Genomic DNA, 283,532 nt, shown 5'->3' on the forward strand with positions numbered 1-283,532 from the left:
TTAGTAGCAAACTTTGAGAAATATCATCAGTTCGACTTGAGATTTTCCATTTAAATCTTTGAGTCTCTCCTTTGACTGAGAAAGGAGTCCTTTGAATTTCGAACTGTATCTTTCTACTTCATCTTCAAATAATATCAACCTCTACCCGGTTTTCTCGTTTCAACAATAATCATCTCAAGTATCTCTTGCCATGTGATTAGAAGAAGAGGGGACGTCTGTAATGCTCTTTCAAATCAAGGCAGTAGACTGGGGATACGTTTGTGAATGGATGCACACATTTCTAGATAATTTAAGTGTAATTCCATATTATGCTCAAGTTGGTTTTGATAAACAGACTAAAATAAAAACGGTGTGATAGAGGTTTTGTCAAGGACAAGACATAGATACATTGATAACGCACAATGTGAAAATACGTTATGGGATTTCAAGTTTTACTATTTTGTTTTCATGAAACAATGCTAAAAGTTGAATGCACATGTGAAAAACCAAACGAAGTCATGATGTTATCTCCTCAAAATTCTTCATTTTACCTAGACGTGAATTTTGACAGGAAATCAAAGACAAACAACTTATGTCCTTCCCATCAAATTATCATTATAATAATTGATAAGAAAAAAAGTCTCTATAGCTAGATACTTTTGATACACTAAAACAAAAGAGTATAACAACACGAATGCGAAACTGTAGTATTCCACAACTTCCTTGATTTATATCCGATGTTGGTGAAGATTCATGAACGCCTGATTTTCTATCCGTCTAATGTCACTTTATTCATTCGAAGTAACGTGAAAGTGGCATGAAATATGGTAACACTTTAAACATCTTGAAGAAGTTTCACATGATTTGCCCAATAACCTCGCAACGTCTTCGAACACAACATGACATCCTTGGCGTGTTTACGGCTTGCGGCAGCACGGTTTGCACAAAAAACCCCAACAACAAGATACTTTAGCATGATATTCTGCAGCGCAGTGCGAAAGCAAGGCAACCTTTAGAGTGCCACGCTAAACTTGAGTAAATTTCAATGCTTTTGAAACCTGTCTGAGTTCTTATAAATTCAACTTTTCTTTTTCCATGCCCTTCCTCCAGTAACCTTGTCTCTTGCAGAGACAGAATTATGTTGGTTTCAGCCTCTTGTGTGTCAAGCTCAGCTTGTAAAAACAAAAACAAAAAATCAACAACAACAACAACAACAACAGAGAATGACAAATAAATATCACTTGATTTAAAGACAAATAGGTTGGGTTCTCAAATTCATCGTATGATTTATGACCTAGAATGAACTTTTCAAGATGTTTATTTAGATTCAGGTTTGCAAAATGCAATAATTATAATCGCATGCAGACCGATGCGCATTAAATACCTGCTTATACACATTAACATTATGATAAAAGGTTAAATAAAGGCCAGCTCGACCCCCTTCGACTTACGAAGAACGTGAAAGAAGAAAAATGGTACGTTTGTTTTCATTTTTTTTAAATTGGTCTTTTGATCGGTTTGATGATCCTATAACAAATGAGTCAAGGTAATGTGATTGCCATGTTATCAGTTATACACCCAATGCCTTATGATCACATTACTCGCCCCTGTTTATCAAGTACAGTGAAACTGGGTTCTGTCAAAAGTTATGACAAAATAATATGTAAGAATCCTGGAATAGCTTGATGTACGGGACGCCGACTGGTAAACAGTGAGCGACGAGTGATGCTGTCAAAGACTGAGAGCGTATCCAATCAGCGAGAGGCAGAGAGAAACCACGCCCACAAGAAGGCGTTTCCCTGTCAATATTGTTTATCGCGGCTTAGCGGGCCTGTTTCTGCAAACTTTCAGCGGTATATTGCCTTCTCTGTTCTTGACAGGATCTACAGACGAAAGTTACTCTGATGGGTTACCTTTGCGATTTTGGGCTCATTTCCCCCAGGTCTGTTCAACAATTTTTGCTGGAAATCCACCCAGAAACAGAAAACTTTTACCCGGTGGTAGTGTTATGACAGATGTGGCGGGAAATGAGACGAGAACGCCTGGCGGAGAACTGTCCGAATTACCTCGGATCGCTAGACATGACCGAGCTTTGTCGCGACTGACACGCAACAGCGCGTGCGGAGAAATTACAGCGATTATTTATGGCCATTAGGAGGCTCTTGAAGAGCTCCGGGTTTACTACCAACTCTCTCGTCCAGAGACAAGCACACTTTCTGTTCTGTAGGGGGAGAAAGAAACTTTACCATCATGTACGCTTTATCACTGATATCCTGCCTCCTCCATCTCTGTGTGTTTGTGAGCTCCAAGTCTGACCATGGTGACGTCAGTCATGGGACTGTAAGAAACAAGTGGAAGGGGACTGGAGAAAATCTTACTTTTCACCACGAAGCTTGGCACCCCATCCATTTTCCAGCTGGACGAGGCAAAGTTCGCATTTTCCATGATGAGAAGCTCGAAGTGGACGATGACATCGACGGCGAGTCCCCAGCGAGGATGACGATGACCTGTACAGGTGAATGTGCAACGCCATCCCGGGAATGGAATTACACGACAGAGGAGGTACGCAAACTGCTCGCCTTCGAGACTGCCGCAGACGACGGAGAGATATCGAGAACGGAGCTGGTACCAGACGAGAAATTTGTTAGCTACCTGAACGACTGGTTGGCGGACGAGCAGAAGATTGCGGCAAATTTGGCCGATGAACGCGAAAAGCGTCATGAAAGGAGAAGGAGGTCGATTATTGGCACCAACACTCGATTTCCCATAGACGATCGCAAATTCCTGGCGAAGGAACCATTTTCTTCGGCCGTCAAGTTGTCGACCGGATGCTCTGGCGTGCTTATAGGAGAGAACTATGTATTGACCGCAGCGCGTTGCATACACGACGGTAAACGTTACCGCGTTCCGGTGCGGCAACTCAACGTCGGATTTCGCCGCGGTCGAAGCTTGAAACCAGAGGAAATATCTACAACTGAGTGGGAACGTGCCCTTATTTGGATTCGTGTCTCCAAGGCATTTCTACCTTACGACTGGACAAGGCTTAAGAGTACAGATAATCTACCTCTTGATAAAGACTACGCAGTTCTAGCGCTAAAGAGAGGCCCTGAGAGGCCATACTTGAACGTCAGCGTCGGCAGTCCCGTTAACGTTGAAGAAAGCGCACAGCTGCATATGAGTGCCCTCGACTCGCCCAATGACGCTACGCTATACTATCGCTTCTGCGCGCTGCAGGGTGAAACGGCGGAGCTACTGTACCAGCAGTGTGACGGTGACGACGACGCGGTAGGAGCCGGTGTCTACGTCAGAAGATGGGACGGTGTACATGGGCGTTACACTCGAAAAGTGATAGGAGTCTACAGCGGGGAACAATCTTACGAATTAGACGGACAACCGGCAGTTAATAACATCGCAACACGCATCACGCCCTTAAAATTTGCTCAGATATGTTACTGGTTAACGGGTGACTACAATGAATGTAATGGATAATATTTTCTATGATCAAACGAGAAAACACTTCTTGCAAGGAATATTCATTATGATAAAGCTCTTGTGTGGTGCAAACAGACTAATATGTGTATAATTAATGATATGCAATGCTTGCAAGTAAAGGTTATAGTATTTTTTTTTCCTTTCAGCAAGTTCTTACCGTTTCATATTTGGAAGTACCATTGGCTCTTCTTTCCACAAATAGGCTGTAGATCAGCATGTTCTTTGGATTAGTCAGCTTGGTGAGGATTTTATTCCAAAAGTTATAACTTTCATCGGTTTATTGCCTGATTCCAAGAACAGAGATCCAGGAAACATTTCACTCGTGCGAAATATCCAGATGTGCAGGAAATAGATATCAACAAAAGAACAGATCTTTGGTTTCATAGGACGGCAAATTTCATTCAATGTGTAAGTAGATTTTAATGAAACATGTTAAGCAATCGATATGTTTGTGAACAAGAGAGAATATCAATTTCCCCTCCCGCAAGTGATGTCGCGCTATGCGCTCCTAATGTGCGCTATACACGAGCACAACAAAAAGTGAGTGTGTTCGTGAGCTCAGTCTCCAGTTAGGGGTCCGGACGGGAGAATCTCTCTTTTAAGGGATGCGGCGGCGGTGTCCGATGAATTTGATGAAACAGCTCAGTCAATATCGCAATGATCTCCGCTTGCCAAATATAGACACAAATGCAGTGAATATAGCATCCTCGACGCGCGCACACGTACCACTCCCTACAAGATGTACGTTTAAGCAATGATCAAAAAACCTCCTTCAATCAACCAAAGAAAAGCAGATACTAATTGACAATAACTTATGATGGTGGTTATGTGCATATCATTCACAGCAGGTTGCACAACCAATTAAGGGGGACGCTGGCCCGCAGGGCCTTTTTTAATGATGGGGCTCCATCCCACTGCGAGAAGGAGATGGAGTAATAACAAAACTTGTGGGTCAATTACCAGTCAGCAAGGTGTAAGGGCATGGTCAAGCGCCAGGACAAGAATGAGGACTAGGCTTTAGGAACAGACGTTTGTTTCAATTATTTCAATGTGTAACTTCCTGAAATGGAAGCACAAAGAAAACGAGAAAAGACAAAGTAACTCCCCTTCCTCCTCTCTTATAAAAAACAAACAAAACAAAAACAAAACAAAACAAAACAAAAATATCGTCAAATCAAAACTAGAGTACCGTGCATTCAATATCATAATAATGTCATAAATACAGTATCAGAGCAGCTTGAGCTACAAGGCAAGTTTCAACGATTTGAGGGTTTGACAGAGCTGCTCAACGCGCTCATTTTGATGCAATTATTTATTTTCATGTGATATGAGGTTAAGAAGACAAGCTGTATGCGTATTTAGTGTCTCCACTGTAAGTTACCAGGCTGTGGAGTGGTTTGCCGTGATATCTTTTTATTTGTAGCAAAACTTTCGAGAATGGGAATATATTTGTCTCGTAGATATTTAAGTGATCAAACTCGATTCGTCAGTTTGATGAAATGTGATTATGCATCTTTGAGACATATCGTTAATACCACAGTGTTTGTTGACATAACACATTAAAGTGACTGAATGGGTATATTTTGAATGGTGGAAATGAAACTGTTCTCGCTCTCTAGTCAAGAAACAAAAATTCGCTAATGGAAGTGTGTTTTTGTATTGATGCATATGTTCATGTTTGATTTGCGAGTGTCTGTAAAGTGTGTGTGTATGACAATGAAGAAAGGAGCCTTGAGTCTTATATCTTCAGGATCGCATTTTATATACTAGCACGGCTCTGCTTTAGAGCTGTATACCACTATTATAAACCCCTAATAGCAGGCGATCACTCTAGATTGAACCTCGTGTCCTGAGAGGTCTGCACCATGCCGGAATCAATCTCGAGATCTTCTCATTTTGCATTCAATTCATTTCAACCTTTAACAACAAACAGTGCATTCTCCCATGAGATAACATCCGCACTTTGTAATGAATCATGATTTTTCCGATTTTATCTTCCTTCCCAATTTCGACGGAAGTTATGTCCTTTCTCTCACAATTCGTCATCGAAAGAGCGAAAGTATACCTCAAAATATCAAAGCTCCTGAAGATACTGGCGATGAGGGGTGAAATTCAGTTTGTAAACTGTCCCTAATTTCTCTCATATTTTGTGCGATTATTGCAAACTGCTATTAAGTTAATGTTGTCTCACCACCATTATCGGTCACAATGTAGAGACACGCATGTCGTGTTGCATGTCGTTTCTTAGAGGTATTATTTACCATTGGGAGCAGTGATGTAAAAAAAAATCGAGTTACCACATTCGATGCCTATTTGTAGGTCAGCATTGTGTCACAAAACATCCTCATAATATTATAGAAATTTCGCAATAAAATCTTCCATGAGGAGATATCAAAAATTTTCTCAATAAACCATAACTGTAGATTGTTTATTCTAGAAACAATTTTATTATAACTATTGTTCACATGTTATATTTAGCAATACTTTCATTACAGTGATGAAAATTTTTTACATTGGTTATTCTATCTGTAACTGACGTTTCAGAACTATTCTGAAGCACTAAAGCTGTTTTTTTCATATGTAAATGGTAAATTGAATGCATCTTAATAACTCCTGGGGAAATCATGTTGTTTTGTTCGAACAGGGAGGTGCACCTCCCTGGTTCGAATGACCAGCGATGCCGTCCTAGCAAGGGTCCCTCAAAGTTCGGGAGAGACGGGAAGGGCTTTGTGGAGGTAGGCACATTCTTTATCAGGGTCGTGTGCGTTCATGTTCTCAACAGGAATCCAGCGGGACGCCATGTTGCTACGTCACTTCTTGGTACGAGGTCGCGATAAACAGTTAACCGTTGACACGAAATAACGAAAGCATCTGGATCTTTAACTGTCACGCGAATGCTATACTGTTAAACACATTTTAAAATTCCAAGCTGGGCCCATGGAATAAACAAATTTAAACCTTGTACATATTTCTGCCGATGCCTTATCTTCGGGTTGTCAGAATAAGTTATGTGTGTAGACATACTGTATAGGTATCCTGTGACGATGAAGTGTCTTTCTTGTTTTGTAATAAAGAAAATGCACCCCCTCGGGTAAAGATATTTAGTTCACTCAATGACCTGTGTTTCATGAGAGAGCGGATGCAGGTATGCATGTGCGTGGGTGTTGTAGGCGTGGTCATAATTCGACATCAAAAATAACAGCTCGATCAAAATTGTGTCGATCGGATCGTTCAGTGACGTGTCGTCTGCGTGAATTATCAATTCCAGAGTTGCTCAACTGACGAACCGGTCATTACTGACAGATATCAGTACAGAACAGTGTAGCCAATCACAGCAAGTCGGTTGACATTGAGTTCCAAGGGTAATGATTGTAGGTTGAAGGCAAGCCGCATAGAGGGTCCCCGGTTTCAGACGATGGGTTAGTTACTGAAAAGAGCAAAGTAAAATGAGAAGATTTATATTTCATCACATATTGGACATGAAAATGAAAGCCATGGAAATTTCACGACATGTTACATAAACAATGTTATTAGTCCAATGTTACCACGTGTGTAAATGAAGTAAGGGTAGTTATGACGTTGCTTCTCAAATTGGTCTGCACACAATATCAGCCAATTTGTATTTTAAATGAAAGAAAAAAGAATCAATGTCGTGTATCATTTCCATTAAATCAGTCCTAGAGGAAGATAAGCAGGAACGCCATTTATAGGGGCAAGTTGTGACTGCAGAATGAATGGTCTACGTCATAATCTGCAACTCTATGTAAAACCATTAGACTAATTTAACGTTGACGTCATGCAAAATGGCGTCATCTCATTTGCATGTGTAATCTCGCTCGATATCAGAATTGGGTGAGAAATTGTGAAAATTTAAATCCCCTAACATTATTTTGATTCATTTTAGGTCCGATTGCAATATAACTTCTACCGACTTTTTTTTTAAGTTTTAGGCTACTCCTTTAAAGTCAACTTACACTGAACACGGAGAAGGTATTCCCCTTTACATTGGTGAGTGCGTCAGCAACCTATAATGTTGGCGACCGTGCCTGAAACGTGACTGCTGGTATGTAAACACGTTAGAATATTTCTTTTTTAGAGAAACGATTCTGTGTACAGATGTATATATCGTTACTGCAAGAGCTAAACTCGGTTTAACATCTGCATGGGTGAAAGAAGTGTACTTTATAGGCAACCTGCAGCAGCCGGAGATGAAACATTATGACGAAATTTGTATAAGAGAGAACAGGGAGATGCCTAAAACGTGTGTGCTGGTATGTAAACACACCAGGACATTTCTTTAGAGAAACATTTCTGTATACAGGTGTGTAGATCGTTTCTGAGCTAAACTCGATTTAAAATCTGCGCGGGTGAGAGAAGTGTACCGTTATAGCCAACCTGCAGCAGCCGAAGATAAAGCAGTATGACGAAATTCGTGTAAGAGAGAAACACTAACCTTGGTGACGACATTGCCATCATTTTGATGATGATACCTTTACAAATTATTTCCTTTACTGCTTTCCCTGTTCCATTTCCCTTGAACGGGAAGATTTTTTTTTTAAATTATATTTCCATTAGATCTCTAAGTTTTCCATGTTGTTCGTGTAATAAACAAAATCACGTCTATGGATTGACAAAATATTCATAACGCACACCCGAAAAGAAAAACGATTCATTTTCGTATTCGAGTAAAACGATTGCAAGGTGTGAAGATGGTAGATAGCTGAGAAATCCAAGGAAGTGGGGGTGGGCGGGGGGGGGGGGGGGAGTAGGGGAGTAAGGGGAAACAACACTCTTAAAACATCCGAGTCAGAACTGACCCGGAACTGGGTCAGTTGGGGTCATACACCGTTCCGGGTCAGAAATGACAAGGAATGGGGTCAGATAATTTATATGACCCATTCAGAGTCATGAATTGGGTCAGGGTGACCCCATTCGGGGTCTTCATGACCAAATTCGAAGTCATTTTTGACCCGGAACGGTGTATGACCCCAACGGACCCAGTTCCGGGTCAGTTCTGACTCGGGTTTTTTTTTAGAGTGAAGAGGGAGGGAAAATGAGAATTGCGAAGACATCATAGAGTTCTTACATATCTATAATATACATATTATATTCATATGACCTGAAAAGCGCCAGATTACAGCAAGTTTATGTATGAAGAGGTGTTCTATCGCCCGTGTGTCATTCGATATTCTGATAAAGATAGAACTTGAGCGATATCATTATCAGGGTTACCTCATGGAAAATCTGCCATTCCAACGAACAGGCATTTGAGCATGTGTTCTTTAGATTCTCGGCAGCCATCCTCTCTGCAGCTCGTATCGTGTAATGACGGCGATTCGTAACTCAACAGCTATTCTGTACATCAGTCATCATTCCTAAGAATTACTCGGCATTAAAGGGATGGTGTAGATCCGGTTGTGAAAAAAAAAACAACGAATTATCAAAGAGCATGGGATTGTAAGAACAATTCAAACTTTATTTGCTGAAAATCGGTTTTGAAATGGCTGAGATATCAAACAAAGTGGTCCTAACAAAAGGTGGGTCCCACCTTTTATTAGGTTCACTTTGTTTTACTTTTTTTGTATCTCAGCTATTTCAAAACCAATTTTCATCAAATAAACTTTTAATTGCTCTCAAAATTGTATGCTCTTTAAAATTCATATAAGTGGTTTCTAATTATCTCACAAAAAGTTAAGACCTGACTCCAAAGCTCAAGAACTATGCCATCCCTTTAAGAAATTGTTTGCCGTGTATTAAATGACATGTGGACGACCAACGTGGAGGGCACTTTACGCACTAAAAGTGACACACACAACACGTAAAGACACACGCGCGCACAAGCACGTTACACATACAGAAACACACACATGCCCACACAAGATAACAAACAACAAAACAGGTGATGACACCCACGATATCAGAAATAATATTGATGACGGATTAGACCCACGAGTGTTAACACCCACATCTTTAATGAGGTGCTATGTATAGTATTGATTGAGGTGAGGATTCAATTTTTAACTTTTGGGGAGATACTTTGAAACCACTGCTACGGTAGGAAAAGTTAACAATCGTACAATGGAAGAGGAATTCAAAGTTCATTTGATGAAAATCGGGTTTGAAATGGCTGAGATATCAAAAAAAAAAAAACAAAGGTGGGACCCACATTTTATTAGGATCGCTTTGTTTTGGATATTTCAGCCAATTAACAACCAATTTTCATCAAATAAACTTTGAATTCCTCTTAGAATGGTATGCTCTTTCATATCTCTGAAGATGTTTCTCATTATCTAAAAAAAAAGAAAAAAAGAAATCGTAATCATCAAAGTTGCAGACCTCAATTCTCATCCCAGCCGAAACTGTACCATCTCTTTAATTATACAAAATAATTAAAAAAAAAATCGTAATGAAGTTTTGTCGGAATGTTTTGTTTGCAGCGGTAGTCTCATGTTCAGGCCTATTTCTCTCCCTCTTTCTGTTCTTCTCCCGGGTTAGGCTGGTCAAGTAGGAGCAAGCGGAGAGTGTCCTCGTCTTGTTTTCTTCTCATTCTACACTCCCCATAGAAATCATATTCAGGAACAACATTTCACGTCGAGATTCAATTCACTTCAATTTATTCATTTCATGAAATCACAGTGAAAATATATACATAGATGTGTGAAATGATAAGGAAATCACGCAAAAGCCTCAGGCTTGGAAATAGAGATTTACTTTACAATACAATATGAAATCAAAGTTTTGGATTAACATGATTACAAAACTGTATGTCAAAATATGCATGGAAGACAACTAATCAAGATGACTACATAGAATTAACAATACATCAATTTATCAGACAAAACAGAAAAAAAAACTGAATTAAAGCAATACAATACATGAGATGTGAGGTATTAAATCCCTGTTGGAAACAGCTCAGCGTCCCACAGGGTGTTCACAGTGTGTTCAGATAGTCGGCTAAGTGAAGATGCTTGAATTTAACAGTGTTAAGATTTCACACTGTGGTGTGTTTTTCCAAGGAGGCGTTTACATAGTGATGTTCTGTTTCACTCTGTAAATTGATGATTTACAACGTGTTGACAATGTTAAAACGCTCGAATTTGACAATGTGAAGAGATTTCACACTGTGTTCACAATGTATTCACACTGTGTTTCACAATATATTCACACTGTGGGACACTATCATAAATAGATAAAGAAAGAGACTGTGTTTAGTTTGATAACAGCTAGATAGAGATAAGAGAGAGATCTAAAAAGTGTGTGACAAGGTGTTTGCTGAAGTATCTCTGAACCTCTTTCATTATCGTATTATAAGTTATGAACGATGTGGCCGGTGAAAGTATGACATATCCCAAAACAGGTTATCAGATTTCCCTGATTTTTTCCACATGTTAGTTTGTCTCTGCAACCCGGATGTATGACGAGCGCGCGTACGTGTTTTTTTTTTTCTTTCTTTCTTTTTTTTTTTCTTTCTTTCTTTCTTCCATCTGTATCCCTCACGTCCGCTCGGTCCCATCTGTTTATTTACATGTCGGGCCAGCCATTGCCAAAGTGAACAACACTTCCCAGCCTATGATCTCTCCTGTTGGGAGTTTTCTATACCTTCCCAGAGGAAATATTGTGCTTATTATCACGAAGATACACGCAAGCAAGCTTGTCGAAGGGTTTTTGTTTTTCTTCCTCTGTCTCATTTTGTCAAGAGTTTACGTTGCTAATTTACCAGTCCTATTTTTACCTCTTTCCATAACAACAATAACAATGATGAAAGCCTATGACATTGAAATAGGGTTATTTCAAATTATCAGCACACTATTTGTTTTTTGTTTTTCTCGGTATAAAAAAATGCATACTGTCTTACAACATGACTGGTTACTACTTCGATTAAACTTGTTTCATATTGACAGCGCATAGCGTATTGGTTTTTGGAATAGTCCACCTCTCGCGTATCAGCATTCAAAATATGACCTTTAAGGTCTAAAGTAGAACTGAGATTATCATTCCCAGTTCATTATGGTTAGATGATTCAGTTTATCACACTGTACTGATCTTGAGAAGGAAACACATCCAACAAAGTAGTGACTATTTTTATATTGTCATATATCTCAAGCTGACTCGCATGCAGACCCCGCAGGATTTGAGAAATATAAAGGAGCAGTGAGACAAATTCATTTCTCACTGTTAGTCAGACGGGAAATCTTAGTCAAAATGTGCGATTAATTTGCCATGTCCTGATAAGCTATATGGAAATCAAGAGGACATCATAAAAACCTTGCTGTAGCCTTTGATCCAGACGAACTCTGCTTTACTCGTAATCATATAACTGCCACTTTTGTCTGGAAAATATAATTCTTCTTTCTTCTTCTTCTTCTTCTTCTTCTTCTTCTTCTTATTATTATTATTATTATTATTATTGTTGTTATTATTATTATTATTATCATCATTATTGTTATAATTATAAGCATTATAATTATCTTTATTATTATCATTCTTATTATTGTCATTATTATTATAATTATTATTATTATCATCATCATTACCAATATGTTACTTCGACGATACTACTATACTACTACTGGTACTACCACCACCGCCACGAGCACTACTACTACTACAGCTACAACTATATCATAGTATCATTTGTTAGTACCATTTTAGTATCAATTAGTATCATTGACATTTTTATCAGTAGTAGAAGTAGTGGTTAGTAGTAGAAATAGAAGTAGTAGAAGGCGTATAAGTGGTAGAGCTAGTAAAAGTAAGTAGTAGCAGTAGTAGTATAGTAGTCGTAGCAGCAGCAGCAGCAGCAAAACAGTAGCAGTAGAAGTAGTGGTATAATAGTAGTCTTAGTTGACCTGGTAGTAGTATAACAGTAACAGTATAGTAGTATTATTACGAAAGGCTGAGGCCGGCAGCAAACTTTTCGATAATCTTTTCGAATGCTTCTGTTTTATGTTTATATGAGTTTTCTCTTTCTAGAACCCCCACCCCCCTCAAAAAAGGGAAAAAAGAGATGATTCGTATGACTCAAACAGCATTGAGGTTTCATATGCGTCATTGAAAATTACTGATCATTCTTTTTTAGTGTTGGAAATTTGAGATGTGAATAGATTAGTGATTATGGAGGTTAGGATTTTATTTGAGAAATGTAAGTCATATTCAAGATGTGGCATCCCAACAATATTGTGCATGTACATAACATGACCCATTGTGTGTACGTGTGTGTGTGTGTGTGTGTGTGTGTGTGTGTGTGTGTGTGACACATGTTACATTACGAATGACAGCTTCGTAATTGTCCCTTGCAGATATGTGAACATTGTTTGGCTGTCACGAAGAGAGAGGACTGTGTAGATGAATGACCAATAACAGATCAGAATCTAACAATTTTGTTTTCCTTAATGGGAATGTGAGTGAAAATTTGTGGAATAATTAGGTTTCGACGTCTTGTTACCTTCAGAAGAATACTGCACGGTATCAATACGTATGAATGCATACCGTCTCACTCTGAATGACACGACGCACTGGAAACAGTTTGACGATATTCTGATGTTCCTTGTCATGCATGCAACACACGGAAAAATTAGTTTCAGCGCAGCGTGACGGCAGGAATTTATGCTTGAAGCAAGAGATCAAAATTTGCTATGATTTACTCGTTTTTGCAGTTTCGATAGTAAACGAAAAAAAAAAAGTTTCTCTGATTAGCAGCTCTCAGCTTTTGTCCAGAGTTTAAAGTCTTATGCTCTCCGTGTTCAAGTTGTCTTTAATGCATTATGACAAAAAAAAAAAAATCCGACAAACAGAGTAAAAGAAGCTTCATCAGAATTAGACATAGAGTAAGAAAGTTATGGATTTTTGGAATCTCACATATTTTTCAAAAGAAGAATATCTTAGTCGCACCCACATTTTTATGCAAATTCGAAAAACGTATTTTTCCCATAAATTAAGTTCCCAGTTATCCTTCACACAAGAACTTTTAATTTAATTCCTTTTTGATTTGTCGTGATTAAATTACTCCGAAATCATACTTACCATTATTGCGCGAAGTAGGAAAGGAATAATATGTGTACAGTGTCCAGCTTTAATATCCTTCACAAATATTTCTTACGCTCTTTGTGCGTTGTGTGCAGCTCAGTGACCCAGAGTTGTGAGATGATCACATACGTGAATATGAATACGTGGTTATCATGCACCGATATCGCTGCCTGTTTCGTAAAACATGTGATACTTTTAGGCCCCAACCTATAACCCCTTCATTTAGGGTTTGATTATTTATAGTGAAACGCCTATGTTTCTGTTTGATGGATTTTGTTCTTGTGTTATCTGCTCAAGCTTCTCAGAGCTACTCTGTGTGCAATGCTCTAATGAAATCACATTGATTTCATTTTTTTTTAACTTATGAGAAATAGAAAATAAAACTTGAAACGTGAAGCTGATAACTATTGAGTGGAATTGGACTTAAATTTGTGAAACCCGGAAGATTTTGTGTTCAAAAGGATTGGGTTTTCCAATGATTCTACTCATCCGCCATATAGGATATAATTATGTGAGCAAGTACCATGAAATTACAAAACGTTATATTAACGCGCATAATTCATCATGGGTAATATGTCTGGTAATCGTCTGACAAATAGCAAGATGGTGTATGATGATGGCAGTGATGAGTATTGTCACTGTTATCGATATAATCATCATTGTCGTTATCATCGTTGTCATCGTGATGGTTGTTGCTGTTGTCAACACCATCGTTACACCATAATTATTATCATCAACATCTCCATCAGTCCATGGGAATTATATCATTTCCGCTTTTCAAGAGCAAATCAAGCATTTTTTTTCTCCCGTTAATTTCATGACTACAACATCGTAAACACTGAAATCAGGGCCCTGTTTCATAAAACTTATCATCAATAACAAGTTACGATAGTTGTTATAAGCTACTGAAATCCTTGCATCTGATTAGCTGAGAGTAAATTTGTCATAGAAATGTGGCAGTTGTTACTGATAACACGTTTTATGAAACGGGACCCAGGAGGGAACCCTATGATCTTCAGTGGTTCAACGTCAGCGAATTTTCAACAATCCAAATGTTACTTAACAATAGAACAAACATTCAAACAACAAGAAATGTGCACATTGATCTTCAACGAGTATGATGGGGGCGCTATGGCATATAGTTGATGAGACTCCCGACTCCCAATCGGAGGACCCGAGTTCGATTCCCACCCAATGCTTACGTCCCTGGACATGATGTTTTTAACCACTATGTCCCTCTCGACCCAGGTGTATAAATGGGTACCTGACAATTCACGCTAGGATGATAATAGTGGCAGGGCCCTCTGGTAGAGCAGTGGCAACACTGAAGATGCTACCCTGGATAAATAAGACCTTATCATTATCATATTATTATTATGTTATTTCCCTATCAGATTTTTGATGTAAGCATGTGGCAAGATTTAATTGGAAACTAGCCATTTTTAGAAAACTTTTGTTTTATGGCTCATGGCAGGGATTATCTTAAGGCATCGATTTCATGCAGGCTTCATTCGACATCTGAGATGAACTTCGGTTGCAAACCAGGCAATATCAAGGTCAGCTGTTTGGATATAAACTTTGGAACGCTCATCACACTAACTTATCGGGGAATATGGGCCGAGAAGCATGTCCTTTCATCGGCTTCAAAATTCCTCTTTTTCTCTTTTCGAACTCATGACTTCATCTCTATTCTCAACCTTCTCACCCAGTCTGTCTTTATGCGGATCAGACGTTAAAGCTATGCATCGTGTCGACAATTAGATTAGGTCCGTGAAAATTCCTTAGGCATTTGAATTCTAGCGTCATGTGTCTAGGTGGCAAACGTGAAGATTATTCTCGGAATGCTTTCCGACTGCGCATCACATAAAGATGCTACATGACACGAATTTGCATCAGCAATTTTGCAATGGGACATGACATGAGCCGGTCTTGCTTCCAAAAGTATCCTCCTATAACCGTCACTCCACCACTTCTAAGAAGCACCGGGGGGAAGGGATCGAAAGGTGGATATTATTAAAGTCTCGTTTGTCTGTTGCTAGCCTTTCGTCAAGACGAGGTTCAGCCATGGAACAGGGGAAGAGCAATCCAGTGTGGCATATACCCGTATAGACGAGAGATTATGCCTTAAAGGGATCGTACAGTTTTGGTTGAGACCTAATTTCAGGTTTCTAATATTTTTTTGGTGAGATAACGAGAAACCTCTTATAAAATATAAAAGAGCATGTAATTCTATAAGGAATTCAACGTTTATTTGATGAAAATTGGTTTTGAAATGGCTGAGATATCAAAAAAAAAGAGCGATTCTAATAAAGTGTGGGACCCACACTTTATTACGATCGCTTTGTTTTACTTTGTTTTTGGATATTTCAGTCATTCCAAACCTGATTTTCATCAAATAAACTTTGAATTCCTCTTAAAATGGTATGCTCTGTACTATATCATAAGTGTTTTCTTGGTATCTTGCAAAAAGTTTAAAGCCCAAAACCAATACTGTACCATCCCTTTAATGTTTACACTCATACATCATGTGCACAGATTAGCGCGCCTAATGTGAACACTATACAAAGAGAAAGAAAGAAAAACATTGGGGAAAGAATAGGTCCTTAAATGCAACACTCAATGGGACACTGAAAGCTCCCCGGTGACACAAGATCGCATGAAACAACTAATCAATGCGGTGTAAAACATGACATCTGAGCCTAAAGCTACAAATCATATGTCTTTTCAGTCTTGTGGGCGTTATGTGTTGGGAAACACCTTAATTTTCGTCCATTAGCCGATCAGACAAGACTATTATTTTCTACGCTAGGGATGAGCCATTTTATCAAAATTGAATACCCCTACCCCTTCAGATGTTAAGTTCGATATTGTCTGGTTGATGTATGCCGATGCAGCAGCCTCGAACGTTTACATAACTCGCATTCTTCAGGGCGAGTTTCTTTTCTTGTCACGTGTATGTCATGTTGAAAGCCAAGGCAGATCATAACGCGAAATCTAGCTCTGTTTCTTCATACAGGGCCTAGCAGACATTATGATCATTGTCATGGCAAGAATGTAAGGGGCTGTGTAAACTTTTGATTTGTTTTGATTTGATTTGAGTTATTCACGAAATGCATATATGCATTATGCACAGATATATAAACAGTTTGTACATCGAATGTATATGCCTATCAGTCTATCATACATTGTGTGTGGATCAAGTAGATTTGACTTACACATGATTATGTGCAGTTAATAGAATTGAGTTTATCGTCACTTCATCTTCAGCTGCCCGCCTTCGTTTTTTTCTGTTGCTTTGAAGAGCAGTTTGACATCGGCAACAACAAAACGACATACTAACAAAGTATCGGTGTATAAATTTGTAGCTCAGACTTCCGAGCTGTGTGTGTTTGGAAGTACACTTGTAATGTGTGGAATAGCGTCTTCATAATTATGCACTTAAAGTGTACTGCTTGATGGAACATGAGTCACGAAAATTATACCCATTACCACATTTTCATAATTATGGAAACGTCCAGCGGACTCCTCAATATGACAGTCGCTGCATGTGCATTATAAGTATTTTCGATGCAATCGATGAGGTGAAATGCGATATATCGCCGGCATAGAAACGAGGAAACAAAGAGTGTGCGTCAGTCGCTTCAGAGCAACGCTCTATATATTCCCCATCAGTCGGTGCAATCGATTAGTTGAAATGCGATATATCGCCGGCATTCAAACGAAGAAACAAAGAAAATAATCAGTCACTTCAATAGAATTATATTGCCGCTTTATAAAAGGTACATACACGACCAGACCAGACAATCTAAAGTGATAAACTTTTAATGAACCCGCATTTTCGAAACGCAGTCAAAGACAATAGTCTTTGATTTGTGCTTTATTTAGTATCTATACGGGCCGATAATCGTTGTTTATCATTATAGAAATCGTAATCCTTCAGAATAATATCATTGATTGCCATATTGTGTGGTTTTTTTTCCATACGATTAAAAAACAACTATTTTTTTTTTCTTTCCAGCATATCCGCACACTTAAATTCAAAAGGATACTTCATGAATTATTAAAGGCTTTTTTGACATCTGCACCGTGTTTCTGTGTTTGTCTGTTTTATGTCCGTATACAGGGGCGGATCCAGGAATTCCGTAAAGAGGGGGCGTGTTTACAAAATTAAAGGGGGGCGCACGCACCCCTCCCCTATTTTTTTCTTTTCATTTCTTTTATTTCAACAAAAAAATAGGGGGGGGGGCGTGCGCCGGTTGCGGTCCTCCCTGGATCCGCCCCTGGTATTAAAGTTTATCAAATGCAAATGCATGTCTGATAGAATATCTAGCAAATCAAAGGACTGCGGATATCGATCATAAATAATTATTGGAACATAATTTGGTGTGATCTTCCATGGGGTCTGGTTGCACAAACTAACAAGACATGGGTACATTCCTGAAATAGCGTTTAGAGAACGTACTCAACCGCTTCCGTCTCTTTTTCACTTTTTTCTAACATTTTTTCAACATTTTTTTTTTACAATGTTATGTTTACGTTAACATAATTTCCGAATCTATCATTTCTTTCTTGCAGGTGCTTTGAAAATGTTTTATCCGTCAGATTTCATCTGTATGGATAGAATCAAACATTGTCGTCAGCAAAATCATGTTATAGTGGGAATGCCGAGATCAGAGAAAGGGGATTGTATCGGCTAAAATTTCGCTTCAAGCTTTCGCTTTCGAGCACAATACATCCATACTCTATCTTGTTGGATGAGACACCATCAATCAACATACGCCCATAAAAGCGTAAATCAACGGAGCTCAAAGGCCCGGGGTTTGTGTCAGTTATAGTATTCAATGTTTGACATGACGGCACGTGACGTGGTCTTGCTCCGTTTCATATCGATCAGGTGGCTGTTTTTTTTTTCTGCTTGGGTCACATGCAAATCTAGTATTTCGCAAGCTTTGGCGTGGAAACATTCGTTATATTCACATGTTTATACATTCATATTTCGTTATGTTAACATTTCTTTCGATTCACGCAGACTGCCGTAAATAAACTCCACATCAAATAATATTTTTTCTTGTTTTTTTATATCAATTTCAATTTCAATTTCAATTTTGTTTTCGTATTTCTCGATGGAAAATACATGATATAGTATATAACAAAATATAATAATACAGAATGTCCAGCTTGGATATTTACATAAAGAAATAGGAATACAAACATAATACATAGCGGTCGATATGTCATTTTCAATCAAAGTAAAGGATACAAAGAAAAATACAATGGAACCTACTAAAAAGCAAAGCTTGTTGAGTGTAGGTCCCAACAAAAGCCTAGTGTGGGGAACAGGATGAGGAGCACGGGTACAATGAAAGACTAAGGATAAACAAAAGAGAATGACTATTGATACTCGGGGGTACAGAAGATTCTTCTCACATATATATATTTATGTATGTGATAAAATGAGAACAAGTAACCACATGCTGCACACTATTGCAGTTGCTCTAATAGCAATTTTGACATGGGAGTGATAATGTAAATACGACATAATTTTAGGGTTTAGAATATCAATCTCCCCGCCCCCGAAAAAAAGTAGTGTTGCAACGTCTGTCATTTTCCTCCTGTGAGGAACCTTTTAACTTTTTTTTTTTGCTCAAGTACTGTACCACTAAACCACCAACTCTCGAAAGGGGAGAGGTGGGTGGGGGAGGGGAAGGAGGGGACAAAGGAGAGAGGGAGTGAGATAGGACCGGGTAAGAAAGCTTCTAAACAATATATTGTATATACATATAGGCCTATATATATATATTGCAGATAATTTGTTTCTACATCTAGAAAGACAACAACATTAATACTATTATACAGATGACACAGCATTCACAGAATTGTGGAAATGCTCAAACACACAAACATACTCACAGAGGAGGACAAAACAAGAACATGTTAACCATTCAGAAATGTGCCAACCGTATGGGGACAAGAAATGTACAGAGTTCGCGCAAAATAATCCGTAGTGTCTGAAATGTCAAATCGTTTTTCTAGAATTGCCATTTTTGTAAATCTCCCTATAATGTATTCATTGAGTTTCCTCTTTGATTTGCAGGGAATTGTTTTGGGTGTTTATTGGAGGGTGCTGTTCGTTTCATATTCCGAAGGTTCGTTATTCCGAAACACACAAATTATCTATACCTAGATTTTTTCCACCAAAGCTTGTTGATTCGAAGATTTGTCAATGAAATAGGCTTCTTTCTTCCGAAGATTCGTTGATACCAAACACGAAATTAGGTTCGTAATTCTAAAGGTTCTTTGTACACATCTTCTTTTTATCTACTGATTCAAACGAGCCTCCTAATAACGAACCTTATTTCATTTGCTGATTGACGAACCTTCCGACTAACAAATTTGATTTCATCTTTTTTCACCATTGACAGAAGTATCTAGAAACGACATACTAGCACTAACATTAATTAGTATCTTGACAGCTGACTTTTGTTTTTCAGAATGTTTGATTGCCATATGTACATGCCTTCGCTTTTCTCCATCCATTTACAATCATTATGATGTACAGCTCAGCAAAGTTACTGAAAGTGAGACAATTTGTTTTTGATTGAGATACATATATCACAATATCAGTGTCTCTGGGGACATAGCACAAAACGGGCGTCTTTTGCTGTGGTTTGATTGTTGATTTTTATTTTCAAGTTATTCAGTTTCCGAAGCAAGCATTTTAATATTATGAAATTATGACATGAGCCGTGGCTCTTTGTAATCTGGGTGCATGTCACGAGACCGACACCCAGAAGTCATACATGTCATACAACCCACGAGTCATACAGCTCACAAGTCATACAGCCCATAAGTTATACAGCTCACAATAAGCTATTAGTTTGACACTAAGTTAACAAGGCCCACGAGACCGACACATTAAGCCCCGTGTTGTATCTGTCGAACTCATGGGCTGTTTTTACCTGATAGTGTCGATCTCATGGGTTTTATTTGCCTAGTGTCGAACTCAACTCATGGGTTGTATGACCAGTGGCGTATCTAGGGGGGGGGGGGGGGCGAGGGGGGCACGTGCCCCGGGCGCCACTCCTTGGGGCGCCGAAAACGAAAAAACGAAAAAAAAAAATCCCCGAAGAAGAAAAAGAAAGAAAGAAGAAGAAAAAATAGAAGAAGAAGAAGAAGAAGAAGAAGAAGAAGAAGAAGAAAAAAACCTCGCCCAGACCGGGGGGGGGGGGGGGGGGGAGGGAGATAAGAACAAGATAAAAACCAAAAATGACAATGTTTATTGTGTTCACACAAGAATTCCGTGTTATGTAAGCTGAAATTTTGGCTCTCTCGCTGCGCTCGCTAACTGCTCGCAAAAATTGATATATATAAAAACGAAGATAAGAACAAAACGTGATGATGACGCGGACAAAATGACAATGTATATTGTGTTCGCACATGTCATCGTTAGAAGGTAAAATATTACACGGAGCAGCGGCTGCAATTTTATTTCTTTCGTTCTGAAGCTATCGCCCATTTGATCAAACGAGGGCGCCAAAAGTGTCGAATATAGGGGGGGGGGGGGGCGCAAAAAAAAACAAAATCGAACAAGATAAGAACAAAACGTAATGATGACGCGGATATATACAAATTTCGGCTCATTCGCGCGTACTAATTTAGAGTATTTTTTTCAAGTCCTCAGTTCGTTGGTATAAATCGTTATCTATAAGGCCGTCACTATATCTGGATTAGAATTCTAAGATTTGATAAGCAAAAAATGACAAAAATTCCATGTTTTGTAAGCTGAAATACAGCAATTTTCGGCTCGCTCGCTGAGCTCGCTCGCCAAAATTTATCAAAAAAAGAAGAAGATAAGAACAGAACGTGATCGATGATGGCGCGGAAATATACAAATTTCGGCTCACTCGTGCATACTAATTTAGAGTACTTTTTCAAGTCCTCAGTTTGTTGGTATAAATCGTTATCTATAAGGCCGTCACTATATCTTGATTAGAATTGTAAGATTTAATGGCAAAAAATGACAAGAATTCCATGTTTTGTAAGCTGAAATACAAAAATTTTCGGCTCGCTCGCTGCGCTCGCTCGCCAAAATTTATCAAAAAAAGAAGAAGATAAGAACAAAACGTGATGATGACGCGGAAATATACAAAAATTTACGGCTCGCTCACTGCGCTCGCTCGTCAAAATTTATCTAAATTTATTACATTTGAATCACCCTCAAAAGACCCCTTTTAAGTGCTTGAAAAAGCATATCATGTGGACTTTTTTTAAAGTCCCTACCGGGATGGGGTTGGGGTTGAACACTTTTTCAGAAATTAGGGGCGCAATTTTCGCACTTGCCCCGGGCGCCGTTTTCCCTAGATACGCTACTGTGTATGACTCGTGAGCTGTATGACTCGTGAGTGTCGGTCTAGTGGGATGACCCCTCTAAATCTCAGGCTACACGAAATAGACAAATTCCTGTCAATTATGTTGATAGCTTTTGAAGTCGGCATGCTTCATCCAACATGATAAAATGTTCTGTTTGCTCTTTGTAATCAGTCATATAAATAAAGAGTCTTCAGTTGTGCAAACTGTCAAGCTGTATTTTAAACGGACACGTCTAATTACAATGGTTTAAGGTCGCGACTTCGCGAATAATTATGAAAGACCAAAGACCAATACAATACTGATAATGAAAACAAGAAAACGAAAAATGAGGAGACTGTTTTTTTAAAGATCCTATTACCTATAATTTAGGCTACCAAATAACCTAATAATGAAAAAAAAAATTCATGAGTTGATATTACAAAATACTGACCATCATTATTGCTTGATTATATTGGTTCACAACACGTTAATGAGGACTCCTTCATGTTTAAAGAAGGCATCGTTAAACATCAGATGCGATGCATTTGTGAAAGGTAAATGACTTCATGTATTTGCGCAAAATGAAGTAACTTTATACATTTATGTGCAAAAATAAGCAAAGAAATCATCTTGAACGATGAATCTATTAAACAATGAAGGTAGCTTACAAAATATGCAGGCTATGAATGCCAATGAATGATTTCCATATCAATCTTATCGCTTTCAGTGAGAAAGTTATGTCGTTAGAACAGCAATATGGAATTTCACGTACTGATCACGTGGAGTAAAACAACAACAGCAAAACAAATTGGCGTAACCTACAGGAAACTAATATTAAGCAGCCTTTATCATTTGGTTAAAAGTCCCTAGCTATTAGCTTTGTTGATTGATTAATTAGAACCACGTTTCGTCATTTTGGTCACTACGTGAAGTTGTCACCTCTCATTTTGTGAACACTGTAGCGCCCTCTGTGCCTATTATCAGTACAAACGAAGTAGCCACCCCACACTGATTTCTGCAGCTCGAGGTATTAAAGAGAACAGCGAGTCCCCATCGAGCACTCGGAGGGAGGGGAAGGTGGGTGATAAAACCCAAATACAGACTGAGGAACACGCACACACATCTACAAACTTAAACGCCAATAAACAACTAAACGAAAGTAAGGGGCATTACACAAACAGGCTGACAAAGTAAGCGACAGTGGAGTGTAAAGAGAGGGATGTCCAGTAAATTCCTCAATCTTTCAGGTCAGTATGTGCATGTATAAAATTAGTCTGCATGGAAAGAGCTGATTCTAGGAATTATCCAGAATAAAACAGAGACACATAAATTTAAAAAAAAAATGCAGAAGGAGTTGTATCCCCTTAAATTCCAAAAAAACGCGGTAATCGGATATCTCGCAATATCGTTCATAAAGATTACATTGTTAGTGTGAAGTCCTGCTACATTTCCAAATTATGTTATCCCACACTCTAACCCTAACCCTTGCCCTAACCCTCTCACACTCCTTAAAGTTGCTCGCTGTAAAGGACCCAGTATAAATATTGTTTTTGTGCTTTTCCCACTCTCTAAAATCATGACCATTAGCTTGTTTCAGAAAGAATATGTATATCCAGAATTTAACTGAAATGTAATGAACCTTGATATACCTTGGAAGTGAATTTAAATAGAATAATTGTTAATTGTAAAGGATATCAGTTGCTTGAATGGTTCCATTAACTTTCAGGAAGTTAACTACAAAAACTGACTGAAAGATAGAGTAGGAACGAAACAGTCTTGAGGGGAGAGATTGGAGAGAGATACAGAACCAGCATAATATTTCGATATCAAAAAGGTATAGATTGATGGACATCCAGATAGATGCACAGATAGATATATAGATAGATATATTAGATAGATAGATAGATAGATAGATAGAAAGATCGATAGACAGGTAGGCCTAGATAAATAGATGAATAGATAGATGGATGGATAAATAGGCGGATATATTATGATAGATATACAGATAAATAGATATAGAATAGAAAGAGAGAAAGGGCGGGGAGGGGAGAGAATTCATCGTCTAAAATCTACTCATCAGTAAAAAAAAATGATACACAGAGACATTTTGAAAAAAAAACAACAACAAACAACGGTTCGATATGGAGGCTTGTGAGTTGGTCTAGATTTTGCATCTTCTTTTATACAAGGCTTTTCCTATAAAGTAAGTGCTACCATGGACCTAAAACCGTTACGAGTAAGTCGATGGTGGTACAAGTCTTCTCCCCTTTCACTATAATGTTTCCCGCATGTCTCAGACGGAGCGAAGGAAAAGGTCATTACCTTTTTTTTCAAAAAAAAATAGAGAGAAGAAAAGAGAGAAAGGACAAAGAAAAAAATGAGAAAGTTCTGCACTGTGGGTCCCTGACCTGACTTCAGGCCATTTAAAGCTACATTAACAGTCTAAGTAAAAACCGTTCAGATATAAATCAACTCTAAAAGAGTAACAAAATTCTGTATACCAGACTTGATAGAACAAAGGATTTCTTTGGTTTTCAACCTTAAAAACTACGTTCTCTGATACCCTTACGAGCTTGTCACGTTTTATATTTTTCTACAAAGTATGAGTCTATTTTCATCAATAAATGACCTTTCTTCAAGCTGTTTCCTTGCAACAACTGCGTGCAAAACGCGCACGAACTTGGCTATTGTTAGTTGATAACGGTTATAATCATTATCTGTCGATGGAAACCATCCATCAGACTTTGTGAGATATCCCTGAATTCATTCTCTATCGGTATCAATAAGTAGGCTGATGGGTTCTAATTTTGTAATGTTGCACTGCAACACAGAGGGAATGTTACTTGTGTAATTGTACTGATCTTTATTTTGTATTGGGCTTGTATCATGCTGTAGTAACCTATTTCGTATTGTAAGTTAATATAAAGATAATAGATAATGAAGGATAATATTTAGTACTGCGACTTGTAACTACATCTGGTTGCAACAAAATGTCTGAAGAGGTTGCTATCACTAATACAATTCTCATTACATTTCATATAATTTCCATCTATACTATAGTGCAAATGGACAATGACGATGATGTGCAACACACAAGAAATCTTATATTATAATGATTATTATTTAGAAGTCTTCATTGAACAACACTTGTGACAAGCCTGAGCAATGAAACGTTTAGTACTTTGTCAAAAAAAAAAGTTTGCCCAAACAATTAGGGTCCTACTACGTTAGCTCCTGGTTAGAAATTAATGATATTTCATAGAATAAGAAAAAAACAACATCAAAAGATAATTTCGAAATTTGTTCATGACACTGGGAAGCTAGGAAACAAACCAAAAGGTAAAAGAAAGCAAAAGAATAGGCCTATACACCTAAAACAATCAATAGCAACAACAGCGTCTTCATCATCATATGAAACAGCAACGATACATCATCATCATCATCATCATCATCATCATCTCATCGTCATCACCATCACCATCAGCAGCAGCAGCAGCAGCAGCAGCAAAAACAACAACAATTACAACAACAACAAAGGCAATTGAGAATAGAAAGGAAACCTGAAAACGGGATCCAGTCTCGTTGAGATGGAAAGAAGAAGAAGAAGAAGAAAAAAAACCAACATGATGTATACCTATAGTATGAGCATTGCATCATGAACTAGTTATTCCATACGAGACGATCGCTGATCAATCCCATGTCGTCTCTATGACTGTGAACGGGAAATCATAATATATCGCAGATGTGACATGCCTTACTGATCTCCAGAAAAGAGATATCTTATATAGAAGGGACTGAGAGAAAGAGGTAATACAGGGAGGGGATCGGAGAGAAAGAGAGAGAAGGGAGAGGGAGGGGAAAGGGGAGGCGTTAGTATTATCTTCCACAAGCATTATGACGTCCCGGCTTTGATCTGCAACATGACTCCAACAACGTCAAAAATGCATTTTTTGTTTTAGTCAGAACATTACTGAATTAACACTAAAACGCTTATAAGCGAATCAAGGAAGAGGCAGTTCAAGGGACAGAAAATAGATAACTTTGTGCTTGATGAGGAGAATCAGGGGTTATATTCTACTTCGCTCTTGGACATTGCTGTCATCTTTTATAACTTTGTCTTGCACGTGGTCATAATGATAAATTATGTTTAGCGCCCCTTTGTTCGACCATCTCATCCATTTCCCTGTGTCTGTTTGTCTGTCTGTCAGTCTAGTATGTCTCTTTCTGTCTTTCACTCTGTCCAAGGAGGTATCGATACTTCCCTGCTCAGTCTGTCTATCTTCTGTCACCATTTCCCACAGTTAGCATATCGAAACTTAATAAAACAAACTTAATGAGCATGATAGAATAATCATTATGATTTCTTAAGCATTGTGTTCTGATTGATTCTTTTTTTTTTCATCAACATCATTATAAGATCGTCGATTTGTCGTATTGAACTCAACAAAGCTGCAGCATCCTTGCACGTTTGGCAACACAACAGTACGAGTAATAACAATATGCAACTCATCGATTAAACGAAAGAAAATCGGATTCAAAATCTGGAAGAAAGAACAAAGAGTATGATAGGCCTAAGTGGCAACCGTGCAATCAAAACCTACAATATTCTGAGGGGTTTTACCCCAGCCCCCGCCTTGGAAAAAAAAAATCACGGTTAATGTACTCCTTGTAAAATTTCTGACATTTCCTTTGAGACAAAAATCTAATCGTTTCCATCCTAGTATCCCAAATGTTTATTCTACCCCCGGTTTGCTCCGTGAGAGAGTGACGAACGGCCGCAGACGTACATCATAACTCCGAACGGCTGATCGTTGGTAATGACCCTAGATTTATAGTCTGGTATTTATGTAGCTGATAAAAGTTTCTCCAGCAACGAATTCATGGAAAAACCTGTTACCAGGACACACCGCTTAAATACACGGGCCCATTTATTCAGGTCTAACTGCGAAACAGAAATAAAGTTCTATTTTCTCAACGATGTGTTACTACCATTTGTGATCGGCAACCTTGATAAAAGTTCTACAAATCCAAGCACGAGTAACGCTGGTATGTATTCTAATCGGGATTATAATACCACCACATCGTCGTTTTATCTAGTGTGCACGCTCGTGAATGTTTTCCATGTTGAGATCATCTACAACGTGTTCCGTTAATAAGGAACAATAAATTGCAATTGGATCTTGATAAATAAGTCTGAGACATCGGTGAAAAGACAAACAAACAACAAAACACGATTTAAATCACACATACCCACCCACCTATGTTGATCATGGTCTGAAAGAGAAGACTATAAACTACAACTCTTCACCTCCTCGCTGCGCTGATATCCCAGTTTGTGCGACGTAGACTAAAAATAATATTGCCAATCGAAATAGGGCACTGTTAACAAAGCTCACGAAAATTATATTTTTGAAAGTAGTACTCATTTACATGAGTGTAGATCGAAAATGAAAAATAATATTTGAATGACCAGTATATTTTTCGAAAAAACATAATGGACTACATTTCAACGGCAATTTTACTTTGACAAAGTACTCTTAAACCACACTTTATGAATTATACACAGTATTCTGCGCTCTCACTTGTTCTGTACGTAGCGTTGGGAGCCGAAATCCACCAATACGGAACACAGTTTTAGGTAGATCTGTAAAGAACAGGACAATGGCAGGGGGTCGACGAGGTCCTGGACGACCTCAGTTAAGTCGATCGATGCCACCGCCGCCGATTCATGCAACTAACGTGGTTCACGGGGGAAATTCATCATCGCAGGGCTCGTCTGTTCGTCATCGGTAAGTCCCATACGTGTTACTTTGTGCTGTATGTAACTACACACAGCTAGCCCTGTCGCTGCGCGCTGCGCGCTGTAGCTATTACTAACGTTAGGTCTTCTATCAAAAAGTCGTGTCGCGATATCGCACGGCGTCTGGTCGGGCTATGCTGTGTATTTACGTAGATCATCTACTACCACTGCCCTGATATACGTTCAAACTTTTAGACAATGTGTTAAATTTATCTCTAGATCTAAATTCTCTAGTCTATGAGTAGGACTAGAACTAGTCTATGTACCCTGTCCGCGCCTAGCGCCTCTGCTCTGCCCGCTGCCAGTACTCCGCAGTAGCTCTAACAATAATAAGCAGTCTTGATTGGCTTTCAACGCATGCACTATTACATATACGAGTCAGCAAGTATTTGCTCCCAGCAACTGAATGTATATAGGGCCTATCAGGGGTCGCACTTAACTTTTCTTTTTTTAACTAGCCAGGCGGACTAGATCTACTTAGAATCAATTTTGACACTGAAGCAATATTTTGGCTAGCCAGAGGGACTAGTTACTTCAGAATTTTATGATTTTTAGCTAGTCCGACATGATTTTGGGTGGCCAATGGCCAGCGGACCATCGCCAATTTCGAACCCTGCCTATGTCAGAACACAAGCAGTAAAGAAGGCTCATATTTCCATGGTGGGAGCCAAAAGTAAAAGCCTGTGGGTGCATTCTGTTTTCAAAGAGTACATAAGAAGGCATTTCATTATTTCCTGATTTTACCTTATGATTGATGTGGTGAGACCCACACAGCTTAGAGGTCAAACAGTCTATATCAAAAGTGAAATATACATTTCATAAATTCACTGCATTTCTGTATTTTGATGACGTGTTTTCATGTTGTGATGCCTTCAGTACTTGCATTCTTGTTTTTTTAAAAAATTTAATTTATGCTCACTAATTTGTTCCATTGAAATGCTGCAGAGAAATGGTTGTAGTAGTGGCCCTAGGTCCCCAAGTAGTTCTGATGGTGCTGTTATTTATTGTAATGTGAACTTGATTTGATTTTACCTCACAGGGGTGGAGCGGGAGGAAGTGGAGGTAACGCCCCGCCCACGACGCTTATCACCATCACTCCAATCCGGCATCCGGATATTCCAAATCTTCCGACTGAGGGCAGTCTCCTCTTTGAAGCCCACACAGTGATCTACCTGTTGACGGCACTGTTCCTGCAGTACATCAACATCTACAAGACAGTTTGGTGGCTTCCCTTGGCTCCATCCAATACAGCCATGGTACGTGGACCACAAAAGGGAGAAAGACCTAATATGAAGATGGTGGTGGTGGTGGGGGGGGGGGGGGGAGGTGAGTGTGAAATGAATACTTTGAAAAAAAATTAAAAAGGGTATTTTATTGAATAATATCCATTGCAGTCCACAGGCTGTACAAGGCTGTACAAGATAGTAAAAAATACATAATAGAATGAATGTTTACAAAAAAACAAGCGCAAATATGCCGTTACAATTTCTGACACCACTATTCTCATTTTCATAAATAATCAAAATTACCTTAAAAATGTCCTTTAAATTCAACTTCTTTCTCATCCTCCTCTTCTTCTACCTTGTGTTTGTATGTGTGTGTGTGTTTGTTTGTGTGTTTGCGTGTGTGTGATCAATGTGACGCAAATTCCTTTCATATTTTCATAAAGAGAATAGAACCATATCAAAGTTGAGCAGAGCTGCAATGAAGACCACATCTTCAGCGGATCTTTTCTACCTCTTTCTGTTAAATGACACCAACATGAAGTGTTTGTTGTCCCTCTGTCATGCAGAACTTCCATCTGATCGACCCGTACCTGCTGGTGTTTGTAACCTTGGTTCTCATCAGGCGACTGATTTGGCATTTTATCATAGAGGTATGCTGGTAGCCGTGATATAACTTCATTCGGATAATAGTTGATTGACATGTGCAGAACAAGAGAATTCAAGGGTAATGTCATCTGTACCTGGAATTTGGGGGTGTGATGGAAATAGTATTTTGACTGCACTCCGTATAGACAGTGTTCAATCTGTTCTGATATAGTCATAGATGCAGTTTTGAGGTTATTGATGAAGAACAGAAAGACCAAACCATGCTCTCTTGCTGAAACGTTTGTGGACGTTTAACTCCTTCCTGTGAGTTTGTGTAGTAAAAGCTAAAAGACAAAACAGAGCATAGAGTTTCTCCACTCCCATGATCATTGTCAGTATCACTTTATTTAGCAGTGTAGACAAATGCAGATGGTCTTCTTTATAGTACATACATGTAGATCTCGATATCAAAGGCAATATCACATGCTGAAAGTGAAAGTATACACAGTGCACTCCCGTTATAACAAAGTACTTGGGACCTGCGGTTTTCCTTCATTATATCAAAATTTTGTTACAGCTGAACAATAAAGTATATAAAGCTTTAATATAGATGATGATTTTTATGACCTGAATTTTTACTTTGTTGTAATGAGAATTTTGTTATAGCTTTGTTTGTTATAATGGGAGTGCACTGTATTTATCTCTTTGGTGTAACAGTCCATTTTTATGTATCTTTTATTTTTGTTGTTATTTTTTATTTATTGTTTTCTAATTTTTTGTGTATTTTTCTTTCCCCCTGGCAGCTGTCACCAATAGTGACCAATGTCACCGTGGCTTACTGCCTCCTCCAGGTGTTAAAGGTCATCATCACGCTCAGCTTCCTCAACCTGGGGCTCTGGTGCCTTTGGCAGCTCATGAACAACAACTCTCCTCTTAACCTTCTCTTCCTGGCATATCCGTGAGTCGCAATCGCCGTCATCCCTGGCAGCATTACCCTTCTGCCACAAAAGCCCAATAACAGTCACGGAATGTTGATTTTCTATTATTGGTGTCTGCAATTTTTTTAGACTCTGAAGTTGTTCATTATTGGATATTTGTCACACTTTACTAAAAAAACAAACCAAAAAACAAAACAAAACATCTGCTGCAAAAATAGTGAGGGAGCAAGTCATCAGATAAACACAAATTCATGAAAAGTGGCTTTCAGTTGAAATGTTCATTAGTCAGGTCTGTGGAAAATTTCTCATTTAGAAACAATATGTCCATTAAAAAATAGCATTGTGATGTGCTTCATAAAAAAAAAAAAAAAACAGAACAAAGAGTGTGACCTTCATGACATTACTGTGCTTTGAAACTATGAAAGAAGAAGCTGAAGGTAACTTTCAATTTTTTTTCCAACAAATTATCAGATGTCTTATTTGCAGCCATATTGCTTTGCTTTCCCCAAGGTTTTATTGTATTTTATTGCATGTGATGTGATGTGTCACATAATTATGATGAAGCCTTCTTTGTAAGCCTTGCAGAGCGCCGCAATACTTCATCTCTTGGTGACATGTCTGCTCACAAGGAATGAACTGTTTAACCTCTATTTCGAGTGGCATTGCTTGACAACGAGTGTTACTGTGGAATCAAAATATTTTATGATGATGTTATATAATCAGCAATGAACTGAACTTTTTTTTTTCAACCCTTTTTGATTTTCTCCATCACATACAAGAACTGCATGAGCCATGTCTTGACTTCATCTAGGGACTTAGTGTCTTCAGTTTGCAAAGCAGTGCTGACTCAAAGTTGCTCTTTAACACTATGGTCGCTCAATTTGACAAAAATTTTCAGCATTTTGACGTCTGAGCTCCACAATTATGTCCTGTTCTGGAGTGTTCTATTCTAATGCTACTGTCTCTGGGAAAAATTGAGTCTGGTCACTCACAACTATCTGAATATTTTTCTTTTAAGCATTCAATTTTAGCGACAATTTTTTTTTTTTTTTTTAGCTTCATTTTTGTACAACATCGCAGACACCAGTAGCATGTAGGCCAAGGTCATTAAAGATATTTCAAACTGAAAACATTGTGAAACAGCACTTAATTTCAGAATGTTGATGACGACTAGTTGCTCATTCCACCCTCTCTATAATTTTTTTTCTGCTCACTTTGCTGGCATACAGCCTCATCTCCTACTTTCTCTTGTATGGCCTGACCCTGGACATCAACCTCTCCCAACTGGCCCCGCCCGCCAAGGGTAGCCGGGAGGAGCACCTGTGGAATGGCATCACCATGGCGATGCCCGTCAAGCACAAGTGCTCCCACATGCCGAGCGAGATCCGGCAGGAGGCGGACCGGCTGAAGATGGACTTCAACTCGCGCGTGAAGAGCGTCCTCTTCAACTCCATGGTGTGCGCGTACTACGTGGGCTTCGTTCCCATATGCTTCCTACAGGTGCGTGGGGAGTGTGGCTCTGTAACACAGTTTTTTAAAGGGATGGTACAATATTGGGGGAGATGAGAATTGTGCCTTTTAACTTTTTATGAGATGGCTGAAACATCAAACACAAAATAAAACAAAGCAATTGTAATTAAAGGTGGGTCCCACCTTTTATTAGAATCACTCTGTTTTGGATATCTCAGCCATTTCACAACCAATTTTCATCAAATAAACGTTAGAATTCCTCATAGAATTACATGCTCTTTCATATTTCATAAGAGGTTTCTCCTTATGTCACCAAAAAATATTAGAAACCTGAAGTTAGGTCTCAACCAAAACTATACAATCCCTTTAAACCCCCTGTGTGCTTTTAGTGTTGATTGGCACAAAAAACCCCACAGCCTTGTACACACTGTCCACAGTCCATGGCATGGAATAGGTTGATGGAGATAGAGAGAACACATTTGCCCTACCTGTCTCCCCCTCCCCTGCTCCACAAAGTGGAATGGAAATTGGCCCCTACAAAGTCAAACAAAACAAGTAAAATGCTTTGCAGAATGCGAACAGGAAAGTTGCCATATGTAATGACTGTGTGTTCTTTGAAATAACACTTCAGTAGATTTTCCGATGAGTACAAAGTGCATCCTGTATTACAACTCCTTGGCGTCAAGTACATTTAATGCATTGTCTTATTGAAAACATTGTGAGGTTGCTGTCTTATATGGGCCTATAGCCAAAGTATGCCTTTGTTTAGTTCTAAGTGGCTAAGAATGATTAAAAGACTCTCTTTCTCTCTGTTGTACACATGTATACTTAGGTTTTATTGTCCATACACTCATGTGAACAGTTATGCTGTCCAGAAAAGTAGAATGCGTGAGGAGTGTTCAGAGAATCAATTTTTTTTTTAATTTTTAATACTTTAGTTTCAGAGACTTGCTGATCTACTTAATTGATTGTTTGTGATTATCCAATTCTTTAGTCATCATATCTGTACTATTTTATTATTGTGGTATATTGTATGTGGCAAATGTGGAAGCTCTTTGTATGCTTATGAAATAGCTACAAAGGATCTGAGGAGTTATAATACCCTCCGAAGGACCAGGCCTTGAAGATATAAGGCCCTGCGGAGGGATACAACCATTGCTTCCAGCTGACTCAAATCAGTGACCTGAAGATTGGAAGACTATAGATGATTCTTATCATTCAGCTGCAATGGCTCATTTCAATCAGATTCTGCCCTGGTTTCTGGGGTATTATATTAGTAGTACCTTTGATGAAGGAAGATAACAACTTTTTGAGCTAGTGTGCCTCTTTTCTGAACATTGCTTTCTCTTCAATTAAATTCATGACTCCATTTGGCTAAACCCGTTGGATGGGCTGATTTAACTATAACACGCATTTCCCATAGACACCTGCCCAAGTATACTCAGGACTACACTGTAGACTACAACTGGTTAAGCATTTCCTGGGTGATGTCATTTTATGTCTCCTCTCTTTTTCTCCCCTCTTTCCTCAATCCCATCAGCCTGCTATGTATCTTGATCTCTGGTGGTCATGTTTTCTCATCGCTTTCGTCTGGATCAACTCCTTTGTCATGTTTGGCTCGCACTTTCTTCCCGTGGCGTACTGCGACGCCCTGCACCGGTGCTCGCTGCACCTCGGCCGATGGCAGAAAATGGAGCACGGCTACAGCAACACACCACAACACCTGTAAGTCTGAACGATACCAGTGGATGTGGACAGTCTTCCTACCCCTCAAAATTACCTCACAGGCACATGAGTTAACGAAAGAATATGACCATCTTCTGTAAATGTTCATATTTGAGATATCTACATACAATGTAGATGGTGAAGTTGCATTGAATGTCTTCAGTATGTTCTGCTTGACTCTTAATGTTACTTATTTAAATTTTGCAAGTTCTATGTTTTGCAGGAAAAAAAAAAGTCCCCACAAACTTACTGTATGGAACTCTTTTAGACTGGACATTTTGTCTATGTAGGAAGATATCCATGATGTCCTTGGTAATTCATATTAACCATACTAAAGCATCCTGTTTTAGGAGGAATTTTCTTTATATTTCAAGAAAATCCCACATGATTTACTTTTCCTCTGTAGAGTAAATGGAAAGTATTGCAAACAGAATTACTGTGACTGGAGTAAGGTGGATGTTTGCAGAAATCCTCAGGATGCTGAGTGGCTGACAATGACAATAGCAAGATGAAATATTTTGTGTTATCATTTATCCCATTTTCCTTTCAAATTTGACTATCAAAATCTCTCCACTTTCTTACTCATTAGGATAACTTTTGGATTTCTTTTGGATGAAATGCCAGAGATATGTTGAATGATATATATAAAGAACTTACATGAATACTCACAGTGTACTATTTCTACGCAGCAGAAGTACTGACCTTTAAATGCTCTGCGATATTTTGCCCTCGTGCAGATGGTCAGACACAACGGTGTGGCCCCAGGGTGTGTTAGTGCGATACAACAAGGGCATTTATCGTGCGACCGGACAGCAAAACGTGGCCTTCCCCTCAGATCGATCATATGCACGCTTTTACGTAAGTTTCACAGTTGCCCCTTTGCTTTCCTTTTATACCATACTATGATAGTATGCAATGTATACTTTGTAAGAATTTGATATTTTTTTTGAGCCCATGTACTCAAGAAAACAATGTGCAATTCCAAAGCTTTCTATGTTGGAAATCTTGGTATTTTGTTTCTTCTTCTTTCTCTTCTTGTTCTTCTTCAGTGTTGTTTTCGTCTTCTTCTTTATTGTCTTCATTTTCTTCTTTGTCTTCATCTTTTTATCTGCTGATTGAAGTATACTGTTTATGTCAAATATTTTAATGTGTGGCAATTTGTACAAATTCAGTGCTCCACAGAACAATCCCAAGAGTGATGTCACCATATGAACATTTTCAGAGCTGTAAAGTTACGCACAAAAATACTCTCATCCACATCGTTTCGAACAAGCAGTGTTCCCTGAAATTGGTCATGCGTTAAAAATAACCTTTACGAGAAAAAGTTTGCCCTTTCACTGTCAGATTGTAATAAGTCATTGACAAGCTGTTGATGAGTATTGTTGGTCGGTATCAGCATCGTGGGATTTTCATGTCCTTTTTTCCGTTCTTTCGTTTTCCCCCGGGTCACGTCACGTCCCGTCGGCAGTTCATGTTCCACGACCCGCTGCGAGTGCTGAACCTGTTCGTGTTCCTGCAGCTGGGCGTGATCGCCACCCAGCTCTACCTGCTGATCCGCCACTCCCACTGGCATTACGTCATCTCCCTCTCCCTGCTCCTCTTCTGCAACTACTACGTGCTCTTCAAGCTGCTGCGCAACCGCTTCATCCTCGGCAAGGTCTACCGGCCCGTGCACGACGAGATGGAGTAGAGAGGGCACGGGCATGTGTCCCTATTTTTGATAATTTCTTGGGGTCTGGTTTTTGTTTTTGTCCCCTCTGTCGCTGCTGCTGACTTCATCTTGGCTTATTAACTTTGTAGTTTGCGTTTCTGTGTTTGTAACAGTCTTAAGAGGTGGTAGAAAAGGATGGGCTGGAATGATTAAGGAGGCTGTGCAGCTTAAAGGGATGGTGTAGTTTTGGTTGAGATGGGACTTGAGGTCTCTAACATTTTTTTTTTGTGAGATAATGAGAAACCTCTTATGAAATATAAAAGAGTATATCATTTCAAAAATATTCAAAGTTTATTTGGTGAAAATTGGTTTTGAAATGGCTGAAATATTAAAAAAGCAAAGCAATCTTGATAAAAGGTGGGTCCACCTTTTATTAGAATCCCTTCGTTTTACTTTGTTTTTGGATATCTCGGCCATTTCAAAACCAATTTTCATCAAATAAACTGTGAATTCTTCATAGAATTGTATGCTCTTTAACATTTTCTAATTATCTAGCGAAAAAAGATAAAAGCCGAATCTTCATCTCAACCTATACTAAACAATCCCTTTGATTGTTGATGCACCCAAATGTAGACCTAAAAATACTCATTGCATAGAATTATAAAGCAGAATTGTTCTTTTTTTTTTCTGGCTACGAGTGACAAGACAGTTAAGTATATCAACTATATCAATGCAAAGGAAAAGCAGGGAATATTTTCTTGTCATCTTTTCCAAAACTCTCAGGTTAAAACTGAAATTCATTTCTGTTTTTTAAACTGATTCTCGCCATGATGTAAAGATTCAGAGGGTCTGCGTAAGAGGACCAGTACCCCTGAAATGTAAAGGCATGTAATGTTTACTGCACATAGCTTGTCTGGCTGAACATAGGAAGCATGCTGGCATCAGTGCATGAATGTTTTAGTTTACATGGGATGACATGAAGGAAGATATTCTCACATACCTTCACAACATGAGAGTGCCCCTCAAAAATTTTAGAGATTGTGCCAGCTGTGTCGGTTGGATGGGTCAAACTATCCGAGAATAAAATCATTAGCAAACATCATCCTTGCTACAAACCTGGGGGCATTTCATAAAGCAGTTCGTAAAGTTACGAACGACATACGAACGACTGGTGATCAGTTCTTGTACTAGTAATATGCAAGTATGGAAATTCTGATAAGTATAGGGCAATAGAACTGATCATCAGTCGTTTGTAAGTTGTTGGTAACTTTACGAACAGCTTTATGAAACAGAGCCCTGGTAAGGTTCTTTACTCCGAGACCTGTGGCCTTGGTATTTATTGCTCACAATGGTATCGATGCGTGCCCGAGAGATCGATGCAAACACACACGATTCAAGAAAGGTGTGCCCGAGAGAGCGACGTAAATGCACACGAGGCACGTGTTATACTTTAATGGGCTTCGCCAGCATTCATGTCGTTCTCCTGGGCACACCTTTCGTGAATCACGTGCATTGGAGTCATTCTCCCAGGCACACTATGCTATGTTAACATTTGTTTTGGGATTGTTGATCATATTTCACTTTTCAGGGGAATAGCTGAGTTGGTAGAGGCTTACGAGGTTCAATGTCACTCTGAAAAAAATCATTGTCAGAAGAGAGAAAAATGCCAAGTTCATAATTAATGAAAAAACAAACAAACATATCTCCTCAACAAATTAAGTTTTGCTGATAAAATACTATGAAATGGGAAATGATAATGCTCACGTCTCATTTTCTTTGTTGATGAGACAGAAATCACCACATGGTAGAAGAGATAAATGTATGGAATGTTAAAGTATTGCATGCATACCTACTCAGAAGGAATCATAAAGAAGACCTTGCATCAAAATTTTACAACTGTACTAAAGCTGTAAATGGACAAATATTAATAACAGTATCAGTCATTCCTAATTGGTAACTCAGTGATATGGAATTCACCACAAGCATTGTACAATGGGTGTAAAGACTTATTGGGCAAACCTTCTGATAATTACGAATACCCAGAACAAGTAAAAATCAGACATCATCAAAGCTTTGACTTCAAAGATTTAGATAAGAGATGCTAATGCTGCCTTTAACTTCTAATTAGGAGGTAAATTGTGACGTAGTGGTAACCGGCCTCCTTTTCTTCGTATTGATCTTTGTCTTCTATGTCAACAATGAACCACATGCATGGGTAATGATACTCCGGATTTCAGTCATGCTAAAAGTAAAACCTTGAAGCCAAAGAATTGGAAGTCAGATTCACGGAATATCGAGTCAAATTTTAGACAGCTTTTCAGTTAAGGTCATCCTGATTTTCCAGATAGGTCAGCACCATACTGTCAGGTTTTCTATGATGAATGAAGTATTTGCGTACCTGTATTACACATTGGATTATGCAATAAATGTCCACTTCTACCATAAAGATCTGTGCTTCCTACGGAAAAAAGGAGGGGAAAAGGGAATGTTTGCAGTATATGAAATATTTTGACAAGGAAGGGAATGTAATGACAAAAATGGTGAATTTCAGGTAGGCATATGATATGTTGATACCACATAGCATACTTCCAGAGTGTGCGCCATCAACAATCTTTGCACAGTACAATGTCTGAGAAAAGATTCTTCGACTACCTGGTATGCTCATGTGTATTTTGGGGAACAACATTCAGAGAGAGAGACAATTGTGAACATTGGCAATGGCGTTGCCGCATTATAGTCAAGAGTAATGACTATAGTGTTCTTGGTATTAGGAGAAAGCACTAATGAAGATAGTGACAAAAATGCTCAGAGTTGCACCTTTCTTGCACAACTGCAATGCAAAACTTTATGGCTTTCCATTTTGTTCAACAAGTTATTTTTAAAGCCCACGTAAAGCCCAGATAGTTAAGTATTTCAAGGAAAACTAACGAAAACTGTGTGTGAATAATTTTTAGAAAGGAAATATGAATACCCAATATTTGTGACAATGTTAAAACCAAGATATCATACCCAATGTTGTTGAAAACCCAAATACACAGAAAATTAGTCTACTCAAGAAGTCAGACTCTTTTTATAGGACGAGAAGTGCTTGAAGAGATCATTGTCTTCTCTGCGATACAGACATCACTGTTTGAGTGACTGACATGTGGATCTGACATGTACAAATTATGTCTTTACTAAACTAAAGTCAATTAGGACACTTATAGTGCCTTTGGGACTTATAACCCAAGAATCAGAGAGGGGTTTCAGACGAGAATTTTCCTGAATATCTCCGCGGGCATTTACAGAAGAAGTCTGTAACAGACAATGTAATGCTATGTCATGAGCAACCCAAAAGCACAGTATTTTGGATCGCCTACCAAATTGCAACCCGGATCTACCCATCATTAATGACAACTGTTTTATTCTACTGCAACTCTTTGCACAGGATTAGTTTAAGAATGCACTAAATTGAGCAAAAATATTAATCAGATACGCAAAGTGCCCCTCCCTTATTTGAGGACAGCGAGGGAAAAAAGTGAGTAAACTTCAAGGCTGTATCAGCTCGTGTTTTTAGTCTGTCGGCCATTTTTTTCTTTCTCTGTGTTTTTTTTTGGTGACATGGTGTACAGTGGTACTACTGTATGTGTATGTATACATCCTCTTGCTTCTTGCTTTTACCGTCATCTTATTTAAATAAAATAAACCGGCTTCATGCTAATGCTTACAAAAAAATTACACGTTTTAATCTGTTCAATAGCATTGCTCCATCAACATGTTGGTGTTGGTTTACCATCATAGCTGTTTGAGAAATATTGATGATGTGAGCCGCTGTGGGTGTGTGAAAGTTTGATCCCAAATGAAATTTAAGCCATACCGACCTGTTTACCTCACAGATAGGGCGGTAATGTGGCTCACTTGGTAGCATGTCTGCCTTGCAAATACAATTGGATCGGGTTTGATTCCCAGGGATGTTAGCCGAGCAATGTTGTGTGTAATCATGCCGTCTCCTCGAGTGAGAGGCAAAAACTCTGATACATTCCAATAAAATTCTAATAAAATAATCAAATAATTGAGGACTGCCAACAATCTGGAAATCTCAATGCTATCGTTCTACAAATTAAGTTAAAATAAAATGACAACTAAATACATCAAAGTCACACCGAGGTACGATCTTTCCATCATTCACTTATCAGAAAAAAACAAAAAAACACTAAAAAATGTTCAAGGGTATGAATAAATTTTGCAGACAACTGCAACTGAGAGCAATCAGTTTAGTTTTTGACTATGAGAAATGGACAAGAAAATATAGAATTTCCAGTTTTTGGGCTTATTCATACATACAGGTCTTCTTCATCGAGGGTAGCCTCTTCAGTGTTGCCACTGCTCTACCAGAGGGCCCTGCCATTATTACACGTATTACCCTAGCGTTGCCAGATACTAGTACCCATTTTAATATACACCTGGGTTGAGAGGGACATTATGAGTAAAAGCATCTTGTCAAGGGACGTAAGCACTGGGAGGGAATCGAACTTGGGTCCCCCAATTAGGAGTCGGGAATCTTATCCACAATGCCACAGTGCCCCCAGCTGAAGTGTCTGACCTACACCAAGATTCCAGGGAGCTCATAGTCAGTACAGAAGCCAATTTCCACTGGTCAATATTTCCTGCAGCATACACTCACATTCACTCATCGACCTCTCACATCCTAGCAATGCTCCAACAGGCACGCCGGATCTAGAAAATGCCACAACAGTCCAGTCAATGAAGCATTACAAATAATATATTTTTTTTTTTCCCAATCAGTTTCATATTTTTATTCCAAATAACAATGTGCATCAAATATTTCACATAAAACAGATACAAATCGTTCTCTTCCTCTCTTTTTTTCAAAAAGAAAAAAAAAAGATATCTCATCACTTGACAAACACATAATTGCTTGAAACACGTTTAAACAACACAAAATCATGAATATGTCAACTCAGCAGTAAGAGGCCCTTACAGTGACTTAATTGTAATCAACTCTTTTTTTTTTCTGCTATCTTTTGACAGCCATATGCTCATTGTGAAAATGAAGCTGAAGTCTCCAGTTTTCTATTCTATTACCATTATCATTTTTGTTATTATGGTTGTTATTCTTGTTATCATTATCATTATTATCATTATTATTATCATTATTATAACAATAATAATCATTATTATGCACTGGAAATGAAAGATGGACGATTGTTTTGAATAATCCTGTGATTTTCATAATTCCAGTCCTTACAGGTAATTGGATTCATGTGAGCTATCACTTCCAGATATCAATCGTCAATTCAGAATGTGGACAGCAAGGGATATTCACTGTAAGGGCCTTTTACTGCCCATGACGTTTTACATGTCACCTTTTACACAAGGTCACGCTACAACTTCTGTAGCGTCATAATCTCCATGGTCCTCACACAAAACAATGTTCATAAATAGTCCCACGATAATGTGGGAAATATCGATTGGCCACAAAGGTCCCAAATGTAGTTTCCATTCACCCTTCATTTGTCACTGTGGAAATGCAGTGACTCCTGGATTATTTTATGCCAGAAATTAGTGACTCTATACACCAAGGAAAAGAAAACCCACAATACAGAGGGCAGATTCTATTTGTCTGTAAATAAAAAGATGCCTACCTAAAAAGCTACTTGACTCCTTATGCTATGACAGTTGCTCATTTTCATTTAACACTGATGAGAATCTTTCTGACTGAATTGGTGACACATCAAGAATTTGCATCGAGTAGGACTCAGATCACGGCATTTCAACAAACATATCTATCAATGGATCGGCCATTGGAACACAGTTCAGAATGGTAAAGAAAGTATTAACTTCACTGACTTTTTGCAGCCCTGATAATGCCTTTCTAGTTCTCAAGTAACAGCTTTGTTTCATTTGATTCACGGATAGGAACAATGTCCAGATTACGATTAGTCCCCTAGTGCTGACCATGACCAGCAGCCATACAGTCATAATTCTTTCTGTAACTTTAAACTGCAGACATTATCAAATGCTTGCTAATGAGTGTGTGACCATGACATGTGGTGATAGTCACAATACAGAAGAGTTGGGGCGGGGGGGGGGGGGGGGGGGGGAGGGGGAGTGATTAAACAAAATGCTTTAATAGCAAGCAGTTGATGGCTGCTTGAAGAAAAAAAGAACAAAACAATTTCTCCACCAGATCATGCTAATAAGATGTGAGCACTATGGGATTATTTTTCCATGCTTAAGAAATTCTTACTTACACTGTTTTAAGTTACAGGGACCATGACAGAGGTCATGTAAAACAATAACAGCTTTTAACAGGTAACACAGGCTTACGTACTCTGCTGGCAATAAATTTCTCTGTCATGCCCGCTTCTCAAGAAAATATGTTATCAAGAAAAAGAAAGGAAAAGACAGCATACCGTAAAATCATACTGCAGTAATTTTAGTATAACTTAATAAATTCTTTATACTTTTCTTACATTAAGCTGGTGAGTTGTTCATATAGCACGTTGTCACATCTTCAACACAGTGGAACGTAAAACCTGCCGGCCTTTGCTACATTGACAAAATGCCAAAAGATTATAATTTTTTTAAATAAAAGACAGGAAAAAGAATACCAAAGAACAAAGAAAGAAATGAAAGTGGAACATTCTACTGAAATCATGTGATCGGACAGCAAAGCACGACTAATACAGGGTTTTACCCATTCAAATTTACCTCGCCACACACATTTCGTTGGTTGAGAATGATAAGGGCGTTAAGTTGCCACAAAACCCATAGTGTTCACGACCACTTAACGCCCTTCTCATTCTCAACAGACAATATAGCTCAGTAGTGCATTTTAAAGTGTAACAATAAAAGAAAAGAAATACACATCCAAAGACACACAGTATGCTAAATCCAACAGGAGAGATATACACTGTAATATATTACAATGACTCATCTTTATGACTGTTGAAATAAATCCAAACACAAAAAGACATATTCCAAAAACAAACAAACAAAAAATAAAACATGCACTGTAGTAGTGACAAACACTTGTGATACCATGGCTTTTCCCAGACACCACTTTTTTTCTTTCTTTTTTTTGAACAGGTTACCATAGAAACAAGCTCCAAAGTATTGACCAGGAGAAAACTACCTATGTTTGCTTGACATAAAGTACAACTGTATATTGTCCTTTGTAATTGAGACTTTGGAAACGTAATCATGTTATATACATGGTTTCTTTATGGCGTTTTGAGCAATAATATGCTATTGGTTTTTTTTTCACGTGCTTTGTAGCTTTTGTGGATGTTATGTTGGATTAATATGGCCCGCTCTGAGCTAATTTGCATTCCATACTTGCTGCTAAGATGGATGAGGCAAGATTTATTTTTGCTTTATATTCGAAAATACTATGAACTCCCTTGAAGTGTTTTCTTTTTCTTTCCTTTTATTATAGTTGTGGCATACGTCGAAAGCCTCAAACACACATTGAACAGCCCGCAGAAAAGGTTACGTAAACAAAGCGCATGAAAGAGTTTGTGTACAGGCACAAACGATGAAACTGAAAAGGTCATTTGAGCCAGCTTATGAGATGAAAAAATTGAAATGCTTAGCAACAATGAGTGCAATATACTGATTGTAGATTCCTAGAGTACTGGGGTTTACTTTCACATGAAATGGAGGAAAACTTGACTGTAGACATCATAGATACAAATGTAGAAGCCTTAAGATAAAGAGAGAAAATGAGACAGCCAAAGTGAAAACAGAAAGATAAGGCATGATCACAGGACAAAAAAAAAAAAAATGAAACAAGCAAATCTTTCTTTCAGTTTCACTAAAGCACCTGATCTTGAGCAATCTGAGAAATATCAACATGAATCTTGTGGGCTGTGTTGTGTCATCTCTATCTACTCCATGATCCAGCTAATGTGATTGTGAGAGTTAAGAGCCAGTAGCATGGGAATACCATGGAGTGGTGAAGCTGACCCGGCTCAGATATGTTCTAGAATCCCTGTAACAAATTGCATACAGCTACATTCAGTAATCTCAAGTACCCAAAGAGCCGAAGAATCTTGACAGGATTCGACCATTACCGCGGAGCGTAAGCTTCGATGCAAATACTGTAAACGTTGATATGTTTGTGCGATTAATTTTTCGCCCTACAGTGTACGTGGCTCAAAAATATATTTGCAGGTCACTGAATTTGCGCTGCGCAACTGTCAGCCTATTCAATGTGCAGAGATAATTGTAAAGATACTTATGCAGGTTTTAGACTTTGCACTGGCTAAAAGTAGAGCAAAATATGCAAAAAATCAATGCACTGTGAAAATCTCAGCATTTACAGTATTTGCTGATGCTATTCATGGTTTTGAAATGTACCATGGTGGGCAGTGAATGAAGGTCGGGTCAGTTGGATCATCCATGTTTCCCCATGTTTCCCCACATTACTGCGTATTTAATAGGCGATGCATCACAATACCTCTTTCCTGTCACATGGGGTGGGGGGGGGGGTGGTCTACTGTTTGCTTATGTCACATGTTTCTAACAAATGAACAGAGACATTGACCAAGCCTTGTCACAAGACTACTGCTGCACATTACTATTTCTACAAGGGCCCGTTATCAGCTGTGCTCGCAGATATTTTGCGTGACCGGCAAGTCGACAAAGGATGCCTACGTTGCACCCACGCATTAAAATGGAAAACACTGATAGAACTGCTGAAAACTGGCTGCCCAGCATTCTCCCCTACTCCCTTTAATGGCAAGCTGTGATCAGTGGAGCTTGGGGCAAATTAACTCATTGAACATTGAACTCCTTCAAGTTATAATACATCCAACCATGCACTCATAGCTGTGTGGTGTTTAGTGAGTTAAGCACCATCACACTCCTTGACTAAAAAAACAAAACAAAACAAAACAGTGCTAAACAGAACATAAAAACAGTGTGATTGCACTAGCAGAGATGCTTGACGACAAGCTTTCTGACAATACATCCATTTTCCAGTTGATGCGTCAAAAACACAGCGATAACATCACATGTTGAGCAGAACAAAATATCGCAAGAACTACACAGTACACAAATTGACAATCAAATACACATTCATATATGCATTATATGCTCTCATTCACAGTGATGCACCTTAAATCTGACTCGCTCCTTCCTTCCAGAGTCCAATATACCCTCCATATTTCAAACTTGACAGATTTACATCTATTATCTTCCCCCCCCCCCTCCTTTTGGGAGGGGGGCAATTGCACAATAACCTATGGTACCTCTCCACATCTTCTTCTATTCTTGGCAGATTCACTGGCAGAGCAGTAATGTCAATGTGCTACAACAGAAACAAACCAAAAACAATGAAACGAGCAAAGCTAGATACGACTCTTCATATTCCTGCCGGTAAGTTATCAGTAGCGAGGCTGACAGAATCAATGATACTGGCAGTGCGGGAGCGGACTTGTCACACTCGGAAAAAAAAGAGCAAATCTGGGTCTGGTTACATTGTGACCGAAGGATACAAAGGCAGTTGAGATTCTGTGGGTAAATATCATACAACTCAATCACTTCGTAAAATCTAGTGAGAGATAGAGGGAGAGATAGCAGTATGTTGAACATCACCGGCTGGTGCTTTTCACTATCATATCTATATTTTTATCTCTCTCCCTCTCTACTTTTCAAATAAATGAAAAGATAAACAATCTTCCCCTACTTCTACTCTGAGTTGAAATTTGACTCCTTATTTTCTCCTTTTCTCCTTCTTGTTTCCAGATTTCCAGTCACACCATGAAAGCACTGCAAACTGCTACAGGAGATAACCGTTCCTTCCCCCATCAGAGCAAATGGACAATACTCCCTCACCACTGAGATTGAAAGAGCACATTCAAATGCACTACACACAAAAAAAACCCCAAACTTGTTCACCTATCCTCTGATCATATGTGACCGCCCAACTCAAAATCCACAAAAAGTTGAGGATGAGGATTCTCTGTAATGTACCAAAATATGTCATTTGGGTTGACCAACTCAAATCTTTAAAGTATGTATTACCTGGGAGAGTACACTGTACCTGTGATCTTTTCTCTACCTATTGTCAAAGTTTTGTGGCTTAAAACAAAACTGAAATTGAGATATTAGCAGTTCTTCTGGGCTATATTTATTTGAACAGGCAGGCGCTGCTTTCACTAGGGTAATCTTTAAGTCCTCTTTTCTCCCTTTTTTATGACACTGTACCTCCTCTCTCTCTCTCTCTTCTATAAATTTCAATCACTTTTTGAAGGGTTAGGATGGTCCAGTCTTAACAAGTTATATATCATTTGAAAGCACAGAACTTAACTCTTTGAAACGATGTTGTAACAGTGGAAATTCATGTTGGTGTACTCTTTGTGGGTTTGAACTGGGCTGTCTGACAATACTGAACGTTGTGTTAATACATGAGCAAACTAATCGTAGGTCACATGAGTGGTGCACTCTGCCGAGCATCCAAGTTTTGTTGGGTTCCAAGTTTGTGTGCTTTGTTACTACTAATATTGGCTTTTGTTTTGTTCTGGATGTGGTCACGGCTGTTGCTTTCTCTTGTTCCTACATTTCAACTTTGTGCTGACTGTATATTCCTAAATTGAAAGGGAAGTGGTGGACAAATGCATACGAATCATACTGCCATCCTGGGGGGTGTTTCATCAACGTTTGTCAGCGCTGACAACTTGAATCACCATAGTAACAGTCAGTGACCAGAGCATCTCAGCCAATCAAAACCAAGGATTTTGCTGAAATTGGTCAGCACCGACAGTTGCTGACAAGCGTTGATGAAACACCCCCCCCCCCCCTGATGTATAACAGATATGATAATTATATTCCGATTCTCTGTTGGCATTACGGGCAAATGATACACACTCAGTGCATGCAGAAAATGAGTGCAAACAAACCAATTCAGTATTTAATTTGCCTCTCGTCACTTTTCTCCTTAAATAATTCTAAATGAATGGTAAGCCATTTGCTTCATAAAACATTCACACATCTTTAAGTGCAAATCAAGACTTTCAGACAAAAACTTTTTTTCCTATATTTCTCTGAGGTTCTCTACATAGCTTTCAACAGAAGGCAGATATACCTCTTAAATACAATGCTCAACAAAATAAGCTGAGTCAATATTAATACATACATAATACCTCTTGTTTACTAAATTGTGTGTGCATTTATTTGTTTTTTCCTTTTTTATATATTAAGTACTGGCAGTGCTGTATTACACAGGGGTGAATTCATATCCATTAACACATCAGTTCATCAGTTTATCTTGCTCCATTCCATGCAAATTTCTTTTGGCAAACGACCCAGTTCGAATCAAGGATGTCTTCTATCCTAACCTGTGAGATATTCATGAACACAGCATTGACAATTCACCTCATAACAAAATTGTCTTCAAAGTGTGACAAATACACTGCACTGTATGTGCTGGAGATGTTTTATAGTGAGGGTTGCAGTGGAGAGAGAGAAAGTGTTTTAAAAAGAGCCAAATATTTCTGTTCTAACCTTCTTAAAAGTACATGTTGTCTGTAATCCAAGAAAATTGGCAGGATAGGGTCAATCCCACACAAGTGAAAGAGACCTCTGGCTACATGCCTCACATTTACCGACACATCCAACTCAAAAGTAGAGGACTATTCATCCCATCTGCTGGAGATGCAATCCCGTTTCCATGGAGACAGCAGTCTTGAGGGATGACATTCTTATAAGCCCCCAGTGCTTAGAACCTGCCGAATTTCCTACAAATTTCATCAACTTAGCATCAAATTTTCTTACAAAATAAATTGGATGCTAATTGCAGTTTTGCATCACATTCTGCTCTTTACTTGAAAGTGAAATGATTTCCCAGAAACTGATACGTGAAAGTTTTGAATTTGCAAATGTAAATCATTGGACTATATCTTGCTATATGTCACTCCAGTAACAGTCTATAATTTCTCCTTTTGTTATTCCACTGCATTCCATGAAGCCAGGTCACACACTATTGATTTTCTGGATTACATTTTTTGTTTCTTTTTTTTAGTTATTTTTGCTAAATCATCAGCTTACAGGCATATGTTTTAGCATGAACTTGTCCCAGTTAGCTATGGTGAAGTATATGAAGGTTACAAATGATTTCTGCTACTATCTCGAGCACAGCACACTATATGTTGGGGTATCGGCACAATGAATACAAGAAGAAATGGCAATGGCACTATTCACTAGTATGACTGAAGCTATGCACGCTATTCTCTGCGCACTTTGACTTCTCTTTCTGCAGTAACTTTGGAACGGACGAAGGAAGTTCAGATGAAATCTATGGCACTGGTATCAACTGAGTTGTATGATAACAGAAAGATCCTATTCGCTCGAGTGTGAGCAGGAAGGTGACCCTGCTCAGACTTTGCAAAGAAGTTCATGTGAGCGTCATTAGTCCGGAATGGAAATGTTTGCCCAACGACACTGCTTGCTCGCACCATTTCGTGTCCAGAAGAGTTGCTGAAGGTAACCAGAAATATGGTTATAAAGAGATAGAAGCAAAACGGAGGATGTCTCTGTACTGAACACTGATGTGACGCGAGATGCGACGTCTCCCCACTTGCGACCTCCGTGTGTTACTCCTGCGAAGACAGATGAAAGGTCTCTGAAAGAATTCATGGGTTTTTTTCTTTTCTTTTCCAATCACACAGATAAATACTGTGCGTCCCAGACCTGCGTATACTTTGCCATCGTGCTCATTATTGTAACACTATACTTGCCTGAAGCCACGCTGGCATAATATATTCTCTGGCCTCTTTGAACACTGTGTAGTGTCTTTTTCACTGCAATAAGGCCACTGATGAAAATGTATAGCATCAGCAGCCTTTTTGCAGGTAGCCCTGGGTACCTTTAACTCTGACGGCCACCTGTTCTGCTGTTTCATAACCAACAGAACATGGAACAATCTTTTGGCATGATCCCTATTAAACATCCATCCATACACAGCACCTGGCAAATCATCCATCTACGACATCTCCCAAATCAACTGACTTGGTTCCACCACACATCCACACACAATTTCTGCACAGCTGTGAAACATCTCAATCTAGTTCAGACTTTCTACCACACACTTTGTTTCGATGCCCTATCTGTTTTCTTTTTGTCTTTTTTTTTTCTCTCACAAAATTTACGCTTTCCTCTTGGTTCTCCTCGAATCACTTGAGTCTTTGCGTAACATTTGCGAGGGCTATCGCGAACGCCTGGATGGCTGAAAACGGACTCTGAAAGTCCAGTGTGTACGCTTGACCATCGATCTTTCCAAACTGCATCACCTGGAGTGGACAATAGAGAGAGGAGAGAAGAGAATTTACAAATCAAAGGTAAGTTGCATACAACACCACACAAAATAGATAATCACCATAACACATCCTAATCACATTGACTTTGATTTCTAAGAAAAGAGCATGGTCAAATAGGCATTACAAAACCTCCGAAATCTACTGCTACAATTACCTGGTGTGAATTATGTGATATTTCATTTTCTTTTGAAGACTTCAAATTGACTCATGACAAAGGTGTACATTTTTTACAGGGTTACATTTGACAGTGAAAATCGTGGAATCGTACAAAAATGATTATTCAAAATATTGACAACAGACATGCCAAATGCATAAAAATCTCCTCCACTATCAATCCTGCTTCTTTCGTGCCAAGGTATAATGTGCCAGTCAACACCATATTCAAATCAGCTAGAAAGATTTGAGCACAATCAAACAGAAAGGTACAGTTCTCATCAAAACCCCACCTCAAATACAGTTTGGGAATACTCATTTTTTCATAATTAAATCTTCATTAGACTTCATTTATTTTGCATTCTCCTATATCAAGCTGTCACTATGTGCTATACCCTATATATGATGGGTTGCAGTCACCGGAAAAACATGACCATTTCCAGTAGCTTTGCGCACAAACTCATTGGATTCAATGACAACACCCCCTCAGCTAATTTTCATAGTTGTGACCAATATCACTTCCAGATTAAAACATTACGAGATTCAAAGACTTTCATATGTTGCTTTACACACAGCTTTTTCATGGTTTTTATTATTTTCAATATTTGCAAGTTGACTGATAATTGCAAAATTAACATGTCTTGAAAATATAGCCTTGCACAGCACAAATGCACAGTATTACTGTACATTGTCCCCAAGGTGGGAAATCACCAACTTTTCTCATGAAAAATGCTTAAAAAGTATTTTTTTATTCTGTTAGTGTGGTTCTCCATCAAAAAGTCAACCGATTGTGTAATTGTCCTAGTCCAAATTCACAAAAAAAAATTATACTATACCTTGTGAAATATATGGCATATACAGGTTGTGTAATTGAGATAAAACTATTTGATCTTATCAGATCTTGAGGTCAGCCATGGCACTCACGTTGATCGTAGATACTTTTTGAACCATCCGAAACATATCTACGATCATCGTGATTGCCACAACTGGCTGCAAGATCTGACACAATCACAATGATTACTCCACAATCCAGACCACAATTTCAATCATGGTGCAAATTGTGGAAGACATACACAAAAAATGCCAGCCAGCTTCTAATGGCTGATTGTGGCGTGCATAGCTGATTGCCCATCAGTGGGAACCTAGCATTAGAGAGAATTTTGTCGACAAGCTTGAGCAAAAACAAACATACAAACATATGCTTTTACCTGTTTGTTGTGAAGTTCAACCTGGAAATTTTTGGCAGACTCCTGTGTCACCCTGCCACCAAAGTCCAGCTGGTACACCTGGGTGTTCTCATTCCACAGCGGTGCCTTGTTGTGCATGACGAAAACCCTCGACTTGCAGTTGGCGTACTGCTTCATCAGCTTGGCTTTGCGTGACTTGGCACTGCTGGCCGTGGACGAGTCCGACGCCTCGTTGGTGTTCTGGTTCTCCGCCTCGCTGTCCGAGTTCTCCCCCTGAGACTTAAGCCGGGCCCGCGACGGCGAGCGGTCCGAGTTGGACCACCCTCGGCGCAAGGACTTGCGGCTCTTTGTGGTGGCGGTGCTGTTAGTCGGTGTGTTGTCCTGAGCGGTACTGGATAACTTTGGTGATCCCTGTTTGTCTGTGCCATTGACGTCCTGGCCACTCTCAGATTTCTTGCCCTTCCCCTTAGACTGCTTGGTTTTATTTTGAGGCGATGATGACAATGAGGACGATAACAGCTTCTTGTCCTTTGAACTGCCCTCACATGACGCCTCATCTGGCTTGGGTGATGGCGCCCTTGTGATCATCACACACTCTCCATCAGCACCATTGACTACAGTGGGCGCTCTTCGCACTTTGTCCAACTGCGGACTCCCGTTCATTATTGCTACGTGCCGCACTCCATTGGCCAAAGTCACTTCCGTGTTGTCTCTACTACTCTCGCTCACTACACTTACATCGTGATTGTCTTTTCGCCTAACTACGCGCTTCGGGGACTGTGTGCTACTGCTGGGTCCGTCACATAAATGACTTGTCCTAGAATGCATGGGGGCGCTGTCCGCCCACCGTGGCAAGTCAGTCTGTAGCTCCTCTTCACCTTGCATGTCGGACGGTATAACGATTCCCTCATCCAGGGCCTCGGCGCCCCCATTGACTAACCTGACGTCAGTGACCACATCCAGGGGTCCGGTACGCCCACCTATCGTCGTGGCGCCCTCTGACTCGATCTTGCGCCGACCCTGGGCGACTAGTCTCTGTTTGGGTATTGCACCTTCCTGTTGACATTTCTCCCTGGCAGACTCTGACAAGAGGGGTGTGGACTCTGCCGCGCTGCTCTCCACCGTCTGACTCTCGGCGTTGCTCGCCTCTGTGAGGGCGCTGACCAGGCTGTGATTGTTTGAATCTAGGGTATCTGAAAAGCTGCGGTTGGTGGATGTCATTGGTGCGATTGGTGCTGCTGCAGCCTTGTTGAGAGGGGCGACTTTCACATCTGAACAAAGGGTGAAGCAACAATTACCCATTTCAGAACACTACAGAAGGGGAAACAAATTCTTACCTAGTATCAAGGCAAATCTAGCATATGACTTTGAAAAAAGAAATGATTACATAAAAACTCACCATCCTCAAAGTACTACATGAGAAATTAGTTCAACAACACTATATTGAAGCAATTCAGTTATGTTTATCAGTCTTTCCCTTAGTCTTATGTTAGCATAATTTGAAGCAAATGGTGACAATAATCATAAATGACCCTGTACCATTCAAACTAAAACACCCATCTCCAAAACTAACCCACCTCAAACACAGCTACCTATGATCATTTGGTATCTTACTAAAACTGAATTATTTGTCCAGCTAACAGAATGTTGTATAAGACTTGTCCACTTGCAAAATAAATCAGATAGAATAAAATAAGAGATTCAAAAAAGGGAAAAAAGTGGAGGCTACCTGGGACATCGTCGTCGTCCTCGCTGAAGACATTGGGGTCGAAGTCGGAGTCATCCTCGTTGCGGGAGCGCCAGAAGTCCGGCTTGAGTTCGACCAGGGCAATGGTCATCTGGCGAGGCTGCAGATGAAGCAGACTGGTGCGGTAGTTGATCTGACCCAGGTTGACCGGCAGAAACGGCGCCAGGCCGTGGATCTTGAACTTTGTGCCCCAGATGTTGGATGTCACCTCCACAAGGGGCGTTTGCTACAGATACAACCAAAACAGAACAGAAAGAGAAGGAAGGAACATTTTTGAGATTGCTATAATACAGTGGTATAGGGGAATAAAGGAACAACAGTGGAGTACATGCATATTGCGTACACAAAATATAATTAGAGTTTACAGTGGAGACAATCTTGCATTGAACTGCTTAATTACTGCATGGGGGACTCACGCACCTGTTCTCATAAGCCATAGAAAGTATGACCGACTACTCACCAGTTGTGCTCCTTCCTATAACACTCTGGACAATTAATATATCACCATGTTGCTTTGAGATAGTAACAGTAGTACTGTCCTGTTTCATACACCAAAATGCATGAGATGAGATGCAACTACTGTATACGGTATATATTTCGCGGGGGTTTTATTTTCGCGAGTCGGGAGCTATTCGCGAAATTAACAACATGCGAAAATATTACCTTCCAAAATGAATCCCTTGCCTTGATGATACGAACATTTCAGTACTAGTATACCATGTCACGGCTTACCGAACAGACCATACTGGCTAAGCTTGTTTACGCACGTTCACGTCTACTTACGAATACTGTAGAGAGCAAATCCATTATCGCAAGGGGACCACTCGTCAGAAATCTAGCGCGATGGACTTAACCACTTCAAAAATGTTGAATTCAAACTTACTAGTTTGCAGAGTTTGGCAAGTCTTTTTCATGCAGTGTATAACTAGTATCATTCTTATTTGCTAGTAAGTTGAAAATTCACACTTTCTTTGCCACTTCATATTTTCTCTGGTCCCCCAATCGCGAATTTAACCACTCGCGAAAATGTGTGACAGCGACAATTCGCGAAAATTTATGTACGCGAAAATTATAGCGTAAATTATACAGTACTTGTCTACTATCCAGTGCTCATCCTTTTCTCTCTCTCATTAACCCGTTGAGGACGAGTCCCGAGTGTACTCGGGCAGGTGTCTATGGGAAATGCGCGTTGTACGTAGCAAAATCAGCCTGTCCTCAACAGGTTATAAGATGGAAAATACAAAAAAAAAATGAGGATAAGAAGAAAATGAACAACACATAACACTGCCCTACCATAATTACCAGTCACTATGATTTTTTAGGAAGCAGTGCAGTGCAAAGAAATAAAAAAAATCCATCTGTGCCCGACTTCAAGAATTAAAGGAAGTCCATCACGATCTCACCTCTGGTAGACTGTCCAGGAACAGGCTGTCAAATTCCTTCTCCTTGAGACGTGGCGACTCCGAGGCGCCCTGACCACTCTCCCGGGGCTTGGGGCTGCTGCTGGTGTTGCGGTTGTCGGAGCGCCGCCGCATGTTGCACATCATGTACTCCTCGCTGTCGTCGGAACACGAGCTGTCGTCGGAGCTCATGAAGGTCGGGACGCCAACGTCCTCGTCAGTACCTGTCATGACAACATAATCCCAGAGTGACGTACTATACAAATCTCTTTCTACTCCCGTATCTAGACGAAAATACACGCTTGATATACGTACCAAAACTCATACATATTGTAACACTAGAAACATTCCTGGCACAAAACTTTTGCAAATTGGAGTCGACTGCTTTTTTCGCGGCATGAATATTTTTGTGAACTGCCACTGCTATTCAATGCACAGTGTAGACAAACACTTTTGCGTGCATTTTTCTCGCATGAATCTTGGCTCTTTGCAATTTTCTGATTTTACAGTATGTTTTATTTTATATTATATTTTACAGTATATTTTACACTATGAGCCTCCATCATTCAAACTAATGGTCTGACGTTTTCTCAAATTTCTTACCAAGTTCTCAGACTGCTCAGATGCACATACACTGTATCTCCTTCACACTGGTTAAGTATTAGGATGACATTTCTCCATCTTATCATTTTGTCTATGGCACACATGGAACACATGCTGGAATGCTTTCTTTGCCTATCGGAATGGAGGTCTTGAAACTCATTGGCAATGCAGAGATGACCTCATCCTTGCTATGTCACCACGGCCGGCCTAGATGAGACTGAGGCACATTGCTACACTTCAGTGGGCCTGTTAGTCACCAACGAGGTCATATCTGTACCGACTACTAAATCCTGGTCACAGAAGCCATACAAAGAGCCTAGGCATGTGAAGGATTTGAAAGGAAAAAAATATGAAAATGACTCCAAAGACATCATAGGAAACAATACTCACTCTTTGGTTCTGTTTTGGGATCGTAGATTACAAACTCCGGGCGGAGCTTGCTGATCCTGCGCCCCTTGAGGAGCGGCACCAGACCCCCGAGGAACTCGAGGAAGAGCGTGAAGCAGGGGCTACCCGTCCTGGAGTCAAACTCCGTCCTCACCATGGTGCAGTGGAGGCGCTCATTGCCTGGGGAACGGGGTGGAGGAAAGAGGCGAAAAGGGGATGAATGGAGAAGACGAACCATCTCATACACACATCTAGATGACTGCATCAGACAAAATCTCGATCTATTTGATATCGTATGGACAATTATCATCAAGACAACTACTGTAAAGCTAGAAATTTCTTGCATGCATTTTAATTTCGCAAATTTTGTGAAAGCCCAGATTCGGGAAATTAAAATGCACACAAAAATTCTGGTCTACTCTACAGTGTGCATTGAATGGCAATTCGCAAAAATTTAATGCCGCAAAAGAGGTCATCGGCTCCGATTCATGAAGATTTCATGCCTAGAGTATTTTTGGTTTTTCGATACCTAGCTCTACTTTCTTTGGCAGCACGATCATATTTGGGCTTTCAAGTTCAAGGTCAGCAGCTTCAATTCACAAAAATTTAATGCCGCAAATATTTCTGGTTTTACAGTACCTCGATCTACTTTCTTTGGCAGCGCATCCATATTTGGACTTCCAAGTTCAAGGTTGGTGGCTCCAATCCACAAGAATTTCATGCCATGAGTATTTCAGGGGGGCATTTCATGAAGGAACTTGTCGGATAAAATGTCCGACAAGTCAATTATATCCCACAAGTTCAGAGAAATCAGCCAATCAGACTAAAGAATTTCTCAAAACTTGTCGGATATAACTGACCTGTCAGATATTTTATCCGACAAGTTCTCTCATGAAATGCCCCCCAGGTATTACAGTATCTAGACCTACTTTCTTTGGCAGCGCATTCATATTTGGGCTTTTCAAGTTCATACAGGAGCAAGAGTTTCACAAGACTCTGTTTCATACCTGGTGGAGGTTGGCTCACAAACTCTCTTAGCTTCGCTGGGTCAGGGATGCAGCCCTGTAGAGAACAGACAGAAGGAAAAAAAAATAATCAAGAACACCTCTGGCAATAACATTACACCATAAGAAAGGAAGACCCATGAACTGGAGAAATCTTGACCCCCCCCCAAAAAAAACACAAAACAAAACAAAACAAACAACCAATAACAACAAACAAACAAAACACACACACACAAAAAAACAACAACACCAACTACACAACAACAAGGCAATCGCCAAATTGTGTCTCGCCCATTCGCGTACAAGGAATTAATATTTTTTATAACTCCCAGAAGTTAATTGACCTGCTTATGACCTCTGACCTTGTGGTGACCTTCAACACCCTAAGGGACATTTACCATCCAAGTTTGGTCACAAACGGACAAAGGGATCAAGAGTAATGAGCCATAATCGAAACGCCCCATAAAAACTTAACATTGGGCCCTAAAAATTTGTTGACCCCTTTCTGTGACCTTTGACCTTGTGATGACCTTAAACTCCCCAAGGGACATCTACCATCCAAGTTTGGTCACAAACGGACATAGGGATCAAAAGTTATGAGCCACAATCAAATCGTGCCCTAAAAACATAACATTGGGCCCTAAAAGTTTGTTGACCCCTGTCTGTGACCTTTGACCTTGTGATGACCTTCACCTCCCCAAGGAACATCTTCCATCCAAGTTTGGTTACAAACGGACAAAGGGATCAAAAGTTATGAGCCATAAACGAAATGCGGCCTAAAAACTTAACATTGGGCCCTAAAAGTTCATTGACCCCTGTCTGTAACCTTTGACCTTGTGGTTACCTTCAACTTCCAAAGAGACATCTACCATCACCGAAGTTGATTGACATTGTAGCAACATGTGCTGAGTTACGTGTGATAAGAGTCTTGCAAGTAAACTTTAACGTATGACCTCGAATGACCTTTGACCTTATCATGTGACCTCTTACGGCTCCATAACATGAAGGTACCCCCAGTGCATCCATTACCCAAGTTTGATTGCCATTGTAGCAACATGTGTCGAGTTACGTGTGATAAGAGAGTCTTGCAAGTAAACTTTAACGTACATGTATGACCTCAAATGACCTTTGACCTTATCCTGTGACCTCCAATGGCACCATAACATGAAGGTACCCCCAGTGCATCTATGACCCAAGTTAGGTTGTAATCCAAGCAACTTATGTGAAGTTATTTGTCAAAAGAGAGTCTTGCAGGTAAACTTTAACATAGAAAAGAGAGTCTTGCACATACTCTTTAATATATGACCTCAAATGACCTTTGACATCATCACATGACCTCCGACAACACGATAACATGAAGATACCCCTAGTGCTTCTATCACCCAAGTGTGGCTGCCATTGCTGTAACAGTTGCCAAGTTATGCATCATAAGAGAGTCTTGCAGGTAAACTTTAACATTTGTGACGGACGACGGACGGACGACGGACGACGGACGGACGACGGACGGACGACGGACGGACGACGGACGGACGCCATTTGGATCCCTTAGTCTCGCCTTCACCTCCGGTGGGCGAGACAAAAACACACACACAAATAAAAGTTACATTAATTTTGTGCAGGGAATAGAACATAGAGTATACGGATAGAAACACCACTGTGTCACAGCAACACTGTTTCGCATTCACGAAACGTCAGGCCTCGATAATGACAGGCATCGATAACTGTCAAAAGCTAATTAAGGCTACATCAATAAACTTGATTGCCTGAGTCAAGGTCGTCCCAACAAGTGTTATAGATTTTCTCCGTCAATTAATTACATGTGCTGCAGAAGTCCCCCCATAGATATTGCATGATATATTTGTCCTTCAAGGGATGTCTGGCCTTGGCTGTCACATAAAAAGGGGAGGGTTTTTTTTTTCATGATTACTTGCCACAAGGCCAACCACTATTTAGAAGATTAAAGGGGTTTTTCCCTTTTGATAGTGACACAAAGACCGATTGCATTGCTTGAAGATAGCTAGTAGGATCCATTCCTCAGATCACAGGAAATGAAGTGGTGGTCCCATATACTTCTGAGGGTGTCATCACAATGCACACGTACAGGATTGCATTTTCCCTTTCCTCTCTCCCTTATCTCAAGAGAGAATGTTGACAACCTGGTAGTATGTTCAACGAGCATGTTATAGGAAAAATTGTTAAAAGGACACTCCCTTGGGGTTGGCCCAGGGAGAATAGTAATATTGGTAGTCAGCTCATGGTATCACCAAGTTGCACTGTACCACACAACACCAGAATGGTTTATTTCTCTCAACACACTATCAAAATTTATGGTACTGTTGTACCTTTATCGTCAGCGAGAGTCTTTCGGAGACATAGTTCCGGAGCCGAAGGGGCAGCGGCAGCTTGGCAATGAGTTTCTCTTCATTGGCGAGCGGGGTAATGACCTCCCGGCACAGCACCTGCAGCGGGGCCACCCCCTTCTCGATCCAGGCCACGTGGAGGATGGAACCGCAGGCCACAAAGAGCCGCTGGTCATTGTGACCCCAGGTCAACGCCGACAAGGGTCTCTGGATGGGGTTCAAAGGGTTAAGACCTTGCCATTATGGCCTGTGACCTTCACATTCTGTCATATTTTGCATTGAATTGATTTGCTTTATGCATGGTCTGCTGGGTAAGCAATGAATGTTTGCAAGTATGGTATGAGACAAGACTACCATCTAAAATTGATTTAGAGTCTCACCTTTATTGTTGCAGTAAGAATATTGTTTATAATATGTGACCCTGCACCAAAACACAAACAAAAAGTCACAAGACATGGATTTTTAGTTAAAGGTAGGGGATACCTTTTACAGACCTCCCAAAATGCAGCAAAACATTAAATATGAACCTCAGGGGACTTGCTTAGGCCACTGCTTAGAAATTTGGAAGTCAACAGTTATCTAAAATTTGAATAATGCACAAAACTCAACTTCTCAGTAGTTCTGTGTGTCAGCCACACTTAAGCCTTTTTGTTGCATTCTTCTGTATTTGTGATCTATAAACACAAATCGAAAAGTACAAGAGCTGATGTAATAACATATAGAGTGCGTGGCAAGAATGTTTATAGAAATGTTAGTAAGTGTTGATGAACTTTCTTCACAAAATATACATGATGGACACACATGCAGTACATGGGTCTGCAAAGGTAGCCTAATAATGTACTGGAATTTACGGTGAGCCCCGAAAACAATTCAATTCAAAATCTAACGGTCAAAAAAATGCACTTAATGTTACCTTCCACTTTCAATACTTTATGGGAGTTTCTAATATGATACTCTCTTCAACATACAATGTATACCACCGTATTTATACAACTCTTCATTTAAGGCGTGCAAATGGGATTCCCTACCTTTACAGGCAGATTCTGAAAGATCACACTCTAATCTTTAAAATGATGTATAACTCAATTCAAATGGACTCCCCTAACCTACCTAAATACTGGAAAGAAAGCAAACACTCTGGAAAAATGTGAACTGAGAAAAGAGGCTCTGAAGTACATGGTCTATTCAAGCGCTTAATCTTTACCAAGCCGTGCTATCTGTGCCATGAAAGGGACAAAACACAGGATGTAACCCACCGGAGCAACAACAATGAAGGGATTATCAGATTAAGCTGAAATTAAACATGTTCTATTAGCACAGTCTGCCCATGATTAATGCCAACTTTTACAGCAGTAGCATTATCCTTCCAAAAGTTATTAGACTTGAAAGTGAAGAGTGTGCAAAGGATTTCAAGACATGAAAAGCGGCCTCTAAGTCATACTTGATCATTCTACTCTTCCCCGAAAAAAGGGTTGTAGAAAAACTGCCAGAAACACACTTTCCCATTCATGCTAAGATACCAAACTGAAGAGTAATGTAGAAGAAGGATAGCTCTTTCAGAAAATATGAAAAACTCAAGATTGACTTAATTGAACCATTTTACCTTTTTTGAGTCCTCACTTAAAATCAAGGGGTGCGACTTTTTGTTTGTTTTGTGGTACACGGTCACACATATATTTAAATATCTGAATATTGTTCATAAAATCCTTGCTATATCTCATTGTCCTCTCCATCCACCTTCCTTTCTCTCTCTCTCATCCACAATTCCTCCTCTAAATCATTATGATATCATACTTAAGCAATATGTTTTACGATAATATTCTAATTATGAACACTTCGTATATCTGTGCATTTTCATGTACAAGGGTCTTTGTTAAACAAGTCTACTAGCTTCTGTTGGTCCTCCCTCGTACCCATTATATATTTTATGATGATTTTACTGTGGAAATATATGAAATTAGATGAAAAGATAATGGGCACAAACAAGGCCATGAAAGTGATCTGCTTTAATTAAGCCTTTATGCACATACTGTGTAGTATTAAACTGGAAGTAAGAATGCTGTCTGCAGACACCAACATACGTCTGCAGACAAAAAACAGACACCTGAAGATGCCCTAAACCAATGTCTCCAGATCATACTTGTCTGCGGAGGATGACTAACTTCTTACCCCTCCCCCATCCCCTCCCATCCCCTCCCCTCTCCCCCTCCCCCTGTCCCACACCACCACCACCATCCTGAAAATCCCCAGCACCCCCTGGACCCACCTGGGATGGAATGTTGAGGGTGTAGCGAAGGTGGCCGGCCGTGTCGTAGAACTTGACGGCGCTGATGCTCTCCACCGGCTGGGTGCCCCCCACAGCCAGGAAACTCCCGCAGCTGCTCCACTCCATCTTGACCGAGGCTTTGAAAAGAATTTTTCGAAAAAAAAAATGGGGGGAGGGGGAGGGGAGAAAGAAATGTTGAGAGAATGGAAGAATTACTTCCTGTATCTGGCAGTATATCTCATAATGAGTCAGGTGAGGTAAAGAAGAGGAGCCAAACCAATGGATGTGACTAGTAACAGAGAGGAGAGAGAAACATAGGTTCAAGGGCATGTTTTCTATCAAAATTGACGGATAACCCACTGCATGCCACATTACTTTCTTGTCCATAGGTTTTGCGTGTGAAATTTGTGTGCATTTGACTCATTCGCATAGAGAGGGTTGAAGCTCATTAACAACTGCAGAAGGACTCTACTTTGTCCTTGGTGACTGACGTACATTATGATCTTTGTAGTTCTTTGATGACCTGCTATCTTCCTTTTTTACTGTTTGCATCATTTCCCTATTTGTCTCCTGCCAAATGTATAAAAGTCATCAAATGCAGAATATGTAGCGTCATGGCCATAATGTCATTGCTACAAGAATATCAATGTAAAGGCAAAATACACTGCATGTAGTTTTCATGAATAAAGCACCACATGGATTTACATTGGTATCATTAAGTCTTCCTCTGTTCTATTATTCTCTATCTGGATATCAGAAGAATGACACTTTTTACAGAACTGACAAGTCAGATACAAAGAACACTTGACTGATATTTGTATGTATATTATACAAAATTTCAACATTTTGCATTTAAGTGTCTGCGTATTTACGAGAGAGTGTCTGGCTGGTTCATTTACAATGTACACGTATGGCCACATAAAATGACACACTGTGAACGTGGAATCACATGACCATATCATGTGGCATGTGTCGGAAAGCAAGGATTTTCCCCACGAGGCAATTAGGAAGTACATGCACGTGTCATGTTCTCAGGTATTTTCAAATCTGGTTTCCCGACTCAAGGCTTGCCGACTGCTTCCAGGAAGCTACTCCACGGAAGGAAATTAAAGACGCAATCTCACTTGCTTCCGCGAACAAATTCGTCATTTCCAGGTTTTAAAGGAGAGCTCGGGATGATTTTCAACTTTTCCATTTGAATAACTTTGAATTGGTTATACTGGGTACAAAGTTTAAGAATTTTTTTATATTGACTGGGATGAGAAATAGGTTTGTTTTCAAAATTCATAACAAATTACAATGAACAAGGATGACGACATGCAATTTTACCATAAGAATGCATGAGTGGGGCTCAAGGAAGCAGCACAAACAAAACATGCTGGCATAAATTCTACACAGTTGAACTTGCTATTTGATAAAGCAAGCAGTATCGTAATGGAATTACATGTACATTGCTACATTTCGGACCATGAGCCTCCTCCTATGCCATCATTCTTGTTCAGTGTAATTTTTTTGGGAGGATTTTTCGCAGTATCAGTTTATCGGCTCAAGGATTACAACAAATTCAGGAGGGGGGGGGGGAGGATATTATCCACAACACATGTCAGTAACAAGTAAAGGGGATGTGTACTTTTCATTAACAAAAAAAAAAATCAAAATTCGTGGAATTCATTTTTAAATTTCCTTTATGTCTCACATTGTAGGTGACGTCACAAATGTAGCAGTCTTCCATCCAGCAATGGATACGCCAAAACTTAAAAAATGCAGATTGTCAGATTTTCCTCAAACTTCGCTGATTTATTCTACTTCATATTGCTGCATTCACTCAATTCACATGTGTATTTGGGTTTCATTCCCCTGTTAAAATAAAGCTGAACATTGTGGTGGCACGGATCAAACTGCAGTGACAACTTTCATATCAATTATTCAAGAGAAGCCCCTTTTGACTTCACAAACGGCATGTGGTGGAAAACAGGAGGAACGGCTTGCAGAAAATTTCCTGTTTTGATCAAGTCCCTTCTCTCCACTACTCTGTCTCTATACAATGTATTTGCTTGTCTATCTGTCTCAGTGTCTCTCTCCCCTGTCTGATGTGAGTCTGTATGTTTTCATCCATCTACAAACTTCTTCATCTTTATACCTCTTTCATTCTATCTCATCAATTCATGCATATAAAAAGCACCATCAGTTCACCTCTATATAATCATCCATGTTGTTATATAGCTAAATACCTATCTGGCTATCTATTCAATCTTGTTCTTCCACATACACTGTAGTATGCATAATACATGTCTCTATGTATCCATGCAAGAGGCATCCCTTTATACTTTCTCTGACAATTCAAAGTATTTGATCGTAAGATCCGTCTATCAAGACCCCTTACTGTCCCTACAGCTTTAGCAATCTCCTCTGTCTGTCTGTCTGTTTGTCTGTTTGTTTGTCTGTCTTTCCCTCTCTGTCTCTGTCATTCTTATACACTCGCTCATCTTGTCAGGGAAGTCTCAGAGAGAACCGTTCGCACTTCATCAAAGGGCCATCTGTAATTTGATTCATCATCCCAATAACCCAGTTTGGATGCCGATTGCCACATGGCCTTCGGATGGCTCAACGTTGGAACAACTCAAACATACCTTCACACACACGGAGGGGAAGAGAGAAAAAAAAAACCCAACCCTACCCTGAATGTGCATTTGATCTTCAAAGTCTATAAATAAAAACCTCACTCACAATACTGGCATTCAATGATTGAATGCACAGGATGCCAGACTGGGAAGCAATTACTAGAACTCACTGCCACCAAAATATGGTACACGTTCACATTTGCTGCAAATTTGGTACATCAAGTTTAGGTTTACCTTTCATATGTTAATTCACTCAACTACTTGAGTAAGCCCCGTAAAAATATAATCACCATAACATATTTTTGTTGTTTCCATAAGAATTGATGCCCTTCACCTTTTAAACATTGTTTATTGCATATATAAATTGAATATTGTGGGCTATGAATATAAAAAGTTGTAAAGACTTTATTCTTCTTCCCCAATGGACATGCATACCACCCCCCCCCCCCCATTAAAGGCACATTGTTGTGTATCAACAATAACTCATACAATGGAAGAAGGAATTTTTGGAATTAAATTTAATATTTGTAAGAAAAAAACCGCTATGTACAAATTTCTACTGACAAATTGTTACCTTATAAACATTTTTTCTCTTCTCCAAGACTTACTCCAACTCCTCCCCTATGACATATTCTTCCATATGCTCGAGAAAGAGTAGCACAGTAAGTTTTCTTGTTTTCTCTCTTCAGGCAATTCCCCATAAGAACATCTAAAGTAGGTGCGAGAAGACTTGATATTCCTTCACAGCGGATTCATCTGGCATGAATATGCACGTCTCTCCTCTAAGCACAACGCCGCATGAAATTTTTTGCAAGCTGGAGCCGAAGGCCTGTTTTGCGGCATGAAATTTTCATGAATTGCCACCGGTATTCAATCCATTTTAGTGTAGACAAGAATTTTTGAGTACATTTTAATTTTGTGAATCTTGGCTCTCACAAAATTCATGAAATTGAAATGCATGTGGACATTTCTGGTTTTACAGTGTAGTTGCTACAAGATGCTACGTTTTACTCACTGGATACATTCTAACTCTCCATGGGTGAGGCTACCTAGTCCTGAATACGCCATATATTTAATGAGTCTCTTTTTTTGTAAATGCATTTATTCATTCAGTCATTTATCTGATTATTCATTTAATGATTTATTTATTTATTTATTTATTTATTTATCTATTTATCTATTTATCTATTTATTTATACAGATATCTATTTATTTATTTGTCATGTTTTCATAGGGTTGCTCCATCAGTGAGTTGAATAATGTTGTTCATGGAGTCCCTGCTTCAGCAATAAACACAGACATTGTATATTCATAAACATTGAAGCAGCATATCAACAGAAGCAATTGTGATACATAGAACATGCATAACATCCCAATTTAAAGAATACTAGAAATGTCGCTATGGCGACTGGTATGCCTCCGCCATAGTGCATGATTCTCCTAATAGGTCTATAGTACATGTGGACAATGTGTGATTACATTTTCACAAAATTGGCAAAATATTAAAATGACATGTTTGTCACAAATGTATTGAATGTTTACCTTCCTTGACCTATGTTTTGATTGGATGAATAGGAGAGCATGTATTTGGGAATTTGAAAACTTTAACTTGACTTTGACCCTTTCATAAGTTTATGCACTGAGTAATTTTCAAGGTATGGAGAAAAAGTGCAATTTCTGTATTGAACAGTAAATTGTTATCCTTTTCATCTGGCCTTTGATTTATAAGAGAATCACTGTCAGGCAGAACATACATAAATATGTACTAAGTTTCAAGATAACTTGAGCCACTTCCGAGATATGGAGAAAGAAGTAAGTTCAGCACTTTCACTTGATCTTTGACCTTTTGACCTTTGACCTTCTTTGCAAAAACAAAATCCCAGAGACGAATCTCTATTGGGTTATACATGCATACATCAAGTTAAAAAAAATAATCCTGCTGGCATTGCATAAATATAAGGAAAATAGTAAAATTTTGAAGTATTGTCCTTGACCTTTGACCCCTGACCTTTGACCCCATGAACCCTAAATTCCCTAGATAACCACTGCCAGTCAGTACATGCATATATACTATGTTCCATGAAGATACCTTGAACAATTTCCAAGATATAGAGAAAAATGTAACATTTTAACATTTTACTTGACCTTTTGACCTTTGATCTTTTCACCTCATGACCCCAAACTTTCACCAGAGAATCTTAACTGGGTAATACATGTGTACACTAAGTTTCAAGAAAATATCTTCAGGCATTGCATAGATATGGGGGAAATAGTGAAATTTTAAGCATTTGACCTCGACCTTTTGACCTTTGACCTCGAGCATGTGCACCCAAAAGTTGATAGGCACAACTTCACCCCCTAATACACATACATGCCAAGTTTTATTAGGATACCTCAAAAGGTTTTGGTAGTTACCCTGTCCACAAAATTCATTACGGACGGACGGAAGGACGGACGGACGGACGGATGGACGGAAGGACGGACGGAAGGACGGACGGACGGACAACCCGAAAACATAATGCCTCCGGCACCACTTCGTGGCGGAGGCATAAAAATAATACATACAGAATATTATGTGATTTCAAAACATATTAACCAATACATAATATTACTAATACGGTATATCTGCAGTCATGCAAATGCCACCTACACGAAGTCCAAGGCCTTTAAGAGTATGTGATATAAGATTTTGCAGTTAAAGGTCCTGTTTACCTTTGGGAGCAGTGATTTAAAAAATGTTCAAGATATCACTTTTGATGCACATATGTGTAGGCCAGTTATATCACAAAACATCCTACCACATAAAATTTTTGCAATAAAGCCTAAAATATAAAGAAACATCACTATTTTTCTAATCAAACCATAACTGTAGACGGTTTAGTCTGGAAACATCTTTATTATAACTATTGTTCACATTTTGTAAATTCAACAATACTTAGTAAACATCGATTATACATGGTTCAAATTTTTACATTAGTTGTTTCTATCCCTAACTCACATTTCAGAACTATTTTGAAGCACTAATGCTGGGTTTTGTTTCATCTGCAAATGGCAAATTATGCCTTTAAAGGGGGAGAAAAAAAGTTGATGGTACACAGCATACCTGCATGTTCTACAAGCATTTTTCTTTTGTCAAAGTGTCAGAGTGTCAAATGCTTACATGCCAATGTACAATGTAAATGTGCACCTCCGACACAAAACATATGCAGGTTGAATGGGCAACATAACTCACATTATTCATATACTCTATTTATATGTGTTTTTCTTCTTTGATTCGCTCAAACTGCTCCCTAGATTGTGGCTACATAATGTTTTCCTGAGTAGGCAGTAAACCTTATCCCTCATACTCTGTGAATTCTTCTGGAAAAGCAGTGTGGGGAAGGGTAGGGACAGAAGCTCAGAAAAATAGAATCTCTCCAGAAAGAACACTATAAATCCAAAAATGTTTGCATGAATTAAATTTTGTTAATTTCAGACAGCCAAGATTCATGAAATTAAAATGCACACGACAGTGTTTGCCTAATACAATATATGTACAGCTGTTTTGGATGCCAATGGCAACTTTGGAAAATTTCATGCCGCAAAAAAGGCCATTGGCTCTGAAAATTTCATGCCGCGAAAACATCTTGCTTTACAGTAAGCAGTAGAATAACAGTCTGCAATCAATTCATTGGTCATGATGCGACTGAACAAATTTACTGTATCAATGCTATGCATTATAAATCTATGGAAAAAACTCATACATGTGTATCTTGGAGGCAAGAGGACTATGGTGTTCATACACTATGCTGTGCATTTTTTTTTAAAGTGATGATTAGGGTGGCTTCAATTTCCAAGCACTTTAAACTGGAAAGTTATAATCAGTATCTCCGCCAAGGGAGGAGGTTAATGTTTTCATCGGCATTGGTTTGTTTGTTGGTTGGTTAGTTTGCTTGTTTGTCTGCGTGCAAAATAACTCAAACTAGAAATGTCGCTACGGCGACTGATGCCTCCGCCATAATGCATGATTCTCCCAATAGGTGTATAATACAATGTCTTCACAATGTGTGATGACAGTTTCACATAACTGGCAAAATATCGAAATAACAGGTTTGTCAGAAATATCTTGAATGTTCACTTTCCACGAACTGGGTTTGCTATAATTGTCTATTAAAGAGTGCAGGTACACATATTTGGGGAATTGAAAATTTTTACTTGACTTCTGACCGACCTTATCATAAGTTTCTGCATTGAGTATAATTTTCAAGGTATGAAGAAAGAGTGTAATTACAGTACACAATATATCTCTTTTTTTTTCATTTAAACCTGACCTTTGACCCTTGACCTTTGACCTGCTGGCTGGAAATTTCCAAGAGAATCTCCATTAAGTAATACATGTACATATATTAAATTTTAAAACTAATACTGCAATCATTGCATATACTAGTATATGAGGGAAATAGTAACATTTTGAGGAGTTGACCTTGACCTTTGACCCCCTGACTATTGACCCATGACCCCTATATTCCCTAGATAATCCCTGCCAGTCAGTACATGCATATGTACCAAGTTCCATGAAGATACATTGAACCATTTGCGAGAAAAGTGATATTGCAACATTTTCACCTAACCTTTGACCTTTTGACCTTTGACCTTATGACATGAAACTCTCTCTGGAGAATCTTTACGCAGTAGTACATGTCTACACTAAGTTTCAAGAAAATAACTGCGGGCATTGCATAGATATGGGGGAAATAGCAACATTTTTAGCATTTGACCTTGACCTTTTGACCTTTGACCTCTTGCCAATGTCACTAGAATTTACTCAACTAATTGTCCCATCATACATCATCCTTGGACCAAGTTTGGTGAAAGCTGCTTCATCCAGTTTTGAGTTATCACGTAAACAGATAAATTTTAGGATTTGACCTTGATCTTTGACCTTTGACCTCTGTCTGATTTCACTGAAAAACTAATCAAGTAATTGTCCTATCATACATCATCCTCCAACAAAGTTTGGTGAAATTTGCTCCATACAGTCTTAAGTTATCGCGTAAACGGATACAATTTCATGATTTGACCTTGACCTTTGACCTTTAGCCGATTTCACCCAAAATCTAATCAAATCATTGCCCCATCATACTTCATACTTGGGCCAAGTTTGGTAAAATTTCAGTAAATATTACTCGAGTTATCGCGTAAACGAAAGCGGACGGACGTACGTACGGACGTACGTAAGGACGTACGGACGTACGGACGGACGGACGGACAACCCGAAAACATAATGCCTCCGGCACCACTTCGTGGCAGAGGCATAAAAAATTGTGAACGGATGTGGATGAAACTTACAGGAAAGGTTGAGAATGACACAAGGAACAGATGATTTAATTTTGGTAGTGAGCCGGAGATATTTAAGGATTTTCAATATTTTGGCAGGTAGGGTCAATGAACTTGGGAGTTCAAGCTACGCATTTTTTGAGGTTTGCATTTGCGCACTAAAGTGCATGCTCTAGTTTCTGCTAGGGCGAAGCGCGCCGCGCAGCTGGTAGTAGTTTATGATGTAACAAAAGGCTTCTATGTTGGGAAATCTGGCGACTTTCAGCAACTGCATGCACACGTATGGGTGGAAATCACCGATCTCTCCAAAAGAACAAGATCAGTGGTGGAAATGAGCTGCTTAGCGGAGGTCTGTGCTCTCAGAGTGCTTCTCTAGTTTCCAACGTCATCATTTTCCAATGCTAGAGTGAAATGGCCCTTGAAAATGAAAGCACTTATTTCAAATGAACAATTCCTTTACGGCCTCTCAATGATGTGAGAACTACTTGAAACTCGTCTATCATGTATAACTCTTGTTACCATTTTTGCCTGTGTGTTTGTCAACTAACTCTGAAACAAAACCGTCAAGAAATCTGCACTGCTAAGAGCTATAATAAATCCCAAGGTTTGTCAATATCACGTGTCAGCAATGATGTTATGATTCATATATCCACTCTTACCAGCACTCAAACACTCTCTGATATATGGGCCGACTTTCTCTGCTGCTGCTATTACACAAATCTCAGTACATCTGCAACATACTGAAAAAAGCTGTTTATTTCCATGAATTTCACGAATCACTGCTGGGCCGCTAATTTAACAACATGCAAAAAATATTGGTACCTGATCTTGATCGCATTGAATTTGTGGCAAGAAAATACCAACGTGGTATTTGCCGCCTTCCGAGCTGGGGGCAAAACCGCGCCCATGGCTGGCCAGATAAGCGCATGCCAATATGTAAAACATCACACGCATCCTTCCTTTTCAGCAAACCTCAAGCACAAGAGAGTGCAGTAATCTTTGTTGCATTAAATTGGCGGAGTGAACAGACAGGCATTGGTGCACTTACGATAACCTCAGTGTCAAAATCATAAAAACAACTCCTCGCAAAATATCTGTGACCTCCTCATTCTCAAAAATATCTGTATGCAGAAATAACAGCTTTTACAACACATAATGTGAAAAAAGAGATACATCGTATCAGGCAATCCCCCCCCCCCCCTTTCCCCGGCTTAATACTGGTTAATGATAAGGTTAGAGTAAAGATTAGGGTTAGGGTTAGGTTTAGGGTTAGAGCTTGAGCTAGGATTCGGTTCAGGATTAGGGTTAGGGTCAGGGGAAGGGTCTGGGGTAATTGTCTGTGGGGTAACTGCCCTAGAACCGCTTTTACAAAACAAAATGTGAAAAAAAAAGAGATTAAAAAAAGAAGAAAATTTCTGCAATCCTTAGAGATCGTACTGCCACCAACCTGTCATGCCCGTCTTGATGGTAATCGGCGTGATGTCGTCGTGGCTCTTCATCAGCTGGATCTCCCCGTCCCCGAGGTCCACGGCCATCACCGGGTTCCGCCTCTTGTTCCGATTCCGCTTTTCGCTCCCTGCTGATTATAAAATATGCACGTTGTGCACAGTCACAATGGACATAATCCTAGGTCATTTTGGGCTAAAATGTAGAAAAACATCATGCATATTTGATGTGTTGTCAAAAGTGGTTCAGCAATATGCACTGCACATCTTATTTTTATGTATTTCTGCAATGTCTACATTTCTTGATTTTTTTAAGGTGAAGCTCTTTTTTTTTTCAGTGTGTGCGTGTGTTAACTCCTACAAGCAATGGAACTGTCTTTTGGAATAAACTGCTACACCTCAAACAGTCATAATCAAAGTATAAAGTTGGTTAATTCATTGTGGTATTGGCACAACTTCTGATATGATACAGATGCACACATCCTCAGTGACAGCTATGAAGTACAGTGCCTCCCAATAATGAATGTCATTATGCATGGGTACCACAATCAACAGCAGAGAAATGAAAAGTGAGATAATCTCACAGACAGTCATACTATCAAATCAAGCAGTGAATTCCTTGTGGGAGAAAAGGATAGGGCTTGATTTATGTATGAGATGTTTAAGAGGATTTCAGAGGAAATGTTGAAATCTTGTATGGAACTTGGTGGTACTCTTTTGCAGAACTACTTGCTCACAATATCGTTTGCCAGATTTAGCACTTGAATGTTAAATCTTTTGAACTAAGTAATTGGTTAATGCATATTTCTGCATGCTTAGTAGCATTTTACAGTTAAAAAAGTACAGTTTTTACTAATTTTCTTTGCGTGTCCTATATTCTTTGCGCAACTAAACAATTGCTGCTAAAAATATTGAAGAGGTCAGCGAATTGCTGCTGACTCGGTATGTTGAATTTTAGGAATGATGCATACTTATAAAATAGAAATGCTGTCTTTTGTTGAGGCAATTCATTAACACTGTGATAGAGCGCATAATTTCTCTTGGCACGGAGCAGGATACAAAGGAGACGTTCTTGTTTCTTCTTCTTCTCTAACACCTCCCTGGACACATCATGCTTTAGTTTTGCCAATTTGCTGGTAAAAAACAAACAAAAACAAAAACAAAACAAAACAAAACCAAAACATCTTTGTGACCTCTGACCTTTTCTCTTCTTCCTGTCCTCCCCCTCGGCGTCGCCGATGTTGACCATCCGGAACTTCTCGGAGGACCAGAGGAGGGCCTTGAGGGGGCGCTCTGTCGCCAGATTGCACTGGGTGACGAGGGCACCGTGGATATCCATCACGACGATCTCTCCGTTGGACGTACCCAGGAGGACCTTCAGAGCAGGGCATTGATGACGAAAACGAATGATGGGATTAATCCTTGGAGAGCATTTCTCTTATTCACACCCAGACACACGTGATCATACACATAAAGTTTCAGATTCACATACGCAATCAAGATTGAAACCAAAGTCCCTGCCTAAAGGGACTTTGAGTCTATCTGCTTAAGTGCAAAAGTTGAGAGCAAAAGAAGAAACATTGTATGGAATAGTACAGAATTCAGGAGCATCAAAGAGGGTCACATCAAGTTATCGGTTTACATCTTTGCAAAAAAAAGTAAAACAAAAACAAAAACAAAAAACCTTCTGTGCATACAAACTAACTTTATTCCAACAACAACAACAAAATCCTAAGAAACTATCATGACTACACCTTTATTCATTTATCTTTTTTTTCAGCTAATACACACACGTGTGTTATATATAGAAAAAGATTATTGAATTTAAAGATACTTCTTAAAAGTTGTTTGATTTAAACAAATTTTCAGGGGACCACCATCCTGAAACCAAAACTTTTGCATTTAGTGATCTCTGAAAAGATTGCTAGTCAGAAGATGCTCAACTGCAATGTGTACAACATATCCCTCACTTAGCCTAAAGTACTGTGCACTCCCATTATAACAAACAAGTTTTTTTGTTACAACAATGTGAAAATCAGGTCACAAAATTATCATCTCCATATCTTCATATACTTAATTGTTCAGCTACAACAAAATTCTGATGTTACAAAAGAAAACTGGTCCCGAAAACTTCGTTAGAATGGGAGTTGCCTGTACTTTGGTTTCTTTGTTCTGTGTGGGCTTGGGATTTGAGCTTGGTTTGGTAGAATACTTAGCACACTTTAGACAGTTAAGTGTAGTTGAATCAATAGTGAATTGATGTTGTCCTGTATACGCTTTCACAACCAGTAAATCTAAAATTATATACACGCAATGTCATGATCATATATCTACAATGACAAGTCACGGGTCATAAAGTGAGTCTGTCTTGACTCATACATGTGTATGATGTATCATATCTCCAGAATGATGAAAATTTCTGACTCGGAATGGAGAGTGCAAATGTTGGTATGTCTAGCTAGCAGTAAGCGCCTAAAAAGTCAGTCTAGAAACTCAAAACAGCAGGTATTGCATAAATTTCAAGTGCCTAAAAGCATTTCCCTGGTACCATGCTCACCAAGCCTGAGGCTACCAACACATCAAACAAATGAAAAGTGTGACCCATCCCACACACTTCGGCACATATTGCATCTAAATATTTGCTCCAAAATGGACTTTCAAGTCTGATTCAAAGTCCTCAGATGGCTAAAATCCCTACAAGAAAAGGTGTGTGATTGATTAACCACAAACACATTTATGAAACATTTCTTACATGTTCCACAGGAATCTAATTTACCACAAATTTACTCCTCATGAGATGGAGAGATAATGCAGTGTGATCAGAACAGATTCACTTTACTTTCAGTGCATTTGTCCACTGAAAAAGTATTATGTTGGTTTTCATGCTAAATCTAGGGCCCTTTAAAACACCAGAATAATCAAAATAGAAGAACACAATGAAAATACATAATTCAAATTTGTAATGACATCACCACTGTTTCTATCTATTATACAGCTCCAGAGAATTTGCGATCATGCCTTTCTTTGCATAAACATTGTACATCACTAGGTGTTCATACAGTATGTACTTGTAATCCTTGTGCAAAAGAAGGCACCACACAACTCAAAATACAAAAAGAACCAGCACTACAATATGTACTTTGTGACCTTTTCTGAACACTTTCTCATAATCCCGTAAGTGCTACCATCTTACATCCGGATGAATATGAAATGAGCAACGGATAAATTGGGTTTAGTGAGGAACAGACGGAATTATGATGGTAGGCATGGCATTGAGACATAGAGAGTATGGCAAAGCCACAAAGGTAGCAAAGAAATATTATAAAAAACTAACTTGTCTCTCGCCAAACCAGGAATATATTTTTTTTTCTCTTTCTGTCATACTGCACAATGGGATGTAATAGGCAAACCATGGCAGACACAGCATAGTTCCTACATCTTACTATCAGAAACTGACATCCTTGGCAAGACAATGGCAAACATCTCCCATTTCACTTAGTATGAATTACACTAACTACGGGTCAATGCCTGAGTAGCATGAAGACAAATGGGGGGACCTTCATTCGTTGTCAAAAATCAATGAGAAAGACTGGTATCACCTAACTGTCTGATATGTGACCCTCACCATACAGCTTGAGCAAAAGATAGGTTTAAAGTCTTTGTTTGTTGCATTCTCAAGGCCAATACTGGTCTGTGACCTCAGGCATCCAAGGTTGGCGTTGTCATGCTCATTCATCTTTCATAGACTCTGATATCTTGTAACATGCAGGAGTGACTGCTACTTGCATGACTTCCTAAAATGGCATAAAGCAGTGGCTGGCACGTGACTGATATTATTCAACCCATTCCTCCCGCAATTCTACGAGAGCCCTAAATGCCCCCAAACAAGACTTTTTTTCCCCCATCGACAAAGAACTGACGGGTTGGTAATTTGCCTGTCCGAAAGCAATCAAGCAGTACCGTATGTATCCTCTTTTCAAGGTCAACTGCATGTGAAGTTGAACAATACAAAATATCAATCGGATGTGAGATATGAATAGAGCGTACGCTGGGCTCTTTTGTCATACACTACATGTACAAGGGCTACAAAATGGGGTCAGCGAAAGTCAAATTCTAGTGAGCACAACCTTGATTGCTACATATGTGTACGTCTTCCTACAAGTTCTACAGCAAAACCAGCACACTACTACATTGGAAAAAGATAAATTGGGCAAAACTGCAGGCAGGTTTCATACACAAAAAGAAGAACAGATATTGATAAAAGAAACTCTAATCTTTCGATCAAAGTAAGTTTTTGAGTCAGCATAACGCAAATAAACATGAATTTAGGCCTTGAATGCAGACACTCCAGTCAACGTTTTGGGAACATGGCATACCAGGTTCCAGTAAGGAGTGGGTTAAAAGGGTCTGCTGACTTATGTGAAAAACAACCAGGATTTTAATTACGCATCACATGCAAGCCTAAGACACTTCAGTATCCTATAAAATGTTACTCCTCTATGCACATACGTCACCACGAGCAAGGGGCAACACCTCGTCACGGGGGTCATTTGCCTTGGAAATAATCCCTGCCTGCCTATCACCAGGATATGGAATAGCCTAAAACTCCTTAGGGTGGGGGGGGGGGGGGGGGGGGGATAGAGATGAGGAAGAGGGGGACACTATTTGAAGTGAAGGGGGCAGGTACCCCTCACTCTGCCAGAGGGGCTTGATTTCAATAGCAGAGCAGGATGCTGCCATGTCACGACATCTGACTGACCCTAGAGCTCCACCCTTTTCTCTCCCTCCCTCCTTCTTTCCCTCTGCAGTCTCTTATCTCTCTCTCTCTCTCTCGTCTCTTTTTCTCTTTTCTCTCCCCCTCTATCTGTGGTATCTCGAGATGGATGAGGAGAGGTTCGTCCTTGAATTCTTTCCCCTTGAAAGACACTTGGCTTTTTGATTAAAAAGCAAAATAAACTGTGCCCTTTTCACCCCCAGGAAGACAGCTCTTGAGGAATTCATGTTCAACTGGGCAAGTTCATTTCCATTGGGCTCTGAGGATTAACTCCCTTTGGAGGAAAAAAATATATAGGCCTATATTTCAAAAAGAGGGGCGGGGCCGATTTCAACAAGCCAGTTCACATAATACCTACTTGTAAGAGCATGTGCAGATACAGGTCACTGCAGACCTTTTCCTGAAATACACATCAGTTTACTTAAGCATGTTAACATTTTATGCATGCCTTTCTGACAATAGTTCTTCTTGATGACCTGAAAGTATACCTTAAGTTTGCCCGACATAGCAACAACTAACATATGCAAACTGCATTCCAAGTATTCCATTCAAGTCTTAAAATGACTACGTCAAAAAGCCCCTTTTGAGCACAACTGGCTCAACATAATTTGAGAAACGTCATTGCAAGAATGAAGTTCACATCTGCTTTCATATGTGCCAATTCTCTCGATCACAATGGAAAAGTGTAACTTAGATGTTTAAAAACAAGGGTTTTTTTAACGATCTGAAAGAGGCTCTCTAATCTCTGCCCAAGACTGACGTAAACACCACTGGAAATAAAGGTATGGTACACAGGGCGCAAACAAGGGCAGGGAGTTCAAATATTAGGCTTAGCTCTACGGGGAGTTCTGACCTGTTTGTCGTCCGGTGCCCATGCCCCACATAGCAGCTTGGCATCGAGGTCCAGCAGGGATGACCAGTACCTCTGACCAGTGACTGAACCCACCAGGACAAAGCCGTCCTTGTAGCAGATGAGTGCCATCCTCCCATCATGGCTCCAGGAGAAGTCGCTGACCTACAAGAACACCATAGAGATAGAGGGAAATGGATTGAAATAACGGATAAAAGTACAATGAGAAATTCAGGTTTGTGGGGTTTTTTTTCTCTTTGGATTGTTTATATAGTACCATTAAAAAGCTTTCATTTGGCTGCATTTTAACAAAGAGGCTTTGTGCCTTTATTTCTAATGTCATTTACTGTACAACACAGTCATCAACTTTCCATTCATTTCGAATGTATGGTCCATTTCATGAATTTGGTTTATTGTTGTTTTTTTTTTGGGGGGGGGGGGGGGAGGAGGGGGGCATGTATACACAGAAAACATCAGTACATACAACATTTGTAGAACACACTTATAACATAGATACATAGCCATACAGGAGATATGCAACAAAATGATATCAATAACAATGTCAGAAATACAAAACATGGAGGAAATACCAAAATGCAAATGCATCAAAACTGTATTAGGTGTGATGTGTGTGTATGAAGGTGTGTTTATGTGTGTCAAATTAAAGGACTACATAAGAGTCTTAAAGATGTGAGTGATTGCATTTTTGTATCTAAATGAGTGATTGCATAAAATTCTTAAAGATTATGTATGTTGGCATGTGCATAGGTGTGTATGTACAACTGTGAATGTTAATGAAAGTGGGTGCACATGTTTTGACAGAAGTATAGTGTATACATTACGGTCTTAATGTCTTAATCATTCTTCTAGCATCAAAATGATTTGTATCTTAATGCAAAAATAGATATCAATGTACAAATATTAATGTTTTATACAAATGACGAAACTGTAATCAATTTATCAATGTTCAATATTATACTTCCGCCATGCAATCTGAGCATAACTGATAGAAGCCACTTTAAGTTATTACACCTCATGCCCATTTCAAACTTCATGCTGCAAGTTTTAATCACTTGATGGTGATAAACAACATGGGCGATGACCTACCCATTCTCCACCCTAGAGTGGTATTACTAATGTTTCCAATTCATGATCAGTAATTGAAGGGACTCTCCAGAGGATGCTAGAGATTCGACTGGATGAGGCAGTCGGCGACAGTGATCTGATTTCGGTCCAGTCTCACTCGATCGCCGTCCCGTCAGAAACCCAGCGGCACAAACCGGGCAATTTAAAACGGCATCTGCGTTTTCAGCTGCCCCGTAAATGGGGGAAAGTACATCGCGGAAAATGGGGGTCGTTAAGCGAGCTAAGCACCCGTAGACTATTCCCCCCTGATGCACTCTGCCGGAGCTGGGGATGGATCAGCTGGCAGCCAGCAGAAGGGGCACACATGGTCGCCTTCAATTTCATGATGGATGCTCAGGAGTTGTGAGCAGTGGTGTGTGCGACAGAAAAAGTGATGGATTTGGATCGGTAAGGGGATGGAAGGAAGAGAGTTCAGGGAGAGGGAGAACGAAAGACAGAGGAGGAGGAGGAGGAGAGGGAGAGGGAGAGATCTGTGACATGGCATTGTCTACGTGAGAGAAGTCACATAAAGCAGAAAGCGAAGGAATCTACTGTAAAACAAGGAATTTTCACGTGCATTTTCGCGAGCGCCAAAATTCGCGAAATTAACATGCACGCGAAAGCTTTTGTCTACACTACATGCAGTCAATGCCAGTAGCAATTCGTGAAAATTTCATGCCACGAAAAAGGCTGTCGGCTCCAATTTGCGAAAATTTCATGCCGCAAATATATCATGTTTTACAGTATTTCTGACAGCTAGACAGAAACTGCTTTGATAGACAGAAGGTTAGATTGAGATGGAGAGAGGAAAGCAGGAGAGAGGAAAGACAGAGATATGTAGCAGAGAGCGTGAGCAAGAGGTTACATTAAGTGGAAACAGAAGAAAACATATCTGACAGCTAGACAGGAAACTGCTTTGATAGAAAGAAGGTGAGATGGGGAGAAGAAAATGGTAGAAAGACGAGTGGGAAGAGGGAGAAAGGAGAGAGAAATTAAAAGAATGTGAGAGAGATTACATAAAGCAGAGAGAAAGAGATAGAGGATGAAAACATTGGACAAATGGGCAGAAACTGCTTTGATAGAGTGAAGGTTAGATAGATAGATAGATAGATAGATAGATAGATAGATAGATTGATAGATAGATAGATAGATAGATAGATAGATAGATAGATAGATAGATTGATTGACTGATGGCTGGATCATGATGGATTAATTTCTACAGACTTTGTATGCATCTCCGATTCATTTACTCTGCCTGCACCATTAGGCTCCCGCCTGACACAATACAAACTATCAGCCTGCTTGTTTCTTTCTTCATCAAGCATTCGTATTCCATTGTGTGTTTGAAGAACTAATGTGCAATCTGCATGCCCCTCAAATAAATCAAGTGTTCAAGCTTGGCACGAGGAGTCCACATAATTGAAAATTTGATACATTAGGACATTTGACGTAGTCCCTAAAAGCACGCTCAATAGCCAGCATTATACCACTAGGGGATGGGATGTATGCTGTACCTATGAATACTTAATGATGACAGGCCTGGGAATACCACAATGAAATAGATATCACTACAAACCAGAGGCAGAGAAATGAATTCAGAAAGATGACTTAAAGATCCGGTAGCATGGGAATTCCATGGAGTGGGAAGCTGGCCTGGTTCAGATATATTCAATTTTTTTCAAATTATTCTAACTGAATAATTTGAATTATTCTAATATTTGAATTAAATTAAAAAATATGACTTAAGAACACGTAGCGTGGATTTTCATGGAGTGGAAAGGCTGGCCTGGTTTGGATATATTCGAGAATCTCTGTAATGAATGGGAAAACAAGTCAGGAAAAAATACTGTAAAAGTGGACTTTTTGTAGGTTTTACCACTATACGGTGAATTTTGCAAGTTAAAATTCTGTGGAATCAAGATATGTCATAACTTTACATATATAAGAAGCAAAAAAAAAGAAAAAAAAAAGAAAAGAAGGCTTCGACTTTTGCCCAAGTTTTACATTGTGTGATATGAATGAAAACTTCCATATTGCAAAATGCCGTTGTTACATTAACATTTTAGATGCAACTTATGTGAAAAGCAGAGACATAGCCATTAGGGAAATACACTATGCCTACTGAGTGAGGTGATATGGAAAGAAGTAGAATATAAATGCTAATCACCCTGAGAAAAAGATACTGACAAAAGTACTGTAAAACAATACTGTAAAACAACCAACAGAAGAACTGCATGTACAGACCTATGTTTTCCTCATAGAAGGGTGGAATGTGATCTACTGTGCCAAAGATAACATACACAAGCATCCCATATGATGACACTGCATCTTTTCATGAGCCTAAACACTGGGGCTAAGGGTTCTATTAAAAAAGAAGAAGACATTTTTGGATCACTCCCGACAATTCAAAACACTACTACTGCTACTATGTCTGCCCTCCTCAAACAGCATACCAATAGATCATTGCACTGTTCCAACTGCAGCGAACGTGTATTGGAGTCCGCTATATCTGGAGTTCCTCAGCAATGGCCTTGTGGCCATATTCAAGCATTCTAGGCAGTCTGCCACAAATATAATTTGATTTGTCTGCAGTACTTGGAAAAAGAGAAGGAGTCGGGATATGGTAGTGGAAGATTCGGGATCTTTCTTCCCTCTGCACATAAATCATAATGTGAGGGTTGCCCCCCCCCCCCCCCCCCCCCAAAAAAAAAAAAAAAAAAAAAATTGTCAACCCCCCTCCACCACAGTATGTGTTCAAATCTGCAGTAGATCTTTTGCACAAGCCACACTAATACAGACCATATGTTTTTAAAGGTAGCCCCCTACCCCATGCCTGCTACTGTCATCACCCATTCGCACATGACGTGTCTTTTAACACTATCGATAGGTACCAGTGCGTACTATACGGTACATAATATACAGCATATGGAGGATGCCATGCAGTGCAGTACCATGCCTATGTAATAATGGTGCACAGCTTAAATCCATGGCAGGCACTGTTATATTTGGTCCATCATACGACCGAGCCCCTCACACAAGACAAGATGTCTGTATGCACTGAAGTCAAATGAATTGCAGTGAGTAGAACGTATCTACCAGTACTAATCCTCATACTGCACCATACTGTGTGCCACACATTCACTACAAGCCCCACACCACGATCCCTAGCTATCTGTGATAGTGATGAACCGTCGTTTTTACACTTATCCTGTACTGAACATTGACATGGAAGATTTTAAAATCATATGCCACTTACAGTGGCCACAAAATGCAGGCAGTATTCCAGGGGTCGCACCAAATGAGGCACGTTTTCTGTTCGACATGAGAAATTGCTTGCCAGTCATGAGGCGGAAGTATAATGTTCTGCCATGGTACAAGTCCATCCATCAACACCATAGATGCATGCGAGACCTAGATGACCAATGAGGCATAAATATCTTACCAGATTGAATCCTGCCACCCCGTGAACAGCCCCACACACAATCAACTACAAAAAATTAAATAAAAAGAAAGAAAGAAAAGGAATGGCAGTACAAAGTCTCGCAAACCCAGAAACACTTCAGAGAGCAAAGTGGTAAATCAATTAGGGTGACGTCAACAAATGAATGCACAATGCTCTGGCAAACCTGTTGGAATTGCAGCATTCCCTCCTCCCCCCCTCATATTTTATGCACTGTTCATTGCCCTCAATTATTTTCTACTTGGCTGGAGCTTGCTTTGACCTACTGAACCCTCTGTACATGTAAAGCATGTAACAATGCCCCCATTACACTCTCAATCTAAAGACCACCATGCAGATGTCAAAGTCATTGAAAGCGATGAAATAATATCAAAGTGCAATTTCACGCCACACTTTAGCTGGCTTTCATATTAAGTATCTATAGGCAAATCAGACTAACAGTACTGTAAGGTTTTCATCGAAATTTGACCTAAGAAAAACAAGAAAGTTATTGCAGTTTAATGTTACACATTTTTATACAAAACAATGAAATTGAAGAAAACCATATACTGTATAAGCCATATATATAGCAAGTCTAATTTTTCGTGAATCGGGACTTCCCGACAATTTCAAGAGTGGCTCAATTCGCTTCTGTGGAATACAGTACTGAACAGAGGAAATGTATGTGTGCATGTCACATTCATGTCGAGATCCAAGTTCATATTTTCAGGTGTTTTTAAATTTGCGAATAGCACCCAACTCGAGAAATTCATGAAAATAAAAACCTCACAAAATATTTGCCATATACAGTACTCAAATTCATTGAGAGAATGATGTCATGACCTCAGACGCTTCCACCTGATCTTTAAAAAAATCTCTGTTAAATTTCCTTTTTTTAACAGCAATGACGACATTTAAGAAAAATGTCTATGTTGGAAAAAATCTTGATCACAAAACATGATTCTTGTCCCTTTCTCTCTCTCTTTTTGTTTTTGTTTTTGCAAACTAACCTGTGGAGGAGTTGTGTGAGACCATCAAAAGTTATGAGTTTTTGAAGTTTCAGAGCCAACATCGCTTGATGAGAAGATGACTACGGTTCATGACATCATGTATGGACAACATGAAGAAAATATAAAGCAAATTTGGCATACTTTCGCTTTTGTAGCAAAGTGAAAGAGCTCTATAGACTTATCTCTTTCATGCAGCTGGGGGAATAATATCATCCTTAACATATATGTCAGTGACAAGTTGATGGAATGTGAAAAATGAAATTTTGTGGAATTTTCCTCACATTCTACTTTAAATTGCCGTTCATAAATGATGCCATGAACTATATTAGTCTTCTTATCTCTTGATGATGGCACAAAAAATTTAGAATTCCTAACTTTTGAATCGATTCTAACTTTCACTGATGTGGTCTACTAATTTTGCTGTTTTCACTCAATCCACATTTATATTTGGGTTTTGGTATCCATTCAATAATCAATTCAAACACTTGAACAACAGTGCAAATTGAAGGGGATCTTTGTCTTAAAGACAAACTCATCACCTATTCTAAACCTTGCATGCCAGGAAATTCTTTTAAAACTTTTACTCGGGGGGCATCTTTGCCCGTGATTTACGCCTTCTCTCACTGTAAACATGAGCCCCACATCCCCCTTCGGTGTTTTTCTTACCCGTCAAACATTTCCCTGTGGAAGGAAGCAGGACAAAATAATGACACTTGTAGAACACGGATGCACAGTTTGTTTAGAGACATGTGATTGAATTGGGTTTTCTTTTAATACTATGTAAGAAGAAGCCGTGACAATCCAGAAATTGGATTCTTGACTGTTGCCCTGGGAAAAAACCCAAACCCAAACAAACAGTTTGTTGCATAGGATGGGCTGAGTAGTCTCCGTTCCCAGCCTCCCCGGCTATTCAAGGGAAACCTTCAGTGACTGCATTTCACAGGCCATCGGGCAAACTATGCCCTCAATTTCACGCTCGAGTCTCAGCGGAGGCCCTTTACCTTGGCATCGGCATCGTATCAAAATGCCATACACACTCAAGTCAGCAAAAAGCGAGCGATGTCTCGCAGTTACCAGTGGTATGACCATGTGGAAGCATTCCATATCTACCTTAGATGAGTTTTGTAATCTAAACCGTGGACACTTGGGAGCATATGAAATACACAGATATTTCTGGTACTTCTTTGAAAATTTCATATTGAGAAACATCTCAACTTTTCTTGTCATGCATGCAGTCCACGCTGCTGTTTCTTTTCCTTTTTTCCATCACAGATTTTCATTGTTTTTACGGCATCCTATGACAGAAAACATTTAACAACCCTGATGATGTCACTACAAGAACTTGGGTGGATACGAATGCATATTGCTATAAAAGGAATATACAGCATGTTTGTCTTTTCCCAACAATCAGTCCACAACCATAAGATGGTAAAGGGGGGAGGGGGAGGGGGAAGGAGCTTCAATGTGAACCTACATGTCAGAGCATCAGTGCTATTCTTGCAACTTTTCAAACCCTTACCACTGATGCATGGCCATGATGGGACAGATTAACCTTTTATTTTGCTGTCCCCAGGTCATTTCTCTTTGTCTTGCTTCCTACTCTTATTTTTTTTTTTTTGAGAGAGAGAGAGAGAGCATGTGACTCGAGATACTACATGAGTTGAATCAATGCCAGGCCACAAAATGCAGACGTCACCCGCACATGGGTAAATTGAGGCATCACATTTCGCTCACGCCATCGACGATATCCCCCCTCTTGTTGCAATGAATTTCAATGGGGTTTACAGCGCCATGGGGCAATGGCTCCATTCATTCCTATATTATGCGCTCCTGTAAACCACACATGTGGTGTGCACTTTCATCACATTGAATCTCCCTGTCCCGTCTCGGTCTGACACTGCACAAAAACAAAATTAATACTTTATTTGAAGGCCCCCTGCAGCAGAGCTTCCACACGTACACTGAATGTCATGCAGCGAGGACAAAACATGGGTTTGCAGACATGGGGTGCCAATGGCAGCAGCACTGAATGGAAAACTCAAAACTTTGTAGTGCTTGACGTCAATGCCTGTCTGTGCTGGCTCAAACAGAGTCTTAACCCAATTTCAACTTGACACAATTAACTGGAAGCACTGTCCAAATGAAACATAGGAATATGTGACGCCTCTTTTTATTTCTTCTTTGAAATAAAGAACGTCACAAACAACCTCTTAATTTGAAAGGACTTTCTGTTTTTTTACCAAGCAAAAGGTTCAGCATCACTACTTTGTCTTTAAATTCTTGAAGAATACAATGAGATGAAGACTGCTTTGATCTGGGAATAGGGGAATATTCGTGTCTCTGCTCCAAGAGCTACATGTATGTCATATAATTTTACAAGAAAACTGAGACATTCAGCTGGTTTCAAAACAAACTTAAGCCTGCACAGCATACAAAAGTCAATCTGTTTTGAGCAGGAGGCATCATGTTCAGTATCGGATGTACTCATCTCCAATATCACTCGTCCATTAATGCACAGATCAAATTCAAATTGCACTTGTGTATCAGTTTATGTTTGCGTCTTGTTTAAACTGTACATGCTGACACAGTAACAATTCTACCTATTATACAGGAAATCAATGATACTGGCAGTAATTTTGTTTTGCTTTGTGGTCTCCACTATGATCATGTACAAGAACATTTGAGACTGGGAAAGAAGATAGGAAGAAAGCACAGAGAAATATCTCACTGTCTTCTTTCACAACAGTGTATGGTTATATCAATAGACTAGCCCTCCATCTATTACCTGTTGACTTGTATTATTCCCCATGGTAGAACATTCTGGAATGTTCTATTATAGGTCGAACTTTATGTGGTATTCTTCCATGGGTAGAACATTCTGGGATGTTCTTCAAAGGGTAGAAAATTCTGGAATCTTCTGCCACAGTTAGAATATTCTAGTATCTTCTAGTGAGTGAGAATTGTCAGTTTTTGAGACTAATAGCAGGATGAGACAAAATGAAATAACAATCTATTTTTTCCCACAAAGTTGAGAAGAATACATTTATTCTACACAATGCTTATGGCTGTAAGGACAATCATTTCAGAGGTCTTATGTACAAAAATGTGACTAATTGAAGCAAAGCACGATAAACACTGGGTACATTCTGTGTGTATGTGGAACATAATATGCGTTTTACATGCTGTAGGCTTTCCAGTGATGCTGCTGAAATGACCATGAATGAAAATGCAGCTTTTGTAGGTACATGATTACATTACACTCAAAATACTCTAACCCCCAAAATATTACAGATGACATATTTGTTGCCATGACTGAATATATACAGAAAGTTTAAATCTCCGTGTTTAAAATGCTATTATCTGGAAGGCTTAAGACACCAAGACAATATCGAGGGACTCAAAAACTTTAATTGCATTTCAAACTTGTTGGATTTTGTATATTCCCCTCCCCCCATAAGTCATCATCTATATGTGGTGCAGAGCATTTTTTTTTTTAATGTTGTCAATATCCCTCAATATGTCAGCAAATATGACAGTATATTGTTATATTAATAATATGATAATAATCATACTGTCAAGCTTCATCATTGTTCTTTTGGCCTTGATGGTATGATTGTGCCATGGTACATCTTGTATACCCAATGTCAAAGGCTCTGTGAGAGTTAGTTTTAGAATGGCTTAATGCTGGGGCCACTTGCAAAAAACAACAACAACCAAACAAACAAAAAACAAAAAACAAAAACCGACAACCGACAACAACAACAACAACAAAAACAAACCTGCCTTTATAAGCTGGGGGCCTTTCTTCCATTTACTACTGCTTTAAGCAGGAACCACTGCATCGAGCATGATAAACCAGATGACAGCATGACATTTACATGTACCTCACTATCTGAGCGTGATGTGCAGATACCACATGGAGACATTAACAATGTCATCCCATTTACATCAGTCTACGTTCCACAAGCCAAAAAATTATCAGTCATAGTTCAGTTCGCTGCTGTGTCTTTGGGTTCCCTTTATGATATCCTACTGAAACACTTTTTTTATGTGTCATTTCTTTGCGTTAGATTTTTCCTGCCTTTATTTTCGGATGCGACTGAATGAAAAAATATCACTACCTTTTCATTACGAAACCGCAATCCCTTCTGTTCTTCTGGGCAAAATGCCACGCTCTGGCTGAATCAACACGGCTTTCCTAGCACGGGCCTGTAGGGAGCGCCGGGGAATGCAGAAGCCAGCAGGCTCTCTACCAAACATGCCACTTCTCTCTCGAACTACCCGGCCCTCTTATCAAATTCATTCAATTTCTGTCACATCTATATTGCCACCCTCCACTGCCCCCAGCTCTCGATGCCCGTACTCATAGATACATTGGGGTTGGGGTTGGGGGGGGGGGGGTGGGAGAGGTATGGCAGGGGAAGGACAGGGCAGACTGTTTGTCTTTCACGCATGAAGAGACAGAAAAAGCCCTCATGGGGTAATAAGCCGTATGTAAAATATACATATGTGGTGCCACAGACAATATTCTGCTGTTATAAGACACATCAAATGCATTGTGTTTGTAATAATATGCCTCGCAAGGCTCCACTTCACTTTTTTTTTTTTCTTGAAATCCACTTGTCCCCTTGGGCAAGTAAAGTCCTGGTGCTTGGAGTGTGACAAGTTCAATGCAGAAGATTGCCGGACTGGTTGAGACAGTCTTATTGTCCTGTCAGTGCTGTAGCTACCGTATTTCTTCTCGATTGTATTGCTTTCATATAAATGGTGTAGGTGCATCTTTAGAGCTGTCACACAGATTTTAATCACTTCTTAGGTTTCATAAATGTCCATCTACCTTATTGTGTCAACAACACTGCTAACATAGAAGCAGTTTGTCTTTACTACAATGTAATTACCCCTCAAACAAGAATAGACTACTACCTTTCCAAACATGTCATGCAACATGACGAGCTGCCTGTTCTATTTGCGCCCCCCCCCCCCCCCCCCCCCCCCCGAATCCAATCCCTCGGTCAATATTCGAGACAGAATACACCACATACACACACATGCACTACCAACCACTGGTGACATACGAAAACACAGGACAAATGTAATTCTGTATGAAATATGCAGCATAACAGAGCGCAGCTTGTTTGATGCCTAATATCTCCTTACCCTTGCAGGCAAACATTGAATGCACGATGAAAGTCGACAATAATTTTCACAGTCCTCGAGTTGGCTCCCACAGCTTCAAGATGAAAGCTCATGGATCAATTCAGTCACATTTACTTTTATATCATTTCATCAATCAAACCTGATCAGAGTGTAAACAAAGATGCTGCAGTAATATGTCCAACTTACAATGAGGCTCGGGCAGTTTCTTGCAAAAAAAAAGAAGGGAGAAAAAAAAGGACACTCTGGTGTGTACACACAGAAGATAGTTTGAAAAGACAACCACAAGTTCTTTCCTTCTTAAATCCAATACGGAAGGAAAAGCATTCATTTACTTGAAAAGGAAAGGAAATCTCTCATTGTTATTCTGAACTATTCTTCAAGAGGCAATATAGGGTGATACACACACACTTACACATGTACAATCAACTTCACATATGGATACAAGCATGACATTGCAACGCAGTCCAGCATATAGAAGATCTGATTAACCTGTCAAGTGCCAGGAAGTTTGGACTGTGTGTACAAGGCTACAGGCTTTTCAATGCCATTCGGCCCGCAAAGCACACAAAAGGTTAAATTATGGCACAGTGATAGCTTGTTGTATCTCCTTCCCTGCACCTTCTTCTTCCTGGGCCCCTTCTAAAGGGATACAGGCTCTCGACCTTTGCTTATTTTTCATATCTAAGCACCGCCCTGAACATAGATCCTCTAAAACTTTCATGTGAGTGTGTGTGTGCGTGTGTTTCTGATTTTCATCAGCATTAAGGCCTCATCTTAACATATATAATTGACACGCTGACGACGACAATGGCATACCTACAGGGTAGATGTGTTGAAGTAGATCAGTCGTAAAAATAGGTCTTTACACAGAGAACGTTGACGGCAATGGTGAGGTAGGTTTTTCACATGCCATGGATTCAAAAAAATAATTTTCACAAGTTTTCAGACACCGCTCGTAGGCATTCTATTTCCTAAAACCAGTGATCAAAATCTCACAGCTTTAGATCCACCCTCAACCCATATTTGCTGCCAACACTACAGGGCAGGTACGCCTAAAGAACAATTGACTTTATATAGTGTCACTTATAATCATGAGAATGGCAAAATTGGGTTATACTCCCACACAGAAAAACAATTCATACTATGATTGCTTCTTCATATGTGTCAGAAAATAGCACATGAAAAACACTAAATATGTCACCCAAACTACATCTATATTGGTTCAATACCTGCAGATTCCTCACATCAAAAAGATGACAGTATGTTAAAAACACTACAAAGTGTAGGAACAAAAATGTATTATATGAGTAGAATAATCATCAATGAATATCATGTACATGCAGGTACCAGAAAAACGATTATATACTTGGGGAGGAAAAGATGATTACTGTAAAACAAGGAATGTTAGCGTGCATTTTGATATCACAAATTTGGCGAGAACCAAGATTCGCAAAATTAAAATGTACACACAAGTTTTTGTCTTACATGCATCGAATACCAGTGAAAATTTGCAAAAATTCCATGCTGCCAAAAAGACTGTCCGCTCCAATTCGAGAAAATTTAGCACTGTGAAAATATCCTGCTTTACAGTATGCAATATCTTGTGGTGAATAAATGTACCATGTTCATATCTACTGAAGTTTCCAGTTCTTATAATTTTTACGAGCTATGAGCTTTCATGCTTGAATTTGACACTAACCAGCTACATTTGTATACTTCTTTTTAGTGATTTTCTGAGAAAGAAGTGACATGTGAAAATACTGATTATGTCATTAACTATATGACAAATCCCTGTGAAAGGTGCTGTCATTGATGTGTAGGCCTTTTTCCTCTTTTTTATAGCAAAATGTTGGAGTGACATTTGCACAGAAAATCTACATTATCCCCTTTGACTTTCTCTTTCATCTATCATATTACGCATTCCTTTAGTAGACATATTACATTGTATATTTTGTGTCTGCTTATTCTATTTTCTGACTCCCTATTTCATATTTTATATTCTCTGTCTGTTTTCTTGTACAAAGGCAAGGGGGCAGCGAATGCTCAACTGCTAACCTTTGATACCATCCTCTGGTATCAGCATTACACATTTACTCTCCTTACATTCAAGAAGTTAGTGTATTCTGTTGCAATACTTTTAGAGCAGCATAAAAAATAAGATGAGTGACAGACTTGCTACAAGACTACATCCAGGTGGTTATTGTCGCAATATACATTTAAATGTGTCTGACCTCGGACGCCACGCACGTTGCACACAATCAGCATTCACAGCACGTATGTCAAGTGCAGCCGCATACACAACTGGGGTGTGACGACAGCTCAACTCCCAAAGCCCTGGGTTGCTTGCGGTCATGTAAACAGATAGCTGAGCCTTGGGGCAAGACTAGCCACAACATTAGCAACGCTAATACCAGGGTTCACTGGTAGAGAGTAAACAGTGGGACAAATCATACCTACGAAAGGCTAAACTAAACATACTTATTGTTCTTTAATGAGGGATGCAGAAAAGCATTTACAAATAAGCATAGGACTCAATGATATAAAGATAATTGAATTAAATGTTTTTAGTCGATGTTTGGTTGACTTTAAATGCAGGGATTGCTATATATTTCAAAATTGTAGCCCGATGCGCTGAACCCACTCATCTACGTTGGCTTTTTAAGCACAATATTTCCCCAGTATATATTGTTATCATTTTGTACATTTTATTCCCCCATCTGATCTTAAAGACCACAGAAATTTGCCTCAAGTCCACAACATGATGAGCCTTAAGAAAGAAGTTCCCCCTTTGCAAACTTATCAAACAACACAAAGCACTTTCTTTATCAAAACTTTTGATACCACTAACAAGTATCAACACAGACATCGTTGGTACAAACAGCATCCACTCAGCCCAGTTTTGCGGGGAGACAGACGGCTGCTTCTTGATACAAGTCTCCACTGGTCGTGCTTGTTTGCCCAGGCAAAAGCCCGTCCATAGCATTAGTATGCCGCGGCATGATCGCGCACCCAGGCGATCCGCAGACAGCGTCGGGCTGACGTCAATCAAACGTGGGGCTGCGCAATTGTATGACGGCTTTCGATTGCCGCGGCGGCGCTAACGTTGCAGAGGGAATGAGGATTATATGGGCAAGGGGGATGAGATGGTCATTATCTCCAATGTTTAAGCATATCCAGGTGGGTTTTTGCAGCCATACATCTGTGAGCTACCTACACTTAAGGTCAAGGTCACCCAACAATCAATAGAACACTGATCCCCAAGTCCTCGGACAAAGCAGTTTCAATGTGATACACGATACAGTGTAGGCTGCTATTCTAAGTAAGCCTCTTCATGCACGTACTTGCAAGCCCATCAAGTACACACAACACTAAAACCTTTTTAATGGGTAGTCATTAGACACAAGGTCCTTGTCCTTGTCAAACTCCGGCTCAAACTTGATGCACTCCATGGAAACATTCAGAGCTGAAACTATTCTCCAGACCTCCCTTTCTCTTTGATGCCTTCTGGTGCAGATGTTATGTTCACTCTATCATTTTCATGCATGTTTAGTCCAGAGAAAGAAGTTAACAAATCAAGCTCACACAAAACAAAAATGTGATACATCCTGGATATGAATGGTGTGAAGGTTATAGATAGCACAAGATGTACTGGAAAGCAAGAAGTTTTTTGCAGAATGAATTTTTTTTGGTGAATTTTTAGAGCTGGCAGCCTTTATTATGGGCATGAAATTTTAGTGAATGGCCACTAGCATTCACTGTGCTATATAATAATGTAGACAAGAACTTTCATGTGCATTTTAATTTTACGAATCTTGGCTCTCGTGAGATTTGCGAAATCAAAATGAGAGCAAAAAACTTCTGGTTTTACAGTATTCACTGCATACATTTCTGCTTGCCTGATTTTCAAAAAGTGGCACAGTAAAAGACATTGGTACTATTATTGTCAACTGCTGCAGAAGGTTTCTGCTCAAAGTGAACTGTACTCATGATATTGGGGTGAGACAAGAAAGAGGTGGAAGAAGGGAAGCCACCCAGAATCAATACTTGTTAAAGACTTGCGGGCACTGTATCAATCTAAAGAGATTGCCCAAAAACCACTGCCCAAAGAAATGGCATGGAAAACACATATATATTCCAACCAGCACATTGGGGGGGGGGGGGGGATGGCAAGCTGCAAAATATGTGTGAAGATGTGTGTCATATACTGTACATCCCTCATTTTTTTTTCCCTCCTAGATCATCATGCTGGAAAAGAATGGTACGGTCCAGTGGTATGGAGACGACTTGGTATACCCTTTGGCCACAGTTCAATTGATTTTTCTCCCCCTAATGAAGGCATGGTGGAGTATTGCATGCATCCTATTTTTTCCCCATCACTCTACTTTTTATTCTCAGCCTCCCATCCTTCCTGTCATACCACAGTGGAAGCCATATGTACATTGTACACATAATGAGTCTCTTGGATTGAAGAGCTGAAAAAAAACTTGCAATTCACTGTTGACATAGGATGCATTTGTCAACTCACTTCTGACACAGAATTAGGGTTCCAAACACATTTCAGGGAGTTTTGGGGAATTGATAAACTCAAGCTGTTCTGATTATGGGGTTAGAAATGAGCTCTTGAAATGCTGAAAAAAGTGTGATCGCAGACACGTTTCTGTAGAGTTGATGAAAACAAAGTCATTTTGTAACGTTTATAGCTCCAGACCTGCCCACGCAAACCACTGCCAATTACACATCTCTGCTCCTTCAGTCAAAATGCACAATGGAGTTGCGCAGTGACAGGGCCTCCCAATCAACATTTAACATACTGTAAAACAAGGAATGTTCATGTGCACTTCAATTTCATGAATTTGAGAGCGCCAACATTAACAAAATTAAATTGCTCGCAAAAGTTCTTGCCTACATATTATGTATTGGATGCGAGTGGCAATTTGCGAAAATTTCACGGCGCGAGAAAGGTCATTGGCTCCAATTCACAAAAAAGTTCATGCTGCAAATATATAATCATGTTTTAAAGTTAGTTGATGAAAGCAACAACTCGAGAAACGCAATCTGAAAGGCATTTGCAAATGCATTTTAATAGTGGGTATTCAAACACCTTTCAAACATGGGAAAATTGATAAGCGCGGCAAGAGAGAGATGAAATATGATTATCTGATATTGTACAACGAACAGTCAAATTCCATTAGGAATCACTTCATCATCTGCTGTCTTCCTATTAAACACATACATATCAGACCAGTAAGTGTTTTCTCTATGACTATTTCATATTAAATTCCATAACCTCGGCTACAAAAACAAGCAATCAATCTTCACATGGCACCTAAATGGGACATGCTATTTGGGAGGATGCAATATTCCTCCTTTTCCTGTGTAAATGCACACATCCCCCCATTCAGAATTTCTCTCACTCTCTCTCTCTCTCTCTGGTTGCTGCTTTGCCATGTTCAAAATCATGCCATCAGTTTAGATTTCATTCATTTACATACCCAGCAACTTTGGTTTGAGAGGAACAAGCAATGCCAATGAGCATTTCTATCTGTAGCAAGAAGTTTTCTGGATAATTGTTTACTCTTTTGCACTGACTGCAAATGAGAGAACTTGTATGGCTTGAGGCAAAAACAAGAGAGACAGACAGACAGACAGATTCAGACAGACAAACAGACATAGCCAGAGAGGGGGAGAGAAAGCCTTAATATATATGTGTCTTCATTTCCTTTGTCTACTGCTGGCTTAAAATCCTGGCAACGTGCGGACAGAGAATACAGGATGCGTCATCGCTGACATTTACAAATTTAACATCTAAATTAACGTTTCAAAAATAGCCCCCCACACACATCTACTGTAGGTGAAGATCTTGGCAATGAACCCTACGGCATGTATCATGCAATCGCATGAAGTTGATCAGCACAGCCTATATTGTATGACTTAAGAGATCACGAGCATATCCTAGATTCTCGAACACAACGTGAAAGAGAACCCAGAAAGAGAAGGATGAACTCGACCAGAATTAAGGCTTCTGAACAGACATGGTTGTTTTCTTTTGAATCTGTTTCCATAATTTGCTGTGCTTTTGCAGCTGAAATATTTATAAATGGATGGGTGGATGATAGTTTCCATCAGGATAATCTAGAAGTTTTTCAGGCCATGGAGCTGAGTAGAACAACATAAGGAAATTATTACCAATTACTGACAATGTATCTTCTCATGATCCTCTGACTTCAAAGAAAACAGACACACATGCAAAGACAAACAAAAAACTTACATCATCTCTCCAGCACTAAGCTCTATCTAAATCACTTTTGTATGTCCAGTATAATGAGATCAACATAAAAAAAACAACAACCGCATAGAATATAAAAAAAGAGAAGAAAACACTGCAGAGAATCTTGTTTTCTTCCTGTAATGATAGGAAACATCTGAATTGTCATACTTTCAAACTGGGGCAATATTCAGGCCAAAATAGACAGACCTAGTTCAGAAACAACTGCCTTGAAGGCAGCTCAAATTGCTTCGCATATTCTTTATCCTGCTTGAAAAGGATAAAAACTTTATCTCTATTCTCTCGCTTGTCTCTTTTTCTCCTTTTTTTGTTTCTGCAGGAGGTATTAATATTGTCTTTTCATTAAAAAGAGAGGAAAAGACAGAAAAAAAGGGACAACCTGACTCTTGAGCAACAAACTGGAAGGTATCAGTATTTCAATATCACACCAGCCTGTGGTCAAACTGAATGGCTGGGAGGATCCATATCTTTATAGGTGTATAACTAGATACTGACATCAGATGATGACCATGCAACTAAACTTTAATGACCTTTGACCTTTACTCAAGCATGTCAGCTACTTGTCACATGATCCTCACCTCTCCCTTTGCATTCCAACATGTACACCAAAAGCTGTCTATTACCCTGCTACAAACATTCTTAACCAATTCCAAATGAATACAGTAAAAGAGTATATTTTTGCGGTGTGGAAATTTTTCATGCATTTAGCATGACAGGAACGTGGTGCGAAAATAAAGCATGTAATTTTTTTGGCTGGCTACAGATATATGGAATACTAGTACTATTCCTATTTTCATTCTGCGGAATCAAAATGAAATCACATGAAATTCATCTTATCCACTCGGGCATGAACTTATCACTCACGAATGTAAAAATATCCACTTTTACAGTATCTGACACATCCACATCAGGTTTGAATTTTGAGGATCCACAATTCGGTTTCAGTAGAAATGGGATTTTGCATAAAACAATTATCATCTATACATCTCAAAGGTGAACATTTAAGATATTGCTTGGGAGAGAGTATACTTGCAGCGCCACCATCTACGAAGTTCTTGAAAGGACTACCGTACGAGCTGAAATTTTCGCGTACAGATATTTTTGCGAATTGCTACTTGGAGGACATTTTCGCGTGTTGTAAATTTCGCGGTTGCGAGGGTCTAACTGAACTTAGTTATTCGCGTGTTGGTATTTTTGCGTGTTGTTATTTTCACGGTTCAAAGGCGATTCGCGAAATTCGCGAAAATAAAACCACCGCGAAAATTTCAGCTCGTACAGTATGTTGGTTGGCGAAAGAAGAACCTAGAGAGAGGAGAGTGGAGGAGGGAAGCGACAAATGGAGAGTGTAAGGAAGGCAAATAACGACAGTCAACGGGTAGTGGTGAGCTGGAAGTTGAGATTGTACTAAACGGAGAAGGGAGAATAGGAGACAGGGGACAGCTGATAGGAAGAATAGAGTGAGAATCAGGTAAAAGGTTTGGAAGTTGGTGTGGGAGGAGAAAGATGAAGCAGAAAGGAAGGAGGAGACGGGGAAGAAGTTGGTTGGAAAAGCATAAACATAAGAGAAAGAAGATTTACATCCCATGCAGACTTTCAAACAACACAAAATATTGTTTTGTGTTTATCACTGTGTGGGTGTGTTAATATCTTGCAAGGCTTTTGCCCCCAGGCATCTCCGCAAAGAGAGGCAAAAAGCTATCTTCCTTCTTGTAATAGTCATTAATTACTTGTATCTACATTTTGTGCAGGTAAGGGACTGGCGTACATTCATCGACATTATTGTTTTCACAAGTATACCAACAGCAGAAAAAAACAAACATCTTCTGTGAGATTATAGTCGTAGATAGGTTGGACTTCAAACTACAAATGTAGTAGTCAGAGCAGAACACCTTATAAAGTGGAAATGAAGTCTAGAAACACCTCGAAACATGTCTCATGTTACTGCGCTTTACCGATTAAAAAAGTTGTTGTCTTCCCTGTGCAAAATCAACAGGCAAAAGTATCTGAAACAGACAAATGAGGGACCATGTTTATTTCAAGAACTCTTCTCACATACATTCATTCACACTCGATCATCATGTGGTCATGGGAATTCATCTGTGTGGTCACATGGTCGGTCGGCTGATGTTCAGCTTTTATTCAAAGAAAAAACAGACGGCAACCGCCCATCAAAATACTCACATGCCCGCTCGTAATGCCTACTTTTGGTTTACAGTTGTTTGTGAGGATGAGTTTCAGTTGAGAGTGGGATTGATTTATGGGTATGTGTTCCATGAAAGATGGGATATTTATTATATTCCATATGTAACATATTCCTGATATATAATACTTTTCTATTACATTTAAAGTACATTTGATTGCCATCAGGCTGAAGGCATGAAGGCAGAAGTGATACTTTCATAACTGATACAGTTCTAAGCTTGTTACTCAGGATTGGGGTTAAGATAGTACTGCCATCTTTTGCTTGTCTTGACAATCTTTGCTATAGCCCAATCTATCCAATCAAAGCAAACACGTGTTAAGTGGCTTGTGAGAGGACAGAAGGGGAGAATATCATCTACATAAGTCTTTTTTTCAATTGAATGGATCAAACTCTTAATTACCGACTTGTTCTGGTTTCTTTGTGGAATGCATGATGGTAGGCAATTAACAAAATCTTAAAAGAGTATAGCTCAGCAAGTGAGTGAATGCAAAGCGATGGAAAGGGAGATTGAGACTGGAAGGTCTCCGGGCAAATTTTCAATCTGTTAGCAGCACTCAGCTGATGTGCCCAGTGGGGAAGAACCCCCTACAGGGTCAATATGCTGTCTAACACCGGTGTGTACTTAGCCTATGAGAAAGCTGTCAGGGCGTATCACCCCTTCCATTCATTCCACATCGTAGGCTCAGTGCAATCTTTGGATAGTCTCCCTTTCAGACAGCTGAGAAGTTTTTCATTTTCTCTTTCTACTTTTTCCTCTCCTTTTTTTTTTCTCTCAATTTTTTTATTGCACAATCTCCTAGAATTCTCCACCTACGCAATTATGCACTGCATTAGCTATACTGACAGGACACCTGTGGACTTAATCCATCTAATCAAAGACTTGATGAAATCTCAAGCTACCTGTTGATGCTTTTCCACACGTTCTGGTTTCGTTTATCCGCACGAAACGCACAAAATGCATGAAATGAAACGAGAAATGAGAAACCTTTTGCGTGATCTCTGGCTCCAGCCCACTGCTCTACCATTACAGCTCCTGTATATGTATGGAAGGAATGAAGAGATCCATCTGGACATCTAGCCTATCAGGTGTTAAATCCCTCTGGATGAGACTGAGACTGCTTGGGATATCAAATATATGGAAAGCATCTCTTTACTTTCTTTCTTCTTTTTTTTTTTCAATGTTGAGGAGGATGGAGGGGGGGGGGGGGAGGATGGGGGACTCAGAGACAAAATTTGGATGATGCACTGTCAAAAGCCTCAGACATGTATGAGTGTAACAGCTCAAGAAAGTAATCAATACTTTATACTGACCAGAACAGATGCCCCATACACTTTTCAAGAAATCCATCAACTTTTCCTCCCCCCCCTCCCAACATCAACCAAACAAGGAAAAATGCTGACACCTTTCTGACAATGATAGCAAGCAGAATGTATCTGGAAACATCGATTAGATCTTGCTTGTGGCCCTTAGGTTCCCCCAAAGCCAAAATCATCACACACCTGTCAAATGACTGGACAGGTCCTCAGTATACATGGATCTGCTACATCCTAAACTCAGAGAACTTACATCTTAACCCTCTGGCCTCCAAGATGGTATATAACTCTCAAAAAGTTACTTCATGACACATATCATTTCATAGGCTATTGGTTAACTTTATTCAGCTTTACTAGTTACTATGTTGACCTAATTATTACTCAAGCACAGAAATAATTTGGACTACCGAGTAAGTCACAAATGTGTTGCTAATTTCACACTTTTTAAAATAATTCTTTTTTCCACTTCTTGACTGCCTTATGATAATGGCAGAGGAGTATGAATCGAAAAGATATAAATATGCTTTTGGTTGTTTGTTTATGTTTTGTCTCTTTTCCCCCCATCACCTGATGAAAAATACATTTCATCGCTGACACTAAGTATGTACAGCCCTGCAAGCTACTACAGCTGTAGCACTTTCGTGTGTCTGATTTCATGGTGAGGCAGCACATTATTAGGAGACAGACTGCATTACTTCAAAGTGGGTATTATGTTTCAAAATAGAGACAACCTGTAAAGTCTGCGACTAAATAATTTACTGGAACAGGGTCAGCCAACCTGATGACCATCTGTATGCAACTCTTTTGGGCATCATCATGAAAATATTGCCAGACATGTTTCAGGCGGACAACGTATATTACATGTAGCTTCGTTGACTTGGCAACAACTGATAGATTCACAGCAACTTCACCTCTGGTAATAGATATCATGAAAGAAATTACCCACAGAAACAAATTAATTACACACAGTTATTCAGCTGGACATTTTGCATGAAAATGAATACATTGCACATTGGGTCATTGTACATATGTGAAAACAAGCTTTACATTTTCCTTGCATTCACAACAGAATGAAGAAACATCACTAGACACTGCAAAGTACATTCAGTACAACTGCCCAGAACTGGTCTTTGCAGAGTTTCTAATCTGAGCACAAACAAAACCAACAAACATCTCTTTATCTTCCTTTGCTCCTTGTCAGAGCACATAATGCGTAGCTGTTACAAGAGAAGACAGGCCAATGGTTTTCCTTAAACTCAGAGCAGTATTCTCAGCCCTATCACCTTTCTCTCTCTCTCTATTTTTTCAACCATCTTTCTCCTTCTTGTACCTGTTGTCCTAACACACCGTCCCTGCATGAATGTTGCTGGCAGTGCCCGGCAAACATACAGTAGTGGTAGTAGTGTTTCCAATTTTCCATGAAATACAACATGCAACTGGAGGCAGATTTAAAGGGATGGCATGCATGTAGTTCTGGTTGAGATGGGGATTCAGGTTGTAACTTTTTACGAGAAAATTAGAAACTTCTAGAAATATTAAAGAGCATATAATTCTATGAGGAATTCAAAGTTTATCATTTCCAGCAAATATATTTTGAATTCCTCTTAGAATTGTATGCTTTTTAATATGTCATTTAAGAAGTTTCTATTCATCTCGTAAAAAGTTAAAACCTGAATCGCCATTTCTACCAAAGTTATACCATTCCTTTAAGAAGAGAGAGGGTAAAGCAACCCCCCCCCCCATTTTCTCTTTGTTGTTGTTGTTGTTGTTGTTGTTGTATGGGAGCCATTCTCACTTGCAAAGCACTGTGAGATCAGGGGGGTGTTTCATCAACGTTTGTCAGCGCTGACAATCACCATAGTAACAGTAAATGACCAGAGCATCTCATCCAATCAAAACCAAGGATTTTGCTGAAATTGTCAGCGCCGACTAACGCTGATGAAACACCCCCCTGAACTCACAAATTTATACCTCTCTGTTTACAGGCAATCAGAATTACACTGCACGCTCAAAAATCCCACGGCACTTAAACAACATACTGCACTGTAGCCCACTTCCAGCTGGGTGTACATAGGTATTATGCACAATCACAGCCAAAAAGAACTTGTGCGGGGGACACAGTAAGTGAATTGAGTGTACTTTTCAGCAAACCAGGTACATGTAGATGCAATTACTGCGAGCCCACAGGAAGAGTCAGCTTTGAAATGTACAAAACTCTCTTGATTTCACATTGCGAAAAAACTACACATTTCAAACTACTGTACATCTTGCTAGTGAAAAATCTTGTAAGTTTGCATCCACACCAGACAAACTGCAAGTAATATTAATTAATGAAATTATGAAAACTCTGTCTTTCACTGCATGCGCGAATAGTAATCGATAATCAACAAACTCAAAAGTTAGCGTGACCTATCCCTGAACTCTACTCCCCCTCAGCTTCCAGGTAAGCCTCCATTGCGTGTTGTACACTTCTGTGTTGTCGCACATCATCCGGTTTATCGCTAGTGCTGTGCATATGGGGGATACAATGTACATATTCATTCTTCCAGTTTTGTGGTTTAATCATCGAGTGGGACTCTTGCTTGAAAATTTAATCTTTAAGATTTGATGTTGTATGGATGCAAGTTGTAGTTTAAAACTACAAGCCAAGGGCAGATCCAGGAATTCCGTAAAGGGGCGGCGCCTTTACAAAACTGAAGGGGGTGTACACGCCCCCATTTTTTTCTCTTTATTTATTCTTTTTTCCACAGAATAAAGAGGGGGAGCATGCCCGGTGCGCCCCCCGTCTGGATCCGCCATTGCGAGCTACATGCAATCATCAAAGTTTATAACTTTGAAGATAACAAACATTGTGTAAACATTGAAATTAAAGTGTGATGGATTACTAAGTCATAGTTTATCAGAGGGTTATTCTGAGAAAACCTACTGTGGGAGTGAGCTTGCCAAATTCTGAGAAACAGGTAATGCTTCCTGTGAGACAGGAAAATTCCAACATTTGGTTTTCATAACCCACGCTTCCAGGAATCAAGCGGAATGATAAATGTGAGGGAGCTGACAAATGCACCTTTCCATGCCTCTTTATCAAAGCTATTCATGGACACGATAGCACATCACCACAAAAATGTCTTATACAACTCAGAAGCCAGAACAAGCTCCATAGTATTTTATTAGTTTGGAATCATCTAAACTACTAATACCAGAATGCCTTGTCACTGTGGCTCAGGATATCAGACGCTACACCCCTTGTACATACATGTAGTATTGTGTAAGATTGGTAATATGTAAAACACCAAAACAAGGATGCCCCATACCACTCAGGAAGTCGAAACAACATACCTGCTATTTCACAAGATCAGAATTATGTAAAACACCAATACATACCATTATGCCTCATACCACTTTGGAAGTCAAAACAACTTGCAATTATTCAGAAGATTGGAAATATATGAAGCACCACTACAAGAATGCCTTATTCCCCCCCAAAAGTTCAAACAATCTTGCTACATAGTGAGTACAATACTAAGATTGAAGTTATGCAAAACACCACTAGTAGACTGCCTCATAACACTCATGAAGTCAGAACACCCTATCCGGTATTTTGTAACTTTGGAATTATGTAAAATGCCTCTACAAGTACGTCTCACAACTCCAGAAATCAGAGCAGCCTACATACAACATGTAGCATTTCATAAGTTTGGAATTGTGTAATGAAAGAATGATTCCAAGGACTCCTACTCTATTGCATGCTGGATTTGTTTTTATTTGTTGTTTTTCAGTAAAGTTGATGGTTTTAAAAAATGCACAGCTTAGAAAATCCACTGGAGCACCAGATGTTAACAAGTGCCATGATGCACCTACAAATTTGTCACCAGAACTGAGCCTGATTTTTGTTTGTTTACAAGTTTTCAATTCAGTTTACTGAAAAATTATTTCAACAATTTGCAAGAAGTACATATCCATCACAAAGCATAGTTCAAAATATATGTACAAATGAATACATAAAGTATATTGAGAAAAAAAATGCATACTTTGCAAAGCTATTACACAGAAGTAAATATAGGAAATAGAAAAGAGTTATCTATTGAAAATAGAGATTTATTAGTGGGAAAATGAGTGACGAAAATGGGATTCCACTGGAAAATAGAGAATTCAAGACGCGGACCACTCTAACAAAACAAGCAAATTATATCTCTTCATCCCAAATTTATGTACTGTATATGTACAGTTAATAGTATATTCAAGCCAGCACACCCCCCCCCCCCCCTTCCCTGGTTTATTCATAATATTTGAGAATTATTCAGCTGCCAAGTTTATGCAATATGATTTTGATGTCCTTTGTACCATCACAAGATCTCTTTCAGGAAAAAAAAAAAAAAACTGAAACATTCTACATTGCACAGGGCACATTTTATAGCAGACCTTTTAACAGGCATGTGATGCACAACATGCTTTTCCATTCTCACTCTTGTATGTTTTCTGCCGGTGTCACGTTTGTTCTATGCTCCTGGGCATTGCTACCACAGGAGCAATTGGCATGTTCATCTGTATCTATCCATCAATCTACAATATTAACATAATACCTATCCTGATATGAAATATGGAAATTGAACAAACAAAAAGTGGCCCTTAACACATTTCCGCATACTTTGACCTTCACCATTTTGCACATGTATCATACATTCTCACCAGTATACGATACGATATCTAGTGATACCTAAATGGCGTGACTGTATTTTACCGGTATACGGATTATCACTTCATCTGATTAATTGGAATTTCAAATGTTTGTACCAGCAATTTCCAGGAGTTCAAATATAAATTCTGTGAAATTCAGTAGCATAGAGGTTTGGGATAAGGGTGGCACATCACTGTTTCCTGTATAAACTGTGGCACACAGACTTGGCTCCAGCAGAGCTGTTTCGCAACCAGTGGATGACTTTTATGCAACCGAAGATCTGGGAATCCAGACAGTTGCTATGGCAACCACGATGAGAGGAGATTGATTGGGTTTGAAAATTTGATGACTGTTGTTTGCTGGTACACTGCCTGACTGATAATAATCTCTCCTTTTACAACCATCCCCCCCCCCTCCCAAAGAAAAGCTGGAAAGAAATGAGGGCGATGTCATATTTAATTCAAAAACAGAGTGCAATCTACGGCATCAAGTTTTTACAGCGATGTTTTGTGTTAATATTCTGCGTGTGTATCATGTGGTGTACATGTACATGCATGTGTCTGGGGCTGTGCCATGAGTTCAGTTGCAAAGAATGGACGTTGAGTTCTGCGCATAAATGATGCAGAGGCACACTCATTAATGACTTCTCTGTTGACAAAATTAATGTATGGAGTTTTAGTTTAATACTTTATGACTGTGATTGTAGAATCTATGTATCATATCAAGCAAATGCAGTGCTATCTACAGAAGATGATAACATAGCACTGTCTGCTACTGAACATTCTCTGGTACTCCTCTTTCCAAAGAATATTTCACTATGCTCTTCATACAGATACAGAAACCCAGATGTTTGAAAGCAAAGCAATTTACCACAATTCTGTTCAGGAAGTAAGAACTGAACATGACCACTGCTTTGCTTTATATGAAAACAACAGTGCTACTGTCACTTCTTGATTTTCATTAAACTCTATGGTTGACTGTATCTACTATGAGAAGACATACACTTACAAACACCAAATGACTACTGCATACACCATATATACATAGCGAGTCTACTGTTTTGCAAATCAGGGGGGTGTTTCATAAAGCCGTTTGTAAAGTTACGAACAACTTACGAGCGACTGGTGATCAGTTGCGATGTGCTATACTTACAAGAATTTCAACAATTCACCACAAGAACTGATCACCAGTCGCTCATAAGTCGTTTGTAACTTTACGAACAACTTTATGAAACAGGGCCCAGGATTCTCAACAATTTCGTGAGAGGTTAAATTCGCAATCATGTGGTGCAGTACTGAATGGAGAATTGTATGCATGCCTGTCGCCTCATTCGTGCCGGGATCAGAGTTTAATATTTTTGCGTGTTGTTGAATTTGCAAATAGCTCCTGACTCAAAAAAAAAAAATCAAGAAAAAACAAGAGACCCGCGGGTCTAGCGCTCACCTGAGTATCGCAAGTTCACCTTTCACGCAGTCACTAATCTAAAAAATGTCGCTACAGCGACTGGTTATACCCCCGCCAAACAACATTTCATAAGCTTTGGTCAAAACAACATTTGATAAACTTTGGTCAAAAAACTGAGGAAGTAGTTAAATCCGCAAGATCTTTCCTTGATCTTCTGCCATTAATATGCCGTTACCATGGCAACGTACTTTCGGGTACTGTCGAAAAATGCATCTTGCACATCTACAACCAAAGGCACACATCTGTACCAAGTTTCATGGAAATTGGGCAAAAACTGAGGAAGTAGTTTGCAACACAAAATTTTCCATCATTTTGGCTCATAATATGTGAGCTGTTACCATGGCAACATACTTTTTGTCACTGTCAAGAAATGTGTCATGCTGACCTATATCCTAAGACAAACATTCAATATGAATTCCATGAGAATTGGAAGAACACTGATGAAGCAGTTTTGCCATGAAGCATTTTGCCCTATATTTTACCAATAACATGCCGTTACCATGGCAACGCACTTTTTGCCAAGCCCTGCGGAAATATGTGTCTTGCACATTAACATATTCAGATAAACATCTGTACCTAATTTCATAAAAATTGATCAAAAACTGTGGGAGGAGTTCGCGACGCAAGATTTGTACCCATTTTTGCCCATAATATGCCGTTACCATGGCAACATACTTTTGGGTACTGTCAAAAAATACGTCTTGCACATCTACAACCCAAGGCACACATCTGTGCCAAGTTTTATGGGAATCGGCTGAAAACTGAGGAAGTAGTTCGCGACGCAAGATTTGTACCCATTTTTGCCCATAATATGCCGTTACCATGGCAACGTACTTTTGGGTACTGTCAAACAATACGTCTTGCACATCTACAACCCAAGGCACACATCTGTGCCAAGTTTTATGGGAATCGGTTGAAAACTGAGGAAGTAGTTCGCGACGCAAGATTTGCAACGGACCGACCGCCCGACCGACCGTCCGCTGATTCCCATATACCCCCTTCAAACTTCGTTTGGCGGGGGTATAATTATTCACAGCTCTACCAAAATTTGACCAGGCATTCTCAAGTAGAAGATGAAACTGTACAATAAGGGCCCAAATTTTTTAAGATTCCTTAATTTTTTTTTTGGGGGGGGATTGGGGCCCCCTGGGGCCCTCTGGGTGGGGCATGGTGCCCATTTTTATAAATTGAGATCCTGACCCCCTAGGGATGCTACCTGCCAAGTTTGATGAAAATACATCATGAGGTTTTCAGGAAGAAGATGAAAATGTACAATTCAGGTCCCCATTTGGACCTTCCCAACCAACCCCCCCCCCCCCCTGCCCCCAAGAGGGGCACCCCTTGATCTCCCTCCTATGAACAAACTTGAAAATACAGTCATTACTGTACTCACTCATAGTATTATCTTACCTCTATAACTTCTGATTCTAGAGAAGATTTTTAAAGATTCCTTCATTTTGGGGGTTTGGGGCCCCCCTGGGGGCCCCCTGGGTGGGGAATGGTGCCCATTTTAAGAAATTGAAATCCTAACTCCCTAGGGATGCTACCTGCCAAGTTTGGTGAAAATGGGTCATGGGGTTCTCAAGAAGAAGATAAAAATGTACAATTTAGGCCCCATTAGGACCCCTCCTCACCCCCCTCCCCTGGGTCCCAAGGGGGGCACACCTGATTCTGCCATGAACAAACTTGAAACTACAGTCATCAATGTACAAACTCATAGTATTAACTTAGCTCTATCACTTCTGGTTCTGGAGAAGAAGATTTTTACAGATTCCTTAAGTTTGGGGCGTTTGGGCCCCCTGGGGGCCCCCTGGGTGGGGCATGGTGCCCATTTTAACAAATTGAGTTCCTAACCCCCTAGGGATGCTACCTGCCAAGTTTGGTGAAAATGGGTAATGGGGTTCTCAAGAAGAAGATGAAAATGTACAATTTAGGCCCCATTAGAACCCCTCCCCACCCCCCTCCCCTGGGTCCCAAGGGGGGCACCCCTAATTTTGCCATGAACAAACTTGAAACTACAGTCATCAATGTACTAACTCATAGTATTAACTTAGCTCTATCACTTCTGGTTCTAGAGAAGAAGATTTTTACAGATTCCTTAATTTTGGGGGGTTTGGGCCCCCCTGGGGGCCCCCTGGGTGGGGCATGGTGCCCATTTTAACAAATTGAGTTCCTAACCCCCTAGGGATGCTACCTGCCAAGTTTGATGAAAATCGGTCTTGGGGTTTTCAAGAAGAAGATGAAAATGTAAAAAGTTTACGCACGACGCACGACGGACGACGGACGACGGACGACGGACGACGCACGACGCACGACGGACGCCGGACGAAGGGCGATCGCAATAGCTCACTTGAGCCTTTGGCTCAGGTGAGCTAAAAAAACCCACAACAAATAATGTCGAATACAATATTTGCAGGTCTATTTTAGGAAAGGCGAAATGTGATAACTACGATGTATGTAGGAAGACAGCCTTCCCAGGGCTGTGCTGAAGTGTTTACATCTTGTTTCTGGGATCCATCCGTTGTCTTTGTCTTTCCAGCATCTCCCTGGTCCATACTTGTATTAGGACTTTATTATTCCAGGTCACAATATGTCAGCTCTCTGAGCTTTTTCTCTCCATCTGTTTGAGGCTGTCTCTTTCTCTCTCTTTCTTTCGATGTCTGAGTTCATATCTGTCGGTCTTTCTGTCTGTGTGTGTCTTTTTCTCACTCTGTCTTTCTCTATCTGTGTGTGTGTGTGTGTGTGTGTGTGTTTATCTCTCTCTCTGTGTGGCATATCTCTTATGTTTTTGTCTTTCAATCTGTTTGCCTGTGTGTGTCTCTCTCACTCTATCTGTCTTGTGTGTGTGTGTGTGTGTGTGTGTGTGTGTTTATTTATCTCTCTCTCTGTTTGCACATCCAGTTCTTCTCTTCTTCTTTTTTGTCTTTTTGTCTGTCTGTCTGTCTCTAAGTCTATATTCTCAATGCTTGGGTAGTCCTTTCCTCTACACATTTCCCCTCCCGATGATGGCTGAACAAATACCACGCCTCTTCAGATCTCCTTTCAAACCATCTCTCGTAATTTTGCAGCCCATTCCATCCAACCCCCCCCCCCCCCATCCCTCTTGTCCTCTTGTCTCGGGGGCTTGCGAGCACAGATTCATAATACGGAGACATAAACTTATATCATGTCAAAGACCACTGTAAAATGAGGGATAGAATGAGATGAATAGAAAAAGATAATGAGATAGACTGTGCCTCAGACTCTAACATGAGGAATAAAGGACAAATATAGACATATTGTGCCCACTTACACGCCCACCCAGAGGTACATAAAGCAGCTAAAATATTCCCCTTCCACTTACAACAAAAAATCTTGTCCATTTACAGTACAGCGCTACAGCAAAATTTCTGTATTTCAACTCGTAGGCACTCTAAGTTCACTTTTCAATACTCAGCATTTCCCGAGGTGAACTCTTATAAAAAGAGGTCACAGCTGCATATTAATAAATCCAGGGTGGCTATCTCACAACGAGTGCACACACGCAGCACAGTGTTTTGTTATTTTGTGGGATTTCACCCACATAATGCCTCAATTCTTCCCCCCCCCTTTCATGTTGCAAAAATATTCCAATTTCGCTGCACCAATACGAAATGCAGAAAGTCATAATACAGTGCAGACACACTAAAATATATGCAATTTCCACAATTTCTAAGCCTCTTTTAGCTCAGAGTTACTTTAAAAACAAATTTTTGCACAGGTTATCACACATCCAGGCAACGATTGCTTTCCATTACCCATCAAGTCCAGGGATGATTTAACTGCAAAAATTATAAGCTTGTCTTAAAGGATAAGTTCACCTTCACACACATGTGAATTGAGAGAATGCAGCAACATTAATAGAACAAATCGACGATTCGGGGAGTAAAACTCAGCAATTCAAAGGGCTATCATAAGGATGCGAAGCAGATCTCAAAAGGCCCTCACACTGTCCAACACGGCTGAGCTTGCTTCGTTCGCCCCCTTTTGCTCACCACCATACGTTGTATTTTAGCAAGAGAGTCTTGGCAAAAGGCTAGGATAGACCCAGCTTGAGAGGTGCTATGAGACATGGTGGCTGTCCTGTGACCCGAGAAAAAGTGCTTAGGTTCAGTAAACATTAATAATTTGCTTACAATTCACACTATTGGTACAGAGTTATGCTACATAAGCAAACACATGCTATGATAATGCAACTATGCCACCAAAATGTGCACTTGCTGATGTATCAATATACATATGTGAAAAAAAAAGTTTAATGTGTATATAAAAGAATACATGTGTACATGAAAGAATACATACTTTAAAAGTTTGTAAATGTTGCGAGGGCAGACCCCAGCTTTCGATTTTCGAATACTCATTTATACGTAGCAACCACATTGACGTGAGTTAGCGAGATACAAATCTCAAGATTTGTACCGCATTCCATGATATTTGCCAGTGTGAACAAAAAATAAAAATCTCACTAAATAGCATGATCAGCATTGCAATCCAAATCCCAAGAAATCTTTCAATCATTTCAGAAATAATGCAGTGATTTGCACAACGGCGATAATTTAGTATCATTCGTTATTTGCTGACAAAATTTTACATTCACTGGGCCTAAAGACTGGAATTCATTATAAACACAAGTTGGTATTTTTAAAGAATTTTAAGAGACAACTTCCCGAACAAATTATCACAAAGATATTCTGTTTGAAATAATCAGTCCTCCCGCTTGATATCCTCTCCTCTCTCCATCTCTTCTTCCCCTCTCATCTCAACTTCTCTCATCTATTCCCTCTATTTCATATCCTTCCATCCCATCTATCTGTCATAATACGGAGCTTTAGTTTCACTCTTTTTTTGGTTGTTGTAGTTTTTCTACCACTTGTTGTTGCCATGTGTGTAATTCACAATTTAATTATGATGCGATTTATTTTTCTGGGGCCCAAGTAATACAAATCACAAGATGCGATTTTGATTTAGACTCCCCCACTTTGTTAGGTTCTCATGACTACTACTTATTCATCATTTGTCGCAAAAGTATATATATGTTTAATATCAGAATATATGTTTTGATTATTTCTCGGTATATCAAAAAAGACAAAATTTTATTGCATAATCATTGTAACTTAATAAGTAGCTACATATGTTTTGTTTTTTTTTTGTTCTTGTGAACACAAAGTAGAACTAAATTCAACCCATTGAAGACGGGTTGATACTGCTACAATACGCACTTTCCATAGACACCTGCTTAAGTATACTCAGGACTCACCTTCAACGGGTTAAGAAATTTGCAAGGTCAGCCCAAGGGGGTAGAGAATACAGTTACAGTGGAAGAAACAGATTTACAATGTAGTGTTCTGTAACAAGGAAAGGCTGCTGCCCTCATGAGGAACACAGCATTCACACTCACACACAAACTTACACACTCACACACTGAGGTGAGACTGGGCACTACGGGTCCAACACTGCCTAAGGTGGAGCATCATTTGACTGCCTCTCAAACTGAAGCACTCGCAGTTTCCCTCACCCTCACCCTCACCCCTTCCCCCCCCCCCCCCACCCAATTAATCTCCTGTTGGTAATTGCCATCTACCAAAATGGGGGCAACCCCATCTCTCCGGCAGGTGGTAATGGCGCGGTGTCGCCCTAATGGCTCTCGATGTGCCACCTCACAATTTCCAGATCCGACTTTGCATCACTCTCGTCATGCTCCGAGACCTACGACTGAAGTACTTGTCTGAGCGAGAGGAGACACCGTATGAAATATCCTGCTCTGCTAAACTTTGAATTCATACGCTGTCATGCGCCAACTGAACGCGAGAAATAGATTTTAAAAAAATTACTGTCACGACACATCCAAGATGTTGAATTATGGTTCACAATCATTCACCTCACAAATGAAGTGGGCCCTCCCGTTGCTGATTCATACATAATTCAAGGTTTGATATTTGAGGACAGACGCACACAGGCTGGTATATGGTGATCTTAATGGGAGACCCGAATGTGATAATTCTACGAAATTGTCTCATTTATTATTTCTAACAAACAAAATTGCAAAGTTTTCATGGGGGAGAGACAAGAATGAAATACAGAATCCCTTGACACAGGTTGGTGATAACAACTCTCAATTTTTTTTCTCAGTCTGTTAGTAGATGAATTCACTTTAGAATGCTTTTAGTGTATTATTTTTGGCTATCACCCATTAAAATGTACTGTATACTCATACATAAATGATATTTACCAGTTACCATCCCATTGACCTGATGGATAACACCTTTATACATTCCACATTTTGATTTGTGTGAAATCCTACATTTGCTCTGCAGACAACAAGATAAGCCAGTGAACAGTTGAGCTACTTTTAGACTAACATGAAGTACACAGGAAAATGACTGGAAACATTTCTGCATCATTTTCTAGTACTTTCTTGATCACCATCAGCAGCATTCTGCATGTATCAAGAGACCAATACTGATATGGGTTCAAGGCTGGACATGTCTCTATCTCTCTGGGATGACTGAAATATCACCCTGCGGTAATTGGCACCTATGGGTCTCTTAGAAATGATCTTCAGAAACCTACCGGTATATAGAAATGGAAACTCGTCTGAAAATGGAAATGTACCACTGCTGGTTTTGCAAACCATCAGATATGTGTTTATCATCATTTCTATTTGATATGTGTTTGTGGATTTTTTTTATTATAATGCATTTTGATTACCTTAATGCTAATGCTGTACAAATCACAAATCTGTCAGTGCTTCTTTTAAATATTAAAAAAAAATCTTACATTATTATGACTTCTGTCGAGAAAGGCTTTATTCTCGATAGATAAGGATGCATCTTTTGCAATAAACAAATCAACAAACAAACAGAAGATGTTGGCAAGCGATACTGCTCAGTTGAGCCACACAGCAGTATTGATGGTAATCTGGAGCCATTCATGAATACTTCATTAGTCAACCGTGCCGTGAAAAATTCAGTATTGCTTGATCGCATTGCAAGTTCTCATCACTCCATGATAATCATCGTAATTTCGCCAGCAGATATCAGACAAGGACGGCTGACACCTGAAATTAATCCTGCCCTTCAAAGTGTGAAATCATATTCTGTCTTCTTGATTTGAAGGCCAGTGCCCTCACATCCTAACTGTGTGGCCGCCAAAAATGAAAATAAAATTTATAAGCACAAAAAGGCTTATAAAGATGTTCAAGCAGCCCTGTAGAAGCGTGTTATACACTACTTGTTCACAATCATCTTTATTACTCCCATTTTGTCGTTTGCAGTTGCCATAGTTAAGATTTACAAGTAAAATAGCTCAAGTTAACCAAACTCAAGATAATAGGACATCTCAACTGGCAGATGAAAAGAGACGTGTGAAAAACACCTCCCTCTAAAACAAACAAACAAACAAACAAACAAACAAACAAACAAACAAAACAACAAAACAACAAAAACATCAATGATGAATTCATGATAGGTTCTACAAGGGTTGGCTAACACAAGCTGAAGGATATGTGTCATAGCACTTTGCCAAAAAAAAAAAAATGATAATAATAAGAGTGAAAGTTACATATTGTAGTTTAGACCTATTTTGTTTTTTAAACACTCAGATCAGCCATAACATGGGAGCTTTCAATACATGAGGGGGGAAAAAGATGATTCAGCTGGTTGCAATGAGTCAGGTACATTGCTATGTCAGTGCATAAATCAACTATTGTTGGGCATACTACCAATGTATCACCTCCCCCCTCCATTACGGCTGAAGTAGACATTCTCAAAACTAAAATAAAACACCCTCAATACATGCATGTATGTTTCCTTTTATTTGCGTCCATGAAACAAATGCAACCTCACAACTGGAGGAGAAACATAAGAAAAGTAAACATATTCTGTGAACTGGCACATGAGATATTTGTTGTCATGCACCTACTGTCTGTGAACTTTAGTTTTAAATGAGATTACATGGTACATGTATTTTGAACAAACACTATATGTGACCATGCACCTCAAAACGAACATAAAGTCGCACACACTGATTTTGCGTGAGGACTGAAAATAAGTGAAATGGGTCAACCTAGCCGAACTTGACTTTTTCATATTTTCTGAAAGAGCGGGTCTTCTTTTACATTATGCTAAAATTTGGTATCATAAAATGGGCAGGAAAGTGTGTTTTTTTAGCAGTTTATCTCGAACATTTTTGGTAGAATAGTGTGATTAGGTGTGTCTTTAGAATCCCTTTTTCATTTCTGAAAAACCTTGTCCACACTCTTCATTTTCAACTCTAATAACTTTCGAAAGGATAGTGCTACTGCTTTGAAAGTTGGCGTTAATTATGGACAGAATGTGTTAATAAGGCATGCTTAATTTCAGTTTAATTTGATAATGCCTTCATTGTTGTTACTGTGGTGGTTTACTTCCTGTTTTTTGTCCCATTCATCGCACAGCCAGCACGGTTTGGTAAAGATTAAGCGCTTGAATAGACACTGTACTTCAGAGCCTCTTTTCTCAGTTCACACTTTTCCTGAGTTTGTGCTTTCTTTCCAATATTTAGATAGGTTAGGAGAGTCCATTTGATTTGAGTTATACATCATTTTAAAGCTTAAAGTCTGCTCTTTCAGAATATGGTCTTAACTAAAAATTCATGTCTGGCGACTTTTTGTTTGTTTTGAGGTGCAGGGTCACATATACACTTGTGAATCAATACAACAAAGCATAATATCCCTTTGATGGGGAGTCGTCTATCAGTTTACGGAAGATAGGAAATGTGAATTGAGGTTTTGATTGCTGAGTAGCTTCCTTTGTTCTGAAAGTTAAATCCTGGCTGTTGCCACAATTTCGTCTGGCATTCTAAAAATAAGTATAAGTGTGTCGCACAAGCTTGCTGACGTAATAGTAACAGAAAAAATAACCCGTACAGACACCAAGGCCCACATTCATGAAGGTGGTACAAATTTAAACCATGGTTTATGCAAATTTCTTCTGCTTATATACGATTGACAGACTGCGTACGCTATAACAGACGTCCAGTAATAATTTCGCATTGATACGTGCATGTCAAAGGCACGCCTATTTCATGCTTATTTTAGACCATGGTCTATATTTGTTCCATCTTCGTGAATTCGGGCCTTAATATTTTCATTTTGTTTGGCTAAAACAAGTATCATGATGCCAACACGGGAACTAAAAAATGAACATCGGGTAATCCTCAGTTGCTCAAAGCGAGAACTTTTGATGAAAAATAAGTACTGCACAGAAGTACATACAATAGCAAACAAATACACACACACATGATTGAAAATGTGACAAATCAAGTGAGCATTTTCTTTGCATTCTGAATTTCAAATATGTTATCATGTTCTGCATTGGAGGCTAAATGCCAAAGTATGCTGGTTGGCATAGTGGTCTGATCCAGAAAAGAGAAGTGAAGCACTGAACAAATACATGAAGACCAGTTTGTGGGACTGTTGTAACTGAAGAGGTTAAGGCTCTGGGATTTTGGAAAAGAAAAATACTGAAATGAATCCTGCTCTATTCATCTTCTAATGAAATACAGGGTGCTACATGACTTTATTTTACCACTTGCCCGGTTGGGCAAGCAGATTTTCAAATTTGCTGTGAAACACTTGCCTGAATAATAATTTTACTTGCCCAAAAATAAAGTCCAAAATATAAGGAAATAATATAGAAAATCATATGTAAGTCAAGGGCTTAATAAAACACTATCATTTGAACAAACAGCATAACAAACTTGGTCTGATCAAGTGTTGCCATTGAAATGCATTGGGCCTTCTTCACGTAAGTGTTGGAAAGGTGCTGAAATTATGTGTTGCATCACTCAGCCATTATCATTGGGCTTCTGTACATGATTAACTTTGTGGGTCTGTTGGGAGGAATAAGGGAAAAACTGGTGTCTTCAAAACTTTTTTGCTTGCCCAATTCGGGCAAGCATTTGTTCTCATTGCTCAAAAACACTTGCCCAAATTCGATTTTCACTAGCCCCAGGCAATCGGGCAAGTGCTTTGTAGCACACTGAGATGTTCCTGCCAATCATGTCACCTGTGACCCCCTACAATTGTATGTGTATTGGTGGTTTTACCCTGCAATGGTGGGTTTAAATGATGATGATGGAAGGGGGGGGGGGGGGGGAGGGGACTCTGTTACGGAACGGTTCTGGCACTGAAGATGCTACCATGGGTCATGAGCATACTAGTATCATTACTTTCATCACACTCTGATATAACCTTCATAATTCCATCACAAATTTTCACTCATGGAGAGCTTCCTAGAAATGACAACCTCTTAAACAGCCCACAGCATCTAATGATGGCTTTGTTGCAAGCTTCTCAAGGAGACAGTATGCAGAATCTCATTTTGTTTCTTTCTGGTCAGAGGAACATAGAGGAAGACAAAGAGAGAGAGATTATTTATAAAGAAAATGAGAGAAGTGAATGAGAAAGAAAAGGAAATGAGAAAGACCAAGTGAGGAAGAAGCAGGAAATTGCCGGCTGCGGTAGGATGTCTGACTCAGTGGGAGGAGTGATAGTCTCATTCAAGGCTGAGAGATTCATTTCTGTCACCATGATTGCTTCATACCACAGCATTTCACATCCCCACTGTAATGAACCAATTAATTAAAACATATATGCCCTTGAATCCCATATTCATATCATCATAATATCAAATGCATGAAGTCAGGGAAGGCAGGTATGAATAAGTCAATCGAAGGACTTAAGCTTAAAGTCCTCCCATAAAACTCGATCCAATACAGACATCTTGATGTTAAAGGGATGGTATAGTTTTTGTTGAGATGAGGCTTCAGGTTTTCAACTCTTTGTGTGAGATAATGAGAAACCTCTTATGAAATATGAAAGAGCATATAATTCTGAGAGGAATTCAAAGTTTCTTTGATGAATATTGGTTTTGAAATGGCTAAGATATCAAAAATGCAATCTTGATAAAAGGTAGGACCCACCTTTTATTAGGATCCCTTTGTTTTACATTGTGTGTGGATATCTCGGCCATTTCAAAACTGGCTTTCATCAATAAACTTTGAATTCCTTTTAAGATTGTATGCTTTCAATCATTTTATAAGTGATTTCTAAGTATCTCGCAAAAAAAGTTAAAAGCTGAATCCTCATCTCAACCAATACTATACCACCCTTTAACAATTAAAAAGATAATACAACAAAACAAAGGAAAATATTTTTTTTCTTTTTTTTTTTACATCTTGGCAACAAATTGACAGAGAGAATGAAGAGGGTGCTCATGCGTATCTTACCTGGCATGACCTATCATTGACCAGCTCCACTGACCATCGACCCTCGTACTTGATCCAGACGAAGATGACCCCCTGGGCATCACAGGTGGCCATCTTCTGGAATGGCTCGTTCCATCTTACCAAGACAACCTGTGTGTAGAAGTGGAAAAAGACACAGTGAGAAGGCCAGTTGAAATATCGTTCCTCAAGACTTTAAGCACACTGGGTTTGTCAGTATTCGGATTATGTATGTTTTCTCATTCATTTGCATGTTTTGCTTCGTTATCTTGGCCCCATTTCATTAAGAGTTCATTTGATGACAACTCTTTGCTGGAATGACTATTGTCATGGTAATGACAAGAATACAGCTTCCTGATTGGCTGTTTGCTGTGGAAAGTTGTCATTCCAGCAAGAGTTGTCATCCTAACATCTTTTATGAAATGGGGCCCTGGTGTCGAGTTTGGATTCGCCATATTTTATAACGCTGACCACAGAAATGTAAGATATGGTATTCAAACTACAAACAAGACAAAAATCAAAAGTGGATATACACCAAGGAAAGATGATCATAACATTAAAACAGAGAAAAACAAAGAGATTGGATATCAGTGAGTATATAGGCCTATATCCCATTCATTTCTACTCTGAAATGATGTATATTGAGGGAACTGGTGTTATTTGGTTTATGGAAGCCAAGCCTGTAGCTCTATCAAAAATCCAAGCAATTTGATAGTAAGGTATACAAGTATTTCTCATTGTTGTACACAAAAGTGTTTTGCAAATTATTTCTCATCTACATCTCTTCAATACACGTATGACACACTGGTCAATAATTCTGTTTTTTGATGCTGAAACGTGATACAGGTTGCTGTAAAGAAAAGCTACTCATACAGTACACACCTTTAATACATTCCAAGTACAGTGTAAACTGGCGTCATTCAAATACACCATAAATCTAACACAGTAATATCTTATAAGGTATGCACACATTGAGAAATATCATGACCACTTTTCCATTGATCCATGGCACTCTCCTTGAACGCTAATGAATTTCCCCACATCCAAGGGGCCCAGTCAATTACTATCATTGATTGCAATGGTATACCTCATTTCTACTCCCGCTGTAATTCATAACCAATTTCATCCCACAGGATTGCTTCTACTATAGGAGTGGGGGGGGGGGGGGGGGGGGGTTGCAGATCATTTGCACAAGTAGATCAGAGGCCTACTAACAACAACAAAGACAACAGCTAAAGTATTAAAAAACCTACACATGAGGTTGAAGCTTTGAGGCGCTTACATGGGAGATGCTAGGGTTCCAATCTTGAACAGAACAAACATCCCTCTATATGATATACATGTAGGAAAGAGGAGTTATCCACACTGTCCCTACTGAGGTACCAAGCAAAGTCAGGGGAAAACTACACACATCACCCTCTAGGAAAAGTAATGCTTCTACTGAAGAGGTTAATATGGACTTAAAAGATTTTATTACCTCAATGCTGAAAATTGTCCAGCTTTCAGTGGATGACAATTCTTTCATCATCAACACCAGAACCACTAATGGCTCATATCAAAGACAGGTTTTCATCGTGTCCATTTTGGAATGTACAAATTGTATGTATACCACAAAGTAATGCACATTTAGAGCAGAAAGCCTTACTATCATTCTAGCTAAGTACTATATATGATGTTAATTCAACATTCAAACAGATCTCATCCAACAATAAATCTATACAAAGAAATGGTGATAGATAACATGGCAATGGCAGGACAACATTTTGAAGTATACATTTAAAGCTCCAATAATTTGCATGCATCAGAAATCATGTCATCTTACAATAGACTTAATCCATCAAGTGCATCTTAAAAGTACCTCGCTAATATTTGCAGATGAAAAAAAAAAACACCACACAGCTTCAGTGCTTCAAAACAGTTCTTATATGTGAGTTAGGTATTAGATAACCAACACGAAAATGTTAATCAATAGTAAATGATATGTATTGTTAAACATGCAAAATATGAGTGACAGTTTTATTAAAAATGATTTCTAGAGTAAACCATCACTGTGATGGTTTATTCAGAAAATTGGTGATTATCTCTTTAAATATTTGCAGCTTTATTAGAAAATATTTATACCGTAGGTTGTTTTGTGATACAACTGAACTACATTTGTGCGTATTCACTTTTCCAGCTGTTTAAATAGTGGCTTTAGTTTCAGATCACCTGGATGTATTCTACACAAACAGGCAGCCATAGAAAAACTCACATCTTCCTTGCCTGAATTCTCTCAGCAGCTACAATGTACGTCTACAAGGAGAGTGAAAACGAAGGTTACAGTCTTCCTACTGTACGCATTTGTAACCATGGCAACGATGCATCATGCTTTCATAAATGCATGTTCTTGTCTGTCGTTTGCTTCGGTAGCATACAACTGCGAGTAGCCTCTAAGAAAAAGAGAAAAAATGCAATTGTTTGATGAAGAGCCCCCCAGTATTAACAATAATAAAAAAAAAAATCTTTCAAGATAGTCAAGGCAGAAAGAGTAGAAAGGAGCAATAATGGGAGTTACTTGCAGGCCTCTGAAGAGGAGACATAAATTTGAGATGATCTCTTGTTGAATCCTCTTATCTCATCTTTCGTCATTCCTACTGCAGTCGCAACGGAAACATCGTGGTAGCGTGGTCTGTAACTCCGCTGGTTTAGAATATCTTCCTTTTTTATTATTTTTTCCTTAGCGCTTAGAGACATTTCATGTCATAATGCACTATTAGATGATGACTGGCGGGGGAGGGAACATACCGAATGTTCTACCCGAAGGGTTTGAAATGCTATTGAGAGAGGTTATAAGTCCCTCAACTTCATCTCGGGACTTATAGCCTCCCGAAATAGCATTTCAAACCCTGAGGGTGGAACGTTTGGTACATGTTCCCAACAACAAAAGTCATCATCTGTTATATTATATGGGTTAGTGAAATCTGCTTTTTCACGTTGTATGGAATAGGCAAATTCATCCTATAGATTGTGTGAAAAATATAATATGATCATTCAATCGTTTGGTATCGTTTGTCATATTTTGCTACGTGAAAATGTTTTCCCACGGGAGAACATTACAAAAATGTTCTGCCCATGGGCGAACATAACCAATCTGCCTCCATCACATGACTTTGTTTAGCCAATCACTAACCGGTATTTGACTAACCCATTTAATATAATTTTGTGCATTATCATTATTATCACAAAAGCAGAGAGACATAGTACAGTTTGTGTGAAGATGGTGATCATTATTTTCCATCAGCGACAAGCAAGTGTCACATGACACTATTGGTGAACATTTTTCCTTCGTGTTCATGTACGCCATATATTTTGAGAGCCTTTTATTTATCTTTTTTTTTTGCAAATTTTTGCAAGTCGGGTGCTATTCGTGAATTTAATAACAAACAAAATGATTAACTCTGATCTCATCATGAATGCCGATGTGCACGCAAACATTTCTTCTTTTATTACTGTAATCCACAATTGCAAATTTGACCACTTGCGAAATTGTCAAGCAGTCCCGATTCGTGAAAAATTATACTCGCAAAATATAGTATGGTCGTGCTTGGAAACATGAATTGAATGTGCATCTGAGGGGCATTTCATGAAGCATTTTGTCCGACAAATTTGTCGGACAAATTTGCTGTCTGCCAATCAGATGTAAGGATTTCTGTAGCTTTTAGCAGTTTGTCAGACGAAATATCTGACAAAACGCTTCATGAAATGCCACCCAGAAGAGACGATTCATTACATCATTGCCAGACATGTTATCTTGACTGTGAGAGAGAAAAACAAGTGAGAGAGAGAGAGAGGAAGGAGGGAGAGAGAAATATACTGAATATCTATCTCTTCAACTGTGACATCTCATGCAATGTTCAATAATGTATCAAATTTCATATGATTTGTAAACATACTGTAAAGCAAACAGGCTATGAAACTGACACATTGTGTATCTATTGTATACTGTTATTAGGGGGAATCATAACATGTGTACAGAAATTACTTTTGATATCAAAGACATCAGTCTGTTACTCAAACAGTGAGTCACTGAAACTCTGTAACACCAGGCAAAATGGAGAGAATGAAAGAGGAAACTCGCACGAGTATCTATCATTTTTTCTAAATATTTGATTAATGACATCATACATATACTTAACATACACCTTTAATATACCTAACAAACAATTAAAAAAAAACCCTGCTAGATTATTCTCCTTTATACTGCTGATAGAAGTATTGCAATAGATGGTGTTTTTTTAATTTGTAAATATTAATTATTATCATTATCGTTATTATTATTATTATTATTATTATTATTATTATTATTATTATTATTATTATTATTATTATTATTATTATTATTATTATTTTGTATTGGCAATGCTCGCTGGAATCTGTGAAGGTGGGGTGGGGCTTTGGAGAGCATTATCAACATCCTTTCTATTTTTGCAACTATATAATTGATCAAAATGATCAAACAACACACTGAACAATGAACAAATAAAATCAAAACTTGTTATCAACATCTTGATATATGGTTCTTCTGCTACTGAGAAGGGCAATGGTTTAGAGTTCAGTGCCCATATTATACTGTAAACATCAGCACTGCACACAATTGACATTGCAGAGGACTCTGATGTTGACACAGATTGGTTTGTGTCACTACACAACACATGACATTGTAAATCTATAGCAAAGAGACAACGCTCTCCAATAAGATGGCCTAATATAAGGTCCTTCGATGAGCCTCTAGTCAATGCCAAATTTTGCATGGTGTATTCGGGTACATTTATTCACAAGGCATACAGCATAAACATTGATGTAGCTACAGGACTGTACGTACATATATCCAGTCCTGTTTGCAAAGAAGTTATCTTTTAAGTGACATACTTTCTCTCTCTATTTGAATATATTTTTCCTGTCATTTGTACAAGTAGATGCAGCATAGTAAAATAAACTAAAGATGTTGTATTGGACAGCTACACAGTATACTTGGAGACCTTTGAAACCTGAAGACAATTTCCTAAACTGCCAACAGCATGTTGTAATAACTAGCAGCTTGAATACGAATATTATGAGCTAGAAGGGAAGTAATGCTGACAAAGTCCATGAAATCATGTCACTAATAAGGCCTTTGTTATTTTCTCATGCTCAATGTACACAGTCAGTTTTATAACGTCCCCTGATATCAAATCTGCATTTGGGTCTTATAATATGTATAATGCATACATTTTGTGTACATTTACAGTTTGAATTTGCTCCACATTTATAAACTTATCCAATTGATTGTAACATTTTTTCTGTTGTTGTTGTTTTTTGGGCTATGTACATACTACAATGTTTGTAATTGTATTCTGTAATTTAATTCTAACTTTTTTTTTTCTGTATTATTATTCAATGCCTTTGGAAAAAAACAAACATACATAAATGTTATCTTTCATTATAAGTATCATTATCATTACATTTGTGTAATAAACACTGTATCGTCATATTTTCTTTTTTGTCTTGAAAAGTTTCATCAAGCATTAATAGCAAGAACTGACCTTTAGAGCCTACGATTCACATGAATAACTACTGCTTTAAACTGATTAAATGAAAACAGCCACATCCTCCACAGAACATTAAAGTCACAGAACTTGACAAGTCAGTCAAATGCTCAAACTCATTCCACCTGGCATATGCTAGAGAAACTACACGCACGATGCACAACCAGACTACACAGCTGTCAAGATGAGGGGGGCAGATCTGGGCAATTTCAACCGCAGCAATGTGCACTAATATGTGTAATTGAATTAGCGCCTATGGGCATTTGGGGAAGCACACACTGATATACGTGTACACACAGACACACACACCCACATGTACAGTATGTATGCCCTCTCCCACAAGTCAATTAGATCAGCTGCTAGTTGGCATAGCAACAGTAATCACTTTAAATCATGGAGTCCCATTGTCAATGGAGATAACTTTTGCCAAGGCCTATGCAGTATTGCTATCGCACGCTCATGAGGAGAGAATCGGAGGTGATCATTATCACAGCTTTGTTTCGTACCCGTGGAAACTTTAGCCTACAGTTTGTCTGGTGCATATGCTTTGGTCATGCCAGTCATTCACATTGTAGGCTACACGACTACATGTAGATTTCTTGCTGTCACTTTCATCCTCATTTGTGTGATGAAACTTTATATTTTAATGGCATGTTTCTACTGTAGTTCCATTCATTGCACAATCAAGAAATACCTGATCCATTTCTCAGAGTGATTTACACAACCTTTTTATCTATTTTGTTATAAATAGTATATGACCAGTAGAAGTATGAATGTTTCTCCTTCTGACCCCCAGACAAACACTGGCAAGATGGAGAAAAGTTACTTTAGGTAACAATGATGTCAAGATGATGCAGACATCATCAACCCACATACAACATAATTTGCAGTGTGGGTGCAAACAATGTCACTGTAATATGAATACATTTCACACTTCAAACTTTTAATCGTAACTTCATTTGCGATACAACTGTATATTATTTTATGTTCGATATTGTACTGAAACTTCCATCATTGATTTTATACAAATTTGTATCAAAGTCCCCTTGATTATGGGGTGGAATAGTGCTTTGAAATGTTTCTTCTTTACTGGAAATGTCTTGACTAAATGAATGACAGGGAAAGAGAGAAAGAAATTCTATGGATACTGTCATGCTTAACTATTTGAACACATTCCGGTACATTGAGCTTAAAGGCAAAATTCACCTCGGAGCACATGTGAATTGAGGAGAATGCAGCCATATTTGTAGAACATATCTGTGAAGGTTTGAGGAAAATTGGACAATTAGTTTAAAATCTACGAATTTTTTTAAGTTTCAGTGCCACCATCTCTGGATGAGAAGCCTACTACAGCTTGTGATGTCACATGTGTAGAATATAAAGAAAATATAAAGAAAACTCAACATATTTTCACTTTTCTCACATACTGTATGTCTATGGAATGTGTACTTTTTTTGGTAAATGAAATTTTGTGGAATTCTTTTTATATTTTCCTTATATCGTTCTACGCATGTGATATCATTCAATGTAGTACTCTCCTCATCCAACAGTGACTGCGCAGAAACTTTAAAAATTCATAAATTTTGAACTGACTGTCTTATTTACCTCAAACTTTCTTAAAGTGTTCCAATGATATTGCTGCTTTTACTGAATCCCCATAATTATTCATTAAGGTGAACTTGTACCTTTAATGTTCATCTTCTCCACCAGCCTTGCTAATCCGTTTACCAAGTGCCGCCTTTGGATTTTGCAGCTGGCAAAATATGCAAGAAATGGGGTGAGGGGCGCTTGTGCCTATAGTACAGCAGGAGAATCGGGGTAGATCAGAGCACCAGGAGAATTATGATGTATGCTATGTTTACCTTCTCATCATGAGTCATCCTCACACACAGCATCACCCACACACACATACACACACAAACACACATACACACATACACACACATACACAGCATCATCCCCCACACACATACACACTTACAAAAAGTAGCAAGCATTCTATGCCATCGTCCTTGTACTGTAGCTCTCACCCTACCAGACAGAGTTCAGTTTGTCAGAATCATTTATTCACTTTCTCCAATGTTTTTTTCCCCTCCTCCATCTTCCTCCTATCACCACACATGCAATTCATCCAGTGCAGTATCACTATACCATACTGTTGTTGATTCTAAGTAGCAAAATACATGCATCCTGCTTTGTTTGTGGCTGTGTGCAACCAACCTCTGAATTTCTGAGGGATAGAATAAAGTGAAATTTACACCTCATTTCTCCACTGACTGGTCATAACCATTATAAAAAACACAAAACCTCCATGTGTGTGCTTGTGCATGTGGATGGCTTTTGCATACTGTGTGTGGGTGTTTCTGTTTATGATGTCATGTGAATACTGGAAAACCATGATGGTACATATATGTATCATAATACAAACAAGGACTCAGTGAGTACTTTTACTTGTACAGGCGATATTTTTTATATAAATAAAAGCTTTGCTACTAAAAATAGACAAAACAAGCCCTGCTTGGAAGTTGTATGAACACTATGTGAATGAAATCTGTGCCCTTTGCCCTCTTACAGCAGCCAACCATAATAACGGCTGATTTGTTGAAAATTAAATTAAAATCATAGCTCTTTTTCCTCTACCATCTGCTATTTCATCGACTCTTTGAAGCAGCAATGCCATTATTTCGTATCAAAAGTACTGCAGCTTCATGAGTGCCTACATAGTGTCTCACAGCAATGCACAAGGTTATCTATCGCTAACCTTAACAACGAATTAATTATGAAATATTCTGATGGATTTAACGCATGGCCTTCGCATCTGCAGAGTAGATTTACGGCAGGGGTCATTTAATAATTGATGCACAAAGCAGGCCATCCACAGTGCATGGGCATGCCATAATGTGCAAATTTCATGATGTTGTTACCTTTCCATTGCACGCTCCCATAAAATGGCAGAATTGCAACTTTAGTAGAAAACCTGTTGGTCCATGCAATTCTGGCACCCCTCTGCTATACTCTTCTTTCGACTCATCTCTTCTTCCTACTTTTTCTTTTCTTCTTTTTCCTTCATAACTCTCTCTTATTCCTTCTGTCAATCTCTTCTTCTTTCCAGTCATTTCGCTCCCTCTCTTATTCCTATTTTTTCTTCCTTCCTCTATCAAATCATTCTTTGTATCCCTCCCTGAATCTTCCATGCTTTGTTCCAATCTGTACTTCTATCACAATAATTCCTTCTTCCTTTCTTCTTCCTCTCGTTCTTCCTGCAAATTGTATCTATTAATCATTCTCTCAAAACTTTCTTTTTTTCTCCCTTCTCAAACTTCATCAATATCATTCAAACATTTTGGTGTCAATTTGTACTTTGTTTTGATAAGTCATGCGTCACACTTTTCACGTGATCACAAAAAAGTTATATTTAGCATCACTATTCAGACAGTAGATTTTAAAAAAAAGGAGGGGGGGGGAAGAAAACCCACACGTACACAGACGTTGAAGAACAGGCCAACCTTAAACAACAAATCTAGGAAGTTTAGCAAATGTATTTATAAATGTGCATCAGTAAATATTAGGAAGTCTCCATTTACAAAGAAGGATGTGCTTTAGATGCCCATGTACAATTGTATGTACTCACGGGCACTCTGGAGAAAGACGTCATAGGAACCTGCCACAAGGACGGCGAGAGCAAGGCATAACAGAAACTCACTTGAGGCTTTTTATTTTCTTTGCGTGTTTGCATACAGGTCTCACAATGGGAAAAACCTTCATACCGTTGTCACAACGGCCGTGCATCACCGTCACACAGAGTGTATAATTCATATAAACATTTTATGATGCTTGCAAGTATGAGTGACAGCCCCGTTTAATTGTAGTGTGCCTTTGAGGAGAGGTGATGGGCGCTAGAAATAGAGCTGACTCAGTGTCAAGTCATACATTCCATATATGTGTGGTGCTCTGAGTCGCCCCCGTTTTGAGAGCAGGGCATCTCTCTCCCACATCACACAGCATTTTGCACTTGACATATACAGTAGATGCCACACATACATCGCCTCCAACATGCATGGACAGATAGAGTAGATTCGCATTTAGTATGTGCACAGGGGTGCCCTGAAAACACACTTTCTCCATTCACCATTGATTGATAAAAATGTTCTGTGCCAATGGCATCATGTATTTTCTTCCAAGTCCATAAAAAGGAATTAACTCTCACTGTTTTTGTATATTGTCTCTACAATATAACATGCATACAAAATGCGAGATTGTGTAGTAATGATTGACTATATAACTGGTTGTCAAAAGTGCGAGTGTTTCTGACAGAAAGCTACAGTTTTTCAGACGATAAGCCAAAAGTTGTGCTTGACCCCTGGTGAGTCCCTTTAATAGGTACAGATGCACAAATCAAATGACTGATTGTTGGTCTATCTGTATACACAATGGCACACATTCAGTTACATTACAAGCACCCACCAACCCAAATCTCCACTTGCATTTGACATTTACCACAGGAACCATTAATTGGACTCTCTTATCCTCAGTTTGCTGGTTGACATCTTAAAAGCCCTCCTAATTTCCACCTAACTTTGCTCCCAAAGTGGTCAATTAGCAGGCAAAGTACATTAAATGTCAAATTTCAACTGGAGCTGCTGTGTAAATGTGCTATAAACTTGGGAGTATCACTATTTACAGTACATTCTCTGAATATCCTTTCATTATAATGCTGTGAAACAGATTATGCCCTTCTGGTGGATTTTCCATCCCGTTGACTGCTGCATACACAGTATGGGAACCATGAATTCAATGATTATGATACACCAACCATGGTAGCATATCTTAATCCCTAATTCTGTTTGAAGACCTCTGCTTTGCCCCCACCCCCCTCTCCCTCTCCTTCCCCCTCTCCCAATGTTTCTCAGGTATAAAGGTCATGACCTTAGAGATTCAGGAAGGGAGAAATCATATGCTAAATAAACTTGTTCAGACTACTACCCTTAATGGGGTTTGATCTAGACCATGACATATTAAAGATACTGTTTACCATTGGGAGCAGTGATTTAAAAAATGCTGAGTTATCACATATGATGCATTTGATGTGTAGGTCAGTTGTACAGAACATCCTATCATATAAAAATTTGGCAATAAAGCCTAATCACTATTTTTTCTCAATAAACCATAACTGTTGATGGTTTATTCTAGAAACAATTATATTATAAATATTGTTCATATTCTTAATATTTAACAATGAAATATCTAACATTTATTACACTGCATGACATTTTCTACATCAATTGGTTGTTTTTATCCCTAACTCACACTTTAGAACTCTTTTGAAGCACTAACCCTGGGTTTTTGCTTCATCTGCAAATGGTAAATAACACCTTTAATCTACTCAAATGTCAGTTGACATTTCAGGTATTAAGTTAGGTGGAGGAAAGGCAGCATAGGTCATTTCCGCTACACCATATACAATTAACTATACAGTTTCTCTTCGCGGGCTATTGATACCAGCACTTGAATCCCCCACAACCATGCAAAGTGTACACTGTATGTGTGTGTTAAGACATGACATGGCACTCTAATATAATGAACATGTAAGACATGGGGAAAAAGCTGTTTTAATGGATACTCTCTGCATGGATGAGGGCCGACCCCATTAGCACTCTTGCCTTCATTTAACATGGTCTGTACATACCCATTATGGTGATAGTCCAGTCATTGTCAACACCTTCCTACACTTTGAACCTGCACTTTGCACCATTCTACTGGGCACTCTTGTGCACTATACACTTTAATGCCAACGTCTTTCTATCAAACGTAAAAGTATGACTGCAAAGTAGTCATTTACCGGTAATTATCACTATAATTTTGTTTGCACTGCAAGGCCTGTACAATGAAAATCCCGAGGGTGACATTTCATTAAAAAGCATCCACACAAAAATGTGTGCTATCAATTTCATAACCGGTACTCTACTGGTGACCAGAATATACCGGTATCAAGACAGCACCATGGCCATAAAAAGTGCTATACTGTAAAAGTGGATATTTTTGCATGACTAATTTTTCACACTCAGCCCAGTAGGAAGAGTTTCGCGTGTTTGTAATTCCGCGGAATCAAGACATTAAGTACGAGAACATATGGCAAACAAAAATATTTGCATGCTTTTTTTTCGCGCTAGTTTCTGGTTGAGCGAAATGCGTGAAAATTTCAACAATGCAAAAATTTCCACCTTTACAGTAATTTGCACCCCGAAGGTAGACATTCGGCGGGAGGGTTTTTGTGTCTGAATCGATGTACAGTCAAATCTGTCTTAGTGACCACCTGTCTGTAGCAGCCACCTGCCGTATAAAACCACTAAAAATGATTCCCTCCTAGGAGAAAAAAAGCCATGTTATTTAAAGACCCTGCCTATAGTGGCCACCTGTCTATAATGGCCACTTTTGTCTCCCTTGGGTGGCCGCTATATGCAGGTTTGACTGTATCAGCATTTACATATAAGCCTAAATTGTACATGTCGTTTGTGTCTGCCTACATGTACCTCCTGAAACTGAACTGTTGACACCACCATGTTGACTGGAGTGCCCCTGTATCTAAAAGTGAAATGGCATTGGCACTATGGCAGCAGCTGTAACTGCTCAGTAATTTTGTATTGCTTTTGAGTAATGTCAACTTTTATTTAAAAAAAAATAAGAAAAATGAGACTTTCATACATATTTGTATCAGGTGTGAAATGAAAGTCTATCATCTACAATTGTACAGGTACTGCTTCACTTTAATCAGCAAATTTTGAAACATTGTAGAAAGAATTTGACTTGCACCTTTGAAAATTGCCAGTCAGTGATCCCTCCAAAGGACCCCAGAGACTGAGGGAATACCAATTTCTGTGCATACAATACAGGTGCAATGTATGTGTTTCACTGCCACGAAGCTTGCTGTTGCTGACAAAACACTGACCTCGACCTTGATCTTTGGATGCTACCAAACTATGAAATAGGCAACTGGAGAGAATTGCTCGTCCCTGAGCTTATTTTAATTCCACATTTGATGCCATTTATAGTGTCTCGCTGATGTTATTGAATAATGCTCAAAATGTACATTTTGCATTCTAACTTGATCCCATGACCTTTCCAGCAAACCTCATATGACTCCCTTCATGTAATCTTTGCAATGTCATACAAACTTTACTCATCATACACATTTTTACAACAAAACCACAGGGTATCCCAAACTTTATGTGGTAAATAAGGGGATAATCTAGTCATGAACAAGTGGACGGAAAAGCTGAGCAGGCAGTGCAGAACACCACTGCCACCACTATGCAGTGAACACACAGAAAGTGCAAGTTCACAGCTGAGCTATAGTTCATCAGCACGGCCATCGGAGCAAATCAAAAAGACGTATCATAATACAGACCTGCCAGACAATGTCTACCTGCATGCACAGGATCTACATGTACCATACCTTCTCAGTCTGTATATTGAAGCTTACCTCAGAGTTATCCATATGTACACACGTAACCTTTGTTCCAGACTGTTATTATTATGAAGTCAAATTTCAGTTATTTAGATACATCTCACCTCAAGCAGATAAAGTAAATGGAAATTGGTAATGGATAGCATGTATACTGTACACTAATAAATGACATTATCATGTGGTGTTCTTGAGGGCTGTACGTATTCTTTTAATAAAATGAAACTTTAGCAGCTATCCACCCCTGTATAAGTTGTAAAAAGAGATCATGATATTCAAACTGAGTGCAATTAGTCTTCGAGGAATAGTCTAGGGTTGCACATTCTGAGCTGCGTAACAATGGCAAAATGTTCAGAAAAGTTTTGACTTTTTTATGAATTTCAGTGTTATATCTCATATGGTGCCCACTGGACCAGTCACAATTGCTGCCTTCTCGGTCACATGGGCCGAGATTTTTGCATTTAATCTCTTTATCTATAAATGTGCATACAAAATTTTCCCATAATAACCCATAAAAAGTTTCTATTGAAGTGTGAACCTGAGAGTCCCATAAAATATGGTGGGCAAGAGCATTGCATAGACTGGATAAACACTTTGTGCAGAGTCACGGAGAAAAAAACAAGTTTCTGCTGAAAAGAAAAGTAAAACAAGTGGCATTTCAAGAATAATGAAAAGCAACGGCAACAAAAACATCAAATCCCAAATAACGTGATCATCATGTGGTTTAATGTAATCAAGATGACAACAACAAATGTTACTTGACTTTTGGTAACATGCCCAAAACTATTTTAATATTGATCTCGATATCAAATACATGTTGTTTGTCGCCAAGCTAATATAGGCTTTCATCTTACATTAAATCTCTACTGGGAGAATCTTTCCTTTGGTGGATAACTCGGGAGATAAACAAGCGCAGCCTGTGATATTGGCAACAACTACAGATGTCAGGTCTGACTAGAGCCCGAGCTTTGTTCAATTTCCGGCCCAAGCGGCACCAGCCATGCTTTTTGGCATAAGGATGCACAGGTACCCATTCACCGACTGTCTGCAATGTGGTGCAATTTGCACTGCGCTGTCACGAAAACAGAGTGTTCTGCAGAAAACAAACCGCACGACGAAAACAAATGCACAACAAACGAGCAAACAAAACAACGAGCAGATGAGGGCAAATTAATGTCGTCCTTGCCGGTATGACACTCCTGGATATAAATTGGATGAGGTGTGTCTGTGTGTAATTGGATTTCCATTCACGTCCACTCGCTGTGCCGAGAATGCTGGTCCGCACGAGAACCGCGGCAATTAGCGGGCCGGCTCCGGCTCCCTCGCGCGGGTGTACACGGCACGCCGGCAGGTAAACGGAGCGACACGCATCGAATGTCAAATGATTGGTGGGGAATTGCGAATCAATGACAGACATGAAGAGCAAAGTTACCTCAAGTCAGTGGGATGAGGAGAAAGGGGGTGCGTGCACTTGTTTGGTATCTTAATATCTTCACAGTTCAGGGAACTTATTTCCTGGCTGCTTTTAGCAAGAGTATGCTACATGTATAAATGTAGCTTGTGTTCCTTCTTTTCAAGTCTGTTTTTCATTTCTCAAAACAAAACCTAACCTAGACACTGAACTAATAAGCTTTCAGATCATTTATTGTTTGCATTCTGATAATTTTTTTCATGGCCACACATCCCTTATAGCCTGATTGACATAATGATTTTGTGGAAGAAAGTATTTTTTGTGTATATTCTAATATCCCCCCCCCCCCCCAAAAAAAAAGAAAATTATGTGGCCATTACTATTGCTGAAATGTCCATGTAGCAAAACACTGTAGGCTTAAGTTACAATAAAAAATGAAGTACTTTGCAACAATAAGATCTTATGTAGACCTACATATATTTGGCATTCTCCAGAAAGTTATGGAACATATATGCCAAAACATATCTGCTTGCCACTCCGAACTAACTTTTTGGTATACATGGTTACACCTTCAACAAGGACACGATATGAATTACATGCATTTAGTTTTCTTTCTCGTACTCTTAAAAATCTTCTGTGAGTTATCTGTGAACAAATATTTGAAAAAGAAAGGGAAATTATAAAAACAAGACATACAACTCTGCCACGCTACACATCTTTGGTCTGCGCAATCAGTGGTTGTAGATATTTGGTGAGGAAAGTGGACAATGATGACACATTCTGAGTCTCTTTTTGGGCATCTTTATGGTGTACTTGGTGAGTATTTATAACCTCAGGGGAATCAAGTGGAATCAGGTCTAAGCCAGGGGGCACCACTAGAGCACACTGTGATAGCAGTGGCATACCTGCACTATTGGACAAGGACAGCAAACTTTATACACTGGAAATTTTGCCTTTCTCCACTGGGTGAGTGTAAGTGAAATTCCACAGTATGCTCCAGTTGATCGTCACAGGTTAAGTATAAAAAGTGGAAATTTTGGTGCATGTAATTTTCCATGCTAGGTCTGTTTAAGATGAATCTTGCACAAACTCAATTCTGCTGGAATCAAAAATACAAAAGACTATAACACACAAAAAGCAAAATATTCACATGTTCTTATTTTTGCACTGGTATTATGCCACATGAATGTGTGAATTTTCCCACAATAGAATACTGTGAAGCAAGAAGTATTAGTGGCATGGAATTTTCATGAATTAGAGTCGACTGCCTTTTTCACATCATGAATTTTTTTTTTTTTTTTTTTTGCAAATTGCAACTGGCATCCAATGCGTAACATTGTAGACAAGAATTTTTGCCTCCATTTTGATTTCGTGAATCTTGGCTCTCGCAAAATTAAAACGCATGTGAAAAATATCTGGTTTCACAGTAGGCAGAATGGTAGAAGTGTTACTATTAAATGTTGGATATTTACTAGGAGGGTAATGTATTCAAAACTTTCACATGTTTTTGCCAGAGGGATATTGGTCACAACCACTTTTCATAATATAAAACCAGAAGAGGCATCCACCCATATATTAAGGTGAACTTGTCCTTTAAAAGCCAACTTGAACAAAATGAAAGACTACACATACACTACAGTGTAAAACATAGAAACTTGATCAGATGCAGATCCTGTGTCATACATGTACATTGTATGTCGGTATTCTCCAAGTTTCATTCCTGTTAACTATGGAAAAAAAGGAACGGGTATTCTTCACAAATTTCATATCCTTGTACAATGCTCCTGGCTTGCACCATGTTTAAACCTGAGAAACACTATCACAGTATACGCTTCCTGTACAAAATTCAATTTTCCTGAAATAATCCTTACTCAAAATAAAAATTAGAAAACATTTAACAGCCCAAGAAAAATAGAAAACCTTAATAACATCAGTCTACTGTTAAGAGTTGATTGACTCTCACTCAAGGTGGATAAAAAATATCTACAGACACAGTTTAAGCAATAAAAGGCAATAAAAAAAGGGCAAAACAAGCAAACAATAAACAAAGAAAAGGAAAGTCTATGAATCATTCCCATTATTTACTATTTTATGAAGTCATGTGCTGTCTACCTTTTAATGAGTTCAACGTCATGGAACAATAAATGTTGTTGACTGCACTGGAAACAAAATATTTTGCTTCCACTTTATTAATGGAACTCTCTATACAGATGCAAATACTTTTATATGATCACATTTTATACACATATTCTGGATACCTAATTGGGAACAATATAAATGTGTGTCAAGGATGAAACCTTGTCATATAGAGTTTTACTGTCTCTGTTTTATGCAACTTTTCAATCATCTGGTTGATGATACATGCATCCCTGTATTTAAGGTTGCTTAATATTTCCGGGCAAAAGTTGTAATTTTAGAAAGATGTTTATTACCGGTACTTTAAAGTGGTTAAAGAGTACTGAGTTTTCTGGAATAGATTTTATCATGTTACATTAGGAACTAGAGCATGCGATAATTGTTTCTCTCTTTGTATAACTTTCTGTGATCTTTCCTTCAAACACACACACTTATGTAATTCATGAATTTCCTGGGGGGGGGGGGGGGGGGGTAGTGATAACCACTGAAGAACATTTGTGTTTAGAGAATTAGATGCACTGGTTTAGAGTATTAGATTCACAGTATTTCAGAAGAAATACCGTAGCATGGCAAGATTAAAAGATAGCAGAATTCTTGCTGATGGATCTGTCAAATTGTTACATTGTCGCATGTGTTGTGGTGTATAAATCTCTATCAATTCCAGCAGCCCATATACTGCACAGGAATGTTGGTGAATGTTGTACTCGGCTCCAGAAGGGCCATCCCTGAAACATAAAACCCTCCAGCCAGCGCCAACGTCTGTCTGGCTCCAGTGGAGGAGACACACGAAGCAGACCAGTCGTCCGTTCCGGAAATGGACAAATGCACGACCAGCCAGTGAGTGACCAGCCCAGGGGAATAGTGAACATAACACACAGCAAGAGCTGTATTACAGAAATGATCTATTATGCAAGAGACGAGTGCCGAACTGGTCACACCTCGGTGCTTCTATCCAGGGACCATTCTGTGTCATATTGATTGCTTGAATTAAGTGGTTGTGAATATTCCCTGTAAAATATGGATTGAATATAAAGTATGCAAAGCATACATTTTGCATGTGTGTTGGGAGGGGAGGGGGTGGGGGTGGGGAGGAAGGGGCATGGAATCGATCCTACTGTAGAAAGGACAAAACAGTTGAAATGGAATGTTTTTCATTGTTGATTAAACATGATATTTATTAAAACCCTCAATTTGCGTTCCGACATTAATGACCCTTTCAAACTCGAAATATTTCATTTTATGACATCTTACCAATGCCTTGATGATGGACACTTGCTTGTTCCAATACACATACCATCAGATTTTTTTAAAACAAAAAACAGCGAGAAAAGAAAATATCTTTCCCTTTTTCAAACTAGTAAAGTTACTCACCTCACTATTGTGCCCACGAAGGTTGAAATTTCTGCGGGCAGGGGCCTGGGGGCTCTTTCCACAGTGGCTGGTGGTGTACGTGGCCCCTACGACCCCCTTGACGTTCCCAGTAGCCAGCCATCCCTTGGTGTAGTGCCGTTTGCGGGTGTAGCTTTTGTCCTTTTCGCTCTCGGGCACTGTCCCCTTCCACGACAGCGACAGTATAGTACAGTCACTGCGGGCTGCTGGGTTTTGTTCTAGTACTGCATACATAGTGCAAGTCTCCGCTTTAAACAACAACAACAAAAAATATATAAAAACATTCAAGACAAAAAGAAATTATGTATCCAAGTATATGCTTGCAGGAATTTCTGGACTCAAGCAACACTGAGCTGTTTTGTGAAATCTAAGCTAGGAGTAGCTGCAGTGACTTGAGGAATAATGTAGCTGTATCATCCGCAATTCACAAATTTCCTCCATGGCACGGATTGGGCACATAAACTGATGAGGCTTGCTACGTGGAAAGGTGCCTGAAATTGGCTGGTCATTGTTTCACTGGGTAGAAAGTGTACAGACAGCAGCATGCGTACGATGAGGCACCCGCTTGCCATGTGGTAATTCTACACAGCTCGGCTCTCCCCCCGCCAGCCTGTAAGGCAAACTTATATAATTTCCGCAGCGTGTCAGGAACGGAATGCTTTCCTTCTCTCGTGGGCATAGGTACGTCTTGTTTTTCCAACAATACTTAATCAAACACGCACTGAGCCATTTGTATTTCACTCTGAAACATCACATTAATATCATCCTCTCCTAGAAAGCCAGTGACATCCGAAGCATGAATTTGTCTCGCTGGCTCCGATTCAACTGCAAGACGGAACACAGAGAGGAAGGGGCTGGCGAGCAAAGCACTACCCCCTTCTTGTCTGGGGGATGAATCAATGTTGAAAGAATCCATACAAGATCTCCTCGTGTACGGCAGCTCTCTCCTCAAATTACAGTGATGCACTATATCCACTGGATACCTACTCAAATAGCAGAGCACTACATGCTCCGGCCACACACAAATTTACGAGAAATCGCTCACTTTCGGTGATCAGCTGACCGCACAGGTTTTTTTTTCTTCTTTGCAGGTGACCACCAGTGCGTCACACGTTTTCAAGAAATTCCCCGTGGCGCTCTGTAGCTCTCCCGTTCCCATCCCTTGTCAGCATCGCTGTGTACGCACCGACCGTGGCGAGCCGCTGCTATGAAGCGCCTGACTCATGCACTGGTGGATGAGTCCATCTCGCACTCATCCGCAGGGGTGGGGAGGACAACTTCTCGATCTATCGGAGGGGCAGCAATGCTGACTCACTTGTTATGACGCATGTGCGGCATTGCGCTCGGATCCAGCCACAGGTACCTGCAGAAGAGAAAGAGGAACAGAGCACCATTAATTATTGATATTTTCCTGACACAATTCTGAGATAGAGAAAGGAGGGAGTCCAGAAGATTGAAGCTCAAATTCAATCACTTTAAGCATGACTCATGTCATGCATATTGACTCAATAAAACCAACGTATTGGAAAAAAAAAAAAACAGATCAAATTCCACTCCTAGCTCCTGGAACATTTTTACTTCGATACTTACTGCACTGGCACTTATTGAACAATAAACATTAGCAGAGTGTAATGCTGTTTTTACGACAACCACTATTCCAAGAATTTATACCCCCATTTAATGACAGACTCAATATTTGAAATATGCAATGCTTCTATTAAAAGTAACATGATAACATTCTGGGAATACACACACAAAAAAAAAAGAAAAAAAATGCACCATTCCATACCATTCCATCTTTCTTTCCAGCATGAAATATATTTAACACCCATTCTCTTAAGTTCCATATTCCTTGCAGAAGAGATCAAATCTAAGGCACTTCCATGCGTACAAGATTTACAACAATTTTTTTTTCTATATGATTTTTGATTAGTTCTTTAATGCATACGTTCTCCAGTTTTCACCCTACACCTTATATGAATTTCACATTTTCTACTATGTTGACCTATCATGAATCAAAAGTCACAATCAAATCATTTATCAAATATACAGTTGTATACAATATAAAGTTCATGTGACTTCTGTCAGTCTGGGACAACAACAAAAAAAGATCCCCCCCCCCCCCCGAGAAAAAGATTCAACAACTGATATGAATTGAAAAACAAATAAACACATCTTCCCAACAAAGACAGAGATACCTGGCAGCACCCAACCATATAGATATTCATTGTACATATACGGTATGTTTCATAGTCAGTCAGTACAATGTACAATATGTGGCATACAGAGTTTATTAGCTAAGCATTGGAATAACATTTTGTTGCAGATGAACGAGGGATATCGTTGTTACACAATGAAATTTATGGAATCAATGATATCAAATTCATACTTAATGTCTTCTCAAATCAATTTAAGTGAAGGAAGCTTTGGAGCAATTGAATGGTGCACTTTTAACCAAGCAATGAATATTTTCATATGGCACCCCCCCCCCCCACAAAAAACAAACAACAACAAAACAAAAAGCTCCTCTATTCACAATTCATCCTTTGGTTGGAGTAACATGCCACTCAGCACTGTCAATAGTTCAGTGGCAATCTAATTTTACATGGCAATAAACACAATTTCAGGGAGAGCAATGGCCTTCAATGGTGGATTTTCTTTGTCATAAAACTTGACCCGTGGCAAATGGGCAAACATGGCTGTCAGTAGCTATACAAGAGTAAAACTACAGCACCACAACGTACTTCCACAAAAAAATATTTATAACCACACAGCACATCACTTCAAACTATAGTTGAACTCATTCTCAACAATAACCAGTAAGGGAACTATGCAAGACATGTCGAGACAGACTGTAAACAAAGTCAGATGTTAGAAAGAGAAATCCAGGTCTCATAAAGGTGAAATATGTGTCTATCACGGTCTCGTACACATTTTGTTTATAATGTTTCTCCTCCAGTGAATGCATTACACAAAATCATGCCCCTTGCCACCTGTACCATCACACACAACAGCATTAACACTGTGTACAAAGGGCACAGATAAGAACAGAATGTCAGGTTCTTAAAATGACAAAATTGAAATGAATATAATTATACTCCTGCTCAAATTCTATTCTTATTTAATCATTGGCATTACATTTTGGGGATGCTTGCATTTGTAGCCATTTTTCCATAATCTTTTTGCATACTACATGTAGGCAAGCTTTATTTTGGATGGGCTTGTACTGATGACAGTTCAATCATGGATGTTTTTCTGTTGACTTTGTCTGACAGCTTCTTTGTATTTTGTGTAGTAGTTACTATGGAGAAAGGGCTCTATTGCCTTGGTAATAAATCTGATAAACGTGTCATAAAATTACTCCCTCAAGTTGCTGAAATAGCAGGATAAGTGAGTCAAATGCCCATGATTGAAGTTTCACAAGACTTTAAAATGATTATATTTACTGGTGAAAATGCCATTTGCAAACTCTTTTGGGACAAACCCATGACTAACAGCAACAGGTGAATGAGTAATTGATACAAAATGCTATTACCAAAAAAAACAAAACTAAATAACAATTTCTATAAAGAAAATAGCATGATAATCGATTATCAATTTCTGTGGACAACAATAAAGCCGTGAAATTACAGAGTCTTCTATTCAAAAAAAAAAAAAAAAAGGTTTTGTACTGCTTTACCAGTTCAAATGTTTAGCTTATATAAGTTTACCTGATCTCCCCCACCCTCCACATAATAAAAGCATCTGGAATGGAGACTAGCTTAGCCTCATTTCGTTACAGTACACCACAAGAAGTTTCCTACCTGCTTGATGCACTTTGGTTTGAGGTCATGGGGGGACCGTAAAGAGAAACCCAACACTATGACAGTTTAATTGGCAAAGAGTGATGATCGAGATCAGTAATTGGATCCTGCATAGTTGCCAATTTTATAATAAGCACGGTACAGTTCATTGTACCTGGTAGACAGAAATGACTGGCCACATACAACAATTGTAGCCTACATAACTGCACTTTAAATGTAATCTTTCTGAGCAGACACTTCTCATGACAATGCCAAGGTTGTTTTGTAAAACTGTGTCTGGCAGTATTACAATGTCATGTGTGAACTCCCAGGTGGCACATTACCTTATTTAAGTATTATTACTTTCTTAACCTACTTTTGCTTTTTCTTAATCATATCGTCGCTTGGGTGACAAGACCTTGTATCTCAAATTTTGGTGAAAATGACTTCTTTGGAGTAATGGTCAGATAATCAGTTAAGTGATGTCCTCTCCAAATCTTAGCTGTCTTACCCCCAAAAATGAAGACACCATGGCATGTCAAAGGAAAGGCTTTCCCATTTGATATACGTATGTATAATGCATTGGCGGCCATGTCTTTTTTTGCTCTCCTGAACATTTGTCATTTTGTAGATACGAGGTCTTGTTGCCCCAGCGACGATATACAACGTCTGTAGCAATATCCTCTAGCAGCCAACCAAGCTACAATATATCTCTGGCTGAGTTAATCAACTTTTCCATGTTTTAAACGCGGTTTCAATATCCACTACCAAAACTTGTTTGCAAATGTCTTTTGATCACGTTTATTGAGTTGTTACATGTAAATTGTATGTTTATCAACTCTGTTGTGAGTCGATGGGAGGCCTTGTCATTGCACAGCTCCACTGCCCAGTTTGACCTGAGGGAACAGAGATGTGTATGTACAAATTGTAGCTAGCAGTGCTTGGTGTGGGCAGGTCTGTGCTATTCAAACATGCTTCAAAACAACTTTGCATTTATCAACTCTACAGAAACACCTTTGCAATCGCACTTTTTCATGGTATAAGAAACGCATTCCTTTGAATCTAACAACTGCTCAAAACTGCCTGAAAGTTTTTCTTTTTCTTTTTTTTTCCCCCCAATTCTTAATTCTGCACCAGAAGTGAGTTGATAATGCAGCCATTGATGGGCAACCTGTCTGTTTACAATGTTAAAAACATACATTGTAGTTCAAAAACATAATGTCATTTTGAGGTAGTAATCCCACTGAGGATTTTAAAGGTGCATAGTCCTGGTAGTGTAGAGGGCGCTGTTGATGATACTGCCGATCACCGTTAGCATTGATATGAAGATTACCAAAGTTGAGCTGTCAAACCCAAAGCCATTGTGACATGCTGTCCTAAACAGGAGTAAGCAACTATTAAAAGCACAGTCATGGAACTGCATTCATTGTCTGATGTTTGTATTTATATATTTACACTGTCATCAAACAGACAAGATCATCCATAATACAGTCCTACCCTGTACTTCCAGCATTTCAACAACGACAAAAAATCGCTATCTGGCTGTTAAATTATTTTGTTGATGCTGAACATTGCTTTTGTCCCTTTTCTGTCACTGCTGATGGCATGGCCTTGGGCTATTCAAAGCAACAATCCCTGTGACAGAAATTTCAACCATGAAAGAGGGCCATTCTCATTGCAAAAAATCGCGATATGAAAACTCACAATGTTTCACCTTCGTGTCCACATTGGCAGGTAAACATCGCGAACTAAGCTCCGGTGCTAACAATCGCGATCTTTCATGACGTACTGAGCATGCCCAGTTTACTCCAATCCGGCCTTTGTTTGGGGTCAAGCGGATACTGAAGTCACGTGAGTAATATCGCGATATTTCTGCTGCGTGCATTCCAATTGCAAAACTCCTTGCGAAGTTTCGCTCGAAGTGAGAAAAATCGCACTCCGGCTTGCGATTTTTCGGGCGATGGTTTAGTGAGAGTTGCTAGGCAACTTTCACCGTAACTTCGTGATTTTTCTAATATCGCGAGTTTCATCTGCAATGAGAATGGCCCTCATATTTTACAATTGCATTTATTTATTTTTAATACATTCAATTTTGATATGGACCAAAACTAGTTACAGAATAAGCAGCACAACCACTGTGGTTGAACTGAGATTATACATTTTAATATACACTTGTATATGCTCAGCATACCCATATTGTGAATTCACGAAAAATGAAGAGGAGCAAGAGGGTGTATCAATTTCCATCTCCACATTACCATCACACAAACCAGTGACGGAAGTATATAAATTTATTGCAGCTCAATATTCAACAACGATGCATTATACATTATGGTGAATATCACTTGCAGACAAGAGGCTTTATGGCTGCTTGCCCTGTCTTTTCAATTAGTCATAGGAACAGCTTTCCATGCTCCACTACACATGATACCGCGATGAGACTCAGTATTAGCAATCACACCGTATTTTGTGATTGTAAACACGCTCGCACTCTGCTCACATCAAAAGACTGCCAGCATTCTCACAACCAGCAGTTATCACTTCCCCTTGTCTGCCCTGTGGACAGAACAAATTGATTATTCCTTATTCCTCTGAACGCACCAGCAAAAACATGACCCGAATGCAGCCCGTTGTTTGCTGTAGCAGCGAGCACGCACAGAGGGCAAAGCAAGCCCAAAGCAGAGTAGTCAACACTGATAACAGTTACAGTTGTAAATACACTGCTTTTTAATGACTTGTAACCCCAAATTCATTGGCAATAGTGATTCACATTTAGTGATGGAAAGGCTATTTCACCTCAAGAACTGTGGAACACAACTTTGGCATACAGTATGAAGCTGCCTTGAAGTTGGTACAGGTAGATCCAGTTGTCATTCCGTTAATTAAAATTTGACAAATAAATTGACCAAAAATCTAAAACAAGTGTTCAGAAAATTCAATATTGAGAAATCAGGTTAAACACGACAGAAATGCATAGATTTATGGACAGCAATTTACAATTACCAAGATTTTGAGTAATTGAGCCACTACTATAATATGAGGGATTGGGCACCAAACAGACAACACTCCTGTGTTTACACACATATGCCATGAAATGTGTTCTGAAGACATCCATATCACTTTTATCATTGTGCATATCACGTATACAAATGTGGGTGCATGATAATGCTACAATGAAAAGAGGAGGCATCGGTGCTTTATAAAAACAACTGCAGCTCAGTTAAATAGACTGCAGTCAAAAGTGTGTCAGGAGAGCGGACGACAGGTGGTAGGCTGATATGAGAGAAGAGATGTGCCCGGCACAGCATTCAAGGCAAATGCAATCAATACTATCATTTTTTTCTATTGCAAAAGCCATCCTTGACCAATTTTACGGGGAAAACAAGAATGTTTCTTGTTTTCTTGTTAATAATGATAACCTTAAACACATTAGTAACAAGTTGGGGAATGCATATTTTAAGAAAATATAAATTTTGTGGAATTCTCTTTATAAATTTCCTATATTGTTCTCGAGATGCATGTGACATCATAAACTGCAGTAGTCTTCTCATCCAGCAATGACTGTTCAGAAACTTTAAAAATTCATAACTTTTGAACAGATTTCCTGATTGTCCTCAAACTTTCACTGATCTTTGTTCTTCTCATATTGCTGAAATTCATTTCAATCATCCAATAAAAATATTAAAATATCAAATAAAGAAATTCATTGTGGATTTTTACATTACATACACGATGCTTTTCAAATAAAATCTTTAAGAATACGAAATAGTACACCATAAACAAATACCTGTTACAAGTGTGCAAACCCGTTACATCTAAAAACAAATTGGAAGAAACGTTCGTATGAAATCACTCAATCCATGTGGATAGCATTTAGGTGAACTTGTCCTTTAATGGCTACGACAGCACACATACTGTATATGTGACACCGCGGTGTATGTTTGCAGGAAAGGAGCACATTCTCCGTTTTCCGCGCTCTTCTCTCACCAAATCTCCCCATCTTGCTCTCTCTATCTCTCTCTCCCTTCCTATATCCATCTCTCCTTTGCACTATCTATCATAAAGACATAATATGTTTCTTGCTCACTCTGTCTGTCTGTTTCTCTCTCACTCTCCCTTTCTCTTCTCCCACATCTTACCCCTAGCCAAGATTTCTTCTAGACAGGAAGCTGGAGGCCAAAGAATCTGTCTGAAGGGAGAGAGGATGCAGTCGCTGCTCCTTGGAGCAAAAACATCTATGACACTTGAGAATGATGCCAGCAGAAGTGATATGTACACAACACATTGACTTTTGAACATATCCACAAGATAGAGCTACAGGAGCACAACTAAACAAGAAATAAAGAAATGAAAAGGCTAGGTGTCAAGGCTATATTTTGCTCTCACCTCTAACCTTGCTACAAGTATATTATTCTGGCTCATACAACATAGATCTACAATTTACTCATTTTGTATATTACCATAGTGAAGTCTATCTAGCCAAATACAAATGTACAACTTAAAATTTTTGAAGGTTTCCGTGGCGGTATAGAACATTTGGTAGTAGAAGGGTTTATGGCACAACATAGAGCGTGTTTCTACTGAGAGCACCTCACATCCCTGGCATCGCCACGAATGTTGTCCAACGCAGCACCTCGTATTTTACGACCACTCGAGCTGTTTCTACTGAGCGATAAAATACGAGGTGATGCAAAGGTGACGTGCAAATGCGGCGATTCCGGAAGTCAGGTATTTTTAAAACCCTGCCTGCTTTGCTACAACTGCGTCGGCTATTTTTTGATTAGCCATTTCTCTTCGTCTTCCCATCCAATATACCCCGAACTAACATACTGGTATCCTGCCACTGACTGATGAGAAATCTTTGGAGATCGAGGGTCCAGTTGAGATTTTCTCAAGGCTGCAACATACTAATGTGGTACTCTCGCGATTCTAGTACAATATAAAATGAAATAACGCGGTGTAAAATCAAGTAAGTGATGAGGGCTTAGTAATGCAATAAGTTAGGCTGTTAATCACGCGAACAAGACGATGAATGCCACAATTCACACGTAACGTAACGTATAGGGCCTATAACACATACACAAGCGAGTTGGTACAAACAAAGCATGATGCGAACACGGTCGCTGTGTGTACACACGTATTTTGTACACGTGTCAAAGTGGTGTGTGCGATGAACCAATAAAAAGCTCGGGGAGAAATTCTAGACGTCCGATACACCACGAATTTCGCTACCCGGTGTGTTTCTACTGAGAATCGTCCTTCGCCTCACCACGCATCGACCACCTCAATAGATGGACGACGGAGCACCTCGCATCAGCCGGCATCGGCCACTACCCGATCTGTTTCTACTGAGGAAAAATTTGAGGTGTCACCACGCATCGGCCGGTATCGGCCGGCATCGGCCGGTATCACCACACATCGGCTGGCATCACCTCAAATTTTCGTCGCTCAGTAGAAACACGCTCATATATTCTTTCTTGAATGTGGCCCTGAAAAGGGCCTACCCACTCCTCTGACCTTCCGGCAAGCATGTTCTTGCCATTTTTAACAGAATGATATGAAAAGGCAAGGTGAAAGGCAAGGTGTTGTTTTCTCTTGAAAACGGTTCAAGAACATGCTTGCTGAATCGTCAGGAGTGGTTAGGTCCTTTTCAGGGCCCCATAAATACCTAAGAAAGAATGCATAGTGCTGCGTTAAGCCCTCTACTACTAAATGTATAACTTCTTATCAAATCATGGGTCGGTTCCTGCAGCTTCTTTGCCATACACTCTATTGTATCTCTATCTTTCCCTCTCCCTCTCTCCTTAATATTTTATTCCAGCTCATATTTTCTTGCACCTCATGAAAGAAGAAACACTCCATACTGAAGGCCACAATGTTGCATTATAAATCATGCCTAGACTTGCATGACAGTGTAGCTCACAAGATCTACCTTCATTCAAGACGTGTACACTACAGAGACACCAGAGTCACTATTAAAGGGAAGGGCGCTTCAGGAATACAAGTTGTTATACAATATTATTTCATACTTTTGATCTCAAAATACATGTACTCAAAAAAAAAAAAAAAAAAAAAAAAAAGCTCATGATCCCGGTAAATCGTATTTTGATAAGCCAGACAAGTGTTTTGGTAGAGCTTTCGGATATATTGCTAGCAGATTTGAAATGGTGAAAGATGAATTTTGAGTCCTTCTATACAAGTACTATGTTTTAGCTTTAAATCTGTTTATCCCTTTGTAGGAGTTACCTTGAGTTGGAGCTGCCCTTTCGTTCTTTTGTTTCACACACAATGAAGAGTGAGGCAATGCATGACAATAGACCCTTCACTTCACAAACCTTTCTCTCAAAAAGTAATGTCTCTCAAAAAGTAGAAATAGTCCTACAAGTAACAGTACAAATTATAGTTTATGAATCCCAAATATCTATGTCAAGTGTTTAATGTTGTATAGATGCAATAAATTTTGTATCTAGCTGTGAAGCTTTTCTTTGCCAACAAGGCCTCAACTATAATCTCTTCTTCTTTTGATTTTTGTTTTGTGATGCAAGGGCATGTATCTATAGGCCTATCAAAAAACATACAGTGGACTCCCATTATAATGAAGTCCTCGGGACCGGCAGTTTTCTTTCATTATAGCGAAATTTCGTTTTAACCGTAAAAAAATAAACAATTAAAAAAAAAAAGACAGAGCCGATACTGTTGCGGCCCTGCATTTTTATTTTGTTGTAACCGTAATTTTGTCATACCATATTGTTTTTTAGTGGAAAATTGAGCAAAGAAAATGGGATTCCGTTATTGTTTTAACGGGAGTGCACTGTACTCACACAAGCACATGTCACCACCAGCAAAGGCACAGTATATCAGTGCTTGCAATACGGTACTCTGTCTTGTTGATATGACTGATTGTATTTATCCTTTGCAGAAAGAAAGAAGGGAGTGGAAAAGACAAAAGCCACATGAAAGCATTCTGTCAATGCCATGATTGCACACAACGATTATAATGTGACCTAAGAAAATGCTTTGCATGTTGACTCCAATGCAGAATTCAGTTTTGGCACCTGGTCTGAACTTTTTTGTGCTGTCTTGATGGTAGGTATGTGTGTGTAAAACTACGGTATGATAGTATGTGTGTGTGTGGGGGGGGGGGGGGTGAGAGCATGTAATGTGATGTTTTGCTTCATTTTTACTCAATGAGGAGGGGGGGGGGGGATGAAGAGCACTGATTTCTAGTCACTTGCCCAGCACAATTTTCAACAGGAGTCTGCCACAATTCTCTCTGTTTATTATTACCCACAGTTGGGCATTCCTGTGGTCATATCAAAATTCTGTGTTGATATTGTGCAGCTACAATTGATATTGTAGGTTAAATATGCTTTGCTCATTTGTGTCTACCACTCTAAGTCTCATTAGTTTCCTTGTTGCATGGTAGTCTTTCACAAAACAATTCAACTCATTCAACTTGCACTGAACAGAGCTGGTACACCATTCAATCACAATTCCATCTGTATACGTACACGTAGGCCTACAATACAAGGCAGAGCCAGCTAAAATCAATCCACACTGGCAATTTGTTGATGGGGGAGGATTATAACATGACAACCTTAGCCTCATGTACACCTGTACAACAAAACATAAAGGCAGAATGAGTGGGGGTGAAATAATGGGTTGATATTTACTCCTGAATATACTAGCACACAGTGGATATAGTGAATGCAGCTATATAAAGAGCACACAAATGTAGGACACATTTCTGCGATCAATCACTGACAAGTCATTTTCATGAAATATCACAGAGTCAAGTATTGTCCCATCCCACCAGCAATGATGACAAATATTTCCTCATTTCAAGGAAGCAGACTCCATTGTGAGAGATAAATGGTTCTTTTCCTCACTCAAGCTCCGTTTCCATGAAATAAAAAAAGCCCTTTGTGTGATTTCACTATACAACGCACCCATGACCTCCACAAGAAAGTACTATGGTAACGACGGCGGGGTCACTGAACGTGAACTTCTCCAGGGGTCTGACTCGTGAAAGACGTCACTACTCTGACATTTACGTGACAACTTAGATCTGAGTGATCACAAAAACTGAAGTGAAATTTCTCCGCTGTTTCATACGTGCCCCAACTACAAAAACTGTATGACCGAGTATGGTTATATAATACATCATGGCCATTTGAGATAGTTTACAGCAAAGCCTCGCAAAGAGCTCTGACGTCATGCATTTGTTTCATTCGCCACTGGAGATCATCCGGTGCATCTGCACAGTAAATGATCATTGGCCTGTGTTATACATGTACATGTACTGCACATTGTATGTCGATTCTGAGTGCCGTGGCACCCTCCAAATCTAGATCTTGTGTGAAAATCACAGAGAATCGCGGCGTCTTGGCGGTTTCACTTCACCTCCGCACAGAGGAAACAGCTTCGAGCCATACTCCATCCATTACGCCATGCATCGAAAGCAATGTCAACATTCTGCAAGCGCATTCAGAATATTAGCGTTAAAGTAAGAATGCATTAGGGTTTCAAAGACCCTTTTATGAAATCCTCTACAGAACTTAAATTCAGACTTCAGCATTTACAGATGTACATTGCACTGACTCTCTGGGTGGGGGGGGGGGGGGGGGGAATTCCCCTCCCCCCAAAAAAGAAAAAAGCAACACCAACAACAACCTGAAATCCTTTCAAACACATCATCACTGGTGGTTTAAAACCTCTTCAGCCTATGTACACTTACCCCAACCACCATTTTTCCCCCTCTAGTGCCACAAGGCTAGCAAAGTCTTTTGTGCTCCATGTATGCCGTATAGCAAATTCTCCTCAGCTCTTCAATGCAACATTCTGTGTACAATACTCTTTGAGGACGAGATTCAGGATGTTGTAGGGGATATTGTACATGTGACAGAAAACTGGATGACAGCTCTTTGGCAACTGGTGCCGAAAATGCTGGCCAGCTAAGTACATAGTCTGCAATCGGTTTAGATTATGATACATACATTGTAAGTATCTTTGAAACAGCTACATGTAACCCGTAGGCCTACTTGAAACACAGCAACTCTGCACAAATATTGTCAAGCACTTGAATGCAGTGAACTCTTTGAGTCTTGACTTGTTTCATGTTTTGCAGTTACTCAATTTTAAAACTTAACACAATTGTGTGAGTGTGAGTGTACAATTCTGAATACACTATACACAGAAATATACTGTGATGGTGCTGCACAGAAAAAATTCTCTATCATATCATATCATATCATATCATATCATATATCATATCACATCACATCATATCATATCATATCATATATCATATCATATCACATCATATCATATCATATCATATCATATATCATACATCGTATCGTATCGTATCGTATCGTATCGTATCGTATCGTATCGTATCGTATCGTATCGTATCGTATCGTATCGTATCATATCATATCATATCATATCATATCATATCATATCATATCATATCATATCATATCACATCATATCATATCATATCATATCATATCATATATCATATCATACACCATTGTATCATATCATATCATATCATATCATATCCCTCCCATACCAGGCACTACTGTACCTTGGCCTTTACATTGTACACCGTACATACATGGACAAGGCTGTGATGAACGCACAATTTGTTAAAATGTCTCCAGATCTTGAAAAATCTGAGCTACACATACAAATTTTGTATATGGTCCTACATATATGCAATCAGAGTCTCTCATATTGTGTAAATATGAAGCTAAAATTGTATGAAAACAAAACAAACGAAATATGGTTGAAAATACAAACTGTAGGACCTACATAGATGCTAAATGTAAAAATAAATACATAAATAAATAGATAAATATAAAATCATAAGCCAATGTAATCAATGTTTATTGACAGTGGTGTTAGCATTTTTATACAACACCTATTTAGAATGTAGCTATCCGATTTGGTCGATTGCCCCATCATGTAACATTTAGTGAAAGGTTCTATTGCACGCTCTGGCTGTCTCAGCGTGCAATTTTGGTTCGACCAAAATGTTCTATTGCACGCTCTCTGATGTCACAATAAACAAACCTGTGCCGGCGCGCCACTCAACAATTACAAGCGCACTTACAAGTGCATACTTTTTGTCACACATTTTTTTTAAACAACTTCGTTTCACATACAATGTACATACATTTGTATCGTACACATATCAATATGTACATACGTACGGTGACTGCGACTGTGAGGCTACTCATTCGTCTTTCACGAAAAATGGTTGCCATTTCTGTGCTAAATTCAAGAATCTGTGAGTACCAAATCCGTTGACGTTCGAGGTGTCGTATAAAACAATGGTGTATGGTCTTTACTCATGCAATGGAACGAGATTTCGCACTCGGTGAAAGATGAGCCGCACTATTCAACTCGGCTTCGCCTTGTTGAATAGAGCGCCTTTATCTTTCACCTCGTGCGAAATCTCGTACCACTGCACTCGTGACCATTCACTATTTGTATAACAAACCATTAAGGCATTTTATTCACATGGTAATGTTCACAGAGCCACTGCTAGTACACTAATTTTCCCTGTTTATTCAATGGAAATGAAAACAAAGTTGAAAGTTAAGAAAGTCAATACTCTTGCAGCATTATTTTCAGACCTTTGGCAAGCCATAGTGTTTTATCATGCCTTTGAGGAGTTCAAACATAATTATACAGGTCAGTCAACCAAAGTTTGCCAATTCCTGAAATTGAGTGCCAGCTGCAATGTTAAACAGTATCTTTGATGGTCACATGCTAATTTGCCAGTAGACTAAAAGGAAATAACAAGGAAATGGGGGGGGGGGAGGAGGGTGTCGGGAGGGTTGAAAAATATAGCTCTCTCACTGCTAAACACAAAGTTTATGCTTTGCAAAGACCTGTACATTTCTTCAATGGTACCTACAGACCTAATGTCCAAATTTATTCAATTTCACGGCATCTTTGAATAAGATATATCAGAATGTCTTGATATGTTCTCATGAGCACAAACCAGTAAGACCTTGTCCAATTTAGTTTTACACTCAGGGAATGATAGTACTAGGGAAATTTTATGGTTGACACAGCTGGAATTCTGAGACTGAAAAACACATGCAATGAATTGTAAGGGAAAAAAGGAAGGAAATGAAGCAAAGTGCGCAATTCTGTCATGTATCTTCTGGGAAATTTTGTTCCTGAATGAATACCGTACAAAATGACTCATGAATACTTCAAATACATACTACTCTGCACACTGGACAAGAGTGTTGGCACAGAAGCCATCATGCAACTTATGCATTGCTGCTTCAAAACCCTTCCTATTTTGTACAACTAAAACCACCATCAACAACACCAAAAACAGCAAATCATCCAACTAGGCAAACCTCAGCTCAGTCATCAACGGGAAATCAGGGTTCATCAGAAATCATTATCCTTGTTTTATGCCAACATCAAGCAAAGAGAGTCAAGAACATTTTTATACAGGATTTTAACACAGGTTGCTAAAACGCACCAAAGCTGTCTTCTGAAGTACTGTATACAATAGTAACATGCTGTATAAACATCCCTTGCTGTTTGATTTTTGCTGCGGTTTTGAAGTACCATGATTTGTATTGAAATTGAGAAAATCTGCCTTTATCCATGATAAGGGTTTTATTGTTTAACTATTTGCTTTCTATAAAGCTCATCAAAGAATTTACAATACATGGTTGACTATGTAGGCAAGTGTCCTTGTATCATGCTTGCAGATTCATAAGGCATGGCTACTCTTGGTGAGTGAGACAAATTATCATTATTATTATTATTTTTTTTTTTTTTTTGGGGGGGGGGGCATTTTTAGAGTATCAATGGACAAAGACATGATTGCATTATTCATGTCTATGTAATCTGCAGTTGTTGTTGTTTTCTGGGTCCATTGAACTCTAAAATATTGAGAGATATTCTTCTTTAACATTGAATTGTTAACATCAATTTCTTTTGATGAGCATCGCATAGAATGTAACTGCCCTTCCCACTATAAAACATTCTCCAACTAGCAAGCTGGATGCCTACAATTGTAGCTTTAGAGTTGATACCAATACTTTGAATTTCCAAGCAATCAGCAAAATTACTGCATCGTTATTTCAATTTGGACATTTCATGGCTTCAGAAGAACAAAAGGAATGTTTATATCCAGCTTTCAGTCACAGGGTCAAATCAACATAAGAAGCATAATGATATCATATGAAATTAAGGATAGCACATGTACTTGAACACTGAGTTTCTCTGTATTAAACTGAAAGACTATTTTGCTTCAAGGTGATGAATAAATTAGTAGTACAGTGTACACTCACCACACAGTCAGCAAGAGGGGATTTTACCCAATAATCCTACATGTATAAATGCAAGTTCTACTCAATCATGGATGTACGATGCCAACTGTACAATTATGTTTCTTGGAATTGTGTCATCATTTGCTTTACATTAGGGATGCCTTCTCAATCACAATATCTACATGTACATTGTACAAGGTGATCAGTGTGTCCTACTTCAGTCCCTAGTATTCCTGATGTTCCATGTCACTTTTTTTTTTTCATTTTTTTTTTTTACAATGAATTCTCTGTAACTTCAAAAGGTTAACCCATTACACACCGAATTCTGAGACCTCCATACACTTAATACACAAGTCACCACATTCCCACACGGAACGGGTTGAATGATAATGCTGTACATGTACAGGCTACAAAGAAGAGATCTGTAATGGAGCACAGCAGAGTAACATTCTCTGGGGGTGCCGTTGCTATTACCCTGATTGGAAATGTAGGCTGGCAGATTCCAGGGGTCTGGTGTCAGGTAGTCAAGTCCGTGGGGATTAAGATTCTCAGTCGGTGTTGGTGTCGCTCCTAAGAGCAGAAGGAACAATTATTATGCCAGGGATGCCTCCGGTTCAACGCAAGGCCAGTGCTGGCTTTGAACATGTAGCAAGAGCTCACAGTATACAACTGTGCATGTACATACAAATGTACGTACACATCCCTTGGCTATTACAAGACACCCAATCTATTAAGTACTGCAAACATACATGCAGGCGTATCAGGATCAAATTTGTGCAATCCATTAAGGTGCTCATTGAGGAAAAGTAATCTTCTGGATCTACTGTATGTGGACTTGGATGCTGCACAGGATGCACTGCCAGCGTTTGCAATATATAAAACACCATGGAAGGAGGCAACTTGAAAGAGTGCCTCCCACTTCATCCTACTTCTCTCATGCCTTTGGCCATAAAGCTTCTCAAATCTACAGTTATCTTGTCAACTTGTGTAAACATGCCCAGCATGTGTTTTGGCAGTACGGATGCAGTATTTGCAGTGTTGTCAAATCTGGCAAACCTGAATAACATTGGTTCTAGTGTACAAGTAGTCCTGTCTCAATGTCATCTTGAGATTTCACTGCAGGCAGCAGCAGTTACACAATTCTTGTTGTAATGTGCCATTCTGACATGTTACTGAAAGCTAAGATCCACCAGACTCTATTTCAAATGCATTTTGGATGCCAAGAATTCTGTATCAAAGCACTATCAGACGAATGCATTGTATGATCAAGAGGTGACAGGCTAAGAAAGTGCAAGCCTGCATGCTGTTTTACACGATTTTTTATGATGCCTTTTCACTTTGTTCAGTATTTAATTTTCTTGAAAGCACAGTAATCCTGTGCCTAATTTCTCTGTCTCTCCAATGCTCCCTCGGCATATTTTCTTTGAAACAAAAATACTGGTAGCCTCGACGTATGTAGAGGAAGTCAGTCGAAAAGAAGGATGCTGGTATGCCTAACTGTTAAGTGGTAACTGGTATTAGTGGAACCTATAATTTAATTACTGCATTTGCATTTTTAAGCAACATTCAGTGAACTTGACTTGTTTCTAAAATTTTTAGGACAAGGAATTTCTCCATAGGCCTATATCTTTATATCTTAAAAATACTTGGATACAGCATTGTATATTTTCAGGCTCCTCTACTTAAAAACAGAGCACAAAATTAAAAAAAATTGCCCTACTAGTATTAGATATTCTGCACATTTGAAATATCTTTAGACTACTTGTAACATGCACACCACAATAATTAGTATAATCTAAGGGCTACACTATATTCCAGTTCCATAACTGGCACAAATTCTTCCTCTTCCTTCCAACATGGACAGATGGTGTTGTTGATACACTGTAAGTCCCTCACAATAGGTGGGGGGAGGGTGATGAGTACAGTATCTGTCCTAGAGCAAATTGTATCCTAACATAAAACACTGATATTGCAAACTAATGATAAGTAATCCAAGTTTAAAACACACTTATAGAGATGTGCACTTGGCATTAAAATGCCAAAGAACCAGTTCAGCCTCAGCCACGTACACTGCACATTGTATCAATGATTTGATGTGTACCACTGCTTTTAATTAAATCAAGTCCTACAACTTTTCATTTTTACCTAAATGATAACATACATGTAGGACCTTTACACACTTTTTAAGGTGAATGGGAGATACAATGTACATAGTATTCAGAGACAATGCCTTGCAATATGAACTCAAGAATGTTCAGAATCAATCCTACACTTTTTAGATGGTTCTAATGAGACAGTTTTATCAGCTGCATGTGTACATCTATGTACACTATTCATCAGATTTTTGTTTGTAGTACAATGTAGTACTTAGTAGTATTTAGGCATAAAGTTGGACTCCAAATATACCAGGAAACCGACTCCTTCACCATGGAAAACACACACATTTATGAGGGAGAGAAGCACCTGCAAGCCATGGGTTTGTATGTTGCAGAACCTTGCACGGTATTGAATATGATCAGTAGTTTTCTAACCTCTCTTTTCTTACACAAACCTACATGCACAGAATTTCATACAGAAATTTACCCTAAAATAAAAAACATAAAAGTGAATTTAAAGCTATATTCATTCCATGTAAAGCTGGATGAGCCTGAATGTCAGACTATCTATTTGTTGTAACTGCAGAAAATGTGGTCAGTGGCAGTGCAGCATAATTCTGGTACTGGGTAAATCCCACTTCACCTAAATTTCCCATATCATCCATGTGGACATACCGGTAATGTACGTGTAGCTACCCAGGTAGTTGACAGGAATACCTTGTTAGTACATACATGTATATCCTCTCATGGAAGATTTCCATTTTAATACTAACATAAATAACTCAGGTAATGCAAGGAAACACATTCAGTAGTCAACTATAGACATGATACATACATGTAAGTGTACTAGTAATAATATTGGTGCTAAGCACAATAGGGCCATAATATGCAATCACAGTTTTCTCACTTTGGACAGTTACCTGTACCTCTTAAAGAAAGCTCCAACTGGCTTCAAAATTCACATATTAGTTAGACATCAATAATCAAATAGGTCATACACACAATAGATGATCTTTTCTTAGTCTTTGTTAATTACTGAAGATTAATCTTAAAAAAGTCCTCCCCCCACCCCATACCCAAGTAATGCATTGAAAGAAGTATGTCACGACTTGCGTAAAAAGAAGTTTATGAGTCTGAATTTAAAGACTACCCCAATGTATTTGGTACCAAATTAACAGGTTTTTTCCCCCGGCATCCCTTGCATGTAATTAAGAATAGTGGTTCTTTCTACTGGAGAAAGTTAGAAGAGGTCAGGAGTCATGTTCTAGAAGGAGAGTAATGCTGGCTCATTTAGATGACCTTTTGATGTTTTATAACCCATGTTGTACTGCGATACATGAGGAAACAGGTTATTTTTCTGCTATTTTTGAAAGTACGGTACTTACTTGTGACATACACTACAGTGACTAATGCTACTTGCCGATGTAAGGCCAAGTAATTCTGAGTTTTGAGCCATTTTCAAATGATGAAGAAGAAAAGTTACCCCAAATATTGCTGGATAATGTGTCATGTCATTTTTTCCCTTTTCTTTTCCCTGTTATTATCAAAGGACTTTCTAATGTCCCGAAACTAATCTAACCATAATACAGTGTAGATAAATACAACCCTCACCTACAATGTACTAACTACCCTTCCATGGTCCTTAGATCTATAGACGTTCTAGATCTAGACAGTAGACTATAATCAAACTAGAAAAGTGCTCACTCTGAGAGCGCAGACCTCCGCCAAGCAGCTACTTCCCAGCGATGATCTTGCTCTTTTTTCTCCTCTCCACCACTGGGGAAAAGCTCTTTGGCTCTTTCATAGAGATCAGTGATTTCCACCTATAGGTATAGATCTACATGCTGAAAAATCGCCCGATTTCCCAATATAGAAGCCTTTGTTATGTCATCAAAAACCCTCAGCTGCGCGGCACTCCTTGCCCTAGCAGAAACTAGAGCACTCACTTTTAGTGCGCATTTGAAAACCTAAAAAATGCGCAGCTTGAACTCCCAAGTTCAATGACCCTACCTGCCAAAATATCAACCTTCATAAATTTCCAAATAATTCTTGGATCACTACCAAAATGTAATCATTTGTTACTTGTGTCATTCTCAACCTTTCCTGTAAGTTTCATCCAAATCCATTGATTACTTTTTGAGTTATTTTGCACACAGACAAACAAACAAACTAACAAACCAACAAACCAACGGTAACGACAACATATAACCTCCTCCCTTGGCGGAGGTAATGATAAACCTAACCTTGCTTGCTAAGCGCACGGACTGCGGAAGTACATGTACATGCATGCACTGCGGTAAAGCCCATTTCACAACTTTGCTCTATCTAGAGTATAGTGAATATCAGAGTAGATCTACTTTTGCATGAAGAGCAAAAGCAAGAAGCAGAGCCTGGTCAGAGGGCTCTATTAATTTACCTATTCATTCCATTGTGTATCCATGCATATAACTGCGACCAGCAGCCCCAAACGCGTAGCGTAATGGGGCTGCGGACTGTAGCATTCAGGATCATGACAGGGGTAGTAAATTGCGGATAAATATCAACTTAAAATCGAAAAATTTCTTGAATTTGAAGACTTATAGGTGAAGTTGAAGTGTTGACAACAGGTAACGTGCAACGTTTGGTTCTGCCAATAGTCCCTTTCTGTTCGAATTGATGACTTCATATGACTCGGTCGAGAGGAACCTGGGAGAGCTACACTGAATTGACGGCCAGCGCATGCGCACACATCACATGCGCACAAATTTAAAATCCATTGACCGGATAAGATGTCTGTGTGCGCATGCGCTGGCCGTCACTTCAGTGTACACAATGTACATGTAGCTCTCCCAGGTTCCTCTCGACCGAGTCACATAAGTCATCAATTCGAGCAGAAAGGGACTAATTGGCAGAACCAAATGTTGCACGTTAGGGCCTACCTCTGTCAACACTTCAACTTCACCTGTAAATTAAGTCTTCAAATTGAAGAAATTCTATGATTTTAAGTTGATATTTATCCGTGATACTACCCCTGTCATGATCCTGAATGCTACAGTCCGCAGCCCCATTAGGCCCCCCCCAAAAAAAAGAAAAAATGGTTTGTTTGCCCTTCGCGACCGACCGAAAATCACAGAAATTTCTTGTCGTTTTTTTTTTTTTTTGGGGGGGGGAGGGGCTCTTTCAAGTTTATTTTTTTCCACAAATTTCATCTTCTGCAAATTTGTGAACGGTTTTAAACCCAAAACTATCTATTCTAAGCTAAAGAAAGAATGAAAAAAAAAAGTCTAAAAATGTTTTTTCATCTCATCGACCCGTCGTAATCGTGTTCGCGCAGCGCAACTGCCAAGATGGCTACTTTTGCAGCATCTGTTACCAGCTGTCATGGCACCAAAACTGTTTGGAGTTCAGTTGCCAGCATCCAACTGGAATGTACATTTTTGGAGCTGTTTGCAAAATTTAACAAAGGCTGCATTTATCATCTTTCCCCTGTTTGAAACGGCTTTCAAAAGCTGTTTCCAAAGCCCTTTCCAAAGCCCTTTCCAAAGCCCTTTAGAAACGGCTACCAAAATAGTTGCGTTTATCAACTCATCGCGAACACGAAAACTGGCCTTGTCACTTCACCGCTGCATTGCGCAATTTGACTTAGAGGAGAAGGGGTCATTATACTGTAACCGCAGTACAAAGCCGTTTCAAAAGAGCTTTGTGCTTCAAAGGGCTTCTAGAAACAGGTTTCTGGAAACCTGTTTTTGAAAGCACAAATTTGCGGCTTTCGAAAAGGCTTTCCGACCCCATAATCAAAATAGCTTTGCGTTTATCAACTCGTAAAAATTCCTTGAAAGCCTTTGGGAAAACCCGTTTCTGCCGAAAAAAAAAAATTGACAAACGCAAGTTATAAGTGTCTGTCAGTGAGCGTTTCTGCCTCGCCTACCGCGCCGGGCCCTGGCAAGACGTAAATTTGAATGAATCCCTTGGAGTTTTGAGTGCATTAAACTTGCGCCACATCCTGTACAAAGTTGAACTAGAACTCGAAGTATTGCCAGAAGGATGAGTGTACGAGATGCCCTGCCAAAGATAAGTTACACAATTACATGGGTAAAAGGGGTATTAAAAAATAAAACAAAAAACAAAAAACAAAAAAAAACGACCTACCGACCCTCTTAGTCTTGGGTTTTGACAATTAAGGGCAAACAAATTTTTTTTTTTTTTTTGCCTTACGCTACACGTTTGGGACTGCTGGTCGCAGTAACCATGCATATACAATGTAGAATCTAACGTTAGCTGTAATTAATTGGCTATGACAATCAATGTTTACACAACATGACAAAGATAAAGTAACGTTAGATAAAATTTTATGCGTGAATGCATGCATATTTTCATGCATGGAACAAAAATATATTATCTAAATCAATAAAGTGTAGAACTCTATACTATAAAGGTGTCTGCTTACTATACCACAGAACAGACAAATAAAATGTGATGTATCCACCAATAAGTGGAGTGGAGAAGCTAAAGCTTGCAATGCATTGAGTGAATTCATCAGCAGGGTGTTCATGATTATGATCATGTTCACGAACAACAGCGCGAGTAGTATCGTTACTAATAATACTCGTACAAAGGCCGTTCCACTAATCGCCGCGCCGACGCGAAATATCGTGGATTCTTAAATCGTTATTTAATGCAAGGTCATTGTATGAAACTGGAATGTATGATACTGGACGAATAAGCCATTGCATGTACGTACGTAAATGGGACGTCTCGCACAAACAGTCAATTCAGGAAAAGCAGAAAAGTCGACAGAATTCAGGGCCAACACAAACAAACATTTCCACAGTCGGTCCAGCGTAGTGTTGTAGTGTAGATACGTTGCATGCATTGCATGCGCACTATGCATGCATTGTGATGAAGCCAGCCGCCCGATTCTATAGCTAGATCCTGCAAGCTGCCGAATGAATGGGTCGACGTCGGGGTTCCGATTCCGCACGCACCGTAACCACCACGTACATGTATACGTGTATATTGCGCCGTAGAACGTTCTGTTATTGATGAAGAAACTACGTACTACGACTAGTACTCGTCAATGCAATACAGTACCACGGCACCGTCCACAGCCGTACGCGTACGCACAAGTGTGCCGGATGACCTCTCGTAGACTGATTCTGTTCGATGATCCTCTGACCTGTGCACGCGTATATGCGCGCACATGATAGAGTGTACTGAGGAAACACGTTGTATACAGCAAACCACTGGCACTGCCAACTGCACCGACTGGAATGATAGCTGCTGATGCTTGAGGCACCCAGCTCCCGTTGACTCGGCCAGAACTTTCGGCAGCAAATTCACACACTGACCTGGCGATTGAAACGGCAGCTTGGCCCTGGGCGCATGGGCCAGGATCGACATGCTAGCAGTCGTCCATGTAACTTTGTTTGAGTAAATGCGGTGAGAGGTAGGAGAAGTCACTTTCAATCGAGAACATACATGTAGATGATAATGTATTAGATCTCAATCTGGTACTTAATTAGATTATTGATGATCATGGCAATTCGCAAGTGAGGAGTGGGTTCACTCGTTCACCATGCTTGGTTCATTTTTCAGCACCCCCTTTTGGAAGACATGTAATTTTAGCCTTTATTCCTTTAAATTTCACAGTTGAAAGAGTATTTATTTGCAGCATTTACTGATCTAGTCTATATAATCAATTGCCATTTGTTCATTATTTTTGAATACCCTGTACCTGTCACATCTAATATATAATTATAAAATTTGATCTTAAAAAAAAACACAGGCTACTACGTAGTACCACTACCAGCACTACTGAGTAGGCCCTACTACCAGCTAGTACTACAAGGAAGACTGAAAAGCACAATTCATCGCTTGCTTACCACCAGGCCAAGGGCAAGGCTGCACGGAGAGGCGGAGGGGAATGCCGAAACGCAGGGCAAGTCACAAACCCCAGAATGGGGTGGCCAGGGGAGGAAAGTTGGCTAAGCAACAAGACCAACACAGGAGCAAGGGAGAAAGTTGTGCAGAGAATTCAGGGGAAGGTGACTTAGCTGCAGATGCTTTTGGCTTGACCACACCAGCCCAGACCTTTGCCCAGCTGATCCACCCCACAAAACCAGAGACCTTCTTCCAGGATATCTGGGAAAGACAGCCCATGGTGATCCGGTGTAGCGAGGCGAGGGGAAACTTATTCGGCTCGCTCTTTTCGCGAAGCATCCTGGAGGAACTTGTCGCCAAGCACAAGGTGCTATTCGGGCAGGACTGCAACGTCTGCCGCTACAGGGGAGAGAAGCGCGAGTCCCTCAATGGCAAAGGCCCCGTCAAGCTTGGTCAGCTACGTTCTCTGCTCGACAAATCCAAAGCCACTGTGCAGTTCCATCACCCTCAAAGATTTCAGGTGTTCAATTTGCACATTGATAAATCCATTCCTTTTTAGTAGGAGAATGTTGCACCAACTATGATTCATTCATTAATGCATTATTTCATCTAGTAAACTCTCAGGACTACTTGTGATTTGAACTGCAATGCACAAATGACCCATTTATTCGTCATGGTACCACTACCAGCATTGTATTACAAAAGTACTGTAATGTATACACCATGTATTTACTGAGTTAGATTTTTGTGAATAGGGCCTACTTGACAATTTCACATGTGGTTAAATTCGCAATATCGAAGTACAGCAATGCAGGATAACCATGAAGAAGTGATGCATGCATGTCACCTTCATGTTCGTATATTGTTTTAAAATTTGCAAAATTAAAAACCTGCAAAATATGGCCTGTACAGAAACATTCTGCTAGAAGGCAGTAGAAGTTTGACCTTTATTGAATCTCCCTCTAAACTTACTGTACCGAGTAATAGGCAGCCCCACTTCTGCTGTTACTGGGTACCTCTGATGCAAAATTCCATAGAATACCAATGCTGTACTAGTATTCAAATGGTAGCTCTGGTAAGGATTTCTTGCTCTTCTTGATTTCTTCAATATTAGGAAAATATTGTCATGTAAATAATGACAAAGCAATTGCTTCTTCTCTTGCTCTTACCTTCCTGTATCTACCAGGACAGCATATGGCAACTGCTGGAACGTCTGGAGTCATATTTTGGTTGTTTAGTTGGATCCAACATATACATGACCCCTCGTGGATCTCAGGGCCTGGCCCCTCACTACGATGACGTAGAGGTGAGCAGACAAGTAATCTTGATTCTTCAGAAGCTTCTTAGTACCATCAAGCCTCATTTTGACAGAGCCTTTCAAACAGAGTTTCCACGACAATATCTCTGGGCAATGGTTTTTTTTTTTTTTACCCTGCCTATTAAAACGGTCCCAAAAAATGTTGCTCAGACAATGTTGTGGTAACTTGGCTAATTCTACCTAGCTAGCTAGGGTTATTACCCTGACATTACCCTGATGTTACCCTGACAATCCTTCTGTTAAAACACTCTCGCAGTAACATTCCTCTGATACACTCAAGACTCACAATGCATGCGCGATAGACCAAACAGAACGACACACTGCTTGCCGATCAAGTGCATGGATTGTAACCACACCCCCTTCACTCATGAACAGGTAAAGTCGTCATTGAAACCTACCTTGAGATGGTTTTTGGTGTGTGTCTGTTAAAACGGTACCCCTTGCTTTTTCCTGCTCAAGGCAAGGAGTTTTAATCTCCGGATGTTGTCCTGACATTGTCTGGGTAAGGTCTGTTAAAACAGGGCTTCAGAGTATGCTAATATTAAGTTTGTTCCTGCCTGATTGTCATAGTGAATTAAATGCCTTGTGTAAGTTTCCTTGGATGTGAAAAAATGCAGTCCTGTACCTTGCACAAAAGGCTTGTTTAATAGCTTGTCTATGTCACTGGAGATCTGCCAGTGTACACAATGTGTTACAAATATACAATGAACATTTCCTTAATCCATGCACTAGATATGATCTTCATTTATAGTAAAAGAATCCCGGCCATAGGTTTTTGGCATCCCAGAGTAAAACATCTCAGGTCAGTTGAGGGAATTCTGTGGTTTTCTTTTCAGGTATTCGTTCTGCAGCTGGAAGGGGAGAAACGCTGGCGACTCTACAAGCCACCAGTCATCCTGCCCAGGGACTACAGTAAAGACCTCGACCAGGCTGAGATAGGGGATCCCATTCTGGACACTGTTCTGAAGGTAAGGATGACTAGCACTTCATCATCAGACCCTTTAGCTTTGACACGAGATCTCAAGATACTCTGAATTCCACTGTGCAAATGAAAATCCAAGCAAAATTCTCATTATTGCATAAAAATGTAAACATTTCGTCGCTAGCGGTGTGGCCTGTAAGCTGACCGTACTCTGTGTGTAAATGAATGAGGTGATCATGCTCATCGATGTCCAACACATGGAGGTCAAGTGGGGTCTGATGTATGAGTGTTTATTATTCCTTAACAAAAGCTCTTACCCCACCCCCACCCCAACACACACACACAAGCTCACACAAACACGTCAAAACATGCATCTTCAACATATTCATTTGTGTGTGTGTGTGTGTGTGTGTGTGTGTGTGTGTGTGTGTGTGTGTGTGTGTGTGTTATTTTTTGTTTGTTTGTTTGTTTGTTGGTGTTTTGCACACCAGGGCTCCGGCTGTGCAAATAGCACATTATACACATAGATCAAACATTTCTTTTCAGTTTGGGACTCCAACCGTGCCATGTTACTCCAAGCTGTAAACACCCTGCTGCAATGTAAAACACAGCTGATCTTAAAATTAGGTAGAGAGTTTGCTGTAACCTACAGTACTTCATGCCATGACTCAGCATTCCTTTCTTCATGCAGATGGTATGCAACCAGATTAAGTCACAAAATCACACTTTATTGACTTACAAATATGCAGGGCTAAACTGTTCATGACTGTGCAAATCAAGGGGGCATTTCATCAAGCATTTTGTCAGATATTTTTACTGACGAACTGTTTTAAGCTACTGAAATGCTTGCATCTGATTGGCTGAGGGCAAATTTGTCAGAAAAAATATCTGACAAAATGCTTAATGAGAATATGCCCCCCAGATGTCCACCAGCCTTCATATACCTAAATGAATGCAGCTAAACTTATAAATCACTTCTGTCATGTCACTACATCTCTGAACTCGGCTTTTGCTTGTTCTTGTACAAATGTTGAATCAAATGAAATACGCAGTGCTTTGTATTTTTTTTTTTTTTACTTTCCTAGTGTTGATGAGCCCCTTGCAAGGTCAATGTATGATTTTGAGATGGTGGAGATTGAATGTGCTAACATAAAACATCCTGAAATAAGCAGAGGGGTGAAGGTTGAGATGTGAATTTTCTTAATTTGTAGAGGGAGGCAAATTGAAGAAAATTCACATCTCATAATTATAAAACATCCTGTCTTCCATTTTTTTCATTACATTTGATTTTCTGACTTTTTTTTTAGACTGGTGACCATATTTCAATACATGTCACTGTTTGCTTCCCACAGGCAGGTGACGTGCTCTACTTCCCAAGAGGAACTGTGCACCAGGCAGAAACCCCAGACACCTGTGACCATTCTACCCACTTGACCGTTAGCACATACCAGAGGGCGTAGGTCCATCTCCCCAACTCTTTCCTTATTATTATGACAACTGCATGATCTGCATTTTGAGTGTACATCAACGTCAGCGTGCTAACATCATGTGATATTCCGTTGATACTGTTTTACTCAATCACCAGATAGGGCCTATATTATATTTCCCAATATTTCACTGCATATTAACCCTAACTTACCTGGGCTATTTTGTGAGCTTAAAGTCCTGGGGGGGGTCATGATGGCCCCCCCCCCCTTATGATCTCAGCCGCGATTCGCGCGTTCATTACAAAACTTGGCACACACGTCACTCATGACGCAATCTATAGGGTTGTGTTGTTGAATTTCAATAAATCGCTTTATTTTATTATATATTAATTAATTATGTTAATTTATGCATAAAATTAGAATTTGGCTGGAAATCATTAAATAAAGCCCCCAAACTTCAAAATTTTTTGCTTGAGGACTCTTTGGTGAATTCTGATTTAATTTAGGTTAAAAAAAAATGGGTATCAATTTTAATTTCTTATGTATTTTATTGTTTTTATAATTTCTTATGTATTTCTTTGTTTGTTTTTTTACTTTTTTTTCCAATGGGAATCATTGGCAACACTACTTCAAACATAAGAAACATCAAATTAATTGTTTTTAATCACTAAAAGTAAAAATAATGATACAATTACAAATTTCAGATAGAAACCTGATTTGCATTGGTTTTGTACACAAATTCACGTTTTTGAGCAATTTTCAGTCTGACATGCACTTACATAATGTTGTGTAACTTCGAAATCGCGTACCTGGACGTCGCAAATTTGGTCTTAAAAGTTGCGCAAGGCTTCAAGGTAAATTGTCGCGAATCGCCATGTGGATGCGTTTTCGCGTTGCAGAGATGTCGCGCGAAGTGTCGAGGGGGGCCATTATGCCCCCCCCCCCCCAGGTAAGTTAGGGTTAAGGGGCTATAAACACATCATGATCAGTCTCAACTGCACATAATCTTTGTTACTTCCATTTTTTGCAGCAACTCTGATTCTTGCAAAACAATTTTGATTTTGATAGGAAAAGCCAAAGTCTTACCTGGGTTAAAGAATATTATAAAAAGTTGTTTGCACTGCTTTATTTGTAACACTGGACAGTAGAGTTTAGCCCATTGAGGATGAGTCGAGTCCTGAGTATACTCAGGCAGGTGTCTATGGGAAATGCGTGTTGTAGCAAAATCAGTCCGTCCTCATCGGGTTAGAGAACATGTCATAATGTGTGCAATAGAGTAGACATGTGTGCAATGTTTATTGTAACATTAAATTTGGCTGCCAGCCTGTCCATAGTGGCGAACGGTCCATAATGTCCCCCCCCCCCCCCCCCCCCCACCCTTCTGCTACCCTACCATGATCACAGGACACACATTTGGGTATTCCTAACTCTCTGGTTTCCACCCCTCTGTGTCACAGAGCTTGGGGGGATCTCCTCAGTCTGGCTCTACCAGCCATCCTGCAATCCGCCATCGAAGGGACGCAGTCTCTACGGGAGGGCCTTCCCCTCCAATTCTGTGCCAACAATCAGCAGGTATCCCCCACTTATCCTCTTCAGTGAACAATTAAGTCTCTTTGTTTTGGGTGATTGCATTAGAAAAACAGTTATTGATTCCTTTCCACCCACCCTCCCCTTTCTCACTTCACTAAATGGATTGACCCACTTTCTGGTAATTACCACACCCCCTTGTACCACTTCCTACACTTGAGAAGATAAATTGGGAGCTCACCAGGACCTGGCGGATAATCCCTAATTAATGAGGATTAAGTGGTGCCCAGTCTTCCTTTGAAGCCTGGCTGGTGTAGTAGTCTTAGTCAAAGTCTGTAGTGGAGAATGATATCACTTCCAGTGATTGGGTTTTCTTTTCTTTTCTTTTCTTTTCTTTTTTTTTTTTGGGGGGGGGGGGTAGGGGAGAGGGGGATATGGGCACTGAAACATATGGTCCATACATTTTGAGTAGGAGGAACATATAGAGGGTTGATCTCAGAAGCCCATGCTCTCCCAAAGCAGTTTTTCAAAGGATTTGATGTATTTAGTCAGACTATCTTGCGGAACAAGTGAGATGTGCATGTAACAGTCTGTTTTATAGACTCATCACTCGACAGTTATAAGCAACGCTGTGGCAGTCAATCACAACTGAATTGATCTTGCAACAGGGATGTTAGAAACTGAGTCATTTAGAAGTGGTCAATAAAAAACAAAACATCGATAGGAAGCAGCAGTGTTTTTGTGTTTTGCCAAATTAATTTGCTTCACATAAAGAATAATTCCACCCCCAAAACAAACAAACAAACAAGCCTATAGCTTGTTTTGTGTTACGTAGGATACAAAAGTTGACTAAATTTGAATCATCCCAGTTGGTGATGACCTTGCATTTCATCTTTTGCTTATCTAAGTTGTAACTCCCTTAGTTTGACAAATACAAAGCAGTAAATCTCCTGAAATTTCCTGGTTGGTTTTTTTTTTCTTGCTTGTTTGCTGTTTGTGGGTTTTTTTTTCTGATCTGCAAATTTTATAATTAGTCTTTCTTGTGTAGTCTATACATTTTCTTATAGTTTTGGTTAATCTCTTTTTTTTCCTGCAAGACTATTAAGACAATTAATTATTCAGCCATCCCAAATGTACCTTTTGCCGGAAACTCATCGTCTTTTTATTAATGATGTAATTTATGCTTAGGTAATGTAAAATTGTTAATGTGTGCAATACAGCAGCACTTGTTGTTGCTTAAACCTATATATGGCCTTTTTCATTGAAGTACCCATTTCCAGGAAAGTGACTTGAGTTGTTACAGAGTTGTGGAAAACAAAAAACTCCCTTGTTTCTTCAATATTTTAATCACCAAAACTAAAAATAGCATAAAATATGAAATCATATGTGATTTGGTTACAAGCACAGACATTAATGTCAGAGAGAACAGGAAAGTGAATGTTTGAAATGATATCCTGAAAATGAGTTTATCGATAGGGATCTGCCCAGCTTACCTTTACTCAAAAGTAGTCACAATGTTGCTTTCATTCAATTTTGAAAGAGACAACATATTTTTTTAGTATCTTCCATTTGTTCTTGATATTTCCTACAGTGATGCCAAAGGTCTAGTTCTTATTTTGTGAAGGTTTACTATCACATTGCAGATGTCTAGCAGTGAAACAGGGCAAAAGTTGAAAAACCTGATCAGCGGGCTCAGCAACCACATAGCATCACATGCTCAGGATGCAGCCAATGAGATGTTGTGTGACTTCATAGCCAATCGGCTGCCCCCTTACTCCGACGGGGAGTTGGACTGCAGTCCACAAGGTATGTTCATGTTGATGGAAAGTTGTATCAGTTACCCAGGAAGAAGTCGCGTAAGTTTTTAGTTTACACCAATTTTATTTAGTTTGGTTTGTTTGTGTTTGTTTGATTTTATCATGGCTCACAGCGATTCTTTTCAGGACTTTTTTTTCCAGCACAAGTGGAATGTGAATGATATTGATTCGTCTTCTCCTGCATATCGCTGTTAGGGGACAAAACCTTGTGTCTCAAAAATGTCAGGAGAGTAAAAAACAAAACAAAACAAAACAAAGCAAAATGGCAGCCAAAGCACTATAAGAAATGGGATCTCCTTTCCTTTGACATGCCATGGTGGTGTTATTATGGGGTAAGACATCTAGGATTTGATAGGACAGGACATCATTTAAGTTATTATATGACAATTCACCCATTGAAGACGGGCTGATTTTCCTATAACACACATTTCCCATTCATCGAGTCCGAAGAAAACTCTGGGCTAGTCTTCAATGAAGAAAAGCTGATTTTCACCAAAATTTGAGGTAGAAGGTCTTGGCACCCCAGCGATGATGTGCCCGTATGGCAACTCCTAAATACCCCAAATTAGGTCTGGAGTGTTGCTCAGGGGGCCCAGCAGCGATCCCAGAATCTCAGGATTTTTGAAATAGTTTGCCGTAGATGGAGTACCATGAAGGCTGAATGAGCCGCTTTGGTGAACAGGAGACCCAAGGGTCTTATGTTGTTTTCTTGCTTTTGAACAAAACAGTGCTATCAGTTGTAAGCATGTGGGATGACATAATGTCAATTGTGTCACAGCAGTTCTGTTAGGTCAAACACAACAACAACTCTGAGATTAATTGATTTGATGGAAAGGATACATTGATTCTCAGCTGTGGCCGTATCGATTTCTAACATCCAGGGCCCATGCCAAGCAACGATCACAGTGTTCGTCTGCGATTCCCCGATCACACTTTCCTCGTGCGGTGTAAGATGGAGGATGAAGAAGAGGAAGATGAGGAGGAGGAGGATGAAGAAGAGGAGGAGGAAAAAGAAGAATACCATCTCTTTGTATATCACTCCCTACAGTCGTCAAGACAAGACCACATGATGTCAAGCGAGTCTAAAGAGGTATCATTTTCATCATCTTCATCTGAACAGTGGAATCTTGTCATGAAGAGGTCAGATATAAAAATACTCTATTAGGACAAGGTCATTTTGCAGGTACCAACTCTTTATATTTCTTTGTTTTCTTTGTACCCCGATATAACAAGTTGGTTGTCATCGTTTTTAGGTCATTGTTATGATGAGGTTCCCATGTATTTGGTCTTTTCTTGCTAAAAGGACGAGTAGAGGAATAGAGGTGAACCATCAGACACAAAAATATCTGAAATTCATATCACACCACATTTGCATTTCATATGCCATCTCATAAACACAGCGATTAGGGCAAGCTATGGCAGATGCACAAACTGAAAATGGAAGTTCAAAAGATATCAGTATCTTAAGATCTATCCTTTTCCACTTCCCCCAATCAGGTTCAGGGGATCCAATTGCCAAGGGCTTGTGAAACGGCTGCGAGAACTCTCCTGACACGGGGGAAAAGCTGGCAACGGGTAACGGACATCGACCTGGAAGATGGCATCAGGGGGCAGATGTTGACATCACTGTGGGCAGAGGGTCTACTTGAGGTCCAGGATCTATGATGCAAATTGTTCAGTGTTGATGGGACTTGCTTCTTTTCATTCCCCGAGCAATCGTGATGCATACAGAACGTGCGTGAACATGTCTTCAATTTAGTGCAATTTCACTGCACAGTCAAGCTGACTTTGATAAATGAGGGAAAACCAGGCTACAACAACTGTAGAAGTTTCATTATAAAACTTGACACGAAAGTTGTGGACTTGTTGAAAGTTTGACAGGCTTTCACGATGAAACCTCTACCTCTCTCTCTCTATCGGATTCTACTCTGTTCATCCCAGCTAGCTTGAATGTACTGCAGGATTGCGCCATAATTGCTGATACTGGCTGAAGCAGATCCCATGCTAAAACACAAAATAAGTGAATTCTCGTTATAATATAACAAACATGGCTGTAACAAAATTCTTGTTACAACAAGTAAAAATTCACATCACAAAATTATCACCTATGTATCTTTATGTACTTTACTCTTCTGCTATAGCAAAATTTCGATATAATGAAAGAAAATTGCTGGTCCCGAGGACTTCGTTATAACGAGAGTGCACTGTAAACTGATACTAAGAGAGAGAGAGAGACAGAAAGGCTTGTGCTAACCATACACAGTCAAACAGGGTTACTTCATTGCATAATGGTGAGTGTACTGTACTGGTCTCCACAAATGAACTGTGTTTTGTACAGCCCAAGTTGACCATTGGCTGAAGAGCCAAACACTAGTCAGTATTAACGTATAGTCCTGCGTATCCAGGGGAGGTCATTGCCCTTTCATAGAGCTCTTCCCATAGTCTTACCGCAGCAGTCGCTAGATTCCCATGCATACACCACGGTCAAGAGGGACGTCTCAAGGATGACACACTCATATATTTTTTGATGAATGCCTCGGGTAGGATTCAAACTTTAAAAGCTCACACTGCGGTACTGGTGCATGTCACTCACATGGAATGCATACGTCTGAAAGTGGTCACATACGCATGTATTTTTCAGCTCTTCTGTCATGATTGTGCAACATGCATGGAAATTATGAGCAGTACTAAAGTGAGTAATCGTACACACTAAAGTAAATTATCACATACATACGTACACACATATGTATAGTGATAATACATACATGTGTACTGTGAAAGTGGATTTTCTATGTGCTCAGTTGGGTAAAATGAATTTTGTGTGTTTTTAATTGCGCTGAATCAAATATTAGATGAAGTGTTATTACATATTACAAGCAAAAATACTTGCGGGCTTTTATGTTCGCACTCGATTCATGTTGTGCAAAATGCACAAAAATTTCCACTTGTTGAGATGATTTTGTTTTGCAATAGATGTCCAAGCACCCTCCAGTACACAACAGGACTCTCACAGAGGTATGAAATTTGTGACGAAATTTGTGACACTTCGATATCAGAAGAACCCAACAGTGCTGGCTGCAAAGAAAATTGATAGAGACTTCAACTAACTTACATATGAAGAGGGCACCGAACTTCCTTACACCCCCATGAAAAAAAAAAAGGTTGCTCCGTCTATGTCATTTTGACCTCATTTAGTTCTCAACCTGATATTGTCAAATATTCTCCTGTAACCATACACAAATGCCTCTGACCATGTACAGTCTGGTTCTAGGTCTTGCTGAAGTTTTCTTTTTCCCTCTCAGTGTGCCTCAGATTTTCAAGAATGAGATTCATCTCCATCACATCATTCTAGATTCAGTTGCATTCAGAAGAACCAGTTAAACTGGAGTGTATTTTGCATAATAAAGGAAATATGAATTGAGAATTATATGGCATGTATTACTTGTTTCCTGTGGGTTGTTTCAAACATTTGATGAGTCAGATTCCCTTTGTATTGTGTGTGTGTGTGTGTGTTTGTGTGTGTGTGTGTGTGAGGATTTATCTTCAACATAATCTTGTGCTCACCTGATTGTCAGGAATGGCTTCCATGGGAACACAACTTCAACGACATTCAGTGGAGCAACATTTATACACGATTTCTACTGCTTAGCAATAATCAGAAACACACTCTGCTATTTAGTGGAAACATATGGCTGAACCAACTTCACTGTCCCTCTTCCATGTCTAAAAATGATTTCTGAGTCCAGAGAATTATCAGCGGAATTTTGTTTCCTTTCCAGAACAGTCATTTTCTAACTAATCCTTGATAGATTCTGCTGAGTTGTTTTAAGGCTAGTAAGACAGTTTGTGGATCTACACAATAAGGTTGCATTTGCCCTGGCAGTTACATCGAGCACCATCAGCTTCTACTCACACATGCACTTCATTGCAAGTGTTGGAGAGTCACCGTCATGTATGTATTGCACAGATGTATTAACAGACAGAAAAATCTTCCTATTGAGTTATTTTCAGTGTAAAGTATACAAATAAGAGATCTGTGAAACTTTAAATAAATTGGGCAAGGAAATCAGAAAGTTGGATTATTCTTTTTTAGATCCTGCAATTCCTAGAGGGCAGTAGTCAAGTTATGGACAGCTTTTCATGTTTTGTACGCATTTTTTTTTTTTTTTTTTTTTTTTGGGGGGGGGGGGTTTCCACATTTCTTATGATTGAGATGCCTTCTGTGGAAATAAAGCACAGCATAATGGCATGTATTCTCCACGTTATCAAGTTGGACCATGAAATACACCTTATAAATGTGATCTTGACACATTGCATTTGACCACGAAAACGGGTGAATCAGAAAAAAGCCATAATCTAATTAAGTTTTGCCCCCCAAAATTGGAGTGTTGTCTATCATTAAAACGGAGTGTAGCTCACTTATTTTATGCCCAACTTTGTTATTTCCTAGTACTGCAAAGTATTTACCATAGTGGTAACTCAAAACAAGTTTGGTTTCCTAGGAATGGATAAAATGGATCATATGCAGCTTCCAAGAGTCAGTTTTTATCAGAATATTTTATTCATATTCAAAATAATCATCAAATAATATTACTTAGATCACCACATTCTCCATGGAGTCCATGCTTTGCACATTTTACAATATCAATATCATTCACACAGTTTGTATATGTCATCAGTAATACTACATATATTTACAATGGAATGATATACCATTTATGCATCATTTTACAATATACTGTACTGCCTCTTACACCGTTTCCTTGTACATAGGCTGTAATGTGTTAAATAAGGGTGACATGCATAGTACGACATTGAAACTGGCAAAGTTGTTAATTCTCAAGTGGGATGAACAACTGCTAGAAAGGAAGGTCAACATAATGTTTTGATAGGGAATATCTATGAGAGGTGCACAAGTCCTTTCTGTTTCATTCTGTTGTTATTTGTATGATTCTTTTACATTGAGACAATATCAGACCTATTAATATTAATTCAGGGCTTATAAACATTGATGTAGGGCAATTTGTCAATCAGTTGCAATATCGGACCTATTGCTTTTAAGTGGTAGGTTTTAGAGGCCTGGGAATGAGGCTCAGCTTCAAGTTTGAGCAGGGATATTTGTAGTTACGTGTACGTCCAAGTGCCTTTCTTTGTGTGATGCTTTTACATTACGGCAATAACATACCTCCTGATTCAGAGCACTTCGTATGACTGGGTTTACATCCCATGTGAGTAATTAAAGCATTATACAGAGACTTATACGTTGTCGGTGGGTTATGGTCTCGAAAGACTCTAAGCGTGGGAAAAGAAAGGTGACCTGATTGAATCGATCATCATTTGCTGCCAAACTGGGTACATTTGAAAACCCCAACTAGCGCAGGTACAGAATTGCCTGTCAGCGAATATGTGCATCGACTCCAGTCAAGATATTTTTTTCTGCACCTCATGCAGTGACACAGAGATCAAGCTATACACGATTCATTACATGGATTCTCAAATATATCCAAGCTGGGTCAGCCTTCCCATTGCCCACTGCATGGTATCCCCAGGCTACCGCTCTTTAATACAGCACACAGTGTAGACATATCAGGACAGATAAAGTACGCCTCATTTGATTCCTATTCCTTTCTATTCTTGGACAGCAAATATTCTGCCTTCACACATTTGGTATGTCAGACTCAGCAGCAAAGAAAGGTGAATGTCGAAACAAGACTTTAACATCTGCTCCATTTTGGTACACTCCTCCCCCATATCTGTATGCCTATAAAGCCATGATGTTTATGTCATATCACTTTTCCACTACTGTATCAAAAGATACTACACCTGTAGTAGATCTTATCAGCAAAATCTAAATTACAGCTCACTTCAAGTTTATGTATATATGTACAGATGAACATTTTCTAGAGTTGAATAAATACCTTAAAAATTACCCTTGCCCAAATTACTTTTAATGTCAATCTTTTGTGACTAATGCAATCATTACTGAAATCACTTGGGAAGTAATTCATCACTTGTCTCTATGCAGTGCACAGAAAATTTGAAACTCAAATACTGATACATGTACTCACAAAACTTGCTTGTGGACTTCATAATACATATGATATGTATGTACAACTTGTTCGGGATATATGCATTACTTACAACAAAATCAAGATGCTGACATTGCTGTCATAACTCATGCGCTACTGTCCAGCTTATGTAGTGGCAGTAGCAATGCAACAGAAGAACTATTGGGCAAGCTACAATCCAGTACACTTTTAGGCAAACTAGAAATGTCGCTACAGCGACTGGTTATACCCCCGTCAAACAACATTTCATAAGCTTTGGTCAAAACAACATTTGATAAGCTTTGGTCAAAAAACTGAGGAAGTAGTTAAATCCGCAAGATCTTTCCTTGATCTTCTGCCATTAACATGCCGTTACCATGGCAACGTACTTTCGGGTACTGTCGAAACATGCGTCTTGCACATCTACAACCAAAGGCACACGTCTGTACCAAGTTTCATGGAAATTGGGCAAAAACTGAGGAAGTAGTTTGCAACACAAAATTTTCCATCATTTTGGCTCATAATATGTGAGCTGTTACCATGGCAACATACTTTTTGTTACTGTCAAGAAATGTGTCATGCTGACCTATATCCTAAGACAAACATTCAATATGAATTCCATGAGAATTGGAAGAACACTGATGAAGCAGTTTTGCCATGAAGCATTTTGCCCTATATTTTACCAATAACATGCCGTTACCATGGCAACGCACTTTTTGCCACTACGGAAATATGTGTCTTGCACATTAACATATTCAGATGAACATCTGTACCTAATTTCATAAAAATTGATCAAAAACTGTGGGAGGAGTTCGCGACGCAAGATTTGTACCCATTTTTGCCCATAATATGCCGTTACCATGGCAACGTACTTTTGGGTACTGTCAAAAAATACGTCTTGCACATCTACAACCCAAGGCACACATCTGTGCCAAGTTTAATGGGAATCGGTTGAAAACTGAGGAAGTAGTTCGCGACGCAAGATTTGCAACGGACCGACCGCCCGACCGACCGCCCGACCGCCCGACCGCCCGACCGACCGCCCGACCGACCGTCCGCTGATTCCTATATACCCCCTTCAAACTTCGTTTGGCGGGGGTATAACCAGTCTCAAGATTTAAGGGAAAAATTGGGCTGAGCGGGAGTATCCTAAATGCGCCTTCACTTCATTTTGGTTTTGTTGTCATGGGCGGGCTTCTTGAGGGAGGAAGAAAAAAGGCCAGCTTTACAAACCAATTTTGATTGGCTGTAATGTGACATGGTACACCTTGGAAAATCAAGTGACGAAATTGCAAAAACAAGGCAAAAATGAGATATCGCGAAAGTTGTTCATCCCTTGCCTGTGTAGATGCAAAGATTCTCAGACTGGTACTGTCGAGACAGTTACTCTTAAACTGCAAAAGTCCCGAGTCAACAGGGTCCTGGTCCTCTTGGATACATCAGCTGGGGGGGGGGGGGGGGGGGGGGGGGGGCGTGTTCCAGAGGGTCACATTTCCTGTGTGGGTGTGGTTACCGATCTCAGCATCTCCCTGGTAACGGGCCAGACGTCCGGCGCCGAAAGCTTGGCTTCCGCCTCCTTGTCTGTGAGCTTCTTGGGGGCATGGATTGGGATGGCGTGGCCCTCGATGCTCAAGAGCTTTAGTTCCAGGGGTCCAAGTTTAAGGTATTCCTGGTGAATGATTGAAAGGGTGGGCAAACATTTAATAATCTAGATATTCTTAACTGACAATTACTGCTGAAGTTGTTGTACACTGATGTCTTAGGTGGTTATGGATTCCTGATGAATAGTAAGTCCCAAGCAGACTCATACTGAATTTTTGTTCCTGAGCCAAGTTCTTAAACAGCAGACTTGGATTCCCCCCCTCCCCCCCAAAAAAAAAAAGAAGAAGAAGAAGAAGAAGAAGAAACAAACAAATACACACATGAACGAATCAAAAACCGTATATCATAAGCTTTTACACACATGCACACCACATATTCCTATTTTATACAATGCCATGTGCATCACAATCTTGTAGTTGTCAATTCAAGTTGTTCAATGCCTTCAATATACTGAATTTATACAGATTGAATGGAAAATTTACATTGCCTACAACTATGCCACACATTCAATTTGCCTTTGCAAAAGCTGCACTAAGGGTGCCTGTTCCAGCTTTTAAAGCATTATTCAAATCTTGGCTACTTCTTTTTTTTCTTTCTTTCTTTCTTTATGTTGAAGCACAGGCTATCGATAGTGGGCCTAGTCTTTGGTTCAAGGAACAAGGTTAAATCACTGTTCACACTCACATCAAAGTCCTCGTCATCAAAGTTGAGGAAATTGTCAAGTCCACCCAGGTACTCTCCAATCCCTTCATCATCGTCATCATCCTCCTCCTCCTCATCCCCATCACTACCGCTGTCGTGGGCGTAGACCTCCTCCCCCTCTGCCGAATCCATGTGTGACTCGTTGCTAGGGGGAGCCCTGTGTTCCGTCTCGACGGGCTTGAGGGAGAAGACTTTCCGCTCCACTGCCCTCTGGGTGGCGCTGGTCGGTCGTTGCTTCCTGGGACCTGGGTTGAGAAAATTGATTTTTTTTAAATCATTCCCTCTTGCTCTTTCTGTCACTTCTGTATGTATATTTTGTTGACTTTAGGAATCACATTGTACTGCAATTCTCTGTTTTTGTCCTCTCACTCAGCGTTATTCTTTAATCTCTTCAATACAACACTTCCTCTTGGTTATTCAATGAAATTAATGAACAGTTGCACTATGTGCCGGAAGACATGAATAAATTTCTACTTCTGATTCAGAGTTCTGTCACTGCCTTTAGTTTACACTTCAGAAATCCGTGCACTGACAGCAATAAGTAAACTTTGCTGTCTCGGCAGGAATGCATGGTACTGGAGTAGTCTTGTCTTTCAGGAATTCTAGAATAACAGCTATAGGATCTCACCTTGGGATGTCAATGGCATCGGAACGTCGCTGTCTCTGCGAAAGGCGGCATTGGCCAAGTCAAACTCCAAGATCCCGCCATCATCCAAGTCTTCCTGGTCCTCAAACTGTGTCAGATAGAACTTCCTGCAGTGGACAGAAGGAGTAACAACCAGTTTGGGACTAAAAATGGGAAAATTTGACCAAGCAACATACCTAGTCTCTCTTCCATAAAGTTCTACAACTCATCAAAGAAAGTTTTTTTTTTCACCTGCTAGTACCTGCTGCTGTAAACCAGAGGAATATTGTTGCATAAACTCAATTAACCCGTTGAGGACGGACTGATTTTGCTACAACAAGCATTTCCCATAGACCCCTGCCCGAGTATACTCACGACTTGTCCTCAACAGGTTAATCATATTCAATGCTTTTTAAAAGGTCAAACATTTTCTTTTTGTTGTTAGGTTTCATGGCATTTCCTTCGGCAGGACATCTCAGAAAGTAAAATTCTTGTGATCAATCTTTCTGTATTTCTATCGCTATTTTTTTTTTTCTTTTAGGAGCGTTCGAACATGGTTGCAAGAGCACCTTACCTTGATATCTTCAGATCCTCAATCCGGCAATCAAAGAGCTCACTCATGATGGTAAGGTTCTCCCTCTCTAGGGACTCCACCTCCCCCTGGAGCTGCTCCGTCTCCATCTTGTGAATCTCCAGCTGGAGGAACAAACACAGAATCACACAACGCGTAAACCATTGCTGTCTGAATACAGGCTGACTTTCATTCCATTTATACAGAGCATTTAGAGCTCTCCAGGGCACCTCAGGAGAGCTCCTGAAGTGCTTTTTAAGTCTGTTTAAATGGTCACCAATTTTTAGAGCACTCCCAAAGCAGTGGCGGATCCAGGGAGGACTGCTTCCGGTGCCCCCCCCCTTTATTTTTTGTAAAAACAAAAGAAATAGAAAGACAATAATGGGGGTAGGGGTGCGTGCGCCCCCCCTTTAATTTTGTAAAGGTGTCCCCTCTTCACAGAATTCCTGGATCCGCCACTGCAAAGTGATATCCATGATCTGCGGCGAGGTGAAGGCGCATGCATAGCCTTGAACCACCATGAGCACAACTGCGAAATTGGCTCAGAAAACACACTACCTACATACCTAAAGGGAGTGTATGTACTGCGAGCAGCAGAACGCACTGTGCATATTGTGATGTTCAACGTTCTTGTGTGTGCTGTGTGGTCTCGGCGGATGTTGACTCTCTGTATGAACAGACTCGCAGGGACATAAGCTGAAGCGCTTTAGGGGCACTCCTGTGTCCAACTTAGAGCGAGGTTGACTTTATGCCTGCTCATAAATTTACAATATGTGACACTTTTTGGCTTCCACTGACATGTTAAGATTACCTCTCTCTTCAGCCAGTCATTGTCGATCACCTCCTGAGCACTGAACTTGTCCAGAGTCTTCATTGCTTTCTGCGAGTAGAGAAACATTCATTATTCAACTAGCTTGAGTTAGAGGCTATTGCACCACTACTGCATGTGTTCAATGTGAAAGGGCACTACAACTGGGTAGTATCTTAATAGAGTATCCCAATTTTTACAAACCATATATTTGTGTATATCATTTTGTTTGTTTGTTATTTTGATTTGACTGTGACCTTCATGAGATCCACAGGGAAGGTACCATAATTAAATGGTATATATTTGAGTTCTACAAAAACACATAAATTGTGTTTGCATAATGTAAAGTTCTCATGATAGAGTATGATTACTGTAAAAGTGGATATTTTCGTGCGACTAATTTTTCGCGCTCGGTCGGGTAAGAAGAGCTTCGCATGTTTTTAATTCCGCAGAATCACGACATCAACTACTGGAACTTATGGCAAGCAAAAATATTTGCGTGCTTTTATTTTCGCGCTAGTTTCTGGTTGCACGAAATGCGCGAAAATTTCCACTTTTACAGTCTAGTCACATAAAATACTTCATGGCTCCAACATAGTTTGGCAATAACATATAGAGATATAGATTGATGCATACCTAGAAATAATGAGTTAGGTAAATAAGCAGATATATTAATTCATTCATTCATACATATATACATACATAGAGGGACAGACAGTTTATAGATTGGTAGGTAGATAGATAGAAAGATACCATATGGGTTGATTGATAGATAAATAGATAGACTGAGAGCTAAGAAAAGCGTATGACACTTTAATTTCATACATAAAGGTAATGTGACTAGTCCATCCACTCACCTCTGAGGCAATGTACTTCTGCTCATCAAGTCTCTCTGTTGTGGACTTCTTGATCTCATCCTTGGCTACATTCAACGTCCTCTCCAGGTGAGCTAGTGAAACAACAGAAATACAGATTAGATCTCATCATTCATGTTTTTATTGATGTGCACATCTAGCCAGGGTCAGAATCCACTAACTCCACTGTTTTGTAATGATTTGACAGTGAAGGAATAGTGTGCAAGTGGAGGCATTTGCATCTTAATAAGCATCTACAACATTACGCACACAGCTACACAGTGGGAGTGTGCCGAGTATGCAAATTCGCACCTCATTATCTAAACAAACAACAGACCTGGCCTATTATGCTATAGATCTACAAAAGCTTGTATGACAGGGGGGAGGGGGTAATGCCAACTGTAATTGAAGATATACAGAAGTTTGGACATTGAGATATACTTCTGGAAGTTATCAGGGAGCAAACTATCCATAGTTTCTCGTGGTGTGAAAGCGGCTGTAGTTCTAGTTGTCATTTCCTTTACCTTTCATCTCTTCAAAGTTGGTCTGCATATCAATCAGTTCTTCTTCCAGTAGCTTGATGTGTTTGGCGTGCTCCCCACTGCCTTTCTCCTTGTATTGTGTCCACTTGGTCACCTCCACTTGCTCTTCCTCGTACAGTTTGATGGTCTCACCAATTTTTAGCTTCAGGTCTGAAAATGTGATGACAATAGGCATGTCTTCATCAGACCATAGTTCAAACTAGCAGGCTATTTTGCAGTTTGGGGAAATAGCTGGATACATGTATTACGAATGTGCGTCTTCATTACCTCAAAAACAGCCCACTTGGGAGATTAGGGCGATACTGATGCATATGCACTTTGCATCATTACTCGGCTCGGCACGCACTTCGAAAGAGGTTTCCCCAGTGTGATGGGATCAAGAAAACTTCAGGCTGATGGAGATGCAACCAAAATAGCGCACTAATGCAAGAATGAGCGTGCTATTTCACGAACCAGGCCAAGAATTGGGGGCAAATTTTCCCAATCAAATAGCATGCTGTTTGCATCTTCATAGAATAAACAGCGGTTTAATTTGACATTGGACTAGTTTCCTACAAACAAAATAGCATGCTATTTTGAAACTTCGGTCTGGTGATGACAGGCCTTATGAAGACATTTCACCACTTCTCCTGTTCTCTGACTTCTACATCTACAACAATAATGTTAAAACAAATTGGGTAATGTGAAAAATTTCATGGGAACATGAATGCATATGCAACCATCTCAAATGAGCATCGTGAAAACAAAAATCATTTGAAATTCATCACTTAGAAAATGATACCTCCTAGTTTTCGCAGAAGCCCTAACTATACAAGGCACATCTTCTGTCCCGTCAATTTATTGGTACATCCCTGCATCATGATCTGTATCACTGCCTTTATCCCTTTTCTCTTTAAAGTAAAATCCTCCCTGGAAAAAAGTTATACACAGGAGAATAGATGTGAAATTAGGGTGAAGAGCTGGGGTCATCTGCATTTGTCCTTTCCTGTGATGAGATCTACAATGCTAGACTTGCCAGAAAAGGGGCTACAATTTGGAAGAAAAAGAGGAGGAAAGACATGGAGATGCAAGGATCTGAAACCAATCCAGGATAAAGTGAGATGCATGGCAGGATGATACCCTATCCTCAGAGGTTCTCTACCAGTCCCAAGGGCTGCAGAACATTCCTTTGATGTGTTTGTGTGTGTGGGAGGGTGGGGGTGTTGACAGGCCAACGGGGTGGGGGAGTTTGTCTCCTAATGGGAATCAGGGGCTCCTACCATATTTTTTTAGTTGTTTTTTTTTCCACTAAAAGTAAAAACCTACATCTTTCCTGACTGTGTGGGAAGTAAGCATACTGATCATACACATGGCCCCAATCTCACCCTCAATATTGTTCTCTTCCTCCTTGCATGCCCGCCATTTCTCCTTCAAGGCCGCCTCGACCTGTTCCTTGTTGATGACAGACACTTGCTCTAGCTCCTGGTCCCTCTCCTTGGCCTGTTTCAGAAGGGTCTTGATGTGATAGAGCTGTTCCTCTTTCAACCTCTCGTTCTGACATACATTATGGGCACAAAGAGCAACAAAGTCAGTTGAAAGTACACGTGACTCTAATCTGGTCTGATTTGAGGATATGTGTGTGTGTGTGTGCATGCATGTGTGTGCATGTGTTCATGTAAGTGTACGTGAGTAAAAATTGTAAATATAGTTTTTCTTCTTCATTAGACTAAACTTTGACCTTCTGCAGGTTTTCGTCCATGTGCAATGTGTTTACTGGTTCCTCTTGGGTGCACATTATCTGAGGCAAGTTTGGGCACAATGCCCTAACAGATTGATTTGATGAGTTTGATAAAGTTACTTAAAAAAAAAAATCCAAAGATAGAATAATGTGAACTCTAATGACTTTGAATACAAAATGTACACTATTCTTCAGAAAATGTGCAAAGATGGAGACAACGACTGCCGATATTTGTAGAGTATTCTGTGTTTAAAACCTAACTAATGTCACTGAAGTGACAAGGCTTCAAAACATAATTTTAATATCAAAATTCTTATACAATTTATTATGATGGAAAGCTTACCCTCTCTTTGTTCCGTTGACCTTTTTCTTCCAGTCCCTTGATCTCATACATGAATTCTTCGATTGCATTCTCTTTCACATTTATCCTAAGTGGAGAAGAACAATGAGTTTCCACGTATGAAAAAAAACAATGCAAGATATCATGCAAGGAGGAATGGCATTTGTATTGCAACTGATTAACAAATTGCCCTACATCAACGTGAATAAGCACAGCATTTGTATTATTGTGGCTCATAAAAGAACATAGTTCAGATAGTGCATTGATATTCATACCTGTCAATTCAGTTTTGACAAACTATAAGAAGTACTTCTCTTTCTTAATTACTGTAGGTAATATTGATTGTATTTCTGTCTGCAAATTGCTACATTTTTCTAAATAAGCAAAAATGGTCACATGCATACTATATATGTATGAAATGTTTACACATGAAAGTCTCAATGCACAAAACTGTCTTGCTCTGAGTGACAGTCAAAATTCATATTCAAATTGCTTTACACAAACCTAAAGTATCTTTCATCAAGGTAGCCATCATTTGCACCGTTGTTTGTCACATATTTAAAATGATTATTAGTCATTAAACAGCATGTTGGGCAGCTTTTTTTTTTTTTTTTTTTAAAGAAAGATGAAAAACAAAAAATGTGGTGACTTACTGATAGGCTAGGATTGCTTCCCTTATTGTCATCTGAGGCTCCTTCTCCTTCTTCTTTCCGCTCTTCTTTCCACTCTTCTTTCCACTCTTCTTTCCTTTCTTCCCCTTCTTCCCCATTTTCTCTGATGTCTGGAAGCACTATCTGCAATTACCACATATACAAAAAAAAAAAAAAACATTCTTTATCACTATAGCAATGTAAACCAGGCCATGTCAAATCTAACTAGACTAGATCTACTAATGCATGAAAACTTTCATGTCTGAGCAGTAGAGCATAAGTCTAGTAGTTAACATGATTAAAGTTGCTACTAGTAGAGTAAAAGCCCCAATTTCCGGACACTTAAGCTTTTTTGCAATATTTATTCAACTCAAATAATACACACAACATTATCTATAATAATGTATGTTAAATATATCAACCTAATTTTTCCCAACATTGATTTTGTTAAACAGATCATAAAATTTCACAAAATCCCAAAATATTATGACCTTGTCAATTCCCCAAAATTCGGACAGCGTCTCCAAAATTCGGACACGCGCGCAATGTTAATACGCATACAAGGCCGCTGAAAAATCCGCGCGCGCCATACCTTGTTGGTGCAAGGTTGCATCGGGGATGTTGCGGCGCCCGTTCGTGTCCGAATTTTGGGGACTCTGCACTTGCATTCAGCCCCTGTACATTTATTCACTGCATCGGCACGTACGGAGATTTTGTTTTTATTTTGTGTTTTTGAGGATACCATCACACTCTGAGCTTGCAATAAACGAAAAATCTCGCAATAGAACGGCGTAATTTTTCAATTTTTAGCACTTTTTCGGCGACCCCGATTCTTTACACAGGACCTAATTTGCGCGCGCTTTGGAAAAGTTGCGGCGATTCTGCGATTTTGAAGGCAAAATTTAAGATTTTAGATGGATTTTTGGGGGTGACTCAGGCACTTTCCTGTGGTGAACGAGTGTGCTAGTATGTGAAACGATGTGATATGCTTGTGTTGTGACAGTCCACTTTGCTGCCTTGTGATAAGTGGCAAGTGTCCGGATATTGGAGACCGGCCGAAAATTGGGGTTCTTACTCTATACGTACTGGTACACATGATACATAGTTTTTCTTCTTTTTAATTTACATCACAGACACAAGCAATGTTCGGTACTGTTATAAAATTAAAGTGCTCAATGTAATGAAAGTGGAATAAGGTAAGAGAAGAAACAAATCATTGTGTCAAATTTCATCCTTAATGTGGACCACTAAAAACTTTCTAAAGTTACACCACCGTCATTAAATTTTGTTGGGTTTGTTGTAATTTACGCACGCAATGGCATATTGCTGAATTGAAGCATCTTGCTGCAGCACACATATTTGACATAGGGCCTAGCTAGACAGCTTAACCTTATTTTGTCGGTTGTGAAGTTCTAAACCTAATGAACTAAGTTAGAGAAGAGTAATTTAGATCAACATGTGTTACTGTTATGTTTAGTCTTCTCTGTCTTGCTTGCCTTCTGTGAATGCTTGGTTTGGTGCAGTCTATATCTGTATATGGCGATGGTTGAGATTGTTAAAATTAATGCAGCGACATGGAAGTAAGCATGTGGGACTATACACAGGCGTTCACCCTTCACTTTGATGACACTGCAAATCCAACTTCTGTTCTTTACGTAAAAACAAAAACACTGATTTCAAAGGTATACTTGTAACATTTGTACTCAATCTTCCGTCTAAAGATATCTTTACGAGGCTTTATATCACATACATTACCTTATCATCGTATCCTCTTCTGGCGACTACAGTGCAGTTCGCAGTGTCAAATTAATTGGTTTCCAAGGAACGCAACGCTATCCGACAGACGCCCTCACGTGCCAAGCATGGTCGTCTTCTCCGTCTACACTATGTACGTACAAGTACGTCTATTGAGCTCTCCGTCGCGTCGTTGTCACCTCTGGGATATTCTGACCTGTGACGAATAATTATTTTGAAACAATCGTGACAAATAATCTTAGCCTGGCCCAGTCATCCCTTTAGCTTGAGGGGTTCCACTTCACTTCCTACCACCACAGAAACTACATGATGACAGATTCATTTTTAGCATTTATTTGCTCACTTAGCTTATATGGTTATACATTTGTACTTCAAAAATAACATTCTACATTTTGGGCGAAATTCCTCTTCAAATTTCGTTACTTTATTTGAAGAGGAATTTACCTAAAATGTATTATATTCTAATCAATATGTCATCATCACTGGAAAATCAGGCACAGTGGAGAAACATTACAAAGAGAACATAAAGTCCACATGCACAAAATTTTCCACTTCTATCATAAAGAAAGAATACTTGACCTTAAGAAGGCGAGGGAGAAATGATTTCCATTTATTTTGAACATGCGTCAGTAACGAGCAGAGGGAATGAGTAGTATTGTGTGTTATTGAGTATGGGTGCTGAAGCCTGTCACCATTTAAATTCACATGCGTGGTTCTTAACTTGTAAGATAGAAGCGAAAGCTATCTTTACAAGGCAACTTATCATGAAAGGTTGGCTTGTATGATATTTTCTTCTTCTCCGAGCGTTAAGTAATTACATTTACGTATGAAAAAAAAATGTATCAGATTTTCCGACTACTATTTATCCATATTCTTAAAATCTCATTATTTTTTTTGAATGTTGATGTAGTTTACTGGAAATGTGACAAGGATGGCCAAAGACATTCAGAGGTGGAGAACCTCCGTTGCTGCTCTACATGTCAAGCGGTATAAAGGGCAGTAAGAAAGTTTACTCTAATAAAATGCGTGGATAACATATCTTAAATAAGGTTTGTGCAGTATCATGTATCCTTGTAACAACACTGAAGTTTAAAGGTGACAGTGACCTTCGGATCACATATCGTTTCCTCTGTTGTTGTTTTTTTTTCTGTTCCATCTATGTTTCACCATTATTCAAATCATCATTATTCAAATCATATTATTACACTATTGTCAACATTGTTAAATCAACTGTTCTTACATCTGCAGAATGTGGTTGTCTGAATATCACTATTAATGCATTGAGAAGATTCTGTTAGTGTCCCAGGTATTTTTGCCTTTCATTTTTGTTTCTCTTTATTTTGGTCCTACGTTGCATCCGTGCTCCTCATCTTTACACTCTGTTCAGAATTTGGGACCTACGCTTAACAAGCTCGCTTTTAAGTAGGTTCCGTCATATTTCTTTAGCGTTATACATAGAACCAAACGTACGATGATTGACCACTGAATATGTTTTACATTCTTACATTAATTTACTGTACATCCAAGCCGGATGTTATGATTCACTATGTTTTTATTATATTTGATGTACATTCCTTCATTGAGAAGTATGAAAATAAATTGAATTGAATTGAATTGAATGTTACACGCTTATTGTAGGCCTACTACTCTTAATACTGTATGTTTGTATGTATGATACCATCAAACTGATAATGATAATGATGAGTATTATAATAGTGTTACTTTAATCGATAATAAAGTACAATAATGATTGAAGTAAGAACAATCGTGATGATCCTAATATGAAGCGTTTAGTGTACAATCAACTCTCAAATCTACCAAGAAATTAGAGTCAGTATGGAACAAGAAAACCATACAGGACTCAGAAAGTGTGTGTACAATGCTTATTTATTGATTTATCAATATTGTCATGCGAGAAAGGGGGGAATTCGAATTTAGTCAAAGAGGGGGGGGGGGAGGGGTGGTTCCTTGACACTACTCCTTCATCACAAGTTGATGTCCCCATCGACAACATTCAGACTTTAATTTTCTTCAGTATCGTACTCGCAGGCTATTCCTCATGCCAAATTTGTATACTAATATGCTCAAAGCTAGAGCCATTGTTGTTTCTGTACATAATTTTGGATCTACTTTTCTTTAAGAATGCGTATCAGTCAATTCTTACTTTGCAACCTCTTAACAATTATGCCAACCAGAAATCATTGTCCATGCATGCATCCCAGGTCTTCTCGCTCGGCTTTATGCTAAACCACATGTCTGCAAACTCTTGTAGCCAAATCTTCATATCGTTGTCGTTGTTATACATGTTCTCTGATTGCAATTTTCCGCACACCCATAGCATGGCTTCAAAAAAAAAAACTCACTCTGAACCTTATTCTTGAAAAAAGCTTTATGTCCTCGTTTGTGCTTGATATGTTCAGGCAAATTTATCCACCTGCTTTTTCTACTACAATTTTATGCCACATAAGAGCTTGTACATTTCTCCTTACTCCGCGTCTTCTTGTGTTTGTGACACAGATCACTCATGACGCTTCCTTCTCACCTGTGTGTCACACGGAATTTTCCTTTATTTTCCGTCTGTCCCTCGACATTTTGTATTTGTCCATCCCTAGAGAACACGGTTTCATTATTCACTGTGCATTCCAGTTATTACCAACTGCAAGGTCATTACCTCATGTGAACGCAGTGTGGTATGCATATGCTTACCAACTGAATGTTGTTTTTGTAACTCGTTTCCAAGAGACATACGGTAATCTAAGTCATGAACATGTATTTGTTCATGTATGATCAGAATTATTATGATCAGAATTATTAACCATGCTGGGTATTTATCTCACACTAACGCCTTATTTCAGAAAAATAAGATTTTAAAACTGAAAGATTTGTTTGGTTATAATTTAGGTATTTTTATGTATAAATTTTCCTCAAATGATCTTCCTGGTGTCTTTTTACAGATGTTCATAAGAAACAATTCTGTCCACCACTATCCAACTCGCCAGAGTGACGTTTATCATCTTCACCTTCCACGAACTCGAACAGTTTTCGCTAAAAACACAATTATGTATACAGGTCCTAAATATTGGAATGATCTCCCAACAGAGGTTAAAAGCTGTCTGTCATTATCATCCTTTAAGCGTAAACTCAGACAGCATGTATTGAATAGCTACAACACACAAGTGCACTAAAAATCCTTTTTATTATGCTGATGGCTGCTCTGTTATACTACTCGGTTGTTGCCATGTGAACAGACTCATGCATACATTTTAGTTGCATGCTCTCTCAAATTCCTTCCCATCGGTGTTTTTCATTCCACTTCTAGTAAGACCTTGGTCGTGTCGCATAGTTTCCCCTCCTTTCTTTCTTTCCTTTCTTTTATGCATCATTGCAGCTGGTTGGTATATCACATATGGGAATTGCAATTGATTCATGTTCTCCATTTTTCAAATCTTTCCCCGTGTCTATGGAAGCCGGAATGTTTAAACCCTAAAATTATATAGTACTTAAGTATTCACGTCATTATCACTCCCATGTCAAAATTGCTTTTAGAGCAACTGCTATAGTGTGCAGCTTGTGGTTACTTGTTCTCATTTTATCACACACATAAATACATGTGAGAAGAATCTTCTGAGCCCCGAGTAATAGTCATTCTCTTTTATTTATCCTTACTTTTGGTCTTAATTGTACCCGTGCTCCTCATCCTGTTCCCCTTACTAGGCTTTTGTTGGGACCTACACTCAACAAGCTTTGCTTTTTAGTAGGTTCCATCGTATTTCTCTTCGCATCCTTTACTTTGATTGAAAATGACACATCGACCGTTATGTATTACTTTTGTATTCCTATTTCTTCATGTATATATCCAAGCTGGACATTCTGTATTATATTTTGTTATATACCATGTATTTTCCATCGAGAAATACGAAAATAAATTGAAATTGAAAATGATTCAACAGGCTCTTTTACCAACAGGTTTTCTCAACAGTCTGGCTCTGAATTCTCAACAAAACACAATTAAACAGACATAGTATAGACATAGCATGCAGTTCTTCATCCTCGTTAGCCAATGCTGGCGCTTCAGGCCGACTCGTTTTGACTGTCCTTTTGATTTACTCAGTGTTGCCCCTGACTTCTCTGTATAGTAGCTCGCGTATACCGCATGGCCGGCGGAACCGTGATGGGGGCTGGGGGGCTCGGGCCCCCACACTTTTTGTGCATCATACAAAGGAATACATAAGGTGTCATCACTTTGGGCCCCCCCACTTTTTTTTTTTAACCCGGAAGTACGTAAGTGGCACTAGATAGAAACATACCTTTTTTTTTGTCAGCTGAAAAACTGGAAATGGAAGGGGAGAGATGAGGTGAGGACCTTTTTTTTTTTTTTTTTTTTTTTTTTGCTTGTCAGCTGAAGAAACCCGGAAATGGAAGGGGAGAGATGAGCTGGGGACCTTCTTTTTTTTTTTAGCTTGTTAGCTCATGAAACCCGGAAGTGGGCCCCCCACACTTTTGAAAACGCTCTGCCGGCCCTGTACCGTACGTTATTTTGGTGATACGGTGGAAACCTTGCTTCATCTTTCTGATTTTTCACAATCACATCATCCTCCCCGCCACTGTCTCCGGTATTTGCGACAACCTAATCTATAGTCGTGCAGCAAGTGCTACATGAGCTGGCACTACTTGCTGTGCTTGCTCGATCCCACTCATTATCAAAGACAAACAACTCAAGTTCTTCTTCGATGCGATTCTTCATCTTGGATTCTTCTTTCTCCCGTCCCTTTTTGGTGTGATGTCAAACGTAGTTGTGGATTTCTGTGTTTCTTTCACTGTCATGTCTGTATCTTTCTTCTTCGTTTCTGTCACCGTGGTGTTCTGTAAAGCTAAGGTAAAGGAAAACAGAGGAATGAAACAAAAAGATTATAGAATACACATAATAATGCAATGTACGTCACACTTTCTGTGTTGTTGTTTTTTCGGACAGTTTGCCAAGTTTTGCTCTAAAGTAGGTCAAGATAGGACTGGCCTCGCAAAGTGGAGATGAGACGCGCGAAAGTTAACTCGCGCTTACTGTTACGTCACAGTAACGGGAGGGCGTACCATGAGCGCGCAATTGTCACCCCTAGTAATATCGATGTATAGTACAGTAAGCATTACGGAGTTCGTTATTGTCCAGGCGAAGGTAGTGAGTGTCCTACAATAAGAAATTTTTGAGAAATCATATTTTCGAAACCTCTCAAAGATAAAATATAGCCGACTTTCGCATAATATCATAATCTGAGCGAATATGGACAAGTCAGGGAAGAAACGAGGGAGCGCCAACAAGGCAAAGAAGGCCCAAAAGGAGAGCACACGCCTGCCACCCATCCAGGTCAGGGGTTCGCGCATCGACTCTTCCCAAGGGCGCCCCACCAACGCCGGCATGACAAGTGCCGTGGAAGAGCTGCACGACTCCCTGCTACAGCTGGAGAGAAGTAAGCTACAAAGTGATGATGTGTGAATGTGGCGTTGAGATGACGGATGGTGGTAATGATGAAGATGAGTTTTGGAATGGAGATGAAGATGATGAATACCTGTGATCTGGCTGATATGATTTGGTTTGAGAGGAAGTACCTGATTAACTAACACACCAACCAACATTTTGCATATGTAGTATTGATGTGTACCTTGCTGGATGAGGTCAGCTTTGAGGACTCGTGGCTTAACCACACAGGTGACAGTCTCAGTCACAACAAATTCTGTACATTGTTCAGGTCAAATCGGCAGAGCCCACTGTCGACAGGCGGCAATGTACTTAGGGCAGGACCTCATCCATCCTGGTTCCTTTGATGTATTAAGATCCTGCTAATCCTTTATTTTCTCATTGTATGTTGATAGCAAGGTTCTCGAATGGAAATCACTCACAAATTGTTAGGTTTTTTGTGGTTACGGAGATCTTCGATATACTTTAAACAATTAAACGGAGTAATGAAAACATTAATTTGTATCAATTTACACTGTTTTTATTCCAGGTGATTGTATTAGAGCACGAAGTCCCCTACCTAATTTCGAAGTAGCCTGCAAGCATCACACAACTTTACCCATAAACTTTGGAAAACATTCTCTTGAAATTGTGAATATTGCCGACTTGTAAAAATGATTCCTTCATTTTATATAATCAGTTTAATTTACAACAACATTTTACAGATAGATATTATAATGAGGATATTACTCATGACGGGATGGAACGATGCATGCTTTTAGCGCTACATGCCATCATAGAAATAATAGGAATTATGCGGTGATATGTATAGTTACGAATAATTAATATTGATATGAAATTGTTTGATTAAGGGCTTTATATCGAGTAGTGGTTCCCTGAAGGGTTCACCACATTGGAATCAGGTCTGCTCCTTACAGAAAATGAAATTCCTCTATAACTTTTGTCTTCTATCGAGTACCCGTATTCGGCGTAACGATCATTTCCGTAATTACGTCCATGGTGCGTTTCCACGTTTTGAGTATAATCCTTTATTAGACACAAACTATCTAATCTTCAAAGCGGAGGATCGACACCTGTCTTTTTTTTTATCATGTCAGCAAATACGCTCGATTTTAACTGGGACAAGCTTGCTTCTTAGTAGGTTACATCATATTTCTTAAGCATTTATTCTCAGATTCCAACTTTCATAGATCGACCTTTATGTTCTTATGTTTGCAATATTCTATTATGCCTCCTAGCTGGATAACATGTATTATTTCAGTTTGTTATATTTCATGTATTTTCATTGAGAAATGTGAGAAAAGTTACGATTACTTTTGGTTTCAGCGAGTACGTAATGAGCTTTCCTCCTATATATCAATACATTTTACCACTTTACAGAAAGGCTGTTATTGAGACTTTCATGACGTAGATACGGACAATAAACATAGTAGACCCAAAATAACTATACACATATAAGTTCTCAAAGTTAATATTAAGCTGTCTGGTATAAGTTTGAACCTGTCGGCATTTTACTTGTATTTGGTCATTCATGATTTTTTACGATTTATTTTTTCTATTTATGTGGCATCATGCATGACTTTGAGTGATAATAACCTATTCATTTTATCGTTTACACATTGTCATATTTATCGTAAGTGTCTCATTGTCCCAAATCCACACACACATCTAACAACTTGACTCTCAGAGCCGACTTTTCACAATACCGTGCCCGAAATCACGGAGGTAGAATCACGCGTGAATTTGTGCGCTTATCTACCATTAGGCATACATTCTGTGTTTTACCTCCACTTTTTAGTATCTATAAGTGAAAGTTTGTATTTTTTTATTGAAAGCACCATTTTAAAGGTGAATTTAATGAAATAACGATGTAAAACAAAATAAAAGTCATCTAGATTAGATACGAATTAACAAAGTTACAAAATTTTGAATTTTCCACTGCTTTTAGAAGAGTAAATCTAGAATAGAATATCTCATCAAGGTAAACATGATTATTATATAGTAGGGGTCATTCCACGAGACCGACACCCACGAGTTCGATATTGGGGGTGGGGGGGGGGGGGGGAAGGGGAGGCCCGCGAGTCTTACAGCTCATGACCTCGACACTATATAGTCAAAGAATGTCGATGAGTCTGACAGTAGGCAAAAAAAGCCTACGAGTCTAATTCTGAAAAACCGAACGAACTTTACGTGTATCGTAATAATTAAACCGGGGGAGGGCGAGGGCATCATCATCGGGAAATCAGTTCAACAAGCTGGCATTATCATAGAGATTTTTTTTTGCGCTTTTCTTATAACATGGTGAATAGGGATTCTTCACGAGAATCAATTTCTGAACACGAATTTTAGCGGAATTATATGAAGAGTATTTCCGGTAATTTTTTAAAGATTCTCATTGAATTGTTAACATATTTGCAAATCACGAAGCGCAAAAACAATACGCGCTGTTTTCACTTGAAGATAAAGCAATTCACCTTTGTTTTATGACAAGTTTGACTGTTGTGTTCTCCGTGACACTAACGAAAATGTAGTTATCACAGTAATCAAATGAAAGTATATACGTACTTAGTTTCGGATGTTCGTCCATCAACCCTGGAGTAATACAGGCGATCGTGGATGTTTCGTATAATGTTGTCCCACAGATTGATCGGACCTCTGATTGTCTTCTCCTGTGTGCTCTATATATAGCCGCATGATATCACATGATGTGAGATGTATATCTGTCCTCCTGCCGTTAAAGAGAGAGCAAGAAATATGATTCAACAGTAGGTCCCGCCAGTCATCCTGCTGCGCGCATTGCGGGATCCTGCGGTAGAACGCCAGTGATAACAAATATCTCATCCATTACGTAATACTATGTAAATGGTCAAGATTATAGATAAAGTGACATGTGAGGAGAGAAGTGGAAATAAAATTATTACATTTTAGTAGGCCTAAGCTCATCCGCTGTAAGATATGTCACATTATAATTATGTATATTACAGACAGGCAGAGGCTCCGAGAATATCATGAAAGGGCTGCTGCCAGAACGGCAAAATCCACTGGCAAGACGGGTACACCATCAACCGTGGCACCACCAAGTACTCTGACAGGGTCGACCACATCTACCAGGCCGATCCCAATTACCAGCAGGAGCGTCCACCTGCCTAGCCTGACTCCGGTATCTGAGGCACCTACACCCCCTTCTCACCGGAGGGTGAGCGTCAGTCAGACCACTGCCATGGCCAGTAACGTCTGCCTGCCACCTGTAGGCAAGAGGCCGTCGCCACCAAAGACGCCCAGGAGACCTGGCGCAGTGCGTGCCCGCTACCAGGCCCAGAAGAGAAGTGGTGACATCAAGAGTCCCATGCCATCGAGGGTCAAGCCGGAGATCATCAACCTTGAGCTCCCAACACCACCACCCATGCAGGTACACGCACAGCCACAGTTCATGCCCCGACCGCCTTCGGACTCGAAGCCAGCTGTGCAAAACATCAGCAAGGTCTGTCCGCGACGAAGTGCCGCCACGGTTGAGAGCCAGGCGCCGTATCAGAGCACTCGACCGAAGCTCCCGCGGCCCGGCTCGGCAGTCCGACGACGTCCCTTTGCCGACCACACAGAGTCCTTCAGCGAGAACGCACTTCCTTATAAGATCATTAAGGAAGAAATCACGGGACGAGTCTGCTGCGTATCGACCAGGCAGCTGGCGAAATGTCGCGTGCGGCCCCGTTACGAGCCCGTGAACAGAGGCCTGGAGATTCTCCCAACTTCCGAGAGCCCCGTCAATGAAGTCTGTGAGTATCATCCTCGTTCGTGGTGGCATCTCATTCAGAGTCGAAAAATTAGTTGGTGTATATCTAGAAAAACATCCTAAATAATGCGTCTGTTATTCAGATTATATTGAGATGAAGTGGAAATATCAGTCTTATAATAAAAAAAAAATCGAATAAGATTTTGAATTAGTACTGATCATCACAAATAACTTGCAGTCAAGACATTACTAATACACTGTATTTGTACACATTTTCTGTGATTATTTCTATTGAAATTTGTTACGCATTGGTCTGTAATGTATTTAAGCACAGAAAATTGTATACAACATGTACATGTTCAAGTTTAGAGGTATAGGTTAAACATTTTTATTGGTGCCTAAATCCTTTTAGTTTGATGTAGTATGTTATACAGTGTAGTTATTTTCTTCAATATTTTTAGCACTTTCAAATTTCGTGTGTTCATGTACACTTTAGTGAGCTCCCGCTCGTCACGGCATTCCTCTACCAGCCATGAGGACGAAGTCGAATACGAAGACGACTTTGAAGCGGACAATGGGAACAACCGCACGCAGACTTGCAGTCGGCCTGCTACTGAGGAGGCCGAGGAGGAGATCGAGGAGGAAGTTGAGGAGGAAGTTGATACCGAGGGAGGTAAATACACGTTGACAAATGAACACATCAGCACGCCCAACGCAGTGATGGAGGCGTATATAATTTACTCTCCCTTTCACATGATGCTTTTAACCGCCTATATTTCATAGTAGTTTGTTTTGAATGACTATATATATTAAGCAGATGCATCGTACCTATCAAGAATCACTTTAAATTTCCTCTACATAATTATACTATCTTAAGGTCAGTTAATAGTCAACCCTCTAAACTAAACGCACAATGATGACCCTCCGAAAAAGTGTCAACTAGTTTTTGTTTTTGTTTATTCCAGCTGCACTTGTGCAGGCCTACATGTTGCAAACAAAAAGCCTAAATCTACCTTGTTTATGATTATTCTGACCAGATCAAGAGTACGCCTTCTCTGCCGAGGACAACATCGAGGAGTGCTCTGACGTCGAGGAGGAGTATGATGAGGAAGGGGAAGAGGAGATGAGCACCTCCGACCGTGGCGGCCTGCAATACTCATACAAAGAGGAAACCATCTTAGGCGAAGACGAGATGGCGGAGGAGGAAGAGGAGGAGGAGGAGGAGGTGGAAGAGGAGTGGAAATTGGAAGTAGAGGAAGAGGGGGAAGGCGAGGAGGAGGGGGAGGCGGGGGAGGAATAGGGGGAGGTGTGAGGGGAGGAGGAGGAGGAGAAGGTAGGGGGAATAAGGGAGGGTGAGGAGGAGGAGGAGAAGGAGGAGGAGGAGGAGGAGGAGGAGGAAGCTGAATTTAGAGGCGAGACGCGCTTCCTTCCGGTCACCACTGCCGGAACCACCCCGCCGGAAATACCGTGGTTGAACCGACGTCGAATCACCAGTACCATTTCGGGATGATGGCGATGATGCAGCTGATGTTCGACCGACCATTTCCCGTCAAGGGACACACCTACAACTTCTCTTATCAATTTGATTGCTAGGCCATCAGAATTCATAACCCAATATATTCTTGATCAAGAGCGTACTGAATCTATTCCCGAGTCATATTTTCAGCCATCCCTTCTGGCTTAATTGAAACAGTCACTATGATCCACTACAATTTCAATTTTCTTGTTAACATAAATTATTCAGGGTAGGTGGAATTACTCGCGTTTTCCTTAATACAGGTTGGTTTAACATGATCTTCACCGGGATCTTCTGGTTGGTAAAAAAAGAATACCCGATTCATGATGTTGGGGTAACGTTAATAATCCGTTAGTGCATTCATTACTAAATAAAAGGATATAGGGATTTAATGTTCACCTGCTATCTAGTTCGTAAAACACAATGAGTCCGACAATATGCACAATAGTGCACAGGAATACCAGAGGCGTTGAAATTATAATATGGAAAAGCTGGAACAAGGGGAGGGGTGGAGGTTGAAGGAATTATGTGCTGGGATAAACAAGGGGTCAAAGCTTCATAAAAATGATGGGTTACTGTTGTATAGATGGGCAAGTTTTGTAGATACGTCCTCTCGTAATGGTTTAAGGTTTAATGGGCGGGGGTGGGGCTTAGGAATGGATCAGATATCGTCCACGAGGTATTCACATACCGGGGACATTATTTGCTATATCGTTATCATTATCATCACTGATTATAGCACTATCATCATTGACGACACAATACAACGGGAGAAGGCTTCGCCGCGTATAGGAATCGAGTGCTTTAGATTCTGAGCTTTCGTGCAGAAAGGCTTGACGCATCCAAGAAGATACCTGCACATGCAGTCGCATTTACAAATTAACGCTGCCATAAAAAGAGTTAGATAAAGTGTTTGAAAAAAAATAAGATGATCGGTTGGTGACACGTCATTTTCTCCCGTGGCAACTGCTCCAGTCTTACTTTCACCAAGGACTTGGGGTTAGGGTTAGGGTTGTAATATGGTTTTAGGTTTAGTTTGATGTGAAGATTAGGAGAAGGGTAAGGGTTATATTTGTGGGTAGGATAATTTGTTTAGCTTAGCATGCAGATATTTCACGGATTCAATATTGTCGCAGGAGCAAATGTCATGGAACCTCATTATCATTATCATTGTCATCATTACAAATATTGCTGTTATTTTTATCTTAGTATCTTAATATTAGTATTAGTATTATTTTTATTGCAATTATCATTGTTTTCGTTATTGCTATTATCATTGTTTTTACTATTGTTATTACACTGTATTATTATTATTGCTATTATCATTGTAATCATTATCATTATCGTTGTCATTATGTCTTAAATCCTTTATATTGTAACCGATCGGTTGTGCGACATTTCCTCCTGCGAAAATTGCTCTCATGAAATATCTGCACGCTAAGCCAAACAGAAAGTCCCCCCACGAACATAACATTAACCCTAATCCTAATCCTCACATCAAACTAAACCTGAAACCCTATCATAACCCAAACCCTATCTCTATAGTCCTTGGTGAAAATAAGACCTGAACAACTGTGGTAGGAGTAAATGTCGTGTCGTCAACTGATCATTTCATTTTTTCAAGCACTTTATTTCTACAGCAGCGTTTGTAAAATATGGCTGTATGCAAGTATCTTCCTGAATGCATTAAGCCTTTCGGCACGAAAGCTCAGAGTTAAAATTACTCAATTCCTCTATGCTGTAAAGTTTAATCCTGCTATACTTTCGTGTATAGGTGTCCATAGCTTTGCATACCGCGGCCCGCGAGGTCTCTGCCGCCTGCTGAAGACCAAGCAGGTATTTGCTGTTTTCCATCATACTCGGTGCAGAGTCGTTCAGGCGTATCTTGTATATTGCCACAGCCCACAGATGCGCAGCGGAACATCTCGTACGCTCTCTGCATCGCCGTAGAATCCCACGGGCTTGTATACCTTTTTATGCTTATCTCTGGGCAACTCCAATATCGCAATGAATAGGCCTAACACCAAAAACATATACCCCTTTCTTGCACTCAAATCATCACCCGATGGTATTATCACTTGATTTAATCCTGGGTCAAGAATTATAAAATCACGTCTATCCCTGTAAACAAACTCTACATCTTCCGAAGATATGAACATATAAATCTTCCACCACTGGATGCCCATTGCATCATACACCGAATATCATACGAAAGTTAAGTAAGAAAAATACCCTCTTGATCTTCTACAGCAATATAGAAAGATCTGGCAAGTTTTTAATAACTACTGAAATGCTCTGTATAATCTAAAGCAATTCTCATGAATACAGCTAGTCTTTGTTCTGGCACACAATCGTCTCGTCATTACAGTGCCGTCGAGTCTTCCCAACGCGCTCCCCCGTAATGACATTGGTGTACCTGATTTCAGGACTTAACATAAAAAACAAACATACAAACACCTCTCTATTTCTGTCTTCAGTCAACCTGCTGAGAAAGAAACACAACAAACAAACAAACAAACAAACAAAGAAACAAACAAAAAGCCCGCGAACTCTGCCTGTGCGGTCGATATAGCTGGAAATCAATAATAATAATAATAATAATAATAATAATAATAATAATAATAATAATAATAATATTATTATTATTATTAATAATAATAGTAATAGTAATGATAATAATGACAACAACAACAATAATAATTTGTTTACTGGGGAAGGAAAAATGTGTAAATATGATCGGGAATAAATCATGTATCAGTTTATCACTATCCGGAGGTGAAGCGACTGCCATCTTGCTTCACCACCACCACCACAATACTCTTTGTGATACATCCTCAAAAGAGTAGGTCCATATCGAAATAACTATTCCATTGTAAGTCATCGCTGCATCATCGCCCTCTTAAAATGGTCAATTCATTACTGGAAATTTCCATCATTCTCGACATCGACCACCAGCCGATGTCGATCACCACCTCGACAACCAGCCTTAAAATGGTGACAACAAACATCCAAGTGTCACATGAGGCGGGACCCGAAGTCAGTGTCGCCTTCTTCTCCTCAGTCGAACGTTTCCCTCCTCTATAGCGAGATTCTTCCGCAATGCTCACTTCATAACCATCAACACAAAACAGCAACACCGCATCTGTCAAAACGCAACGTCATAGAATAATTCTTAGCCACCTCAGACTTAAACGTCATGCAATGACTGGACTTCTGCACCATCGAACCATTAGAACTGTGGAAAATGGAAATGATTGTGATCTTTGGTCTAAATCAAATTAGGATTAATTTCTTTTGTGCGATTTTCTTCAGGTTAATTTTTCAATCTGAGTGACCGTTCTCTATGACGAATATCATGTGCAATACTGTTAAAACATTTTTTTTTTTTTTTGCTTAATGCATCTATCATTATACAAGAGGATTGAAAAAAAAAATCAACTGTGCTATGAGAATATCTGATATTTTAAGTAAGGAAATTTATCATGCTGTGAGAATACCAGCTGATGTAATGTCATATATAAAAGCAAAGAAAAAAATCTACAAAGAAAAAACAACAACAAACTAACAAGAAAACCTACGACTCCCGGATCGCAGACCACCACAAAGGTGTCACGCAACAAACCAACTTCTACCAGTTTGATAAAGAGCTATAACTGCTCTCATATCTTATTAAGTCTACAAATTGATGAGAATTAAAGATGAAATATGCAATATAACTCCGAATATACAACGTATACGTATTGAAAGTAAGTTTATATTGAGAAAATTTATTATCATGTGCGCATGGCAATAAAAAAAATGTTTAAAAATCGTATCAAGTGTGTGAAAATCCTCTTTGCTTTTGAGTCAAAGTTTCGAATTGATAGCATCATGGCGGCCGTTTGATGTGTGAAAAAAACTACATTGTCAAATGTCTGGTTATCTCTGCTAGAATGCTTTCTGCAAGTGAAATGTATAAGATACTTTCCACAGTACATTAGTAGACATTCAACAAAAACGACAACTAAGAACCGCTGGCCTACACACACACACACACACACACACACACACACACACACACATGTATTTCACGGATTAGTAGGATGTAAAAGCAGGATGAAAGCTAATTATGTGGATTGAGTGAATGCAGCAACATTAGTATGTAGAACACATCACTGAAAGTCCAGGGAAAATATCACATTCCGTTTGGAAGCTATGATTGTTTTTTTATTTGGTGCCGCCATCGCTGGAGGAGAAGACCTCAACATGTTGTGACGTCAACGTATGGGCAACGATGATGAAAGAGCAACATTGACTTACCTCTTTCAGAAAGCAGGGGGAATAATATTATGTAGTGTCAGAAACAAGCCAAAAGAAGATGTACTCAACAAAAAAAAGTTTGTAGAATAATATTTGAATTATATCGTTTTCATACGTGACGTCATAAACCGTAGTGGTTTTCTCACCCAGCAGTGGCCACACCGAAACTTTGAACATATGGCCTACGTGTACATGTATTTAACTTTTGAACAGATTGTCCGATTTTCGTCAAACTTTCACTGATGTGTTCTACTAATGCTATATTACCGCATTCACTCAATGAACATGTATACTCTGGTTCACTTCCATCTGAAATCACGTTTTATACAAAGAATCTTGAGTATTTGCTTTAAGCCATTTCCATGGGTGCCTTGTAATTTTATACCTTCCTTAGCCTACTTGAATTATTCAGACTCTTTATGCATATTCAGTTACTCAATTATATTCAAATATTCAATTTAGTGAATTAAATCTAAAAGTCAAATCCTCATGCGATACGTGTACAACACATGACAAGCTTATTCTTTTTCAACATGGAATGATTTATTCCCTCAAAATCACAGTCATAAAAACATTGAGTGTGTACAAAATGCAGTTTGTTCATTGAACATCTAAGAACTATACATCGAAAGAATATCACAAAAGGACCCGATTCATAGAATTTTAAGTACGTGTAAAAGGTGTCTCTTCATTACTACTTCATGGGACGTATCACACTCTTGTTCACAGCCTCCGCACTGCTGATTATCGTCATTTAATTATGATCGCAACATTTTGTTAGTAAATCGGCAGAAGTCCCCACATATGCAAATTACATGTAGCTACGCTAAACGTCTTGCTCGCGCGCGCAGTCAGATTTGAAATTCCTACACCACGAATCTAGAGTGTATAGATATGTCTGAAATAAATCAAACACTGTGTCTCACGGCTTTGCAGTACAAAGGATAATCAACATTAAATGATGTGACAGAAGGATCCAACTAGCCTCGGTAGCTTCCAGAGGGAATTTATAGATCTATAAAATGGACTAGTATTCTATCATTGGTCCTATGTTTGGATGACTCATGGGGATTACATCAGAGTGTGAAGGAACATACGAAATGATCCATTCGAAATTTCTGAATTGTTTAGAATGTCATAAAGGTAATGGAAAGCTAAAATACGACGTCGGAGGACTTATTGTCATAATTATAACCTCCCTAATAAAATGAACCTTGCATTGCTTCCTGGGAAACTCGACAGCGGGATAGCCCGACCCTGGACAGCTCGATCGGGTCGAGTTGTCCAGGGTTGGGTTTGCGACAGGACAACTCGACCCAACTTTATTTGTTACAGATTTAACAGAATCAAACACATTTCTGTCATTTATGAACGGCATATAAGTCAAATAATGTATGAAAAAGGAGTTTATTGAATTTTAAAGCAATTCGTTTCTATTTTCTGATGCCGCGAAGCAATATTTCATGGCACATTTTCCCTGCTCTAGAAATAAAATGGCCGACTTCTTAACTGCGCAGTAAAACAGCTCGCTCCAGCCCTACAGCCCGAGGGTCGGACCGGAATCCGCATCCCGTTGTGCTGGTATCGAGGGAGCGAGCGCGACGCTGAGCGCTCCGCGGTGTTACAACTAGACGAGCGAAGGCGATTCGAAGTAGACGGGATTTGTTTCATTTTTCTCACCATGATGATTCCTCTGCCCATGAAAATGTCATCAAGGATAGAAAACACATGTTCCTATATGAAATATCATTTTTTGCTGTTAGTTTTTATCATTTCAAGGAAGTATCACAACAAATTTCACCTTGCCATACAGGCTGTCGTCACAAGAACGTAAGCTCAGTCATCGAGGTTTTCAGAGCAGGGAAATACCGTGAAATTTTGCTTTGCAGCATCAGAAAATAACAAGGAATTGTTTTTAAAATTCGATAAAACATTTTTTTCATACATCACTTGACTAATCTATGCCATTCATGAGACAATAAAAAAAAAATCTGTAAAAATCTGTAACCAATAACACGGTCGAGTTGTCCAAGCCCCTTTGCATTTTATACCCTAAGATTACACAATTCTATAGACTAGCGTTTATTCCAGACTAGACCGAAAGATCTGTGATAAATTGCAGGTTCTCCAAAACCGTTCTCTAAGAATTGTCTTGCAGGTTGACTCTATGTTTCCTTCGAACAACTTATATGACACTTTATAGCTTGATTATTTAAACATTCGCAGGTCTAAACAATTGCTCACTCTCTCTTTAGAGCTGTGAGGCAGATTGGTCCCCCGTCCATCAGTAATCTCTTTATTCCTCGTGACACTAGTTACACTACACGTTCTGGATATTCTCAGCTGAAGCTACCTACCACTATAGACCCAAAACCAATTATTGTAAGCGTAGGTTCGCATATAGAGGCACTAAACTGTGGAACACGATTGAAAGATCGGTAACTCAGTCCATGTCATTGGAGGCATTCAAGCGATATGTAAATACACTGACCGAAGATGTTTTATTGCTTCATATAACTATGTTTGATTAATTGTATTTGTATCTTATGACTGCTCCGTTGATAAACTGAAATTTGCTTTTATTATTTTGTTTTATTTTATTTACATATTCATTTTGTATTTTGTTTTTTGAAAGTTTGTGTTCAGTTGTGTACTCTTCGCGTGACCTTTACTTAAATCGTTGTTTGATGTATTTTTAAATCCATATCTATGTAATGATGTGCAGTATATTATGTATTTTTATTTATCTTAGGAATTGTAATGGAATCAACTGTTTCTTTTATTTATTTTAAGGTATAACTGCCAAAATTAGTTGTTACAGCTGTGTTACATGTATTTAACTTTTGAATCTAAGCTTGTTTTATGTGTTTAGTATCGTTCTGTAGATATCGTTGTGTATACATGATATTTGTTTTCACCCAAGATGTATGTATTTTTCGCTTTTTACCATTATTCATGTATGTGTGTGGACCCCTATGGAAACCAGCTCTGCTGATCAGGATGTTCCACCCCATGAAGTGGCAATAAATTCGATCAATCAGTCAATCAATTAATCAGATTGTCTGTGGATCGTCTGGATGTACGCGGAGACTACGTCTGGCTTTGTTAATGGTGCATGGGGAGGAAAGGGGGGGGGGGGGGGTGATGCCAAAAGTATATGGAAAAACATCAAGGACAGCTTCAGGAAGTACTGATTGAAGTTGATGAAGAAGAGTGGTCAGGAAGCAAAAGGCATAAAACCTTATGATTATGCTCAGTAACTAGAATTTCTACTTCTACACACGACCATGAAAAGGTAGGTTGAAATAAATTTGTAATACCATATTAACACGGGCCAACATGTTCTAATATTGAATAAATTTTACAGTATTTAGAAACATTTTCATGTACGCAGAGACTACGTCTGGCTTCGTTGATGGTAGGGAGGAAGGGGGTGATGCCAAAAGGAGATGGAAAAACATAAAGGACGGCATCAGGAAGTTCTGACTGAAGTTGATGAAGAAGAATGGCCAGGAGGCAAAAGGCATAGAACCTTATGATTATGGTCCATATCTAGAATTTCTACTTCGACACATGACTACGAAAAGGATGGTTGAAATAACAGTTTTAATACCGTATTAACAAAGGCCAACATGTTCTAATATTAGACTAAATCATATTTAGAAACATTACATGTAGGACAATAAACATGGTAGGAAAATTAAGCAAAAAATTTTGATTTATTTAATCGTTACGACATTGCATGAGAAACTTCACGTTTTGGAACTATTTCTTGTGTGTATGTGTATGTATATAATGTTCGTGTGTAAATGTCTACATGTCATTCAGCTTTCATAACATACCAACGTGTAATAATAATGTAGTATTTTTCCTTTTTTCGAGGAAATCATGAAATAATCTGTTTTGAATATTGATGTTAGTTCCTTTAGGCAAAGAAAAGACTTAAATTATTTTGAATTATATCATATAATACATTACATTATATTATATTATATATTATATTTTATTATATTATATTACATTATATTATATTATATTTTATGTTATGTTATATTATATTATATTATATTATATCATATCATATTATATCATATTATATTATATTGTATTTCGTTAATGATAAAGTTATTCAACATGTAAGTTATGTTGGTATTTCTTATCATGACTATCACTTGCAGAACAGAAACAAATCCTTCACGACATCTCTCTGAACATTCAGGCGAGTGACAGTGACAGAATGAGCAACGGAGGGACTCCGGCGGAATTGGTAAAATAATGCCTCTTAAATTGAACGATTCCAAATTGAATTTCATTTCATTTGTGGTCAATAATCTGTAAGAAAATTTGCACATGTTGCGGGACATGTTTAGAATATTGTCACACGGGGGGGGGGGATTGAATTTAATCAAAATATTAATGATGGGGGTTTCCTTCAAACTACCCCTTCACAAGTCAATGTCCCCATCGACAGCATTCACACATTAATTTACTTCTGTATCGTACTCGTAGGCTATTCCTCATGACAAATGATTTAACAGGCTCTTTTACAATGAGGGTTTTTTTTTTTCCTCAACAGTCTGGCTCTTTTCAACAAAACACAATCTATAAGTTCAGAATATTTACACATCAAGGTCTATATATCTAACACATTGGAAACATGACTTCGACGGTAAAAATTATGTACATTCATACTGTGCATCTAATTCCTCTGAATCATTTATCACAGTTTGCTCATTTCCTCTTCACTTTAAGTAAATTTACCGTTATCTCGAATTTTACTTTTACCAACTTCAACCTGGTGCCACAAGAACATTTAATATTTCTTCAGTATTAACTTTGACACTAAGAAAACTCTTCGTGAACTATCAGAGTAACCCTTGTGTACTAGAATAATTCAACACAACACATACCCCTAACTCTTCTCTTGATATTTATGGTACCATTACCCCATATGGCAATCAATATCATACGGTAGATAAATGCCATAGAACAAGGGTGTAACACAGGCACAATCTAGCTAAATGTATGTGTACACTATAATAGCATGCACCCGAAAATTGTAATTATGTTATATATTCCAATAATTACAATTATCTCGTTACTCCAATTGACCAAATTACTCACTCAAATCATGATATATATATTATCAATTATCATAGATATGAAAATATCTAATCTACATAACTGGCAGAAGTATATCATGCGGTGCCTAGTCCTCGTTAGCCAATACTGGCGCCTTAGGCCGGCTAGTTTCTCCGGTTCATTTTTATTACTCAGTGGTTCAATGTTGCGCCCCCCCCCCCCCCAACTTCTTTGTAGTAACTGGCAAGTACCGTTATCTTGGTTACGTGTCTGAACCCTCGTTTCATTTTCCTAATTTTTACAACTATTTTTTTATCTTCTCCGTCACTATCCCCTGTCTCAGTTATGATGAAATATATTGGCCTCTTCCGTGTACGGCAAGTGCTACATGAGGTGGCACTGCCGACCGTGCTCGTTCTGTCCCACTCGCCGTCCATCAGATCTAAACAACTCGAGCTCCACTTCTGTGCGATCCTTCGCCTCCGGATTCTTCTTGTCATTGTTCCTTTTTTATGTGATGTCAAGCGTAGTTGCTGTTGTGGATTTCTGTGTTTCTCTCATCGTCATGTATGTATCTTCTTCTGTCGGGTTGTTACTGTGTCTCTCTTCTGCGTTTCTGTCAGTGTCTGTGTGGGTTTTTTCTGTGTTGTTGTTACCGTGTTTTTCCTCTGTGTTTCTGTTGGTGTCTCCGTTGACTGCGTTGTCTGCGAAGGTGTTGTGGATTTCTTCTGCCCTGTTGTTACTGTGTTCTTCTTTTGTGTTTCTGCTAGTGTCTCTGTTGATTTCTTCTTCTGAGTTGCTTTTTCTGTGTTGCCTCGGTGGACTTGTATTCTTTTGTGCTGTCCCCAAGGGTGTTGTGAATTTCTTCGGCTCTGTCGCTACCGTATATCTCTTCTTTATTCCTGCTGTTGTCAACGTCCATAATGAAGAGAAGCTTCCCGAATGGTTGCTAAAATAGCAAGATACAGAAACACGTACACATTCACAATTCGTCACTGCAAAAAATACGGTGTTAAATATGAAACACCGAGCTGCTGTTAAATTTCCGGTGCTCATTTACGGTGTTAGATTAATAATAATAATAATAATAATAATAATAATAATAATAATAATAATGGCTACTTGTATAGCGCACAGGTCCACTTTTCAGTGCTCATGGCGCTTCAAAAATGAAAAGATATCATATATTTACATGCATATACATATTCAAACATTTCAACAAATAAGAAAATGGTAAACAAAAACAAATATATACCAAATAAAGAATACAACATATACCAATTAAAAATACAATATTGATCCAATATTAATGACATACAGCAATTACAGTCCTCAGTATGAAAGGAACAGATAAGTTTTAAGTTTGGATTTGAATGACTCTGTAGATGACAGTTCCCTTAACTGAAGAGGTAACTGATTCCACAATTTTGGTCCCATAACGGAAAAAGCACGATCACCATACCCATGTTTTACTCTGGGTGTTTGGAGTGAGAATGCATCTGATGATGAACGTAGCCTTCGTGTCGGATTGTATTTTTGAACAGAATTACTTATGTATATTGGGGAAAAAGAATGAACTGAATGATGTACTAATAACAGAATCTTGAAAATAATCCTTTTTTTCGACAGGAAACCAATGTAAGGAACGGAGAACTAGTGACATGGAATCAAACTTATTAGTAAAAGTTAACAATCGGGCAGCAGAATTTTGCAACCGTTGAAGTTTTGTGACATCTTTTTTTTGAAAGATTACACAACAATGAATTCGAAAAATCCAACCGAGAAGAAATCAAAGCATGAATAAGTATCTCAGCTGCAGATTTAGACAAATATTTCCTTATGAAACTTAAATTACGCAACTGATATCGAACATTCCGCTGAATATGAGTTACATGACTTCGAAATGACATTTCCTAATCAAATATGACACCTAAATTACGGGCTGTTTCGACGGAGTAATGCAAGTGCTACCGATGTTGACACGACATGACTGATAATCAACTTTGCTTAACATATGCTTTGATCCCAATAACAGAAACTCAGATTTATCATTATTTAGTTTAAGGCCATTGGATGTAAGCCAGATTTTCAGGTCTTGCAAACATGCTTCGAGTTTTGCAATGGCGGATGACAATGAAGACACAGTGGGTTTAAAAGACAAATATAGTTGTATATCATTCGCATAACAATGATAACTAATACAATGCTTGCGAAATACTTCACTAATTGGTTGCATATACAGAGAAAAAAAGCAGCGGGCCTCCAACAGAACCTTGAGGTACACCAAACTTTGTCATAGATTACCCCCCCCCCCCTTGTCATCTAAAAATATATTCAAAAAAATGTTTATTGAATAGTTCTTTAGTTACTATTCTTCTTGATTTTGAACTTATACAAGACGTTCAAGAATTTTCCGATAAAGTACTTGGTTTTTGAAAAACAAGGAAAAGTAGAAATTACGCGGTGCGTAATATATGTCCCCGCCGGAAGTAGCATTTAGTAGCAAAATGTACAATATAGGTAAAAAATCAAGGTCAAAGGTAAAAGAAGTCAAAGGTCAAAATTCTGTGTAGAAGTTTTGAAGCCCTCACCTAGTGCCATCACATAAAGCAAACAGAATCGAAATCGGGTTAGAAATGGCGAAGGAGTAGCATTTTGTAGCCAATGTACAATATAGGTCAAAAATCAAGGTCAGAGGTCAAAGAAGTCAAAGGTCAAAATTCTGTGTAGAAGTTTTGAAGCCTTCACCTAGTGCCATCACATAAAGCAAATGGAAGTGAAATTGGGTTAGAAATGGCGAAGGAGTAGCATTTTGTAGCAAAATGTAAAATACAGGTCAAAAATCAAGGTCAAAGGTCAAAGAAGTCAAAGGTCAAAATTCTGTGTGGAACTTTTGAAGCCCTCACCTAGTGCCATCACATAAAGCAAACGGAATCGAAATCGGGTTAGAAATGGCGAAGGAGTAGCATTTTGTAGCAAAATGTACAATAAAGGTCAAAAATCAAAGTCGAAGGTCAAAGGTCAAAATTCTGTGTGGAAGTTTTGAAGCCCTCACCTAGTGCCATTACATAAAGCAAACGGAATCAAAATCGGGTTAGAAATGGCAAAGGAGTAGCATTTTGTAGCAAAATGTACAATATAGGTCAAAAATCAAGGTCAAAGGTCAAAGAAGTCAAAGGTCAAAATTCTGTGTAGATGTTTTGAAGCCCTCACCTAGTGCCATCACATAAAGCAAACGGAATCGAAATCGGGTTAGAAATGGCGAAGGAGTAGCATTTTGTAGCCAATGTACAATATAGGTCAAAAATCAAGGTCAAAGGTCAAAGAAGTGAAAGGTCAAAATTCTGTGTAGAAGTTTTGAAGCCCTCACCTAGTGCCATCACACAAAGCAAACGTAATTGAAATCGGGTTAGAAATGGCGAAGGAGTAGCATTTTGAAGCAAAATGTACAATGTTGGTCAAAGGTCAAGGTCAAAGGTCACAACTGAAATTCTGCGTAGAAGTTTCAAAGCTCCCATGTAGTGCTATCATATAAAGCAAACAGAATCAAAATTGGCTCATAAATGAAAGAGAAGTAGCAAATTGAACATTTTGATCACACACGGACGCACAGACGGACGGACGGACGGACAGACGGACGGACAGACGGACACACACACATACGGAGCCCGTTTCATAGTCCCCTGCTCGAACTTGTTCGGCGGGGACAAAAAAAGGTGGGAACACATTAACATCAAAGAGATATCTATGAATGTTTGAATATTGATAATCTTTCAGTACGAAGAGATAAACATGTATTGTATATTATGTATAAGATTGTCCATGAGATGATGCCTCGTGAGTTTATGAAATACTTTGTATTTAAAGAATTTTATTATGGATTGAGGAATACATGTAAGAATTTAGAAATAGCCAGACCGCGTACAAATTTAAAACAAGGCAAGTGCCAAATTGTGTCTCGCCCATTCGCGTAGAAGAAATTAATGTTAATCTAATTCCCGGAAATTCATTGACCCGCCTATGACCTTTGACCTGGTGGTGACCTTCAACTCCCCAAGGGACATTTATCATCCAAGTTTGGTCCCAAGTGGACAAAGGGATAAAAAGTTAAGATACATAATCGAAATGCGCCGTAAAAACTTAACATTGGGCCCTAAAAGTTTGTTGACCCCGTCTGTGACCTTTGAACTTGTGATGACCTTCAGATCCCCAAGGGACATCTACCATCTAATTTTGGTCACAAATGGAGTTATGGATCAAAAGTTATGACCCATAATAGAAACGCGCCATAAAAACTTAACATTGGGCTCTAAAAGTTTGTTGACCCCTGCTTGTGACCTTTAACCTTGTGATGATCATTCACTCCCCAAGGGACATCTACCATCCAAGTTTAGTGACAAACGGACCTATGGATCAAAAGTTATGACCCATAATAGAAACGAGCCATAAAAACTTAACATTGGGCTCTAAAAGTTCGTTGACCCCTGCTTGACCTTTAACCTTGTGATGATCATTCACTCCCCAAGGGACATCTACCATCCAAGTTTAGTGACAAACGGACCTATGGATCAAAAGTTGTGACCCATAATAGAAACGCGCCATAAAAACTTAACATTTGGCCCTAAAGTTCATTGACCCCTGCCTGTGAGCTTTGACCTTGAGGTGACCTTCATATATGATAAAATGTGAAACTTTGTATGACCCCTCTTCCCTCGCAGTTTGATTGCAGTTGAAGCCTAGAGTAAAGAGTTATTTAAATTTTTGTAGCGTTACGGACAGACGACGGACGGACGACGCGTCGTCCGTCGCGACGGACGGACAGACGCCGCAGGCGATCCCTTAGTCTCCCCTCACCTCCCGTGGGCTCGACAAAAACGGAGTTTATTAAATAGAGAAGTTATTAGATGGAACCATCTTCCTGAACATATTAAAAATAAGACATTTGCTGTATTTAAGGTTATTGTTAAGGTGTAAGGCTGAAATGTAGTTAATTATGAAATATATTTCATATACAGATATATAACTAGAAATATCACTTAAGGTGATTAATACCCCCGCCCCGTGACGACAGTCTTACCCAAGGAATGATCTTTCCTTGATCTTCTGCCATTTAAATGCCGTTACCATGGCAACGCAGCTTCCGACACGTCCGAAAAATATGTCTTGCACATCTTCCCACCAAGACTATTGTGTGTGCCACATTTCATAAGCTTTTGTCAAAAACTGAGGAAGTAGTTCAATCCACAAGATCTTTCCTTGATCTTCCACCATTAATATGCCGTTACCATGGCAACGCAGCTTCCGACATGTCCAAAAAATATGTCTTGCACATCTTCCCACCAAGACCAATGTGTGCACCACATTTCATGAGCTTCAGTCGAATACAGAGGAAGTAGTTCAATCCGCAAGATCTTTCCTTGATCTTCTGCCATTTATATGCCGTTACCATGGCAACGCAGCTTCCGACACGTCCGAAAAATATGTCTTCCAAATCTTCCCACCAAGATCAAGGTGTGTGCCACATTTCATAAGCTTTGGTCAAAAAACTGAGGAAGTAGTTAAATCCGCAAGATCTTTCCTTGATCTTCTGCCATTAATATGCCGTTACCATGGCAACGTACTTTCGGGTACTGTCGAAAAATGCGTCTTGCACATCTACAACCAAAGGCACACATCTGTACCAAGTTTCATGGAAATTGGGCAAAAACTGAGGAAGTAGTTTGCAACACAAAATTTTCCATCATTTTGGCTCATAATATGTGAGCTGTTACCATGGCAACATACTTTTTGTCACTGTCAAGAAATGTGTCATGCTGACCTATATCCTAAGACAAACATTCAATATGGATTCCATGAGAATTGGAAGAACACTGATGAAGCAGTTTTGCCATGAAGCATTTTGCCCTATATTTTACCAACAACATGCCGTTACCATGGCAACGCACTTTTTGCCACTGCGGAAATATGTGTCTTGCACATTAACATATTCAGATGAACATCTGTACCTAATTTCATAAAAATTGATAAAAAACTGTGGGAGGAGTTCGCGACGCAAGATTTGTACCCATTTTTGCCCATAATATGCCGTTACCATGGCAACGTACTTTTGGGTACTGTCAAAAAATACGTCTTGCACATCTACAACCCAAGGCACACATCTGTGCCAAGTTTTATGGGAATCGGTTGAAAACTGAGGAAGTAGTTCGCGACGCAAGATTTGCAACGGACCGACCGCCCGACCGCCCGACCGACCGCCCGACCGACCGCCCGACCGCCCGACCGCCCGACCGACCGCCCGACCGTCCGCTGATTCCTATATACCCCCTTCAAACTTCGTTTGGCGGGGGTATAAAGATATATTATGCTAATATTCAGTATTGTGTTGTAAATGGACGGGGGATGGGAGAGGGTAAACGTTTGGCGTTTTGGGGGTACTTTCTTGCATTTGTGTGCATTTTTCTTTTGTTCTTTTTAATCAACGTATTGTATCTTTTTTTTTTATTTGTTTGATATGTTGTTATTGTACAATGTACGATGATGTATATGTGATTTTATCGGGCACGGACCAGCTGAAGAACAGCCATTGGCTGAAGCAGGTTCCGTGCGAAAATAAAATAAACTGAACTGAACACAGTTGGCGTAGTCTCTTATTGAAGCTGGACGGGTGTTATTCCATTGACATTAACACCAGCAATATCAAATCAACACCATTGTTGAATTAACACCAGCGCTGTGTCAAAAATATCGCCAGCTACACTGTTAGATTAACACAACGAAGTGCAAGGTGAACACTTTGATCACAACACTTTCTACACCTGTAGGTGCGGTCCTCTATTGACACTTGATCGTTGTTAGATTGAACACCCATGGAGTTAAATCAAACACGGATTTTTTTATTATTTTTTTTGTGCAGGGTTTACAAGAAGTTAGGCAACACAACACGTGATGTAGGCCTACTTTTCAATGTTTAAGAGCTAATTTCCATGAGTCGCTGGTTGAAATGGTTCTGTTGTCAAGTACATTTCGCTTTGTCACTGGCATCAATTGCCGATCGGTGAATATCTACCTGTTTTCAAGGTTCGGAGTGATGAAAAGCTCGAATATTTATTATTTTGCATTTATTTAAATTTTGTTAATCAAAACGTATTCATAAGTTACCTATGAAAGCGTTTATCATTTAATATGATTATTACGATTACCATGGTTTAATGATAACTGCAATACGACTTTACCAATTTATACAAGATGAAGGAAAAGGAAAAAAGCAGACAAAGGGAATGAAGAAGGGCTGAAAGAGTAAATAGAAATTAGAGAAAGTGATCAAGGAGGTGCAGAAGAATATCACTTGTAAAGGAACTTTATAAATCTTACTTTGTTACATAGTTGACAAGTGTTAAAAGACATTTAAAAATACAACTAAAGAAAGTCTATTACCAGTGTAGGGCTGCAGTCTGCATCAATTTAATGTTGATTTGTGCAACACAAGCAGAGAAACGGGTTATACTCCCGTTATCTAGGTTGATAAGTGTTACAAATATTGCAAGTGAGAGGTGTTAGAACTTTCCGCTACATCTGCGGTAATGTTAAAAAAAAAGAAAAAGGCAGAAAGAAACGTAGGCGAGAAAGAACAAGAAGATAAATGAATGAAATACACAAATTGTAGAATACACATAATATCATACAATGTACTTCACACTTTCCTTTTTTCAAGATTGCTGTAAGTTCTGCAAGTTTTGCTGTAAAGTAGGTCAAGGTAAGGAAGACTGAGCTCGCAATAAGCGTCTTTGCCTAGAACTGTACTAGTAGATGAGATGCGCGTAAGTTAACTCGCGCGTATTGTTATGTCACAATAATGGGAGGGCGTACCATGAGCGCGTAATTGTCACCCCTAGTAATATCAATGTACAAGTTTGTACTAGTATACTGAGTACTACAGTAGGCATTGTCCATGTCGAGTTCGTTATTGTCCAGCCAGATATCCGAAGCGAAGGTCGTGAGTCTCCTACGATAAGAAATTTGGGAGAAATTATATTTTCGAAGCCTTTCAAGAAAAGATACAGCCGACTTTCGCATATAATCTGAGCGAATATGGACAAGTCAGGGAAGAAACGAGGGAGCGCCAACAAGGCAAAGAAGGCCCAAAAGGAGAGCACACGCCTGCCACCCATCCAGGTCAGGGGTTCGCGCATCGACTCTTCCCAAGGGCGCCCCACCAACGCCGGCATGACAAGTGCCGTGGAAGAGCTGCACGAATCTCTTCTACAGCTGGAGAGAAGTAAGCTACAAAGTGATGATGTGTGAATGTGGCGTTGAGATGGCTGATGGTGGTGTTGATAAAGATGATGATGATGTGATCTGGTTGATGGGATTTTGGTTGAGAGGAAGTTACCTAACATACTGACCAACATTTTGTATTATACAATAATTATGTATTGATGTAAGGTACCTTGCTGGATGAGGTCAGATTTGAGGACTCATGGCTTAACCACACGGGTGACAGTCTCAGTCACAACAAATTCTGTACATTGTTCAGGTGAAATCGACAGAGCCCACTGTCGACAGGCGGCAATGTACTTTGGGCAGGACCTCATCCATCCTGGTTCCTTTGATGTATTAAAATGTTACTAATCCTTTATTTGTCTTATAAGTTAAAATGAATTGTATCAATACATGCTTTGTTCCCGATGATTGCTTTAGTGCATAACCTATACCTAATTTAGACGTATAGGCTACAAGCATCAAACAGCTTTACCCATAAACTTTAGAAAACATACTCTTGTAGTTGTGAATATCGCAGACTTGTTAAAAAAAGATGATCCCTCACTGTCGTTATAAATTTAGTTTACTATACAACAGCATTTTACCGAGATATATAGAAAATAATGGGGATATTTCACAACGAGACATAAAAATGCATGCTGTTAGCGCTGCATTTCATCATACCTAACATACTGACCAACAATGGTCTATAGGGTAATATGTATAGTTATGAAGAGTTGACAATAACAGGAAATTGTTTTATGAAGGCCTCTATACTGAGTCGTGGTTCCCTGAATCGTTTAACCACATTGGAATCAGGTCTGCTCCTTACAGAAAATGAGATTACTCTATAACTTTTGTCTTTCTATCGAGTACCCGTATTCGGCTTTACGATCATTTCCGTAATCACGTCCATGGTGCGTTTCTACGTTTTGAGTATCCTTTCGTAGTTACACACTGTCTAATCTTCAAAGCGAAGGATCGACACCTGTCTGTTGGTTTTTATTTCTATTCACATGCCAGCAAATGCGTTCGATTTTTAACTGGGACCTACGCTCGACAAGCTTGCTTCTAAGTAGGTTCCATTATATTTCTTTAGCATTTATTCGCAGATTCCAACTTTCATAGATTGACCTTTATAATCTATATGTTTAAAATATTCTATTATGCCTCCTAGCTGGACATCATTTCATTTTGTTTTATTTGATGTATTTTTTCATCAAGAAATATGACAATAAATTGAAATTGAAATTGAAATTACGATTACTTTCTGTTTCAGTGATTACGCAATGAGCTTTCCTCCTATATACATTGTCCTATATATCAATATATTTTACCACTTTACAGTATGCTTTTTATTGTTTCATGACGTACATAAGGACAATAGTCGTATAGACCCAAAATGACTATACACACATAGTTCTCAAAGTTAGTATATCATTATGCTTTATGGCATAAGTTTGAACCTGTCAGCATTTCACTTTAATTTGGTCATTCATAATAACCATATTGTATATTTTTTTAACGATTATTTTTTCCTATTTATGTGGCATATGCATGAATTTAAGCGATAATAACCTCTTCATTTCATCGTTAAAACATTGCCCTATTTATCGTAAATTTCGCATTGCCCCTAATCCAAACACACAACAACTTGACTCTCAGAGTCGACTTTTCATAATACCGTGCCCGAAATCACGGCGGCAGAATCATGCGTGATTTCATGCACATATCTACCATCCTGCCTCTATTCTGTGTTTATACCTCCTCTTTTTAGCATCTATAAGTGAAAGTATTTTGTTATTGAACGTACCATTTTCATGGTGAATTTAATGAAATAACGATGTAAAACAGAATAATAGAAGTCTCATTGACTTAGATACGAACTAACAAAGTTACGAAATTTTGAATTTTCCACTGCTTTTAGCAGAGTATTATCTCATCAAGGTATAGCATATAGTAGGGGTCATCCCACGAGGCCGAAACCCACGACTGATGTGGCCCATGAGTTCGATATTAAAAAAAAAAAGGCCCACGAGTCATACAGCCCATGAGTTCCACACTAGGCAAAGAATGCCGATGAGTCTGACAGTAGGCAAAAAAGGTCCATGAGTCTAATTCAGAAAACCGAACGAACTTACACATGTATCGTAATAATAAGCCCGGGAGAAAAGGGGGGGGGGGGGCTCATCATTACACCTAGGAAAATCATTTCAGCAAAATGGCATCGTCATCGAGATTCTTTGTGCTTTTCCTATAGCGTATGGAGGTTAAGTTTATTTCGTACCCTCATCAAATCATTCATCCGTTTAATGATGCACGGAATTCACGAGATTTATATAAAGAGTATTTTCGTTATTTTCATTAAAGATTTGCATTTAATTGTTAACATGATTGCAAATCCCGAAGCGGAAAAACAATACGCGCTGTTTTCACTTAAAGATAAAGCAATTCGCCTTATGTTTTATGACACGTTTGACTGTAATGTTCTCCATGACACCAACGAAAACGTAGTTATACTAGTAATTACAAATAATGAGAGAATGAAAGTATTATAACGTACCAAATTTCTGGTGTTGGTCCTTCAGCTCTAGAATTGTGTTATGCGGAATGATGATCGCGGATGTTCTATTCCCAAAGATTAATCGGACTTCCGATTGTCTCCTCCTGTGTGCTCTAAAGCCTCAGGCTGTAACATGTAGTAATATCTGTCCTCCTGCCGTTAAAGAGAGAGAGGAAAAAAAAAAGTGATTCAACAGTAGGCCCTATGTCGCGTTCTGCCAGTCGTCCTGCCGCGCACATTGCGGGATCCTGCGGTAGAACGCCAGTGATAACAAATATCTCATCCATTACGTATGTAAATGGTCAAGATTATAGATAAAGTAACATGTGAGGAGAGAAGTGGAAATAAAAATTATTACATTTTAGTAGGCCTAAGCTCATCCGCTGTAAGATATGTCACATTGTATGTATATTACAGACAGGCAGAGGCTCCGAGAATATCATGTGAGGGCTGCTGCCAGGACGGCAAAATCCACTGGCAAGACGGTTACACCATCAACCGTGGCACCACCAAGCAATCTGACAGGGTCGACATCTGCCAGGCCGATCCCAATCACCAGCAGGAGTGTCCACCTGCCGAGCCTGACCCCGGTATCTGAGGCACCCACACCCCCTTCTAACCGGAGGGTGAGTGTCAGTCAGACCACTGCCATGGCCAGTAACGTCTGCCTGCCACCTGTAGGCAAGAGGCCGTCGCCACCAAAGACGCCCAGGAGACCTGGCGCAGTGCGTGCCCGCTACCAGGCCCAGAAGAGAAGTGGTGAGACCAAGAGTCCCATGCCATCGAGGGTCAAGCCGGAAATCATCAATTTTAAGCTTCCAACACCACCACCCATGCAGGTACACGCACAGCCACAGTTCATGCCCCGACCGCCTTCGGACCCGAAGCCAGCTGTGCAAAACATCAGCAAGGTCCGTCCGCGACGAAGTGCCGCAACGGTTGAGAGCAAGGCGCCCTGTCAGAGCACTCGACCGAAGCTCCCGCGGCCCGGCTCGGCAGTCCGTCGACGTCCCTTTGCCGACCACACGGAGTCCTGCAGCGAAAACGCACTGCCTTATAAGATCATTAAGGAAGAAATCACGGGACGAGTCTGCTGCGTATCGACCAGGCAGCTGGCTAAATGTCGCGTGCGGCCCCGTTACCAGCCCGTGAACAGAGGCCTGGAGATCCTCCCAACTACCAAGAGCCCCGTCTCTGACGTCTGTGAGTATCATCCTCGTTCGTGGTGCCATCTCTTTCAGAGTCGAAAAATTAGTTGGTGTATATCTAGAAAGACATCCTAAATAATGCGTCTCTTATTTAGATTATACTTATTGAGATGAAGTGGAAATTTCGGTCTTATGATAAAAACTTGAATAAGATTCTGAATTAGTACTGATCATCACAAATAACTTGCAGTCAAGACATTACTGATATTTCTACACATTTTCTGTAATTATTTCTATTCCAATTTGTTACACATTGGTTTGTAATGTATTTAAGTACGGACAATTGTGTACAACATGTACATGTTAAAGTTTAGAGGTAGGTTAAACATTTCTATTGGTGCCTAAATCCTTTTAGTTTTATGTAGTATGTTATAGCTATTTTCTTCAATATGTTTTATATATGTCAATATGTTACTTTCAAATTTCGTGTGTTCATGTACACTTTAGTGAGCTCCCGCTCGTCACGGCATTCCTCTACCAGCCAAGAGGACGAAGTCGAATACCAAGACTTTGAAGCGGACAATGGAAACAGCCGCCCGCAGACCAGCCGGCCTGCTACTGAGGAGGCCGAGGAGAAGAAGGAGGAGGAGGAGGAGGAAGAAGAAGAGGAGATCGAGGAGGAAGTTGAGGAGGAGGTTGATCCTGATGGAGGTAAATTGCACGTGGACAAATGAACACACAATGGCAAGAAGAAAAAAAAAGTCAGCAAGGCTTCCATCTAAACATTGATTGAGATAATCATTTATTCAAATTCGTCCTCGACTAAATATATGCTTCCAAAATTAGTCGCTACACGACAATTACGATCGTTTTTCTGGTTGTGCCTTTCATTTAAACATCCTTGAATAGAAAACATCAATTTTTTGTAATTCTATTTTTTTTACTTCAAAGGAAATCACAATATTTGCAAGTGATTCTCAAAATTAACAAGATCATGAAACATAAAAATAATAAACAATAACCATAAAGTCACTTACACAGAATATATACATACAGTGGCAAATATTTGAAATGTACAACAAATATCAATTATGTGCGAAACTCCGAGACGGAATAAACTCATCCAAAGATCACTAACATCACCAATTTTCCATTATTGCATACATAATTAACTAACCTTTTAAACATAACAGAGCCCAACCACTACAGAAGTCCAGGACAAACACAACTGGGTAGCGGAGCGATCCACGACACAAAACATAACCTCCCCCGCCCCCCTCCACGCACACACATTCACACATCAACACCCAACTAAACCTCCTCACCCCCCCCCCGCCTTGAATATACAACATCCAATAAAGTAGGCCTATAGTTTGTTTCGCATGACTTCATAGAAAAAGCAGATGCATCGCGTGTAATATCAATAATCACTTCAGATTCTTCTGCTATCTTAAAGTCAGTTAATAGTCAACCCTCTAAATAAATACGCAATGCTAACTCTTCGTAAAAATGTAAACTGCTGAGAACAAAAACCCTAAATCCACCATGTTTAATTATTCTGACCAGATCAAGAGCACGCCTCCTCTGCCGAGGACAACATCGAGGAGTGCTCTGACGTCGAGGAGGAGTACGATGAGGAAGGGGAAGACGAGATGAGCACCTCCGACCGTGGCGGCCTGCAATCCTCATACGAAGAGGACATCTCAGGCGGAGACGAGAGGACGGAGGAGGAGGAGGTGGAAGAGGAGTGGGAGTTGGAAGTAGAAGAAGAGGGGGAAGGCGAGGAGGAGGAGGAGGAGGAGGAGGAATAGGGGAAGATGGGGAGGAGGGGGAGAAGGAGAAGGAGGAGGAGGAGGAGGAGGAGGAAGCTGAATGTGGAGGCGAGACGCGCTTCCTTCCGGTCACCATTGCCGGAACCACCCCGCCGGAAATACCGTGGTTGTAGCCGACGTCGAATCACCAGTACCATTTCGGGATGATGGCGATGATGCAGCTGATGTTCGATAGACCATATCCCGTCAAGAGACACGCCCACATCTTCTATTATGAATTTGATTGCTAGGCCATCAAATAACCCACTATTCTTAATCACGAGCATACTAAATTTATTCCCGAGTCATATTTCTAGGTATCCCTTCTGGCTGAAGGGGGACTATCACTATGATCCACTACACTTACAATTTTCCTGTTAACATATTCAGGGTATCTGGAATTACTCAGCCATTATTTAAATAATATTTAACATGATCTCCACCGGGATCTACTGGTGGAGAAATTACCAGATTCATGATTTCGGGGTTACGTTAATAGAGTATCAGAGAATTCATACCAAATTAAAGGGCATTCAAAACAGGGTTCAAACAGTAGAATCTTAATAGGGATATGATATGCACCTGCTATCTAGTTCGTAAAATACAATGGGTCCCACAATCATGCCCAATAGGAATACATGAGGCGTTAAAATATGAATGGTGAAGCTGGAACAAAGGAAGGGGTGGGGTTGAAGGAATTATGTGCTAGGATTATCAAGGGGGTTGAAGCTCCACGAAGATAATAGGTTACAGTTTGATAGGCAAGTTTTGTAGATAACACTCATCATGGTTCTTAAAGGTTCCATGGGCGGGGTGTGGGGGGGGGGGGGGTTGGGGAGGGGTCGGGCTTCGGAATGGATCAGAAATCGTCCAAGAGGTTTCCACAGACCGGGCATATACCAAAGTGAAGGGCTTTCAAAACAGGGCTTTAACAATAGAATCCAAATAGAGATATATTATGTACCTGCTATCTAGTTCGTAAAATACAATGGGTTCCACAATATGCACAGGAATACTGCAAGAGGTGTTGAAATACATGCAAAGCTGAACAAGGGGAGGGGCGGGGGTTGAAGAAATTAGGTGCTGGGATTAACAACGGGTCAAAGCTCCTTGAAGATAATGGGTTACAGTTTGATGGGCAAGTTCTGTAGATAACACTCATCATGGTTCTTAAAGGTTCTATGGGCGGGGTGTCGGGGGGGGGGGGGAAGGGTCGGGCTTAGGAATGGATCAGAAATCGTCCACGAGGTTTCCACAGACCGGGCACATTATCTCCTTTATCATTATCGTCATCATAGATTTTAGTACATTACCATTGATGACATGTCATTTGCAGCGGGATTAGCCTTCACTCGTGGAGGAATCGAGCAATTTAAACTCTGAGCTTTCATGCCGAAAGGCTTAACGCATTCAAGAAGATACTTCCACATGCAGTCGCATTTACAAACGCTGCCATAAAAAGATCAAGTGCTTGAAATAATGAAATGATCAGTTGGTGACACGAAATTTGCTCCTGTGACAACTGTTCCTGTCTTATTTTCACCAAGGACTTGGGGTTAGGGTTAGGGTTGTAATATGGTTTTAGGTTTAGTTTGATGTGAGAATTTGGAGAAGGGTTATGGTTATGTTTGTGGGTAGGATTTTTTGTTTGTCTTCAGTATGCAGATATTTCACGGTATCAATATTGTCGCAGGAGCAAATGTCATGGAACCTCACTTTTATTATCATTGTTATCATTATAAACATTACTATTGTTCTTATCTCAGTATTGTTATTATTATTGCTATTATGATTGTTATCATTATTGCTATTATGATTGTTATCATTATTGCTATTATCATTGTAATTATTGCTATTAACATTGTTACGTTTATTGCTATTATCATTGTAATTATTATCATTATCATTGTCATTATCATGTCTTTAATCCTTATTGTAACTGATCGGTTCTACGACATTTGCTCCTGCGACAATCATTGCTCCCATGAAATATCTGCACGCTATAAGCCAAATATAAAATCTATTCACGAACATAACCCTAACCCTGATCCTAATCCTCACACCAAGCTAAACCTGAAACCCTATCACAACCCAAACCCTAATCCTACAGTCCTTGGTGAAAATAAGATCAGAACAACTGTGGCAGGAGCAAATGTCGTGTCATCAACTGATCATTTCATTTTTTCGAGCACTTTATTTCTACAGCAGCGTTTGCAAATGTGGCGGCAAAATGCAAGCATCTTCCTGAATGCATTAAGCCTTTCTGCACGAAAGCTCAGAGTCAAAATTATTCAATACCTCCATGCAGCAAAGTTTAATCCTGCATGCTGCTTTCGTGTATAGGTGTCCATAGCTTTGCATCATTATACCGCGGCTTGCTTGGTCTCTGCCACCTGCTGAACACCAAGCAGGTATTTTCTTTTTCCATCAAACTCACCGCAGAGTCGTTCAGGTGTGTCTTGTATATTGCCAGAGATACGCAGCGAACATCCATCTCGCACGCTATCTGCATTGCCGTAGAATCCCATGGGCTTATGTACCTTTTTATGCTTATCTCTGGGCAGCTGCAATATCGCAATAAATAACACCAAAAACATATACCCCTTTCTTTCACTCGAATCATCACCCGATGGTATTATCACTAGATTTAATCCTGGGTAAAGAAATATATTAAAATCACGTCTACCCCTGTAAACAAACTCTACATCTTCGAAAGATATGAACATACACCTATCATCATTGGATGCTCATTGCATCGTACACCAAATAGTCATACAAAATTTAAGTTAGAAAAATACCCTCGTGATCTTTCAAAGTCATAGAGAGATCTGGCAATTTTTTAATATCTTTTGAAATGCCCTTTATAATCTGAAGCCAATCGAATGTGTACAGCAAGTCTTTTTACACTGGTGCACAATCGTTTCCCTATAACGAAACGGGTGCAGCTGATTACAGGATTTAAACACTCTCCAAACAAACAAACAAATAGACGACGGACTATACAACACAAGTCATGTCTGTCTCTGTTTTCACATCATCCTGCTAAGAAAGAAACACAACAAACAAACAAACCAAAGCCCGCGAACTCTGCCTGTGCGGTCGTCATAGCTGAACATTTTTTTGACGCCATAACTCTCTACTGCATCTTCCCAACACTTCATGTCAAAGGGACCGGCTACTCGACTCCCTTCCCAGTTGCCTTCATTCCTCATCGAATCCGTCCGATTTATCCTCATACTTCATAGGTCATCCCATAATTGTACTTGTCCAACATCACCTCAAACCAAGACGGTCTACTCCACTCTCCATTCAATATTTTCTCTCCATTTCCCATCTACTGCGTGCAACTTGCTTCCTTTTACCACATGTTCCACTCTTTCCGCATCCATCAAAACATATAAAGTTAACTGGACCGTCTGTATATATGATAATCATTAGAGCACACTAGGTCGTTTTTAATAGTTATGTTGTATCGTGTCTGTCTGTGTCAAAATGTGCCTGTTTAATTTCGTCTGTTTTTAACCATTATCTTGTACTTAGCTGTTTGTCACCCTGGCGTGTGAGTCTGTCGGTCAGTCTGTCTCTGTATGTGTTTATCTATCAGTCTGGCTCATTGGTTGTTTTTCTTATTACCTCATTTGCTGTTTAGTGTCAATGATTGAACGTAAGTATGTCCTTGTTTCTTTGTTTGTCTGTCTGTGTGTCCTATCGTTCCGGTGTCACTCCCAGTCTCCGTGTGTCTTCCCAGCGCACGGAGCCTCCTCCTTGTAAGCAGAGTGAATGTTCACTCGTCAATCCATCCCACCCCCGGTAAGGATGCGTGTATGACGTCAGTGTGCTCAGCTACGCGTTGCCATGGGGAGGCATCCGTTCTCTCGGGGGCCTCGACCCTGACACGTGTACCAGTACCAGTACCCTGGTGCGTACGTCAGGCACTGGCGGAGCGCATCTTAACGAGGGACGGGAAAGTTTGACGAAGGGGCATTTTCTCCGGCTGCATGGAGGGGGTATAACCCTCACTCTTCAAACTGCCATAAAACCAATCTCTATAATCCCGGAATATGCTCTGTTATTCATTGCTATATTCTACCCAATAGAACCTCAAATCTCCGTTCTGTGTTCAAAGTCCCATTTTCATACACATCACCACTATTATGGTTGAGCCACTATTTCCGAAAAAAATGTCTCTTGTCCATATCGTCAGTTTGTTTTCGGTACAGTGTGTGTGTGTCGAATGTGTGTCGATTGTATTTCAGTCTGTCTGGCCTGTCGTATGTGTCTCTGTTTGACTGTCAGTCTGTCCATGTCTTCCCGTCCGTGAGTCAGTCCATTTCAGCGTTTCTTGCTTTCCGTGTGTCTTCTCAGCGCACGGAGCCTCCTCCTTGTAGCCAGAATGAATGTTCTCTCCTCAACTCATCCAGCCCCATGTAAGGATGCGTGTATGACGTCAGTGTGCTCAGCTACACGTTGCCACGGCGAGGCATCCGTTCTTTCGGGTGCCTCGACCCTGACACGTGTACCAGTACCAGAATCCTGCCTGGTACGTACGTCAGGCACTGGCGGAGCGCATCTTAACGAGGGATGGGAAAGTTTGACGAAGGGACATTTTCTCCGGCTGCATGGAGGGGGTAACTCTCACAATTCAAACTGCCATAAACCCCAATCTCAAAAGCAACGAAAAGCTATGAGCATTATAACCTTATTATCGCAATTAATTTCCCTCTTCGTAATCAATAGCCTCAAAACTATGCCGTGTGTTCAAAGTCCCACCACAACACTACAACCACGTCGAGCAATTTAACTGATTGCGAAAATGTTTTTGTGTCCCGTTTATCCTTGGCCGTTCACCAGGTTGTTTGTCTGTCTCATTGTCCGTCTCGTCTGTTTGTATTAGTTGCTGTTTGTGATTCAAGATAATCTACACTTACAACAACAATCACATGCAAATATACAGTACTCCCCTAAAGTCTGGAATCCAGAGTGTGAGGCTCACACACCACTCCTCAGACTTAGGCCTCCCACCCTCTTCCTATAGTCTCTGTCCCTCTTACAAACTCCTTCTCCCAAACCCATGTATCAATAAATCCAAATCCAAATCCAAATCCAAACCAATCCAATCCAATCAAATCAAATCAAATCAAATCATGTGCACCGCAATGGTAACATGTCAGTGTTACCATTCAATGCCAACAGTAGTCCCAAGACAAACGCTTTCTTTCTATCACCAGTATTAGGCAGAGTCACGGTTATATTGCCTTTCATAGTGTCCATGCTGAATGGACACATCGGAAATATGTTGCTCGTAAATTTCCCTAAAAAGTAAAAGAAAGAGTCGCAAATTTGGAAAAAAAAAAATCTTTACACAGAAAAGCACCGGCGACCAAAAGTTTAATCCCATTCGTCCTAGACCTTACATTTTGAGGGGAAAATCATCAAAGTAATATTCACACAGAAACATACATACTCCCTGTCACACACTCACACACACACACGGCTGAAGAAAATTATAGATTATCGAGTCAATCTACAATCCTTTTATTGCCCTGCAGGAGATCTTTAAAGTCGAAACGAAAGGAGTTCCAACATATTAAAAGGGAGGATGGGGTAAGGTTGAGCTGGCTTCCAGCATAAAGTGCCATTGATATCCCTGTTCATTCAGATTATAAAGATATAAACGTTTGATAGGTCCCAGATACAGCCTAAAATGGGGGGGGGGGGGGGGGGAGAGAGAAGGGGTTCCAGGTTGCAATGCAGTGTTCTGGATACAAGGTATTAATACAGCCCAAGAGAAAGTGCAGACTAACACTAGTAATGATAATGACTTTTTGTTTACTGGGGAGGGGAACTCTTGGAAATATGACCGGGAATAAATTATGTCTCAGTTTATCACTACGCAGAGGTGAGGCGACGGCCATCCTGCTTCACCACTACTACCACATACTCTTTGTAACACATCCTCAAAGAAAAGGTCCCTGTCGAAATAACAATTCCATCGTGAGTCTTCGCTGTATCATCGCCCTAGCACGCCATCATCATCCCAGTAATATGCCATGCGCACCAACTCTTGTCCATGGTCACAAAAATGGGATAAAATGGTCGATTCATTACTGGAAATGTCCATCATTCTCGACGTCGACCACCAGTCGATGTCGGTAACCATCTCGACAACCAGCCAGAAAGTGGTGACATCAAACACCAAAGTGTCACACGAGTCGGGACCCGAAGTCAGCGTCACCTTCTTCTCCTCAGTCGAACGTTTCCCTCCTCTATAGCGAGGCTCTTCCGCAGTGCTCACTTCATCATAACCTTCAACACAAAACACCAACACCGCATCATTCTGTCAAAACGCAACGTCATGGAGGAAAAACTCTTAATTAGCCACCTCAGACTTGATGACGTCATGCAATGACTGGACTTTTACACCATCGAACCATCAGAACTCTTGAAAATGGAAATCACTGCGATCTTCCGTCCGAATCGAGTTAGAATCAATTTCTTTTATTGCGATTTTCTTCAGGTTTATTTTTTAATCTGAATGACCATTCTCTATGATGAATATTATGTGCAATACTGATACTTAAAACAACATTATTTTTGCATGATGCATCCCTATCATAACAGCGTATGTAAAAAACAAACAAACACTAAAACAATTGTGCTATGAGAACATCTGTGATATCTTTAAATGAGGAAATCTATTATGGTGTGAGAATACCAAATGATATAATGTCAAAGACTATACAAGCAAAGAAAAATAAAGATAAAAACAACAACAAAACCTACAACTCCCGGATCGCAGGCCACCGCAACGGTGCCACGCAACAAACCAACTTCAACTATTAATAAAAAGCTATTCTTACATAACCACTCTCATATGAAAACAAAGCAAACTTTATTAGGTCTACAAATTGATGAGAATATTAAAAAAAAATGAACTATGTAATATAACTGAATTTTTACGTATTGAAAATAAGTTTATTTTGAGAAAATTAATCATCACGTGCGCATGGAAATTGAAAAAAAAAAACTTTTTAAAAATCGTATCAGGTGTGTGAAAATCCTCTTTGCTGTCATCGAGTCAGTTTCAAATTGCTAGCATCATGGCGGCTGTTTGATGAGTGTGGTAAAACTGCCTTGTCAAATGTCTGGCTATCTCTGCTAAAATGCTTTCTGGAGTGTGAAATGTATTAGATAATTTCCATAGTACATAAACGGACATTCAACCAGACGCCAACTAAGAATCGTTGGCCTACACACACACACATTCAAACAAACACAAAGTCACAATAATGACAACTCATGTACACAGACACGCACTGCATAGATTAGCAGTATGTGACAGGAGGATGAAACACAAATATTATAATGTGGATTGAGTGAATGCAGCAACATCAGTACAACTTGAGGAAAATATCGCCGTCCGTTTAAGAATTAAGAATCTTTCAAGATTTGGTGCCGCAATCGCTGGATGACAAGACTACAACATTTTGTGACGTCCACCGGTGGACAACGATAGTGAACGACACTGAAGTCACTTCTGAACGGACTGTCCAATTTTCGTCACACCTCACTGATTCTGTTCTACTATAGGGCCTACATGTATTGCTGCATTCACCCAATGGACATGCATGTGTACTTTGGTTCACTTCCCCTTGAAATCACGTTTCATACAAGAACCTTGTGCATTTTAAGCTTAAATTTATTGTCATGGGAGCCTTATATATTTTTCTACATAGGCGAACTTGAATTATTCATAATGTTTATGCATACTTAATTCGCAGTAACATCGAAAAGTTGAATCCTTGTACGATACGAGTACAACACACGACATGGTCATCCTTTTTTCAACATGGAATGATTTATTCCCTCAAAATCACTGTCACAAAAAAAAAGAGTGTGTACAAAAATAACTGCAGTTGGTTCATTGAACATCTCAGAGCTATACATCGAAAGAATATTACCACAAAAAGACCCGATTCATTGAATTTAAGGTACCGAGTACGTGTAAAATATATCTCTTCATTATTATGTCACGGGACAACCTGACCACTGCTAATTATTTTGTTGGCAAGTCGGCAGAGAAGTCCCCACGTAAATATACAAATAGCTGGATGTCTTGCTCGCGCGCATTTAACTAACCTCTTGAGTCTTGTCTGGGTCTGTCATTGCTGACAATATTAGTTAGAATTCCTAAATCATGAATCTAGAGAGTATAGAAATTTCTGAAATGAATCGAACACCGTGTCCTACGGCGACAGTACATAACTCCATAACGAAGAGAAGCTTCCCGAGTGGTTGCTAAATAGGTAAGGAAAAGAAAGACGTATATACACATTCACTATTCTTTACAAGAAGTTAGGCAACAGAACACGTGATGTACTTTTCAGTGTTTAGTCGCTGGTTTCCACGGTTCTCTCGTCAAATACATTTCGCTCTGTCGCTAACATCAATTGCCGATCGGTGGATATTTATCTGTTTTCAACCTCTGAAGTGGTGCAAAACTCGTATATTATGCATTCATCTGAAGTTTGTCAGTCAAAACACATCTTTAAGTTACCTAGCGCATTACACTTATTATACTGATGGTTAATGGTATAGGACTTTAGCAGTTTATTCCAAATGGCGGAAGAGAGAGAGCAGACGGAGGGAATGAAGAAGTCACAGAGCGGAATGAGTAAACGAAAGATAAGAGAAAATGATATAGGAGGTGCAGAAAAGGTCTCTCTAACCCTGTATTTTCTTACTTCTTTTTTTTTCATAGTAAAACAAGTGTGAAAAGACCAAATACAGTCTGTGCAACTGTAGTAAAGTCTATTAAACTCGTTCCGATTATTGTTAATATGGTTTATGTGCGTCTGTGCACAGTACAAGCAGAGAAAACGGGTTATACCCTCATTATCTAGGTCGATAAGCATGACTGGAACGTGCTAGAACTCTCTACTATATGGAATGCAAAGAAAAAAAAGGAGGCAGAAGAAAATGTAGACGAGAAGAAACAGGAAGGGAAAGGTAAAAGGAGGAATAAAACACAGATTGTAGGATACACATACTAGTAATACATTGTAATACAATGTGTTAACACTTGAACTCAGTTTGACAATTTTTGCTGTAAAGTAGGTCAAGATAAGATTGACATCGCAAGGTGTAGAGGAGACGCGCGTAAGTTAACTCGCGCTTACTGTTACGTCACAGTAAAGGGAGTGCGGACCATGAACGCGTAATTGTCACCCCTAGTAATTTCAACGTATACCAGAGTAAGCAATACGGAGTTTGTTATTGTCCAGCCCAGATATCCGAAGCGAAAATCGTGCGTCTCCAACCATAAGACATTTTGGAGAAATTATATTTTCGAAACCTTTCAAATAAATTGTACCCGACTTTCGCATATAATCTTAGCGAATATGGACAAATCAGGGAAGAAACGAGGGAGCGCCAACAAGGTAAAGAAGGCCCAAAAGGAGAGCACACGCCTGCCACCCATCCAGGTCAGGGGTTCGCGCATTGACTCTTCCCAAGGGCGCCCCACCAACGCCGGCATGACAAGTGCCGTGGAAGAGCTGCACGAATCCCTGCTACAGCTGGAGAGAAGTAAGCTACAAAGTGATGATGTGTAAAACTGGCGTTGAGATGACGGATGGTGGTATTGATGAAGATGATTAATGATTTCTTGTGATCTGGTTGATGTGATTTTAGTTGAGAGGAAGTGCCTGATTAACTAACATACTGACCAACATTTTGTATTATACAATAATTATGTATTGATGTAAGGCACCTTGTTGGATGAGGTCAGCTTTGAGGACTCGTGGCTTAACCACACAGGTGACAGTCTCAGTCACAACGAATTCTGTACATTGTTCAGGTCAAATCGGCAGAGCCCACTGTCGACAGGCGGCAATGTACTTTGGGCAGGACCTCATCCATCCTGGTTCCTTTGATGTATTAAAATGTTACAAATCCTTCATTTTCTAATTATACGATTTTAGCAAGGTTCTCACAGGCAAATCACCCACAGAATGTTAGGCTCATCATGATTACTGGAATCTTTGATACTTTTAACAATTGGATGGAATAATGGAAATATTAATTTGTATCAATACATTGTTCATTTCCAGATTATTGCATCAGTACATACGTGATTTAGACGTATAGGCTACAAGCGTCAAACAACTATACCCATAAACTTCAAAGTTAGAAAAACATTCTCTTGAGGTTATGAATATTGCAGACTTCTTTACCTAGTCGTGGTTCCCTGAATCGTTTAACCACATTGGAATCAGGTCTGCTCCTTACAGAAAATGAGATTACTCTATAACTTTTGTCTTTCTTTCGAGTACCCGTATTCGGCTTTACGATCATTTCCGTAATCACGTCCATGGTGCGTTTCCACGTTTTGAGTATCCTTTCGTAGACTCAAACTGTCTAATCTTCAAAGCGCAGGATCGACACATTTGTTTTCTCGTTGTTTTTTTTTAACTTACCAGCAAATTACTGATACTCTCGATTTTAGCGTGTACCACTGACGCAACGCAACCCTTCCACGCATATCCATACATTCTGACCACTTTTAAACTACAAGTTATGATTGTTATTGAGACTAGTGTGTATAATGTAAAATGGACAACAGACGTAATATAGGGCCACAATAACTATATACACATATAGTTGTCAAAGGTGGAATTTCTTGTATAAATTTGCATCATTTCATGTTTCTTTTGCATTAGTAACTTAACCATCGAGCATTAGTATAATCCTTATATATTATGATGTTTTTCCATTTGTGATTTGGGTATTATGCTTTACTTTGTGATTACATCTTATTTTATAGTTTACACATACACTTATATTCATTATTACTTTCACCACTATCAATTCTATCAGTTAGATCCTCTTTGCCCTCAACCCACTCACAACAAACGGCTGACTTTTAATGTCGACTTTTAATATTACCGCGCCCGAAATCACGGCAGGAGAATCATGCATGATTTGCGCCCTCGCCATTACATTCTGCATACCTGCCAACCCTGAGACTTAATAAATCTAAACAAAGAAATATTGTTAAAAAATCGGAACTTTCATAAATTTTGTATACTTTACTAACAACAGAAATTTCAAAAAAATCAGAACACACTGAAATTAAAGAATTTTTTTTCCAGTGAAAAATCTGAATATTCAGATTAAAACTGAACAGTCAGCAGGTATGCATTCTGCATTTTACCACCTCCTTCCATGTTTGTATCTTTTGATGAACAGTTAAATATTTTTGTTAACATCTACTCTACGTTCAGTCAGTGTTCAGCATGTTTTGGTTTTTTTTTAACGCCATTTTAACTTAATGTTAGGTTAGCTTTTTGTGGTTATTACGAAGATACGCACAACACAACGACGAAAGTGGACTTCACTAGCCCCTTTTCATCATGTCGTGGTTTCTTGGAGGGCTTCAAAAACCAGATAATTACAGTGACTAACAAACTTCCTATCAAGTATCGGCATCCTGCCATGCCTTCATTGAAGAGAGCAGTGCGCATAATCCAGGGGATCACGGAAATCTCTGAAACCGGCAAGCGAAATCCTAGTACTTTTATTTACATAGATTTAGGGGAAAATATAGAAATTTATTTGAAGTGCTATAAAGATGACGTTAATGAACATGATATTGTTAAACGGAATGAATGAAGGTAATTATCAGAATTAGATGTAACAATGGTAGGCCCATGTGTTATATAAATGTTGGTTGAAACGAATAATTCATATTCTGACTTTTTCCGAGATTAGAAACCTCTTTTGAAATATTAAAGAGCATACAATTCTGAGAGAAATTAAAAGTTTATTTGATGTAAATCAGTTTTGAAATGGGATTCACCATAGTTAAATTTTGATCACCTGACACTGGCGTTTTCTTGATAGGAATTATATTTGCCATCAGCATCAGTGTTTGATATGACTGTGATTTCTTTTAAAATAATTAGAGATTCAATCTGATTCGTGCATTGTTTATCAGTGCGCGTATAGCGAAATTCAGATTACATTCACAACTCCTTTTTTTAAAGATTCAATCTACTGTACTTAGTAATTCAGAAAACCAAACGAACTTATATGTATCGTAATGTTATATGTATCGTATCGTTAATGTCGTAATGTTTCCTGTGATGATGCCCCCCCCCCCCATGGGGGGGGGGGGCATCATCACAGGAAATTCAGTTCAGCAAAATGACATCACTGAAATTCTTTGTGCTTTTCCTATAGCTCATGGAGATTACGTTTATTTCGTATCATCATCAAATCATTCATCCGTTTAACAATGCACGAAATTCACGAGTCGAGTCAATTTCTGAACACTATATTTTCAGCAGAATTACATACAGAGTATATTTCCGCTAATTTCATTAAAGATTTCCATTATTGTTAGAATGAATGATGATACTTTCAAATTAGGAAGCGCAAAAAAACTACACTCGCTGTTTTCACTTAAAAACAAATCACTTCGCCTTTGTTTTGTGACAGGTTTGATTGTAATGTGTACATGACACTAACAGAAATGTAGTTATCATAGCCATTACAAATAATCATAAAATGAAAGTATATTATACGTACTAAATTTGGGATGTTGGTCCATCAATCCTGGAACCGTGTAATACAGGTGATCGCGGATGTTTTGTATAATGTCTTCCCACAGATAGATCGGACCTCCGATTGTCTCCTCCTGTGTGCTCTAAAGCCCCATGATGTCACATGTATATCTGTCCTCCTGCCGTTGAAAGAGAGAGCGAGAAAAAAAAATTGTTCAACAGTAGGCCCTATGTCACGTTCCAACAGTCGTCCTGCCGCGCATATTGCGGGATCCATGCGGTAGAACGCCAGTGATAATAAATATCTCATCCATTACGTATGTAAATGGTCAATATTATAGATAAAGTAACATGTGAGGAGAGAAGTGGAAATGAAATTATTACATTTTAGTAGGCCTAAGCTCATCCGCTGTAAGGTATTATGTCACATTATATGTATATTACAGACAGGCAGAGGCTCCGAGAATATCATGAGAGGGCTGCTGCCAGGACGGCAAAATCCACTGGCAAGACGGTTACACCATCAACCGTGGCACCACCAAGCAATCTGACAGGGTCGACATCTGTCAGGCCGAGCCCAATCACCAGCAGGAGTGTCCACCTGCCGAGCCTGACCCCGGTATCTGAGGCACCAACACCCCCTTCTAACCGGAGGGTGAGCGTCAGTCACACCACTGCCATGACCAGTAATGTCTGCCTGCCAGCTGTAAGCAAGAGGCCGTCGCCACCAAAGACGCCCAGGAGACCTGGCGCAGTGCGTGCCCGCTACCAGGCCCAGAAGAGAAGTGGTGAGATCAAGAGTCCCATGCCATCGAGGGTCAAGCCGGAGATCATCAACCTTGAGCTCCCAACACCACCACCCATGCAGGTACACGCACAGCCACAGTTCATGCCCCGACCGCCTTCGGACCCGAAGCCAGCTGTGCAAAACATCAGCAAGGTCCGTCCGCGACGAAGTGCCGCAACGGTTGAGAGCCAGGCGCCGTATCAGAGCACTCGACCGAAGCTCCCGCGGCCCGGCTCGGCAGTCCGTCGACGTCCCTTTGCCGACCAGACAGAGTCCTTCAGCGAGAACGCACTACCTTATAAGATCATTAAGGAGGAAATTACGGGACGAGTCTGTTGCGTGTCGACAAGGCAACTGGCTAAGTGCCGCGTGCGGCCCCGTTACGAGCCCGTAAACAGAGGCCTGGAGATCCTTCCAACTTCCAAGAGCCCCATCGATGACGTCTGTGAGTATCATCCTCGTTCGTGCTTATAGCATCTCATTCAAGGTCGATTAATTTAGTTGGTGTATATCTAGAAAGACGTCCTAAATAATGCGTCATTTATTTAGATTATATTGAGATATACAAATAACTTGCAGTAAAGACATTACTGACATTCGTACACATTCATTGTGATTATTTCTAATCAAATTTCCTACACATTGGTGTGTAATGTATTTAAGTACGGAAATTGTATACATCTTATTGTTCATATTAAAGTTTAGAGGTAGGTTAAATATTTTTATTGTTGCCTATAAATCTTTTAGTTTTATGTAGTATGTTAAAGTTATTTTCTTCAATATGTTTATACCCCCGCCAAACAAAGTTTGAAGGGGGTATATAGGAATCAGCGGACGGTCGGGCGGTCGGGCGGTCGGGCGGTCGGGCGGTCGGGCGGTCGGTCGGGCGGTCGGTCCGTTGCAAATCTTGCGTCGCGAACTACTTCCTCAGTTTTCAACTGATTCCCATAAAACTTGGCACAGATGTGTGCCTTGGGTTGTAGATGTGCAAGACATATTTTTTGACAGTACCCAAAAGTACGTTGCCATGGTAACGGCATATTATGGGCAAAAATGGGTACAAATCTTGCGTCGCGAACTCCTCCCACAGTTTTTGATCAATTTTTATGAAATTAGGTACAGATGTTCATCTGAATATGTTAATGTGCAAGACACATATTTCCGCAGTGGCAAAAAGTGCGTTGCCATGGTAACGGCATGTTATTGGTAAAATATAGGGCAAAATGCTTCATGGCAAAACTGCTTCATCAGTGTTCTTCCAATTCTCATGGAATTCATATTGAATGTTTGTCTTAGGATATAGGTCAGCATGACACATTTCTTGACAGTGACAAAAAATATGTTGCCATGGTAACAGCTCACATATTATGAGCCAAAATGATGGAAAATTTTGTGTTGCAAACTACTTCCTCAGTTTTTGCCCAATTTCCATGAAACTTGGTACAGATGTGTGCCTTTGGTTGTAGATGTGCAAGACGCATTTTTTGACAGTACCCGAAAGTACGTTGCCATGGTAACGGCATATTAATGGCAGAAGATCAAGGAAAGATCTTGCGGATTTAACTACTTCCTCAGTTTTTTGACCAAAGCTTATGAAATGTGGCACACACCTTGATCTTGGTGGGAAGATGTGGAAGACATATTTTTCGGACGTGTCGGAAGCTGCGTTGCCATGGTAACGGCATATAAATGGCAGAAGATCAAGCAAAGATCTTGCGCATTGAACTACTTCCTCTGTATTCGACTGAAGCTCATGAAATGTGGCACACACATTGGTCTTGGTGGGAAGATGTGCAAGACATATTTTTTGGACGTGTCGGAAGCTGCGTTGCCATGGTAACGGCATATTAATGGCGGAAGATCAAGGAAAGATCTTGTGGATTGAACTACTTCCTCAGTTTTTGACAAAAGCTTATGAAATGTGGCACACACAATAGTCTTGGTGGGAAGATGTGCAAGACATATTTTTCGGACGTGTCGGAAGCTGCGTTGCCATGGTAACGGCATTTAAATGGCAGAAGATCAAGGAAAGATCATTCCTTGGGTAAGACTGTCGTCACGGGGCGGGGGTATTAATCACCTTAAGTGATATTTCTAGTTTATATATGTCAATACGTTACTTTCAAATTCCGTGTGTTCATGTACACTTTAGTGAGCTCCCGCTCGTCACGGCATTCCTCCACCAGCCAAGAGGACGAAGTCATATACCAAGACGACTTTGAAGCGGACAATGGGAACAGCCGCCCGCAGACCACCCGGCCTGCTACTGAGGCCGAGGAGGAGGAGGAGGAGGAGGAGGAGGAGGTCGAGGAGGAAGTTGAGGAGGAGATTGAGGAGGAGGTTGAGGAGGAGGGAGGTAAATATACGTTGACAACAAATAAGCACATCAGGAGGCCCAACACAGTGATGGTGGCATATAGTACATAATTTACTATCCCTTTCACATTGATGCTTTTAACCGCTGTGCTATTTATGCGGTCCTAAAACAAAGAAAGAAAGAAAGAAAACTAGCAAGGTTTAAAATCTGGACAACACTGATAGAGACAATCATTATTAAAACCCGTCCTCCACTATTCTAAAAGGATATGCCTCCAAAATTAGTCCGACTGTTTCTGCCTGTGCAACTCGTTTCCACATCCTTATATAGACAGCATCCAATGCCAGCAGGCCTTATATCAAAGTACAATAGAAGTTTGATTTGGATGACTATATCGAATACGCAGATGCATCGTACATATCAATAATCCCTTTTAATGTTCTTTTAGTCAGTTAACAGCCAACTGGTGGTAACCCTCTAATCTAAATGCGCAAAAGTGTCATTTAGTTTTTTCCAGCTGAAGTTGTGTAGAGGTTGCAAACAAAAACCATATATCTACCCTGTTTCTGATTATTCTGACCTGATCAAGAGTACGCCTTCTCTGCCGAGGACAACCTCGAGGAGTGCTCTGACGTCGAGGAGAAGTATGATGAGGAAGGGCAAGAGGAGATGAGCATCTCCGACCGTGGTGACGTGCAATTCTCATACGAAGAGGGCAACATCTCAGGCGAAGAGAAGGCGGAGGAGGAGGAGGAGGAGGTGGAAGAGGAGTGGGAGTTGGAAGTAGAAGAAGAGGGAGAAGGCGAGGAGGAGGAGAGGGAGGAATAGGGAAATAGGGGAGGGGGAGGAGGAGGAGGAGGAGGAGAGGGAGAAATAGGGAAATAGGGGTGGAGGAGGAGGGGGAGGAGAAGAAGGAGGAGGAGCAAGCTGAATTCGGAGGCGAGACGCGCTTCCTTCCGGTCACCACTGCCGGAACCACCCCGCCAAGGAATACCGTGGTTGTATAGCCGACGTCGAGTCACTATAGTACCATTTCGGGATGATGGCGATGATGCAGCTGATGTTCGACAAACCATTTCCCGTCAAGGGACACACCCACAACTTCTATTATGAATTTGATTGCCAGGCCATCAAATAACCCACTATTCTTAATCAGGAGCATACTAAATTTATTCCCGAGTCATATTTCTAGGTATCCCTTCTGGCTGAAGGGGGACTGTCACTATGATCCACTACACTTACAATTTTCCTGCTAACATATTCAGGGTATCTGGAATTATTCAGGCATTCTTTAAATAATATTTAACATGATTTCCACCGGGATCTACTGGTGGAGAAATTACCAGATTCATGATTTTGGGGTTACGTTAATAGTCTATCAGTGAATTCATACCAAATTAAAGGACATTGAAAACAGGGTTCAAACAGTAGAATCTTAATAGGGATATAATATGCACCTGCTATCTAGTTCGTAAAATACAACGGGTCCCACAATATGCACAGGAATACAAGAGGTATTGAAATACATGCAAAGCTGAAACAAGGGGAGGGGCGGGGGTTGAAGAAATTAGATGCTGGGATTAACAACGGGTCAAAGCTCCACGAAGATAATGGGTTACAGTTTGATGGGCAAGTTTTGTAGATAACACTCATCATGGTTCTTAAAGGTTCTATGGGCGGGGTGGGGGTTGGGGGAGGGGTCGGGATTCGGAATGGATCAGGAATCTTCCACGAGGTTTCCACAGACCGGGCACATTATCTCCTTTATCATTATCATTATCATCATAGATTTTAGTACATTATTATTGATGACACGTCATTTGCAGCGGGATTAGCCTTCACTCGTGGAGGAATCGAGCAATTTAAACTCTGAGCTTTCATGCCGAAAGGCTTAACGCATTCAAGAAGATACTTCCACATGCAGTCGCATTTACAAACGCTGTCATAAAAGATCAAGTGCTTGAAATAATGAAATGATCAGTTGGTGACACGAAATTTGCTCCTGCGACAACTGCTCCTGTCTTATTTTCATTAAGGACTTGGGGTTAGGGTTAGGGTTGTAATATGGTTTTAGGTTTAGTTTGATGTGAAGATTAGGAGAAGGGTTATGGTTATGTTTGTGGGTAGGATTTTTTGTTTGTCTTAGTATGCAGATATTTCACGGTATCAATATTGTCGCAGGAGCAAATGTCATGGAACCTCATTTTTATTATCATTGTTATCATTATAAATATTACTATTATTCTTATCTCAGTATTGTTATCATTATTGCTATTATGATTGTTATCATTATTGCTATTATCGTTATTATTATTGCTATTAACATTGTTACTTTTATTGCTATTATCATTGTTATTATTATTATTATTAACATTGTCATTATCATGGGGGCATTTCATGAAGGAACTTGTCGGATAAAATATCTGACAAGTCAATTATATCCGACAAGTTCAGAGAAATCAGCCAATCAGACAAAAGAATTTTTCAAAACTTGTCGGACATAATTGACTTGTCAGATATTTTATCCGACAAGTTCCTTCATGAAATGCCCCATATGTCTTTAGTCCTTATTCTAACTGATCGGTTCTACGACATTTGCTCCTGCGGCAATCATTGCTCCGATGAAATATCTGGACGCTAAGCCAAACATAAAGTCTATTCACGAACATAACCCTAACCCTAATCCTAATCGTCACACCAAACTAAACCTGAAACCCTATCATAACCCAAACCCTAATCCTACCGTCCTTGGTGAAAATAAGACCAGAACAACTGTGACAGGAGTAAATGTCGCGTCATCAACTGATCATTTCATTTTTTCGAGCACTGTATTTCTACAGCAGCATTTGTAAATGTGGCGGCATAATGCAAGTATCTTCCTAAATGCATTAAGCCTTTCGGCACCAAAGCTCAGAGTCAACATTATTCAATTCCTCCATGCAGCAAAGTTTAATCCTGCTGCTTTCGTGTATAGGTGTCCATAGCTTTGGATACCGCGGCTTGCTGGGTCTCTGCCACCTGCTGAACACCAAGCAGGTATTTTCTTCTTCTTTTTTTCCCCATCAAACTCGCCGCAGAGTCGTTTAGGCGTATCTTGTACATTGCCAGAGATGCGCAGTGGAAAATCTCGCATGCTCTCTGCATCGCCGTAGAATTCCATGGGCTTATGTATCTCTTTATGCTTATCTCTGGGCAGCTGCAATATCGCAATAAACAACACCAAAAACATATACCCCTTTCTTGCACTCGAATCATCACCTGATGGTATTATCACTTGATATAATCCTGGGTCAAGAAATATCAAATCCCGTCTATCCCTGTAAACAAACTCTACATCTTCGGAAGATATGAACATACATCTTCCATCACATTGCATCATACATCGAATAGTTATACAAAAGTTAAGTACTAAAAATACCCTCTTGATCTTTAACAGCAATAGACAGATCTGGCAAGTTTTTGACAACTGTTGAAATACCCTTTATAATCTAAATCCAATCTCATGAATACAGCTAGTCTTTGTTCTGGCGCACAATCGTCTTGTCATTACAGTGACGTAGAGTTTTCGCACCACGCTCCCCTGTAACGACATGGGTGTAGCTGATTACAGGATTTAACATAAAAAACAAACATGCAAACACCTGTCTTTCTCTGTCGTCAGATCATCCTGCTGAGAAAGAAACACAACAAAGAAAGAAACAAACAAACAAACAAAAAGCCTGCGAACTCTGCCTCTGCGGTTGATATAGCTGGAAATTAATAATGATTATAATTATAATAATAATGATAATAATGATAATGATAATGATGATAATAATAATTATAATGATGATAATAATAATAACAATAATAACAATAGTGATAATAATAACAGTAATGATAAACTTGTAATGATAATTTGTTTACTGGGGAGGGGAACATTTGAAAATAATATGATCGGGAATAAATTAAGTCTAAGTTTATCAATTTCCGAAGGTGAAGCGACTACAATCTTGCTTCACCACCACCACCATCACCACATACTCTTTATAATACATCCTCAAAGAAAAGTTCCATGTCGAAATAGAAACTATTCGATCTCGAGTCCTCGCTGCATCATCGCCCTATCACGCCATCATCATCCGAGTAATATGCCATGCGTACCAACTCTTATCCATGGTCGCAAATACTGGATAAAATGGTCAATTCATTACTAGAAATAACCATCATTCTCGGCGTCGACCACCAGCCGATGTCGAACACCACCTCGACAACCATCCTTAAAATGGTGACAACAAACATCCAAGTGTCACACTAGGCGGGACCCGAAGTCAGCGTCGCCTTCTTCTCCTCAGTCGAACGTTTCCCTTCTCTATAGTGAGACTCTTCCGCAGTGTTCACTTCATCAAAAAAACCTTCAACACAAAACAGCAAATCCGCATCATTCTCTCAAAACGTAACGTCATGGAGGAAGAACTCTTAGCCACTTCAGACTTAATGGTGACGTCATGCAATGACTGGACGTTTGCACCACCGAACAATCAGAACTCTGGAAAATGGAAATCATTGTGATCTTTCTTCTGAATCTAATCAGGATTAATTTCTTTTATTGCAATTTTCTTCAGGTTTATTTTTCGATCTGAATGACCATTCTCCATGATTAATATTATGTGCAATACTGATACTTAAAACATTATTTTTGCATGATGCATCCCTATCATAATAGAGGATGTAAAAAACAAGCAAACACTAAAAAATTTGTGCTATGAGAATATCTGTGATATCTTTAAATGAAGAAATCTATTATGGTGCGAGAATATCAAATGATATAATGTCAAAGACTGTAAAAGCCAAGAAAAATAAAGAATAAAAAAAAAACTACAACTCCCGGATCGCAGGCCACCAAAACGGTGCCACGCAACAAACCAACTTCAACTTAAATTCAACAAAGAGCTATTCTTACATAATCACTCTTATATGAAAACAAAGCAAACTTTATTTTGTCTACAATTGCTGAGAATATAAAAAGAAATGAAATATATCTATGAAATAATATAACTTTATACATATTGAAAATAAGTTTATATTGAGAAAATTCATTATCATGTGCGCATGCATGGCAATAAAAAAAAAAAACCAACCTTTTCAAGAATCGTATCTGGTGTGTGAAAATCCTCTTTGCGTTCGAGTCAGTTTCAAATTGCTAGCATCATGGCGGCTGTTTGATGAGTGTGATAAAACTGCATTGTCAAAATAAATGTTTCGCTATCTCTGCTAAATTAATGCTTTCTGCATGTGAAATGTATTAAATAATTTCCACAGTACATTAGTAGACATTCAACCAAAACGACAACTAAGAATCGTTGGCCTACACACACACACACACATTCAAACAAACACAAAGTCACAATAATGACAACTCATGCACACACACAGGCATTTCATAGATTAGCAGGATGTAAAAAGGAGGATGAAACCTAAATATCATTTTGTGGATTGAGTGATTGCAGCAACATTAGTATGTAGAACCCATCACTGAAAGTTTAGGGAAAATCTCATGCACAATCCGTTAGGAAGCTATGATTTTTTTTTTCTTTTAAGATTTGGTGCCGCCATCACAGGATGAGAAGACCTCAACATGTTGTGACGTCAACGTATGGGCAACGATAATGAAAGAGCACAATATACTTACCTCTTTTCAAAAAAAAAAAAAAAAAGCAGAAACATAATGTCAGGGACAAGTCAAAAGAATGTGTACTTTCAAAACAAAAATCAAAGTTTGTAAATTTCTTTTTACTTTTTCTTTAAATATTGTTTTCATACGTGACGTCATGAACTGTAGTGGTCTTCTCACCCAGTGATGGCTGCACCGAAACTTTGAAAATATACGTATTTTTTTATACATGTAGGCCTATTATAACTTTTGAACGGATTGTCCGATTTTCGTCAAACTTCTCCTGACATATGCCTGATGTGTTCTACTATATTGCTGCATTCACTCAACGTGCATACATGTATACATACTGTTTTACTTTCGTTTGAAATCACGTTTTATACAAAGGAACTTGAGCATATGCTTTAAGCTATTTCAATGGGTGCCTTGTAATTTGTTTATCTTCCTACATAGGCCTACTTTAATTATTCATACTGTTTATGCATATTCAATTCGCAGTGAGTGACATCGAAAAGTCAAATCCTCAACACAATCATGACAAGGTCATTCTCATCTCTTTCAACATGGAAAGATTTATTCCCACAAGATCAGTCATAACAAATTGAGTGTGTGCAAAATGCAATTTGTTCATTGAACATCTCAGCACTATACGTCGAAAGAATATCACAAAAGGACCCGATTCATAGAATTTCAAGTACGTGTAAAACATGTCTCATCGCTAGTACGTCATGGGACGTATCATAGATTATCACGGCCTGATCACTGCTGATTTTAAACTCATGATCGCAACATTTGTTGGCAAGTCGGCAGAAGTCCCCACGAAATGATGAAAATAGCTAGACATCTTGCTCGCGCGCAGTTAACTAACCTCCTGAGTCTTGTCTTGATCTTTTATTACTCATAATAATCGTTAAAAATCCTAAACCATGCATCTAGAGAGTATAGAGTTTTCTGAAATAAATCGAACACCGTGTCCTACGGCGACAGTACATACCTCCATAACGAAGATAAGCTTCCCGAATAGTTGTTAAAATAGCAAAGGTACAGAACACGTACATAGTCATTCTTTACAAGAAGTTAGGCAACATAACACGTGGTGTACTTTTCAGTGTTGAGTCGCTGGTTTGAGGCGCTGGTTTACATGCCACTCTGCCACTCACGCGTCGGTTGAGAATGATAAGGGCGTTAAGTTGCCACTAAAACTGATAGTGTTCAAGACAACTTAACGCCCTTCTCATTCTCAACAGACGTGAAAAAAGGGTTCTCTTGTCAAGTACATTTTGCTCTGTCGCTAACATCAATCGCCGATCGGTGGATACGTACTAGTACCTGTTTTCAAACTTCGGAGTGGTGAAAAGCTCGTATGTATTATGCATCAATTTAAATTTTTTTAATCAAAACAAATTTACAAGTTACCTATGAAAGCGCCTACTATTATACGATTACAGTTATCATGATCTGATGGTTAATGCTATACGACTTTATCAATTTATACCAAATGGCGGAAGAAGAGAGAGCAGACGGAGGGAATGAAGAAGGGCGGAAGGACTAAACGAAAGATAAGAAAAAATAATCGAGGAGGGGCAGAAGAAGGTCTCTATAGAGGAATTTTATAAATCTTAGTTTGCTCCACAGTTGGCAAGTGTAAACAGACAAAATACAACTAAAGAAAGTCTGTAACTAGTGTTGGGCTACAGTCTGCAGCAATTTTATTTATTTAGTGTTGATTTGAGCGACACAATCAGAGAAAAAGGGTTATACCCTCGTTTAGGTCGATAAGAAAGGCTGAGACGTGTTAGAACTCTCGTATTGTAATGCTAAAAAAAAAAAGGAAAGGCAGAAGAAATGTAGACGAGAAGGAACAAGAAGGTGAAGGAGAACGGAGGAATAAAACACACAGATCGTAGAATACACATGCAATGTACTTCACACTTTCCGTATTTTGTTTTTAAGTTGGCCAAGTTTTGCTGTGAAGTAGGTCAAGAAAGGACTGACCTCGCAAAGTGCAGCTGAGACGCGCGTAAGTTAAATCGCACTTACTGTTACGTCACAGTAACGAGAGGGCGTACCATGAACGCGTAATAATGGATTGTCACCCCTAGTAATTTCACTGTATATTGTACATGTACTAGAGTGTAAGTATTACGGCGTTCCAATTCGTTATTGTCCAGCCTAGCCCAGATATCAGGAAGCGAAGGTCGTGGGTCTCCTACAATAAGGAAATTTGGAGAAATTAAGCCTTCAAATCAAATATTGCTCTTTGAGGCAGATAAGAGATATCTCTTAAGCCGACCTCCGCATATAGACTGAGCGAATAATATGGACAAGCCAGGGAAGAAACGTGGGAGCGCCAACAAGGCAAAGAAGACCCAAAAAGAGAGCACACGCCTGCCACCCATCCAGATCAGGGGTTCGCGCATCGACTCTTCCCAAGGGCGCCCCACCAACGCCGGCATGACAAGTGCCGTGGAAGAGCTGCACGACTCCCTGCTACAGCTGGAGAGAAGTAAGCTACAAAGTGGTGATGTGTGAATGTGGCGTTGAGATGACAGATGGTAATGATGAAGATGAGTTTTGGAATGGAGATGAAGATTATGAATACCTGTGATCTGGCTGATATGATTTGGTTTGAGAGGAAGTACCTGATTAACTAACACACCAACCAACATTTTGCATATATAGTATTGATGTAAGGTACCTTGCTGGATGAGGTCAGCTTTGAGGACACGTGGCTTAACCACACAGGTGACAGTCTCAGTCACAACGAATTCTGTACATTGTTCAGGTCAAATCGGCAGAGCCCACCGTCGACAGGCGGCAATGTACTTTGGGCAGGACCTCATCCATCCTGGTTCCTTTGATGTATTAAAATGTTACTAATCCTTTATTTGTCTTATAAGTTAAAATGAATTGTATCAATACATGCTTTGTTCCCGATGATTGCTTTAGTGCATAACCTATACCTAATTTAGACGTATAGGCTACAAGCATCAAACAGCTTTACCCATAAACTTTAGAAAACATACTCTTGTAGTTGTGAATATCGCAGACTTGTTAAAAAAAGATGATCCCTCACTGTCGTTATAAATTTAGTTTACTATACAACAGCATTTTACCGAGATATATAGAAAATAATGGGGATATTTCACAACGAGACATAAAAATGCATGCTGTTAGCGCTGCATTTCATCATAGAAATAATGGTCTATAGGGTAATATGTATAGTTATGAAGAGTTGACAATAACAGGAAATTGTTTTATGAAGGCCTCTATACTGAGTCGTGGTTCCCTGAATCGTTTAACCACATTGGAATCAGGTCTGCTCCTTACAGAAAATGAGATTACTCTATAACTTTTGTCTTTCTATCGAGTACCCGTATTCGGCTTTACGATCATTTCCGTAATCACGTCCATGGTGCGTTTCTACGTTTTGAGTATCCTTTCGTAGTTACACACTGTCTAATCTTCAAAGCGAAGGATCGACACCTGTCTGTTGGTTTTTATTTCTATTCACATGCCAGCAAATACGTTCGATTTTAACTGGGACCTACGCTCGACAAGCTTGCTTCTAAGTAGGTTCCATTATATTTCTTTAGCATTTATTCGCAGATTTCAACTTTCATAGATTGACTTTTATAATCTATATGTTTAAAATATTCTATTATGCCTCCTAGCTGGACATCATTTCATTTTGTTTTATTTGATGTATTTTTTCATCAAGAAATATGACAATAAATTGAAATTGAAATTGAAATTACGATTACTTTCTGTTTCAGTGATTACGCAATGAGCTTTCCTCCTATATACATTGTCCTATATATCAATATATTTTACCACTTTACAGTATGCTTTTTATTGTTTCATGACGTACATAAGGACAATAGTCGTATAGACCCAAAATGACTATACACACATAGTTCTCAAAGTTAGTATATCATTATGCTTTATGGCATAAGTTTGAACCTGTCAGCATTTCACTTTAATTTGATCATTCATAATAACCATATTGTATATATTTTTAACGATTATTTTTTCCTATTTATGTGGCATATGCATGAATTTAAGCGATAATAACCTCTTCATTTCATCGTTAAAACATTGCCCTATTTATCGTAAATTTCGCATTGCCCCTAATCCAAACACACAACAACTTGACTCTCAGAGTCGACTTTTCATAATACCGTGCCCGAAATCACGGCGGCAGAATCATGCGTGATTTCATGCACATATCTACCATCATGCCTCTATTCTGTGTTTATACCTCCTCTTTTTAGCATCTATAAGTGAAAGTATTTTGTTATTGAACGTACCATTTTCATGGTGAATTTAATGAAATAACGATGTAAAACAGAATAATAGAAGTCTCATTGACTTAGATACGAACTAACAAAGTTACGAAATTTTGAATTTTCCACTGCTTTTAGCAGAGTATTATCTCATCAAGGTATAGCATATAGTAGGGGTCATCCCACGAGGCCGAAACCCACGACTGATGTGGCCCATGAGTTCGATATTAAAAAAAAAAGGCCCACGAGTCATACAGCCCATGAGTTCCACACTAGGCAAAGAATGCCGATGAGTCTGACAGTAGGCAAAAAAGGTCCATGAGTCTAATTCAGAAAACCGAACGAACTTACACATGTATCGTAATAATAAGCCCGGGAGAAAAGGGGGGGGGGGGGGTCATCATTACACCTAGGAAAATCAGTTCAGCAAAATGGCATCGTCATCGAGATTCTTTGTGCTTTTCCTATAGCGTATGGAGGTTAAGTTTATTTCGTACCCTCATCAAATCATTCATCCGTTTAATGATGCACGGAATTCACGAGATTTATATAAAGAGTATTTTCGTTATTTTCATTAAAGATTTGCATTTAATTGTTAACATGATTGCAAATCCCGAAGCGGAAAAACAATACGCGCTGTTTTCACTTAAAGATAAAGCAATTCGCCTTATGTTTTATGACACGTTTGACTGTAATGTTCTCCATGACACCAACGAAAACGTAGTTATACTAGTAATTACAAATAATGAGGGAATGAAAGTATTATAACGTACCAAATTTCTGGTGTTGGTCCTTCAGCTCTAGAATTGTGTTATGCGGAATGATGATCGCGGATGTTCTATTCCCAAAGATTAATCGGACTTCCGATTGTCTCCTCCTGTGTGCTCTAAAGCCTCAGGCTGTAACATGTAGTAATATCTGTCCTCCTGCCGTTAAAGAGAGAGAGAGAAAAAAAAGTGATTCAACAGTAGGCCCTATGTCGCGTTCTGCCAGTCGTCCTGCCGCGCACATTGCGGGATCCTGCGGTAGAACGCCAGTGATAACAAATATCTCATCCATTACGTATGTAAATGGTCAAGATTATAGATAAAGTAACATGTGAGGAGAGAAGTGGAAATAAAAATTATTACATTTTAGTAGGCCTAAGCTCATCCGCTGTAAGATATGTCACATTGTATGTATATTACAGACAGGCAGAGGCTCCGAGAATATCATGAGAGGGCTGCTGCCAGGACGGCAAAATCCACTGGCAAGACGGTTACACCATCAACCGTGGCACCACCAAGCAATCTGACAGGGTCGACATCTGCCAGGCCGATCCCAATCACCAGCAGGAGTGTCCACCTGCCGAGCCTGACCCCGGTATCTGAGGCACCCACACCCCCTTCTAACCGGAGGGTGAGTGTCAGTCAGACCACTGCCATGGCCAGTAACGTCTGCCTGCCACCTGTAGGCAAGAGGCCGTCGCCACCAAAGACGCCCAGGAGACCTGGCGCAGTGCGTGCCCGCTACCAGGCCCAGAAGAGAAGTGGTGAGACCAAGAGTCCCATGCCATCGAGGGTCAAGCCGGAAATCATCAATCTTAAGCTTCCAACACCACCACCCATGCAGGTACACGCACAGCCACAGTTCATGCCCCGACCGCCTTCGGACCCGAAGCCAGCTGTGCAAAACATCAGCAAGGTCCGTCAGCGACGAAGTGCCGCAACGGTTGAGAGCCAGGCGCCCTGTCAGAGCACTCGACCGAAGCTCCCGCGGCCCGGCTCGGCAGTCCGTCGACGTCCCTTTGCCGACCACACGGAGTCCTGCAGCGAAAACGCACTGCCTTATAAGATCATTAAGGAAGAAATCACGGGACGAGTCTGCTGCGTATCGACCAGGCAGCTGGCTAAATGTCGCGTGCGGCCCCGTTACCAGCCCGTGAACAGAGGCCTGGAGATCCTCCCAACTACCAAGAGCCCCGTCTCTGACGTCTGTGAGTATCATCCTCGTTCGTGGTGCCATCTCTTTCAGAGTCGAAAAATTAGTTGGTGTATATCTAGAAAGACATCCTAAATAATGCGTCTCTTATTTAGATTATACTTATTGAGATGAAGTGGAAATTTCGGTCTTATAATAAAAACTTGAATAAGATTCTGAATTAGTACTGATCATCACAAATAACTTGCAGTCAATACATTACTGATATTTCTACACATTTTCTGTAATTATTTCTATTCCAATTTGTTACACATTGGTTTGTAATGTATTTAAGTACGGACAATTGTGTACAACATGTACATGTTAAAGTTTAGAGGTAGGTTAAACATTTCTATTGGTGCCTAAATCCTTTTAGTTTTATGTAGTATGTTATAGCTATTTTCTTCAATATGTTTTATATATGTCAATATGTTACTTTCAAATTTCGTGTGTTCATGTACACTTTAGTGAGCTCCCGCTCGTCACGGCATTCCTCTACCAGCCAAGAGGACGAAGTCGAATACCAAGACTTTGAAGCGGACAATGGAAACAGCCGCCCGCAGACCAGCCGGCCTGCTACTGAGGAGGCCGAGGAGAAGAAGGAGGAGGAGGAGGAGGAAGAAGAAGAGGAGATCGAGGAGGAAGTTGAGGAGGAGGTTGATCCTGATGGAGGTAAATTGCACGTGGACAAATGAACACACAATGGCAAGAAGAAAAAAAAAGTCAGCAAGGCTTCCATCTAAACATTGATTGAGATAATCATTTATTCAAATTCGTCCTCGACTAAATATATGCTTCCAAAATTAGTCGCTACACGACAATTACGATCGTTTTTCTGGTTGTGCCTTTCATTTAAACATCCTTGGATAGAAAACATCCATTTTTTGTAATTCTGTTTTTATTACTTCAAAGGAAATCACAATATTTGCAAGTGATTCTCAAAATTAACAAGATCATGAAACATAAAAATAATAAACAATAACCATAAAGTCACTTACACAGAATATATACATACAGTGGCAAATATTTGAAATGTACAACAAATATCAATTATGTGCGAAACTCCGAGACGGAATAAACTCATCCAAAGATCACTAACATCACCAATTTTCCATTATTGCATACATAATTAACTAACCTTTTAAACATAACAGAGCCCAACCACTACAGAAGTCCAGGACAAACACAACTGGGTAGCGGAGCGATCCACGACACAAAACATAACCTCCCCCGCCCCCCTCCACGCACACACATTCACACATCAACACCCAACTAAACCTCCTCACCCCCCCCCCCGCCTTGAATGTACAACATCCAATAAAGTAGGCCTATAGTTTGTTTCGCATGACTTCATAGAAAAAGCAGATGCATCGCGTGTAATATCAATAATCACTTCAGATTCTTCTGCTATCTTAAAGTCAGTTAATAGTCAACCCTCTAAATAAATACGCAATGCTAACTCTTCGTAAAAATGTAAACTGCTGAGAACAAAAACCCTAAATCCACCATGTTTAATTATTCTGACCAGATCAAGAGCACGCCTCCTCTGCCGAGGACAACATCGAGGAGTGCTCTGACGTCGAGGAGGAGTACGATGAGGAAGGGGAAGACGAGATGAGCACCTCCGACCGTGGCGGCCTGCAATCCTCATACGAAGAGGACATCTCAGGCGGAGACGAGAGGGCGGAGGAGGAGGAGGTGGAAGAGGAGTGGGAGTTGGAAGTAGAAGAAGAGGGGGAAGGCGAGGAGGAGGAGGAGGAGGAGGAGGAATAGGGGAAGATGGGGAGGAGGGGGAGAAGGAGGAGGAGGAGGAGGAGGAGGAGGAGGAAGCTGAATGTGGAGGCGAGACGCGCTTCCTTCCGGTCACCATTGCCGGAACCACCCCGCCGGAAATACCGTGGTTGTAGCCGACGTCGAATCACCAGTACCATTTCGGGATGATGGCGATGATGCAGCTGATGTTCGATAGACCATATCCCGTCAAGAGACACGCCCACATCTTCTATTATGAATTTGATTGCTAGGCCATCAAATAACCCACTATTCTTAATCACGAGCATACTAAATTTATTCCCGAGTCATATTTCTAGGTATCCCTTCTGGCTGAAGGGGGACTATCACTATGATCCACTACACTTACAATTTTCCTGTTAACATATTCAGGGTATCTGGAATTACTCAGCCATTATTTAAATAATATTTAACATGATCTCCACCGGGATCTACTGGTGGAGAAATTACCAGATTCATGATTTCGGGGTTACGTTAATAGAGTATCAGAGAATTCATACCAAATTAAAGGGCATTCAAAACAGGGTTCAAACAGTAGAATCTTAATAGGGATATGATATGCACCTGCTATCTAGTTCGTAAAATACAATGGGTCCCACAATCATGCACAATAGGAATACATGAGGCGTTAAAATATGAATGGTGAAGCTGGAACAAAGGAAGGGGTGGGGTTGAAGGAATTATGTGCTAGGATTATCAAGGGGGTTGAAGCTCCACGAAGATAATAGGTTACAGTTTGATAGGCAAGTTTTGTAGATAACACTCATCATGGTTCTTAAAGGTTCCATGGGCGGGGTGTGGGGGGGGGGGGGTTGGGGAGGGGTCGGGCTTCGGAATGGATCAGAAATCGTCCAAGAGGTTTCCACAGACCGGGCATATACCAAAGTGAAGGGCTTTCAAAACAGGGCTTTAACAATAGAATCCAAATAGAGATATATTATGTACCTGCTATCTAGTTCGTAAAATACAATGGGTTCCACAATATGCACAGGAATACTGCAAGAGGTGTTGAAATACATGCAAAGCTGAACAAGGGGAGGGGCGGGGGTTGAAGAAATTAGGTGCTGGGATTAACAACGGGTCAAAGCTCCTTGAAGATAATGGGTTACAGTTTGATGGGCAAGTTCTGTAGATAACACTCATCATGGTTCTTAAAGGTTCTATGGGCGGGGTGTCGGGGGGGGGGGGGGAAGGGTCGGGCTTAGGAATGGATCAGAAATCGTCCACGAGGTTTCCACAGACCGGGCACATTATCTCCTTTATCATTATCGTCATCATAGATATTAGTACATTATTATTGATGACACGTCATTTGCAGCGGGATTAGCCTTCACTCGTGGAGGAATCGAGCAATTTAAACTCTGAGCTTTCATGCCGAAAGGCTTAACGCATTCAAGAAGATACTTCCACATGCAGTCGCATTTACAAACGCTGCCATAAAAAGATCAAGTGCTTGAAATAATGAAATGATCAGTTGGTGACACGAAATTTGCTCCTGTGACAACTGTTCCTGTCTTATTTTCACCAAGGACTTGGGGTTAGGGTTAGGGTTGTAATATGGTTTTAGGTTTAGTTTGATGTGAGAATTTGGAGAAGGGTTATGGTTATGTTTGTGGGTAGGATTTTTTGTTTGTCTTCAGTATGCAGATATTTCACGGTATCAATATTGTCGCAGGAGCAAATGTCATGGAACCTCACTTTTATTATCATTGTTATCATTATAAACATTACTATTGTTCTTATCTCAGTATTGTTATTATTATTGCTATTATGATTGTTATCATTATTGCTATTATCATTGTAATTATTGCTATTAACATTGTTACGTTTATTGCTATTATCATTGTAATTATTATCATTATCATTGTCATTATCATGTCTTTAATCCTTATTGTAACTGATCGGTTCTACGACATTTGCTCCTGCGACAATCATTGCTCCCATGAAATATCTGCACGCTATAAGCCAAATATAAAATCTATTCACGAACATAACCCTAACCCTGATCCTAATCCTCACACCAAGCTAAACCTGAAACCCTATCATAACCCAAACCCTAATCCTACAGTCCTTGGTGAAAATAAGATCAGAACAACTGTGGCAGGAGCAAATGTCGTGTCATCAACTGATCATTTCATTTTTTCGAGCACTTTATTTCTACAGCAGCGTTTGCAAATGTGGCGGCAAAATGCAAGCATCTTCCTGAATGCATTAAGCCTTTCGGCACGAAAGCTCAGAGTCAAAATTATTCAATACCTCCATGCAGCAAAGTTTAATCCTGCATGCTGCTTTCGTGTATAGGTGTCCATAGCTTTGCATCATTATACCGCGGCTTGCTTGGTCTCTGCCACCTGCTGAACACCAAGCAGGTATTTTCTTTTTCCATCAAACTCACCGCAGAGTCGTTCAGGTGTATCTTGTATATTGCCAGAGATACGCAGCGAACATCCATCTCGCACGCTATCTGCATTGCCGTAGAATCCCATGGGCTTATGTACCTTTGTATGCAATATCGCAATAAATAACACCAAAAACATATACCCCTTTCTTGCACTCGAATCATCACCCGATGGTAAAAAATTATCACTAGATTTAACCCTGGGTCAAAAAATATAAAATCACGCCCACCCCTGTAAACAAACTCTACATCTTCGGAAGATATGAACATACACCTATCATCATTGGATGCCCATTGCATCGTACACCGAATAGTCATACAAAAGGTAAGTTAGAAAAATACCCTCGTGATCTCTCAAAGCCATAGAGAGATCTGGCGAGTTTTTAATATCTTTTGAAATGCCCTTTATAATCTGAAGCCAATCGCATGCGTACAGCAAGTCTTTATACTGGTGCACAATCGTTTCCCTATAACGACATGGGTGCAGCTGATTACAGGATTTAACATAAAACACTGTTGAAACAAACAAACAAACAAACAAACAAATAGACAACGGACTATACAACACAAGTCATGTCTGTCTCTGTTTTCACATCATCATGCTAAGAAAGAAACACAACAAACAAACAAACCAAAGCCCGCGAACTCTGCCTGTGCGGTCGTCATAGCTGAACATTTTTTTGACGCCATAACTCTCTACTGCATCTTCCCAACACTTCATGTCAAAGGGACCGGCTACTCGACTCCCTTCCCAGTTGCCTTCATTCCTCATCGAATCCGTCCGATTTATCCTCATACTTCATAGGTCATCCCATAATTGTACTTGTCCAACATCACCTCAAACCAAGACGGTCTACTCCACTCTCCATTCAATATTTTCTCTCCATTTCCCACCTACTGCGTGCAACTTGCTTCCTTTTACCACATGTTCCACTCTTTCCGCATCCATCAAAACATATAAAGTTAACTGGACCGTCTGTATATATGATAATCATTAGAGCACACTAGGTCGTTTTTAATAGTTATGTTGTATCGTGTCTGTCTGTGTCAAAATGTGCCTGTTTAATTTCGTCTGTTTTTAACCATTATCTTGTACTTAGCTGTTTGTCACCCTGGCGTGTGAGTCTGTCGGTCAGTCTGTCTCTGTATGTGTTTATCTATCAGTCTGGCTCATTGGTTGTTTTTCTTGTTGCCTCATTTGCTGTTTAGTGTCAATGATTGAACGTAAGTATGTCCTTGTTTCTTTGTTTGTCTGTCTGTGTGTCCTATCGTTCCGGTGTCACTCCCAGTCTCCGTGTGTCTTCCCAGCGCACGGAGCCTCCTCCTTGTAAGCAGAGTGAATGTTCACTCGTCAATCCATCCCACCCCCGGTAAGGATGCGTGTATGACGTCAGTGTGCTCAGCTACGCGTTGCCATGGGGAGGCATCCGTTCTCTCGGGGGCCTCGACCCTGACACGTGTACCAGTACCAGTACCCTGGTGCGTACGTCAGGCACTGGCGGAGCGCATCTTAACGAGGGACGGGAAAGTTTGACGAAGGGGCATTTTCTCCGGCTGCATGGAGGGGGTATAACCCTCACTCTTCAAACTGCCATAAAACCAATCTCTATAATCCCGGAATATGCTCTGTTATTCATTGCTATATTCTACCCAATAGAACCTCAAATCTCCGTTCTGTGTTCAAAGTCCCATTTTCATACACATCACCACTATTATGGTTGAGCCACTATTTCCGAAAAAATGTCTCTTGTCCATATGGTCAGTTTGTTTTCGGTACAGTGTGTGTGTGTCGAATGTGTGTCGATTGTATTTCAGTCTGTCTGGCCTGTCGTATGTGTCTCTGTTTGACTGTCAGTCTGTCCATGTCTTCCCGTCCGTGAGTCAGTCCATTTCAGCGTTTCTCGCTTTCCGTGTGTCTTCTCAGCGCACGGAGCCTCCTCCTTGTAGCCAGAGTGAATGTCCTCTCCTCAACTCATCCAGCCCCATGTAAGGATGCGTGTATGACGTCAGTGTGCTCAGCTACACGTTGCCACGGCGAGGCATCCGTTCTTTCGGGTGCCTCGACCCTGACACGTGTACCAGTACCAGAATCCTGCCTGGTACGTACGTCAGGCACTGGCGGAGCGCATCTTAACGAGGGATGGGAAAGTTTGACGAAGGGACATTTTCTCCGGCTGCATGGAGGGGGTAACTCTCACAATTCAAACTGCCATAAACCCCAATCTCAAAAGCAACGAAAAGCTATGAGCATTATAACCTTATTATCGCAATTAATTTCCCTCTTCGTAATCAATAGCCTCAAAACTATGCCGTGTGTTCAAAGTCCCACCACAACACTACAATCACGTCGAGCAATTTAACTGATTGCGAAAATGTTTTTTGTGTCCCGTTTATCCTTGGCCGTTCACCAGGTTGTTTGTCTGTCTCATTGTCCGTCTCGTCTGTTTGTATTAGTTGCTGTTTGTGATTCAAGATAATCTACACTTACAACAACAATCACATGCAAATATACAGTACTCCCCTAAAGTCTGGAATCCAGAGTGTGAGGCTCACACACCACTCCTCAGACTTAGGCCTCCCACCCTCTTCCTATAGTCTCTGTCCCTCTTACAAACTCCTTCTCCCAACCCCATGTATCAATAAATCCAAATCCAAATCCAAATCCAAACCAATCCAATCCAATCAAATCAAATCAAATCAAATCATGTGCACCGCAATGGTAACATGTCAGTGTTACCATTCAATGCCAACAGTAGTCCCAAGACAAACGCTTTCTTTCTATCACCAGTACCAGGCAGAGTCACGGTTATATTGCCTTTCATAGTGTCCATGGTGACTGGACACATCGGAAATGTGTTGCTCGTAAATTTCCCTAAAAAGTAAAAGAAAGAGTCGCAAATTTGGGAAAAAAAATCTTTACACAGAAAAGCACCGGCGACCAAAAGTTTAATCCCATTTGTCCTAGACCTTACATCTTGAGGGAAAAATCATCAAAGTAATATTCACACAGAAACATACATACTCCCTGTCAAACACTCACACACACACACACGGCTGAAGAAAATTATAGATTATCGAGTCAATCTACTATCCTTTTATTGCCCTGCAGGAAATCGTTAAATTCGAAACGAAAGGAGTTCCAACATATTAAAAGGGAGGATGGGGTAAGGTTGAGCTGGCTTCCAGCATAAAGTGCCATTGATGTCCCCGTTCATTCAGATTATAAAGATATAAACGTTTGATAGGTCCCAGATACAGCCTAAAATGGGGGGGGGGGGGGGGGGGGAGAAGGGGTTCCAGGTTGCAATGCAGTGTTCTGGATACAAGGTAATAATACAGCCCAAGAGAAAGTGCAGACTAACACTAATAATGATAATGACTTTTTTTTTTTTTTTTTTTACTGGGGAGGGGAACACTTGGAAATAAGACCGGGAATAATCATGTCTCAGTTTATCACTATGCAGAGGTGAAGCGACGGCCATCCTGCTTCACCACTACTACCACACACTCTTTGTAACACATCCTCAAAGAAAAGGTCCCTGTCGAAATAACAATTACATCGCAAGTCTTCGCTGTATCATCGCCCTATCACGCCATCATCATCCCAGTAATATGCCATGCGCACCAACTCTTATCCATGGTCACAAAAATGGGATAAAATGGTCGATTCGTTACTGGAAATGTTCATCATTCTCGACGTCGACCACCAGTCGATGTCGGTAACCATCTCGACAATCAGCCACATGGTGACACCAAACACCAAAGTGTCACACGAGGAGGGGCCCGAAGTCAGCGTCGCCTTCTTCTCCTCAGTCGAACGTTTCCCTCCTCTACAGCGAGACTCTTCCGCAGTGTTCACTTCATCATAAACCAGTTCAACACAAAACAGCAACACCGCATCATTCCGTCAAAACGCAACGTCATAGAGGAAGAACTCTTAGCCACCTCAGACTTGATGACGTCATGCAATGACTGGACTTTTACATCATCGAACCATTAGAACTCTGGAAAATGGAAATCACTGTGATCTTCCGTCCGAATCTAGTTAGAATTAATTTCTTTTATTGCGATTTTCTTCAGGTTTATTTTTCAATCTGAATGACCATTCTCTATGATGAATATTATGTGCAATACTGATACTTAAAAACAACATTATTTTTGCATGATGCATCCCTATCATAATAGGGAATGCAAAAAAAAAAACCACCAAAACGAACAAACACTAAAGCAATTGTGCTATGAGAATATCTGTATATCTTTAAATGAGGAAATATATTATGGTGTGAGAATACCAAATGATATAATGTCAAAGACTATAAAAAGCAAAGAAAAGTAAATATAAAAACAACAACAAAACCTACAACTCCCGGATCGCAGGCCACCGCAATAGTGCCACTCAACAAACCAACTTCAACTAATTTAATAAAGAGCTATTCTTACATAACCGCTCTCATATGAAAACAAAGCAAACTTTATCAGGTCTACAAATTGATGAGAATATAAAAAAATGAAATATAAAATGAAATATGCAGTATAACTGAATTTATACGTATTGAAAATAAGTTTATTTTGAGAAAATTCATTATCATTATTGTGCGCATGGCAATTAAAAAAAAAAACCTTTTTAAAAATCGTATCAGGTGTGTGAAAATCCTCTTTGCTTTCATCGAGTCAGTTTCAAATTGCTAGCATCATGGCGGCTGTTTGATGAGTGTGGCAAAACTGCATTGTCAAGTGTCTGGTTATCTCTGCTAAAATGCTTTCTTGCGTGTGAAATGTATTAGATAATTTCCATAGTACATGAACGTACATTCAAGCAGACGCCAACTAAGAATCGTTGGCCTACACACACACACATTCAAACAAACACAAAGTCACAATAATGACAACTCATGTACACAGACACGCACTGCATAGATTAGCAGTATGTGAAAGGAGGATGAAACACAAATATTATAATGTGGATTGAGTGAATGCAGCAACATCAGTACAACTTGAGGAAAATATCGCCGTCCGTTTAAGAATTAAGAATCTTTCAAGATTTGGTGCCGCAATCGCTGGATGACAAGACTACAACATTTTGTGACGTCCACCGGTGGACAACGATAGTGAACGACACTGAAGTCACTTCTGAACGGACTGTCCAATTTTCGTCACACCTCACTGATTCTGTTCTACTATAGGGCCTACATGTATTGCTGCATTCACCCAATGGACATGCATGTGTACTTTGGTTCACTTCCCCTTGAAATCACGTTTCATACAAGAACCTTGTGCATTTTAAGCTTAAATTTATTGTCATGGGAGCCTTATATATTTTTCTACATAGGCGAACTTGAATTATTCATAATGTTTATGCATACTTAATTCGCAGTAACATCGAAAAGTTGAATCCTTGTACGATACGAGTACAACACACGACATGGTCATCCTTTTTTCAACATGGAATGATTTATTCCCTCAAAATCACTGTCACAAAAAAAAAGAGTGTGTACAAAAATAACTGCAGTTGGTTCATTGAACATCTCAGAGCTATACATCGAAAGAATATTACCACAAAAAGACCCGATTCATTGAATTTAAGGTACCGAGTACGTGTAAAATATATCTCTTCATTATTATGTCACGGGACAACCTGACCACTGCTAATTATTTTGTTGGCAAGTCGGCAGAGAAGTCCCCACGTAAATATACAAATAGCTGGATGTCTTGCTCGCGCGCATTTAACTAACCTCTTGAGTCTTGTCTGGGTCTGTCATTGCTGACAATATTAGTTAGAATTCCTAAATCATGAATCTAGAGAGTATAGAAATTTCTGAAATGAATCGAACACCGTGTCCTACGGCGACAGTACATAACTCCATAACGAAGAGAAGCTTCCCGAGTGGTTGCTAAATAGGTAAGGAAAAGAAAGACGTATATACACATTCACTATTCTTTACAAGAAGTTAGGCAACAGAACACGTGATGTACTTTTCAGTGTTTAGTCGCTGGTTTCCACGGTTCTCTTGTCAAATACATTTCGCTCTGTCGCTAACATCAATTGCCGATCGGTGGATATTTATCTGTTTTCAACCTCTGAAGTGGTGCAAAACTCGTATATTATGCATTCATCTGAAGTTTGTCAGTCAAAACACATCTTTAAGTTACCTAGCGCATTACACTTATTATACTGATGGTTAATGGTATAGGACTTTAGCAGTTTATTCCAAATGGCGGAAGAGAGAGAGCAGACGGAGGGAATGAAGAAGTCACAGAGCGGAATGAGTAAACGAAAGATAAGAGAAAATGATATAGGAGGTGCAGAAAAGGTCTCTCTAACCCTGTATTTTCTTACTTCTTTTTTTTTCATAGTAAAACAAGTGTGAAAAGACCAAATACAGTCTGTGCAACTGTAGTAAAGTCTATTAAACTCGTTCCGATTATTGTTAATATGGTTTATGTGCGTCTGTGCACAGTACAAGCAGAGAAAACGGGTTATACCCTCATTATCTAGGTCGATAAGCATGACTGGAACGTGCTAGAACTCTCTACTATATGGAATGCAAAGAAAAAAAAGGAGGCAGAAGAAAATGTAGACGAGAAGAAACAGGAAGGGAAAGGTAAAAGGAGGAATAAAACACAGATTGTAGGATACACATACTAGTAATACATTGTAATACAATGTGTTAACACTTGAACTCAGTTTGACAATTTTTGCTGTAAAGTAGGTCAAGATAAGATTGACATCGCAAGGTGTAGAGGAGACGCGCGTAAGTTAACTCGCGCTTACTGTTACGTCACAGTAAAGGGAGTGCGGACCATGAACGCGTAATTGTCACCCCTAGTAATTTCAACGTATACCAGAGTAAGCAATACGGAGTTTGTTATTGTCCAGCCCAGACATCCGAAGCGAAAATCGTGCGTCTCCAACCATAAGACATTTTGGAGAAATTATATTTTCGAAACCTTTCAAATAAATTGTAACCGACTTACGCATATAATCTGAGCGAATATGGACAAGTCAGGGAAAAAACGAGGGAGCGCCAACAAGGCAAAGAAGGCCCAAAAGGAGAGCACACGCCTGCCACCCATCCAGGTCAGGGGTTCGCGCATCGACTCTTCCCAAGGGCGCCCCAACGACGCCGGCATGACAAGTGCCGTGGAAGAGCTGCACGACTCCCTTCTACAGCTGGAGAGAAGTAAGCTACACAGTGATGATGTGTGAATGTGGCGTTGAGATGACGGATGGTGGTAATGATGAAGATGAGTTTTGGAATGGAGATGAAGATGATGAATACCTGTGATCTGGCTGATATGATTTGGTTTGAGAGGAAGTACCTGATTAACTAACACACTAACCAACATTTTGCATAACTAGTATTAATGTAAGGTACCTTGGTGGATGAGGTCAGCTTTGAGGACTCGTGGCTTAACCACACAGGTGACAGTCTCAGTCACAACAAATTCTGTACATTGTTCAGGTCAAATCGGCAGAGCCCACTGTCGACAGGCGGCAATGTACTTTGGGCAGGACCTCATCCATCCTGGTTCCTTTAAGGTATTAAAATGTTACTAATCCTTCATTTTCTAATTGTATGATTTTAGCAAGGTTCTCACAGGCAAATCACCCACAGAATGTTAGGCTCATCATGGTTACTGGAATCTTTAATACTTCTAAAAATTGGATGGAATAATGGAAATATTAATTTGTATCAATTTACATTGTTCATTTCCAGATTATTGCATCAGTACATACGTAATTTAGACGTATAGGCTACAAGCATCAAACAACTTTACCCATAAACTTCAAAGTTTGAAAAATATTCTCTTGAGGTTATGAATATTGCAGACTTCTTTACCTAGTCGTGGTTCCCTGAATCGTTTAAAGGACAAGTTCACCTTTATAAACGTAAGGATTGAGAGAATGTAGCAATATTAGTAGAACACATCATTGAAAGTTTGAGGAAAATCAGACAATCCGTTCAAAAGTTATGAATTTTTAAAATTTTTGTGCAGCAACCGCTGGATGAGAAGACTACTGCAGTGTATGAATAACTTGCGTACAACAATATAAGGAAAATATAAAGAGAATTTCACAAAATTCCATCTTTTGAAAAAAGTACACATTCCCCTGACTCGTTACCGACAAATGTTATAGGCAATATTATTCCCCCTGCCTTTAGAAAGAGGCAAGTCAAGAGCTCTTTTATTATGCGAAAAAAGTGAAAATATGTTGAATTTTCTTTTACATTTTCTTTATACTGTTGTACGCATATGACTCACAAGCTGTAGTAGTCTCCTCATCCAGCGGTTCCAACACAAAAATTTTAAAAATTCATAACTTTTGCATCGATTGTCCAATTTTCCTCAAACTTTCACTGATGTGTTCTACTAGTATTGTTGCATTCTCTCAATCCTTATGTTTATGAAGGTGAACTTGTCCTTTAACCACATTGGAATCAGGTCTGCTCCTTACAGAAAATGAGATTACTCTATAACTTTTGTCTTTCTATCGAGTAACCGTATTCGGCGTTACGATCATTTTCGTAATCACGTCTATGCTGCGTTTCCACGTTTTGAGTATCCTTTCGTAGACTCAAACTGTCTAATCTTCAAAGCGCAGGATCGACACATTTGTTTTCTCTTCTTTTTTTTTTTCAAACGTGCCAGTAAATTACTGATACTCTCGATCTTAGCGTGTACGCAACGCAACCCTTCCACGCATATCCATACATTCTGACCACTTTTAAACTACAAGTTGTGATTGTTATTGAGACTAGTCGGCATAATGTAAAATGGACAACAGACGTAATGCAGGGCCACAATAATTATATACACATATAGTTGTCAAAGGTGGAATTTCTTGTATAAATTTGCATCATTTCACTTTTCTTTTGCATTAGTAAGTTAACCATCGTGCATATTTATAAGCCCTATATATTATCATGTTTTTCTATTTGTGATTTTGGGATTATGCTTTACTTTGTGATTACATTCATTTTACTTTATAGTTTACACATACATGTACACTTATATTCATTATTACTTTTACCACTATCAATTCTATCAGTTAGATCCTCTTTGCCCTCAACCCACTCACAACAAACGGCTGACTTTTAATGTCGACTTTTAATATTACCGCGCCCGAAATCACGGCATGAGAATCATGCATGATTTGCGCCCTCGCCATTACATTGTGCATACCTGCCAACCCTGAGACTTAAATCTGAACAAAGAAAAATTGTTTAAAAATCGGAAGTTTCATAAATTTTGTATACTTTACTATCAACAGATATTTCCAAAAAATCAGAACACACTAAAATTAATGAGTTTTCTTTCAGTGAAAAATCTGAATATTCAGATTAAAACTGAACAGTCGGAAAGTATGCATTCTGTATTTTACCACCTCCTTCCATGTTTGTATCTTTTAATGAACAGTTAAATATTTTTGTTATCATCTACTCTAAGTTCAGTCAGTGTTCAGCATGTTTTAGGGTTTTTTTTTATGCCATTTTAACTTAATGTTAGGTTATACGACCACGCACTTTTTGTGGTTATTACGAAGATACGCAAAACACAATGACGAAAGTGGACTTCACTAGCCCCTTTTCATCATGTCGTGGTTTCTTGAAGGGCTTCAAAAACCAGATAATTACAGTGACTAAAACAAACTTCCTATAGCAAGTATCGGCATCCTGCCATGCCTTCTCATTGAAGAGAGCAGTGGGCATAATCCAGGGGATCACGGAAATCTCTGAAACCGGCAAGCGAAATCCTAGTACTTTTATTTACATAGATTTAGGGAAAAATATAGAAATTTATTTGAAGTGTTATAAAGATGACGTTAATGAATATGATATTGTTAAACGGAATGAATGAATTTTTATCAAAATTAGATGTAACAATGGGAGGCCCATGTGTTATATAAATTTTGGTTGAAAACGAATAATTCATATTCTAACTTTTTCCGAGATTATAGAAACCTCTTTTGAAATATTAAAGAGCATACAATTCTGTGAAAAATTAAAAGTTTATTTGATGTAAATCAGTTTTGAAATGTGATCCACCAAAGTTAGATTTTGATCACCTGATATTCGCGTTTTCTTGATAGAATTATATTTGCCATCAGCATCAGTGTTTGATATGACTGTGATTTCTTTCATGACGCAAATCTCTCGTTTGAAGAGGCTACACCCCAGTAAATAATGCCAGTGCATATCTTGGCAATCAATGACTTAAAGTCAAAGATATAAAACACCTGTTTCTTGACCCTGGCCTAATCTAAGCATCAGTCATCGCCACAGCGCCACAGGAGGGGGGGGGGGGGGGGGGGGGGCACCGCGAGAGGAGGAGATTGTTTTGGTTTTGGCATGGGCCATGTAGCTCCATAGTGCGTGTGTGTGTGTACGTGTGTGTGTGTGAGTGTAGACATTCAGCGTATGCAGACAGAGCATGCCTGTACTGTAGTGACCGGAACTATTGTCATTCCATTTTGCTCTCCCCTTCTCCCTCCCCCATCTCTCCCCCCTCTCCCTCCCTCTCTCCCCCTCGCTCTCCCCCCCCCCCCCCCCCCCTCTCTCTCTCTCTCTCTCTCTCCCTCTCTCTCTCTTTCTCAATGATCCAGTCAGCAGGCTGATTGTAACCAGGGAGGTAGTCTCACCTCCCCGTTGTAACTCACTGCCAAATAGCACATTGTCAGCACCGGCAAACTGGCAATGCTCTCCTTCTTATTCCTGTATTTTCGTTATTTACGGGTCGATTTTTTTCGTTCGAAATGTAAAATGGATGACCATAGAATTTCTCAATAGAATATAAAATTGAAAACTTTAGAAAGGATAGAGAAAATTGAGTTCACTTTGAATGGTCTGCCACAGGCAGATATCCTTATCATGCTCTTACGTAATACGACAGCTGCTTTCTCAATGATCCAGTCAGCAGGCTGATTGTAACCAGGGAGGTAGTCTCACCTCCCCGTTGTAACTCACTGCCAAATAGCACATTGTCAGCACCGGCAAACTAGCAATGCTCTCCTTCTTATTCCTGTATTTTCGTTATTTACGGGTCAATTTTTTTCGTTCGAAATGTAAAATGGATGACCATAGAATTTCTCAATAGAATATAAAATTGAAAACTTAAGAAAGGATAGAGAAAATTGAGTTCACTTTGAATGGTCTGCCACAGGCAGATATCCTTATCATGCTCTTACGTAATACGACAGCTGCTGGAGTCATCAAACCCTGGCTTGGCCTCCAGGTTTGTCACGCCTGAGCAGAAAGTTTATTTGCAATGGACAAGTCCTTCGACTCCCAACTCCCAAACGACAAATATACGCACCCCACTTTGGGTATGCCCCAGTTGGGGACTCGCCTCAAACGAGGGATTGACGGCATGTAAATTAGAGATTCAATCTGATTCGTGCATTGTTTATCTGTGCGTATAGCGAAATTCAGATTACATTCACAACTCCTTTTTTTAAAGATTCAATCTACTGTACTTAGTAATTCAGAAAACCAAACGAACTTATATGTATCGTAATGATAAGGCTCCCCGGGGGGGGGGGGGGGGGGGGGGCATCATCACAGGAAATTCAGTTCAGCAAAATGAAATCATTGAAATTCTTTGTGCTTTTCCTATAGCTAATGAAGATTACGTTTATTTCGGATCATCATCAAGTCATTCATCCATTTAACAATGCACGGAATTCACGGGAATCAATTTTTGAACACTATTTTCAGCAGAATTATATACAGAGTACATTTCCGCTAATTTCATTAAAGATTTCCATTAAATTGTTAACATGAATGATGATACTTGAAAATTAGGAAGCGCAAGAAACTACACTCGCTGTTTTCACTTAAAAACAAATCATAAATTTCGCCTTTGTTTTGTGACAGGTTTGATTGTAATGTGTACATGACACTAACGGAAATGCAGTTATCATAGCCATTACAAATAATCATAAAATGAAAGGAAATTATACGTACTAAATTTGGGATGTTGGTCCATCAGTCCTGGAACCGTGTAATGCAGGTGATCGCGGATGTTTTGTATAATGTCTTCCCACAGATTGATTGGACCTCCACTTGTCTCCTTCTGTGTGCTGTAAAGCCCCATGATGTCACATGTATATCTGTCCTCCTGCCGTTGAAAGAGAGAGCGAGAAAAAAAAATGATTCAACAATAGGCCCTATGTCACGTTCCGCCAGTCGTCCTGCCGCGCACATTGCGGGATCCTGCGGTAGAACGCCAGTGATAACAAATATCTCATCCATTACGTATGTAAACGGTCAAGATTATAGAAAAAAGTAACATGTGACGAGAGAAGTGATAATAAAATTATTACATTTTATTAGGCCTAAGCTCATCCGCTGTAAGATATGTCACATTATATGTATATTACAGACAGGCAGAAGCTCCGAGAATATCATGAGAGGGTTGCTGCCAGGACGGCAAATTCCACTGGCAAGACGGTTACACCACCAACCATGGCATCACCAAGCACTCTGACAGGGTCGACATCTGCCAGGCCGATCCCAATCACCAGCAGGAGTGTCCACCTGCCGAGCCTGACCCCGGTATCTGAGGCACCCACACCCCCTTCTAAGCGGAGGGTGAGCGTCAGTCACACCACTGCCATGGCCAGTAATGTCTGCCTGCCAGCTGTAGGCAAGAGGCCGTCGCCACCAAAGACGCCCAGGAGACCTGGCGCAGTGCGTGCCCGCTACCAGGCCCAGAAGAGAAGTGGTGAGATCAAGAGTCCCATGCCATCGAGGGTCAAGCCGGACATCATCAACCTTGAGCTTCCAACACCACCACCCATGCAGGTACACGCACAGCCACAGTTCATGCCCCGACCGCCTTCGGACCCGAAGCCAGCTGTGCAAAACATCAGCAAGGTCCGTCCGCGACGAAGTGTCGCAACGGTTGAGAGCCAGGCGCCGTATCAGAGCACTCGACCGAAGCTCCCGCGGCCCGGCTCGGCGCTTCGTCGACGTCCCTTTGCCGACCACGCAGAGTCCTTCAGCGAGAACGCACTGCCTTATAAGATCATTAAGGAGGAAATCACGGGACGAGTCTGCTGCGTATCGACAAGGCAACTGGCCAAGTGCCGCGTGCGGCCCCGTTACGAGCCCGTAAACAGAGGCCTGGAGATCCTTCCTACTTCCAAGAGCCCCATCGATGACGTCTGTGAGTATCATCCTCGTTCGTGCTATAGCATCTCATTCAAGGTCGATTAATTTAGTTGGTGTATACCTAGAAAGACGTCCTAAATAATGCTGTCTGTTATTTAGATTATATTGAGATATACAAATAACTTGCAGTAAAGACATTACTGATATTTGTACACATTCAATGTGATTATTTCTAATCAAATTTGCTACACATTGGTGTGTAATGTATTTAAGTACGGAAATTGTATACAACATCTTATTGTTCATGTTAAAGTTTAGAGGTCGGTTGAATATATTTATTGTTGCCTAAATCTTTTAGTTTTATGTAGTATGTTAAAGTTATTTTCTTCAATATGTTTTATATATGTCAATATGTTACTTTCAAATTCCGTGTGTTCATGTACACTTTAGTGAGCTCCCGCTCGTCACGGCATTCCTCTACCAGCCAAGAGGACGAAGTCATATACCAAGACGACTTTGAAGCGGACAATGGGAACAGCCGCCCGCAGACCACCCGGCCTGCTACTGAGGCCGATGAGGAGGAGGAGGAGGAGGTCGAGGAGGAAGTTGAGGAGGAGGTTGAGGAGGGAGGTAAATATACGTTGACAACAAATAAACACATCAGGAGGCCCAAGACAGTGATGGTGGCATATAGTACATAAGTCCCTTTCACGTTGATGCTATTAACCGCTGTGCTATTTATGCAGTCCTAAAACACTTAAAAAGAAAGAAAACTAGCAAGGCTTCAAATCTTGACAACACTGATAGAGACAATCATTATTAAAACCCGTCCTCCACTATTCTAAAAGGATATGCCTCCAAAATTAGTCCGACTGTTTCTGGCTGTGCAACTCGTTTCCACATCCTTATATAGACAGCATCCAATGCCAGCAGGCCTTATTATCATAGTACAATATGTAGTTTGTTTTGGATGACCATATCAAATAAGCAGATGCACCGTACGTATCAATAATCCTTTTTAATGTTCTTTTAGTCAGGTAACAGTCAACTGGTGGTAACCCTGTAATCTAGATGCGCAAAAGTGTCATTTAGTTTTTCCAGCTGAACCTGTGTAGAGGTTGCAAACAAAAAACATATCTACCCTGTTTCTGATTATTCTGACCAGATCAAGAGTACGCCTTCTCTGCCGAGGACAACATCGAGGAGTGCTCTGACGTCGAGGAGGAGTATGATGAGGAAGGGGAAGAGGAGATGAGCACCTCCGACCGTGGCGACGTGCAATCCTCATACGAAGAGGGCAACATCTCAGGCGAAGAGAAGGCGGAGGAGGAAGAGGAGGAGGAGGAGGTGGAAGAGGAGTGGGAGTTGGAAGTAGAAGGAGAGGGAGAAGGCGAGGAGGAGGAGGAGGAGGAGAGGGAGGAATAGAGAAATAGGGGAGGAGGAGGAGGGGGAGGAGAAGGAGGAGGAGGAGCAAGCTGAATTCGGAGGCGAGACGCGCTTCCTTCCGGTCACCACTGCCGGAACCACCCCGCCAAGGAATACCGTGGTTGTATAGCCGACGTCGAGTCACTAGTACCATTTCGGGATGATGGCGATGATGCAGCTGATGTTCGACAAACCATTTCCCGTCAAGGGACACACCCACAACTTCTATTATGAATTTGATTGCCAGGCCATCAAATAACCCACTATTCTTAATCAGGAGCATACTAAATTTATTCCCGAGTCATATTTCTAAGTATCCCTTCTGGCTGAAGGGAGAGTATCACTACGATCCACTACACTTACAATTTTCCTGTCAGGGTATCTGGAATTACTCAGGCATTCTTTGAATAACATTTGATATGATCTCCACCGGGATCTACTGGTGGAGAAATTACCAGATTCATGATTTTGGGGTTACGTTAATAGAGTATCAGAGAATTCATACCAAATTAAAGGGCATTCAAAACAGGGTTCAAACAGTAGAATCTTAATAGGGATATACTATGCACCTGCTATCTATAGTTCGTAAAATACAATGGGTCCCACAATCATGCACAATAGGAATACAAGAGGCGTTAAAATATGAATGGTGAAGCTGGAACAAGGGAAGGGGTGGGGGTTGAAGGAATTATGTGCTAGGATTATCAAGGGGGTTAAAGCTCCACGAAGATAATGGGTTACAGTTTGATAGGCAAGTTTTGTAGATAACACTCATCATGGTTCTTAAAGGTTCTAGGGGGGGGGGTCGGGCTTAGGAATGGATCAGAAATCGTCCACGAGGTTTCCACAAACCGGGCACATACCAAAGTGAAGGGCGTTCAAACAGGGCTTTAACAATAGAATCCAAATAGAGATATATTATGCACCTACTATCTAGTTCGTAAAATACAATGGGCCCCACAATATGCACAGGAATACAAGAGGTGTTGAAATACATGCAAAGCTGAAACAAGGGGAGGGGCGGGGGTTGAAGAAATTAGGTGCTGGGATTAACAACGGGTCAAAGCTCCACGAAGATAATGGGTTGCAGTTTGATGGGCAATTTTTGTAGATAACACTCATCATGGTTCTTAAAGGTTCTATGGGCGGGGAGTTGGGGGGGGGGGGGGGGAAGGATCGGGCTGCGGAATGGATCAGAAATCGTCCACGAGGTTTCCACAGACCGGGCACATTATCTCCTTTATCATTATCATTATCATCATAGATTTTAGTACATTATCATCGATGACACGTCATTTGCAGCGGGATTAGCCTTCACTCGTGGAGGAATCGAGCAATTCAAACTCTGAGCTTTCATGCCGAAAGGCTTAACGCATTCAAGAAGATACTTCCACATGCAGTCGCATTTACAAACGGTGCCGTAAAAAAGATCAAGTGCTTGAAATAATGAAATGATAAGTTGGTAACACGAAATTTGCTCCTGCGACAACTGCTCCTGTCTTATTTTCACCAAGGACTTGGGGTTAGGGTTAAGGTTGTAATATGGTTTTAGGTTTAGTTTGATGTGAAGATAAGGAGAAGGGTTATGGTTATGTTTATGGGTAGGATTTTTTGTTTGTCTTAGTATGCAGATATTTCACGGTATCAATATTGTCGCAGGAGTAAATGTCATGGAACCTCATTTTTATTATCATTGTTATCATTATAAATATTACTATTATTCTTATCTCAGTATTGTTATCATTATTGCTATTATGATTGTTATCATTATTGCTATTATCGTTGTTATTGTTATTGCTATTAACATTGTTACTTTTATTGCTATTATCATTGTTATTATTATTATTATTATCATTGTCATTATCATGTCTTTAGTCCTTATTCTAACTGATCGGTTCTACGACATTTGCTCCTGCGACAATCATTGCTCCGATGAAATATCTGCACGCTAAGCCAAACATAAAGTCTATTCACGAACATAACCCTTACCCTAATCCTAATCGTCACACCAAACTAAAACTGAAACCCTATCATAACCCAAACCCTAATCCTACCGTCCTTGGTGAAAATAAGACCAGAACAACTGTGACAGGAGCAAATGTCGTGTCATCAACTGATCATTTCATTTTTTCGAGCACTGTATTTCTACAGCAGCGTTTGTAAATGTGGCGGCATGATGCAAGTATCTTCCTGAATGCATTAAGCCTTTCGGCACCAAAGCTCAGAGTCAACATTATTCAATTCCTCCATGCAGCAAAGTTTAATCCTGCTGCTTTCGTGTATAGGTGTCCATAGCTTTGCATACCGCGGCTTGCTGGGTCTCTGCCACCTGCTGAACACCAAGCAGGTATTTTCTTCTTCTTTTTTTCCCCATCAAACTCGCCGCAGAGTCGTTTAGGCGTATCTTGTACATTGTCAGAGATGCGCAGTGGAAAATCTCGCACGCTCTCTACATCGCCGTAGGATTCCATGGGCTTATGTATCTCTTTATGCTTATCTCTGGGCAGCTGCAATATCGCAATAAATAACGCCAAAAACATATACCCCTTTCTTGCACTCGAATCATCACCTGATGGTATTATCACTTGATATAATCCTGGGTCAAGAAATATAAAATCACGTCTATCCCTGTAAACAAACTCTACATCTTCGGAAGATATGAACATACATCTTCCATCACATTGCATCATACATCGAATAGTTATACAAAAGTTAAGTACGAAGAATACCCTCTTGATCTTTAACAGCAATAGACAGATTTGGCAAGTTTTTGACAACTGTTGAAATACCCTGTATAATCTAAAGCCAATCTCATGAATACAGCTAGTCTTTGTTCTGGCGCACAATCGTCTTGTCATTACAGTGACGTAGAGGTTTCGCACCACGCTCCCCTGTAACGACATGGGTGTAGCTGATTACAGGATTTAACATAAAAAACAAATATGCAAACACCTGTCTTTCTCTGTCGTCAGATCATCCTGCTGAGAAAGAAACACAACAAAGAAAGAAAGAAACAAACAAACAAAAAGCCTGCGAAGTCTGCCTCTGCGGTTGATATAGCTGGAAATTAATAATGATTATAATAATAATAATAATAATGATAATAATGATAATAATAATAATGATAATGATGATAATAATAATAACAATAATAACAATAGTGATAATAATAACATTAATGATAAACTTGTAATGATAATTTGTTTACTGGGGAGGGGAACATTTGAAAATAATATGATCGGGAATAAATTAAGTCTAAGTTAATCAATTTCCGGAGGTGAAGCGACTACAATCTTGCTTCACCACCACCACCACCACATACTCTTTATAATACATCCTCAAAGAAAAGGTCTATGTCGAAATAGAAACTATTCGATCTTGAGTCCTCGCTGCATCATCTTCCTATCACGCCATCATCATCCCAGTAATATGCCATGCGTACCAACTCTTATCCATGGTCGCAAATACTGGATAAAATGGTCAATTCATTACTAGAAATAACCATCATTCTCGGCGTCGACCACCAGCCGATGTCGAACACCACCTCGACAACCATCCTTAAAATGGTGACAACAAACATCCAGTGTCACACTAGGCGGGACCCGAAGTCAGCGTCGCCTTCTTCTCCTCAGTCGAACGTTTCCCTTCTCTATAGCGAGACTCTTCCGCAGTGTTCACTTCATCATAAAACCTTCAACACAAAACAGCAAATCCGCATCATTCTCTCAAAACGCAACGTCATGGAGAAAGAACTCTTAGCCACTTCAGACTTAGTGGTGACGTCATGCAATGACTGGACGTTTGCACCACCGAACAATCAGAACTCTGGAAAATGGAAATCATTGTGATCTTTCTTCTGAATCTAATCAGGATTAATTTCTTTTATTGCAATTTTCTTCAGGTTTATTTTTCGATCTGAATGACCATTCTCCATGATGAATATTATGTGCAATACTGATACTTAAAACATTATTTTTGCATGATGCATCCCTATCATAATAGAGGATGTAAAAAACAAACAAACACTAAAAAGATTTGTGCTATGAGAATATCTGTGATATCTTTAAATGAAGAAATCTATTATGGTGCGAGAATATCAAATGATATAATGTCAAAGACTGTAAAAGCCAAGAAAAATAAAGAATGAAAAAAAAAACTACAACTCCCGGATCGCAGGCCACCAAAACGGTGCCACGCAACAAACCAACTTCAACTTAAATTCAACAAAGAGCTATTCTTACATAATCGCTCTCATATGAAACAAAGCAAACTTTATTTTGTCTACAATTGCTGAGAATATAAAAAGAAATGAAAAATATCTATGAAATAATATAACTTTATACGTATTGAAAATAAGTTTATATAGAGAAAATTCATTATCATGTGCGCATGCATGGCAATGAAAAAAAAAACAACCTTTTTAAGAATCGTATCTGGTGTGTGAAAATCCTCTTTGCGTTCGAGTCAGTTTCAAATTGCTAGCATCATGGCGGCTGTTTGATGAGTGTGATAAAACCGCATTGTCAAAATAAATGTTTCGCTATCTCTGCTAAATTAATGCTTTCTGCATGTGAAATGTATTAAATAATTTCCACAGTACATTAGTAGACATTCAACCAAAACGACAACTAAGAATCGTTGGCCTACACACACACACACATTCAAACAAACACAAAGTCACAATAATGACAACTCATGCACACACACAGGCATTTCATAGATTAGCAGGATGTAAAAAGGAGGATGAAACCTAAATATCATTATGTGGATTGAGTGATTGCAGCAACATTAGTATGTAGAACCCATCACTGAAAGTTTAGGGAAAATCTCATGCACAATCCGTTAGGAAGCTATGATTTTTTTTTTCTTTTAAGATTTGGTGCCGCCATCGCAGGATGAGAAGACCTCAACATGTTGTGACGTCAACGTATGGGCAACGATAATGAAAGAGCACAATATACTTACCTCTTTTCAACAAAAAAAAAAAAAAGCAGAAACATAATGTCAGGGACAAGTCAAAAGAATGTGTACTTTCAAAACAAAAATCAAAGTTTGTAAATTTCTTTTTACTTTTTCTTTAAATATTGTTTTCATACGTGACGTCATGAACTGTAGTGGTCTTCTCACCCAGTGATGGCTGCACCGAAACTTTGAAAATATACGTATTTTTTTATACATGTAGGCCTATTATAACTTTTGAACGGATTGTCCGATTTTCGTCAAACTTCTCCTGATGTGTTCTACTATATTGCTGCATTCACTCAATGTGCATACATGTATACATACTGTTTTACTTTCGTTTGAAATCACGTTTTATACAAAGGAACTTGAGCATATGCTTTAAGCTATTTCAATGGGTGCCTTGTAATTTGTTTATCTTCCTACATAGGCCTACTTTAATTATTCATACTGTTTATGCATATTCAATTCGCAGTGAGTGACATCGAAAAGTCAAATCCTCAACACAATCATGACAAGGTCATTCTCATCTCTTTCAACATGGAAAGATTTATTCCCACAAGATCAGTCATAACAAATTGAGTGTGTGCAAAATGCAATTTGTTCATTGAACATCTCAGCACTATACGTCGAAAGAATATCACAAAAGGACCCGATTCATAGAATTTCAAGTACGTGTAAAACATGTCTCATCGCTAGTACGTCATGGGACGTATCATAGATTATCACGGCCTGATCACTGCTGATTTTAAACTCATGATCGCAACATTTGTTGGCAAGTCGGCAGAAGTCCCCACGAAATGATGAAAATAGCTAGACATCTTGCTCGCGCGCAGTTAACTAACCTCCTGAGTCTTGTCTTGATCTTTTATTACTCATAATAATCGTTAAAAATCCTAAACCATGCATCTAGAGAGTATAGAGTTTTCTGAAATAAATCGAACACCGTGTCCTACGGCGACAGTACATACCTCCATAACGAAGATAAGCTTCCCGAATAGTTGTTAAAATAGCAAAGGTACAGAACACGTACATAGTCATTCTTTACAAGAAGTTAGGCAACATAACACGTGGTGTACTTTTCAGTGTTGAGTCGCTGGTTTATATGAGGCGCTGGTTTGCATGCCACTCTGCCACTCACGCGTCGGTTGAGAATGATAAGGGCGTTAAGTTGCCACTAAAACTGATAGTGTTCAAGACAACTTAACGCCCTTCTCATTCTCAACAGACGTGAAAAAAGGGTTCTCTTGTCAAGTACATTTTGCTCTGTCGCTAACATCAATCGCCGATCGGTGGATACGTACTAGTACCTGTTTTCAAACTTCGGAGTGGTGAAAAGCTCGTATGTATTATGCATCAATTTAAATTTTTTTAATCAAAACAAATTTACAAGTTACCTATGAAAGTGCCTACTATTATACGATTACAGTTATCATGATCTGATTTTTAATGCTATACGACTTTATCAATTTATACCAAATGGCGGAAGAAGAGAGAGCAGACGGAGGGAATGAAGAAGGGCGGAAGGACTAAACGAAAGATAAGAAAAAAATGATCGAGGAGGAGCAGAAGAAGGTCTCTATAGAGGAATTTTATAAATCTTAGTTTGCTCCACAGTTGGCAAGTGTAAACAGACAAAATACAACTAAAGAAAGTCTGTAACTAGTGTTGGGCTACAGTCTGCAGCAATTTTATTTATTTAGTATTGATTTGAGCGACACAATCAGAGAAAAAGGGTTATACCCTCGTTTAGGTCGATAAGAAAGGCTGAGACGTGTTAGAACTCTCGTATTGTAATGCTAAAAAAAAAAGGAAAGGCAGAAGAAATGTAGACGAGAAGGAACAAGAAGGTGAAGGAGAACGGAGGAATAAAACACACAGATCGTAGAATACACATGCAATGTACTTCACACTTTCCGTATTTTTTTTTTAAGTTGGCCAAGTTTTGCTGTGAAGTAGGTCAAGAAAGGACTGACCTCGCAAAGTGCAGCTGAGACGCGCGTAAGTTAAATCGCACTTACTGTTACGTCACAGTAACGAGAGGGCGTACCATGAACGCGTAATAATGGATTGTCACCCCTAGTAATTTCACTGTATATTGTACATGTACTAGAGTGTAAGTATTACGGCGTTCCAATTCGTTATTGTCCAGCCTAGCCCAGATATCAGGAAGCGAAGGTCGTGGGTCTCCTACAATAAGGAAATTTGGAGAAATTAAGCCTTCAAATCAAATATTGCTCTTTGAAGCAGATAAGAGATATCTCTTAAGCCGACCTCCGCATATAGACTGAGCGAATAATATGGACAAGCCAGGGAAGAAACGTGGGAGCGCCAACAAGGCAAAGAAGACCCAAAAAGAGAGCACACGCCTGCCACCCATCCAGATCAGGGGTTCGCGCATCGACTCTTCCCAAGGGCGCCCCACCAACGCCGGCATGACAAGTGCCGTGGAAGAGCTGCACGACTCCCTGCTACAGCTGGAGAGAAGTAAGCTACAAAGTGGTGATGTGTGAATGTGGCGTTGAGATGACGGATGGTAATGATGAAGATGAGTTTTGGAATGGAGATGAAGATTATGAATACCTGTGATCTGGCTGATATGATTTGGTTTGAGAGGAAGTACCTGATTAACTAACACACCAACCAACATTTTGCATATATAGTATTGATGTAAGGTACCTTGCTGGATGAGGTCAGCTTTGAGGACACGTGGCTTAACCACACAGGTGACAGTCTCAGTCACAACGAATTCTGTACATTGTTCAGGTCAAATCGACAGAGCCCACTGTCGACAGGCGGCAATGTACTTTGGGCAGGAACTCATCCATCCTGGTTCCTTTGATGTATCAAAATGTTACTAATCATTTATTTTCTTATTATATGAGTTTAGCAAGGTTCTCGCAGGCAAATCATCCACAGAATGTTAGTCTTTTCGTGGTTACGGATATCTTTCATATGCCTAGTTGTACCAATTGGATGGAATTTACATTGTTTTTATTCCAGATAATATCATTAGTGCATACCTAATTTCGACGTAAAAGCTACAAGCATCAAACAACAGTAACTTTACCCATAAACTTTAGAAACATTCTTTTATGGTTGTGAATATTGCAGACTTGTTACAGAAATGAACCCATTTGTTGTTATAAAATCAGTGTACTGTACAACATTTTACGGATAGATAAAGATGGTAATGGGGATATAACATAACGGGATAGAAAAATGCATGCTGTTAGCGCTGCGTTTCATCATAGAAATGATAGTCTGTATGGTGATATGTATACGTATGAAGAATTGATAATAATATGAAATTGTTTGATGAAGGGTCTTTTAACCTAGTTTATGGTTCCCTGAAGTGTTCACCACATTAGAATCAGGTCTGCTCCACACAGAAAATGAGATTACTCTATAAGTTTTGTCTTTCTATCGAGTACCCGTATTCGGCTTTACGATCATTTTCGTGATCACGTCCATGGTGCGTTTCCACGTTTTGAGTATCCATTCGTAAACACAAATTATCTAATCTTCAAAGCGCAGAATCGATACCTGTCTTGTTTTTTACATGCCAGAAAATAGGCTCGATTTTAACTGGGACCTACGCTCGACAAGCTTGCTTCTAAGTAGGTTCCATCATATTCCTTTAGCATTTATTCTCAGATTCCAACTTTCATATAGATTGACCTTTATGTTCTATATGTTTGCAATATTCTATCATGCCTCCTAGCTGGATGTCATGTATTATTTCATTTTGTTATATTTGTTATATTTGATGTATATGATGTATATGAAAATAAATTGACATTGACATTGAAATTACGATTACTCTCGGTGTCAGCGACTATTAAACGCAATGAGCTCTCCTCCTACATATCAATACATCTTATCACTTTACAATAATTATGCTTGTTATTGAGACTTTCAAGACATATATGGTCAATTGACGTGATAGACCCAAAATGACTATATACAAACACATACACTGTATAGTTCTCAAAAACGTATATATCATTATGCTTTCTGGTATAAGTTTGAATCTGTCAGCATTTTACTTTTATTTGGTCATTCATGATAACCATGCTGTATAATTTTTGACAGATATGTCTTTTTCTATTTATGTAGCCTCATTCATGACTTTAAGTGATAATAACCTATTCATTTAATCGTTTACACATTGTCCTATTTATCGTACGTTTCTCATTGCCCCAAATCCACACACACAACAAACAACCTAACTCTCAGAGTCGACATTTCATAATACCGTGCCCGAAATCACGGCAGCAGAATTATGCGTGATTTGTGCACTTATCTACCATTAGGCCTACATTCTGTGCTTTACCTTCTCGTTTAAGTATCCACAAGTGAAACTTGTATCTTTTTTTATTGAAAGTACCATTTTCAAGGTGAATTTAATGATATAACGATGTAAAACAGAATAATAGAAGTTGCATCTAAATTAGATACGAATTAACAAAGTTACGAAATTTTGAATTTTCCACTGCTTATAGAAGAGTAAAATTTTAAGAGTATATCATCAAGGTATACATACTATTATAGCAGGGGTCATCCAACGAGACCGACACCCACGAGTGATACGGCCCATGAGTTCGATATCGGGGGAAAAAGGCCCACGAGTCATACAGCCCATGAGCTCGACACTAGGCAAAGAATGCCGACGAGTCTGATAGTATGCAAAAAAAAAAAAAAAGCCCATGAGTTTACCGGTAATTCAGAAAACCAAACGAACTTACGTGTATCGTAATAACAAGCCCGGGGAGGGCATCATCATCGGAAGTTCAGTTCAGCAAAATGGCATTATCACTTAGATTCTTTGCGCTTTTCTTATAGTGCATAATGGAGATTAAGTTTATTTCGTACCATCATCGAATCGTTCATCCGTTTAAAAATGCATGGAATTCACGAGAATCAATTTCTGAACACGAATTTCAGCGGAATTATACGAAGTGTATTTTCGCAATTTTCATTAAAGATTTGCATTGAATTTTTAACATGATATTTCCAAATTACGAAGCGCAAAAACAACACGCGCTGTTTTCAGTTAATCAAATAAAGCAATTCGTCTTTGTTTTATGACAGGTTTGACTGTAATGTTCTCCATGACACTTACGAAAATGTAGTTATCATAGTAATTCCAAATACATGTGTAGTCATAAAATTAAAGTATACGTACTTAGTTTCGGATGTTGGTCCATCAGTCCTGGAACCGTGTAATGCAGGTGATCGCGGATGTTTTGTATAATGTCTTCCCACAGATTGATTGGACTTCCGATCGTCACCTCCTGTGTGCTTTAAAGCCGCATGCTGTCACATTATGATAATATCCGTCCTCCTGCCGTTAAAGAGAAAGCGAGAGAAAAATGATTCAACAGTAGGCCCTGATCGCGTTCCGCCAGTTGTCTTGCCGCGCACATTGCGGGATCAAGAGTAGAACGCCAGTGATAACAAATATCTCATCCATTACCTATGTAAATGATGACGATTATAGATAAAGTGACATGAGAGAAGAGACGTGGGAATAATATTATTACATTCTAGTAGGCCCAAACTCATCCGCTGTAAGATATGTCATATTGTATGTGTATTTCAGACAGACAGAGGCTCCGAGAATACCATGAGAAGGCTGCTGCCAGGACGGCAAAATCCACTGGCAAGACGGTTATACCATCAACCGTGGCACCACCAAACACTCTGACAGGGCCGACTACATCTGCCAGGCCGATCCCAATTACCAGCAGGAGTGTCCACCTGCCGAGCCTGACCCCGGTATCTGAGGCACCCACAACCCCTTTTAACCGGAGGGTGAGCGTCAGTCAGACCACTGCCATGGCCAGTAATGTCTGCCTGCCACCTGTAGGCAAGAGGCCGTCGCCACCAAAGACGCCCAGGAGACCTGGCGCAGTGCGTGCCCGCTACCAGGCCCAGAAGAGAAGTGGTGTGATCAAGAGTCCCATGCCATCGAGGGTCAAGCCGGAGATCATCAACCTTGAGCTCCCAACACCACCGCCCATGCAGGTGAACGCACAGCCACGGTTCATGCCGCGACCGCCTTCGGACCCGAAGCAAGCTGTGCAAAACATCAGAAAGGTCCAACCGCGACAAAGTGCCGCAACGGTTGAGAGACAGGCGCCACAACAGAGCACTCGACGGAAGCTCCAGCGGCCCGGCTCGGCAGTCCGTCGACATCCCTTTGCCGATCAAGCAGAGTCCTCCAGCGAGAACGCACTGCCTTATAAGATCATTAAGGAGGAAATCACGGGACGAGTCTGCTGCGTATCGACCAGGCAACTGGTCAACTACCGCGTGCGGCCCCGCTACGAGCCAGTGAACAGAGGCCTGGAGATCCTCCCAACTTCCAACAGCCCCGTCTATGACGTCTGTGAGTATCACCCTCGTTTTTGATGGCATCTCATTCAGAGTCGAAAAATTACTTTGTTTATATAATTTCAATATCTAGAAAGAGCATCATGACTAATGCGTCTCTTCTTTAGATTTAAACAATTGAATAAGATTCAGAATTGCTACTGAATATCACAAATAAGTCAAGACATTACTGATATTTGTACACATTTTCTGTGATAATTTCTATTCAAATTTGTAACACATTGGTCTGTAATGCATTTAAGTACGGAAATTGTATACAACATGTATACATATTAAAGTTTAGAGGTAGGTTAAACGTTTTTATTGGTGCCTAAATACTTTTAATTTGATTTAGTATGTTATAGGTTTTTTCTTCAATATGTTTAGCACTTTCAAATGTCGTGTGTTCATGTACACTTTAGTGAGCCCCCGCTCGTCACGGCATTCCTCTACCAGCCATAAGGACCAAGTCGAATACGAAGACGACTTTGAAGCGGACAATGGGAACAGCCGCCCGCAGACCAGTCGACCTGTTGGTGAGGAGGCCGAGGAGGAGGAGGAGGAGGTCGAGGAGGAAGTTGAGGAGGTTGATACTGAGGGAGGTAAATACACGTTCACAAATGAACACATCAGCACGCCCAACACAGTGATGGAGGCATAATTTACTCTCCCTTTCACGCGATGCTTTTAACCGCCGTGCCATTTATACAGTCCTAAAACAGTTAAAAAAAAGAAAAGGAAAAGAAAAACCAGCAAGGCCTCAAACTAGACAACATTGATAGACACAATCATCAGAATTGTGGAATCAGTTACCTATTCAGTTAAGGCAACTGTCATCTGCAGAGACATTCAAATCCAAACTTAAAAGGTATCTGTTCCTCTCACACTGAGGACTGTAATTGCTGTCTTTAATGTTCGGAACAATATTGTATTCTTTATTTTGTATATGTTGTATTCTTTATTTGGTATATGTTTGTTTTTTGTTTGCCATTTTCTTCTTTGTTGACATGTTTGAACATGCTATTGTATATCCATGTATACATCTATCTTTTCATTTTTGAAGCGCCACATGAGCACTGAAAGGTGGACCTGCGCGCTATACAAGTAGCCACTATCATTATTAAAACCCGTCCTCCACTAAGAATATACCTCCAAAATAAGTCCGACTGTTTCTGCTGTGCAATTCGATTCCACATCAGTATATAAACAGCATCCGATCCCAGGAGGCCTGTATTATTCATAGTAGTTTGTTTTGAATGACTATATAGAATAAGTAGAAGCATCGTTCGTATCAAAAATCACTTTAAATTTCCTCTACATGTACTATCTTAAGGTCAGTTAATAGTCATCCCTCTATTTACTACACGCGCAATGCTGACCCTCCGTAAAAGTGTCAGTTTTTCCATCTGAACTTCAGAACTTGGGTACATGTTGCAAACAAAAACCCTAAACCTACGCTGTTTCTGATTATTCTGACCAGATCAAGAGAACGCCTTCTCCGCCGAGGACGACATCGATGAATGCTCTGCCGTTGAGGAGGAGTATGATGAGGAAGGGGAAGAGGAGATGAGCACCTCCGACCGTGGCGGCCTGCAATCTTCATACGAACAGGAAAACATCTCAGGCGAAGACGAGGTGGAGGAAGAGGAGGAGGAGGAGGTGGAAGAGGAGTGGGAGTTGGAAGTAGAGGAAGATGGGGAAGGCGAGGAGGACGAGGAGGAGGAGGAATAGGGGAAGGTGGGGAGGAGGAGGAGAAGGAGGGGGAATAGGGGAGGGTGAGGAGGAGAAGGACGAGAAGGAGGAGGAGGAGAAGGAGGAGGAGGAGAAGGAGGAGGAGGACGAAGCTGAATTCGGAGGCGAGACGCACTTCCTTCCGGTCACCACTGCCGGAACCACCCCGCCAAGGAACACCGTGGTTGTGGCCGATGTCGAATCACCAGTACAAGCTCGGGATGATGGCGATGATGGAGCTGTTGTTCGACAAACCAATCCCATAAAGGGAGATAATCCACACCTGCCATTATGAAGCTGATTGGTAGACCATCAAAATCCATATCCCACTGTTCTTTATCACGAGAATACGAGATTTATTCCCGAATCATATTTCTAGGTATCCCTTCTGGCTAAAGGGGAACCATCCCTACGATCCACTACACTTACAATTTTCCTGTTAACATATTCAAGGAATCTGGAACAAATCTGGTTTTCTGTAAAAAAAAAAAAAAATAAATTAATTAATTAATGAATAAAAAACAAACAAACAAACAAAAACAGAAACAAAAAAAAAGTTTAACAAGGACTTCACCAAGATCTGCAGATGGGGAAAATTACAGTTTCAAAGATGCTGGGGTTACGATAATATGCCATTATTACATTTACACCAAACTGAAGGGCTTCCAAAACAGGGCTTAAACAGTAGAATCTTAATAGGGATATAATATGTACCTGCTATCTAGGTCGTAAAATACAATGGGTCTCACGATCATGCACAATAGGAATACAAGAGGCGTTACAATATATGGTAAAGCTTGAACAAGGGTGGGGTGGGGTGGGGTTGAAGGAAAACTGTGCTGGGATTAACAACGGGTCAAAGCTCCACGAAGATAATGGGTTACAATTTGATGGACAAGTTTTGTAGATAACACTCATCATGGTTCTTAAAGGTTCTATGGGCGGGGTGGGGGGGGGGGGGGGTCGGGCGTAGGAATGGATTAGAAATCGTCCACGAGGTTTCCACAGACCGGGCACATTATCTCCTTTATCATTAGCACTCATCATAGATTTTAGTACGTTATTATTGGTGACACGTCACTCGTGGAGGAATCGAGCAATTTAAACTCTGAGCTTTCGTGCCGAAAGGCTTGACGCATTCAGGAAGATACTTCCACATGCAGTCGTATTTACAAACGCTGCCATAAAGAGATAAAGTGCTTGAAAAAAAAACAACCCCGAAATGATCAGTTGATGACACGAAATTTGCTCCTGCGACAACTGCTCCTGTCTTATTTGCACCAAGGACTTGGGGTTAGGGTTAGGGTTGTAATATGGTTTTAGGTTTAGTTTGATGTGAAGATTAGGAGAAGGGTTAAAGTTATGTTTGTGGGCAGGATTTTTTGTTTTGCTTATAGCATGCAGATATTTTACGGTATCAATATTGTCGTCAGGAGCAAACGTCATGGAACCTCATTATTATTATCATTTTCATCATTATAAACATTGTTATTATTCTTATCTTAGTATTATTATTATTATTATTATGATTGTTATCATTGTTGCTATCATCATTGTTACTATTATTACTATCAACATTGTTCCTTTTATTGCTATTATCGTTGTAATTATTATCATTATCATTGTCATTATCATGTCTTTAATCCTTATTCTAACTCATCGGTTTTACGACATTTGCTCCTGCGACAATTATTGCTCCCATGAAATATCTGCAAGCCAAGCCAAACATAAAGTCTACACACGAACAAAGCCCTGACCCTATAATCCTAATCCTCACATCAAACTAAACTTGAAACCCTATCACAACCCGAACCCTATCCCTATAGTCCTTGGTGAAAATAAGACCAGAACAACTGTGGTAGGAGTAAATGTCGTGTCGTCAACTGATCATTTCGTTTTTTTCGAGCACTTTATTTCTACAGCAGCATTTGTAAATGTGGCGGCATGATGCAAGTATCTTCCTGAATGCATTAAGCCTTTCGGCACGAAAGCTCAGAGTCAACATTATTCAATTCCTCCATGCAGTAAAGTTTAATCCTGCATGCTGCTTTCGTGTATAGGTTTGCATACCGCGGCTTGCTGGGTCTCTGCCGCTTGCTGAACACCAAGCAGGTATTTTCTTTTTCCATCAAACTCGCGGCAGAGTCGTTCAGGGGGGCGTTTCATCAACGAGTTCGTCGGAGTTTTCACCGACGAATTTGCTATCAGCCAATCAGACCAAGAATTTCATTAGCTTTTAACAGTTGTCAGTGTAAATCCTTGCGTCTGATTGGCTGATAGCAAATTCGTCGGTGAAAACCCCCGACGAACTCGTTGATGAAACGCCCCCCAGGCGTATCTTGCATATTGCCAGAGATGCGCAGCGGAACATTTCGCACGCTCTCTACATTGCCGTAGGATCGCATGGGCTACTGATATAGTATTTATCTTTTTATGCTTATTTCTGGGCAGCTGTAATATGGCAATAAATGACACCAAAAACATGTATCCGTATCCTTTGGCATTTGAATCATCAACCGATGGTATTACAATTTGATGTATCTCCTGGATCAAGAAAAAATCTTCCCTGGTAAAAAAGTTCATATCTTCCGAAGATTACAACGTATTCCACCATTGGATGTGCATCACATCTTACACCAAATAGTAATAAAAATCTGAAGTAAGAAAAATATCCTCTTCATCTTTTACGGCAATAGACAGATCTGGCAAGCTTTTAATAACTGTTGAAATGCCCTGTATAATGTAAAGACAATCTCATGAATCAGACACAGCTAGCCTTTGTTCTGGCACACAATCGTCTCGTCATTACAGTGATGTCGAGTCTTCCCACCACGCTCCCCTGTAACGACATGGGTGCAGCTAATTATAGGATTTAACATAAAAAACAAACATAAAAACACCGGTCTTTCTCTGTCTTCAGATCATCCTGCTGAGAAAGAAACACAACAAACAAACAAACAAAAAGCCCGCGAACTCTTTGCGGTCAATATAGCTGGAAATCAATAATGATGATAAAAATAATAGTAATAATGATAATTATAATACTACTACTACTAATAATAATAATAAAGATAACAACAACAACAACAATAATAATTTGTTTACTGGGGAGGGAAACATGTGTAAATACGATCGGGAATAAATCATGGATCAGTTGATCACTATCCGGTGGTGAAGCGACTGCCACCTTGCTTCGCCACCACCACATACTCTTTGTGATACATCCTCAAAGAGTAGGTCCACATCGAAATAACAATTCCATTGTGAGTCATCGCGGCATCATCGCCCTCTTACGCCATCATCCTCCCAGTAATATGCCATGCGTACCAACTCTTATCCATAGTCACAAACACTGGATAGAATAGTCGATTCATTACTGGAAATACCCATCATTCTCGGCGTCGACCACCAGCCGATGTCGAACACCACCTTGACAACCATCCTTAAAATGGTGACAACATCCAAGTGTCACACGAGGCGGGACCCGAAGTCAGCGTCACCTTCTTCTCCTCAGTCGAACGTTTCCCTCCTCTATAGCGAGACTCTTCTGCAGTGCTCACTTCATCATAAAACCTTCAACACAAAACAGCAACACCGCATCATTCTGTCAAAACGCAACGTCATGGAGGAAGAATTGTATCTCTTAGCCAACTCAGACTTCATAATGACGTCATGCAATGACTGGACATTTGCACCACCGAACCATTAGAACTCTGGAAAATAGAAATCATTGCGATCTTTCTTCTGAATCTAATCAGGATTAATTTCATTTATTGCAATTTTCTTCAGGTTTATATTTTGATCTGAATGACCATTCTCTATGATGAATATTATGTGCAATACTGATACTTCAAACAACATTATTTTTGCATGAATTGAGGCATCACTATCATAATAGGGGATGTAAAAAACAAATAAACACTATAACAAATGTGCTATAAGAATATCTGTGATATCTTTAAATGAGGAAATCTATTATGGTATGAAATACCAAATGACATAATGTCAAAGACTGTAAAAGCCAAGAAAAAGAAAGATAAAAAACAAATCAAAACAAAAACATAAACTACAACTCCCGGATCGCAGGCCACCACAACGGTGCCATGCAACAAACCAACTTATTTAACAAAGAGCTATTCTTACATTATCGCTCTCATATGAAAACAAAGCAAACTGAGAATATAGAAATAAATGAAATATGAAATATAACTCCGAATTTCTACGTATTGAAAATAAGTTTACATTGAGAAAATTCATTATCATGTGCGCATGTATGGCAATAAAAAAAAAAAAAACCCTTTTAAAAATCGTATCAGGTGTGTGAAAATCCTCTTTGCGTTCGAGTCAGTTTCAAATTGCTAGCATCATGGCGGCCGTTTGATGTGTGATAAAACTGTGTTGTCAAATGTTTCGTTATCTCTGCTAAAATGCTTTCTGCACGTGAAATGTATTAAATAATTTCCACAGTACATTAGTCATGTTAGTAGACATTCAACCAAAACGACAACTAAGAATCGTTGGCCTACACACACACACACACACATTCAAACAAACACAAAGTCACAATAATGACAACTCATGCACACACACAGGCATTTCATAGATTAGCAGGATGTAAAAAGGAGGATGAAACCTAAATATCATTATGTGGATTGAGTGAATGCAGCAACATTAGTATGTAGAACTCATCATTGAAAGTTCAAGGAAAATTTCAGAATCCGTTCGGAAACTGATTTTTTTTTTAAAGATTTGGTGCAGCCATCGATGGATGAGAAGACCTCAACATGTTGTGACGTCAACGTATGGGCAACGATAATGAAAGAGCACAATTAATTTACCTCTTTCACAAAGCAGGGGGATTAATATTACGCGTACCTTTAACGCATGTCAGGGACAAGTCAAAAGACTGTGTACTGTGTCTTTTTAACGTGTTTTCAATACATTTTTTTAATGCTTTCATACGTGACGTCATGAACTGTACTACTGTAGTGCTGGTGGTCTTCTCACCCAGCGGTGGCTGCACCGAAACTTTGAAAATTATAATACATTGTAATTTGTATACGTGTGCATGTGTAACTTTTGAACGGTGCCTTGTAATTTGTATACTCAAGTACCTTCCTATACATAGAAGGCCTACTCGAATTATACTATTCATACCGTTTATGCATATTCAATTTGCAGTGACGACATTGAAAAGTCGATCTCTTAATATGCGATACGTGCACAACACATGACAAGGTCATTCTTTTTCAACATGGAATGATTTATTCCCTCAAAATCACTGTCATAAAAAAATTGAGTGTGTACAAAATGCAGTTTGTTCATTGAACATCTCAGAACTTCTATACATCGAAAGAATATCACAAAAGGACCCGATTCATAGAATTTCAAGTACGTGTAAAACATATCTCTTCATTATTACGTCATGGGACGTATCACAGCCTCATCACTGCTGACTAATCGTCATGATCGCAACATTTGTTGGCAAATTAAATCGGCAGAAGTTCCCACATTTATAGGCAAATAGCTACGTTAAACGTCTTGCTCGCGCGCAGTCGGATTTAAAATTTCTTAGCCCTACTTAGGCCTACACCACGAATCTACGTCAGACTCACTTATAGTTTAGAGTGTATAGACCGTCTATTACGTTACAGAGATTTCTGAAATGAATCACTATGTCCCACGGCTACAGTACACAAAGCAGGATAATCAATATCATACGATAAGACAGAAGGATCCAACTAGATTTCTAGACTCGGTAGCTTCCAGAGGGGATTTATAGATCTAACGTTAGGTCCTATTTAGCTATGTTTGGATGACTCACATGGGGATTACAGAGTGTGAAGGAACATAAAAAGAAAGGATCCATTCGAAATTTTGGAAGTGTTCAAAATTTTGTGAAGGTCGTGGACGTCGACAAGCCTATTGACGCGGGGGGGGGGGGGGGCTTATCACAATATAACCTCCCCCAAAAAAAGGAGTTTGCACTTTATACCCCAAGGTTACACCATTCTACTTCTATAGTGTTTATTCCCGGACTAGACTGTGTTAGACCGAAAGATCAGTCTGTAAATCCTCGGGATGTACGCGGAGACTACGTCCGCCTTTACGGAATCCCTCTGCCCGCGCCCGTGCCCGGCCACGCGCTCTGTATCTATGTGAGATCCAACAGCTAGCTACTCTTTGGTGAGAACTGTCGTTAGGGTCAAAATATGTTATAAAACTCCTCCGAACAGACGGATTTTTCCGTTAAATTCCCGAAGCATTAAGTCATAATCTGTTATATGAAACGAGTTACAGCATTCAAGGTAATTTTAAAGTAGCGCATACCTTCCGACTTGACTTTCCCTGTCTGTAGCAACCATTTTCACAGCATACCGTACCGATGCAGCGCAACACACCGTACGTACTTACGAGTGGGTGGGCACGTACGTACTTCGTACATCACATGTATGATGATCAGGCAGCTCTACTGCGCTGCATGCACTGGTACTGGTACACGTGCACCTGCACCGTACCGTACCGCGCCTCGACCCTCTGCGCGCGTACGCGCATGCGCATTCCCCTCTAAGAAAAGCTTGAATTTCCCCGTTCGCCACTTGTTTTTGTTTGTTTTTTAATAAATACTAGTACACGAAATACTTTTTCCCTATAGAAGGAAATTTCTGCCCTAAAGAACGTCTGTCCAAGAAATATGAGAAAACAAATTTACCAAATTGGCCGATAACAACATAACTGAATTCACGCCTAATCCCCTAAAATAACGACAATGGAATGGTGCGCGTCGGAGCTGCTCTTATTGACACTCGCCATTACTTTGTATCTCATTTTGAGCACAGCGACAGGGACTCGACTCAGGGCTAGGCTGCATTTCGAGGGGGGAAAAGTTTTTACTAAAACGGTGCCAGCATCTGCAAGAAATTAAAAGGGTGCTCGCTGATCGATTGCACTCATTTCCTCATTGCATAAAACCAGGGGGTGAGTCTGACATTTAGTACCTATGTGGAGAGGTTAACTTCAATAATATTATCAAAACTTTAACGGCGCAAACAGTATTTTAGAACCAAGCTCACAAACTTCAATACGTGATAGCAATTGAACCATGAGAAACTCTTTCCTATCCCTTTAAAATTTAACACGGCGATACAATTCAAGCCAAATACAGTCTTTTATGCACTAGTACGTCAAGAGAAGAGTGCATTGCGATCGAGTTTAGTTACATTTTGACATAGGAAAGCAAAAGATCATCACACATTGAACAGTGTAATACAGCTGTATATATCGCCATGTGTAGTCACTATTTAGGAAGGCTACGAAATATATCTGGTGTATAACTCTGTGATCGCCTGCAGTTGTTCTGTGCTGCAGTCCACTGACATAACACATGTATTCCATATATAACAATATTCCAACACCAGATCTGTACACACGTGCAGAGACATCAAACTACAGTGCTTTTTGTTTTTTGTTTTAAATGACATTATCCAACTGAAATTCTTCAAAGTGCATCTACTTCAGTGATATTGTTGTCACCAAGGCAAAACATTTAGGAAAGTTTGAACAAATCCAGACGAGAAGAACAAAATCTGGTATGTTTGTCGGTGAGCAATGTGGGATCAAAATGGACCCTCAAAACAGTGTTGCTTTGTTATCGTGCCACTACAACATTATCGACACAAACTGCAGGTTTTGCCCATAAAAGACCAAAAATGATTTTCCCTATGACTTGTAAAATAATCAAAAAAACAAAAAACAAAAAACAAAAAGATCCCAAAACAACCAAACAAACAACAGATGACACAGGATTTAAGCTATGTCTGTCTTGAAGCATATGTACAAAATGACATAGCTTCAACTTCTTGAGTAAAGTCACACAGAAAACCATCATTTGAGAACAAAGTGAAATCAGCAACATTCCATCATTGACACCAAGAGTTTGGGTAAAAAATGAGTAATGTTATCTGACCACGATGGGTCTTTCAAGATACCCAAGCTTTTTCAGCTGAATATTAAGCGGATATTCAAATATTCAGAACTTCCATACCACATTAACATGAATAGATTGTCTTATTTTCTGCACACTTTAAACAATCCAGTTTGTTACCCCCCAAATAATCTTATTTTAATTTATCTACTTAATTCTTTTTTTTTGTTTTATCCATTCCGTTTTATTAGTTTCAATTAATTAATTAATTTATTTATTTAACTATTTATTTATTCATTTTAATTGGCTGACAAACTCAGAATATGCTGCAGTTTGTCGAGGGGAAAGCCCCCTTCCAGCCATAGATCTGATGCATTAATTAACACATGCAGCAACAGGGATATATTCTGATCACTTAAATCAATTTTAAACCTGAATTACAGCATTTTATGGCAGTTTCTGGAAAGGAGAACGAGGGGAAAAATTCTTCAAGATGATTCAACGTATCGGGAACACACACTGACAAAATATCAACAGAAACAGCTAGGTTGGAAGGAGTCATTCTATATCAGTTTTGTTTTTCATTTTCACTCACACAATGATTACCTCTATTGTTGATATGGAAAAATATTGCACTTCTCAAAGCTTGACAAGATCTGATGGGAGAAACAAAATCAAAGATCAATGCAAAATATTTTACATCAAACACAACAAAATGTTTCATACATATAACTTGAAAAGACAACTAGATTCTTTCCAGCAAACCTTGGATGGAAACTACTCTCTGAACATCAGCACATGGCACAACAATATAAAACTAACCAAGAGTCAAGATATATTCTGCATCCTTTGCTTTTTGCAAGTAATTCAGAAAAGGGAGTGGCTTGTAGAAAAAGTATGTTAACTCTTCGTATGAAATACATGTACAGCATAGCACCTTCTGTAATCGGCTGTTCAGAGGAGGGGAGAGAGTATGCTCACCCTCAAAGCAAATGGGCGTGGGTCCACCATAAGGTTGCGTCAAACATTGAATACAACAATTGATGGTGTAGTATCTTTATGATAATGACAAGTTAAGAGGCAGAGTACTGATATGACATAGCAATATGAAATAAAGTCATTTTGACAAAAGAGAGAATATTCAGATGAAACAATACCTTTGTGATTCCACTCATTTCATACTTGATCTGTCTTCAAATCTAACTACCGGTACATTGCAAAAAACAAAAAATGAACAAACAAAACAAAACAAAACCCTGAATTTACCAACTGTTGCCACCATGTAGAATGTCATTTATATCTTCTAGACATCTGAAGTGTTAGGCACTCAGTGAAAATTAGAGAGATTTCCAAACATTGTACAATTCCCACTCCTCACCTAAAACTTAAAAAAGTTATTATGAAAATGCCTATGAGAACAACAGAGTGAATGTAGCAGTATTTTGGTGGAATTGAAGGAAAGTAATTATTTTGTCTGGCATAGCACCTCAGGTTTTGTTTAGTTCTGGAAAATAATAGGGCAAGACAGTGTATTCTATCCTTCCTGATAAGAGGCTGGTGAGGAAAATGAAAAGGAATGAAAAACGGGCAAACGCACAAAGGATATGTAGCTGATGCTGAAATTTGACAATGGTGTTTAGATGTCAGTAATGACTACGAAGGAAATACGATGGTACCGTTGCTATTTCGATGAGTTCAAAGGAGAGCTGATATATTTCAGGGTTCACATATCTATTAGACCGATTCAAAGATGAACTGCGTCACTGTCCAATTCCCATGCTCCCGGTGGCTTTCAATTTAAACTCTTGTTGGCTGCCGTCCACAAAACTTCAATTTTGCCTTTCAAATGTGCAAATTTCACTCTGCAAGCCAGAGCTGCAGAAGAGTGAAAAATATACTGCAGTAAAACCATGCCTCATTAGACACAATGTAGAAATTGTGGTTTCAAAGTGGTTTTGTCGTTAAAATATGATGCCCAAAATATAGACAGAAGGAGCAAACCTTTCTATGTGCCACTGAAACATGATAGAAGCAGCATAAGAGTGAACTCAACTTCAGTCATACATATTTACACTCCCACAGATGCACGTTCCTGTACTGTACATATATGTGAATTTTGTGTGAGATACTCGTTTGTTGTTCTTATATTGTTTTGTGGTGGATCAGTTTAAATGCTTGCATTCTGTGAACCTTACAGTGCTAATCTGTTCCCTGTACAACATTAACGCACTTCCCTTCACTACAAAGCGCGAGGCCACGTAAATGTGAACAAGTGCGCAAACTTTCTGACCCTCGGTACCTGTGTCACATGACCTTACTCCTGTGCACATCGCATGAGATGCTGCCATGAAATGTATTGGAGCTGTAGCTTCTCATGTGACACTATACATCACACTTCTAGTACTACTCATATACACAACACACATACGGGAGATGCTAGGTGGAAGAATCAAACGTGGTCGAAAATGTAGCAATGAGCAGCAAATGGATCTGAGATACATGTTTTCCCTTTTTGCAGCATATCGATACCCAAGTGGTAAGAAATCTGAGTGAGGAACCTGTGTGTTGGCATTTACAAAACATTCATAAAAACTGAGGGCAAAAAAAGCCTTCCTGCGAACCTGACCAAGACACATCATTTGTAGAATGAAAGAGGAAGGAAAAATCTGGAGGTTTGTCTTTTGCCCAACTGTAAAGTGCATCTATCAAACCATATGTGATATCTCTTCTCTCTCTCTTTTCTTTTTATCGTTACACACTAGCCAAGAAAATACCCTGGCATGCTCTACTTGATTGCAAAAGGAGTTTCAGTCATTCAGATAGTTGATTGCCTATATCTTCCTGTATGTCGGTTGCCATGCCACAGATTGCATAATTGCATGACAGAACCAAACTGCTGGAAGTTTGCATCTTTCCTGTCACTGAGGATAATGAATATGGCCCTTCTTCTGTGATGATATTAATACAAAGCACTCTCGCTATAACGAAGTCGTTGTGGAGTGGCGGCTTTCTTTCGTTATATTGAAATTCTGTTGTAACCAAACAGTTAAGTTTAGAAAGATAAACACTGTATATATATATATATATGAGATAATTTTGGGACCTAAATTTTACTTCGTTTTAGCAAGAATTTTGTTACAAAGGGATGATACAAACTGTATCATCTTCTCCACAAGCAGTGAGATGGCAGCATATTCTACTGTTCATACACACTTTACTATGCCAGCTTGATATTTCATGCATTGGGACTTGCGCGGCAATTTTGCAAAGTGGTTTAAGTTCATGATCTAGATCCACAGCAATGGGAAAGGAAAATTGGTATGAATGAACCTTTTTTTCTAGAAGCACATCTGGCAATTGATTTCACACTTTGGAGAAGACATTACATGTAGGTGATAGGAGACAAATGTTTTGACAAATTGTTCAATTTGCAAACTATCAGTTGCTTTGCAAATTCAAAGGGGCAATGACTGATAAGTTGTAAACTACAGCAAGACCCAAATTTGACCGTAAGCATCACCACAAATTCCTTCATTCTGATTTTTGCCATTTCGATGCTTACATATTGCAGCTTCTTGTGTATAAATGCATGCTTTCAAACTCAAGCAGAGCACTTCAGACACAGTGCCCTTGTAGATTGTCGAGTCTTGTTACGAGCACAACAGTGTATTTTACCATTTGTAACGAAGGCTCGTATGCAAAAAGAAAAAGAGAAGGCCAAGAACACAAACAAGTTAGTGACATGTTACATGCTTTGAGGCATAACACAAAATAGTAGATCATAACAGAACGTCCATCAAATGTAACGCTGTAAAACACTATGGCATAAAGTTATGACAATTCCTCACTGAGGTATAGATGCAGATTTCTGTTGCTTTCTCTTCGAAAGCATCATCTTCTTCGCTTAATCTACAAATTCCTGAGATAAACTTACAGAGTTAACAGACAAGAACAGTGTGTACATGAATGTAAGAAGTTGAGACGGCCTCGCATTATCAGTTTCCAATCCTCCACACTACAGACACTCGCACAAGACAAAGAAAGTACAGATTTTAGGCATATATGTACAACTCTAGATTCATATTCGCCTCATAACGTTAAAGCTGCTACTCTGATGCAGTTATGATCGAAGCTCAAGCATAATTTTGATAAGCCAACAGAAATAGCAGTGCAAAACTTTTGCTTCCAATAAATATATATTTTATGGAAAAGAAGATACAGCATTGACCTGAAAGCTACCCATGACCCATATGGTGAAAATTGAGAATCTGCTTGTGCTCATATTCTCAAGTAAAATATGATTGTCAAGTTCCACTTAGCGACATCCACTTGGTAGTATGAATGTATGTGGTCTACAGAAGAGTTACTGTACACACCATGTATTTTGCCCGCAAAGTATATTTGGAATTGGGACTGGAGCGACAACTTTGAGGGTGATTAAATTGTAATCAAGTACTATGCTGGAAGAATGAGAAATATGTATTGTACCCTTTCAT

The 283,532-nt window shown here is 39.6% G+C and overlaps 5 protein-coding genes across 5 annotated transcripts; 3 read left to right on the plus strand and 2 right to left on the minus strand.

The window, feature by feature from the left end:
• The first annotated feature begins 1,855 nt into the window (after positions 1 to 1,855).
• On the plus strand, positions 1,856 to 4,057 carry LOC139724806 (serine protease 23-like). The gene has a single exon (XM_071635929.1). It carries the CDS (start codon positions 2,230 to 2,232, stop codon positions 3,466 to 3,468), a length of 1,239 nt encoding a protein of 412 aa, XP_071492030.1. The 5' UTR covers positions 1,856 to 2,229; the 3' UTR covers positions 3,469 to 4,057.
• A 23,401-nt stretch (positions 4,058 to 27,458) lies between these two features.
• On the plus strand, positions 27,459 to 35,316 carry LOC139724807 (transmembrane protein 39A-A-like). The gene is made up of 8 exons (XM_071635930.1): positions 27,459 to 27,635; positions 28,686 to 28,902; positions 29,439 to 29,522; positions 30,261 to 30,415; positions 31,625 to 31,895; positions 33,406 to 33,590; positions 34,328 to 34,448; positions 35,059 to 35,316. The coding sequence occupies exons 1-8, from the start codon at positions 27,508 to 27,510 to the stop codon at positions 35,278 to 35,280; spliced, it is 1,383 nt and encodes a 460-aa protein (XP_071492031.1). The 5' UTR covers positions 27,459 to 27,507; the 3' UTR covers positions 35,281 to 35,316.
• Positions 35,317 to 47,810: 12,494 nt separating this feature from the next.
• Positions 47,811 to 153,667, minus strand: LOC139724815 (tubby-related protein 4-like). Its single transcript, XM_071635939.1, has 14 exons — positions 153,507 to 153,667; positions 130,577 to 131,957; positions 112,636 to 112,764; positions 74,680 to 74,841; positions 70,253 to 70,427; positions 69,055 to 69,183; positions 59,671 to 59,807; positions 57,387 to 57,611; positions 55,048 to 55,102; positions 54,044 to 54,220; positions 53,054 to 53,274; positions 51,633 to 51,876; positions 49,925 to 51,174; positions 47,811 to 48,536 (listed from the first exon to the last, which is right to left on the minus strand). The coding sequence occupies exons 2-14, from the start codon at positions 130,826 to 130,828 to the stop codon at positions 48,420 to 48,422; spliced, it is 3,273 nt and encodes a 1,090-aa protein (XP_071492040.1). The 5' UTR covers positions 130,829 to 131,957; positions 153,507 to 153,667; the 3' UTR covers positions 47,811 to 48,419.
• Positions 153,668 to 154,045: 378 nt separating this feature from the next.
• LOC139724828 (ribosomal oxygenase 2-like) lies at positions 154,046 to 163,321 on the plus strand. Its single transcript, XM_071635952.1, has 9 exons — positions 154,046 to 154,211; positions 154,654 to 155,165; positions 155,832 to 155,951; positions 156,800 to 156,931; positions 158,238 to 158,341; positions 159,770 to 159,884; positions 161,483 to 161,645; positions 162,538 to 162,746; positions 163,154 to 163,321. Exons 2-9 carry the CDS (start codon positions 154,689 to 154,691, stop codon positions 163,319 to 163,321), a joined length of 1,488 nt encoding a protein of 495 aa, XP_071492053.1. The 5' UTR covers positions 154,046 to 154,211; positions 154,654 to 154,688.
• Positions 163,322 to 169,189: 5,868 nt separating this feature from the next.
• On the minus strand, positions 169,190 to 176,233 carry LOC139724829 (coiled-coil domain-containing protein 83-like). The gene is made up of 10 exons (XM_071635954.1): positions 176,118 to 176,233; positions 175,468 to 175,552; positions 174,772 to 174,940; positions 173,390 to 173,557; positions 172,869 to 172,960; positions 172,015 to 172,083; positions 171,207 to 171,328; positions 170,636 to 170,760; positions 169,990 to 170,252; positions 169,190 to 169,372 (listed from the first exon to the last, which is right to left on the minus strand). Exons 1-10 carry the CDS (start codon positions 176,231 to 176,233, stop codon positions 169,190 to 169,192), a joined length of 1,392 nt encoding a protein of 463 aa, XP_071492055.1.
• Between the last annotated feature and the right edge of the window lie 107,299 nt (positions 176,234 to 283,532).

Source organism: Diadema antillarum, unplaced genomic scaffold, assembly GCF_040938485.1.
Source record: "Diadema antillarum isolate AM-2024a unplaced genomic scaffold, OU_Dant_1.0 scf00000231, whole genome shotgun sequence".
NCBI lineage: Eukaryota > Metazoa > Echinodermata > Echinoidea > Diadematoida > Diadematidae > Diadema > Diadema antillarum.

Excerpts from the sequence above, each read along its gene's own strand:
- LOC139724806 (XM_071635929.1), top strand. The coding sequence starts at position 2,230 with ATGTACGCTTTATCACTGATATCCTGCCTCCTCCATCTCTGTGTGTTT.
- LOC139724807 (XM_071635930.1), top strand. The coding sequence starts at position 27,508 with ATGGCAGGGGGTCGACGAGGTCCTGGACGACCTCAGTTAAGTCGATCG. Across the intron at positions 27,636-28,685 it reads GGCTCGTCTGTTCGTCATCG|GGGTGGAGCGGGAGGAAGTG; the intron begins GTAAGTCCCATA and ends TTTACCTCACAG. Across the intron at positions 30,416-31,624 it reads CTTCTCTTCCTGGCATATCC|CCTCATCTCCTACTTTCTCT; the intron begins GTGAGTCGCAAT and ends GCTGGCATACAG.
- LOC139724815 (XM_071635939.1), bottom strand. The coding sequence starts at position 130,828 with ATGTATGCAGTACTAGAACAAAACCCAGCAGCCCGCAGTGACTGTACT. Across the intron at positions 55,103-57,386 it reads GACTCTCGCTGACGATAAAG|GGCTGCATCCCTGACCCAGC; the intron begins GTACAACAGTAC and ends TGTTCTCTACAG. Across the intron at positions 51,175-51,632 it reads GGACGACGACGATGTCCCAG|ATGTGAAAGTCGCCCCTCTC; the intron begins GTAGCCTCCACT and ends CCCTTTGTTCAG.
- LOC139724828 (XM_071635952.1), top strand. The coding sequence starts at position 154,689 with ATGCCGAAACGCAGGGCAAGTCACAAACCCCAGAATGGGGTGGCCAGG. Across the intron at positions 155,952-156,799 it reads CTCACTACGATGACGTAGAG|GTATTCGTTCTGCAGCTGGA; the intron begins GTGAGCAGACAA and ends TTTTCTTTTCAG. Across the intron at positions 162,747-163,153 it reads TGTCAAGCGAGTCTAAAGAG|GTTCAGGGGATCCAATTGCC; the intron begins GTATCATTTTCA and ends TCCCCCAATCAG.
- LOC139724829 (XM_071635954.1), bottom strand. The coding sequence starts at position 176,233 with ATGGGGAAGAAGGGGAAGAAAGGAAAGAAGAGTGGAAAGAAGAGTGGA. Across the intron at positions 175,553-176,117 it reads GAAGCAATCCTAGCCTATCA|GATAAATGTGAAAGAGAATG; the intron begins GTAAGTCACCAC and ends TTCTCCACTTAG. Across the intron at positions 170,253-170,635 it reads GATGCCATTGACATCCCAAG|GTCCCAGGAAGCAACGACCG; the intron begins GTGAGATCCTAT and ends TTCTCAACCCAG.